The 232,393-nt window shown below is 42.2% G+C and overlaps 7 protein-coding genes and 1 non-coding gene across 21 annotated transcripts; 6 read left to right on the top strand and 2 right to left on the bottom strand.

Moving 5' to 3' along the window:
• The first annotated feature begins 53,853 nt into the window (after positions 1-53,853).
• Positions 53,854-69,370, top strand: eif4g2b (eukaryotic translation initiation factor 4, gamma 2b). Of its 2 annotated transcripts, XM_054777608.1 has the most exons (21): positions 53,854-54,021; positions 54,153-54,261; positions 55,119-55,184; positions 55,419-55,544; positions 57,729-57,831; positions 57,916-58,047; positions 58,163-58,229; positions 58,311-58,462; positions 58,560-58,670; positions 58,820-59,002; positions 59,100-59,241; positions 62,583-62,746; positions 62,832-62,945; positions 63,231-63,359; positions 63,442-63,546; positions 66,744-66,959; positions 67,041-67,299; positions 67,390-67,594; positions 68,308-68,516; positions 68,708-68,829; positions 68,963-69,370. In XM_054777608.1, exons 1-21 carry the CDS (start codon positions 53,973-53,975, stop codon positions 69,026-69,028), a joined length of 2,829 nt encoding a protein of 942 aa, XP_054633583.1. In that variant the 5' UTR covers positions 53,854-53,972; the 3' UTR covers positions 69,029-69,370. The 2 variants fall into 2 exon arrangements, with proteins under 2 accessions (XP_054633583.1, XP_054633584.1); XM_054777609.1 differs by lacking the exon at positions 55,119-55,184.
• On the top strand, positions 62,990-63,153 carry LOC129182043 (small nucleolar RNA SNORD97). Its single transcript, XR_008570570.1, has one exon. It is a non-coding gene; the product is annotated as a small nucleolar RNA SNORD97 (small nucleolar RNA).
• Positions 69,371-75,086: 5,716 nt separating the features above from the next.
• LOC129181122 (myosin-9) lies at positions 75,087-79,567 on the bottom strand. Its single transcript, XM_054775838.1, has 8 exons — positions 79,325-79,567; positions 79,108-79,248; positions 78,720-78,920; positions 78,427-78,614; positions 76,283-76,496; positions 76,058-76,156; positions 75,726-75,793; positions 75,087-75,340 (listed from the first exon to the last, which is right to left on the bottom strand). The coding sequence occupies exons 1-8, from the start codon at positions 79,565-79,567 to the stop codon at positions 75,181-75,183; spliced, it is 1,314 nt and encodes a 437-aa protein (XP_054631813.1). The 3' UTR covers positions 75,087-75,180.
• A 223-nt stretch (positions 79,568-79,790) lies between these two features.
• On the top strand, positions 79,791-86,007 carry lyve1b (lymphatic vessel endothelial hyaluronic receptor 1b). Of its 4 annotated transcripts, none has more exons than XM_054777757.1 (8): positions 79,791-79,824; positions 80,139-80,195; positions 80,525-80,654; positions 81,297-81,459; positions 81,541-81,680; positions 82,779-83,138; positions 83,372-83,447; positions 85,526-86,007. In XM_054777757.1, the coding sequence occupies exons 1-8, from the start codon at positions 79,816-79,818 to the stop codon at positions 85,716-85,718; spliced, it is 1,128 nt and encodes a 375-aa protein (XP_054633732.1). In that variant the 5' UTR covers positions 79,791-79,815; the 3' UTR covers positions 85,719-86,007. The 4 variants fall into 4 exon arrangements, with proteins under 4 accessions (XP_054633732.1, XP_054633733.1, XP_054633731.1 ...); XM_054777758.1 differs by having other exon boundaries at positions 83,369-83,447; positions 85,536-86,007; XM_054777756.1 differs by having other exon boundaries at positions 83,369-83,447.
• A 160-nt stretch (positions 86,008-86,167) lies between these two features.
• On the top strand, positions 86,168-94,471 carry rlig1 (RNA 5'-phosphate and 3'-OH ligase 1). Its single transcript, XM_054777760.1, has 7 exons — positions 86,168-86,361; positions 86,758-86,875; positions 86,952-87,047; positions 89,178-89,294; positions 90,496-90,693; positions 91,577-91,746; positions 91,814-94,471. Exons 1-7 carry the CDS (start codon positions 86,272-86,274, stop codon positions 91,994-91,996), a joined length of 972 nt encoding a protein of 323 aa, XP_054633735.1. The 5' UTR covers positions 86,168-86,271; the 3' UTR covers positions 91,997-94,471.
• Positions 94,472-99,310: 4,839 nt separating this feature from the next.
• Positions 99,311-115,620, top strand: LOC129181121 (centrosomal protein of 290 kDa-like). Its single transcript, XM_054775836.1, has 33 exons — positions 99,311-99,415; positions 99,685-99,762; positions 101,414-101,471; positions 101,551-101,597; positions 102,478-102,612; positions 104,369-104,422; positions 104,498-104,644; positions 104,752-104,934; positions 104,999-105,088; positions 106,609-106,731; positions 107,812-107,979; positions 108,136-108,270; positions 108,499-108,661; positions 108,744-108,841; positions 108,899-108,965; positions 109,039-109,142; positions 109,212-109,287; positions 109,629-109,741; positions 109,812-109,985; positions 110,075-110,329; positions 110,629-110,736; positions 110,834-111,033; positions 111,102-111,315; positions 111,408-111,545; positions 112,833-113,045; positions 113,137-113,279; positions 113,458-113,604; positions 113,760-113,877; positions 114,642-114,776; positions 114,879-114,965; positions 115,229-115,272; positions 115,356-115,408; positions 115,493-115,620. Exons 1-33 carry the CDS (start codon positions 99,311-99,313, stop codon positions 115,588-115,590), a joined length of 4,071 nt encoding a protein of 1,356 aa, XP_054631811.1. The 3' UTR covers positions 115,591-115,620.
• Positions 115,621-118,136: 2,516 nt separating this feature from the next.
• cep290 (centrosomal protein 290) lies at positions 118,137-148,762 on the bottom strand. Of its 6 annotated transcripts, none has more exons than XM_054775840.1 (54): positions 148,613-148,762; positions 148,031-148,167; positions 144,331-144,408; positions 144,152-144,209; positions 144,027-144,073; positions 142,444-142,578; positions 141,153-141,206; positions 140,930-140,950; positions 140,461-140,607; positions 140,189-140,371; positions 140,025-140,114; positions 139,470-139,592; positions 137,826-137,946; positions 137,497-137,660; positions 137,106-137,268; positions 136,923-137,023; positions 136,794-136,860; positions 136,623-136,720; positions 136,475-136,550; positions 136,248-136,378; positions 135,855-136,013; positions 135,468-135,617; positions 135,273-135,388; positions 134,329-134,431; positions 134,015-134,245; positions 133,669-133,842; positions 133,474-133,585; positions 133,203-133,408; positions 132,935-133,086; positions 132,746-132,857; positions 132,192-132,647; positions 131,944-132,108; positions 131,762-131,869; positions 131,541-131,675; positions 131,187-131,453; positions 130,986-131,093; positions 130,718-130,917; positions 130,375-130,588; positions 130,159-130,296; positions 129,794-130,006; positions 129,551-129,667; positions 129,305-129,447; positions 126,922-127,077; positions 126,680-126,803; positions 125,822-126,484; positions 125,483-125,617; positions 124,337-124,420; positions 124,039-124,197; positions 123,850-123,969; positions 123,509-123,678; positions 120,400-120,541; positions 120,167-120,228; positions 119,980-120,059; positions 118,137-119,107 (listed from the first exon to the last, which is right to left on the bottom strand). In XM_054775840.1, the coding sequence occupies exons 2-54, from the start codon at positions 148,154-148,156 to the stop codon at positions 118,872-118,874; spliced, it is 7,893 nt and encodes a 2,630-aa protein (XP_054631815.1). In that variant the 5' UTR covers positions 148,157-148,167; positions 148,613-148,762; the 3' UTR covers positions 118,137-118,871. The 6 variants fall into 6 exon arrangements, with proteins under 6 accessions (XP_054631815.1, XP_054631817.1, XP_054631818.1 ...); XM_054775842.1 differs by having other exon boundaries at positions 148,031-148,160; positions 148,613-148,756; XM_054775843.1 differs by lacking the exon at positions 140,930-140,950.
• Positions 142,551-180,913, top strand: tmtc3 (transmembrane O-mannosyltransferase targeting cadherins 3). 5 transcript variants are annotated; one of them, XM_054775849.1, is made up of 15 exons: positions 142,551-142,604; positions 144,704-144,785; positions 149,743-149,956; positions 150,045-150,263; positions 154,728-154,827; positions 155,855-155,970; positions 156,045-156,217; positions 159,917-160,169; positions 166,968-167,116; positions 172,627-172,747; positions 172,825-172,936; positions 173,267-173,370; positions 173,507-173,676; positions 174,132-174,358; positions 177,565-180,910. In XM_054775849.1, the coding sequence occupies exons 3-15, from the start codon at positions 149,768-149,770 to the stop codon at positions 178,404-178,406; spliced, it is 2,775 nt and encodes a 924-aa protein (XP_054631824.1). In that variant the 5' UTR covers positions 142,551-142,604; positions 144,704-144,785; positions 149,743-149,767; the 3' UTR covers positions 178,407-180,910. The 5 variants fall into 5 exon arrangements, with proteins under 5 accessions (XP_054631824.1, XP_054631826.1, XP_054631825.1 ...); XM_054775850.1 differs by lacking the exon at positions 142,551-142,604 and adding an exon at positions 142,923-143,069; XM_054775848.1 differs by lacking the exon at positions 142,551-142,604 and adding an exon at positions 142,926-142,993.
• The last annotated feature ends 51,480 nt before the right edge of the window (positions 180,914-232,393 follow it).

Raw genomic sequence — 232,393 nt, 5'->3', positions numbered from 1 at the left:
TTTGAGAGGGTATCATAAAGTAAATAAAAACAAGTGACAAATCTAGATCTTGAGTTAAAGCTCTGAAAATATGGCAAAAATTAAATGCGGACACCGAGTTATGTACATTACATCTTCCACAGTGGCACACAAACTTTCTTGCCATTCTGTAATCTGTGAACACATTACCCCACTACTGTTTTATGTTACAGAGAACAATAAAACACACATGCAGAAAGTAGTTTTTTCAACTTAAACAACCCAACTTCTATATATTTGCATGAAACTCATCATAAACTGTAATGTACATAACTTGGTGTCCACTTTATGCCTTACATCACTCTAGAAATTCATCTTTTGTAGGTAAATAGAATTGTATAGCAAAATTAAGTAACAAATATGCAACCACAAACTTATATATAGTGCAAATACTATAAACATATTGCAAAAAAACAATTGCAGACACCGGATTATATACTGTACATTACATGGAAAGATTTACCATTCGCAACCACCATACTTTTCTCCGCACATCTTTTCTCTGGGACTCTGGTAACTTTGAACAGATAACACTTACCATTTTCATGCATATTTCTACAGGTTTGAAAAAACATAAAGCAAAGAAAATAAACTTAAACCTATATATCCACATCTAACCCTGCTGTTATGGTAATTAGTGATTTGTGTTTATGGCTACAAAACAACGGCTGTCAAAACGAGTTACACTGCTCGATAAACACAAAATTTGTAACTCATTTCAAAGTGCATAAAGATCTTCTCCAAAATAGATAAAAATGAAAAAATATTACCTTTGACTTGACAATGGCTGTTAAACCGCCGATTGCTCGTCGAATTCAATGATACTGCTTCTCCGAAATCGTGACTGAACGTACATAATGCTGACACTAAATGGCGGACACGACGACATATTCCTCTGCTGAACGCGTATTTGGCGAATAACCGGCGGAAGGATACAAGTTTTGTTTGACCCAAGAAGGCACTTTTTATTTTCTAATTCAATATTTACTAGCAATACGCAATTTACGCTGTGAGCTCGAAGTGTACGTACATAACAGGCCGGACATGAAATTTGGGTGTGTTAGACATTTGTTCAAATAATCTTATTTTACTCTTTTATACACAAAAAATCATTTTAGTTGCAGAGTTGAGTAATTATTCTATGAATATATACTATTTTAATCATCATGGGGTTTTCCATGGAATTATATTCTTCAAAATTTTCCTCGGCAGCCGGACACGAAGGTAATGTACGTTTCACTAATGATTACACGACAGTTACTTTTTTTACACTGGCAATATTTGAATAAAACACATTAGAAACCAATTTCAGACATCATTCTTTAATTCTAAGTAGAAATCATGACAAAATTATCAGAGAAAATATTGTTAATTTCACAACAAAAGTAGACATGCTTTACATGTAACATTTAAATGTCCAAATATAGACACTTTTTTACAACATAGCCGTGATTGAGCAAAATAAAAACATGAAAAGGGTTAATTTATGGTTTGGTAAGCTTCCTCACTCTATAAACGTCAGAGTGATAGGGATAGTACACATTGTTAGAACAACTATTTCAAATACTACTCAAGTGAAGTTGAAGACAGCAAAGGTACCCTTGATCTGAGCCATGCACACAAACAAACATTTGCGTAAAGCCAACATACAGTATTCCCCAGTTTCATGTTGATAGGTGTAATAAAAACTTCTAAATGATCTTTCAAAGGTACACTTACTATAGATAAACCATTTCTATCTGCAATTAATTGCGATTCATTATGAGTTAATTATGGACAACATGCAATTAATTGTGATATAATCAATTGACACCAATATTAATATCCATCCATTTTTTATGCCGCTTGTCCATACTAGGGTCACGGGGGTATGCTGGAGCCTATCCCAGCTGACTTTGGGTGAGAGGCAGGGTACACCCTGGACTGGTTGCCAGCCAATTGCAGGGCACAAATAGAGCTTTTTTTATTTAACCTTGTCACAAAACAATGCAGGTGTGTTTTGAAATGTTTGTCGCTAAACAATATTATTGTCAACATTTTTTGAGACCAAATAAACCACTGTTGTGTTAATATATCATAAAAATAATAAATAATAATATATCATAATAATGCAATATTTCCTTTAAGGTAATCTTTTACTCTGTAAAGTTTGCGTTTGTGCCATATTTTCTCGCAGGCCAGTACTGTCTGTCAAACGATGGCTTTTCAATAGAGGTTCCAGCATTAATAGTTCCAGCTTGCAGTTGAACTGTTTTTGTCTACTTGTCTTTGTCTATTGACATCAGGGCTGTCCAGCTGTCCTTTGATATTTATAATACAAAAACAATTTATAATAAAAACACAAGTCCCCAACTAACGAACACAATTGGTTCCAGACGACCGTTCTTAAGTCGAATCGTTCTTTAGTAGGGGAAAAGGTAATGTTACCAATTATATAGGTACTACATGTACGTGTATACATATACAGTATATGTGTATGTATGTAAATATGAGTTTGGATGCAGTAGTAATATTAAACGAGGATAATTAATGAAAAAAAACAATAATAAAAATGATATAATAATACGTAATGATAAATGTTATCTACCTTTGAAGAGGAGTGGTCGAGCATACGTCGTTGTGGTGGAGTTGGAGGAGTTATCGAAAAAAGGACAAGTCGTCGTCGTTAGACTCTTCTAAAAGAGGTAGTGTTCTGTGGGTGGTGTAGAATTAAGTAGGCCAATTAACTCTTCATAAACTTTAATCACACGCTCTGTCCGGGTTGTATAATTTAGCTTTCCATTTAGCTTTATCTCCCAAGCGTCTAACTCTTCCTCTGTTGGTTCCATTAGCAGTGTCACAGTGCCCTCTACTGGTCAAGCATGTACAGTAGCAGTATAAATACTGATTGAGTGACTGACTACAAGACGAAATAAAATAAAATATAGACCAGTCGGCTTGTGTTCGTATCCGCGAGTGTTCGCGAGTGTATATATATATATATATATGTATATATGAACATATATATACTGTGTGTATATATATATATATATATATATATATACTGTATATATATATATATATGTATATATATATGTATATATGAACATATATGTACTGTATGTATGTATGTATATATATATATATATATATATATATATATATATATAAATAGGTATATTATGTGTATAAGCATATATTTAAAGACAAATCTTTATTTGCTATTAGTATCAAAATTTGTGCTTTTTCTAGTTATATAATGCCTTTTTGCTCTAGTTTGCCACTTTTGCTGGGTTTTAATTTATTTTTTTTCTGTAATGAGCCAAGTTCCGCAGATGGCCCCTGGGCCACATGTTGGACACCCATGCATCTTTCACCAGCAAGGTGAGGTGTTGTCAGGCGACGGAGGAGTGTGTCCAAGCTCTACCTTCTTGGCTTTGTTGGGTTAGCTTGCATTTTGGAGGGGTTAATGCAGCTTTCGGACTCGCATTGCACAGCGGTATGAAGGTCAAGCTCCACTCCAGCTCGCCTACACGGCGAATACTTCACCTTTGTTGACCACTTCTATTTAATTACAGAGTAAATGCATGATGTGAGAAACATTTACTGTCTTTCACTTTTAATTCGCGCCCCTACTCGCTAAATTGTCAACACGTACCTCTTCTACATATGAGGTGTGTTATGAAGCCGAAGCTGAGCATAAATAGAAACACTAAGAAACACCAGTATTTGTGAACTGTATAAGACTGGGATGTTTATTACAATTTTAAGAGAGTCTGTTGCATTAACTTACTTTACAAGCATATATTTGCTCTACTGAGCTTCTTCACTCGTAAAAGTTATTCCCCTCTCCAGCGCGTCTGTGAGCACCCTGCATGCACAGCTTTCACTGCTGATTGGCCGTTTACAGTGACACTGCGTGCAACCAATGAGATGGTGGTGTGGGTGGGACAATGCTGAAGACTCTGCTGCATTAGAACCAAAATAACCCAGTTTTAAATTGATCTCTTTTCGGCCGTTGGACTAAAAAAAAAAGGCAGATCCCAATACGTGTCATAATGCCGAATATCGGCACCAATCACTCATTTTAATTTTGGTTTTAGTATGCTTGCTGTTGTCCACTGCAAACTGGAGTGCACTCATGCTCGACTCCACTCAACGAGAGAGACAGGTTCAGCAGCTGCGCCACTCTGAGTTTTCTAGTTGCTTTTGAACTTTTTTCCCTTTATGATGGACTATCTTACAAAGGAGTACAGTGGAACCTTGGCGAGCCTCACTAATCTATTCGTGAAGGTCCGACTCTAACTGAAACTGAAAGCAATCATGTAACTTTCAATTCAATCAATGAATCCACTCCAGAAAGCCAAATTTTTTTTATAGTTTTACAATCATTTTTACATGCAGTAAACACAGTAAAATGCATATAAATGATGAATGAAAGGGATAAATGAACATTTCACGTCATTTTTATCTTGATTTTAGACATGATTGTTGACAAAGATGGCAATGTGGCAGCAAGGTCCACACGGACACCACGTTTCAAATTATTTCTTGAATATTTCGTGAATTTCTTGAATTCAATAGTGTTTCTCACCTTCTTTTACAAAAGGCTTGCACTTGCAACTTTCTTAGGCTCTATTTTGCAGTTGTGATAAATAAGAAGAAGAAAATCAAAGACTTGTGGCATAATTGTGTTAGTTAGGAAAAAAACTACAAAGTCAACCAATGATGACATCATCGACAGGCAACGGAGCAGGGGGACAATCACCTCCGGTTCCGGTTTCCATGCTAAACATGAAGCTAACAAAAATCATTACAAACACAGTTGGACTCACACAGCGTATGAATAACACAACAACATGCGTGCCATATTTTGTGCAAACGCTAACTGTATACAGTGTATATAGTATTTGGTGCAACATGGAGAAGAAGTAGAGAAGGGGTACCTGGGGGACATGTTGAACTGTGCAAATGGAAACATGTTACATTCTTTAATGTAACTTTGCTAAGCAAGTTCCAAATAAAATAAACCATGACCATGCAGAGTGGCAGAAGAACATTTTTTTGTGCCCTTTGCAGTGCAGTGCGGTGTGAAAGCCACATTGTGAACACAACAAGGCGAGAACTAATGACAGAAGCCACATTTCTTCTATTGGAGTGACTTTTTATCAAATACGACATCTCCTCGTGTAAACACATTGCCACACTCAGAAGGACACAAAAGACATGGAACAACATGTTTACTGCTTTTTATTCTGAACACTCTTTTATGGCCAAATGTATTTTTTATGTAAAACCCAAAGCTCATGACCATATGTGGGGGTGAGGAAAATAGATTGACCTGTAAATTGAGAGCTTTGCCTTCCGGCTCAGCTGTCTCTTCACCGTGATGGTCCTGTACATTACGGCAAACGATGTTCCAATCCGCCTTTCGACCTCACGCTTCAACCTTCCCTCACTCGTAAACAAGACCCCGAGGTACTTGAACTCCTCCACCTGGGGCAAGAGCTCACTACCAACCCAGAGGGTGCAATCTTACCCTTTTCCGACTGAGAACCATGGCCTCGGCTTGGAGGTGCTGAGTCTCATCCCAGAAGCTTCACACTCAGCTGCAAATCGTCCCAATAAACACCAAAGGTCACAGCCTGATGAGGCCCTCAGGACTGCTATTAACAGAGACGCGATCCTAAGGCAACCAAACCGGACTCCCTCAACCCCTTGGCTGCACCTAGAAATTCTGTCCATGAAAATTATGAACAGAATCGCTGGCAAAAGGCAACCTTGGCGGAGGCCAACGTTCAACGGAAACAGGCTCGACTTACTGCTGGCAATGCGAACCAGACTCCTGCTCCGATTGTATAAGGACTGAATGACACGTAGTAGCATGCCACCATACCCGTACTCCCGGAGCACCCCACACAGGACACGGCAAGGGACACGGTCGAATGCCTTTTCCAAGTCCACAAAGTTGTACCTCAGCTACAGGAGGTGCAATGTGGTTTTCGACCCGGTCGCACAACATCAGCTCTACATCCTTGCAAGGGTACTGGAGGGTACATGGGAGTTTGCCCAACCGGTCTACATGTGCTTTTCCCAAGGAGGATGAGGAATGTGATCGTCTTATAGTTGGAACACACCCTAAGGTCACTCTTCCTGAAAAGTGGGACCACCACCCCGGTCTGCCAATCCAGAGGTACTGTCCCCGAATTCCACGCACTGTTGAAGAGACGTGTCAGCCAAAATAGTCCCTCAACATCCAGAGCCTTGAGGAACTCGAAACGTCAAACTCATCCACCTTCGTAGCTTTGCCAATGGGAGTGTTTGAAGTGTTTTACCACAGCCACGGTGATGGAGCTGTCTGCATTTGTGTCCTCAGACTCTGCTTCTTCTATGGAAGCTATGTCAGTGGGATGGAGACATAAGCGTTAAAATTTTACACCTGCATTAAAATGTTACTTAAAACATTGCCTGTACATTTAATAAAGCCTTTATGGTGGTCAGAGTTTGACCCTGGAAGAGATTATGTACTATTTATTATTTCTTATGGGACTAATGGTCTGGGAATGGAAACAAATCTGATGTAGCATTGCGTTGAGTTTCTCAAATTCGGACCCTCTTGGATGTTCCGCATTCCACGTTCCAACAGGAGGAAGAAAGATTTAAAATAAGTACAGTCACATGACACCTCTGCCATGTTGCAGCCTGTCTAAGGTTCCGCTTCCCCTTGACACCACAGTATCCGCTCCAATTCCTGCACCACACACTTGTAGCATACGTGTGTGTGTGTGTGTGTGTAGGGTGATGGAGGGTCCACTCCAGCAGGAAGGCAGGGGGAAATGCATCTCTCGAAATAAGAGTGCTAAGAGTTGGCAGCGAGTCTGGCGGAGGCCCTGGGAGGATGGTGGGCAAAAAAATACCTCACACACTGACTGTCCTGCAGCCAGCCACACAGTCCACACACAGCAACCTCTGGCTGGGATGAAGACCGGTGCAGAGGTGCACCGCCGATGGATGACAGCCGAGCAGGTGGTCTCCAGCCGGGCCCTTGTTGTTTGTCTTTGGTGCCCTGCCATCCGTTGCATGACTGACTGGATATGAGAGGATGGAGTCAAGTGAGGAAGCACAAAAACAGAACAAAAAAAGAATCCTAGAAGATACAGTAGTGCCATGGTTAACATCATTAATCCGTTCCAGAAGGTCCGACTAAAATCGAAATGAATTCTAACCAAAAAAAAATTTCCCATAGAAAATCATGTAAATCCAATTAATTCGTTCCAGACACCCACAAATGTTAACACAGAACATATTTTATAGACAATAATTATAGTTTTACAAGCAGAAAATTACACTAAAATAACTACAAATGACAAATGAATGGACAACTGAACATTTAACATCACTTTTAACCTAGTTTTGTTGGAACTCCCCATCCCCACCCACAAAACCATCAATTAACAAAATAACACAAAATACAGTATTCTCCTGCAACCACAATTTGTAAAAAGGTAAAACATATATCAAACTAATATCAGCATTCTTTACTTTGCTGTACTTTGCTGTTTAACTCTGTCAATGCCAAAGACGTCTACTGACGTCTTTTCAAAAAGTAACTTTGACTGCCAAAGACGTCTACTGACATCAAAAGTTTTGGTTGTTAACCAAAAAAACGAGCTAACCGGGGCGGACGTTAACTGAGATACCACTGTATTTATTTGCTGCTGCTGCTGTGTCATGATGAAGATGTAAATTATATGAGGCCTCAAATTTGTCAACATCTTGCTGTATGATCAATTATACATAGAGTTTTTTAGCACTCTTCTGCTGGGCACCGAAAGGGTGGCGCTTGTCATGCTGAATGTTTACAACAGGAACAAAGTGGGAAGAATGGACTCTTGTTAGGTGACAAATTTGAGACCAGAGCCTGTCCGATAAGCAATAAGTTCCATTTCCTGTGGTATAGTTATCATCACACTGAGATTGGATGATGATTGGCTTATGAGGAATAGATTTCCAAAGTGACTTTGTAAGTTCTGCCATACTTAATTTCCTCTGGGAGTGTCCATTTCTGTTGAAGACAATGACAAGTCTCATTAAAAACTACAGAATGTTTATTTTCATGAACATGTGTGTTGTGTTGAAATACATTGTGTATACATTCAAGAAATAAGTGCTTGGACACAGGAAGGCTTTGGGGGCACAATCCAAAGGATAGGAAAGAGACCAGTAAGCAATTTTTGCTTTTGTTTAGCGTGAATTCCAGTGTATAAGCCACTACTTTTCTCTTCATCTTTGAACCCTGTGGCTTATACAGCGGTGCGGCTATTATTTTGCACTATTGCTCAAACAATTTGATGCAATAAAAGGGAATCATTGTATTATTGTTACATTATTATTGTATTATTGTATTATGTTACATTTTCTTACATTGTTGTATTTATATATTGTTAAATTGTTCACAAATAAACAAATACCGTACATATTTCTTGTTTGCCGAAAATCTTTATCCTGTGTTTTACTGTGTTTATAATCATGATCAACAAATTCAAATCATGTAAAAGGTGTCAGTATTTGTATTGGTGATGCTGGCCATGTATTTACTTTGTATCATATTCACCAAATTCTGTAGTACCGCCCACCTCTAATAAGCGGGTAATGTAGCTTAGCAAAGTAAATCTCTCAAAATAAAAGACTAAAAAACATGTTGTATGTTGTTGTCTCGCCCAAAGCCAGCTGGGATAGGCTCCAGCTCACCCGTGACCCTAATGAGGACAAGCGACATCGGAAATGGATGGATGGATGGTTGTTGAGGTTGTAGTTTGCAGTGACGTACAAGTGTACTGCATAATCAGGTGATGCAGTGCAACTACAATCACAGTACCTATCTGACACTATTCATCAAATATAACATGTTTTTGATTGTACATTGTTGTATCTTGTATTGGACTTGACGATGGTACTGTGCAGGTGTACCTAATGCTGTGGCCGTTTGAGTATGCAGTTTGAGGTTTGTGTGTCACAAACACTGAGGGGGCAGTGAAAAATAACACCTCCCGGGATTCTATGCGGAGAATAATAAAGAGGGAAATATCTTTTGGCAGTTCTCCGTGGAAGGAGAAGAAGAAGTAACTTTGAAATTCAAATGTGCTGTTGTGGCTGCTTAACAATCTTTAAACACAGACGGAGACAAGACAGCGTGACACCTCCTGGCTGCTGCTGGAGAGACCCCCTCTGAGGACATGCTATGTATGTGCATGATCTTTCAACGCCCCCTGCTTAAAGCGACCGTGACAGCGGCAGAGAGGGAGAACATTGCCATTTTTGCATCCGCTGTGAAATGGATATGATGCCGCAACATGACAAACATCACATCCAACACTTCCTGTCCCAAATTCAGGTGGAGTCCCATGCAGTTTTCCAACATTCCATCGAGACTTAAATACGAGCACTCAAGCGTGGACCATTAAGGCCGTGATTGGTCAGCTTCTTTACATTATTTTCTGTGTGTGTACGATTCATTCAAAGGGCTTAGAGCCCACCTTTGCGAACACCTTCTCCTCTTATTTTGGATCAACATTTGCAATAAAAGTAAGTAAGATTGATGTAAAATATTGATTACCGGTAGTTCCACCTTCCTTTCCTCTTTAATTACCATTGTTTGCACATGATGAAGGAAGCCAATAGATTGTGTACAACTGTCATGGTTGCTGACTAGTTGTCGCAGTCCGGTGGTTGCCTTAGCCAATGCCTGTTACGACGGAGTATTAAGATAATCTGAGATTTCGAGAATAATGTCGTACATTTACGAGAAAAAACTCGTAACTTTATGTTAGAGGCATTGCCTGAGACAGCTATGAAAAGGGGGGACTTATGTGACCTTTGGCCTTGGGCATGTGGAGGGGCCGGGGTAAAGGAGGGCGGAAGTGAGAAGGGCTCAACTGCTCTGTTTTGCTGCCACGTTATAAATAAAAGCTTCCTCCTTGAAGAGCTATGCTCTATTTTCCCTCTGACACATGTGACACATAATATTACGACTCTATTCTAGGAAAAGTACCACTTCGTTTTTGTAAAGTTACAATATTTTTCTCGAAAATGTACAACTTTATTCTTGCAAATTTACAACTTTTTTCTCGAAATCTCAGATTTTTTTTTTCAATGTGGCCCTAACACTCCGTTGTAAATAACAGCTTCTTTCAGAGTTTTCTTCGGAGAGTCATTCCACGCCTACGGTGAAGAGCTTGACAGTTACTTGTTCCGTGTAGCCAGCATGGCTGCCCGTTGCGAGCTAAATTCCAGAGAAATGGGCAGCCTGGCCCTTGGTTAGAGTCAGTGACATTTGGTTGTCCACCGCAATCATAGAAGTTGCCCGTCCCCGATCAACGATGCACCTGAGGAGTTCCTTTTAAGCTTGATGAAAATCTGCACCAGCATTTAGGCTCAGTTTGTTCCTTGGGACTGTGTTCTCTTGTGAAGGTTCTTCATGTGACAACCAGACTTACTGTCAGATAACACGGACGAGTTTCAGCTCTACCTGCCGGTGTTTTAGTGGCGTTAAAATCGCTCCAAGAACGACGGCGGCTTTGAAGATCGCTTTCCTCTCTAATTCCTGAAAGCAGCAAGACGCAAAGCGATGAGCTCGGTGGCGGGGGCGAGCAGCGAGGGAGCGTCTTTTGAAAGGTTGAGCCTGTCATCAAGCCCGGGAGGCGCCGCAGGATTCTCTTGTCAAAGTTTAAAGGCGCTACTCGAGTGCCAAACACTTTACACTTGTGTAATCTCAAGTCACAAATAATACTGTATAATAGTACAATATAAATAATAGTACACAGTAGAAACGATAAATGCCGGACAGTCAATTTGAGGAACATGTCTGATGACAACCTCTTAATGATGAGTTTGACTTTTGAACATAATGAGGATGCTCAGCTGACAGATATTATCGGCCAAGATTAGCATAAAAATGAGATATGGAATCATATCGGAATCGGTATTTCTGCTCCTTATAATACCGGCACGCGACTGACGATTTATGCCAACGGTCTCCTAGAAACAGGTACTGCTGCACACGCTTTCCGCAAAGCAGCTGCACATCGCATCAAACAGGAAACAGAAAACCAAAATAAGAGCACAAAACAGAAAACGACTGAAAGCTACAAAATCCAATCTGTATGAGGAAAATGGCAAAGTGCTGATTATGCTGGTGCGGTAAGGCGTCTTCCTTCAATATTTTGCATTTTTTCATCTATTGCCTATTGCAGTATTTGCCTTATTTTACACAATCAGTGTTTCACAATAAAAGAAGGACATTAGTTTGAGAGAAGAGCTGCTACCTATACTGTAAGGTGACCGAACGTTCGGTTTGTCCAGGACATGTCCTGTTGTGACTGTCCCAGTTTATTTGAGAAAGTGACGAAACCGTCCTGGTTTAGAGTGTTTTTCATTGGCCCATTAAAGTGAGCAGCATTGTGACGTAATCCCTGAGAGGCTGCCGTGCAGACGGCTTTTTCAATTAGTTTTGGCAAAAAAACAAAAAAAAAAACAAAGGAAAAGCAAAACATATGCTCCGTGTAACTTTTGGTCATTTTATTTTATTTTCAAGAATGGGAATTAACAATTTTTAAAATTTGAATATACAAAAATAAACTTGGAATACAAAGCGTTCTTCTTTTTCAGCATAAAGAAACAATAGCTACATTGAAATAAATGGTTTGATTTTTATTATATATTTCATACAACAAAAAATAAAATCACCAGTCAACAGAAAGGAAAAGTCAGACCAAAAACAGATGTTTTTTTCATATTCGGACGCTGGAAGTTGCCATTTAAGCTATGTCCGCATGAATACGAATTTTTAAAAAAGGCATATTTCTCTCCGTGTTTTGGCCTCTCACCCACACCCAAACATAGGTTTTTGTCCTTAAAAACTGCACTTTTGAAAAACTCCGGCTTCAGTATATGCATGCGGACGGCGAAGACGCAGCTTTTGGCTTGTTGCAGACAGATGACGTAACAATTATGTACCGTTATTTCCACATTAGATAAGTATAATTTCATGTGTGCAATGCTGAAATGACTTTTTGTGTGTATAAGAGTAAACGTACGGCTACTTTCACTTCACACTGACAAACAGAGTGGCCATTATGGGCATCATAGGACGCTGCTGCTGCTGTTTTGCTCTCTAAAACGGCTACGGCGCTCCCGCCAACTATGGTGATTTGGGACAAGACCTGATCGGACCTCTAGCTGGTGGGACAACTTCACAAGCATGTCGTTATTTTGGAAGAATGGCATGGGAATGTTCACATGGCAAGGAAATTGTGATTGCTTTTGACTGAGCTGCTTCGCCCGCACATCGGAAGCTTCCCTGTTATGTATGCCTGCTTTGCGCCACAGAACTGCTGTCCTGGAGTCAATTAAACAAGGACAATTTGCCACACACACAATTATTTATTATATTATCAATGATAGCATCACAGCTGATGGAGTTCTTTCTTGATCGATAAAATGAACTACACTTCCCAGCGTTGTAGTGATAATCAACATCTGATGTATTTTAATAAAGAACATGTTTCACACATTTTCAGTTTTCGATCAATTTTTGCTGGCAAATGTGAAATAAACGACTGAAAACTGAGTCAGTCAAAACTGGAATGGAAAAACGCTACTTTGCTAGCAGTCCACATGTGTTCCTATGAATTGCTATGTTCGTTGGCGCTTCTGATTGGTTAAAATTGCCTTAACAGTCCATGGCTGCAACGCCGCCATGATTTTGGCATGCGCAGGACAACACGTGGGCAGAAATTGTTTTAAAATGACACTGTGTGGATGAAGATGTTTTTGACACTGGTGGGTGGCAAATGTGCGTTTTCGAAAATATGTTTGCATGGACATGGCCTTAAAGGCAAGATCACAGACTGGCCTGTAGGTGGTGCTGTACTTTGCGTCGAAAAAAGCAGATACATTGATCTCGACTCAAAAACAGCGGGGGATTTCTGTTTCTGTATGTGTCAGGCCTCGTTTTGCCGTGTCTAAAATCATTTCAGAGTCAGGCTCCAAAGACATATTAGCCTCTAAAGTAGCCATCACCAAATGGTGGACCTCGGTCCAGACCTGGACCCAGTGATGGCCGTTTACGGACCGGTGACCAATTAAAGAGAACGGGAAATATAAAAACATATAATCATGCCCGCGGACCGATCGCACCGGCAGTTTGCGGGCGTAATTATTTCAAGTATTACGGCGACAGCAAACGTGGTGACGTCACTCAAAATGAGCCAATGAAATCGTTTGTTTGCTTGCCGACCGAACCATCCATCCATCCACTCTTTTTCTATGCTGCTTCTGCCGTTTTTTCGAATGAGAACCATGGCTTGCTCAAAAAACGGAACATTTCAAAGTGAAAGGACGGCCCAATATATGTTCATTCTTCCAGAATCCAGTGGCAAACCGCTGTGTCTCATGTGCTGTGAATCTGTAGTATGAAATATCTACGGGAGTCATGGCACATTCATTTAGAGCACAGCAGCTTCAAATGAGTCCTCACCAAGGATTGTATGAATATTGGAGCAAAACAACATCTTTCGCTGACGGGAGAGTGGTGGAGGAGTGCTTCTGCTGCAGAGATCTTTCTCAAAGGTAAACAATGCACTGTTGCAGCTTTGCCGTACTTATTCAATTATTACTTGTTATTATTTTTTTCAGAAAAAACGGTGCAGTTTTATCTAACTTAAAAATAAGCCTCTTGTTTGTACAGTAAAACTTTTTATTATATATGTGAAATTTGGCCATGTTTTTTTTAAAGGCAATTTAGTTGCCAAAATGAGTGTGTTGTTGGGCAGTGGTTCTCGGTTATTTTCTGTCATGCCCCCACTGGGGAACAGAAATATTTTCACACCCCCCCAATTTGAGATACTACTGAGAAAGTGATCATATCTATGTATTTATCTGTACTGCACAGACTGCACTCAAAACTGAAACCACAAAATGCAGTGAAGCATACAAGCGTATTGAAATTGCATGCTGAGTACGACATGTTCGTACATGTTGGCAGTTATGCACTAATATTGAAAGTCCTCCTTGACAGTTCAACGCGCCCCCTCAGCAGGGTCCGCCCCGCCATTTGAGAAGCACTGGTTGCAGCGTGATGTGCAGGGTTTCATTACATTTGATATTCATATGAGCCGGTCTGCTGGGCGCAATTTAAGGCCAAATAAAATTTGGACCTTCACTGTGAAAAAAAATGGCAAAACGGACGTTACTCAATTTTATTGAAGACCCCTGCTCTAAAGCCACAGGCACACAGGTGTGGTGTAATGGAGTTATTGTTTCCTGCTTTTATTTTGGAGACCGGACTTAACCGGATACAGAAAGTGTTGCGCCGAAATGGTCTGAGTGGTGATGAACAGACCTGAAGGTCACGGTTGTTAGTTGTGACTAAAGTTGACTGGTGATTTTATTTTTTGTTCATTGGAAATTCTTGAGATGTAGTTACTGCTTTTGAACACTTGGAATTTCAGTTTTGTTTTCTGTATTTCAAAATGAAATTCAAATAAACCAATCCTTTTCGTTTTTGAAGTCCCATTCATAAAAAGAAAATTCAATGGCCAAAAGTTCCACAGACCACATACGCACGAGATAATCCTCTGACGCTTGGCTAGTTGAAGTCTTGTAAAATTAGGGACGTTATGCACATCATTAGGGATGTTCAAATTCCTCCATTTGTCCCAAAAAGACTGGTTACATTCCAAAACCTAAGCATTTAACCTTAGGTTCCCATGTCGTTCTATTTTTGGAAACATTTTAGTGTCGGTTTTTGAATGTTCTTCCTTTTGAATCTGTGTTTTTGGTTATAGATAGTATTTTTGTAATATAACAATTTTCTGTCCATACAGAGAAGGGCTAGGTGTGCTGGTTTTCAGGCAAGGCGAGGCAAATGTATTTATAGAGCACAATTCAAAGTGCTTTACAGAAAAAATCACTTCATAAAATCATTCCATAAAAACTCATAAATCTTTCTAAAGTCATTCCATAAAATTCCATAAATCATTCCATAAAACAAAAAAGATGAATAATGACGGGTGCAGATCAAATACTTCCAGTTGTCATATGCACAGTTGAATAGAAGTCTTTTCAGCTTGGATTTGAACGTTGCCAAGGTTGAGGCGCTCACCGGCTTCTTCTTCGTTGGTGTTAGCGGCTATATCTTCCAGCCGGCGAAGTGTGCATCGAAACTAGGAATCTAAATAAAAGCATTTGAACAATCGCGATGTTAGTTCCCATTGACGCCCAACCCTAATTGGCACTGACAGTAAGTAAACAGCCCACATTCCTTTTATCCCTGGTCCCCGCACGTGAAACACGCCAATATAATGTGCCAGCCAGCTGTGGTGCCTTTTCAGCCTCGGACAAAATGCGCATGACGGCTGGTGAATGTGTTTTTATGTGGACATCCTTTTTGTTTTATTCACTCGTGTGGATGGAGATTTTTTTTTACAACAGACTGAGGGGGGAAATGTGCATTTTTGTTCGTGTCCGCTCATTCCTGCTTGAAATATCTACTGTATCCTGATTGCTGATTGGATGAGGCAGGAAAAAGAGATGGGGCGATGGATGGTTGTTTTAGCGTGGAGGAAGTGCTGGACAGTATCGGGTAATGGTAAGTAAGCTCATCTTGAGCATCTCTAAATCCCTGTTTTCATACATGCACTGTTAAAAGTGCATACCTAAACAACCAATGAAAACAGGTCTGCTTCAAAACTGTGCTTCCTCTTCCTCTTAAGGACCATTTTGCTTCACATATCCAAAATACCTTTTCTCTGCTTGCACGAAGCCTACTTGGATGATCTTGGTATTGAAGTGAAAGTGAGACTTTGATGGTGACTGTACACGTGCAGAGGTACATACTGTATCTGCTCTCACAAAAGAAATGAAACTGCTTGTTCAGTGAATTTTAGCGGTAGAGGAATGATACTTCTACCTCCTCCTTCTCTTCCCCCTCCCGCCATATAAGACTGACCTGAGGTCAGTGCCAGTGGAGATAGCATCGTCGGCTCAGCACAGAGACGTTTGAGATCGATGGTGGGCCGTTCAAAAGATGAAGATAAAACCAGTGCGGTCAATCGCCCTTTTGATGGCGCATCAAGGTCACCTCATTACGGAAGCGCTTCAGATGTCGCTGAAACATCCAAGCATCCATTTTCCACTGCTTATCCCATCAATCCTAAAGTCCTATTTCATCCAAGAGCAGCACAAACTTCTGTGCTGACATTTTAGCCGGAAGTGAAACATCAAAAGAGAGAGACATTAGATGGTTTCAGGCACAAAAGAGTTGATAGAAACTGTCTGGAAAAGCGCATCCACATTAAAAAGTCGACTGGACAAAGGCTGGGTTGATCACGCTCACAAACATCCTTTTGTCTTGATGAAAATATTCTATGTTCCTTTTATTGTCCAAACTCAGCATCGGTCATTGGTGCTACACATAAACCACGCCCCCATCTCCTCAAAGGGTTCTGATTGGGCCATTCATTTTGTTTTGGGTAAATAAAAAAGAGCATCAAGCGTGGCTACAATAAGATGGTTCATGTAGTCATTTCAGTTTAACGATGAACATTTACACCAAAGCCCCTCCAGTGATTCAAATCCAATTTGAGCTAATTTTGCAACATTTGCCTAAAAGCTTTTTAATCAACGCTGAGTCCCAACGTTTTCAAAAGATCTGCTGGGGGACTCCAGACTCACAAAATCAAGAACATTCACTGGATGTGCGCCCCAACTGGGCCTTAAAAACAGGTTTTAGTGGTTGCGTATACGGGAAGAGTTCAACTGCAGCAATAAATATTTTGCTTTTTTGCAATGTTTACACACTAAATAAAGACATTTCCTTTGGTTTGGAGATTGAGGCTTATATTTGCCCCCAAATTACCCCAAACTATTGCTTTTCTTTTCCCAACCTTGGCAGACATATACACAACATGATCATCAAAATACAATCGATAGGTAGATTAAATATGATGTAACTATGGTATATTAGAGCTACATCATATACAACATATGTGGTACATTAGAAGTACATTAAATATGATGTAAATACGGTACATTAGAGGTACATTAAACATGATGGAAATCTGGTACATTAGAGGGATATTAAATGTGATATAAATACGGTATATTAGAGGTATGTGGTTCATTTGAAGTACATTAAACATGATGGGAACGCAGTACATTAGAGGTACACTAAATATGATGTAAATATTGTACACTTGAAGTACATTAAATATTATGGAAATGTTGTTCATTCGAGGGATATTATATACAACATTGGAGGTACATTATTATTTTTATTTTTATTTTTATTTTTATTTTTTTTTACCCTTGTCCTGTCCAGGCTTTAAAGCAGATAGAATTGTACATCTAAATCCCGTCAAGTGCTCAACAGATTTACTCTGCCAGGGAGAAGTGTGATATACAATTCCCCTGTTATACAGAATTTATTTGACTTTGATGCTTGTTATTAAGCAAATTTGGAGCGAATGGACCGGAGCAGGAGGGGACAGAGAAGAAGAGAAAAGAAAACGGAGGGGCAGGCCCAGAGACGCCCCCACAACCGGAAAGAAGCCCGCCCACGACGGAAGTGCCAACAACAGCTGCAATCAAGCATTTGCAATGAGTCTTTTACAGCGCTGTGGAGAAATTTTGGCCCACTCATCTTTGCAGAATTGTTGTAATTCAGCCACATTGGAGAGTTTTCCAGCATGAAGTGCCTTTTTAAGGTCATGCCACAGCATCTCGATAGGATTCAGGTCAGGAGTCTTCGCTTTGTTTTTCTTCAGCCATTCAGAGGTGGACTTGCTGGTGTGTTTTGGATCATTGTCCTGCTGCAGAACCCAAGTTGGTTTCAGCTAGAGGTCAAGAACAGATGTCCGGACATTCTCCTTCAGGATTTTTTTGGTAGACAGTAAAATTCATGGTTCCATTTATCGCAGCAAGTCTTCCAGGTCAAGAAGCAGCAAAACAGCCCCAAACCATCACACTACCACCCCATATTTTACTGTTGGTATGATGTTCTTTTTCTGAAATACAGCATTACTTTTACGCCAGATGTAATGGGAAACACACCTTCCAAAAAGTTCAACTTTTGTCTCGTCAGAAAACAGAGTATTTTCTGAAAGGTCTTGGAGATCATCAAGATGTTTTCTGGCAAAATTGAGACGAGTCTTAATGTTCTTTTTGTTCAGCAGTGGTTTTGGTCTTGGAAGTCTGCCATGCAGGCTGTTTTTGCCCAGATTCTTTCTTATGGTGGAGTCATGAACACTAACCTTAACTGAGGCAAGTGAGGCCTGCAGTTCTTTGGATGTTGTGGGGTCTTTAGTGACCTCTTGGATGAGTCGTTGCTGCGCTCTTGGGGTAATTTTGGTTGGCCGGCCACTATTGGGAAGGTTCACCACTGTTCCATGTTTTTGCCATTTGTGGATAATGGCTCACTATGGCTCGTTGGAGTCTCAAAGCTTTCGAAATGGCTTTATAACCTTTTCCTTTTCCTTTTCCAGATATGTATATCTCAATTAATCTCAGTTACGTTTTAACAGAGGAGGCAATTACTTTTTCCCACAGGGCAATGTAGGTTTGGATTTTCATATACAACATAAATAGGGTGGATAAGAGGTATATTAAGTATGATTTAAATATTATACATTAGTGGTACATTATATATCATATAGAGGTACATTTAATATGATGTAAATACAGTACATTAGCGGTACTTTAAACTTGATGTAAATCTGGTACATGAAGGCATATTAAATATGATGTAAATACAGTACCTTAGAGGTACATTCATATTTAATGTACCTCTGATATAGCATACATTAGAAGTACATTAAATATGATGTAAATATGATACATTAGGCATACATTGTGGACAACATACTGGTGAATGGCAAAATTCCAGGTACATTCAATATGATGTACTGTAAATATGTTACATTAGAGGTACATTAAATATGATGCAAATATGGTACATTAGATGCATAAATGCACACATCAGATATGGATCATTAAAAGTAAAAGTAAACAGTGAAAAGGTATAGGTATAGGCTTTAGATGCTAACGGTGTATTAAGACAGTGGAAGTGGAAGTCCACCCAAAAAGACAGAAGTTTTTTAGCAGCTGCAGAGCACAGAATTCCAAAGTGTGTCAGAGAGAAAAATGCTGGAGCATTAGAGCCCCCATTAGAGGTTGGTGCATGCGGCAAGGGAGATCCCGTGTCCCACTACAGGAAGCTGTGACCTTTCTGGCCCGTGCGGGTGCTTCATCACTGTCTGGTCTGGAAGGTTTCCACACAGGGCCAAGATAAAGTGGACAGCTCTATCCGGGGATCGGCCCCGCTGACTCCTAAGACCCATCCCATTAACTGCTGGGCCAGCAGATACGGGGCCACTCACCTTTGGGTCGCCATCATCTGGCGTCCCCGTTGAGCTGATAAGCTGAGCCAGCACATTTCACTGCAGAGTTTAAGAGTCCCAACATGAGGAAGTGAGATTAAACACTGAAGTAAACCTTTGCTTTGCACTCCACTCCAAACCTGTCTCGCTGCAGCTGCAACAGGACAGTTCCCTAAACTGTTCCCACAAAGTTGGAAGCACAGAAACATCAAAGAGCATCTTCTGGGTGAATTATCGAAGGTCTATGTGGGCTGGAGCTTGTCTAAAATGTGCATTTAAAGAGTGTTAATCAGAGTGAGATGAATGAATCATTCATGTTGTCCTTCAGCGCTGCCAATCATATCAGCATCACACTGATGGCGTGATGATGTCTTTCCACCTGCACTCGCTCTTCACTGCGCCACTGACAAACGAGCAACGAGGTTGTTGGGAAATGTCACGAGCATCATCACGGGAGCAGATCATCCAAAGTCCAAACCGTTTGTGGCGCTCATCATTCACGAGCTAACGCGCGTCATTAGGCGGCGACACAAAGCCACGTAATGGACGCACTTTCACTAGTGACAGAAACATTAGCGCCTGATTCATCGGCGGGAGCGCAAAAGCGAGAAATATCTCTGCTGAAACACTCGCTCAAGCGCGGGACAACTCTTGCTAATTATTACAAACGAGCTGGCTGTGTTTCTGTTGTGTCGTTAACAATAAGCAATTAACTTCAGTCTGTCGTCCAAAGTGGAACATTTACTTCCTAATGTGACCTTTCAGCCATCTTGGGTCTGACAGCCTTTAAAATAAATAGATTTCTATTGTATTCAATATACTCTATAAGGGCAATGCATTGCGTGAAGTTGCGCACGTTTGAAGTTTAACAGGCGCGTACTGTGTGTCTGCACGCTTCCTCGTCAAGTACTGACTAGACCAGGGGTTGGCAACTTTTAGCATCAAAAGAGCCATTTTGCCTCCTCTTCCAGTGAGGAAAAACAGTTTGGACTTACTACGTACCTGTCAGTGTGTCAGAAAGGGTGGTGGAAGAACATTGTGTGATTAATTAGTACCAAAAGTTAATTGTTAATTTAATTAATTAATTAATTAATTAAAAAGTAGTCCTAATTGCAAGCTAAAGGGTGGAGGCTGGAGGTGAGACCGGATGTAATTATTACGCTGTCTAGACTTTGAGAGGCGCTGCCTGAGGTAAATATTGAAATTATTTTATTTTGATGAAGTGATGGCCAATTTTAAATGAACAAACCAAGTTTAGTTGTAGTTCAAAAACTTAATTAAGGTGTTTTTACTCAGTTATTATAACAGAAAGAAGAAACAAGATCAGCCCCTCAAAGCTGAGGCACTTCAGTAAAGACAACTATTGTGGCCTAGTTCTTCCTCGGGGCCTCCTCCCGGCTGGGCATGCTTGGAACACCTCGCCACGGAGGCATCCGGGAGGCATCCGGACTAGATGCCTGAGCCACCTCAACTGGCTCCTCTCTATGTGAAATAGGAGTGACTCTATTCTGAGCCCCTCCCGGATGACCGAGCTCCTCACCCTATCTCTTAGGGTGAGCCCAGCCACCCTGTGGAGGAAACTCATTTCAGCCACTTGCAGCCGCAATTCTCGGTCACAACCCAAAGCTCATGTCCATAGGTAAGGGTGGGAACATAGATAGATCGGTAAATTGTAAGAGTGTATCGATTGTGAACAGCAAGCGTAACAGCCACCATTGCGGTCCAGTGTGTGGAAACACTTTGGTAAGTAGTGTAAATACTGTAAGTCGCTCGCTCATGAAGAAGACCCTGAGTTACTTAATCTCCTCCACTTATGGCAGGATCTCATCCCCATCCCCATTAATATAACTTAATACAACTATAATTATTATTTAGAAAATGTGTTTTGTGTTCAAATGTTGTGTGTCTGCAACGGAATAATTGGATTTGCATGATTTCTTATGGGAAAAATTGATTCAGTTAGAGTACATTTCGGGTTTCGACGGAAGCCTCTGGAACGGATTACTGACGCTAACCGAGGTTTCACAGTACTGACTAGACTTCCTTTGCCTGGATGTCAGCTAGTGATCTGTAAGGTACCGAGTTCCCTCTGCTGATGAAACCTGAACATGAACAGTAGCTCTACCAATAGAAAGTGACCTTAAGCATAAAAAATCAAATGAGGGGTCAACTATTTTCATGTATCCTTCTATATCAATGTGCCACACATTAGCTTCCATGAGAACAATGATATTGAGCAAATCAATGTGCGACCTTGAGCTGCTTGTGAGACGGCTCTTTAGCATTAAAAAGCACTGTGATACGCTGTGAACATGTTATCAAGTGTTGAAGGGCAGATTTAATGAGAGATGAAGCACGCCGCCATCTCCATTAAAGAGCTGTTATTATATTTAGATTGTGACATGTATGACCTCCAAGGCTAATCTGCTATAAGGCAACTAAGCACAACTTTCAGGTTCACCATAAACAAAATGAAACTTTAGATCAAAGCACTGCATGGGAGCCCAAACAGGTCATATGACTGGCAGGGTGGCAATCAAGGCATTCCGAGCAGTTAAAATGTTAAATTAACAAGATGCTGTCGACTCTCCTCAACATGGACTGAGAAGATTTGTCTTCTATTAGCGAGGACACACAACAAACTCTCTTTCCTTTCGCTACTGTTTGACACACAACACATTCTGTGCAAGTACAATTTAAAGCAGGGGTGTCCAAAGTGCTCAAATGGGAAAAATAAAACAAAAAGAAACAATACAGAGAGACAAAGCTTGAAATGTTGATACTGCTATTGTTTTTGATACAGCTATTTGAAATTTTGTCAGTATTTATTTATTTTTTCTTCTTCAATTTTCTTATTTTTCTTATCTCTCATGTCTTGCTTGCCTTGGTTGTTTATTTTGTGATTAAGTGGACATTTTTGCATCTATCTATCTACCTATCTATCTACCTATCTATCTATCTATCTATCTATCTATCTATCTATCTATCTATCTATCTATCTATCTATCTATCTACCTATCTACCTATCTATCTATCTATCTATCTATCTATCTATCTATCTATCTATCTATCTATCTATCTATCTATCGATCTATGTAACTCAAAATAACATAGAGCTTTCTATGTAAATACTGTATATACATAATGTTTTGTATTTACAAAATAAAAAAATATATATACATATATATATATAAATATCTATAAGCATGGGGCAGACTTAACACAGGCAACTGCCTAGAGTCCAGAGATTTCCAGGGGGCCCCCAAACGTCTCATAAAAATGGATTATTGTTTTTTTTTTCTTCAATTTAAAGTACATATTACTGTTTCAGTTTTAATTCACGTGCTGAAAACTACTGTACATCAAAATGCGTAATCTATCATGGATCGTTTTGACCGCTCCCACCTCCCCTCTCATGCAATGGACTATTCCAAGTTACCGTCCATGTGCAGATTGATTCAGGAAGACAGTACAAAACAAACTTGTTGGCGTGGTTTGAAGAAAAATGAAGCAGTTAACCCAGTGGAGCGGAGAAGAGGAGAAGGCAAGAGGAAAACAGTTTTTTTTTTAAACTACCGTCACAACAAGTGTAAACATACAACGAGCCAGACACCCTTGACAGGAGCAACATTGCTGTCAGTGTCAGCCGCGGAGAATGCGGTAGTTCTAGAGATGAATCTGAGAGTGACGGTTTTCATCACAAAGATTCGAGTATTAAAATGGTAAAATATATTAATGGTGCTTAATGTCCTTATCAATTACAGTAAAAGCGTTCAGATGAATCACTTGTTAGGTAATGATAAAAAATAAAAGGATGTGGAGGGTCCCAATGACTGGGTTTAGGCCCTCAAATGACTAAATTTGCACTGTCTATAAGTAATAAGTTTATAAGTCTATTAGTTTCATCTAATCAACACTTTTATCCATGGAGTCTGGTGCTTACACAGTGAAAAGTCCCAGGAAGTAAAGAAAAATGTAAGAATGTGGGTGGCTGTTTTGATCAGTTCAGTACATTAAAGATGCTAAAAGCAAGCCAGTGTAGTTGAATATATGCTAAGCTATTTGAACAGCATCTGCATCTGACAAAGCAAATTAGCTTAATATATAACAATACATCTCATTAATAATCTATGTGTTTTATTTTTACAATATACTGAGGGCTAATAAAAATGAGCTGAGCTACGAAATGGTCTCCTCCCCATACTTTGGACACCCATGAAGTACACATTCAGACAGCATCACTATACTGTTCTTGTTATAGTACATATTTTCCACTAAAATAATAAGTGAACAATTGCTCCTAGAAATCAATAGGTTTCTTATTAAAGGCTCTCAGCATATTCTAAAAATAGATTATTGATGACATATATTATTACATATTAAACTAAATGACATACATGGGATTGGTGTCAGCATCTTTAGTGCACAAAATGTAATGCATAAAAAGTGGCTCCCCATCCTTTCATTTTTCTGTATTTGACCCTTACTGGAAAAAGTTTGGACACCCCTGCTATGAGCAGTCAGGGGCGCCCCCTCACACATGAAGCATTCTGCCTCGCACCCATCAAGAGGTGATTAATGGTGCCCAGGTAAAGTGGTGGGTGGAGTGTTCAATCCAGCAAACTCCATGTCACCCTCCTTTAAAGCAACGTGCGCAAGCTGAGGTCCTCTCACGGCCTGACTCGTTTTTCTTAATGACTGGTAGGATCAGGGCGGCGAGCGGGGGCGCCCCTCCACTGCGGGGGCTGGCCGATGGAGTATCATTCAGATGAGGCGAGGGGGGTGAGGGGTCGGGCTGAATATTCATTGCAGGGACACCAGGAGGCTCCACAAGAAGAGGAATAGCAGCTAAAGCTGATAAGGAGGTGGGGGTGGAGGTGGATCCAAAAATCACGGGCACTCGCTGGAGGTGAAGAACAGGAAGACATAAGCGAGGAGAAGAAGTCAAGGAAGTGGGCTTAGTGGAGAGTTCCCCGACCTACTCTTATTCCCAAGTGCAACTCCCACTTAGGCTGGGGTTCGCAATTTGTGGCCCCCTAAACACCAGTTTAGTGTAAGTGCGGCCCACATAACTTTAGCAACTTTCTACAAAACAAGTGCTGCAAGGCATGCTGGGAAGCCAGACGCACTTCCTAGCATGCCGTGCAGCAACTTTTTGCAAAATTACGAATACATGTACCGTGAGTTACTGTAATCTGGCACGAAAGATGATTGTTGTCCACATGATCAGGGTCAAACATGGCCACCATGCAGCTATTTCCATTCGTACAATTAAAGCTGGCGTCTTTGGAGGCTGCTGTCTAATTATTTCCTCTTTCTTCCTATAATTGAGCTCACAGTGGCTGAACGCGAGACTAACCTGTCTTACAATGGCTGACTCTTGCGTCTCGGCCCACCAACCTGTGGTCCTGACCCACTTTCTGGCCTCATCCGTCACGCCGGAACCTTCCCTGTGAATCCCATTTATTGCTCTGAGGGCTGTATTACAGGCCCGCCTGCTCCATCATGGCACCAGCCAACATTTGAATATTTCATCATGGCACAATAATATTTTAAACATGCCAGTGAATGTGATTTAAGCAGGTCAAAGATGGAGCGGCGCTGCATGGAAGTGACACCGTGATTATTGCTGTCAAAAGTGATGCATGGCGCTGCCACGCTGTACATTTGTGCATGGACACCGAGAAGCAGCGTTTGGACTGACACCGCCACGTAACGAGGAGCGATGACACCAACGGGACGCCCTCGGTATCAACTCCGGCTCCACGCGGGCCGTAAATTACCCACACAAGGAGGTCTAATATATTTCCACCTTGACACCAAGCGGGGGGGAAGCCTGCGTTAATTTTTTTTCCCTCTCCAAATTGATTAGTGGATCAGGGGGGCTAATTCAGCCCGTGAGGACGTGCAGCAGACACAAGCTCCCAGTGCGCTGCGGAACAAGTCATCCATAAAGCACACACGAAGCACTGCTAACTCTCCATCCCGCCCCATAAGCTTTGCTAGTACCACAAAGTCAATACTGGAACATCACTAACTGTGCCTCAAATGGAATCCTTCTGTCAGTACACTACAATAAGTATACTGTGTACACTGTATACTACTTCCTGAGTGTGTCCCAAATTCAGGAAACGATGATGGCGATATTTACCTGCTTCTTCTTCTCTCCTTTTTCATGGTGAATTGCAACAACTTGAAAGAGCATTATCACCAATATTAAATTGCACTGACCTGTGTCCCAACAATCTATACCATCACCTTGTGTTCCAGCATGATGTACGTTTTTCTCCTAGTTCTTTAGATTCCAGCTGTTACACTTCTGCCATCACGGTCATTAATTATTGTCTCTTGTTAGCCACGTATCTGCCAGGCTCGTCGCTCTGCCGCAGCCTTTTGTTTTGTTCTTTGATTTGTTTTTCGATTGTAGTATTTTTTTCACGCTGCTTTGCTTTGTCATTCATGCACGACTCCCTTAGTTTACACACTTACGATTGCCAATGCAATAAACACAGCCCTTTCTGCTGGAACACTGGCCTCAGTCCTCAGTTCCAAACAGAAACACACTCTGCACAACCCCCCACACCACCCCACCCCACCACCAGTCCACCTTTCAGCTGTACATTAGTTAAAAATTGATGTATTACTTTTTCTATTAGCATTTTTTAAATACACAATAAAATATATGCCAGCCGCCCCACCCCCGCCCACCTTTTTATTATTTTTTATTATTATTGTTTTTTTCATTAATTATCCTGGTTTAATATTACTACTGCATACAAACTCATATTTCCATACATACGCATATACTGTATATGTATACACGTACATGTAGTACCTATATCATTGGTAAATTACCTTTTTTGGACTTACGAACAAATCGACTTGCGAACGGTCGTCTGGAAACAATTGTGTTCGTTAGTTGGGGACCTAGTGTATATTGCTTTTTCTATATTGTAGGGGTATTGTATATTGTTTTTTGAATAAAACACACATAACTTACATTGTTTTTGACTACTTTCCACCGCTACTGGTTGTTTCTCAGCTTCCATTATTTCAAGCTATTCCCTCCCCTTCCTATAGCGAGCAAAGACGCGGCAGCGTCCAAACGCTCGAAAAACAGGTATGATCCAAAACCAACAGAGAAATGATGCAATCACATAAATGCTGAAGGATTTAAAAAAAAAACAAATACAAAAGAACAATGCTGCAAATGCCAAAATCACACACAAACCCCCAAAACAACAGCACGACAGAAATGCTGCAAGTTCACAAAACCAAACAGAAGAAAAGCCTCGGGTGATTTCCGAAAGCCGGGATACTTGCCCCGGCAATGAGATATATACACAAATGATACTGGAAGTTTACTCAAAGATGCCTTATAATTTCAATACATGTAATACATTTTACTCCTCTGCATGAAAATTGTCATCCCTCACCACCTTGCGGTTCAAATTTCACGGCTTCACACTCACGGTTTTTCAAAACTATATAAATTAATAAATCATGCTGTTTCATGGTTGAACATGGCCTATTAATTAAAAAAAAGCAAGCATGTTTAAGCAGATTTACTTTGCTTATTTTTTGCCTACATGAAGCATTTTTAAGCATAAAAATGGCTAAATGAATAAAAATACAAATATATAATTTATATACGCATTCAATATGCAGTATTCTACACTGGTCACTAGGTGTCAGTAGGTGAAACATACAAGCTCCAGACTTGATGGCCGGAACATTCATCCATCCATCCATCCATCCATCCATTTTCTATGCCACTTCTCCTCAATAGGGTCACGGGGTATGCTGGAGCCTATCCCAGCTGACTTCCGGCGACAGGCGGGGTACACCCTGGACTGGTCGTCAGCCAATCGCACGGCACATATAGACGAACAACCATTCACACTCACATTCATACCTATGGACAATTTAGAGTCACCAACATGCTTTTACTGCAAGTATGAATTATCTCACAAAAGGCACAATAATAACAACATAATAAACACAATGATAACCATCATAATAATAACACGAGCTACTGTTGCGGCCACAATCCAGTCAAAACTCAAATCTGAACTCCTGATGTCACTTCCTGTCCACGCATTTCAAACACGTTTATTGCAACACACATGAAAATGAGTCTTATTGATGTCTTAAATGGCTTATTTTCTCTGATAATGTCCACTATATTGGGTAATATGAGTGTAAAGGTGACTATAGGGGTATTAGTTCATGCCTAGAGGGCGCTAATAATGTAATAAACGTATTTAGATGATCATAAACAGGTTTTCTATGCTCTAACTACAAAAACATTCCATTTGTAAAAAAAAAGAGAGCCTACTTTGTGGAAAATTAACTTATCACTGTCGGGTCTGGAATCACTTAACTGCCATAAACAAAACAAAAATACTATCTATAACCCAAAGATATAAGTTCTAAAGCAAGAACCTTCAAAAACTGGCACAAAAATGATTCCAAAAACAGAACAGCATAGGAACCTGACATCAAAAACATCAAAAAGTTTTGGAACGTAACCAATAGTTTCAGGAAAAATGTGCCTTTTAAAGTCGCAAGAATTTGAGAAATTGAGAGGACAGTTAAGATTACATTTCCACTTTTTCACTCTCAGTTTTCTAATTATTACAAACATAAAAATAATCATTTGTCACATTCTCCTTGAACTCACATTGCTTTTAATCAACTTTTTTTTTGACGACCACCAGCTGCTACCGTCTCGTAATAACCAGCCAGTCTGCCTGGCTGTGGTTCTGGTTGTAGACACAGAAAGGCCTCAGGCATGGCAGCGTGGCACAATGACACTGCCTCTATTTGCTATCTAAATTAGAATCAACAAAGCGTGTTTTACACAGCATTAGCATATTCATGTCTTAACCTTCCCCATGGGCATCCATATCGGAAAAGTCCATGACATTAATGAGAAGTACTCTGAAAAACATATTTACTGCAGTCAGTGAAAAGACATTTTGTCATGACAGCCTCAGTGACCTCACGACTTCATAAATGACATCAGAATGAGGTGCTCCGTCTCCATAACGTCTAAAAGTAGTTTGCTTGTTAAACATGGTCAGCTCCATTAATAATTGTCTGTAACATCATAGCGTGGCGACACACTGTAAGGCAGTGGTTCTCAATTATTGTCTGTCATGCACCCCTGAGGGGACAGAAACATTTCAATGTATTTCTAATATGTATGTATTTCCAATAATGCTTTATCTGTACAAACCGCCGTATGAGTTGCTGGCACCAGCATTCTGCATAGTCACCTGATTATCAACATAGATGAATAAATGAGCCGAGATAACATCTGCAACAAATTTTTACAAATTCCAAGTTAAGTACATGAACTCAATTTGTAAAACGTAAATACGACTGTTCAGCCTGTATGATTGTCAAAACTGAGAAAAGAGTGCAAATGAGTCACGGTAAACATATGGAACATTTTTGTATTTCTTATTTAAGGCACTGGTAATACTATCGGGACAGCTTTTTGACAGCACCCTGTTAGTTTTAACATTCTACAGAATACTTTAGTGACACTTTAATCTCAGCTGAAACATTACGGCTGTATATTAAATGTAAAATGTGTTGTTGAGGAGGTTTCATGTGCATGCACCACAGCAGTAGAAGCATCAATACGGGGCCAGGAGGTGAAAGCCAGCTGGGTGTGAGCTTGGCTGTATTGATCCATCCCTAAAAGAAGATTACGTGCACATATTTTCTTGTGTTAACTGCAGATATGTGTAAAATTTTCCAATTGGAAAGTCAAACCGTACCTGCTTTTTGTTGCTAAAGCCCTTACAGTGTGCATACATGACTAAAGGAAAACGCATGACTGCTGCTGCGGCGTTAATAAAGCTGAAATACGTTGAGTATTGATCATGTAACCATGTGATTGGCTCTCCAGGGGGAGGCTGGCCCCTCATTGCCTGTATCCGCCTGTATTGATTGGCCCTCGCAGGCGGGCTGCAGCTGCACAAGAACAACAACACACACATTGCCACTTACCCTTTAACCCCTAACTGCTACTTGACTTTTACCTTGTTGTGCTGTGACTGCAACACTTTTAAAAATACAAAACAAAACTAAGACATGGTGATGTAACATCGTGAAAGAAGCAGCGAGATGCTGGTCTGGATTGTGTCATAACATGTCAGACAGATCTAAACGGTTTCTGTGTCAGAAATCAGAGGAACACGGCAGAAGCTTGTCAAGATGAAGCTCCACGTCCTCCGACTGGAATGTTTGCCCAGCGTGGAGACTTCACAGGCAGCTGTGTACACAAACAAAACAAAAAAATGCAAAAATATGGTGCGAAAGTTGAAAGGTGTTTTTTTTAGGCTTTTTGTACATCGCTGTGCATGGCAGTCGTGCTTTTATTGTTGTTGGTGCAGAGCAGTGAGGCCTGTGGTTGGCGTGGGGGAAGATGTGCATTATAGTGATCTTATGCTATTAATTATTTATTGTGTATAAAACTGAGACAGGCACAACATCAAATTAAAAGCACAAAATGAATACAGACTCACCAGCAGTACAAGCCTGAAGTTTGTTTTTCAGAGAGAAGACTGGCAGTGGATGTGCGGATGACCGGCGGTGTGCTAGCATAAATTAACTTGAAGTTGTGCACTGAACAAATATGCACATTAGCACTCAATTATGACAAAAACCTTACTTTTATGCATTTGGGAACAAATATGCGGTGAAAGACGAATGGGAAACATACAGTATAAAACAATTCAGTATACAGTAAGTCTATCAGCGCTGTTGGAGACAAGCTAACTATGGTGCGTTCAAGGACCGTTGAACAAACTGGGACGGGTCGCCGCTCATTGAAGCACAATGAAATAAAACAACTTAAACATGTAAAAACTGTGGTATTTGTAAATGTATATTATTTTTTTAATACAATAATAGCCCTTATTTACAAAATTGATACGCATTTGCATGCATTTTTTTTCTAAGTGTCTTTTTTTTAATCATGGCTCGGTGGTTGGGGACCCCTGTGTTACACAATCTGCAATTAGTTCTTTCTCCATGACTTCTCTTTTTTGCTTGCTGCCAGCTTTAAAGCTCAGAAGAAACTCAGCATGAATTCATGCTGAGTTTCTGATTTCTATTTTTCATTTTTCAGTCATTTTGTTGCCCTTGTTTATGTGTAGGTTTTTGTTTCATCTACCTGGAAAGTTGCTCCACTTGCTTGTTGCTCCACCTATTGTTCATTTCCCATAGTTTCCTATATTATTTTTTTTTTTCCACAGCTAAGGTTTTACTATCTACGCTATTGATGAGTACAGTCATCCCTCGTTCATCGCAATATTTTTTTTTTTAAGTAGGATTCAGTATTACTAAACGGAAGATTTTCATAGAGCACAAAAAACCTGTCTATACCTTTCTAAATACGTTTTTTACCATTATCAGAGCCCTGTAGACATGAAATAACACCCTTATAGTCACCTTTACACCCCTATTATTCTTTCTTTACACCACATTGTGCAACACTAATGCGCAGGTTATGGGATCACTGCAGGGACATTAGAGGCAGCCACTGCTAGTAGCATATAGCAAGCTACTCAGCTAACTACTTAGCCTCCAATTTATTTGCTCTAAACTTAAGAAAGCGTTACAAATGAAGTGAGGATGGACAAAGTAAGAAACCAAACCATACCACTTCCACACAACTTTTTTTCACTCCATCATGTCAGACATGCCATGGCTGACTCCATGCAATGTGAAGATAATGTAATATAATGTTATGTCTCATCAGTGTAACGTTACTGATACCTAGTGACCAGAATACTACATATAACTTATCTTTCAATATTTTTTTTCTAATCATAGGCCATAGTCAACCACAAAACTGCAATCATTTACTAATAAATTATTGAAAAAATGCAATAGCGCGAGGGAGTTATGCTCGAACTGCGATGTTGCGAGGGACAGCTGTAATTTTGTGCTACTAAGCGATGAACTGTTTTTGTACATCATTCATGACTCTCGTGTCTCTGTTGGGGTCCAGAACCCGAATCCACTCATCATATTTTGTATGTATACTCACAAGGGAAACAGTGGAGAAAAAAAATGACAAAACTAGGAACTTATCATCAGTCGCAGTACTCATTAAACGTTTTTAAGTTCTACGATTAAGTACAGTCACTTGTAGAACTTCTTTTTACACTGACATGACAATTAACTGTATATGAGTTCCGTTCCTACTACGGCGGTGTAAGTCAAGTTGCAGGGTAAGTTGGAACTTACCGTAACCTAAATTATCACTCACACGGTACGCAGAATGAAATAGTAATAAACACAACAGGGCCGCACGGTGGTCTAGTGGTTAGCATGTTGGCCACACAGTCACAGTCTCCCCCCTGGGCATTTCTGTGTGGAGTTTGCATGTCCTCACCGTGCGTGTGTGGGTTTTCTCCGGTTTCCTCCCACATTCCAAAAACATGCATGTTAGGTTAATTGGAGACTCTAAATTGTCCATAGGTATGAATGTGAGTGTGAATGGTTGTTTGTCTATATGTGCCCTGCGATTGGCTGGCGACCAGTCCAGGGTGTACCCCCCGCCACCCGAAGTCAGCTCGGATCGGCTCCAGCATGCCCCCGCGACCCTAATGAGGAGAAGTGGCATAGAAAATGGATGGATGGATAAACACAACAACAGTGGTTGTCTCCACTTTCATTTTATGATGCTTTATTTCACTTCTTTTGTCATTTTCACTTTCCTTTTCTTTGACGCAATGTATTCAGAAGAGTCTGCCCCATGCTTGGGAGACCTAATGATGGGGGAAAAAAAAGAACAAAAGTGACGTCTTGCCTCTGTGTAATGACGCACCCCTACCGATTCTTCCGCCATGCGCCCGTAACTACTGGTAGCTCTCTTTTTGTTTTCGTACAGTTTTTGTTCATAACCGCTTGTGCACTAAAAAGTTATACAAAACATTAGCTGTCCTGCATTTAAAGCTTTTACAATGGCCAAAATTGGACTGGCTAAATGGTTTAGAGCAGTGGTCGTCAACTGGTGGGTCAGTACACAGAATGGGGTTGCGGAGCCGTTTTCAGTGCGTCGCTGGTCTTCCTTAGAAAAAAAATATATAAAAATAATGTAATTGTGACGCACACAAAATGTATGGTCACATTTGGGAAATGTATTTTATTTTGTTTGAGTATAACAGGGACATTGTAATTGTTTTGGGTCATTATTCTTGTAAGCAAAATTGCACTTCCATTGGAACAACTTGTTTTGTTGAATACCTCATAATTAATGGGACATTCCTAGTTTCGCCACTAGGGGGCCGTGCAGCGATTCTCTCTCGCAAAGGACTGACGTAACTTCCTCATTCTGCTGAGGAGGCTTAATGGAAAAGACACCGCTTGCACGTCTCACTTATTTATCCCTGTTTTAACAGGTGGGTGTCCATTTAAAGTGTCAAGAACGACATGTACATATTATTAATATGCTTAGGGACAACTAAGGTGTATTTCTGTGATATTTGGGAAAGATTTAAGTGGTTTTGTAGTCACCTTTGAACACTCCAGTATTTCCGTTTTTTTTCTGTCTGTTGTTCTTTGTGTAAAATGGCGGATCCCGCTCGTTTGTGTCGCTAACGAACAGAAATTATCCTTTTGGCTCCAGAACACGCACATATATATATGTATATAATATAATGTGTATATAATCTAATTTGATGGGATGTTGATGATTATATGTTTGTGACTTGTTGTATACATTAAGGTGATGTTAAGCACTTTGGGGGAAAAACGTCTGTTTCTAAGCCTGCCATTTTATGCACATAGATATTCACTCAGTGCCCAATACATTAGTTGCAATATGCTAGCCTGTTGAATACATAGTTGAATATGCACTATGAAAATGTCTTTATTCATGCAATTGTCTTATTTTGACAAGAGAAGTATTGAGTTCATTTTAGAGAAATTTGATATGATATGTGGTGATGACTCAGAAGAACCCAATGTTGCATATCAATGTTTGTTAATGGAATGTAAATAGATTCTGCTGAGGAGGCTTAATGGAAAAGACACCGCTTGCACGTCTCACTTATTTATCCCTGTTTTAACAGGCCATTACACCCTCCACAACCAGCGGAACTATAATCTCGTTCATGGGTTCTCATACTGAGACCTGTAACATAATGACCCAATGTCTGCTAACGCACCTCACATTGTGGTCTGCACCATTCGCTTGCTACGCCACCGCGAGGTGTGTGCCATGTTTATGGGCGACTGTCAAGCTTAAGTGGGAGAGGAAGGACATTGAGTGGAGACCAAGTCTCCCGAGTGGAGACTTAATGTGCCGTCCCTCCGACACACAGTTGCAGATATCTGCTGGAGGAGTGTGCCGTAAAGCCAGAGCTTATCGGCGCTGCAGCGGACATCGTGTTTAAAACAGTCCCTTAAAATATAAGCCATATAAGAAGTTTGAGTTGAAGAATTTCCGCAATTTGGGTCACCACTTCTCATTGATGGGTGCCGCAGCCAAACCAGTTGAGAACCACTGGTTTACAGAGAATTTAACCAAAACATTTGACCCAAAATTCCAAACAATTTTGACACAAATCGCCGTAAGCCATTGTCATTAAACATACTGTTTTTTTGTGTTATAAGTAACACTTAAGAATGTCAAACTGTAACATTGTTGAGTCTTGAGTCTGAAACAGACAAATGCTACTCCCACTATTTTGCATGGAAAAATTTAAACTGAAGTTTTCAAGGGCCTGCTGTATTTACAGAATATTAAAGTGCTTAAACACAACCAGACACTCATCATACAGCAAGAGAGAAGGCAAAGTCGTCCTTTAACTGACTGGAGAATTACCAATAATCAGTTTTTCTTCTTGTCAACATCTGTTTGACAGGCTGCGTGAGCATTTTCCTCCCATTATCATTCCATGTGAGGCCTGTAGTCAGCACGACACTAATCCTGCTTTCATTTCCTTTCCAGCTTTATCTGAAGCAGTGCAGATAATGCAAACATTTGCTTGTTTGTTAATTGAATCCTGCTTACTGCGCGCACTGCGGTGCTCTGTGCCTTTTGCTCCTTAAACGACTATCCTCTATTAGGTTAGAAAATCTGCAGCAAGTGAAGTGTTAGGTGCTGAAATGTCTTTTGGAAATATTTTCCTGATTAAAGGGGTGATTATGAGGCGGGAAGAAGTTTAGCTAACTAAACCTGAGCCTGCAGGGTGTCAAGCTTTAAAAGTGAGACCGCATCAGGACACTTCTTTATGCCATGAGGGTTTTTGGACTACATGGGAAGCTATTTTCTTCAAGATTGTAGAACCTGCTGGGTGTTCCACTCGGGAGAAACTGTCCACTTCATTTACTCTTTCCATTTGTTAAGTCTTGTGTGGACGTCACGCACCATCTGCATGGTGAGCACGCCTCCACAAACTTCACCGAAGAGTGTTTCCTCCTGCAAAACACTTGTCCACTCAATGTAAAATGAGATTTATTACAAACATGGAGGAGGGGGGGGTCCCAATTGTCCGTGTGACCTCTCTTTGGTCTCACCTGGTTGACTCAAATGCCACTGATGGAGTGTTTGTGTGAATTAATACATACAGTACACAGTCATCCCTCGTTTATCATGGTTAATTGGTTCCAGATCCGACTGCGGTAAGTGAATTTACCTTAAGTAGGATTCAATGTGACTACATGTTCATAGTTAGAGCAAAGAAAACATGTTTATGACTTTCTAAATATGTTTCTTACCATTATTAGAGCCATATCGACATCAAATAACTTTTACACTCCAGTTGTTCTTTTTTTACACCACACTGCTAATGTGCAGGATCCGGGATCACTGCAGGGACACAACAGACGGCCACGGCTGCATAGAATGCTAGCGAGCTAACTAGCCTCCAATTTATTTGTCCTAAATGTGGCCGGGTCGATGAAAAGACTGGACCAAGCACAAAATACATTTTTATGTGGGTCTTTATTTCCCGACTGGACATGTAATGTGCGGCGTTAAGGAAATAAAACTGAGATTGGCTATTGGTCCTATTGGTGCCGATTATTCTAACCTGAACCAACAAACAGGAACCGCACTTGCAGAAAACATAGAAAAATGATGAAACACAATAGACAGCAGTAGTGGCTTGTTAAATAAATAACACACACACACAAAAGCCAAATAAACACTTTCCCTCACCACATACCTTCAGTTGTAACACCGTCCAAAAACGCACAGGTACAGTTGAACAATTACATTTTCATTTCAGTGTGTGATTGTACATTATCCATCCATCCATTTTCTATACCGCTTCTTCTCATTAGGGTCGCCTAATGAGGAGAAGCCTATCCCAGCTGACTTCGGGCGACAGGCGGGGTACACCCTGGACTGGTCGCCAGCCAACCGCAGTACACATATAGACAAACAACCATTCAAACTCACATTCATACCTATGGACAATTTAGCGTCTCCAATTAAAATGACATGCATGTTTTTGGAAGGTGGGAGGAAACCGCAGTACCCGGAGAAAACCTACACATGGGGAGAACATGCACACTCCACAAGGGAGAATCGAACCCAGGTCTTCCCGATCTCCAGACTGTTACTGTGTTGGCCAACATGCTAACCACTAGACTACCATGCGGCCCGTGATTGTACATTAGAGGCAGGTACACTTTCTTCTTCCAGTGTGTTGAATGTGCGCTGCTACACACGTGGAAAGCGACACATCAAATCTCCCCTCTGAACAGCATACAACAACATACTTTTTAATTCCACATAGCACACATATTTACAAAACACGCTAACTTTGGCAACACTTGCACTTGCTCAGCGAGTCAATCAGCATGGCGAATATCCCATTTAACACACAATCATTTCTGTGGAAACATCGTCAAAATATAATGTCATCCACCAAAATACATTATCTTGCCCCATCCACTTAATTGCAAAGTCATTTGTTAATGTTATGAGTCATTTCCAACTTACAACAGTGCTTACAGCATGTGCTAGCCACCTTGTCGGCTTCACTTCCTGTTCTCGCCCAAGCCCCACTACCTGCTCTCACAGGATTTCCCCCTGTTGATGCACTACACAGCTGATGGGGATGTAGTGCATCAACAGTGACTTACCCCCTACTGTTGATCTACTACACTGCTGATGGGGATGTCAGCGAGGGACGACTGTGCAGGCAGTTCTCATGTACGGTGTTCAACTTACGGTGTTTCGTGATATGATGTTTCGTCTTGCGCCATTTCATGTTATGGCGTTCCGTGTTATAGCATTCGATGGTTATGACACACTCCCATAAATTATTAATACAGGTACTGTTGTGACGTTCACCTGCTGCTGCGCCCCGTTTTCTCGCTCTCTCTCTCTCTCTCCCACAGCGGGGCGTGCAGCAGGAGCCAGAACAACTGGACACACCGGCAGCTAATTAATCCTTCCCCTACTTAACTCGGAGTAGGGGCAGCTGTGAGACGCCGGTTCCTTCCATGACTGCATTCGCGGCTCACCAAATCGCTCAAGCCATTCAAGATTCTGCGTCTCCACAGCTGGGTGTTCCAGTTGTCCCTCGACCTAGCCTTTTGCAAACTCTCTCGTGTTTTGGATCTTTTTCCCTGGGGCTCCACAAGCTGCGGACCCCAGCGCCTTCAGTTCACTCCTGTGATTACCTCCACGCTGAAAAGTAATTAAAGAACTGCCATCCACTTACCTTGCTTCCGCATTCTGTAGTCCTCCGCACACGCAAGCATAACAACTGTACAAAAAAAGACAACTCGTTACGTGCACGCATTATGCATTACTACATGTTTAAAGTGTTATCCCATTATATAACAATAGACCGACTCAAAACCGGCATTTTCCAGGGTTTTACTGAATAAGCCACCCATAATGTACATGAATATAGGGTTTTGAGTTGACAATTTTAACTCTGACCAACAAAACACGCAGTATCAAATAGTATGTGATTTGGCCCAGTATTTCTTGTACTACTTACTGAGATGTCCCTTAATCCAAGTGTGGATTTTTTTGACATGTTTGCAGACAACATGGCAAAACATGAAAAGAAACTGTAACAAACACTCAAATGTCCAACACAATATGACTTTTCTGCAGAACTTTGTCATTAAAAGCGTACCGCTCTGTCCGTCTTCTTCACACAAGCTCACGGTGCTGCTTTTTATCAAAGCTTTGTCTTCCCGGAGCTGCTGTGACCCCGCCTCTTGGTTAACCGTAATGATCTGTATATCACTGGAAAACACAGAGCCCCAATTTTCCGAAAGAAAACTGTTGGAATTATTTTGATGAAAATGGTTGCAAATGGTTCAAGGCTTAAAATAACAAATCCTGTTTCCAGCGACAGCTTCGGTGTCTAAGGGTTTTAATCAAATAATTTGTAAATGTTTGCCCATGCCTAGGGTGACAATATTTTGATGACCAAAAACTTGGACACTCTGCCCAGCAATGAGGTACTCAAATGATAGTTTAGTTTACTCAAAGACGCCATATAATTTTATTACGACGTAAAATATTCCTTTCTCGGAATAGATAGAAAATTGTTATATTACAAAATACTTTCTATTGCCAAAGACACAAATACCAAAGGAAGAACGTTCAAAAGTGTTCGAAAACTGGTATAAATAAAAAAAAAAAAACATAACAACACAGGAACTTGAGGTCAAACGCTTGAGAAGTTTGGAATGTAGCCAATGTTTTCAGGAAAAATGTGCCCTCTAAAGTCACATGAATTTGGGCATTCGAACCGCCGTTGTACATGATGTCCCCAGTTTTCTGAGACTTAAACTGGGAGGCTTAACTCCTTGCATGTGTTTTGCTTTTTCTTTGGCTTTTTGGCAACACTAATGAAAACAGCCATCCACACGGCAGCCTCTCAGGGATTACGTCGTATGCAGCAGTCGTATGCAGCAGTCGTATGCCCAAACGCCTCACAATTTAATGTCCCGAAGGAAAAACAATGAAAACCAGGACTTCCATCACTTTATGAAAAAAAAAAACGTGTGGCCAGAACAGAAGGTGAAAACAGGACATATCCTGGGAAAAAAAGGACACACAACCCATGCCTTGTCTAGTGCATACCAATGTAAAAACTCTTACGTACGCAATTTAAGTCAATCAGAAAAGCTCCGTAAGAAAAACAGGGATCATTTGTGTGGAAAATAGTAAACAAGTAACTAAGGCAACAATAGCACCCAGTGTGATGTCGTGTTGACTAGCTGGGAGTTCAGTTCAGTGAGCAACAAAGGATAAACTGTGTTCTGGTTAGCTTTTTCTTTGGCTTTTTGCGTCTTTTTTGTGACCCTTCTGCGTCACCCGTTACCAACAATAGTTAACTTCTTTTTACACTTGGATGACCATTAAAAATGTAAAAATGTGACTTTAATAACCTATACCGGGGGTATCAAAATTTGTTCTGTTGAGGGCCGTAAAGTGAAAAATCAAAGGATTCGGGGGTCATTTTGATATTTAAAATTTTGTTAACAGGCTAAAACCAACCCATGTACTGTAAATATGCTAAGATATTATATACAGTATATTTCTAGAAGATACATAACATTGTGTCTTTATGTTCTTTTTTTCAACTTTTACTGTTTTTTGAGGGCAAATAACAAACAGGGGCACCCTGACTTTTCTAGGTAGTAAAACGTTTATGATGGCTGCAGTTTGATGCTGGAACAGATCGTTTCTATTTCCCTATCGGGTCGTGTGATGGATGGATGTTTGCTTCAAGGGTTCACTGTACTGTATTTGTTGAGGAGTAGAGTAAAACTCACAAGCTCTAACAAGTAAAACTTTATTGACTATAAGACACATTGCTTCTCCAATGCCTTCTGGGTCGATTCTGCCTAGTTTCATTGTTCTGTCAGCTTGGTGGAAAAGTTGAATAGGCTGTTTTTCAGATAATAGAACTCACATAAGAGCACACAGGAAAAAAAATCTTTAGTTTGTCTGCAGCTGAAACAGTCTTGACAGATTACTAGAAAATATTGATAAGTGCTGCTGAGAGAGCAAATTATCCGACATTTGCACGAAGAAATACACTATATGGACAAACGTGCCGGGACACACAGCTCTCGATCAATGAATGAATGAATGAGAGTTTGGCCTTAGTTGTCCCTGAGTCTTCATTCTTCATCTTAGCAAGACATTTTGGGCAACTGTATGCGTCTGACTTTATGGCAACACTAATGTATAAAGCAAGCTCCCTTAATGGCATACTTAGTTTGGTGTGAAGAAGCTCATCCCAATTCCCCACAAACACTCCAAATCCCAGAAAAGTCAAGAAGTCTGGCTCGGGGGCTATTTGTGGCTGGCAGCAATTTTTTTATTGGCTCGCGGTATATTTAAAAACAAAAATAATTAAACGATCTGTATCGGAACATTATGAATGACTGATGAGTATGGCTACACTGAAAAGAAAGAAATACACTGTAAAAAAATGTAGCAGACCATCATCAACAATTATAATTTCCTTCAATTGGCTAAAAATGTATCGGTCACCAAAGTGGGGTGTGCGTATGCTTGAGCACTGTTTTTGTTGTGCATGATCTTTTGTTTGGTTTTTGCAGGAAGCAGCTGATTGGCCCCACCATTTTTGGAGCCTATAAATGAGTGCATGTGTGCTTTGCGCCCACCTCGTCATCCTCCAGGGCCACTCAGCTGCTTCGTGCTGGCTGCTGTCATAACGCTGAGCAGCAGGCTGGGTTCTGTGTTTTCTATTACTTTTTACTTCTTGTTTGTTCTGGTGTGACCGGCTGTCCTGTTTTCAGTTTTGTTTAGGGATTTAGTTGTGCCTTTTTTCTTGTTTAGGGGTAGCGGTGAGGTGACAAGACAACGGCCCTGTATAGTGTTGGCCAGTTCACCTCACGTCATTTTGTTTGTTTGGCCTGGTGCATCAGGACCTTTTCTTTGAGCATGGGAGGGGTTTTCAGTTCTTTTTTCAGTTCTTATGATAACAGATGACATAACTTAACATAAAGTAAATCATATTTCTAAATACCCATCTATCCATTTCCTATGCCCCTTATCCTCACTCGGGTTGCGGGGGTATGCAGGAGTCTATCCCAGTTCACTTTGGGTGAGAGGCGGGGTACACCCTGGACTGGTTGCCAGCCAATCGCAGGGCACATATAGACAAACATTCACATTCACATTCATACCTATGGACAATTTAGAGTCGCCAATTAACCTAACATGCATGTTTTTGGGTATGTGGGAGGAAACCGGAGTACCCGGAGAACATACAAACTCCACACAGAGATGCCCGAGCGAATATTCAAACCCACGTCATCACATCTCCTGACTTTGTGGCCAACATTCTAACCACTCGGTCACCATGCGCATACATTTCTAAATATATTTTTTAAATTTAAGTATAGTTTAAATCTAAAAGTAAAAAAAACAAACAAAAATGTGTTAGTCTGCACTGCTGTATGTGAAGTGCATTTAACTGCTTAACATATACAGTACCGGCCAAAAGTTTGGACACACCTTCTCATTCAATGCGTTTTCTTTATTTTCATGACTATTTACATTGTAGATTCCCCAAACTATGTATGGAGTTATGTACTTAACAAAAAAGTGTGAAATAACTCTAAATAGGTCGTATATTTTTGATTCCTCAAAGTCACCCTTTTCTTTTCTCTTTGCTGTTCTCTCAGTGAGCTTCATGAAATGGTTTTCACTTCACAGGTGTGCCTTGTCGGGGTTACTTTGTGGAATTTCTTGCCTTACTAGTGGGGTTGGGACCACTGGGGTTGTGTTGTGTGTGTCCACACTTTTGGCCTGTAGTGTACATACCTGTATACTTTTTCTGTATGCGGCCTTGATGGAAAAGGTTTGGACACCCCTGGCCTAGTGTATTATTTTTTCAATACATATTGGTGTCCCAGTAGTTTTGACCGATAAATCATTTGCTGAGGTTTGTGTCATAAAAGCAAAAATAAGGCAGCTCCTGCTTATCAGCTGTTGGTTAAAGAGCAGAACAGAACATTAAAGGTCATCTCACCTGTTTTACTGTCACGTCCACATGTTTAATTCCCCTCGTTGCAGAGGATTAATGGCACTGTTTCGTCTTGTTTACTTTGAATCCAAACCCATCTTGTAAAGTTGGCCTGTTTGATCAATATGGCGACGATAACGGCTGCGAGCGGTTAATGCTCTTGGCTTAATCACGCGAGGGCCAACAAACTGAAGAGAAGAGCCACTAATAAAAAAACAAGAGAGAGAAGGTCACATGGGTGCTGGTGCATAAAATGCTTTTTCATTTGCATGCATTTTTTGTTCCATTATTTCAATGTTTGTTTTTTAGTCTAAGCACAAACAATGTTCATCATTACTCCCCCATAGCTGTGCCTGACACTCTCCTAACCTCCATGTTTACATACTCTTCCTTCAGGATCACACCTACCCCATTTCTCTCCCAGTCTACTTCAAAGTAAAACAGATGATACCCTTCTCCAACGCTTCTAGCCTTGCTGCCTTTCCGTCTGATCTCTTGGACCAACAGTACACGCCTGATCAAAATTTTACGACCAGTTGAAAAATTGCAAGAATTTACATTTTGAACTGTTGTCTCTTAAGAAACAAATTTTCGTTGGTTTTCTCCTGGTACTCTGGTTTCCTCCCACATTCCAAAAAATGGAATGCATGTTAGGTTAATTGGCGACTCGAAACTGTCCATAGGTATGAATGCGAATGTGAATGGTTGTCTATCTGTGCCCTACAGTTGGCTGGCGACCTGTCCAGGGTGTGTAATTTCACTTACTGTATTAGTAAGGAGTTTCATACTTTTCACTTTACTTATACAGATGTTTGTGCCACACTGAAATGTGCAGCTTTTCAAATTCTATTATTTCGTTGGATTCTGATTTGTGTATTTATTAAGACTAACCTAAGTCTTACTTGACAGAATATGGTATTTTATTTCACTATTGATCATAATTTTTTTATGTTTTTTGGTGAAACAAAAAATAAATATATAAAATAAAAATACATAAATGTTAAAAATAAATGCAGTTGTATTTCTGTAAGATACACTGCATATTGCGTGTGTGGGGTTTCTCTGGGTACTACGGTTTCCTCCCACATTCCAAAAACATGCATGTTAGGTTAATTGGTGACTCTAAATTGTCCATAAGTATGAATATCGTGCCCTATAATTGGCTGGTGACCAGTCCAGGGTGTACCACGCCTCTTGCAGTGAAACAAAAAATATTTTGAATAAGAAATGTATTGCAAACAAGCAAAGTGAAATAGGCTGTTCATCAGCTGATTGAAGGTTTAAGGCCATAGCTTTAAAACCCCCCTAAAACAGAAATAAAATGTTCAAAAAAGGACTCGGTAATGAGTAGCTGCATCATTCTTGTTAATCACCTTAAAAATTGGTTTGGGCATGCTTGATGCCAGTGTTTCCAGGAGCCTAGTGGGAACATTGCTCCAGGTGGTGAAGATGGCTTCACAGAGGGCATCCGCTGTCTGGAACTGACTCCATTTTTGTAAACTTCTTGCCATTCATTACATTACATTTTTTCTCATCAGAGAATAAAACTTTCTTCCACTTTTCCATGTCCATTGTTTGGTGCTCTTGTGCAAATACCAAACGTGCACAAGGCCTTTGAAGACAGTTTTTGTTCTTAAAAACCTTCTCTCACAGATGCTGTCTGATGGTTATTGGACTGCACTCAGCACCAGTAACAACTTTCATATGGGCCGAGGATCATCCCGTGTGTTGAAGGACAGCCAATCGGATCATTCGACTGAGGGCCGGTGACTTTTTTCAGGTCTACTACTTGTTTGTTCCATAACTTTCAGGATCTTTTAAGAAATTTAAAATGACTGTCTCAGCAGCTATGGCTCGTAGCGAGAGGCTGTGCTTATGCAGCTCAACAATCCAACCACATTCCAAGAGAGAAAGCTTTCTTGCCTTTGCTATCAAGAGATAATGACCGTGTGAATATCAGACAGAAAACCCACATTTTTACCAAGATTTTGGCTTTTAAAGGCTGTGGTCTTAAACTTTTGATCAGCTGATGAAACAGCCTATTTCACTTTCATGCTTGCTTGCAATAAATTGCTTTCTCAAATTGTTTTTGGTCTCCCTCCCATTTCTTCTTTTTGCATAATGGAACTCTACTTAGAACCTCCTTAAGATCCACCAGTGCAAAATGTGAACTTGCAATTTTTCAACAGGTCTTAAAATTTAGATCAAGAGTGTACATCAGTTTTTCTACTTTCCATTATGTCCGTTATCTCCCTATCCTTTCCAACATTAAGGTTCCCTACTCCTACTGCTTCTGTCATTCCTCACACGTCTTCCCTCGTCTCTGTTGGGCAAAAGTAGCATAGTTTCCATAGAACCCTGCCAGTTAACAATTCAAGTGACGAGCGTTTTTAACCCAATCTGATATGGAAAGCTTAGTCGTGATTTGCCGCTGGATGCACTTCCTGACGCAAACCTGGGACCGGCACTACAAAATACGCTGGCATGTGACTTCTTCGTGGCTCACTTGATACATTTTGTACATTAAAGATGCTAAAACCAGTCTCTGTGTTCCTCATTTTGGGAAATTGGTACACCTCTGTACGGAACCGAAGGTTTTGTACTAAAAAATACAGTTAGAATAGATGTGTCATCCACCCCCTTACCATATTTTCCCAACTATAAGTCGTTCCGGAATATAAGTTGCATCGGTCAAAATATGCATCATGAAGAGGAAAAAAACGTATACACTACCAGTCTCAAGATTGGACACACTTTCTTATCCAATAGCATGAGGAACTTTTGACTTGTAGTGTAAGTAAGTCGCACAAGACCAAGGGTACTCACACTTTTTTAGCCTGCAAGCTACTTTTAAAATGACCAAGTCCCAAAGATCTACCTACTACTATAAATATAGAAAGTATATATATTTACGATATTTATTTCACAAAAAATATGAGTAGGTATTTATGTATGTTGTACATGTACATCAGGAGTGCACACACTTTCTCAGCATGCAAGCACAAGTCAAAATGATCTACCTCTTTCTATAAAACATATAACATATACAAAATGTAACCAGTAAACTCTGAAATTCTATTGTAAATATTAATGATTAGTATTTCACATTCACATTTTCAAAGTTAACGGGTAATCAAAGGTGTTGCTATCATAATTCACTTCAACATGGAAATAAAGACAATTCCACATAACTCCTAAATAGCTGTGTACATAACCTGAGTACTGGTAATATGTCAGTCAAATTAGCCATGTAACGTTCATTAGGGCACACAGTTCATGTATTACATCCAGTTAGCATTTGCTATCAAACATGGGCACATTTTTAATTTCATCATGAAATAATAGTTTAAGAAGCGAACGTGTAAAAAACACTGATTTCTGTAGGAGAGTTCATGACGCCAAGCAAAGCCAGTAAACAATACACTTTTTTCTACGTAACTAGCCGCTACAAGCCAACAGATAACTTTCGTTATAGATGTAGACGTCTTACCGCAGAGTTAGTTCATCCATAATCACATTAATAAAGATGAAAGTTGCATATTCGTGTGTAACTTGAAACGCTGCGGGGGAGCAAGCGCGAATCAGGTGGGGCGCTTAATGTCAGCTGACTGATGTCATATGATAACTACAAAGTGACGTTTACGCGATCGACCCACACTACCTTGGCGATCTACCGGTAGCTCGCGATCAACGTAATGGCCACCCCTGCAGTAGACTATAAGTCGCATTTACCGGTATTCATGATTGATCTATTATCTTCTGTGTCATGGCTCCACTCCTAACATTAAATTCACAAGAGAAGTAAGTTGAGAAGTTGTAAGAGAAGTTGCCAACTCTTTCATCTCAAATCATCATGCGTAAAGCTACTAAGCAATTTCAAAAAGAAGAATAAAGAAGAAATCTGAACTTCGGCATCTAGATCTTTAATATTATGGCTAAGAAAAGATTAATAATAATAATAATAATAATAATAATAATAATAATAATAACAATAATAATAATAAATCAAAATAAAGAAATTTGTAATTTTCAGAGATGTTTTGATATCTTATCTTTCACTGCTTCTCTTTTTCTCTATTATTATTTTATTGCATTGCTTCAGTGTGAATTTGAATAAACTCCAACGTTGTATTGTATTTTACATCAACTGCAATGTTTTAATGAAAGCTTAGCTTAGCTTCAGTGTATATAGAGATCGTTTCACTGTGTGAAAATACAGACAGCCGTCAGGTAAGTTAGTTGCATACACAAGCATTTTCAGCAACTGTACAGCAGAGGGTGCTAAAGTCAAAGCAACTGTCCGACCCACAGATATTCTAAAATGGGCTTCTCGTCAATTTCTGTGTCTGGTCACAGACCTGTCATCGTGTATAAACCACACCCCGATTTTTTGCTTCTTACCAGCGGAAAAAAAGTATGGTTTATACACAGTGCTTTACGGTATACGAATGCTATAAAAAAAATTACCTGTTTAATTGTCAGAATGTTCTTAACCATTCTTAACATTTTCTTAAGTAAAAAACACTGAATTTGCAGATTTCCTCATGAAATATAGAGAAGAGACATAAGATGATGCCACCGTGCGCATGGCTTCTCAGCTTAGTGCGCAAGACCAGCCTACTGTCTAAGTGCACGCTGAGTTGGCTCATGGCGCGTGCCAGTTTCTGTTTGTCAGCATGTCTCCAATAATACAATGTTGTAGAAACACTTATTGTACACCATGACTTTCTACAGCCTGTGTAATGTGTTTAAGTGTGATGTCATTATTCTTGCTAATCAGACAGTAAAATAAATAGAAGTGTCATATGGGAGGCATTTACAGTACTGTTGCATCCTGAATGGGTCAGATGTGTGTGAGCTGGAAGGTGCTTGTCAATGACGTCCTTCCACAGAGGAAACGTCAGCGTATTTTTTTTTTCTTTCTGCTAGCACTACCTAGCAGAAAATCATATGCATTCAATATATTTGTATGCTCTGCTGAATGAATGAATGAATTTGACTGCCAAGATGGGAGAATTATACAAGTATACCCAAAATCACCAAAAAGTGATCAGGCTTTTTCAGCAAAGTACCAGAACATTTCCTGGAGAAGGAAAGGCTGCATGTACTTCATACAAGTATATCAATAAAAGGTAAGAACATAACTGTTTTTGAGTTTATAAAAAACATGATAATAAACAGGTCTATGATGTATCTGAAAACATTTTGAAAACATGTTTTTAACCAGGGTGAATTATCCTCTTCTTTGTTTCGGTTATCCTCTTAGTGAGCAACCTGTGTTAACATAGAAACAAAACCTCAGGGTCAGTGCTTCACCAGCCATGAACCTCACTGCTGTTGTCTGAAATACGGTATTTCTCATTCCACACAGGTACCATAAAACTATACGGTTGTCCATCGTTACATCGTGGTTCAAACATCACTGCCTCACTCTGACGCGGTTTTTCAAAAAATAATAAATGATCGCTGTTTTGTAATTGAATATGGCATATTATTAGTCAAAAAATATTGAAAAAAAAGTGTACGTAACTGGTTACTAGGCGTTCAGTAATGTTACATTTGATGAGACATGACATTATATTGCATTACCTTCACAGGTCATAAACCTGTGAAACCAGGTCATAAACAGGTTGTATATGGTCTAACTACAAAACTATTCCATTTATTAATATTGAATCCTACTTCACAGAAATTCACTTATCACGGTTGAGTCTGGAACCAATTAACCGCAATAAACGAGGGATGATTGTAGTTGCACATTACTTACAGACACTTAGTCTCCAAGGCAGAAGCATATTATAAAGTATTCCAGAACATACAGTGCTGGATATTGAATTTGTGTGCCTTAACAAGCTCAGCTCAATGAATTATTGCGGTCACTGGTGTCGCCAAAAACCCAACCACCACCCTACATTAACTTAAAGGCAGCACATGTTAAATTATTTTGATATATACATCGCACCTGACTAGAAGTTGCAGGACCAACCAAACTATGAAAAATGTGCGACTTACAGTCCAAAACATACAGTAAATAAATACCATCTAACTATGCCCCCAGTGACTGTGAGCAGCATATAGAATGCACGGTCGTCCCTCGGCTATTGCGGTTAACTGGTTCCAGACCCGACAGTGATAAGTGAATTTCTGCGAAGTAGGACTTAATTTAATAAATGTAATACTTTTAGAGCATATTTAGAGCATTAAAAACCTGTTTATGACACCCTAAATACTGTTTTTACCATTATTAGAGCGCTGTAGACACTAAGTAACACCCCTATAGTCACCTTTACACTCATGTTCTCTAATATAGTAGACATGATAATCGATAATAAGACATAATAACTCAAATGTTAGCATTGGGATACTTCCTTGTTGTATCTTGAACATAATGTTGGTTGATCACATGGCATTACAAAAAGATCGACATCAGTCTATCATGCATCCTCACTATTAACGTTTGTCACTTGATTGATATACAGGACAGCCACTCTGACATGCATCTGGCATACGTACACACACACACACATTTGTAAAATAATGGGCACTGCTGTACAAGTACTACTGCTATCTTTGTTACCACACTGTGCAACTCTTGCGTGCATGTTATGCCACTTTAAGCATAGCAAGCTACAGAGCTAACTAGTTAGCCTCCAATTTATTTATTCCAAACTTAAGAAGGGGCTTGAAACTGAGTGAGAAAGAAGGAAAAAGTAAGAAGCAAAAAATGTACCACTTCCACACAGAATGGGAGAACTTTTTCCACTCTGCATTCATGGCTGACTCCATGCAGTGCAAGTTAAGGTAATGTAACGCCTATTGACCAGTGTACAATGGCATATGACTTGTCTTTCAATATTTGTTGTCTAATAATAGGCCATAGTCAACCACGAAACAGCAATCATTTATTAATATTTCAAAAAAACGCGATTGCGTGAGGGAGCAATGTTCAAACCACAAAGTGGCGAGGGACAACTGTACTTCTGTGCGACGTCATCCACGTGGATGACAGCAAGCAACAAAAGAATTGATTGTTTATCTTCAAGCCGTGGTCTTCATCTCTGGAGGCTCTAATAAAACGTCTCCCGCTGTCAGGCGTGCTACAGAGGTGCTGATAAACTGCTGATACATGCGACTCTCTTCACATGGGAATCAATATTCAACTGTGATATCTTTTTTAATCTCTCGCTTTCAATTGCATGCTACCTGACAGACTCATCTAAGGAACAGTGTCTCTGTTTGACAAAAGGTTATCTCAGCCTGATACTGCAACACACAATGAATGACCTTGTCTTTCATTGTCTATGTCAGACAACTGAGGACGACAAAGCTAGCATGAAATCCACATTTCTATCAAGTGGTGCGGTACAGTTGAAGGTTTGGAATACAAAACAAAGATATACATTGACGTACAGTACATTGCCTGCATATGTGAACTTTCCAATGCTGAGAAAATTCTGAAACGTAACAGAGAGGTCACGAGCACCACAGAGCGAAAGCAGGAAAAAAAGTATTTGCTTCTTATTTTCTCCGCTCACTGAAGGTCATACTGTACGTAAAGTGCAGGCTGGAAGAAGCGTTGAGGTGAGCGGAAGCTATGCCAAGATTGCAAAGCCTCCAGGAAAAATGGCTGCGGTCAACAATGATGACTGTCAGACTTCTAAGTACATTTTTCGTATTGACACCACCAACGCCAGAGTATTACGTTGTTTGGATATAACAAATGAATAGTCTGACAACAAAGAATGCGTCTCGCTGGAGGGTAGAGAAAGAAAGTTAGCCGAGAATTTGAGAGAAGGTTTTCCTAGTGGCTCTATTCCATGTAGGCCACAAGCAGTAAAAATGACAAGAAAGACAGTGATGGAGAACTCCTTCAGCAAGTCAGGGAGGCCATAAAACCTATATATAAAAAACATATATACAGTACAGGTGGGCCTTGGTTTACGTTCACACTCCCATAAATTATTAATGCTGTACAAAAAGAAAAAGAGAACTAGTTATGTGTGTGTGGCGTAAGAATACGTAGAGACGTAGATGGAAGACCATGTATTCGCGTGTCGCTACACAAGGACAATGTCACTTTCGTTCTCTTTAGGTAACTTTTTTTCCCATCATTAGGTCTCCCAAGCATGAGGCAGACTCTTCTGATGGCAGTGTGTCAAAGTGTCACAGAAAAGGAAAGTGAAAGGTAAAAGAAAATTAGACATTGTAGAATGCTGTCACGTTCCATGTTTCCTTCCTTTGTTGTTGTCCCTGCCTTCTCCTTGTGTTTTTTTTTTTTCTCTCTCTTTTCAGAAGCCTGGCTGGCTGAAGGCGGGACAGCTGGGCACTAGGGTTGGGCATCGTTTGAATTTGAGCGATTCGATTCCGGTTCCTAACGATTCTCGATTCTTTTCAAAAGGTAGGATCACAAAAGTTTGCATGGTTTAAATGAGGGCACTAATCAAAGTTCTTGAATGAAATGTCTGATTGTCTCATTATTTTGTTTTATTATATGAACTTTTTATGAATGACTTTACTATGAATTTCTCACAGGGCTATTATTAACCACTATATAAATATCAAACAATTGAACTTGAACATAAATGTTTAGAAGTCTCTTTACATAGGAGTACAGGTTCACAAGTCATTTTTATTTTTTAAAAACCTTGTGAAAACACAATCCTGTTGTTCATGTGTTGGACAGTGTCTCTGTTGGGGTGCTCTCCCCTCGGATGCTTGTGCCCAGCTGTCTCCGCGGAGCTGTCTCCCCTGGGTGGGAGGGTAGGTACTTATTGTATTATTTTATTGTATTTTATCTATTTATTTGTGTATGGTATGTGTGACGTGTGGGGACTGCGTGCTATTGTCCAGCTATTGTGGCTGTTCCCCCGGTGACTGGCAGCTTTTAGGCATCGTGGGTTGCTCTAGGGGTCATGCCGGCCTGGAGGGCCCTGGCAGGGGGCTGGCGGGCGGTCCCCACTACTTGCTGGTGTCTGGTCTGGTGGAGGTCGGGTCTGCCTTGGGGAGTGTGTCTGGTCCATGGTGTTTGGCGGTTTGGGGGTGGCATTGTGGACTCCGGTGGGGCTCCGGTGTTGGGGGTGCTGAGGGTACCGTCTCTGCGGGGTTGGGCGGGCCGTACTGGGCGTCCTGGCAGGCCGGGTAGGGCCTGTGGTGTGTCCTGCGGCCCGCATGTGGAGCCCTCATTCTTCCTGTTCCGCTGCACCAGTTCACATACATATAGGACTTTGGGGGGGAGGGACAGGGTCCTTTTGCAACTTTGCTTCTTCAACCTGTGGACCGTTTATGGTTAGCATCTCCTTTAATTATTTTGCCCAGTTGATCCTCCTGCATTCCAGCCAAGCCTTAATTTGTACTTTGTTCCATGGTGCCATAATCTCAGTTAATTTTCCCCTTGCAGCGTCGCCCTTGGTTTGTTTATTGTCATTTCCTGTGTTGCTACTTTGTTTTATTAAAAGGCTTAAACTGCACCAGCTTCCCAACTTTGCATCTGGGGTCCAACCAACAGAACGTAACAGTAGCAACATCCAACCTGCTCAAACGCGCAACCATCAAAGATAAAGATGATATCTTTGAACATATGAAAGGATCTGGTCCTATGAAATGGACAGTGACAACAAAGCAGTGGAGTGGTCACATTTTTGGGCGTTCCTCCACGCAATAACCCTATCTCTCCTCCTTTTTCTTAATTCATGTATTAATCTTTTTATTACTCTATTTTATATGTCCTTCATGTGTTATGTGTCCAGTGTGAGTGACCTATGTGTTTATGTAGGTATAATTTAGATATAAGTTCCAACTTATACTACAACTGGCATCTTTGTTGTAGGAACGGAACTCGTATAGACCGAGGACCCATACATGAAATTCAGCTATAGTCCATCCATTCATTTTCTATTGCATCAATTGACTTTAGGTGAGAGGCAGGGTACATAGACAAAAAAACATTCATGGCATTAGATACTAAAGACAGTGAAGGCATTTTTAATTTGGAGCGTTTGGACGTTGCTGAATATGCACCCTGGTTGTGTCTGATTGAAACAATTAGACTGACAAAGACGCTACAAATCCGTTTGCACTCTTGCAGATGAGCTCCATCTTCATCCTCAGCTATGGAAACAGGGTCCAGGGCTAATTAAGCAACTAATTACTTTTAGCATGGTGCGGTGTGGGGAGCTGCTTGATTGCTGGTTTAAATGACGGCCAGCAGGTTGTTATTTAGTAAAGGCGGCCAGCTAATAAAGCAACAAGAGATACTGCAGACCTGTGAGTTGATCTCATTACAAAGAAGAGCAGGTCAGAGAAGAACACCATCAAGTCTTCTAGTTTTGTCTCCGAGGCTTGCAGTCAATGCTTCTCATCCAGAGAGGGTAATAGGATTGTTGAGAGGTCTGCATTTTATAATGGGTGAAAAGTTCCACTTTGACTTTTCAGTTGGTTTATCTCAATAGGACGGATTGTTCTGCCCTCTAGTGGACAGTGCATTTTTGATTTTTATAAATCCATAATTGTATCACTCAAGCCACCTATTCTTTATGTAAATATTGTTAACAGAACCCACTGTACCTTTTTTAATGTCACTTTTACATTGTAGATTATAGTGGAACCTATAAGAAATAGTGGGAGTAGAAATAATCTGTCAAACTGTCATGACCATCATAAATCCTTTTAATAAATGTGATATATAATAATGCGTAATACAGGCTATCGTTTCGGTCACATTTTAACATCCTTAACGGTCATACAAGTGTAAAAAGAAGTCTTAAGGGACAGTTTGCTGAAAATAGTGTCGTTTTGGTGACTCATTTGCATGACTGCAGCGTCTTTGAAGTCTAAAACGGCAAACTGTTGAAAGCATTTTCAAAACATAATAACTGTAGACTGTACGAACAGCTTTGTAGTGGCATTTGTAGCGAACGTGTTTGGTGGAGTCAATTTACTTACCATAGTCATGAGTCTGTTGGTATAGAGCCATCTGCTGTAGCTGGTGGATCCCAGCACCCGTTTGGCCATGATGCAAGTGGACTTTAATGGCAACAAATGGAAAATCAACACATTCATCCATATCAACAAAATGTAATGTGTTCATACTTGGCACAAAGTTCCATGTGTAGTTTTTGCGTAAATGTCAAACGAATTTCGGAAAATAAAAGTTGTGCATTATCGTGGCTGTAATTCACTTAAGTGGAGATGTACATTTCCGTAGTATGTACTTGGAAGATGTGATGCAATTTAAATAATGTAGTGTTAAAGTGTAGTATTAAAGTAAGTACAAAGTATTCTAACTCATGAAAATGTGTCCCTTTTAAATAATTAAAGTAATTTCCTAATTGACCCTGTGCTTTACAGTTAATCAATCATTTTGTATTTATGAATGTAACATTTCACACATTTCCCTGCACTGCAGATATTAAATTGCATGTCAGTCACCAAAAGAAGGCAGTCCTTTTTTATCAAGCAAAGCATTTAATTGGTTGGTGACGATAGAGTTAACGCCTCCAGGTGTTCTTTTACTTTCTTATTGGTCGAATTTGGCCCAGCAACAAACTACGTAACCAATGCAATTAGGTTTGATTGGCGGCTTGTGTGTTCCACATTAGCAGCTTCCTTCCCGTTAGCTAACGCAAAACAAGGCAGTCGAGCCAAGGACAGATTAATGTGTGAGCTTTGCCGTCATCTTTCTGCTCCTCGCCAACCTGATAGCCGTCGCAGACTCCACTCCGCTTTTCTTTCGCAACATTTCTTTTTCTTCCTTGGGTGGCACGCCACATTACAAAGCTGACGTTGCCTTGGTGAAGGTAAGACGGATTTTGCTCGCCCATACAACGCCGCACCGGTTGATCCAAGATGGCGTCTGCTAGCTGACAAGTGAAAATTTGCCCGCTAGCATGTTAGCTTCCGAACCGGCAGCTAGCCTAACAATGTTAGCCGCCACTCAGCTGATTTACAACTACACCGAAATGGTGGCGGTGCCTCTCTTTGAGTCTTCTTTTGCGTGATAATAAACTTGTTTGTATTGATTTGGGTGTATCCTTTTTGCTACTCGGTAACGATCATGCCGATTGAGCTGAACATAATTTTGACGTGTTCGCATTCGGGCTCTGTTAACTTGTAGTGGCTAAGCATGGTGCCCTGTCCCGTTTCGCTGCATTATGAAGGAACGACAGTCAATGTTTTCAATAAGATTCGATTCCACCATCAAATACGGATTACACATATGTGTTATCGCATTTATTCTCAGCCATATAAAAAACTAAACTTCTGGTTGGATGACGTTCATTTTGACTGAGCAAACCGTGTCTCCTCACTCAGCAGCCGACTTAGCTGTCTGCGAGCTAGTTAGCCGGTTAGCATTAGCGGGCAGGGTTGGGGGTGGTTCTTTGTTCTAACAAAGACGGTCACGAATGACTTTTCCACGTCTTGCCATTCGTCCCTAACTTGTCCGAGAACCACCAGTGGATCCATTCAACCATTCCCCGTTAAGACGTTAATCTATCATGCGCGCAGTCTTGCATTCGTCTCGTGGATGCGTTTCCTTTCATATTGTGAATGTTCGTCAGTGACGAGCACAGCCTGTAAGAAAGCTAATCAGTCTGGAATGAACCGTTTCAAATGTGTTGAATGTCTTGCTTGATCATGATTCATGTGTGGTTGACCTTTTAAAGCTGTTGTCGACTGACTGGCTTGTTTTTCTTCTCCTCCTCAGCACCGTTTTCCCCATCCCTCCCTATTATCCTTATTCTTTCCACTATTCTTCATTGTCAAGCCGCCAAAGTGGAGAGTGTGATTGCAGAAGGGGGTGCTTCTCGTTTCAGGTAATATTCGTCTTTTTATTGTTTTGTTAGATTTCTGTCCCCCCCCCCCCCCATTCCTCCATGATTTATGTTGGGGTTGGTATGTCGGGCCAGAACTTCCGGCCTACAGGACAAAGCAGGATGTCGAAAGGCTCAAAATGGCTGTTTGTGCAACCCTAGGAGGGAGACATGGGGGAGGGGGCTTCTGTGTTGATATGAGCCTTGTGATTTAGTCCTCTGGGTGGTGGATGTCAGCACAAACTCACTACATTGTGCACAGGTTGTGTGTGTGTGTGCGTGCGTGTGTGTATGTGATGCGGCATTAGATAAACCACACACGCCTGGCGCCACTGTAGATGGACTGCAGTCAGCCCAAAGTGTAAACACGCAGTCAATCTTCCAGCTTATTTGTGTTTAAATACACTCACCGACCACAATCAAATGTCAGTCCAATGTAAGCATGTTGTCTTTACAAAGATAACACTGTCAGAGCAGCAGATAAACATTTATAATATGTTTATTTTGTTAGTACTGTGTTATACGGAGAGATGTTTAGCAACATGAGAGGGTCAAAATGGTGAGGATGCCTTTTTGTTTGGCTACGGAAGGGTACTGGTGATGGCAAATGAAAAGTGTGATGATTACCATAGAACAGTAAATTAAGCCCATTGCAACATAGCAGGTGATATACTTGTCTGTCGTGGCTGCTCGGTACCCTTATGTGCGAGACACTCCTCTGTCGTTTGTCACTGCGTCTGTCACTTAATAAAGTTAAGATGGTCTGTTTTTACTCATTAACAAGTTATAGGAAAATCTAGACAGATGTCTGATTTATGAGTCCACCTTGTGCTTGACATGGTCTTTGCTTTGTGCTGCAGTGCTTCTTCGGGGGGAGGAGGTGGTAGGGGTGCACCTCAGCACTATCCCAAGACTGTCGGCAACAGGTGTGTCACCACAGCATCCCATAATCGCTCTTGTTGTGACTTCAGTAGCTCGTAGCATGTCACCAGTCAAGCACAGATGGTTTTAATTTTTGACCAGGATGACAAGTAAAACACGCGTCGATCCATTATCAGATGAAAGAACATGTTATTGTTTTGTGACCGAATGAACACACAGTCCAAAAAGAATGGGTATGCAGGCACTATGAATTAATTGTCATCTTTGCTCTTCCACAGCGAGTTCCTGGGGAAAACCCCAGGGCAAAGCGTTCAGAGATGGGTTCCTTCACGAAGCACTAGACGAGATGTCAACTCCAGTAACGAGAAAGAGCGACATGATGCGATCTTCAGGAAAGTGAGAGGGTACGGACCAACTCAACACTTTAATGGGCTACACACACGGGAGGCAACAAACAGCTGTGATTGGCAAAACGCTAACGCGTAGCAAACCCTGCATACAGGAGACGACGAGCGGCTGTGGTCAGCTACACCGGTGAGCGACGCGCTCACATCCAGAGCGAATTACGAGTCTCCCAGGGTTTTGATTGACTGTCGGGTGTGGAGGGAATATGGGAGTATCAATGTAGTTCAGAGGAAGAAAAGCAGCCGTTGTTAATTGAGTAATCTTGCTATTATTGAAGATAAACTTTTAGATAAATGTCCGTGTAAATTAACGTAACCTGATGCTTATCTGATATGTTTACTCTGACGAAAAACGAGTGTCTTTTTCTTAATATTTCTGTATTCTTTTTTTTTTTTTTTTTTTTTTGAAATATCAAATAGCTACGGGAAATCTGACACGGCAATTTTTTTTTTTTTCCCCTCCATGTATACCTGCGAGAGAGTACTGATTAGCATCTTGTCCGCTCATTGGTCGATCAATGAAACTCCCACTGATTGGTCCTCGTCTGTGCGACAGCGGTGAAAGGTTGAGCATTGTTCAACTTTCTGGACAATGACATGCACGAGCACAAAATTTAACATGCGCAAATTTGGCTTGACGCTTGGCTGGAAGGTGACACACGATGTCACGTAGCTTCCATTGAAAGTGAATGGACGAGGTGCGACGTAGGCTCCCGTGTGTGGGGCCCATGACACTGACTCAGTCATTTGTGAGCTAACTTGTCTGAGAAGAGACACTGTGTCTCTTGTAAATGATTGGTCGCATTAATCAAAAGGTGTGTGCTTACACAGCAAAATATTTTTCCCAACCACTGTTTACGTTGCAACCTTTTTTTATTAAAGATAAAAGGCTTAACGGAAAGGAAGACGAGGTTCATAGCTAAGCATTATCACATTCTAATTTGTGAGCAGAGTGTCACAAACAGATTTTTGAGGGGCGGGGCAAGGTGTCAAGGGCTTAATGTTTGGTTGCTAGCTCAGCATACAAATAGCAGGTTCTCAAAGACTGAGCTCCATTTCGGAGCCTTTAGTTTGAAACACTGTAAAACTGAACATACAGAAATAACATGACATTAAAGGGACATGAAGTTGGATGACATTCCCATCAGCAGTGTAGTCCCGAGGTTCCCAAAGTGGGCTACACCAATTGTCATTGGGGGCATGTGAATAAAAATGAAAATCAATTTGCGCCTAACACTCAATTACTGAACGCACCTGAACGCCTCATAGCAGAAAGAAGGAAGGAGACATGGCATGAGTTCTTCATTGCTCTGTGTGCGTTATATGAATAAGTAAGTTTGATGGTTATGTTGTGTATTAAGAGTGTTTATCTTGAAGGTTTGACTTATATTGGTGTTCCGATCCCCGCACTGTGAAAATCTGTAATTTATTTATCGGTGCTCTGGAAAAGCTTTTTATCAAAATTTGACCATGCACAGTACAAAGTTTTGAACCAGAACTTACTATCAAATTCATTAAGCAATTAATCATGTTTAATTTAATGAAATGTAAAAATGGTTAGTTTTTTTAAGTGTGCAGCAGTGGTGGGTACATGGCTTCAAGTCAAATGTCTGAAGGGGTACGCCACTGTAAAAAGTTTGGGAATGACTGGTGTAGTCGCAATGTGATGAACACACTTGCGTTAATGCCACTCTTCTTCCGCGACGAAGCGCCGCGGCCATCTTGTTTACATATGTCTTCCACAGCAGAAGAAGACATGAGTGTCTTCATCACATACACATGAATGCACAGGCGACAGTGCACAGAGAGACACCTGTATATAACGCAGAGGGTTTTGTGAGGTCAGATTTTTCTGAGGAGGCATTTTTGTGATGCAAATGTATTACTCTTTTGAACACATATTGTTTTGAGAAGCCAAAGTCACTACTTAAATGGCCCCAGCAACTGAGGGGAACTACGTTCATCACTGAAAACCAACCAGAACTGGACTTAGGAGACCAAGTGGGGGGTAATTTGCTGTTAATGCGCTACACTGCCGATGGGGTTGTCATACAACTTCATGTCAAAAAATCTGAATTATCCCTTTTTAAAACAAATGCACAAGGTGCTAATTTACAGTGGAAATCCCACATACGTCCTTGTCTACCCATCACACTGATCTGCTGGTTGTCATCCAATCTCCAGCATACTCAACAAACTCACGCCTGAGAAGTTTGACAAGCTATGCCTTGAGCTCTTGAACGTGGGCGTAGACTCAAAACTCGTCCTAAAAGGAATCATCTTGCTGGTAGGTGTCCTAGTTAGGTAGAGTGTAAATGTTTGTGGCCGCCTCCTCGCCGTGATCCCTGACAGGTTCCCCTCTATGTTCCAGATTGTGGACAAAGCCCTAGAAGAGCCCAAGTATAGCTCGCTCTATGCTCAGCTATGTCTGCGCTTGGCAGAGGACGCACCAAACTTTGATGGCCCTTCAACTGAGATCCAAACATCCCAAAAGCAGAGCACAGTGAGTGTGCTTCTTGGTTTAGAACCTATAGTAGATCCTTTTGTTGCTGTAATAAAGTGTACCACTTTGTGTTGGTAAAAGCTCTAGCATTGAGATATTTGCACTGCTCTTGCAGACCTTCAGAAGACTGCTGATTTCCAAGCTTCAAGATGAATTTGAAAACCGTGCCAGAAATGTTGAAAGTAAGCATATGAACAGTTGGTGTGTTGTGTTGCTCAATTTGTCCCTGCTAACAGCTGCACCGCCTTCCCTTGTCACTTCAGTCTATGACAAACATGACAACCCTCTTACTTCTGAGGAGGAGGAGCAGAGAGCCATTGCCAAGATCAAGATGCTTGGCAACATTAAATTCATTGGGGAACTTGGCAAACTCGACCTCATTCACGAATCTATCCTCCATAAGTGCATCAAAACGGTACATGTCGACTCTTTTGAACGGAAGCTGTGTCATCTCTTGGAGAGCATTGTGTGATCTGTTTCTGTCTGCCTGCTCTCGCTTGTCTCTCCTGAAGCTTCTGGAAAAGAAGAAGAGGGTCCAGCTTAAGGATATGGGCGAGGATCTGGAGTGCCTCTGTCAGATAATGAGAACTGTTGGGCCGAGACTCGACCACGAGAAAGCAAAGGTAATAGCTTCACCATCAAACCAACAATACGCAAATTGTTTAGATTTTCCACATAAACAATGGAAAAGTATTACATCCATTCCAGAGATCAAACTTTTAGTACATCTTTCAAAGTTCAATTGATCCTTGCCTCTGTGTCACCTCACCAGTCTTTAATGGATCAGTACTTTGGCCGTATGCGATCCTTAATGAACAACAAGGATTTGCCAGCGAGGATCCGCTTCCTGCTACAAGATACAGTGGAGCTGCGAGAGAACAACTGGGTCCCCCGCAAGGCTTTCCTCGACAACGGACCAAAGACGATAAACCAGATCCGACAAGATGCAGTGAAAGTCAGTTGGTCCAACCTTGGATGAGTGGTTAACATCTCAAGCACATCTCATGGCGTGCGTGCATCTTTACTGACGCTATGTCCACGTGTGTCTGCAGGATTTGGGCGTTTTCATCCCCGCACCCATGTCACAGGGCATGAGGATGGACTTCTTCCTGGAAAGCCCCTTCATGCCCAACAGAATGAAACTAGACAGGGAGACGCTTGGGGGATTGGCAGACATGTTTGGACAGATGCCAGGTAAGCCTTGCCAAAGTCTTAAAGGAAAACTGCACTTTTTTTTTTTTAAATTTTGCCCATCATCTGCAATCCTTATGTGAAACATGAACACATATTTCTTTCCCATTTCTGTGCATTCTGACGAGAGAAAACGAGTTAGTATGAGCCATCTAGCAAAGCATGTCACGGGAGTTACCTATTTAGACTATGAAGCCACCAGAGGTCAGGGCTGCCGTCAAGCTGAAGAAGGAGTCCTATCGAGCATGGATGGCTTGTGGGACTCCTGAAGCAGCTGACGGGTACCGGCAGGCCAAGCGGCACGCGGCTTCGGCGGTGGTCGAGGCAAAAACTCGGGTGTGGGAGGAGTTCGGTGAGGCCATGGAACACGACTTTCGGTCGGCCTCAAAGAGGTTCTGGCAAACCGTCCGGCGCCTCAGAAAGGGGAAGCAGTGCCCGGTCCACACTGTTTACAGTGGGGACGGGAGCCTGCTGACCTCGACTGAGGATATAGTTGAGCGGTGGAAGAAGTACTTTGAGGCCCTTCTCAATCCCACTGACATACCTTCCATAGTGGAAGCAGAGACTGAGGATACGAACGCGGACAGTTCCATCACCGTGGCTGAGGTATCTGGGGTAGTCAAAATGCTCCCCAGTGGCAAAGCTCCGGGGGTGGACGAGTTTCGCCCTGAATTCCTCAAGGCTTTGGATGTTGCGGGACTGTCTTGGCTGACACGTCTCTTCAACATTGCGTGGAAGTCGGGAACAGTACCTCTGGATTGGCAGACTGGGGTGGTGGTCCCCCTTTTCAAGAAGGGTGAGCGGAGGGTGTGTTCCAACTATAGGGGGATCACACTCCTCAGCCTCCCTGGGAAAGTCTATTCCAGGGTGCTGGAGAGAAGGGTACGACCGTTAATCGAACCTCGGTTACAGGAGGTGCAATGTGGTTTTTGTCCTGGTCGTGGAACACTGGACCAGCTCTACACCCTTGCAAGGGTCCTGGAGGGTACTTGGGAGTTTGCCCAACCGGTCTACATGTGCTTTGTGGACCTGGAAAAGGCATTCGACCGTGTCCCTCGCGGTGTCCTGTGGGGGGTGCTCCGGGAGTATGGGATTGGTGGCGCGCTACTACGTGCCATTCAGTCCTTGTACAACCGGAGCAGGAGCCTGGTTCGCATTGCCAGTAGTAAGTCAAGCCTGTTTCCGGTGAACGTTGGCCTCCGCCAAGGCTGCCCTTTGTCACCGATTCTGTTCATAATTTTCATGGACAGAATTTCTAGGCGCAGCCAAGGTGTCGAGGGAGTCCAGTTCGGGGGCACTAGGATCTCATCTCTGCTATTTGCAGACGATGTGGTCCTGATGGCCTCATCGGGCTGTGACCTGCAGCGTTTACTGGGACGGTTTGCATCTGAGTGTGAAGCTTCTGGGATGAGACTCAGCACCTCCAAATCCGAGGCCATGGTTCTCAGTCGGAAAAGGGTGGATTGCTCCCTCCGGGTTGGGAATGAGGTCCTGCCCCAGGTGGAGGAGTTCAAGTATCTCGGGGTCTTGTTCACGAGCGAGGGAAGGTTGGAGCGTGAGGTCGATAGGCGGATCGGCGCAGCGTCTGCAGTAATGCGGTCGCTGTACCGGACCGTCGTGGTGAAGAGAGAGCTGAGCCGGAAGGCAAAGCTCTCAATTTACCGTTCGATCTATGTTCCCACCCTCACCTATGGTCATGAGCTTTGGGTCATGACCGAAAGAACGAGATCGCGGATACAAGCGGCTGAAATGAGTTTTCTTCGTAGGGTAGCGGGACTCACCCTAAGAGACAGGGTGAGGAGCTCGGTTATCCGGGAGGAGCTCAGAGTAGAGCCGCTGCTCCTTCACATCGAGACGAGCCAGCTGAGATGGCTCGGGCATCTAGTCCGGATGCCTCCCGGACGCCTCCCTGGTGAGGTGTTTTGGGCATGCCCAGCCGGGAGAAGGCCCCGGGGAAGACCTAGGACACGCTGGAGGGATTATGTCTCACAGCTGGCCTGGGAACGCCTTGGTGTCCTCCCGGTGGAGCTGGAGGAGGTGGTCGGGGACCGGGAAGTCTGGGCTTCCCTACTGAGACTGCTGCCCCCGCGACCCGGACCCGGATAAGCGGAGGAAAATGGAATGGAATGGAATGGAATGGAATGGACTATGAAGCCCTCTAAAATAAACCCAGGGTTTTTTTTTCTGTTTTATATACATGCTGTGGCATTAACAGGTATATTGATGATGAGGTGATACTTGCAGTATCTTGCTATATTTTGATGATTTCAGACATTCCCAAAACTTGACATCCCCATCAGCATTGTAGTCCAATAACAGCGACTTACCCCCCACTTGGTCTCCTAAATCCAGTTCTGGTTAGATTTCTGTGATGAAGAACGTAGTTCCGCTTAGTTGCTGGGGACAATTAAGTAAAAAGTTTGGCTTCTCAAAACAATATGCGTTCAAAAGATTAAAACATTTGCATCACAAAAATATGCCTTGTCAAAAAGTCAAAACGTACAAAACGCTTGGCGTTATCTGTCTCCCGCCGTATCCTTGCGCACTGTAGCCTGTGTGTTCATGTGAATGTGACGAAGATACTCACATCTTCTGCTGTGGAACACATACGTAAACAAGATGTCCGTCGCGGAAGTAGATGCTAGCGTCTTCGTCACATACACATGAATGCACAGGCGACAGTACGCAGGAATACGGTGGGAGACAAATAAATAACTGCAAGCGTTTTGTAAGGTCAGCATTTTTTTTTTTTTTTTTTTTTTTTTTGAGAAGGCATTTTTGTGATGCAAATGTATTAATCTTTTGAACGCATATTGTTTCGAGAAGCCAAAGTCTTTAATTGTCCCCAGCAACTAAGCGAACTACGTTCTTCATCACAGAAATCTGACCAGAACTGGACTTAGGAGACCGGGGGGGGGGGTGTAAATCGTTTTTATTGGACTACAATGCTGATGGGGATGTCATACAACTTCATGTCAAAAAATCCGAACTATCCCTTGAACATTCCATTTCATGGCAGAAACCAGCAAAGGGCTCAGGTATTTCTTCCAAGAGAACCCGTTTAGTATTTTAGCTTTATTTAAATGTTGAATTCATTTGGAGCTGTTAACATATATTATTTTTAACATATATAATCCTGTCCTGTCATTTATCTTTGTGTTAATAAAATATAGTGGAAAATGGGAATATTTCAGACTGTTGCAAATGGTGATTATGATGAATTTATAAACTGTGGTTAATCTGATTTGAAATGTCATCAATTTACATCTTTAATATATGTAATATATTTTATTTGTGATGTTACCTCCACATGATGTACTGCATGTGTACATGCTGTCTTCTAGGCAGTGGGATTGGAACAGGACCAGGAGTCATTCAAGACAGGTACTCACCCACCATGGGACGCCATCGCACCAACCCACTCTTCAATGGTCACAGCGGTCACATCGCTCCACCACCGCAGTCACAGTTTGACATCGGGCCAAAGTCCTTTGTAAAGTCCAACCAGGTCAGCTCTTTGTCGAAACACCACTGTGTTCTCTTCCTGTCCTCTACGGCATCATCATCTTCTCTGTCCATGTACTTCGGAGCAGGTTCAGAACCAGCATTTCCTCAGCCAGAGTCAGAACCACGCGGCCCAGCAACAGGCCCAGTCCAAGGACATGCCCCCTCGATTCAGCAAGAAAGGACAGCTCAATGCAGACGAGGCAAGTGTCCTTTGTCTCTGTGGACCTGCTAGTGTGGACTCTTAATGCTCAGTGATTATAAAAAGACGCGTTATTCTGAGGAGGCAAACTGCCACCAGTCTCTTTCCTTTGCTTCCCCCTCTTCACTCCTTTCATCTTACTCCTTCCTCCTCCTATTCCTCACACTGGTCGGTGGTCCACTGACTGTGATTATGAGATCTGAGGGCATGACGCTAGCTCTTGTTCATACGGTGTTTTGTTAAAGTGCAAATTATATAGTTTCTCCTTGTTTGCACGTTCCCACAGATCAGCCTGAGGCCGGCTCAGTCATTCCTCCTCAACAAGAGCCAGGTTCCCAAACTCACACCGCAGATCCCCACCATGATGCCTCCCAGTGCCCAGCCCCCACGCACTCAAACCCCTCCCCTGGGACAGGTAGCACCTCATTTAGAGGAAAACAAACGTGCAGGGGTTGCTTTACCTGGACAAATATATTAATCACGACCTTTGGCCTCAGCCCCCTCAGCTTGGCTTGAAAACCAACCCTCCGCCCATCCAAGAAAAACCTCAGAAGACCAACAAGAAACCTCCTCCTGCTAAAGAAGAGTTGTTGAAGATGACGGTATGTAGTAAAAAGGCTAAAACAAAGGTCGGATGATTCATTATTGTAATGACTTAATTCGTAGCCACATTAGTCATGTGGTCAGTGGGCCTCATTCACGAACATCTTCTTAAAAGTCTTCTTAAGAATTGTGCTTAAGAAGGCGCCGGTTGGAAACTGCGCCACATTCACGACACGTTCTTAAGTAGGGATAATCGTTCGCACCGGTGTTCTTGGGTTGATGAATGCCAACTGCGATGCATGTGCATGTAAGTCCTAATTTGCATAGGTCACCGCCTATTATTTCCTATATAAGGTCAAAAATGTGCCGTGCGCAACAGGCAGCTGGAGGCGGAGATGGCAACGCGCGAGGGCAAGACTGAGGAGCAGCTGGACAACAAACGAAAGAAAAACTTCAATTCTACTGAAATAGAGGTGCTTTTACAAGGAGTGACCGAACACAAGACCACCTTATTTTCACGTGTATCCACCGGTCATCAGGCCATCCAAAAAGAGTCGGCATGGAGCACCATTGCAGGCAACATAAATGCCGTTTCCACGGAGAAACGCGCCACCGCAGAGGTTAAAAAGAAGTGTTTTGACTTAAAATAGACTCAACAAAAAAGATTAGACTGCACCGGAGGGATCTGGAGGAAACGGGAGGTGGGCCATCAATCAGAACCCAAACCATTTTGGAAACTCTAGAAAATATTTACACAATCATGATGGAAAAATAAAGTCAAAATACATAGTTTGTGTGTGACATTTTATTTTTTCTGTGGTTACATTTGATTAGACGCTGCCTAATTAATACAGCAGCCCCGTGCTCTGGCTCAAGACGTGGCTGGGGGCGCATGTCGTTATCTGGGGGTGCTCCGTGCGCAATAGGCACACCACGTTTCATTGCGATGTTATTCTGATGATCCTGCACACCTGCAAGAACAGAGAGGGAAGCCTGAAGCCTGAAGCGGGACATCAAATATTCGTCGCTTTCAGCAAATAAATCTAATGGTCCCTTTACATTCTCTCTCTGCGCAGCGCACGTCCAGCCAGCTACTTTTTTTTTTTTTTGATGAATTGGGATTTGAATATATATTTATCCATGGAGTATATTTTTTTTGTTTTGATGATAAATAATTGTTGGGATATTTTATTTGCACTACATTTTTGGGGATCAGGTTGCAAAATCCATCATGAGGGCGATTGCGCATTGAAAGTGCAAGCTTTGCTTGTGCGCAAGAGTCCTCCTGAGCGTTCGTAGAATTTGTTCTTAGATCTAAGAACTGTGAGTTAAGAACACGTTTTGTGAATGCCAAAAATCTTTATAAGAAGGCTTTAAGAACACATTTGTGCGTAAGAACGTTTCGTGAATGAGGCCCAGTGTTCTTAGACCTGGCAACATGTATGCATTTTTTTTATACACTTCACACATTTTGACACACAAAATATGCTTGTACGCTTTGCTGCTTTCCAGATACACATTTTGTTGTGTTCAGTTTGTCAGAAAGCCCAGATTACATAGTGCACTTCAAGATTCAAGAGTTTTATTGTCATATGCACAGTAAAACAGGTAGTTCTGCTATGCAATGAAATTCTTGTTCTGTCATTCTCCCCCCCAAAAAAAGAAAAACACAAGAAAATGAATAAGAACATCAGAAACATAAATACCAATAAATTAAGCAACAACCAAAAAAGAGACATTAATATATATATATATATATATATATATATATATATATATATATATATATATATATATATTAATATTAGTGCTATGAGTGTGTGCATGTGTTGCGTGTGTGAGTGTTTCGTTGAGAAGCCTTATGGCCTGTGGGTAAAAGCTGTCAGTCTTGTGGTCCTGGACTTCAAACTCCTGTAGCGTCTGCCTGATGGTAGGAGTGTGAATAATGAGTGTTGTGGATGTGTGCTGTCCTTGATGAGGTTGTGTGTTCTTCGTAGGACTCTAGTTTTATAAATGTCTTGCAATGAGGGGAGAGCTGCCCCAACAATCCTCGCTGATGTATGTGCCAAGGAACTTGAAGGTTTTCACCCTCTCCACCTCAGTGTCATCGATAAACAGGGGTCTATGCGGCTCCTTTTCCCTTGTTCTTGGGTCGATGATCATCTCTTTGGTCTTATCTGTATTGAGATGGAGATTGTTATCATGACACCAAGCTATGAGGTCCGCCACCTTCCTTCTGTATGACGTTTCAACATCACCAGTGATCAGGCCGATGACTGTAGTGTCATCCGCAAATTTAATGATGCTGGTGTTGTTCTGGGAGGCCACGCAATCATAGGTGAAGAGCGTGTAGAGGAGCGGACTCAGCACACACCCCTGTGGGGTTCCAGTGCTCACAATTCTTGAGCTGGATGTGCGATTGTGGACTCTGACTGACTGGGGCCTGCCTGTTAGAAAGTTAAACACCCAGTTACAGAGGGAGGGTGACAGGCCAAGTGTGAGGAGCTTATCTGTAAGTTTGTGGGGGCTGACTGTGTTAAATGCAGAGCTATAGTCTATAAATAGCATTCTGACATATGTGTCCTGGCCCTGTAGGTGTGAAAGGGCTGTGTGGATGGCAGTGTTGACTGCATCATCCGTGGACCGGTTCTGGTGGTATGCAAACTGTAGAGGGTCCACAGTGGCCGGGATACTCTATTTGATGTGGGTCATGACTATTCTTTCAAAGCACTTCATAACAATAGGAGTGAGTGCTATAGGGCGATAGTCATTCAAGCAGTTCACATTGCTCTTCTTGGGTACGGGCACTATGGTGGTGAACTTAAGCAGGTCGGTACAGATGCTTGTGCAAGCGACAGGTTAAATATGTCAGCAAGCACATCAGCTAGCTCTGATGAGCAAACCCAAAGTGCACAGCCTGAGATGTTGTCTGGGCCTGCTGCTTTTCGTGGATTTGTTTTGTTCAGAACCCTGCGCACATCTGCTGATGTCACCATGAGAGGTGAGTCCTGTGTGCTCCCCAAGTTCAGCCACCCTCTCTGCTCATCAGGAGTTTGGGTTTGATTGGAAGTGTAGGTTGGCCAGTCTGCTGCGTCTTCCTGACGTAGAAGAAAGCCAAAGTCGGAGAGGCTGAATCAAAGTTAATGGTGAACACATCATCAACTAAATACAACAGTGCATGACATTTTTGAGATGGGCACGTTCTCATTGAATTGGCTGGAGACCACTCTGACCACATGTCCTCTCTCGGTTTCAGGAGGCAGCCGTAAGCGAGTACTTCACCAGTAAGGAGCTGAGCGAGGCGGTGAGCAGCATGCGTGAGATGAAGGCTCCCAAGCACTTCCTGCCCGAGATGCTGAGTAAGATCATCGTGTGCTCTTTGGACCGGCCTGACGAGGACAAGGAGCACGCCAGCACTCTGATCCACACGCTTCGCCTCGAGGGGCTCATCACAGCAGAGAACTTCATGCAGGTCAGCACATCTGTCTTTGCCTGCGTCAGTGTGGTCTTTGTTTGCATGCGGGGGAAGCATTTTCACATCTTTGTCTTGCAGGCTTTCCTCAACGTCCTGGACCAGTGCCCCAAGATCGAAGTGGATGTGCCCCTGGTGAAGTCCTACCTAGCCCAGTTTGCTGCGCGGGCCATCATCGCCGAGCTGGTGAGCGTGGCCGAGCTGGCGCACCCCCTGGAGAACGGCACCCACTTCCCGCTCTTCCTGCTGTGCCTGCAGCAGACGGCCAAGCTGAAGGACAAAGAGTGGCTCACTGACATCTTCCAGCAGAGCAAGGTCAACATGCAGAAGATGCTTCCAGGTAACTTTCTGAGATGTAGGAAATGTTGGTAATAGAAATAAATGCTCCTCACATGTAATTTATGTAAATATTTGTGTTGTGTGCATGCAGAAATCGACCAGAACAAGGACCGCATGCTGGAGATCCTGGAGGGCAAGGGCCTCAGCTTCCTGTTCCCTCTGCTGAAGCTGGAGAAGGAGCTGCTAAAGCAGATCACGGCAGACCCGTCTCCACAGTCCATCTACAAGTGGATCAAAGACAACATCTCCCCCAAGCTCCACACTGACAAAGGCTTTGTCAACATCCTCATGACCAGGTTATTTGTTTTTTTTGTTAACATGACAGCTGGCTCGTTTTTGCTGGCTACATTCACACTGCAGGTATGATGACCAAATCAGATTTTTTGCTAAAATCCTATTTTTATTTTTTTTATGTGGTCGTTCACATTACAAAAAAACGCAACACAACTAAAGGTTGCTGCAGTGTGTGCTCTCCTTAATGCGTTTGTGCAATTTCAAGGATTTTGTGCAACGGGAGTCTATATTTTCTTAACCAAATGATTCCACAAAGGATGTTAAGAATGGGCTTTGGTGGTTTGTAGAGAACTTACTGCGACGTCTGTTTCCAGGAGTGTGTGGGCGGCAGCAATGATGGGACAATGCTGTGAGCCGCTTCTGACACTTTTTAAAAAAAAAAATAATTTTCGGTTGACAAGAATCTTTGCCCACATCTGCGAGTACCTTTTTATCCAAGTCTCGCACGGTAAACCACACCATTCGATGACTTATAGGTCGTATATATCCAACCTGATCCTTCAGACTGCAGATAAAGATACCGTACATATCAGATTTATATCTACATACAAATGAGGCTTGAGCCACATTTGGGAAAAATAATCTGTCTTATACTGTTCACGCTGATGTGAAAAAAAATCAGGTACAGGTCATATATGAGCAAAAAAATCAAAATTGACCTGCAGCGTGAACGAAGCCTTGGTAACCTGCTTCCCCCAACCCTGTCCCACCGCAGCTTCCTGCAGTACATCGCCCAGGAGCTGTGCATGGTCGAGGGCGACGAGCAGCTATCTGCCCCTTCCAAGGAGCAGCTGGAGCAGGAGAAGCAGCTACTTCTGGCCTTCAAGCCCGTCATGCAGAAGTTCCTGCACGACCACACCGAGCTGCAGGTCAGCGCCCTGTACGCCCTGCAGGTGCACTGCAATGCCAACGGCTTCCCAAAAGGTACAGTACCACCACCCAGTGGACACTTCATTAGGTACACATGAACAGTCTAATGGGATTTCATTACATTGTGTACCTAATGTGCCAATACATAGTAATGAAAAGTCAGTGGACACAACACCTGGTGGTTGACATGTATTTAGCTACGTATGTTAGCGTATGTATTATTTACTTGTCATTGTGTTGTAAAGGCATGCTGCTGCGTTACTTTGTCAACTTCTACGACATGGAGATCATTGAAGAAGAAGCCTTCCTCGCATGGAAAGAAGACATCACCCAAGAATACCCTGGGAAAGGAAAAGCTTTGTTCCAGGTATCGTGTACATAATGTGACACACAGTTGAAGTAAAACAAATCTGTATTTAGTTTTTTCTTATGCTGAGTTCTTTGGAGTTGTGTCATGCAGGATTCTTTTGGCTGCATCTTCACTTTTTCTCTCCACCCAGGTCAATCAGTGGCTCACCTGGTTAGAGACGGCCGAAGAGGAGGAGTCCGAGGACGAAGCGGATTGAGAAGCATCATGAAGTCATCTGAAGAAGATTTCCACTTTGCCTTTCCTTTGTGTTCAACTCCATGATTGATTGCGTTAACCACTAACGAGCGGCTCCCCTCACCTGGGCCCGCCCCCTCCTGCTCTGTCAACTTGTGGATATTTTTGACTTGTCATCAGTAACATCAAGTCTGTGTGGAGTGACTCAACCTTTTTTTTTTTTTTTTTGTATCGCTTCTTCCATTTTTGCTAATTTAGTGTTTGACTAATTAACTTTCCCCAAAACAGCTATTTAAATCTCTATTCTTGACGCTAAAGCTCAGAGTTGTAAAAGGCAATGGAGAGGCTGACGGGGGCGTTTTAGGTTTGGGGGAGGGGGGGGGGGGGGGGGGGGGGCAATGAAGCATACGCTGGCCAAACATATGTCCACCTTGAATTAAGTGTGTTTAGTCACCCTATGCTTGCTTTTTTTATTTTAATAAAAGTGCTCTTCACAGTTAGCCGCCCGCAGGCGTTCCTCTTGAACCAATCATGAGCGTGTTTCTACCTCTTAAATTAGCCAGACTGTGTGGTTCCGAGCCGGGATGATGACGTGTCGCAACCTGAAACCCGAGCCCATGCACAAAAATATTTGATTTAATCGCACAGTAACAATGCCCCCCTCCCCCACCACCACTGTGCTATTATTGAATAGTAAAATAATGAAGTGGAGATAAATGACGCTCCTCGTGGAAACTTTTTTTTTTTTTAATGTTTGCTTCTTAAATTAATAAAATGAATAGATGGCCCTCCTGTCCTCCGTGATTAAGTGCTGAATGAATTAAGTGAACATCATTGTACTCATTGAAAGGTCTTCATCATGATTGTGCACCTGCTTTAATGTCAATAAAGTCCACTACATGAGCACCAACTCTGTTTCCTGTCCACTTACGCTGCTTCCCAACTGGTTCTAGGTGGGTCACATACAGCTAGTCAAAAACTAAATGGAATAAAAACATTAAATTAGCATCCACTGTTGGACTTTTATCCTGAAAATCATTTTAGTTTGAAAGGTGTCCACCAGAAAAATCTGTGACCGTTTGCTTGGTATGTTTAAAAGCTGTGCTTTATGAAATCTGCTTCTTTTGTCTTGTGAACGATGTAAAAGTGATTTGAGCACTGAGAAAATATGGCTGCATCCCAATGGCAGTTTGAGTTGCCCACGTTGACTTGCCCTAGGCCAGTGGTTGGCAACCCACGGCTCCCACGACGAGCTCTTTTTTTTTTTTTTTTTTTAACACCGAAGAAGAGGAAATGAGTTTGAAATACCCGACTCACCACTAGTCTGTGAATGCATCTACACTGTGTTCTGACTCCTAATTGCATGAGCAAGGAAAGGGGGAAAGAGTTCAATTCTTCACTCAGTGAGACACGAAAAAGACATCTGGCCAGTGTGCTACCCCTGCGGTAAGCGATCCATAATCGTGAATATATCCCAAAAAAGAAAAATATTGGAAGAAAATAGAGAGTTTAATTCTGAATGGATATACAGTGTACATCTTTGCCTTCACTGCCAGTGACCCTGGCTTACCCCACCCGTGTGCTTCATGTGTGTGGAGAAATGAGCAAACAGAAAATGTAATGTTGAAATACATTTTCAAAACAAGCACTCCGCTTTTTTTGAAAAGTGCCCAACTGCTGATGGCCGTAAAGGATCGATTTCGGAACTAAGGTGGAGCAGAGCGAACATACAGTGGTGTGAAAGTGTTTTCCCACTTGCTGATTTAGTTTGGTTTAATTTATTTCGAACATGCATATGTCCGAAAAGGAGTAGGAAGAAGCAGAGCTTATTTAATCCTACCCCTTCTTCGTAGCACATCAGTTGCTAATACATACATGTGTGTACATACAAACACGCGCATACATATATACACTTACATCTGCACCTACACAAGTATGCACATATACACATATACAGTATACAGGTACACAATTCTAAAAAAAAAAAAAAAAAATTCCCCTTTTTGCCTCCTTTTCCTTTCTATTTATCCTGTCCTTTCTCTCCTGTTGATATCCACATCCTCTTCGGTATTGCACTGCGAGTGACGCTGGGTTTGTATACAAGAGTTCCTTTTATTAACTACATCAAGGTTATTGCTATGGAATGTAGTCCTTCTCGTTGCATTGGTCTGTCTTGTAGGGTGTTTCCTCCATCATCCTTATTGTCATAGTAATATGATCTTTAATATGCATCCAGATCGCTGATGTCTTGGACAACAAGCACTCTTGCGACTCCTGGACTTCCTTTTAGTTTGATGTAGATTTTCCTGTTAGTGCTCCAAGTGTTTTGAATCTTTCCCTGCTTCCTCAGGTCTCGTGCTTTTTTGGCGATGTCGGAACTGCATTTTGTGAGATGCTCATTCATGTAGACGTTGGTGCCTCTTAGCTTCTTTCCCTGTTTCAGCAGTTCTGTTTTGGATTCCCTGTTGGTGAACTTAATGATGACAGGTGTGGTGTTGTTTCTGCCATGGAGTGGGACGCAAGTGTCAATACTGTTTACATCGACATCCACCTCTTTCGATTGTAGGAAGTTAGTAATCTGTTGCTTTATTGAGGGAACATCTCTTGACTTGGGTGTGATTTGGAGCCCTGTGAGGACCACATCATTCATTCGTGCCATCTGATCCATCTCGTCAATGAAGTTTTTAATTTGCTCCTTGATATTCTCCTTTGCTTCTTTCTCTTCCTCAAGAGTGGTGCGAAAGTCAGCATTATCCTTCAATAGTGCCTTGATATCATCCTGTAGAATGTTGATATCATTGCATAATGCTCTATTTTCTTCCCTCGGGTCTTTAGCGTCCTTAAGATCATTACATGAGGTGGCTTCCATATGGTTTATAGCCTCCTTGAGAGCAGTGCGCAAGGCAGCGTTATCTTCCAATAAAGCCCTGATATCATCCTGCAGAACCCTAACATCCTTGCAAAATGCTGTATTTTCTTTGCGGTTTATCGCTTCCTGAAGAGCAGAGCGCAAGGCAGCATTGTCATTCAACAGTTCTTTAATATCGTCCTGCAGAGTCTTGATATCTTCCATAGGGTATTTAACCTCCTTAAGAGCAGCACCCAGGTCTGCATTTTCATCTTGCAACGTCTTGACTTCTTTTCTTAGTTTTTTTATATACTTGTTCTGTGCTCTATTTTCTTCCATAATGTTTGTGACACCATTACTGACATCCATTGTGACTTCAAGGAGGTTTTTGTAATTACTCTGAACTTCTTTTTCCAGAGACGATATAGCCTTCCTTATAGCTGTATGTGAATCAGAATGTATCTCTGTCATTGAATGCAGTTTGTCAATTGCTTGCATTATTTGTGGTAGAGTGATCTCTCTATTCTGGAAGCGACTATCGAAGGTTTCTTTGAACTTACTGTATTTGCATCTGTAGGTATGCTGGACTCTGTAGGTATCCTGACACTGTTTGTATGTCCACGTCCACTGCGAATTCAGAGCCAGAATCACTTTCCTCTTCAAGTTCAGAGCCAGAATCATTTTCCTTTGTGTTTGACATTGTTGCTAAGCAACCTCTTTGAACTTCAGCAGTTCACTAGTTAGCTAGACTTGCTAGCAGGTATCGATGCTTGTATCTGTACCTCTCGACTATCCAAGTTAAAGGGATTCAGATGGGGGATTCAGCCAGCAGCACTGATCTTGTGTTCATGAAATGTAGTCAGGAAAGCACCAAAATAGTTAAAATTTCCAGTATCTTCAACAGAGCTCCTGCCATACACGTCCTTCCCCGTCAAGGGAAAAAAAAAAAAAAAAAAAAAAAAATATATATATATATATATATATATATATATATATATATATACATATATATATATATATATATATATATATTATTATATTATTTTATTATTCATTATTATTCATTTTGCATGTTTGTCACACTTCAATGTTTCAGATCATCAAACAAATGTAAATATTAGTCAATGACAACACAACTGAACAAAAAACAGTTAAGTTTTTAAATTAAACTTTTTATTATTATGGGAGGAAAAAATCCAAATCTACATGGTCCTGTGTGAAAAAGTGATTGCCCTCTAAACCTAATCACTGGTTGGGCCACCCTCAGCAGCAACAACTGCAATCAAGCGTTTGCGATAACTTGCAATGAGTCTCTTACAGTGCTGTGGAGGAATTTTGGCCCACTCAACTTTGCAAAATTGTAATTCCACCACATTGGAGGGTTTTCCAGCATGAACTGCCTTTTTAAGGTCATGCCACAACATCTCAATATGATACAGGTCAGGACTTTGACTAGGCCACTCCAAAGTCTTTTGTTTTTCTTCTGCCAGGTGACTTTGCTGGTGTGTTTTGGATCATTGTCCTGCTGCAGAACCCAAGTTCATTCCAGCTTGAGGTCACAAACAGATGACTAAACATTCTCCTTCAGGATTTATCACAGCAAATCTTCCAGGTCGTGAAGCAACAGCAAACAGCCCCAGACCATCACACTACCACCACCATATTTTACTGTCGGTAAAATGTTTTTTTTTTCTCCCTTAATAATAAAAAGCTTCATTTAAAAACTGCATTTTGTGTTCAGTTGTGTTGTCATTGACTGAAATTTAAATTTGTTTGATGATCTGAAACATTTAAGTGTGGCAAACATGCAAAAAAAAAAAAAAGAAATCAGGAAGGGGGCAAACATTTTTTCACACCACTGGACTTTCAAGAAGTGGATGAAGGTTCTAACCTGAACTACAGCTGCTAGCGTTGTAACTACACTGAAGATTGTGAGGAGGAAGCCATTCAGAGATGGAGAATAAATGAAAGAATCGTTCATAAAAATATCACAGCATCTATTGTCTGAATTAAAACAATTAACAAAAAGAAATTATTATTAACTATTCAGAAAATGAAGACAAAGACAGGCAAGGACAGGATCAATAGCATTTTGAATTGCCTGTGATGAGTCAACTGATGGAGTCAACTGATGATGATCTTTCGATGCTAAAGGTTGCTGACCCTTCCCCTGAACTCTTGCCCTCGGGGGAGTCCCCACCGCCATCACAAGTGTCGTTCCATTTCTCCAAAAAGAGAAGTGAAATTGGTGAGATCTACTCTTGGAGGGCTGAGGGAGCAAGTCAACATGGATGGTCACTTGCGAGTTGTATGCTACCCACAATGCACTGCAGTGGTGCCAATTTTTTTTTTTTTTAAAGAAAACACGGTAATGTACAAATAGTACCACGGAGTATTAGGGCTACATTGAAAAAAAGTAATCTGATATTTCAAGAATAAAGTCGTAAATTTACAAGAGTAAAGTAAATTTACTCGGAAAAATGACAAATTTATAACAGAAAAGTCGTAAGATTTCGAGAATAAAGTCGTAATATTTCGTGTCATACGTGTCAGAGGGAAAAGGAGCATAGCTCTTCAGGAAGGAAGGAAACTTTCCTCTTGCTTCAGTCAAGCTTTTATTTATAACGTGGCAGCAAACAAAGCAGATGAGCGAAAACGAATTAGCATGTCTAGCCCTTCTCACTTCCGCCTTCCTTACCCCGCCTCCTCCACATGCCCAAGGCCAAAGGTCACATAAGTCCGCCCTTTTCCTAGCTCTCTTAGGCAATTCAATTCAGTTTTTTCTCTTTATTCTCGTAATATTATGGGCTTTTTCTCGAAATCTCAGATTAGTTTAATACTCCGTCGTAAAAGGCATTGCCTGAGATAGCTATGATAAGGGGAGACTTACGTGACCATTGGCTTATTGGCTTATAGGGTAATATTAAGACTTTTTCCCGTAAATTTTTCCTCGTACATTTACTGACTTTATTTTCGTAAACGTACGACTTTATTCTCAAAATGTCCGATTTTTTCAATGTGGTTCTAACACTCCGTTGTAAAATAGGGATTATTAAATAATAAAAACACACGGGCAACTCTGCTATTGGAATGCAGCCTATGAGTGCGGCCCGGTGAGAAACATCCGGGCACTTTTTGACATGTCCGTCAACAAGTAGCCGCCGTGTAAACATGGCCGCTAAACTATGTCCGGATATTCTATGTAAATACTTAATCATTTTTATTCATCCAGGTTACAATAAGACTCAAAAGCTGAATTAAAGTCAAATGACGTGTCTGTCTTCCATATATGGGTTCCATATGTTCCATATGTTGCATATGTCGATTTAGTCCTGGTCTGTTGGGATCCAGAAGTAGTCCACCACCTTCCTGCCTCTTCGATGGTTGGCAGAGTCTGGACGCCCTCCTTCTAAAGGTGACAACTCGTCAAAGTGACTCGGTCCTGAATCCCTCACAGAGAGCGGGGCGCTCACTCGGAACATCATCCTGGAAACCAGTCAGTTTAAAGACGTAAAGGCAGCGGTAGGAAAAAGAAGCGCTGCGTTGTCATAGCAACCATCACAGCATGATAGACAGCCTCGTCGTACAGGTCAGAATGTTCTAGAATTCAAAACCCAAAACCACACATCACTACCTGATGTGGAAGAAGGTTAATGTAACAAGATGTGCAAAACAAAAAGGACGAAGGATGAAAAAAATGTTGCCAGTACGCAAGTGCACTGTTTGACGACTAGAGGGCGGCAAATATTGCAATAACCGCTGTTTCTAATTGATAAATAATGAGCAAAAAAACAGGGCCAAACACCTATGAATGTCATGATTGTTGTTTTTTATCCCTTTGCTAGGATATGTTGCTAATTGTTTGAGTTACCTCGATGAGCTCCTCTCAGATTCTTCCGAGTTGCACTCTGGTGTAGAGATGTAAACGGGGTCACCCTCCTGGATCATAAAGACATACGTGAGGGAGTCTTGCAAAAAAAACAACAAAAAAAAAACAACAGGTGTGACTATAAGGCTTTTATACCTAACTTAAAAATTACTTGAAGAACCTATTAATTAGAATCAGTGTGTTTTTTCAGTACTAGTAGTAAGTAAAAGGATCATTTAAATTGATCATAAAACAAAAAACACTGTTTTTGTCAGTTTCATCACTGCTTAGCTGTAACTGTGGCTTGAACAGAAACAAATGAGTAGAAACATTACCATAAAATTTCTGGGTGAGCCATCTTGATTTTTGAGAATTTTCACTCGCTGGTCACTTTCTGTCATGCAGAGAAAGTAGCTCTTGATGTTGGCTTGGCACTACACAAACAAATAGGAGACGTACAGTAGTAGTTTTGAGTACTGTAACGATTTACTACTGTACTTGTATTCCAGTCTACGGCCACTAGGGGCCTCCCTCAGAAAACAGTGTAAAGTGCTTCTCACACTTTTGTCCTGCCTCAGGGCCTTCATGTCTTCCTGGGCTCGGACCATGTGGTCCAGAACCAGATGTTTCTCCTTCCAGTTGAGGCACTCGGCTGCCCGCTCCTGACGCTCCTTCTCAGCCAGACGCCTCTCTTTCTCGGCCTCCTGGCGGCCTCGTTCAGCCCTCTCGCTCGCCTCCTGGCAGGCCGTTGCTCTGCACTTCCATTCTGCCTCGCTGTGAACAATGAGACCATTTGGATCAAAACTTGACGAGAACATTCCAGTTCTAGCTTGCTGGTTACCATCATCATTCCTTGACCAGTCCAGCTGAGTTCACCAGAACGTCAGTCAAGTGTTGTTTTAATAATGACTATTTTCTCTCCCACACGCTTCTTATCAGTCATATTTGGCTTTAGACTGCTTCTTATCTTCCATATTCTGCTTGTAACCGCTTGTTATCATTCTTATTTGGTTTTAAACCGCTTATTTTCTGTATACGACTATAACCTGCATCTTATTGTCTGTATTTGCCTTTAAACTGCTTCTTACCTTTCTGAGTTGGATTTAAACCGCTTCTTATCATTCTGACTTGGTTTTAAACTGCTTCTTATCGTCTATAGTTGGCTTTAAACCACTTTGTATTGTCCATATTTGGCTTTAAACCACTTCTTATGGTCCGTATTCGGCTTTAGGCTTGTTCTTATCATCCGTATTTGCCTTTAGACCTCTTCATATCGTCTGTATTTGGCTCGAAACAGCTTCTTATCGTCCATATTCCGTTTGAAACTGCTTCTCACTCATCTTTAAAATGCATCTTATTGACTCTGTTTGGTTTTAGACTCCTTTTTTTAAAATTTTAATTGGTTTTAAACTGCTTGTTATCGTCCGTATTTGGCTCTAAACTGTTTCTTATTGCCTGTAAATGGATTGAACCGCCTCTTATTGTCTGTATGAGCCTAGAATCCACGTCTTATTTTCCCTATTTGCCTTTAAACCGTTTCTTATCATTCTTATTTGGATTTGAACCGCTTCTTATTATTTTTATTTAGCTTTAAACTGCTTCTTATCATCCATAGTTGGCTTTAACACTCGGTCTACCAGAATTCTGCAACTACTAGAATGACCATAGCAGTCATTTTGACACTTTGTATATAATTTGGATTATCATTAAAAAGATCTAAAAATAAATTGGTGGAATAGGTAAAAAACACATCAGGACACTAAATGAAAACTATAGTGATTGAGTGTTTGATTGAATTGACACAACATAACTTCTCTGCAATTACACATGCAAACTCGAACTGCAACCATTTTCTCTGAAGCAAGGCTAAAGCCTCCATAGCTGTCACCTTCTTTCTACTTGTCATTTTTGTCTCTCTTGGGTTTTGAGTGATGCTACAGCTAGGTTTTAGCATCACAGAGCATAAAAAACAAACAGCCAATAGAGCAGGAGGAAGGGCGGGAAAAATGTAGCAAATAGTGAAATATGACACCCCCTGTAAAAAGCAGGCACTCAATTTGACTGCTATGGTCATTCGAGGTAGTAATACTCAGATCTCTTTTGTGTTTTGAAATTTTAATGATAAAACAATGTTAGAATAAAATATACACACATTTAGGAAAAGTCAGGGTCCTATGAGTACATAGGGTTTTTTTTAACCACGTTATGACATTGCAAAACAGTCAATATGACTGCCTTGGGACTTCGAGCGTTAAACTTCTTTGTTTTGTCCATATTTAGCTTTAAACCGCTACGTTTTGTCCATATTCGTGTTTATGCTGCCTCTTGTCGTCTGCATATGGCTTTAAACCGCTTTTTTTATCACCGCTTTGGGTTTTAAACTGTTTTTTATCACTTTTATTTAATTTTAAACCACTTTTTAGTGTGCGTATATGGCTTTACATCACTTTTTTCATTCCTATTAGGCTTTAAACTTTTTCTTATTGTCTGTTTTTTATTTTAAACCGCTTCTTCACGTCCATATTCGGCTTTGAAGTGCTTCTTATTGTCCCTTATTTGACTTTAAACCACTCTTTATCATCCTTATTTGGTGTTAAACTGCTTCTTATTGTCCATATTTGGCTCCGGCTGCTCACAATAGAGAAGAAATGTTCTCCTTCAATATGATGTCTTTAAACAAAGTAAATGTATAAATTGTACTGGCCTCTCTTTGAGTTGTATGTTCTCCTCCGTGGTCTGTCTCAGCTTGTGTCGCAAGGCGTCCCGGTCCTGCTCAAGACCCTTGTTGTCCTGCTGCAGGGCCTGTTTCTCCCCAGACACTCGGTCCAGTTTCAGCTTGGTCTCAAAGAGGTTCTTTTCTGTCTGTGCCAGCACCAGCTGAAGATCACAGCGCTGGAGACAGCAGAAGTGTGAATCACAATTCACTTTGTTATTGTTGAGAAGAACCTTATTCATTTGGAATCTAATTCAAGAGGATCAAAGGTCATAGCAGCACACCTCCTTCTGAAGCTGCTCCACTTGTTCCCTCAGGCGTTTCCTGTCATCCTGGGCCTCCTCCTTATCTCGCTGGCTGGCGAGGGCACGGGCCTCAGCGAGGGCCCTGCCCTTGTCCGCCTCCCCTCTGAGCGCCTCTGCCTCGTCCACGGCCTGCGAGCACAATGTCGCCCTCTGCTGACTCTGGTACAGACGCTGTTTCATCTAACCGGAGAGAGGAAACACAATGCTTTGATGCTGAAAGCTGATGCTAGCAGTAACCTACTTTCAGGATGCAGGTCAACCACCATTTGTACACGTCTAAGAAAGATATGTACTGTATAAACTTTATGGAGAAGCGGTCAGGTCTGCACGTTCTGTCTTGGTTTTATCTGAAAATGTCACAACGTACGTCCTTGACTTGAGCCTGCAGCTCCTGGTTGACGTTCCTCAGGTTCCTCATCATCAGCTCGTTCTCTGAGCGCATGGCGATCCTCTCCATGCGGATCTCATTGGATAATAACTTGTTCTCCCTTCTCAGGTCCTCGCACTCCTGAGGTGAGCCACAATGTTGTCATTTTTCTATACCAGAGCAAGAATTCTCTTCTAGCCTTAAGCGTCCTCCTCACCTTCCTCTTTCGGACCAGTTCTCCTTGCAGGTGGTTGATCTGCAGGAAGGAACCATTGTTGCTGACAGCGCTCACCGGCCTGACCACTCTCAAGGGCCTCCGTGTGGGCCTGGACAGAACCCTGACCTCTTCAGCGGTCCCCTTCCCGAAGCCGACCCTGCTCAAGGAGAGGGACTTGCTCAGGCTGTCGTCTGACGAGCCGGCTGACTGCAGGTCTGTGTGGGATTTGGCTCGGAGCGCCATCTCTGAGCCTTCCAGAGGAGCTTGTGTCAACACCTCACAGCACGGGCGGCCTTCTCACTGTCACGCTGAGCTGAACTTCATCCATTATACATCAGGTAACATGAGCACAAGGACACAAAACGTCCATGTCATTCTCATACATCCTGTGTTTGGTCTTCAGGAGGCCTCATCAAGAAGATCACAGCGATGTTCTAATGGAACCAGAAACTTCTCTGAACGTGGCATACAAGCATCATCATGGAACAGTAATGCAAAAGGTCCAATTTATGTTGTTTTTGTTACTTCCTTCTTACCAAATGGCTGGGAAAGAGACAAAAATATGAGCCACATTTGAAGCACACACGCCGGTCATGATTGCAATTTTTAATCAGATTAATTATAGTTTTCAAATTAATTCATCACGATTGTTCAACTATGTCTGAAATATGCCCATTTTTACTGTAATGAGGGGAGGAATTGCCCTGATGTTGATGTGTTCATGCCAGAATAAAGTTATAAAAGAACGTCTCAGACTCTGTGGCTCTGATTGAGGGTCCGAGAAACTACACAATCCCTCACTGTTGTTATGTAGAGACTGGGAGAAGAAAGACTTCCATGGCAGGACGTCCCAGATGAAGTTCAGAGGGAGGTGAGAGAAACAACAGGAGCACCGGAACATGGCGAAGGAAATTCCAGTTATGCTCTGAGGTCGGTCAGAGCTGAGGTACCGCTGACACGGCACAAAAACAGCAAATGTCAGTCAGGGCAGCGACGGCTGTGCAGAGTGGATTAAAGCTCACTAGGTGTGTGGAAATGTTCCGTAAGCTTTAACCAGAGGTGGACTGGACATAAACGTGGACATGGGCTTAGACAATCAGAACATTGATGACAGTGCTGGTCCTCGTCAGCACGTTATCTCCTAAACGGGCCATGGTGCAGATTTGACCTCCACTTCCTGTTTCCTCCCCTGTCCACTAGATCACGCTCAGGTTTGTCCAACACGTCCACTTTGTGTCAGAGCCCGGCAGGAGAACATATTCCATGACTTACTTTATACGGATCATGTTCACGGCTTTGTTGATCGTGACAGCCTCCGCTCTCCTTAAAGGTACGCACCGTAGATACACTGGTTAGTTCCACTTTGACCTTTGCAATGCTTTTAATTGATGCGGGCTCACTTGTGTGTGATATATTTGAACTTTCTCCATTCTACAATCAAGGATATTTTTTATGGCTACCCACCAGACACAATCCCATGAGATCTAATACAGAAATTATGCCTTTATGAAGATAATAATGTTCTCTTTTGATCAACACTGTCTGAGAGACATTTAATTGGTATTGTGCTGGTAATTTGCATCACTGCATCATAGAGAGCTGTTTCTGAGAGGCAAGTCAGGCAAGTCAGTATACAGTATTGGACATGCATATACAGTATTATAAACCACTGCAGGATGCCCAGTGGGATACCTAGTAGTTGTCATTTCCTGTTAATTTGGGCGTTTACTTAATGAAGTACAAATCCAGTGGAAAGGGATCCAATGTGAAAGCAACTAGACTGGTGACTAGGAGAGCATTTATAAGGCCTCACAGTCTGGATTACCACTGGAATCCAGATCATTGTGCTCTTAGGTCATGCCAATAACGACAAAGGTATTGATATCTTTAATTGGTTCAAAACTAGTAGGAAACGTCAATGGAACCAGTTTCACATGGTATGGTATCTAATGTGTACGTGTTCTGTCTGTAGCCCTTGAGAGTCAAAGATCAGCTGGAGTCTTCCTGCTCATTGAAGGAGGAAAGTACACTTTCAACTTTACCGACGCCCACACGGCTTGCCAGTCTCTCAACGCTACCATGGCAACCGCTGCCAACATGGAGGAGGCCCTGCAGCACAGCCTGGAGACCTGCAAGTATGGTGTGATGCCACCACAGCCGTGGCGCCTTTGAAGCTGGAAATATGTTTTGTCCGACTCATATGTCCGTCTTCCCAGGTTCGGCTGGATAGCTGAACAGGTGGCAGTCGTCCCGCGGCTGACGGCAAGCAGCAAATGTGGGAACGGGAAAACTGGATTGGTCAAGTGGAACGCGAGGGAGAACCAAAAATTTGGCGTCTTCTGCTTCTCTGCATCAGGTACTGAGTTTGCTTACTGCACTCGACTATCACTTCTACACGCTATAAGCTTCACTAGTCTCTGAATTTTTTCTTTGTCCCGAGTCTTATAATGATGTTGCCTTTGCTAAAAGTCCAGTTTTGTTCAACTAAACACCTTTATATTTGGTTTGGATCCGCAGAAAAATGATCTGATACATTTTTTGCTGTTCATGACAAACACTCCAAACACTGAAATGATCCAAAATCAAAACCAAACATACCACCATTGGGGGTTTGTGTGGCTTTATGGCATTTCCAGCATTTTTCATTTGCAACATTTTCCTGTTGCTTGTTGTTACAGCTCTGTACAGTTGGGCCCATCGTAACTCTGCTTCTTAACACACCTCATACACGTAACGTGGGCCCTGCTCGGGCTGGATCCCGTGCCCACACATCACCATGAGAGTTAAGTTAAGTAGTGCTAGCCATTGAGCCAAAAGCCCTGTGGCTTTCAGCCAACCGTCCAACGCAGCTCGTAAGGCATCTGGGAGTGAGGTTTGCACAGCGCACAGCCACACTAGCTGGCATCCGTTACACACACACCACAACTGGTTGCGCTTTGTAACACATACCTCTTAACACATCTATTGATATACAATAATAACACATCTATTGATATACAATAATACAATACTGAGCTATTAGGCACACAATGATGTGTACATTGTCTTTAAAATCAACACACACTTACATGGAACCCAAGAAACATATTTCATGTTTTTTTTCTTGCTGGTGATTGTAATAAGGCGCACTCACCAAACAATGACGCCAACACTTTATGTTTGGTTGTTAATAAGGCTTAATAACATGAGATAATGTCGCACATTCCTTATGACACAAACCAAAATGGTCACTTTTACCCGTCCACACACAAACATTGAGTTTTGCCTCATGGCCAGTTATGGAAATTAGACGATTGCATAATCTTTATTCAGCATTTCAGCCTAATAAGTCTAATTTTTACAACTGTACAATCCAGCAGTAAGACCAATATACCAGGCACGCTTTATTAGGAATCCGTCACTCTGAAGTCAGCATTTGTCTCAATTTGTTTGACCTGTTTTCATCAATTTTCAGATTCAAAGGCAACAGTTATCCCGCAAACATCCACATCATTCACCTCATCAACACCTCACACACATCCGCTCACGTCCTCAGCAGCTTCACCATCACCGCCTCCAAGAACCACAGAAACCCCCGAGCATGTGGCGTCTCCCACGTCAGCGGGTCGCCCCCAGGTCCAGACACTCCCGTGGCCCGGACTCGTCACCACTTCCACGCCTGGTCTCTACTTCACCACCAGAATGTCTTTTCCTTCTCATGTCATCACTTCTTCGCCAGCTGTCAGCAGGTCGGCATCCTCCATTTCAACACGTCATACTTCCAATAATTCCGTGCTGCAGCAGTCTGAGAGGCCTGCCAAGTCCTCCTCGAGAGGTACGTGCTCCTACTGGTATGGACTTTCTGTTTATTATTCTGTTACAGACACTGAACTAAACATGCATGTTCATAATTTCGGGTTATATAGGGATAGGGAGACTGCATATGAAACAATGAGGAGTAGTAGTCTTCAGTTCCAGCAATGCCACACTCTTAAAAGGACAAACTGCATTTGAATTAGCGTGTGCATCTGTAGTAAATACTGTATGTCCACATGTTCCTCTCAGCAGTTTCAACTGCACTCATTGTCTTCAGCGTCGTCTTCCTGATTGTGACCGCAGCAGGAGGACTGTGCTACTATAAACTGTAAGTGTATATACACTCAACAAAAATATAAACGCAACAATTTTGGTTTTGCTCACATCTTTCATGACCTCAATGCTTGGTCTCCCCCATATATAAATCAGTACATTCCTCACTCACAGGAACAGAGGGGAATGTGTGCGACACCACCTATCTCCCACATACAATGCTGTCCTTTCATTCTTTCCTAAAAGACATAATAATTCAGCCTCGACACAGCCACTAATTCCACTCAGACAACTGTTGTTGTTGTTCTTTTGTGCGTCATAATCAAATATCCAGCTCAGTAGCATTCAGCCACGTACTCGTCTCGGGTCCTACATTGAAGAGGCCGGCCTCTGAGGGTGGTTTGTAGAGAGGGCAGGTGGTGATAATGTGGTCTGCAGTCTGGCCAGGCTCCCTGGATTTACATACAGCTTGGTCTGCCAGGCATCACTTCCTCAGCAATGCTTTGAAGCGTTCAGTCCCAGTTCGCAGGCGGTTCAGCAGGGTCCACTGCCGATGGGGCAGGACATCTCCTTTGGTGCCGACTCCCGGGTCCTGGATGTAGCGACCTTGCCGACTCCCACTCCAGCTTCCAGAATGTCGCCGGCCATGCATCTGTCGACCGGTCATCAGGGATGGAACTAAGCAGCTCTTGTGCCATCTTGTTGTAAGAATGAAGGGATTTGAGCCTGATTGGGGTGTCGTGGTGAAGTCTCAAGAAGGCCCTGAGACACGACTAGCACATTCTGCACATAATCAGAGGCCAGCTGGGGCTATTCCCGCTAGCACAGGCAGGTGGAACATGGGAGTGGGCTTAAGGCAGCCAATTATGGTCCAAAGGGCATTGTTTATAATGACATCAACCTTCTTGACATGTTGGCTTCTCCAACCGAGTGGAGCACAGTATTCAGCTGCAGAGAAGACCAGGGCTTGGGTGGCGATTGGCAGCACCTTGGCAGAGGCAACCCAACTAGTGCTGGCAAGACGTCGGATTAGTGAGACCCTTGCAGACACTTTGGTTGTCACCTCTTCAAGATGCTGTTTGAAGGACAGTGTTCTGTCCAAATGTACACCAAGTCGGTTCCCTTTTGGCTTCTCTGTTGCTGAGATGGTAAGCTGCTATTACTGTCTTCCCAATGCTGAGTTGTAGACGCCAGCTACGTAGATAGGCGGCCAGGATACCCATGTCCTGGTTTAGGCCATCTTCCATTGCTTCCCCTGTTGGTGGTTGCATCATAATGGCTAGGTCTTCGGCGTAGCCTCACTCCTCTGTATTTTAACAACTGTTGTTTTGCACCCAAAAGCGTGAAACCGTTCTTATTGTCTTCGGAAAATTTCCAAACTCTCTTGGGGACTTATTTTCTGAGGAGCGACTAGCGACAAATCTAGCAACTTTTTCTGGCGTCATCTGATACTTTTCTGGTATTTGGAGACTTGAAAGTGAAAACACGTATTGTTCTGCAGTTTCTGTTGTCACCGAGCTCCGACGTCCGCCCAGCCCCAAAGCTGTCACTAGCAGTCAGTGCAGGCAGCCCTGCGGCACACTGAGAGCATAGCGGGCCGCTGCACCCCTCCGCATCCAAAGTGCAAATGAATCACACACGCGCAAGGCACGATGCCACGGACTCCGGATGCAATTATTACGCTTTGAGACTTTGAGAGGCCCTGCCCGAAATAAAATATTAAAATTTAAAAACAAACAAACCAAGAATCAAGTTTATTTGCATTTGTAAACGTAACTAAGGTTATGCTTTTTTCCTGCAGCATCTGTTGCAACATTATATGCAAATAAGGTGCAAATTAGCAGATGGCATTATCTCAGGACAACAGCTACTTTTCTTGCTGAAGATAAGCAACAATGTCTGTTGGATTGGTTTTGCTTTGCTCCTTCCTAATAAACACACAAGGAAGTTTTGGCCACCATCTGCATTAAATGTAATTCTACAACCAGTCTTGTGCAAATAGAACTCAAATCTTATATGTTAACACAAGAATAAACAACAGTTTAATTCTCCTTGACAAGGACATCATAAATATGCTACAGGACTTGGTGGGACAACTTCCTCTGTTTAATTCATAATTCTCTTCTGGGAAAGAAAAATTCAGGCCTTTAGGTCCCGGGGGCCACAGGGTGACGACATGGAGGCCAAGATGTGGAAGCACACTGACCTGCACCAGCATCATCTTGAAGACAACGAGGAAGAGGAGGAGGAGGCTGAAGACAGGAAGTACTCCAGTGACATCATGCTGTGTGTGAATCCACAAATGAGGAATAGCGACGCAACATAGTTTGTTCTTTGCAGCACATTAATAAAGCTCAGTTTTGGCTGACAAGGTCAGCGATTTAATATATCAATATGTTTTTTATTGTTGCTGGCAGTGCCGTAGTACATCATTTTCTAATGTAGCTGAATAGGGAAATAGCGACATCAGTATGATACAGAACAGTTGTACAAGCACAATAGTAAACATATTTACATGAATACCTTTGACAGTGTCTATCAAAAGTGAACATTATGAGCAGAATTTTTGTACTGGATCACATTAGATTCTGTACTTAATGTTGTGGTCAGTGAATGTAACCGATTTTTATATATAATATGTTTTATGTTAAGTAAATTCAATAAACTTTCGATACAAATGTGTTAATGTGTTTGTTGTAATATCCCCAGACGCCAATAGTCCGCGAAGAAGAAGTAGCGCACTAGGAACCGTAGAAGAAGAAAAAGCGAGTCATGTGTCCGGAAATGAGCGTTACATACTGGAAGCATTCAATTTTCATCTCTGCTCGAGGCTAATATTCTTAGTCTCGTTGTGAATATTTTATAATATATCAGTAAAAATGCGACGTCTCGGCTCGGTCCAGCAGAAAGTGTCGTGTGTTTTTATGACTGAAGTGAAGGAAGAACCGTCTCGAAAACGTGACTGTCAAGTGAGTGCTTCCAACGTGACGAGGAGATGATGGGTTTCATTACTCTGCATTTACACTCAGCATGTCTACGTTTTACAAATATTCAGTGCATGCTCGTTTTAATTAGCTTTATGAATTGGATTCAAAGGTTTATGATATACCCTCAAATCAGCGCTATCGCGATATTTTGTTTATGTATGCTGTGTACATTCTATGTAGTTATAGATGATATAAAAGTCCACCATGTTTGACGAGTCAAAAACCTAAATTATATGTCCTATACTTTGAAAAATGCCCTTTATTCACGGTTGTGTAATAGCAGTCACTGATCATAGTCAATTATCCCAAATTGCAATTTTGTGTTTTTATGACTGACTTGAGTATCTCATTATTGTGTCTGCTTCTGTTGTTTTTCAGCCATTTCATGTTGTCGCCACTGCAATTGTCAACCCTGCAGTGTTGGAAGCTGACATCAACTGTGCTCTCGCCACAGAGAAGCTGGATGGCACTTGCTGTTATGTTACACTCTACAAAGGTGTGAAGGCCACCACTAGAAATCTTCATATTCTTGTGGGGGTAGTGAAAGTTTTTTTTTTTTTTTAACCTTAAAGGGAAACCTCACCTGTGGGCTCGACTGGACAGGAAACCCAACAAGCAGGCAGAGAAGAGGTTCAAGAAATATCAGTATTCTCAAAGGAGCTCCAAAGGTAATATAACTGTGCTATATTACAGGTGGTCTTTGTTTTATGTTGTTCCGTTCTCCCATGTTTCGTGGTTACAACGCACTTCCATAAATGACTAATACCATACAAAAAGAAAAAACTTGAGAAACACATCACATTTATTCTTTTAGTTTTTTTCCCCCTTCATTATGTTTCCCAAGTGTGAGGCACACTCTTCTGTTGGGGTATGTCAAAAAAAAAAAAGGAAAGTGAACTACAGACCAACATTGGCCACATGCTTGGTCTAAGCCATTAGGCAACACAAAGAAGTCAGGCACACACACACAGGCAGGCAGAAGGTGCAAGTTCGATCCTTACACTGGACACCGTGTTTGAACCCCAGTTCACCCCTAGTTGAGAGACTCAACTCACATATTGATTCAATGACCTACTGTATACAATGATATTGAAATGATTGTTTTATATTTATGTCTTTATCGAAGTTTAAAATAGCTTATATCTTTAAAATGTACAGTCAATAAATAATGAACGTGAACGTGTGTCATAACGTGGAAAGTAAAGTTAAAGTAAAACCAAAAGTATATCAATACTGTAAATTGAATTCAAGTATTACATTTACTTAAAATTAACTATTTCTGAGGAAGTAGTAAAATGTTTATATACTGTATCTATGTGTACAGATCAGGTGCTTTTTTTTTAGTGGGACAATTCAATATAACAAATTTATCCTGCAGAAAATAAAACTAATATTTTCAACTAAAAGTCACTGAAATGCAGCTCTCAAGGAGTTGAACTGTTTCAGAGGAACGGGATGAAATAAGGAAATAAAACCAAATGGCTAATTTCCTGACATTTGTCACGATCTATGTGTTAGCCTGCGTGACAGTTTAGTGTGTTCACACTTTTATGCCTTAGTTCCTGTTCTATGCTCTTATTTTGGTAGTACTTCCTGTTTTGCCTGGTTTGTGTCCGCCTGCTTTGCTTTCTTCTTTATGTCTTGCACCTGTTGCTAATTTAAGTTGTCCTATTTAGTTCAGGTGCGTGCATCTTTCTGTGTTGTTGCATTTCGGTTCGTTCCTTCGTTCGTTCGCTCGTTTGTGTCGGTGTCTGTGTAAGCCTGACACGCTACTGCAAAGCGTTCTTTATCGAGTTCCTGCCGCTGCGCTGCAGCCATCATTAAAGATAAGTTTTTCCTGCAACGAGTGCCTGCTTTCTGCATACTGGGGTCATCGCCACTATGCCAAGAACAAGACGTGACAACATTTATTGTATTGATATTACGGTAATTCACCCTTTACGCCAGGCATGTCCAAGCTTTTTCCACTGCATACTGAAAAATCAGAGTATATGGCAGCCACTTTGATGTTTGTCATTTAGTTAAAAAAGGCTAAAATCAACCCACTACGGTAAACATACATATATACTGTATATACCTGTATATATTTTTTAAACACCCTACACCCTGTAGAACCTTATGATTTCCGTGTTAACAGAATCACAGACAGAATTGCACAATTGGCCAAAAAAAAAAGGAATCAACTGTTAAACGCGGAATCTTCTGGAAATTAACATAATGTGAATGAAATGCAGTCATTGTGAGGAGAAGGAACTTTTGTGTGCAGAAGTATTTCCCTGGTGGACAGGCTCAATTGTGGCCAATCTCAACACAAAACTGTCGGCCTTTCTTACCGTGGCCATGTCTCTGAGCACTGAACACCATGTACCGTACTTGTGGACACTCCAGGTCAATTACAGTTCTGAAGTATGACAGCACTGGAGGATAATGAGTTTCATTTTTCTCAAATATTTGGCAGTTAACTTGCATGTTTTTCTCCCAACACGTTTCTTGCGACCCTTTTTTGCACCTGCAACAAAACATTTAATGGTTCTGTGGTCACGTCCTAATATCTTGGCAATTTCGGCAATTTCAAGAGTGCTGCATCCCTGTGAAAGATGTTGTGCAGTTCTTGACTTTTCAGAGTCTGTTCAATCTCTTTTCTGGCCATTTTGCCAGAGGAAAAGAAGCTGCCTAATAACTGTGCACACCTAATGAAGAGTGTTGATCTCCTAAGGCCACACCCTCCCTCGGTACACACAGTCACAATAGTCCAATTTCACATGTCATAAATGGATGACCACCGTATTCCTTGTCAGGTTTCACATGGAACGTACAAGAAGACTTTAAGATGGTACCAGACATGTGGATCCCGGCTCACATGGTGAAACATCACAATGGACATCCCATTCCTGATGAACATGGTCACATTCCAGGTCTGTTGACATGTCCTTCATTGTTAATAGTAACTCAACTTAAGGATGAAAGGCAATATCAGGTGTGTAATACATGTACATGTATTTGTAACCAAATTTTTTGGGAGGCTACAGAGGCGTGACGAGTTCCCACACCGTACCCATTAAGTGTTTGTGGCGTCATGCATCTACTCTGTAAACAAGTAGAGTGCAAATAGATCCTTGGCTAACAGGAGTCCTGGCTAGCGATGGTCATATGATGTAATGCATGGCTTCCATATTGTATATTCAATACAATATAGCCAGCCTTCATTCAGTGTCAGAGCAAGAAATCTGTTTATTTTAATGGCTCTCAGACCCAAGACGGTTGAAAAGGTCACATTAGGAAGTAAATGTTCCATTTTGGACAACAGTTGTTAACGACACAACAGAAACACAACCAGCTCGTTTGTAATAATAAACAAGAGTTGTCCCGCGCTTGAGCGAGTGTTTTACCAGAGGTATTTCTCTGCGGATGAATCAGGCGCTAATATTTCTGTCACTAGTGAAAGCGTATCTATTACGTGGCTTTGTGTCGCTGCCTAATGATGAACGATGAGCGCCGCAAATGGTTTGGACTTTGTAAGGAGGTTTTGGTGATGATCTGCCCCCGTGACGATGCTCTTTACATTTCCTAGCGACCTAGCTGCTTGTTTGTCAGCGGCACGGTGAAGAGCGAGTGCAGGTGTAAACATCGTCACGCCATCAACGTGAGGATGATTTGATTGGCAGCACTGAAGGACAACTGAATGATTCATTCATCTCATGCTAATTAGCACTCTTTAAATGTCTATTTTAGATCAAGGGGAAAGTCTTGTAAAACTATTATACACTACCAGTCAAGTTTGGACACACTGTCTCATGCAATAGCATGAGGAAGTGTGTCCAAACATTTGACTTGCAGTGTTGTATTATTTCAGAATTATTTTTAGAACTTTTATTTTTTGAGCATTTATTGGAGAATTATTTGCTTGCACGTAGCATTTTTTTTTTTGTTATAGTTTAATTTGAAAAGTAAGCAGTTTTGCATTTTGTTCTTTTACTGTACCCAAAATGATCCCAACCGTGACCTTAAAACGGAGGTACGTACTGAACCGTGATGGTGGCGAACCATTACACCTCTAGCATCGTAGTTCTTTATTGATGAGAGGTTTGGTAACAGCGGTCCGCTGTGAATGTTCAGGCTGGGTTCCAGTGGAGGATGACAACAAGCAGTACTGCTGGCACTCCTCTGTGGTGGACTACAGCGTGGGGTCTGCTCTGGTCCTCAGACCCGTCGTCAACAATGAAGACACTTTGGAAATCGCTGCGGTCCCACTGGCCGACCTGCTGGAACAAACTCTCGAGCTGATTGGAACCAACGTCAACGGAAACCCTTATGGTAATGTCATCCAATATTGCTTGATTGATTGGCAGCAGTAGGGCTGTTCAACTTGAACGATTGTAGTATTCAGGTGGTCATCGTGTTACGACGTTTACTGTACACTCCCATGAAATATTAATACTGTACAAAAAAAAAACAGAAGTACGCAGCGGAAGAATACGTAGTTGTGTATTACTACACTGATGGACAACGTCACTTTTGTTCCCTTTAGTTAACTTTTTTCTTTTCATTTGGTGTCCCAAGCGTGAGGCAGACTTTTCTGATGGATGTGTGTCAAAGAAAGTGAAAGTGAAGTGAAAATAGACATCCTAAAGTGCTCAGAAAGTGGAGAAGTGCCAATCTATCAGCCATTCTAATTGGCTGCATGCCCGGTCCAAGCCACTCAAACACAGTGGCCATCATCAAGGATAAATATGGTATCTCTGAACACGTGAAAGGATCTGCTCCTATGAAATCGATAGTGATAACTAAGCAGTGTAGCGAACTCATTATTGACACTTGTTTTTTTTTTTTAATAAGCCTGTCTCTCCCTCCCTTGCAACGCCCCTTCTAGTGTGCAAGGAAACCACAGGGATAAAAGTAGGAGTTGTTCTCTTTTTCATTTAATTATTTAAATTAATCTTTTTATTACTGTATTTTATATGTCCTTTATGTGATCTGTGTATAGTGTGAGTAACTTAGGTGTTCATTTAGCTGTCATTTAGGTCTGAAGTTCCCACTTACACTAAAACCCGACTAACAATTCTGCCGTAGGAACAGAACAATTTTCTTGACCTTATCTAGTTACATGTTAGGGTCAGTTGAGTAAATATTCAACTCCTTTCTGCCTTTGGTGATGTTTTTCCCACTCTGTCAAACAGTTTTTCCATGCTAACAACAGGGTTGGGGTCTAAGAAGCAGCCCATCCACTTCCTGGTATCCCATGGGAGCCTTTGCATCAGAAATCCTCCTCCAGTGGACTTCCAGCAGCTTTACTCGTGGTTTCGGGGCGGCTCAGAGGGCCTGATTGAGGGCATCGTGTGGCACTGCCCTGACGGCTCGCTCTTCAAGGTAAGATGTTTATGGAGTAGTTAATATGCCCCTGCATGTTATTTAGAAGATGTTCACGTGTTGGCAGGTTCACCGCCATCACATGGGACTGGAGTGGCCAGCAGAGGGCACTCACCTTAGTGACAAGCCAGTGGTGGTTCGTGTTGCCTGGGCGACGGTGGATGACAACAGCAAGAGTCTGTTTGCGTCATTGTCTCGCCTGAACGGACATTGTTTCAGCCGCTTGCAGGACGTCCATTTTGACCTGTGAATCCACTAGTCCAAAATATTCACAGGCAGACAAGCCGCACGCACACCCTTGGCCAAGTTCACTTTAGCCTCCTGTTAGCCTAGCTTGCATGTTTTGGGCCGTGGAAGGATGCTGGAGTGCTTGCCCGAAACAGAAAGACCTGACCTAAATAAGCAGCATAAGTTACAAAAATCAAGCATAGGTTGTAAACAAGCTTTCACAACAAAACATGGTTACCACATGGAACTAAATATTTATTTTAGTCATTTTATTTTATTTTGTAAAGTATTACAGGGGCTGACAGGGACAAAGTGCTGCAAATTAAAAACGCTGCAATCACAAATGCTGCAAGATTTTTAAAAAGTGCTGCGTTTTTTCCCTTTCGGCCACCGTACATTAGTCATACTTTATTTAGCTTTATGATTTACGAGTTTAAAATACACTTAGAAATTCCATTAAAGCCAAACTGTTTACAAAAGGGGAAAAAAATGAAAATGCCCCTTTTATTTCAAGTCTGGACCAAATTTAAGGTTAAACTGTCCTTAGTGAAAGTAATACTTTAGCTTACAATTTGAGTCTTAAACCTGCATAACCTTGATTTTCATTTGCAGTAAAGCGAAATGTTTACACTTCAGATTGTTCCACTGTATGGATGATGGCTACCATGACGAGTTGTAAAATAAACTGTATTTTCAGGGTTCTTCCGCAAGTATGGAAAAGTGTGGAATATGATTTATAAATTTGCAAATCTGTTGAGCACGTAAGGGCATTTAGATGAACAATACTATCTGCTCTAATGACTGGACAGGACAACAAATGAATAAAAATATTTGCAGTTCTGGAAAAGGCTAAAAAACTCAAGTATGGCAAAAATATTCATGTTTCCAAGGGTGTTACCACTGTTCTGTTTTCTAAAAGGTAAAATCGATGTATTTTTTGTAAGGTGCTTGCTAGGGCAGCTAAGATGTTTGTGTGAGAGCGCACAGTGAACAACACATCCCAGAAAACGTTTGGGAAGATGGACAAATTTAATGTAATGGGGTAGGCCCTAGAACAGGGGTCACCAACGTGGTGCCCGTGGGCACCAGGTAGCCCCCCACGACCACATGAGGTGCCCGCAAGCCTGCTTTTCATTCAGGTTTTCAGTTAATAATGAAAGAACAGTAGAAAGAAATGCATTCTGAAATACAAAATGTGAGTTGTGGACACCAGCATTTTGTTAATGTTCTGGTAAAACAAGCATATTCGCTTTGTTTGGGTTTAAAATAAGCTCTGAAAATAAATGTTACAAAAATGAGTAGCTCTTGGCCATTTTTATTTTGTAAAGTAGCTCTCAGAAGGAAAAACGTTGGTGACCCCTGCCCTAGAAGGACCAAATCAACCATGAACCAACAACAAACGGTGAGTGGTTTGGTCCACAACATATCAGAAAAGGCAAAGCTGATGTGAGTGAATATCTCGTTTTGCCTGAAACACTATAATAGGTCTGCTTTCATGGGTGACTCAGGAAATAAAAAAAATCACTTTTGAGAGCCAGATATCAGGGGGTATTTACATTTTTAAATAAAAAACTTTTGTTAATGTTTGGTAAAACAAGCATATTCACTTTGTTTGGGTTTAAAATAAGCTCTGAAAATAAATGTTACAAAAATGAGTAGCTCTTGGCCATTTTCATTTTGTAAAGTAGCTCTCACAAGGAAAAACGTTGGTGACCCCTGCCCTAGAAGGACCAAATCAACCATGAACCAACAACAAACGGTGAGTGGTTTGGTCCACAACATATCAGAAAAGGCAAAGCTGATGTGAGTGAATATCTCGTTTTGCCTGAAACACTATAATAGGTCTGCTTTCATGGGTGACTCAGGAAATAAAAAAAATCACTTTTGAGAGCCAGATATCAGGGGGTATTTACATTTTTAAATAAAAAACACCAAAGTTAAACACCATAGTAGTTGCTGGTTAATTGGGTAATCGGTTACTCATCGATTAATTGTTGCAGCTCTAATGAACCCTGTATGTTGCAGTCATCAAAAATACAGTACATACTGTAACTTGGGCAACAACTTCTTTGTGTAATTCCTTTGCCAAACCAGACATTACATAGTCAATAGTCATCTCTGGTGTGCCATTTTTCTCTGGGTAACATCTGGAATACATAAGACCTACAAGCTCTTGCCTGAACATATTTCAAGATAACTTTATCTTTGTACATGCTTTACGTCCAAGTAATTTAATGGAGACAAATGTCCTCAAGCCACAGACACATTCCTACACTATTTGCCGTTTTTTTCTATTGTAGAACTTGTGTAACCCGCCTCTTGTCTGTCAACGAGGAACAAGTCCTTCGGTCTGCACTGGAGGAGCAGAAAAGAAGATGGATGGCTGACTGATTGCGTTAGCACATGAGGAGGTCATGATGTCAGGCTGAGGTACCGTAAACTTGAAATCGGTGATGCTTGTTGTTCAAGCTGAGCAATATACACATGAAATTGTGCCAAACATGTACCTATAAGTTAATAAATGATTGATGAGTATATTGAGAAGGAAACCATCTGATTCTTGTCTACTCTAGTTAGCATTTAAACCTGATTACAAAGTCATGCTAATTTAGCGGCAACACTTTAACGGCCACTCCACAATGCACCTTTGAAGGCCATGCCTTATTTTTCCATATTTTCAAATGTTGACGGGCGCTAATTGTTGGAAATAAGAGATGGAATTTATGGGTCTTTAAGCATTCCGTTCAAAAGACTGGCTCAATACGTTTTTTTAGAAGTCATCCTGAGGTAACTACTTTTTTTTTCTATCAAATTCTATCAAAAACTTAGACATACCATCAATATACTATTTTCAATATTCCCTCGCCTAAAAAATTTTGTAAAACATTTTAATACAGAAAAATATACAAATAATAAAATATAGAATATATGTATATAAAGCAATATGAATAAACGTAGACTAAAAATCAGCACATGATCAAAACGGATGTTAGCATGTATAGATAGCTGGGTTCACTTGAAAGGAGGGGACAACTGACTCACGAGGTACCAGTGTTACCAGATGGAAAATGACAAATGATCATACTAGAAGCTTAAAATCGTATTTCGAGGAAAGCTATTGTACACACCAAATTTGCCACAGGAAAACATTAAAACATTATCACAGACCATGTATAGATTACAGAAATGATCAAAATCTTAAAACCAGTTGAAAGATTACTCGAATTTGCATTTTGCACATTTGGATCTTAATGAGGTTTTAAGTAGATCTACAATATGCAAAAACAAGAAGGGGAGGGAGACAAAAAGCATTTTGAAAAAGTAATTCATTGAAAACAACAATTAAACTGAAATAGGCTGTTTATCAGATCAAAAGATCAAAAGTTTAAGACCATCACTCAAAAAATATAAAAAAAACTCTCCAAACCGGAACAAAAGATTTTCTCAGTAGAACTCAGTAATGAGTATCTCCACAGTTCTTGTTCATCACTTCAAAAATTGGTTCAGGCATGTTTGATGCGAGTGTTTCCAGGAGGCTAGTGGGAACATTGCTCCAAGTGGTGAAGATGGCTTCACGAAGGGCATCAACTGTCTGGAACTGATGGCCTGATGGATTTTTATAAACTTCCCTTGCCATCCATCCCCAAATGTTGTCTATGGAATTTAAATGCGAGGAACATGCAGGATGGTCCAAAAGAGTGACGTTATTCTCCCTGAAGAAGTCCTTGGTCAAGCGACCATTGTGAACTGCAGCGTTGTCCTGTTGAAAAACCCAGCTGTTACCACACAGACGAGGGCCCTCAGTCATGAGGGATGCCCGCTGCAACATCTGCACGTAAGCATCCACCATTTGACGACCCCGCACCACCTGAAGCTCCAGTGTTCCACTGAATGCAAACGCACCCCAGATCATGATGGACCCCCCTCCACTGTGTTGGGTAGAAACATCTCAGGTGGGATCTCCTTGTCATGCCAGTAACGTTGGAAGCCATCTGGACCATCAAGGTTACATTTTTTCCTCATTAGAGAATAAAACTTTTTTCCACCTTTCAATGTCCCGTGTTTGATGCTCCCTGGCAAAGTCTAAACAGGCAGTTTTGTGGCGTTGAAGGAGACAAGGTCTTTGAATTCGTTTTGTTGTTTTTTAAACCCTTTTCCCGCAGATGCCATCTGATGGTTATTGCGCTGCAGTCGGCACCAGTAAGGGCCTTAATGTGGGTGGAAGACCGCCCTGTGTCTTGATGGACAGCCAATCGGATCCTCCGGCTCAGCGCAGGTGTGATTTTTTTGGGTCTACCACTTGACTTTTTGTTCCATAATGCTCAGGATCTTTCAAAAAATGTAGAATGACTGATTTACTGCACCCAACCTCAGCAGCAATGGCACGCTGCGAGAGGCCTTGCTTATGCAGCTCGACAATTCGACCACGTTCAAAAAGAGAAAGCTTCTTAGCTTTAGCCATCAGGAGGGCACGACAGTGTGAATGCCTGACAGAAAATGACAATTTTGAAGACATTTTGGCTTTTATAGCCTGTGGTCTTAAAGTTTTGATCAGCTGATAAACAACCTATTTCATTTTTTTTTTTTTTGGTTTAAATTACAAGTTTCAAATGTTTTTTTTCTCACTCCCCCTTCTTGCTTTTGCATATTGTAGCTCGACTTAAAACTCATCATTCAGATCCAAATGTGCAAAATGCAAATTGTAGCAATTTTTCAACTGGTCTTAAGATTTTGATCAGGTCTGTATCTTACAGTGATGTGCGGTGTCATGATAAAAATACAGAAATTATTAATAACAAAAAATAATATTAATATTATAAATATTTTCTGTCTGATTTCAATCCTTTAACATTTTCTGGGGTAAAAATCACTGAATTTGCAGATTGCCTGGTCAAATTCAAGGAAGAAACCTAAGGTGAGACAAAATAAGACAAATAAGTGACATCAAGAACTTCTAAACCTGAAGATGACCTTCAAAGAAGCTGTCACACAAGAGCTGAAGTGGGCACAGAAGAAACTAAGGGCAGCAAAGGAGCAGTACAGAAGGAAGATGGGATGCAGAAGGACAACATGAAGGAGGCGTGGCAGGTGGTGAAGACCATTACTGGCTGCAGCACGAAGAGGGGCCAACATTCAGGGGGATGTGAGAAGTGCAACAGGTTTGACCAGCCCATCCCACCCACAACACAAGTCACCAGCATGGAAGGGAACACCTCACCCTCTCCTCTTCCCACAACCCACAATAGCAGCAGCTCAAGTAAGTGGGGGGCTTAGGAGGCTGCGCTCCAGCAAAGCAGCAGGTCTGGATGGAGTATCACCTCGGATACTGAAAGCCTGCGCGTGGGAGCTAAGATAAGATAAATGCACATGGGAGCTGGGAGACCCTCTACGGCACATCTTCAACCTAAGCTTGGGGTTGAGTGTTCCTTAGGTGTGGAAGATGTCCTGCATTGTTCCAGCCCCAAAGAGATCTCATCCTGGTGAGCTGAATGACTTCAGGCCGGCAGCCCTGACCTCGCTTGTGTTGAAGACCATGGAACGGCTCCTGCTCTACCACCTGAGACCACAGACCCACCACGCACTCAACCCTCTGCAGTTTGCATACCAGGAGAAAGTGGGAGTTGAGGATGCCATCACCTTCTTGCACCGATCTCTCGCTCACCTGGACAGAGGCAGTGGTGCTGTGAGGATTACATTTTTGGACTTCTCCAGCACCTTTAACACCATCCAGCTTCAGGTCCTCAGGGACAAACTGACATAGATGAGAGTAGGATCACACCTGGTGGCATGGATCACAGACTACCTGACTGGCAGACCTCAGTACGTGCAACTGGGGAACTGCAGGTCCGGCACTGTGACCAACCACCTGCACGTTAACACCACCAAGACCAGGGAGATGGTGGTGGACTTTAGGAGACCTTAGGAGAAATAGGACACACCAGAACCTGTTGTCATCACACTTACAAATACCTGGGGGTGCATCTAGATTATTAACTGGACTGGACTGCCAACATGGATGTTCTGTGCAGGAAAGGGCAGAGCTGTCTGTACTTTCTTAGAAGACTGGCGTCCTTCAACATATGCAAGAAGCTGCTACAGATCTTGTACCAGACTGTGGTAGGTAGTGACCTCCTGTATGCGGTAGTGTGCTGCGGAAGCAGCCTCAAGTAGGACGCCACACGTCTGGACAAACTGGTGAGGAATGCAGACAGCCTGACATCTGTGGCAGAGCAAAGGACACTGAGGAGGCTCCTTTCCATCATAGACAACCGGCATCATCCAATGCACAGCATCATCTCCCGACAGAAGAGTAGTTCAATGGCAGATTACTATCACTGTCCTGCACAACTTGTATTAACATTTTTAAAAACTCCAAAGAGTGCCTCACCAGCCATGAACATCAATGCACAGCACTGCTTACAATGCAGTTTTCTATTTTAATAAACTAATAGCAAAAACTGACACTGGCAGAACGGCAGAACAGCCCCCTCACCTAAGAGCCACGTGAGACAATGCACAATGTCAGGCGCAGTGCAAAATGTGTCCTGTTTGCTAATAGCCATGTAGAGTGGACCCTCGTTTATAACAGTTAATTGGCTCCAGATAAATGAATTTCCGTGATATAGGATTCAATGTTAATAAATTACATATTTTTGTAGATGGAACATTGAAAACCTGTTTGACTTTTTAAATATGTTTTTTAGCGTGATTTGAGCCGTGTAGACATGAAATAACACCCCTATAAGTCATCTTTAGACTCCTATTATTCATTGTTTGCAACACATTATGCTGCAGGGACTCGAGACGGCTGCTAGCTCGTGAGCTAACAAGCTAGTGAGCAAGCAACCTAACCAGTTAGCCTCGCAATTTTTTCTTCTAAACTTAAGAAACCAAAGATCACTTCGACACGAAATGGGAGGATAACGTTCATGTTGGACATTCCATGGCTGACTTCATGAGTTCATGCAGTGTTAAGGTAATGTAATGTAAGGTAATGTCTCATCAATGTTTTGTCATTCTGTGACCAGAATACTACATATCACTTGTATTTCAATATGTTTTGACTAATAATAGACCATAGTCTGCCACGAAACAGTGATGGTTTATTAATTAATTTCTGAAGGAATGTGATATGGGACAACTGTAATACACTTAAAACTAATGTTGTGTTCATTCTGAACTGGAGTTTGAAACAACTCCACCTGTGTCTATGATGTCATAAAGACAAAGGCGCAAAACATGAGCAGTAGTAATACTTGTGTAACTGATCATAGTTGTGTTGATTGATTTTTTTTCGTGATTTTGAACATTCTTGGGAAGCAGAGACACGTCCGAGATGCCTACTGCTCTAGAGTGGGATGACGTGAAGAAGATTGACCCGGCAACCGTCCATGAACATTACAAAGATGAAATCGACAGTGTCATCAACCTTCTCACTTCGGTAACCGTACATGAGTCTCATGTTTGATTTTGCAACCCAGCTCTTGTTTGCTCTTATTTCAGCAGCACAACTTGTACTTGCACAAAGCAGAGCACTGACTTTACACATGTTCACAGATGTTGTCAGCAGACATGCTTAAATCAACATCATCTGGACATCTCAGCTTATAGCAGCACTGGCAACACGCCAATGGCATGTTTAAGTGAAATATTTATGTCCACATGCTCATTTCCTTCTTTGGCCTGTATGTTGTGTATCATGTGTTGCAGTCTGAAGAGTGGGAGGTGCAGCATCAAGCTCAGGAAGACATTGTCCACATACTGCAAGTGTTTCAGGCCCTACTCAAGGTCTTCTAGCCTATTATTTGCCATATACAGTGCCTTGCAAACATGTTCGCTCCCCTCAGCATTTTATTACTTTTATAAATGAAATCATGGTCAATGTCATTTGGCTTTTTTGACAAAAATTTGAAAAATAATATATAAGGTAAGGTAAATGGCTGCATAAGTATTCACTCCTTTCAGGCCAAAAAAAAACAAAATTACACTGACCACAATTTCACTGATAATAACAATAATAAAAGGCTGAACGTATCTATGCTGATCCAGAGCATCCCAGTCATGCTTGGTATCCCTTCATTCAAAATGCCAATGTAGTAAAACTGCACATTTGGAGTGGCCTTTTATTGTGGCCAACCTAAGGCACACCCCCTAATAAGAGGAAGTTCTTTTTGGTAGGAAAAAAATGATGAAAAACACAGCCCTGTAGCATTCAAAATGCCAGTCAGGTAAAACTGCATATTTTGGACTTGCCTTTTATTGTGGCCAACCTAAGACACACCCCTAACTACAGAAATGCATATTTGGTATAAAAAAATATGTAAAACACAGTGCTGTAGCATCGTTATATCATTTATTACTGTCCAAAACATCTGTATCATGCTTACCTGTAGTGGTCTTGTTTGAAACATTTTGAAATAAAAATACATCTAAAATAATTTTAGTTCTCAACAAATGCCAATAATGTACTAAATTACAAAAATTACTCCATAAAACAGCACTAATGTAGCACAAAAAATTTGACTATTTTGGTTTCATTCTGAGCATGTCGGGGGGCTGATTATGTATCAGGTCAAAACTTAAATCGTTAATATCTCAAAAGCAAAACAGCACAAACATTCATTTTAACTGCACAAAGCAGCACTGACATAGCACTAAAAATGAGACTGTTTTGGTTTCATTCTGAGCATGTGGGGGGCTGGGTGACCTATAAAATAAATAAAATAAACTGTAGTATCTCAAAAACAAAAGCAGCACAAGTGTGAATTTGAATAAACTCCAACATTGTATTGTTTTTTACATTGGAAGCTTAGCTTAGCTTCAGTGTATTTAGAGATCGTTTCACTGTGTGAAAATACAGACAGCCGTCAGATAAGTTAGTTGCATACACAAGCATTTTCAGTAATTGTACAGCAGAGGGCGCTAAAGTCAAAGCAACTGTCCGACCCACAGACGGCTATTCTAAAATGGACTTGTATTTCTGCGTCTGGTCACAGACCTGTCATCGTGTATAAACCCCACCCCGATTTTTTGCTTCTTAACAGTGGAAAAAAAGTGCGGTTTATACACGGGGCTTTACGGTACTTATTTTCCCCCACTTAATCAATTTTACCCAGGAGTGCCTTTAAGTGCACCCGAGGGTCCATTCGTCATTTATAATTATTTTTGCATTGTGTTCTGCATGTAAAACTATTATTAGTATTATTTTGTATAAATGTATTTTTTGTTCATATTTTTGAGTGTAATTGGATTTCCATTGTTTCCTATGGGGAAAACGGTCCCAGCTTTTGTATGTGTCCTTTTTTTTTATTATTCTCACCAAAAGCCAAGGTACCTCTGTAAATGGCCACAGGCACTATTTGAGGAAACATGGCAAGCAGTCATTGGCACTAATTGTGTCATTGTTGGCAGTAAGCGTGTTGTCGTTCTCTTCCCTCAGATGAAGCATCATGAAGCTTTTCTTGCTGAACAACTAGTTGAAGAACAAGAGAAAAATGGTTGGTGCAATTGCTTTGACTTTCGTATTTTTCTCATAAGATACAGTTCACATTGTGTCTTCTGACATCTGTGATTTAGAAGCTAAACTTCTCGCCAAGGTGTCGAGACTGGAGGAAGAACTGGAGGTAAGTCTATCCGTTTTTGCACAAAAAACGCCAAAATACTTCAGATCTCTCTGTATGATATACTGTCTATTTTTTTTTCATCACTTGTGTCTCACAATTTTTTTAGGCTTATCTCTCTTTTTTTTTAACTTATTTGTCTATTCCTTTTGGTAATGAGTGGTTTGCATCTTCTCATGTAGCCACTGTACTTTTGTTCATGAAGCCTTCTTCACGCCTGTCCTGTGCAGGTTGTTACTGATGTCAGCAACATTTTTAGAGTCTTCTTTTCCAGCTCTGACAATGTTTCTGCCATCAACCTTTGATGTTTCCCTTGGTCCACCTGTTCCACGTCTGTTACTTTGTATACCAGTGGTTTCTTTCTTCTCCAGGACATTCCAAATGGTTGTACTGGCAATGACCAATGTTTGTGCAATGGTTCTGCTTGATTTCTCATCTTCGCTCTGATTAACAATTGCTTGTTTTTCACCCATAGACAGCTCTTTGGTTTTCATGTTGTTTTCACCTCTTTAGGGTCTACACAGGCAAAACCTATCCTACTCGATCTGAAACTGAGCGTAAATATTTGACGCTATGTATTGATTAAATAAGTAATGTAATAGGACACACCTGGGCAACAAAACGCACCTGTCAGCCACATGTTCCAATACTTTTGCTCACATGAAAAGGTGGGTGGCTTCAAAAAAAAAAAAGGTGTTGTTTTCTAAGTTGTGCATCCGATCCAAATGTAAATACCTGGAAGTAAAAACTTGGCCTCAGTGTTCCGTTCCAATACTTCTGGAGGTAACTGTATTGTCACCTGTGTTACAAATTGAGTGTAAACTGCTCAATGTGGGTAATATTTGCATGCTTTTATTGTGTGTTTTCTGTCTGCATGTGTCAGTATGCTGGCACCAGCCCAGAGAACCTCTTCCTGAGAAATGAGGTTCGGCAGCTTAAAGGCCAGCTGATGCGGAAGGAGGAGATGGCGAACCAGCTGAAGAAAGAAATGAAAAGAGAAAAGAAGACCACAGAGAATGTATGAAGGAGCACACGGGTCAATAGCAGCAGTGACGTGCAGTGAGGTTCATGGATGATGAAGCACTACATTCTTTTTGTCAGATTTACACATACAGGTAGTACTCGACTCATGAGTTTCAGTTTTTTTTCTTTCAGTTTATTGTCCAATCAGCAAGAATAAGGTCACACACTTCCATTAAAGACATTACACGGGCTGTAGGGAGCAGAGGTGGGAGAAAGACTGTGTCTTTTGCAAGTCGCAAGTAAGTCTCAAGTCTTTAATCTCAAGTAAAGACGTGCAAGTTCAAGTCAAGTCTCAAGGCAAGGCACGACAGGTCAAATCAAGTCGGAAGTCATAGGACTGCTTACAAGTCATAATAAGCACTGTTAAGTGTTTACCAAATGAAATACCATGAACTCGTAATTTGTAAATGCAAAATAAATTTGGCAGCATGTTGACACATCCTGTTTCTAACTAATACTGCTACTCTCCAGCAGTCTGGCAAATATGTAATGTCAAAAATGTAAGCCACACCCTTGTTTGTTCTTAAATTTACTGGACGTTAATAGATTCTATAGGGATAAATTGTGTGGGAAAATTTGTGGACTTGCTGGCAATGACATAATGATCACGTTAGTTGACTACTTTGAATGGGGACACATTTTACTTAATCCACTCACTGAAAATCTCAAGTATTCTGAAATCATCAGACTAAAGTCCGAGTCAAGTCACGAGTCACTGATGTCAAAATCCAAGCAGAGTTGCAAGTCTTTAATGATACTGTCAAGTCGATCCAAAGTCATCAAAACTGTAACTCTAGGACTCGTGACTCGTGTCCACCCCTCTGGTGTGGTTTTCGTTTGCCCTGGTGTCTGTACGAATCAGTTTTCAACTAAAATTATTGCTACAAATATCTTGTTTTTTGTACACTGTCTTTATCGTACGGCCAAACAGTATGCCTAACAAACTAGTAGAGTGCCTAAACAAAGGATCCGTTCGAGTTAGTCGGTTTCTGTGAAGAATGGCTGGTGATTCTTTTAGAGGTGGGACACTATAAACAGATTGTATGCATGTGATTTGTTTGTTCATACAACACACAGAACGATGAACAACTCTGTGTCAGATGGGCGTTCAAGCATACTGCGTATGTCTGAGTGTTAGAATCTGGTTCTTTAATTAAAAAAAAAAGGAAGTGCCAGAACTTTGATTAAAAAAAAAAAAGGTGAGAAACACCACTGAGTTGAAGAAATAACTCGGACTGAAGTACAAAGGCTGCGTCTGTTATGAAAGGATTGTAATGTAAAGGTTCCTTTGTTAATGCGGGTTGAAGGGGGAACTGTTGAAGGGAGACACTTTACAGATAGTGAGGCGGGCCAGTGTGTGTAATGGTGATTGTACCTGCTGCTGAAGTTTACAATATAGTTCAAGTGAGCAAGTATGCTGCTCTGCCGTGAAACAGCATCCACGTGGCTCTATCCCCTCCATCATGAAAGTGATGTTAATGTTCTTTCATCCAGTGCATTTGTCATTTCCATGCATTTTGCTTTGTTTCTGCATGTAAAACTAGAATTCTCATAAAATGTGTTTAGTGTTAATATGTTTAGGTGTCTGCAACAGATACATTGGATTTACATTATTTGGCATGGGAAAAATTGATTTGGTTTTGTATGTTTCGGTTTGCCTCCCCTGACCGCACGTCACTGAATAGCAGTCATTTAGTAACACAGTGTACAACCTGTCTGGTCAAACACGGTCCATCCATCTTCTCCTGTAGTTGTTTATGCGGGCAGAAGCAGCAGAGGATGACCTTAAGATGTTGAAAAGAGAGGTATGAGATGGGTGACGTGTATGTTTTTGAATGATGACGTGATGTTCTCTTTAAAGCAAACATGTCCTTGATCAGAACACGCAGCTCCAGCGGGATGTGGACTTTTATCACGGAGAGCTGGAACGCAAGGAGGCGGGTCCATCCAGAGACGAGAACGCCGAGACTCAGAGGAAGCTCAACTCTGCCAACCGCCAGCTCTCCCAGTGCCTGGACGAGCTGCAGGTCCTCCCACACCTACCAATGTCCCACTCACCTGAGTGGACCTTCACCTCCATATCTGCTCTGTACTCCATGTTTCTATTATTGACAAGATGTGTGTTGATTTTTAGCAAGCGGAGGAAGAAATTTCACAACTGAAAGCTGACAACCAGCACATGCAGAAATGTCTGATGGAGTCCACCAAGGAGATGGAGAAGATGAGCGACGAGTACAACCAGATGAAGATGGCCGTCCATGAGTGCGACTCCATGACAGACCAGCTCAGGAAAGAGAGGGATCATGCCGAGCTGCAGGTGAACGCCCCCCTCTAATTCGCGTTGTGTTTCCATGTTGGACACGTGTGTGCTTCACGCGCAGGTCAGAGAGCTGAGACAGAAGATTAAAGACATGACAGAAGAGGACGACCCAATCATGGCAGTGGTAGACGCCAAAGTGAACGAATGGAAGGTTGGCGTTAAACTGAACATCTCAATAACTTTCCTCTTTACTTGGAAATGTTTTTAGTACATCTGCAGTGCGTTTTGTTTCATCAACCAGGAAGCAATGAACCTTTAAAGAACTTTCCATCTAATTTAGAGATTACATTAGACCAAAGTGTCCAAAGTGCGGCCCACAACTGTTTTTTTATTGGCCTGCAGAATATTCTAAAAATATAATTTAACAAGAAAAACAGCAGAAATGGAAAAGTCAGCAGTAATTTTACAAGAATAAAGTCATAGTGTCAGAGAAAAAGTCAGAAAAGTCATATTCTAACATGAAAAATGTGTAATTTACGAGAATAACATTGGAATATTATAAGGAAAAATAGCATCATTTAAGTAGCATAGTTGAAATACTATACTTTTTTTTTAAGTCGTAACATTATGACAAACAAAACAAGATAAGATTGTCATTTTTGGAAAATTAGTTTGGAGAAAAATTTGTAATATTGTGGGAATAAAGTCATAATTAGGGGTGTTTTAAATAGTTGATTTGATTTGAAGGAGTCTGATTCGATCAATCCTGTCAAGTCCAATCATATGAAAATGTCATGTCATCAAGATTGTACCATTGTACTTACATGGGGGTGCCCACGGCTGCTGCTGAGCATATATTTTTACCCAGAAACTCTTTGGCTTTGTTATAAATAACCTATTTTGATTCAAACTCAGCCTCATTTGTGTCAATAAAGAATAGAAAATTACGGGTGTGTTAAACAGAAGACACTATCCGTACTCAAGATGGCTGTGCAGAGTGAAGCCCAGCGTCTTTTTCAAATGTGGCGAAAGTGCTCACAAGCGGCATCAAGAACGTAAACAAAGGTGAAGAAGGCACGGTGGAATACGAGCTAAGCTGACTTATACTGTGCATTTTCCTCTCTAATGTGCGGTCTTTAGTGATTAAAATGGACGAGTTACAACTCCACATCACCCACATTAAGAGACTTTTGGACTGCAACATTATCATTTTCACCAAGACATATAGCGGAGTACTGTACAACGCTATTGAGCTAACCAAACGCCACACAAAGAACAGCAGCTAAAACTGCTTTCTGTGTCAATAAATAAATAAAGGTGCTGTTGTTGCACACATACCATGTTTATTTTTTTCTGTGTTTCGGGCAAAATCTAACAAATCAGATTCAACTGTTAAAACCCTTAGTCGAAGACAGCCTTAGTCATAATATTATAAGAAAATTTATGAAGATTAAGAAGAAAGATGAAATACTTTAAATTAAAAAAAATGTAAAAAACAGCAAAAATGGGAAAAGACCGAAGGTAATATTAATAAAACTCTTTTGCACCAATATCACAAAGCTGAGATGCAGTTTTTGCATCCTTTCATTTTTCAGTATGTGGCCCTGACTGAAAAATGCTCGGACACCCCGGCATTAGACAGCCACCATGCTCAACCGTGATGTGTCAGATAACTGCTACAGACACCCATATTCAGGTGTGGAGTGTTTATGATGTGACATTCATTCGTAGAAAGTGCTGTTTGGAAAGGATGAGGAGATTTTGGTGTACCAGCAGATGATCCGTGACCTTGAGCAAAAGTTACGTCTGGCCCAGCTGGACTTGGACAGAGTCAACATTATTGCCTTACAGCAGGTGTGTTCTAAAGGAAGGAACAATGATTTCTCTTCATAGCGTAAAATTGTGTGTTTACATTGCACCATTAATAGCACTAAACACCTTGTAACCAAAAATCTTTATGTAGTCCTGATCATCACAATGTGCACCCTTGCAATTGTTTGGCTATCCTAAGTCAGGCCATATGTGATCCATGCAGTCTTTTCCTACTAGTCCTCTCCTATACATTAGATTAGATTAGATAGAATGTTATTGATCCCCTGGGCGTGCGCCCTCAGGGAAATTAAGGTTCCAGTGGCAACAGCACAGCACACAGTAAACAGGTTAAAAAAAAAAAAAAAAAGTATATCATAATAATCTAAAGCAGGGGTCGGCAACCTTCACAATCATAAGAGCCATTTTGCCTCCTATACCAAAAAACAAAGTGTCAGTATGCTGGCACATGCAAAACATAACACGTGGAACTTTTAAAAGTTTTAATAATCCTTAATTTTACTTGTTACAGCAACAGAATACAACAAACATAGACGTGCAGTGTGCATGTGTAATGGACGCCAACTAGCAGGGTTGTGATAGTAGCTTGGTTAAACCTCACTACCTGACGCATTAAGAAAAATGTGCAGCACAGTGAATTAACAACCTGTTGCTAGTAACTCGTTTGGTATCACTGCTTGTCTTAATGCTTTAATCAGTGGACTTAGGTGGTTGCCGGTTCGAGCCCGGCATGTGCAGGGATGACCACTGTTGCAGTTTGTACATGTGTAGGCGGACTTTGATAATAATGCCTGCTTTTCAGAAAATGCCAAGTAGTTGTTTTGAAAATGTCTCAATGTTTCTTGTTGCTAATTTCTCACGACATATGAAGCATGCAGGTAAGCCGGCGTCGTTAGCCAAGAGGACAAAGGGATATGTCCCTGCATAATTCAACTTTTTATTTTCTTCTGAGATGTTTCTTTTTTGGCATTCATGATTATCTTACCACGGGGGAAAACAGACATCTTGCTACTAGCTGACCACACGCAGGCAGGCAAACACCAGCTGTTCTGTTGGTGGTGTTGAGTTGTGTCGCTAATCACGCGGTTGGTGATCACTCTGCAGGTCGTGGAAGATCGCGATGATCAGATCAAGATCCTGAGAGAGCAAGTGGAGCAGTATACAAGGGAAATGGAGAAGCAAACCTTGTTCATGGAGAGTCTGAAATTGTCTAAAAAGCAAGTTGGAGGTGAGTGGGTCAAGGTTCTGAACAGAACAGAGACATTTCAAAAGGTAGATGTTACCAAAAAAAGGCACAGTGTTGAACCGTGTCAATCTTCAAATTGATTAAGCTATTAAGCTAAAATTGTGGAGTGCAGTCAGTAGATTTCAGAGTAAAACTTGTGCGGTTTTGTCCAAGTCCAAGTCCAGCAGACAAAAATGGAGGAGCTGGAGTCCAAGCTGGAAGCTTCGGAGACCCGAGCAACAGAAGCAGAGGAGGCTCTGAAACGAGCTGAAGCTCACGCTGAAGAAAAAGACAAGGAACTCATTGAGGCTTCAAAGCGCTTGAGAGAGTATGAGTCTGTAAGTGGACAAAAACACGCACGAGTTCTCTTCATTCACATCACATTCAGTGAAGGCAATGTCCTGGAAGTGTAACGTAACACACACAGTGTGACCGTGGTGTGATCAACAGGCCACTGGTGTTTGTCCTCCTCTGTGTCAAATTTATTTGCCATTTCCTTGGAAAGATGACTAGGCAAGACAAAATGAATCTTATGATACGAAACCACAACTCTTTGTGTATTCCAGGGAATTTATGGCCTGGAAGAAGCTGTTGGCGAGATTAAGGAGTGTAAAAATCAAATCAGAAGGAGAGATGCCGATTTGGAGACCATGACCAAAGAGATCAACCAAATGGACATGAGAATGAACGAGCTCATGGAGGAGAATGAGAATTTCAGAGACAGACTAGGTAATGTCTTGCATCACAGAAAGCATTTCAGATAACAACTAACAATCATCTGACTTTTCTTTCTTTGGCGTTCATTTAAAAGGATATGAACCCGGAGAAGTGGATCTGACAGAGTTCCGACGAGCCAAAGGACTCAAACAACGGCAGTACAAAGCAGAAAATCAAGTTCTGACTAAAGAGGTAAAAACAAAGTTTGACTTTTTTTTTTAATGTTTTATAAGATGTCTTCTCGCTCAGATTGAACGTCTTGAAGAGGAAAGATTGGAGATGAAGAAACAAGTCAGACTCCTGGCCAAGCAGAGAGGTGACTTACTTTGAGTTTTTGAGTACATTGTACAGTTTTTACCCCCAGTCTTGACCACCAGCTGTGTCTGCAGGACTGCCACAGTCCAACTTTATGAAGGATGATGTCACACACACTAAAAGGTGGCAAATTCCTAAACTGAGCAGCACTCACATGGATGAAGAGCTCAGAGCCAAGGTCGGCTCCTGACGATCACATCAACACTTTTAAAGACAGATGTTAAGTAAGCTAATGTTGTGTTTGCAGAATGAATGCCTAGAAAAAGAAGTGAAGATGCCAAAGAAAGAGATGGAACTCCAAAGGAACCAGTTACAGCTCAACTGTAAATACAACTACCATAAATCTTTTTCATTGCATATACCTTGTATAACGGAAGCCAGCTGGCGCTGCTGTGTTGAATTAAGTCGATAAACCTCATGCCCAGACACCTGAAGAGTAGTCCTGGACATTGAGTTGACAGCCTAGGCTTTTGGCTCGATGGATAGCGGTCTTGACTCTCATTCCGCGGACCATGGTTTGAGCCTGGGCGGAATGCAGGTCTGGCTCGATCAGGCCGGTTATATATGTACATCTGTACATTTATGCTTCATTTTGCTTCCTTCAGTCAGTATATCAAAGTTTGTTCACATACAAGTATGTGTTCTCTTCTTCTATCACTCAAAGTGGATCAGCTAGCCAAGGAAAAAAGAGATGTGGTGAGTGTACTCATAGATGTCCTCCAGGCTTTGAAGGCTAGAAACGACACAAATATACCCAGTCTGAAAAAACTGCACAATGTAAGTACCAAATCTGACTTGCTGAACCGTGATCTGCAATCATGATTTCACTTTGAGTGTCTTTCACTAGCACAATCTGAAGGTCTTCGTCATGGAGATGGTGATGGGCATCCAAGAGGAGCATGCTAAAATCCTTCAGGAGAAGATAAAAGCAGAGGAGGAGAGCAGGAGGGCAAAACGAAGAGCAGACAATCAGGAACAGAGGCTTCGAGAGATGAAGGAGGCTTGCAAAGGTTTGGAGGAGGTATGATAATCATCTGTGCATCTTCATGTGTGTCCCTCTTAAATCACACACAACACACCTGGTGAAGACTGTAATTCCCTCAAATGCAGAAATTAAAGGAGAAAGAAATGGCGGTGTGGTGGCCTGAACAGGGTGTTTTGTCCAAGGAGAAACAGAATAGCGAGCTACCGGCTGCTGGGAGAACAGAACATCTCCTTGAAGAACTGTTTGATCATAAAGGAGAACTGGACAGCCAGGGTTCCCTCACGTTGGTCCATAAGACCATCAAAGATCTTCAAGGGCGACTCAACCAAAAAGAGGATTTGCTCAAGAAGTACCAGAACCAGATGACTCGAGCAGGAAAGGTAGCGTGAAACTACAGTACCACACACTCTCAGGGACAATTTCCAGTACCCGGTCAGTCTGACTTTCATGTGTGCCTGGCCAACAACTTATGGCAGTGGTTCTCACTTTTTTCTTCTGTACAAATCACTGTATGAGTGGCGTCAATCAATACACTAACAGACATGCCAACCACTTTTTGAGAAGCATTGACTTATGGGTATTTTACATATTTATTTAAACAATTGCCGTTCATTGTGAAAGTGTATCAAAGAGCAGCCAATGAGTCGATGTCTCCACTAACCAACATTGTAAATGTCAGGATCAAGAAGAGATGATAAAGAGACACGCTGAGGAGATGAAGATGCTGTATAAGAAGTTGGACTCCAACAACAACATTGCTCTGGACCGCTTCAAACGTCAGGCAGCGGTACTGATAGATCTCTATGCTTCATTTTCAAAGCAATCTACTCTCTCAGCCAGCAAATGAATCTATTCTGTGTTCTTTGTTTCCTTTCCTCCTGTAGGAAGTGATGAAGAAGCCCAGCATCATCATGCCAACATCCCAACATCTGGACCGTGTGACTGAATTGGAGCAGACAGTGGCTGAACAGGACATATCACTCTCGTCCATCACCAGGAAGCTGAAGCTCACCACTGCAGAGTTGGAGCGACAGAAGATGACTGTGGACACACAGGCTAAGAAACATGCCAACGAGGTGTCGAGGTGGTTGTCACTCCAGGACACCTGGTACCTAAAAACAGCAGCATACTAAGAATGTGGTTTTGGTGCAGGCTGAAGAGATGTCATGCTGCAGAGGTGGAAGATCTGACCATTGAGACTAAAGACCAGAGGAGCCAGATATTGGAGATGAAAAAGGAGGTGGATTCCCTCTTAAATGAGCTGGAGAGCCAAAAGGAGGCCAATGTTTTATCCCCGAGCAACACCATGAAGAACTTGGTGGAACAACTGAAAGCGCAGCTGGTCCACAAGGAGAAACAAATCAAAGTGATCAATGTTATTTCTCTTTTCTGTGATTCTGGAGCATCTGTGCAGTTTATTTCTACAGTTATAATTTACATAGATGCTTGTTTTCTCAGGCCCTCAGTAGAGTTCTGATAGACCTGCGGTCGAAAATGACATCTGCTGCAGAACAACAAGTTTTAGCAAATGCTTCACAGACTGAGGAGAGGCTCAACGTGCAGAGGATGGTTGACAAGTACACCAAAGACCTGAAGGTATCATTTGTCTATTATATACAGTGGTGTGTTTGCCCCCTTCCGGATTTGTTTTTTTTTGCCCACTCATTTTGTCCCACTCATCTTTGCAGAATTGTTGTAATTCAGCCACATTGGAGGGTTTTCCAGCACGAGCTGCCTTTTTAAGGTCATGCCGCAGCATCTCAATATGATACAGGTCAGGACTTTGACTAGGCCACTCAAGTCTCCATTTTGTTTTTTTCTTTTGAGGTGGACTTGTTGGTGTGTTTTGGATCGTTGTCCTGCTGCAGAACCCAAGTATGGCCTGCCATTCTCCTCTAGTATTTTTTGGTAGACAGCAGAATTCATGGTCCTATGTACCACAGCAAGTCTTCCAGGTTCTGAAGCAGCAAAACAGCCCCAGACCATCACACTACCACCACCATATTTTACTGCTGGTATGATGTTCTTTTTCTGAAATGCAGCGTTACTTTTACGCCAGATGTAGTGGGACACACACCTTCCAAAAAGTTCAACTTTTGTCTCATCAGACCACGGAGTATTTTCTAAAGGTCTTGGGATCATCAAGATGTTTTATGGCAAAATTGAGACAAGCCTTAGTGTTCTTTTTGTTCAGCAGTGGTTTTTGTCTTGGAACTCAGTGTCTTTCTTGTGGTGGAGTCATGAACACTGGCCTTAACTGAGGTCTGCAGTTTTTTGGATGTTGTTGTGGGGTTTTGTGACCTTGTGGATGAGTTGTCACTGCGCTCTTGGGGTAATTTTGGTTGGCCGGCCACTCCTGGGAAGGTTCACCACTGTTCCATGTTTTTGCCATTTGTGGATAATGGCTCTTACTGTGGTTCGCTGGAGTCCCAAAGCTTTAGAAATGGCTTTATAACCTTTTCCAGACTGAAAAGTTTCAATTAATCTCAGTTGAATTATGCTTTTAACAGGGGCCGCTCATTTTTTCACATAGGGCCATGTAGGTTTGGATTCTTTCTCCCTTCATAATGAAAGTTTCATTTAAAAAATGCATCTTGTGTTCAGTTGTGTTATAATTGACTAATATTTAAAAAAATTTTTGACGACCTGAAACATTTAAGTATGACAAACATGCAAAAAAATAAGAAATCAGGAAGGGGGCAAACACTTTTTCATACCACTGTATTATCATTTGTCTTTTATATATTACTGACCTGTTAAAAAACACATACTGATTAATATTACACAGCAGAATCACACATAATATGCTTGCACAATGATCATCTCCAAGAGTTGGAAGAAGATTTAGCTTAATTTACACCTTCATGCTTTTTCCTGCGAAAGGCTCAGGTGCAAGAGCTTAGCGATGAACTTGAAGCTGCAAAGGAGTCTGCCAGAAAAAGTGAGAACTCTCTCAAGAATCTGGTGGACAGCCTCAACAAGAAACTACAAAAAAGCCAGAACCATCAGAAGTCCCTCCAGGTTCAAAAGGAGGAGAAAGAACAAGAAATCCAAGAGCTGGAGAAGCAAATGAAGTGCCGTGGTGACTCCATTCAGGTTATTATAGCAACGGGGTGTAAAATCATTTGAGGGCATACATTTTAATTTTAAATATTCAACCAGTCACATGAATGTTTTCATTTGACAGAGCAAAGAGAAAGTTCTGCTCTGGGAGCAGGGTAAGAAATGGCGGTCCAAGTTGGAGAAAATGAAGAACACTCTGAGGGACAAGGAATGTGAAAATTACTCCCTGTCCAAACAACTCAGTACTATAAAAGACCTCAATGCCAGGTCAGTGTGGACAATACTGTGGACAGTTTTGCATCTAACATCTAGCTAAGTCTGCCAAAGGCCATTACTATCTTGCTGCACCAATGGATGTTTACCATAATTAGGACATTCAACACCACTGCTCAAATTATTATTGAACATTTTTGTATTTTTGTTTTGTGTTTGAGCATGTACGCAGGCTGGAGAAAGAGAAGAACGCACTGCAGAATAGGTCGAGGCCTCGAGGAGTGACGGCTGATCAGGTGGTGGGAGAGAGAAGAGATGAGCCGGCGAACGAGGTTGAGGGGCTGAAAGAAAAGAACACCACTCAGTTGCTCATCATAAAGTATGCAGCAGTCTTTTTCCCTACTTTGAGTTGAATCCTGGGTATCATACAGTACTCATCCTAATATTAGTCACACCAAAGTAATGCCTTTATGGACCTTACACCGTCACTAACAACTCCTACCAACGAGCTTCAGTTTTTGGGTAACGTTGCAGGCAACAGCAGACTGGCGAGAGCGCTGTGGAGGATTTTACCCAGAAGAACCAAACCCTTGAGGAGAGACTGCAATCCTTAGAGAAGCAGATATCCAGCAAGTTTCCAGCAAGACCACATGTAAGTAGAGATGGTCAATATTGGACACCGATACCATTATAGGCATCAGCTCTTCCCTCAAACTAATGTCAGATCATACCTCCTGCAATGAATGAACATATTATGCTTCTTTTGCTGTTATGATACTGGATGCATTTCACAAATAAGCACAGTTTGTGCAAAATAAGACAAATAAGAGAACCTTGGTGAGCATCATTAATTCGTTCCTGAAGATCCGACTGTAATCGAAATGGAATAAATGTTGAAATAATGTAAATCCAATTAATCCGTTCCAGAAAGCCACAAATGTTAGCACAAAACTGTTCCGCTTGCGTGGGCGGAGGACCACAGAATGCGGAGGCCAGGTGAGCGAATGACAGTTCTTTAATTGGCTGTCAGCGCGGAGGTAATCACACTAGTGAACAGAAAGCGCTGGGGTCCGCAGCTTGCAGTGCCCCAGGAAAAAGTCCTAAACACAAAACTTACAAAGGATAGGACAAGGGACAACAGGAACACCCCAGCTGTGGAGACGCCGAATCTTGAAGAGGTTGAGCAATTTGACGAGTGCGCTGAGTTGTCATGCAAGGAACCGGTGTCTCACAGCTGCCCCTACTCCGTGTTAAGTATGCTGAAGTCCCACAAAAGCTGACACCAAACCATCAGTAAACACATCCCTGTCCAGGCTGCTCAGTGAAATATGGCTACCGTCACAATGATGTTTGAACCAAGTAATGACAGAAAGGCTAGAAATGACAAAAAGAATAAAAAGCTAATGTTATTTCTAGGCATCGGAGAAGGATGCTGAGACACTATCGCAGAGAGACCAGGACCTGCAGAAAGAGAACCTCAAGCTGGCCTCCGAGAACTTGGAGCTCCGCCTCCAACTAGCACAGGCCAACATAGACTTGCCAAGAGTCTCGGTACACACTGGCATCCAAACACAGATATCATTCATTTGCAATATGTATTTAGACATTATTTAAGAGGAATTTAATATAACAGTTTTGCATTTCTTTCCTCAGAATAAAGTTACAAACCTGGAGGAAATGTGCAATGCCCTGAAAAATGAAAATGCTGGTCTCCAGAACAGACTTTCTCATACATACCAAGTATGTTCTTGCAGAACACTGTGAGCCAGTGATTAGAAAGGCTCTAAGCGCATTCAAGTCAATTTACATGCACACTGTTTATATTTTGTACATTTTTAGAACTACAAGTAGTGGCATTTGGAGCCTTGATTAGCAATTTATAAAATCAAACCCTAGTAATATTAAAGACCGAAATGAGGCCACAAAAAGCCTGGAGCTGGCACTTATAGCTTAGATCAGACTGTAATAATAAAAGGTTTTGTAATAATTTGTTGCTTGTGCAGGCCGAGATGTGGCATGTTCCAGATGATGCAGAGACAAAAATCAGGTATGAAAATTACACTTATGCTAGAAGTCTGATGTGGTCTTCAGAATTGCCTTCCTCAGTGTATATCTAACATTTGACAACAGTGACCTGACGAAAGAAAATCTGGAGCGGGAACAAAAACTAGAAGAGCAACACGGTGAGACGTCCGTCATGCCACACGCTGTATTAACGAAACTATGCCTATGTCACCTCAACATGGACTCACTGTTTTGACTTTTAGATTACAAGACGTTGGCCGCAGCAGAACCAGAGAAGAGCGAAGTTCTGAGTGTTGTTGATGAGACTGAAGATTATAAGTACACCGATTTGCAGGATTGAGAGGTGGTGCACTAACACTTTGATCCTTGTGGATTTTAACACATCTCGTCAAATCGACACTTCATGTTGTCAGACTCAGCACACCTTAGGGACATCACAGTAAAATGAATGTTCACTGCAGCAGTCATTGTTGGACTCCTCAAGGGCTTCTTACAGGTCCAAAGATGACAAGTTTATCTTCTCTGCTGCCGCTTGCTCACAATCACTTGAGTGTCTGAAGCATGCGCAGCACAATGTCTTTAAAATGTGCATAATTTCCGCAATAAAAGCCACCCTGATCTTGTTTTATGATTGTTAAGGTGAAGAACCAAAGCCCTAAAATCTGCAAAGCCTTCTCTGCTGGCATAAACATTATCAGAAGAACTGACTTACATTTACGCCTGTGAATATTCTCAGGGCCGCACGGTGGTCTAGTGGTTAGCATGTTGGCCAACACACTAACAGTCTGGAGATCGGGAAGACCTGGGTTCGATTCTCCCTCAGGCATTTCTGTGTGGATTTTGCATGTTTTCTCCGGGTACTCCGGTTTCCTCCCACATTCCAAAAACATGCATGTTAGGTTAATTGGAGACTCTAAATTGTCCATAGGTATGAATGTGAGTGTGAATGGTTGTTTGTCTATACGTGCCCTGCGATTGGCTGGCGACCAGTCCAGGGTGTACCCCGCCTGTCGCCCGAAGTCAGCTGGGATAGGCTCCAGCATGCCCCCGCGACCCTAAAGAGGAGAAGCGGTATAATGGATGGATGGATGAATATTCTCATTCATCCAGGTCATCTCAGGGCATTGAATCGATTGCAACTGGACTGTTAAGGTTGCCTTATGTTCATGCTCAAAGTGGGACATCTCTGAACAGAGGGGGAGGTCTGCAACACCACCTTTCTCCCACATACATGTACAAGGCTGTCCTTTCATGCCTTCCTAAAAGATTCAATCATTTAGCCTCTAACAAATAAACAAGACACAGCCACCTTGGATTCAGGTGTGTCCATGACCATCATTATATCTGAATGGAATGCTAACAAAGGTGATACCACCCAAACGACTATTGTTGGCAGGCAGTTCCCACTCCATTGTATCCTAATGACCGTCATTTGACACCAGAGTCCTCCGTTAGAGGGAGTTTCAATTCCCACCTCGGGGAGACCTTCGACCATGTTCTGAGGGAGGCAGCGGATATTGAGTCCAAGTGGGTCATGTTCTGTGCCTCCATTGTCGAGGAGGCGAATGGATCGGAGCTGTGGCCATAAGGTGGTCGGTGCCTGTCGTGGCGGCAATCCCAGAACCCGTTGATGAACATCAGCGATGACGGATGCCATCAAGCTGAACAAAGAGTTCTGTTTAGTTTTTTTGGGATATGGGACTCCGTTGGCAGCTGACGGGTACCGACAGACCAAGCGCTTTGTGGTTGCCGAGGCGAAAACTTGGACATGGGAGGAGTTTGGTGAAGCCATGGAGAACGACTTCGAAGAGATTCTGGACCAATACCATCCACTGTCTCAGGAGGGGGAAGCAGTACAATGTCAGCACTGTCTATGGTGGGGATGGTGTGCTGCTGACCTCGACCGAGATATTGTGGACCGGTGGAAGAAATACTTCCAAGACCTCCTCAAACCCATCGACACATCTTCCAATGAGAAAGCAGAGCCTGAGGACTCCACGATGGGCTCTCCAATCTCTGGGGCTGAGGTTGCCAAGGTGGTCAAAAAGTTCCTCAGTGGCAGGGCCCCGGGGGTGGATGAGATCCTCCCGGAGTTCCTTACGGCCCTGGATGATGTGGGGGTGTTTTGGTTGACACGACTCTGCAGGATTGCATGGACATTTGAGGCGGTGCCTCTGGATTGGTAGACCGGACTGGTGGTCCCCCATTTTAAGAAGGGAGACGGGAGGGCTGTTGTGTTGAAGAGAAAGCTGAGCCGAAAGGCAAAGCTCTCAATTTACCGAGATCTACATTCCCACCCTCACCTGTGGTCATAAGCTGTGGGTAGTGACTGAAACGACAAGCTTGAGGGTACAAGCGGCCAAAATGAGTTTTCTCCCTAGGGTGGCTGGGCTTTCCCTTGACGATAAGATGAGAAGCACTGTAGTCAGGGGGAGACTTGGAGTAGAACCGCTGCTGCTCCGCATTGAGAGGATCCAGGTGAGGTGGCTCAGGTATCTGATCAGGATGCCTCCCGGACGCCTCCTTGGGGATGTGTTCAGGGCACGTCCGACCGGTAGGAGGCATCAGGGAAGACCTCCAACCCACGTTGGAGAGACTATGTCTCTCAACTGGCCTGGGAATGCCTCACGAAGTAACTGGGGAGATTAAAATTTTGGCCTTCCCTGCTTAGGCTGCTGCCCCCCTGACCTGACCTCGGAGAAGCGGATGAAGATGGATGGGTGGCCTTATAACTTTAATAATTATAATTTAAGTTTACCTCCTCTGTGTGGATAGAAAATTGTTACACTATGTATAACCAACGACACAAATTCAGATTACTCAACATGTTTTATTATGCCTAATATATCTTTGATGAGTTTCAGTGGTACATAAAAAACTTTAAACTCACTGGAATTAAAAAAAAAAAAAGTCCTATAAGAAAATTATAGCTCTCTTTTCAAGTTGACTAGACAAATAACATAATATAAAATATTAGCTATTAGCAAATCTAGTCAATTTAATAGCACAATGAAAAACAACACTTTCAGCACTTTCTGAGACGTCTTTGTAAATCAGGACGTTTAGTCACCCTAAAACAATCATAATGTAAACTACACATGCAAGTAGAAGCTGCCTGTATGTCTTTGTTGCTCATCATTTCTAGTGCTGGAACATGACAAGAAGCCACCAGAGAAGAATTCTGCCTGGTAAGAAATGTCTTTTATTCTTTAAAAGATTGTACCTTAGTGCTGCTACATCACAAGCACCAACAAACACTCATTTTCTTAGTAAATATAAAGCTGTAACAATTACCTGTATAAATATACGATGTAAACCTGACATGTACAGTAAATAAAAGCTGCCTGTATTAAAATTACATTTATGTCTTACATTTGTAGATAGCATTAAAAGTGTCATTGTTCGCATATTGATAATTCAGTCGAAAGATTCTAAACATTATCACTAGTTTAACCGAAAAAAGAAAAAGTCATCAAAGGATTAAAAATTCTGATGTGCCGATGGATACGAAAACATTCAAGTTGTGTGAGACTGAAACTTAACCATACGAAGGCATTTACTGTAATTTCCTCATGTGAATAAAAGACAACATGAGAACTGAGCTAGTTCATGACCTTGGGACTAACTCATGCTGGCTCTTTGGACCTGGCTGCCAAATTGATCAAACATCTTGAGCTGTTCCTCCAGCATGATGTTCTTTTTCAGCTCCATGTTATAATTGTACTTTAAATCCTCTATCTCGTCAAAGAAAGCTGGATCAAACTTGTCGAGTTCTTCCTTCAACTTGTGGACTTCTGTTTGAAGTTTGCTTTTCTCTGCTTCAGCTGTCTTCAGAAGAACTTTCAGCTTCCTGGAATCTGAAGTGGGAAAAAGACATGACGTTTGCTACTGTTGAGGCAAAAACAAACACTGAAGATTGAGTGTAGGCCTGTCATGATAATAAATAAGTTGATCATTTTGCTGGCCTTGATAAATTGACATGTGCATGCATGTTTGTTTTCCTCTCTCTCTTTATCACACAGGCTGGATGACAAGGGGGTTCACTCTGCATCTTTCTGGGTGTGTTGGTTCTATTTTGGAATGTGTGGAGAGAGTGAACCCTCCTCTCGGCCATTCAGCCTCTTTGTCCCAGTAGTTGGAGGCAGGGCTGCTAGTGAGTTGATAATGGAGTTCAAGTCCGCCAGGTTAGAGTTGGCACAAGTTAGCGTCGTGAACAAGCGAATGCAAATATGAATGAAAGCACAAAAGCGATTGTTTCTATTCCAAATGCCATTATTCAAGTGCAGTTTTCTTTACAGAGACTTTATCCTCCATTTTATTTGTTTTTAATTGTGCTTTTTAGTGGAGTGTTTCTTTTTCTTAATAGAGACAGAGAGACTGTCTATTTTTTTTTGGTTATGATTGTGATTTTTATTTAAGTGCACTTTTAGATAAAAGAGACTGAGTCCATTTTATTTTCATTGTTTTTTTTTTGTCTTTGTTTATTAGGTTGTTTATTTTATTTAAAAGCTCTTGACATTCCAATTACAATGTCAAATACGCTTCAGAAATTAAAAGTTTATTGCTTTTGATACAATGTCCTCGCATTATTATGCCATATAATTCATGAAAAAATTGCCTAAAAAAATGTTGTCAATAATATTGATTATCTACAATAATTTGTAGGACTTACCATCCAGCAAAATTTGTTATCGTGACAGGCCTAAGATTGAGTGTTTGAGAGCATCACCTGTGTCATGTTTGGACATCTCGCCATGTTGTTCACTATCCAGTCTTTGCTTCAGTTCCTTGTTCTCTTTCTTTAGCTCACTGTGGACAAATAGTATTGATAAAAATGTCCTCAATCATTTTAATGCCATCAGAGAATGGCATCACATACAGTATACACTATTGATAAATACTGATTATATTCCTACTTCATTTTCTTGGAGAGGTCAGTTTCTGTGTTTAGATCCCCGAGAATGTTCATCTTGTCAGCCTGGAGAAACAACAAAAGACGTTTAGAGCCCCAAAACCACACATCAAAAAGGCATATTTTTTTTATCTTAATTGTGGAAAACAAATATCCATATTTTTTTCTCCACCCTTCAGTGAAAATTCCCTTGTTGGAATCTTTGCCATCGTTTGTAACCAACAGTATCACCTCTACCTGATCTTCAAGAGCCCGGATGCGTAACAGAGTAGTCTCCTCACGTTCGTTTGCCTCCTTCAGCTTCTCTTTGAGTTCAGACAGGCTGGAGGTTTTCACTGACAGCTCCTTCTCCAACTCCTTCATCTTGTTCTCAAACATTCTGTGGATGCAAGAGGATAAAAATCTCTGGTTTGGACCCTGTGAAGTGAAGTTGCAGCGAGATAAGCAAAAAAATGTGGCTGAAATGTTTCCAGCTGTCTAATTGCTTCCATTGTTTTAAGAGGGATCGCTACCGCAAAGCATGAATGTTTTAATAGTCATGCTGCGGACATGGTCACATTTCCAGCCTTCATACTTGTCAGTTCCAATTCTATCCACGTTGGATCAGTGACCACACTGAGCAACAGTTTCCAATGTTTGGGAAATAACGTATAAAATAATAGCATAAATGCAAGAGTAGCAACCTGGAGCCAGGCCTGGGGGAGGGCCTCGTAGGCAAGCGCTTGGTGGTCGGGCCTTCACCCGTGGGGCCCTGTGCGAACCACAATTTGTGCTTAACAAACACTACCTTCAAACATAAGGATGTCCACAAGTGCACCTGGCACCAGGACACACTAGGCCACAGGGCTATGGTTGACATTTGTCGTATCATCTGACCTACGTCCACATGTTTTGGAAACATGGGTGAAGAGAAGGGCTGAGCTGTCAACTGATCACCACCTGGTGATGAGTTGGATTAGATGGCGAGAGAGGATGCTAGACATATTCGGATTCACCTCAACCCACAGTTTGGGTTCTGGAACCAAACTCCTCAAGAGGTGCTGGACCTTGTTCTGCTCTGTCTAGTCGCATCATCACACCTGCATTCGCATGTTCTGGACACGTGGGCGAAGAGTGGGGCTGAGCGGTCAACTGATTACCTGGTGATGAGTTGGATTAGATGGCAGGGGAGGATGCCGGACAGACCTGGGAGACCCAAACGTGTAGTGAGGGTGTGCTCGCAATGTTTGGCAGAGTCTCCCGTTAGTCGAGTCTTCAACTCTCACCTCCGGCAGAGCTTCGCCTGCATCCCGGGGGGAGGACAAGGATATTGAGTCCAAATGGGCCCTATTCCGTGCCTCCATTGCTGAGGCAGCCGATCGGAGCTGCAGCCCATCGGAGCTGCCGCCGCAAGGTGATCGGTGCCAGTTGTGGCGGAAAGTCACGAATCTGATGGTGGACACCAGAGGTCAGGGCTGCCGTCGAGCTGAAGGAGTCCTATCGAGCATTGATGGCTTGTGGGACTCCTGAAGCAGCTGACAAGTACCGGCAGACCAAGCGGCACGCGGCTTCGGTGGTGGTCGAGGCAAAAATCTCGGGTGTGGGAGGAGTTTGGTGAGGCCATGGAGCACAACTTGGGTGGACGAGTTTCGCCCTGAATTCCTCATGGCTCTGGATGTTGAGGGACTGTCTTGGCTGACACGTCTCTTCAACATTGTGTGGAAGTCGGGAACAGTACCTCTGGATTGGCAGACCGGGGTGATGGTACCCCTTTTCAAGAAGGTTGTTCCAACTATAGGGGATCACACTCAAGGGTGTATTCCATCGAAACTCAGCTATAGGAGGTGCAATGTGGTTTTCGTCCTGGTCGCGGAACATTGGGCCAGCTCTACACCCTTGCAAGGGTACTGGAGGGTACTTGGGAGTTTTCCCAATTGGTCTACATGTGCTTTGTGGTCTTGGAAAAGGCATTCGACCGTGTCGCTCACGGTGTCCTGTGTGGGGTGCTCCGGGAGTCCGGGATTGGTGGCGCCATTTGGTCCTTGTACCAGGCTCCGGTTGTAAAGGACCGAATGGCACGTAGTAGCGTGCCACCAATCCCGTACTCCTGGAACAGGAGCCTGGTTCGCATTGCCAGTAAGTCGAGCCCGTTTCCGGTGAACGTTGGCCTCCGTCAAGGCTTCCCTTCCCTCACCGATTCTGTTCATAATTTTCACAGACAGAATTTCTCAGCGTCGAGGGAGTCTAGTTCGGTGACCTTAGGATCTTCATCCATCCATTTTCTATACCGCTTCACCTCATAAGGGTCGCGGGGGTATGATGGAGCCTGGACTGGTCGCCAGCCAATTGCAGGGCACATATAGACAAACAACCATTCACGCTCACATTCATACCTATGGACAATTTAGAGTCTCCAGTTAACCTAACATGCATGTTTTTGGAATGTGGGAGGAAACCGGAGTACTCTGAGAAAACCCACGCATTCGAACCCAGGTCTTCCCGATCTCCAGACTGTGACTGTGTGGCCAACATGCTAACCACTCGACCACCGCGCGGCCCGAACTTAGGATCTCGTCTCTGCTATTTACAGATGATGTGGTCATCGAGCTGTGACCTTCAGTGTCTACTGGGGAGGTTTGCATCTGAGTGTGAAGCTTCTGGGATGAGATTTAGCACCTCCAAATCCGAGACCTTTTCCGAAATGGTTCTGTCGGAAATGGGTGGATTGCTCCTTCCTGGTTGGGAATGAGGTCCTACCCCAGCTGGAGGAATTCAAGTATCTTGGGGTCTTGTTCACGAGTGAGGGAAGGTTGGAGCGTGATGATAGGCGGCTCGGCGCAGCGTCTGCAGTAATGTGGTCGCTGTACCGGACCCTCGTGATGATGATGAGAGCTGAGCCGGAAGGCAAAGCTCTCAATTTACCATCGATCTATGTTCCCACCCTCACCGATGGTCATGAGCTTTGGGTTGTGACCGAAAGAACGAGATTGCGGATACAAGCGGCTGAAATGAGTTTCTTCCGTAGGGTAGCTGGACTCATCCTAAGAGATAGGGTGAGAAGCTCAGTCATCCGGGAGGAGCTCAGAGTAGAGAGGAGACAGTTGAGGTGGCTCAAGCATCTAGTCCAGAAGTCTCCCTGGTGAGATATTCTGGGCATGCCAAGCCGGGAGAAGGCCCCGGGGCATGACCTAGGACACACTGGAGGGATTATATCTCACAGCTGGCCCGGTGGAGCTGGAGGAGTTGGCCAGGGACCGGGGTCTGGGCTTCCATACTGAGACTGCTGCCCCTGTGACCCGCACCCGGATAAGCGGAGGAAAATGGATGGATGGATGGACGGATGGTACAAAATAAGTGGCTCACTAACCGAGTCACCACGGATGTCTTTAAGGTCTTGCTGTCAGCACCCTCTGTGATGGGCCTGGAGAGAGCGTCCATGAGTTTTTGTTTGGTTTCCTCCAGCTCTGCCTCCAGCTTCTCACTGGCCAACTCCGCACTTGTCCTGGCTACTCGTAGTTTCTCTGCGGCCTCCATCTCCTGAAGGGATGGCAAAACCAAATAAAGTGGTATCAGCATTTTAGTCTTCTGCTGATATGCATTTTAGCTCATGAGAATACAGTTGCGTTGCCTCATAACTCCATTCTTTCAATCAGAAGTGTTTCCACATCTCAAGATCCTAGTGACAAACAATTAAGTTTTTGTCGTTACCCTCTTGACTTGCTTTCGTAGACGTTCATTTTCCATCACTATTTTCTCCAGTCCTCTACATTTCAATTCAAGCTTGCGCAGTTCAGCTTCATGCTGACTCTTCAGCTTGTCGTGTTGGACCTAAAAAACAAAATATGACGTTTGCAGCCAGTTGTGGTAAACATGCTTGACACGTGTGTCCGCATCAACCTGAAGTTTTTTGTGCTCTTGCTCCACAGCCTTGTCCACACGATGAGGTGCAGTGTTTTTCTTTAGCGTCTCATTCTCTTTCTGTACTCTTTCCACCACCTTCTTCATCAAGTTGATGGTCTTCTCGAGCTCAGGCACCGTTTTCCCGCTGTAGCCGGGCTGATGAGGAAGCAGTACAATTATTGTCAGGTTTAAGAAAAGGAGAAAAGTGATTTCCAGTATGGTGGATAATCTCAGTGAAGTCTTCTGTTTGCTATGCACTACATAATTTGACATATCAGCTTCTGCTTCAACATACTCTGGTATTGGCCAGTCTCTTCTGCAAATCAGCATTTTCCTTTTTCAGAGCACTGAACATCTCCTCCTGGTCTGCAACTTTACTCTGGGAAAAACACAAAGAACAACAGGATGAAATCAAGTTAATTACATTGTTACATTTTACTGTGCAGTAGTAACTTTATTCAGACTCAACTCAAAACTCCCTCACCTTTTTTTTCCCCTCTCCCGTACAGTGAGACTCTCAGCATACACTAGCCTACCTCATCCAATCAGCAGTCAGAACGCAGTCTAGATGCATTCAAGGACTCCACATTCATGTAAAAAATGCACATTTCCCCTACTGCGTTGTAAAAAAACAAAACAAAAAAAAAACAAAACACCACGCTCGGCGAAGTGAGCCGCAACAAGGAGGCTGAAAAGCCACGGTTTGCTGACCACTGCCCTAGACGGACCAAATCAACATGAACCAAACACAAACAGCAGTTTGGTCCGCAACATATTAGAAAAGAAGCAAAAATGCGATCACTGTTTTCCAAAGTCAAAGCTGATGGGTGTGAATATACTTTTACCTAAAATACAATGATAATAGGTCTGGTTTCATGGATGACTAAGGAAATTAAAAAATATTGACATTTGAGAGGCTGAAATCAGAGGATATTTACATTTTTACATAAAAAAACGATTAATTCAATACCAAAATAGACGTGTATTAATTGGATAATCGATGATTTGTCGATTCATTGTTGCAGCTCTGATAAAACATCTATTTACTGAATTTGGAAAAAGTATGGAATTTTGATCTTTACAAAAAGTGCTGCAAGGCATGCTCGGAAGCTGGAAGCACCACCAGTGCCACTGTAAGGATTGAGAAGATTGGATCAGTTGTACATTTTTTTTTTTTTTTTTTTTGGTTTGGTTTAAAAACAATTTTTTTTTTTTTTTTTTACTTAAAACCCTTTTTTGTGGTCCAACCTCACCCATACTCTTACCCCCAGGTTGCATTTGAGACCCCTGGTTTAAATGTATATAAAGCCATGTTCTGTTAACTACGTATGTCACTGGACAGGTGCCCAAAGTGATCCCATTTCTCATTGATTTGATTGCCATCAGCATCAATCCCAGGAACTGAATAAATGAGCAACTGCTTCTGGATGTCAACGTGTACCTTAAGTCTTGGAAGGTCAATGTTGGCCTGTGCCAGTTGGAGGCGGAGCTCCAGATTCTCTGAGGCCATCTTCAGGTTTTCTTTCTGGAGGTCCTGAACTTTTTCTGGTGGAGTCTCTGTTTGTTGCTCTGATGTCTGTGGCAAGGCAAAGACACAATGTCAGTCTGAGAAAAGAACTGACAAAAAGGACCAAGACCATCTTGTTTTTGAGATTGAAACTTGTTCTACTCACATACATACATACATACATACATAAGGAGAACACTCACAGGTATTCAGGTGTGCTCTGCTACCACTACTACAATACTCACAGCATTGGGAAACAGAGGGTTGGAGTACCTTCAGATATATTTGCAATCTGCTTTCTTGTTTTTGCACACCGTCATCCATTTGTTTCTTGATAGGACTGTCACAGTTTTGGCTCAGTTTCTTGTCAGAATTCACATCTGGTACGGCTGAACAGCACTGGTCTGGATTATCCATTGCTGCCTCCCTGGTAGTCACTTCATCATTCAGATCAACATCTTGTTCTGTACCTTTACGTCTTTCTGCTCCTTGACCTGAGTCGTCCTCATTGTTAACACTATCTCGACAAGTCAATCCTCCGTCATCATCTTTTTCTGCATTATCATCTGCTACTGCAGAAAACCCATTTGGGATGCTGTCTGTGTCATTCACAGATTTGCCTGCACTTTGCTGCCCTTCTGCTTCAATTTCATCTGCATCCTCTTCAACAGTTTTGTCAATGGTTGCATTTTTGGTCACCTGCGGGCTCATCTGGGTTTCTTCAGTGTTGGTTTGAGATTCTATGTCCGACTTTTGTTTGTTTGACTGATGGTCAGTTGTGTCTGTATGAGCCGGAGGGCTCATGGAGCAGCACTCTGGTTCATCAGGACAGTGAGCCGCATCCGCCCTTGGTGACCCATCCTCACCATCAAAAGTAACACAGAGAATCCCTTTTAAAGCCTGCACGTTTTTCTCCCTTGTATGTGACGAATCCGACTGATGCCGTTCAAGAAAGGAGATAAAGGAAGATAGTAAAAAAAATGAGGAAATTGGTGAAGAGAAGACTTAAAAGACAGCAGGGCTATGGTATATCAGAGGCAAGGGAGGACGTACTGGAAAGTGTGTGTGTGTGTGTGTGTTTTTAAACATTTGGCATCTGGAATGTGCTTTCAGTCAACAGAAAACACTCACAGATGGTCTTGACGGAGACTGGTTGGATGGGTTGTTCTCAAAGGCTCGTAGTCTCTCCTCAAGGTAGCGGTTCCTTTGTGTCAAATCGTCCACGGCATGGTCACGAGTGAGAGCCTGTTGCTGTCTGTAAGATTCCCCAAAGTGAAGGCTTAAAGTCAGTATAATGCTGACATAATACATCAGTTCCCCTAACCTCAGTTTGATTCTAAAAGTAGGCAAAAGGAAACAAGACTGCTGCATACTTTATGGTGAGCAACTCAGTCTCCAGGTCAGTGTTCTTTGCCTTCAGTTCCTCGACCTCCTTCTCCAGCTCATCTCTTCTCACGCCCACCACCTGATCCGTGGTCACTCCTCGAGCCTTTGTCTTCTTCTGAAGTGCATTTTTCTCTTTCTCCAGCCTGTGTACACAACCACATCATATGGACTGTGTGTGTGTGTGTGTGTGTGTGTGTGTGTGTGTGTATACACACACACACACACACACACACACACACACAGTGCTCAAAAAAAATTAGAGGAACACTTCAAAAACACATCAGATCTAAACTGGGGGAAAAATGATCTTGAATATGTTTCCTGATAATAAGTGGGTGATGTATTAGTAACAAAATGATGCCACATAATTTGATAGAAATGAATATGATCACCCTATAGAGGGGGGAAATCAAAGACACCCCAAAAATGAAAGTGAAAAAATTATGTAGCAGACTGGTCCATTTAGCTAAAATGTCATTGTAGCAACTCAAAATGATTCTCAGTAGTTTGTGTGGCCCCCACGTGCTTGTACGCATGCCTGACAACGTCGGGGCATGTTCCTAATGAGACTACGGATGGTGTCCTGGGGGATCTCCTCACAGATCTGGACCAGGGCATCCATGAGCTCCTGGACAGTCTGAGGAGCAACCTGGAGGCGCCGGATGGACCTAAACATAATGTTCCAGAGGTGTTCGATTGGGTTTAGGTCAGGTGAAGGTGGGGGCCAGTCAATGGTATCAATTCCTTCATCCTCCAGGAACTACCTGCATACACTAGCCATATGAGGTCGGGCATTGTCATGGACCAGGAGGAACCCAGGTCCCACTGCACCAGCGTAGGTTCTGACAATGGGTCCAAGGATTTTATCCCGATACCTAATAGCTGTCAGGGTGCCGTTATCTAACCTGTAGAGGTCTGTACGTCCTTCCAGGGATATGCCTCCCCAGACCAATGATGTTGCAGGCAGCATAACGTTCTCCACAGCATCTCCAGACCCTTTCACGTCTGTGCTCAGGTTGAACTTGCTCTCATCAGTGAAGAGCACAGGGCACCAGTGGTCTAGTTGGCAATTCTGGTGGTCTCTGGCAAATGCCAATCGAGCTCTACGGTGCTGGGCAGTGAGCACAGGGCCCACTACAGGACGTCGGGCCCTCAGGCCACCCTCATGGAGCCTGTTTCTGATTGTTTGGTCAGAAACATTCATACCAGTGGCCTGCTGGAGGTCATTTTGTAGGGCTCTGGCAGTGCTCATCCTGTTCCTCCTTGCACAAAGGAGCAGATACCAATCCTGCTGAGGGTTGAAGGACCTTCTACGGCCCTGTCCAGCTCTCCTGGAATCTCCGCCATGTGTCCAGGTACCGCAGTGATGCCCTGGTCCAGATCTGGGATGAGATCCCACAGGACACCATCCGTAGTCTCATTAGGAACATGCCCCGACGTTGTCAGGCATGCGTACAAGCACGTGGGGGCCACACAAACTACTGAGAATCATTTTGAGTTGCTACAATGACATTTTAGCTAAATGGACCAGTCTGCTGCAGCATTTTTTCACTTTCATTTTTGGGGTGTCTTTGATTTCCCCCCTCTGTAGGGTGATCATTTTCATTTCTATCAAATTATGTGGCATCATTTTGTTACTAATACATCACCCACTTATTATCAGGAAAGATATTCAAGATCATTTTTCCTCCAGTTTAGATCTGATGTGTTTTCGAAGTGTTCCTTTAATTTTTTTGAGCAGTGTGTGTGTATATATATGTGTATATATATATATATATATATATATATATATGTGTGTGTATATATATATATATATATATATATATATATATATATATGTGTATATATATATATATATATATATGTATGTGTATATATATATATATATATATATATATATATATATGTGTATATATATATATATATATATATGTATGTGTATATATATATATATATATATATATATATATATATGTGTATATATATATATATATATATATATATATATATATATATATATATATATATATATACATACACACACACACACACACACACACACACACACACACACACATACATAAACAACCATTGGTGTATCCTAAAGGTATATTTCATTGAACAAAAAGGTTCCTCTGGCCAGTTGGTGTATTTGTTTTCCAGCCAGTCATATCTATTGCTGGTTCTGCAGAACAGAAGCACACAATGGTCTTCTCAATGTCCCTAGATCCTGGAGAAAGTTAAAATGCTTTTGTTCAATCACTGTCATCTGTGGTAAGCCTCAGGTGAAACATAGGTAGTTTTCCAAGCTTAAGGAGTCAAGAGACAGATGTTAGATGCAGAACTGTCCACAATATTGTCTGCACTGACCTGGCATAAAGATCTTTTATAGTACTGAGCTGTTTAGACATGGATTCATTTTCTTGTTCCTTGTCCTTGAGAATATTCTTCACCTTCTCCAACTTGGACTGCCATTTCTTACCCTCCTCCCACAGTAATATTTCCTCCTTGCTCTGTAAAATTCAAATGTCGATTAATTCAGTATGAAACAGATGAAGACACAGAAATTTGATGCAAGTTTTTTTTTGTGTATGTATGTAAGGTATTTTTACAAACCTTTCCCTGGTCAATTTTCCGAACATCAGCGCTTTTCTCCAAGTCTGACTCCAGCTTCCTGATCTTCTTCTGTAGATTTTCAATGGTTGGCCCCTTCTCATTGGGAATAGGTTGATTCTAATGATAAAACATGCATTCAGTATTTGCGTTTGAAATGCTATTTGTGTATTACTGCGTTTCATTTGTTGTGAATGTTTGACATATTTGAAGCACATGACTATTGCAATCTTTAGCACTAGTTACTTGAATGCAGCTGCTGAGTCTCTTGACTTGTTTCTGGAGCTCCTGGACTTCCTCTTCCTTTGCCTCCTTTTTAGCTTCAAGGCTTCTCTGATTGTTCTGGCTCTTCTGGACCTCTTGGTTTAGGCTGTCAACCTCCCTTTTTAAGGTGTTCTCACGTCTTCTGGCAGACTCCCTTGCAACTTGAAGTTCATCATTAAGTTCTTGCACCTGAGCCTTTGTAGGAGAGCATAGGAGGTTGTGTTAACAGCTGAGTACATGCATAGCTCTGGCAAATGGATGACATAAATCAGTGTGTAGCTTTGAGTAACATAATTGCAATGCGATTCAACACGTGCAGCAATAGAATGGCAATATTTGGATGCCACCTTCAAGTCTTTAGTGTGCTTCTCGACCAACTTGTGCACATTGAGCCTCTCCTCAGTCTGTGCAGCATTGGCTAAGACTTGTTGTTCTGCAGCAGATGTCATCTGGGCCCGCAGTTTTAACAGAACTTTACTGAGAGCCTGAGGAAACAAGCATCATGCAAACTTCTTTGGATGCACTAGATGGGGAAAAGGAAGTTTGATAATGCTTATCACTACCTTTATCTGTTTCTCTTTTTGGACTAGTTGTGATTTCAGCCGTTCAACCAAGTTCTTCATGGTGTTGCTAGGGGATAGAACATTGGCCTCCTTTTGGGTCTCCAGCTCATTTTGGAGAGAATCCATCTCCTTTTTCATCTCTGTTATTTGGCTCTTCTGATCTTTAGCCTCAATGGTCAGATCTTCCACCTCTATAGCATGCGACTCCTTAAGCCTGCACCAAATCCACACTGTTAGTATGTTGCACATTGTAATTTAACTGGTATAAAATCTGATCGTGAAGATGGTAGACATTGGCCACACAAAAAATGGAGCTATGTTGTACTAGAGACACATAGATCACCTCAACATCTCATTAAAGTGTTTTTTAGCCTGTGTTTCCATGGCCATCTTCTGTCGTTCCAACTCTGCAGTGGCCAGCTTCAGTTTCTTGGTGATGGACGAGAGTGATATGTCCTGTTCAGCTACCGTCTGCTCCAACTCAGCCACACGGTCCAAATGTTTGGACGTCGGGATAGTGATACTGGGCTTCTTCATAATTTCCTGCAGGAGGGAACGACACAGAGAGTCAGTTTGAACTGTTTGAGGTTTTCGTTGATATCAATAAGTACCATTGCGTGCTGTTTGAGGCGGTCCAAGGTGTTGTCGTTGTTGGAGTCCAACTTGTGATACAGCATTCTCAGCTCCTCTTCATGCCTCTTTATCATTTCTTCTTGATCCTGAAAGGAAGATGGAAAATGAGCAAAAGAATAACTGGTTGTACAAACTAAGCACAGAGATTAATGTGCTTGAACATGAATGAATAACTGTACCTTCCCGGCTTGGGTCAGCTGGTGTTGGTACTTCTTGAGGACATCCTCTTTTTTGTCAAGTCGACTTTGGAGATCTTTGATGGTTTTATGGGCAAGCTTGAGGGCAGCCTGACTGTCTGATTCCTTGTCATGCTGAAAAGCGTCCGCGAGGAGACGTTCCCTACTAGCGACAGCCGGGAGACGAAGACGCAGCTCGTTGATTACTTTGTCTCTGGACACAACGTTTTGTTCGGATGTCCTCAGTGCAGCTTCTTTCTCCTTTAATTTCTGCATTTCAAGGGATTACACCATCATTCACCACACAGGTGGTGTTTGATTTCAGAGCAAGACAAGTAAGGTGGACATAAAATATACCTCATCCAAATGTTTACAGGCAACTTGTGTGTCTGAAATGGTGCTAACTTGCTGTCTGATTTTTCTCAAAGCAAACTCTAGTTGCTGAGCAGGAGGTAGACTTGGGTCTGGGAGGTAGCCTGCTGCGTCTTCCACCTGAACTCAAGTGCAGAAAGAGTCGCCCAATCATAGTTTATTACAGCATAATAAGGACACGGTAGAAAATAAGATTCAAAATTAACCTTTTCAGCACCACTCAATACTTCCTTCTGGTGGTTCTCATACTGGTCCAGCTGACGTTCGAGCTCCAACTCTCGCTGATCCCATGCCAGTTGGTGCTCTTCTTGAATCTTAGGACAAAAATAATTTACAATGCTGTGAGTGATGTTGTGAATCACTGGAGTAACATTAAAGTTGTTCTCACCATATTCAATTGGACGATATCCTCTCCAAGTGAGTGGATGTTTCTCTCTTGCTCTTCCACCAGGTTCTTCAAGAACCTGATCTCCTCCTTTTGGACTGCCACTTCCCTGCTTTTCCTCAGCTCCTGTAGACAGGCATCTTCCATCTTCTTGTGCCACTCGGCTACCTGTTAAATGATGATGATGATCACATGATTAGTACACCTCAGTTACTGATGGATCCTGTTGATGCTTAACTAAACTAACCAACCTTCTGAGCCCCTCTCACATCCTTCAGAGTAGAAATGAGCTCCACCAACCCTCCAAGCTTAAGCTCCAGCTCTTCCGCCCTACCCTCTGCCCTCCTCCGTTCCTCCTCTGCCTTCTTCTTCTCCTCATGGGCTTTTGCCTTTTCCTCCTGGAGGCTTACCATGGTCAACGAGAACTTTTCCTGCTGCTGAAGCGGCAGTGCGCCTGCAAACTGCCTGCGAAGGGACTGGACGGTCTGTCGCAGGTGCTTGGAGCGATTCCTACCCTCCTGGCGAGCAAGGAACAGAGCACGCTCGCAGGCGTCCAGTCGCTGTTCGGCGCGCTGCTTTAAGGCCTCCAGCTGTTGCATGTGAGAGGTGGAAGCTTCTAGCCTGGCCAAAGCGTCCGACTCACTGAGCTGCAGAGCCACAATGTGTTGGTGGAGCTTTGCAATGAGGGCCTTCTCATCCGTTTGCGACTGAAGAGAAGAATAAATTAAATCTAAAACAACTGAACGTGTCACAATGGACTGGACTGTAAGCACAAGAAAATCATTGCTTAATTCACAAAAGTTACCTGATAGTCAAGGATTTGTCTCCTCAAAGATTCCACTTCCTTATCTTTGGACTGTTGCCTGGCCTGGAAAGCAGACGCCTGTTTCATGGCAATGTCAGAAACCTCTCGAAGCCTGAAAAAAAAAAAAAAAAAGTTTTTAATACAAGGTTATGGAAGAGTAAATATTGGTAGTCCCAATGTCAAACGTACTTGGAAACCTCTGAGCAAAGTTCCGCCTCCCTGGCCTCAAACTCAGCAATCCTGGCTCGGTCTGCGTCACTCGATGCTTTTGTGACGCAGTCGGCCAACTCATCTCTCAGCTCCCTCTCCACCCTCTGCGCTTCTATGTTCATTTTGGTCAGCTGACAAAAGACAGACAACACAGTCTCATCAAAAACAGACATCTGGCATGAATGAAAACGGTGTATATAAAACTGAGGTTTATTGGATTATTCTTTGGGATCATGCAGTCATTTACCTCTGCAAACTTGGCCTCCAATTCAGAGTTGCGCTCCTCCACCTGCTTGAGTGAGTTCTTCATGTGTTCGTACATGGTGTGTGCATGCTCAGCTCTCTGCCTCTCGTTCAGCTCCTTCATTTCCAGAGTGGTGATTTGCCTGGCGGCTGACACCTTCTCATTGTTGACCAACGCCTTATCAGCTTTCTCCATGTCGCTCTCGCCCGCTAATGATAACAGTACAGCCAATGAAGAATGGACATACTGACTTAGGATCTCAGATTGAACGTACCAGTGACACTTGTGTTCTCCCACGCTTGTTCTAATGTGTGCAGCTTCTCCTTGGTGATCTCCAGCTCTTTATTAATAACAGCAATATGTCCTCGCAAAGACTCGTTCTCACTCTTTACAGACAAGAGACTTTTGTCAATGGACAGTCTTAAAATACACAAAACTAACAATTTGATGCAAGACACTCAATTCACACCTCTAAATGTTCCAGATTGGTGGTTCTCTTGACGAGCAGGCTGTCCCTCTGTAGAATGTCTCTGTATTTGACAGTGAGGTCCGTGTACTGTCTGTTGGCCTTCTCCAGGTCTGATGATGGCACGCTGTCATCCAAGGCTTTCTGCAGCGCGGCTGTCTTGAATGCAGCCATTTCCTTTGTACACCAAGAACAAACAGTGCTGCAGTAAAGGACGCTTGGACAATCTCCGGAAAAACACCAATTTTGACACTACTTGGATTGACACTACTTGAACCCCACTTGTACCTTTGTATGCCAGTAAAACAATATTAGAATGTTCTGTTGCAGACAACATTTCTTCCTCTACCTTGTATCTCTGCAGGTATCCTATCCTCTGGGTGACCGAAGTTTGCATTTGACAGCTCTCGTCCCTCAGCCTGCTGATTTCTTTGCGGAGGTGCTGTTCCTGCTCCATCAGGGTGGTGCAGCGCCGAGTCAGCTTCTTCTCATTGACCTTAGAGACGGTCAACTTGCGCAGGGCTTCGCTTAGCTGTCTCTTGACTTCCTCTGGGTCCTTCTGAAGGGTGTCTAGTAGTTCCTTGAAGCATATAAAGAGCAGAGTGATGTTAAATGTTGCTGCTACAGAGCAGGTCCAAGGGGCTTGTTATTTATCTGACTTACACTGTAATGTTGGAGTTTAACAGCGTCCACCTGCTGTTGCTCCTCAAGTTTGGTGTTCATACTTGTAAAAGCCTCTTTCTCCTTATGCCACTGTGCCTTCTCACTGCGCAAAAGCAAAAGAGGAATTTTGGATAAAGGTTTCGGGAGACACTACACCAATGGAAAATGTATTTTCAGGCTACAAAGCAAACAGGTCTCAAATTTATGGCCATATTTTGTTCCCCTCTACTTGACATGCTAAGTGCTAAGTGCTAAGTGTGGCCTGCGCACTCTTGGGAGATGGTGAGGTGCACTTTGGCTTATTTAAAAGGAAGCCGCTCTTTAGCTCACAACAAGCTTGTGACAGTGAAATGGACAGGTGCATCATTTGACAGAACACTAACTGTGATGACAGTGCCAACACAAAAATGACAATACAACATGTAACAGGTAGGTAATCACACACAGGGCAACTACTACTACTATTACTACTACTACTACTACGGGTTACATGTTTATAGTTGACATAATTATTTATTATCCTCCACAGTAGTAATAGTTGCCCAGTGTATATCTGTTGCATGTAAGTTGCTGTGTGATGGTTATTGCATTATTTCTTTGATGACACCATGAGTCAGACTGTTGTGTTGACAAATGACCTCCTGTTTGCTGACAAGTTAGTCATTTGGTTGAAATGTGATTTTGGACTGAATACTTGATGTAGCCTAGCCTCACCCAGACCCTACCTCCAGCGGCGCCCCGCTGTTTTGAATAGCAAAAAAAAAAAAAAAGTGTACCACACCAACAGGTGCGAGGTTACCCCCTACCATAATGCCATTTTGGCCCCATGAAAAAGCAGAAGAAATTCCAGAAAAGGCACAATAACAACAATGGTCAAAAGAGGAGCCCTAGAGTAGTTACTCGGCAAAGGTTTTCTGAAATGTCAGCATTTCGTATCTACCAACCTTAAGTGCTCTTCATAGAGAAGACCTTGCTGGTGGCTAATAATTGCAAACTTGTCTTTGTATTCCTCCAGTGTTCCGATTAACGTCTCCCTGGTGTTGTCCTGGTTGTGGAGCTCCTAATTAACAGAAAACAAATGTTGAACATGCAAGTAACATCGCAATGCTTTCTTCCCATCACACACAGGTGACACAGACCTGAAGCAGCCGAATGGTGTACTCGTTCAATGAGTTGATGATGTCTGTGCTGCTGGGGTCCAGGTCTTTGGGAAGGGCCAAAGGTTGGAAGAGGACGCCACTGTTGGCCGACTTCCTCAACTGCTCCAGCTCGCTTTCCAGGCGACTGGTCTGAGACAACGCACACAAATATCAAATGAAGAATTGCCAAGCTAAGAGCGACTACGAATGAATATAATAAATAATACAACAAACTAGCTTTTAAAAAGAACAGCAATAATTTCTATATTTTGGTTCTTAGCTAGAACTCCATCCCCGAGTCAAATTCTCAGCAGAGCTGAATTACTGGAACCTTTGTGTAAACTTTACAAAACGTCTCTTTCCAGATTTACCTCCAGCTGGACATACCTTCTCTTTGGCTGTGGCAAGTTGACTGATGCTGCTGGTTGCTTCCTGTCTAATTGACTTCAATTCCCGCCTTAGCTCTTCGTTTCTCCCAAGCAGTTCGTAGATTTGAGCTGTGAGGTGCGAAGTCAACTGCTTACTCATGTTGCTGACATCTGGTGCCTGTGATTTCATGCACAAGGAGAGTTTGAATGCTCCAAGAACAATATTTCTTCATTGCTTAATGCTAATTTCCCTATATAGTGTGCCTCTTCTTTTGGGCAAGCTTGAAATAGGATGCATAAAAGGTCTCCGTATGTTTGCTGCCATGGGAACAGATGACCAAGAATACAAACAACACAAAAGACTGAAACAGGTAAAGCGGCAGGATTACAAATGTGTCATGGGTATCCTTACGTCAGGCAACTTTTCCAGACTGGGAATACTAATGTCAGTGTCAGTGGGGCTGGTCTCTTTGGCCTTCAAGGCCTGGATGACATCTTTGAGGGCAGCCTCCACATCTTCTTTCTCTTTGCACAACTGATCCACTTTGAGTTCACACACAAGGGAAGACAAAAACATGTGAAACCGTCTTTGTAAAAGAGGACGGATGGAATCAAAAACATGCATGAGTGTGCATTTACATTTGAGCTGAAACTGTGTCTTTTGGAGTTCCATCTCACTCTTCTGCATCTTGACTTCTTTTTCTAGGTTTTCAGTCTGCACAAAGTATTTTAGTTAAATATAAGAGGGATTTGTCTTTAAAAGTGAGGTGATCTGTCATGAGCTGACCTTGGCTCTGAGATCTTCATCGATGTGAGTACTGCCCAGTTGAGGAGTTTGCTGCAATCTTCTAGTGTGTGTGACATCATCCTCCACCTGTGGCAGACCTGCAGACACGGCTAGTGATCAAGACTCGGGAACAAAACTGTACAATGTGCTTAAAACTCAAAAGTAAATCACCTCTCTGCTTGGCCAGGAGTCTGACTTGTTTCTTCATCTCCAATCTTTCCTCTTCAAGACGTTCAATCTGAACAAGAAGACAGCTTATGAAATATAACATAAAAAGTAGCGATCATAACCTCTGTTTACCTCTTTAGTCAGAACTTGATTTTCTGCTTTGTACTGCCGTTGTTTGAGTCCTTTGGCTCGTCGGAACTCTGTCAGATCCACTTCTTCTCTGGGTTCATAGCCTTTTAAATGAACGCCAAAGAAAGAAAAGTCAGATGATTGTTAGTTGTTATCTGAAATGCTTTCTGTGATGCAAGACATTACCTAGTCTGTCTCTGAAATTCTCATTCTCCTCCATGAGCTCGTTCATTCTCATGTCCATTTGGTTGATCTCTTTGGTCATGGTCTCCAAATCGACATCTCTCCTTCTGATTTGATTTTTACACTCCTTAATCTCGCCAACAGCTTCTTCCAGGCCATAAATTCCCTGGAATACACAAAGAGTTGTGGTTTCTTATCATAAGATTCATTTTGTCTTGCCTAGTCATCTTTCCAAGGAAATGGCAAATAAATTTGACACAGAGGAGGACAAACACCAGTGGCCTGTTGATCACACCACGGTCACACTGTGTGTGTTACGTTACACTTCCAGGACATTGCCTTCACTGAATGTGATGTGACTGAAGAGAACTCGTGCGTGTTTTTGTCCACTTACAGACTCATACTCTCTCAAGCGCTTTGAAGCCTCAATGAGTTCCTCATCTTTTCCTTCAGCGTGAGCTTCCGCTTGTTTCAAAGCCTCCTCTGCTTCTGTTGCTCGGGTCTCCGCAGCTTCCAGCTTGAACTTGAGCTCCTCCATCTTTGTCTGCTGGACTTGCACTTGGACAAAACCGCACAAGTTTTACTCCGCTCTCCAGTAACTGCACTCCACCTCTTTAGGGTCATCTAATAGTGTCATCAACTTAAAGACATGACACTGTTCACCACTGTGCCACATCTACCTGTGGTATGTCTCTGTTCTGTTCAGAACCTTGACCCACTCACCTCCACCTTCCTTAGACAGCTTCAGACCCTCCATGAGCAGAGTTTGCTTCTCCATTTCCCCTGTATACTGCTCCACTTGCTGTCTCAGGATCTTGATCTGATCATCTCGATCTTCTACGACCTGCAGAGCCATCACCAACAATTAACACAGTGACTGTCTTCTTCTTCTGCGTCATTAGCGACATGTTTGGGAGACGTCTACTGGGACTAGGAGCAGATGAATTTACTGTAGGCTATATGGATCACAGACTTGCCAACTGTGATTTCACTAAAAAAATATACCTTATCTGATCTGTATCTTATCTTAAAGCCCATCTGGCAAAGTAGAGACACAAACTATTAGCTTGGGGATGGGTCCTATACAGGGTAAAATAGATATGATTATTGTTATTAATTTTTTTAACTATACTGGTGCTCAAAGTGTCTGCAAAGAAAAATTCTGGCTGGTCAAGTCCCCATGGAAAGCCCAGATAACAAATGCACGAGCCGCCACTGCATTGTTTGGTGATTCAGTTAAACAAAAACGTCTGCTTGTCCAGTTCTACATTTTGTCATCGCAGTTTCCTTAAAATTAATGTTGAAATATCATCTCGTCTCGTGAACCCAATATCGTGTATCACCTTGTCTCGTGAGCTGAGTGTATCGTGACACCCCTCCTATTTAGATTGTTAGCTTCCTTTATTGTGAGCAAACCATGGTAATTAACGAGAGAAGGAGTGTTATTGCAGTTGGAACTAATCAACGCGTTACAAGTCATTTTTACTGTAAATGTTGATCTGAAATCGAAGTACAAGGCATATAAGCCCTCTGAATGGAGTTGTATACACACAATAAATAATGTTCTACAAGCCAACCAATCACATCGATCCGTGAGGTTATATTTCTTTGGAGGTGCACATCACACTGCACAGGAGGGTTTGCAGGGGGAGGACTCAACGAGCCAGTGCAGCACATGCTGGTGTCTCAGCACCTGTTTTAATGTTTTATATGGATGAAGAGTGACTATCTAAAAATTCACTTAATTAACCTATTGTCAAACACTATTAGAATTCTTTTTTGGCATGATTTGCATGTAAATTCACTAGTTTTTAGATTTATGAATATATGTTTAATACAATGAATGTTGGTGCGCTCTATGAAATTTGCTGTGCAGCCTTCACATTGGTCTGAAATCATTACATCTTTTTAAGAAATGGTTGCTTAAAATTTCTTGAAATGTAGTTTTGCAGTATAGATATACTTTCTGTGTGTGAGTCCATTCTTAAATTAGAAAGTTTAGAAACCAGTTTTATTGTTAATTTAAGACAAATATATATTCATCTGTTGTTGAAGAATAATCAAAATAAGGTATAAAAAAAACAACTAATTGCTGGCAAAAAATATCTTCAGAAGAAAAGGCCTAGCTATACTTTCTTAATATAAGATTATTTTTCTAAAGTGAAAATTGCTAGACAAGATATTTTCTCTTTTTAGGAGAAAAAATAAGAATGGTTGTTTAAAATGGGACTTGTTTACTTTCTTGGAATTTTGTTTTTGCAGTGTGGCATATTTTACAATCTGTGCCGGGTTGCAAGAGTTTTAGTGCTATCAATGGCGCATTTTATGCTATGAAGAGAAATCATTGCTTCTTCCTTTGGAACAGACCTGCTGCAAGGCAATAATGCTGCTTCTGTCCAAGTCCGACTGGGCCAGACGCAACTTTTGCTGAAGGTCACGGACCATCTGCTGGTACACCAAAATCTCCTCATCCTTTCCAGAGAGCACTTTCTGTGAAGGAATGTCACATCATAAACACTGGGTGTCTGCAGCAGTCGAGTGACCTAAGTTGCTTTATAAACAGATCTCTTGAACCGGACTGTTTGAGCATTGTGACAGTCTAATGCAGGGGTGTCCAAACTTTTTCCAGCGAGGGCAGCATATGGAAAAGTTAAAGGATTTGGGGGCCTTTTTGTAAAAAAAAAACAACAATCTATTTAAAGACAAAACTTTGTGTTAGCTTTGCGTTATAGGTTACAAAGCTTATTATTAACACCTATTTTGAGACCATTTTGCCTTTTTCCCTCCCATTGTTGCTGTTGTGCAGTGTGCCAATAGAAAATGAGCTGCGGGCCGTAGTTTGGACACCCATGGTCTAATGTAATCATCTTCATATCAGATTGACACTTCTTTCAAGGTTATTTGCTTCAGTTTGACAACAACCTTCCATTCGTTCACTTTGGCGTCCACTACTGCCATGATTGGGTCGTCCTCTTCTGTCATGCTTTTAATCTTGTGTGTCAGCTCTCTGACCTGCATGTGAAGCACACACGTGACCAACATGACAACACAAAAACATAGATCTAGAATTAAAGGAGGGCGTTTACCTGCAGCTCGGCATGATCCCTCTCTTTCCTGAGCTGGTCTGTCATGGAGTCGCACTCATGGACGGCCATCTTCATCTGGTTGTACTCGTCGCTCATCTTCTCCATCTCCTTTGCCGACTCCATCAGACATTTCTGAATGTGCTGGTTGTCAGTCTTGAGCTGTCCGAGTTCTTCCTCCGCTTGCTAAAAAGCAATACAAATCCTGTCACTAATTGAAAGATATCAAGGTGAAGGTCCACTTCAGTGTGGGACATTGGTAGGTGTGGGAGGACCTGTAGCTCATCCAGGCACTGGGAGAGCTGGCGGTTGGCAGAGCTGAGCTTCCTCTGAATCTCAGCGTTCTCGTCTCTGGATGGACCCGACTCCTTGCGTTCCAGCTCTCCGAGATAGAAGTCCACATCCTGCTGGAGCTGCGTGTTCTGATCAAGGACATGTTTGCTTTAAAGAAGACATCATATCAATACAAATACTTTTCAACCATTCGATATATTTCACATCTATTCTAGAAATATGAAGATGACAACCAAAAACGTAATCACTGGTACTCGGAACCTTTTTTGTTTGGAAGGGTAAAACTCTGTCTGATATAAAAATCCAACATTTTAATAATAGCTTATTTTGTTAGATTCTCTCCAATGTCCCACTACATCTGGACCACGACGAACACTTGTTTGTTTTAGTCACCTTTAGACAAACAAGTTCTAAGAGTAGAACCAAAGTTATGCTCTATCTACGGCTTACCTTCTTCTTTAACTTTTTTATCTTTGGCAATGGAACAAAGACAGAACATGGGAAAGATGTGAAGAGAGACATGAACTCTGAGAAAGCATCGATGTTAGGACATTCATGCAGAGGACATCAAATTAAAGAAAGATGATTAACATTTTGGACAGAAGATGAAGATTCTGAGCAAAAAAAAAAAAAGCTGTCGGATTCGTATGATGGAGTGTGCGCTGTCACGTACTTCTCTTTTTAACGTCTTTGCCTCATCCTCTGCCGTCTCAGCTCGCAGGACCAACTGCAAAAGCAAACGTACACAAACCTAACTACGCAGATTGAACCAGACAAACATACAGTATATATGCCCAACAAAAACAGAAAAAACACTTTTGTTTTTGCTTCTATTTGCTTGAGCTGAACCCAAAGACCTAAAACTTTTTGTAAATACTGTACACTAAAGGCCTACCTCGCAAATATTCTTCACAAATCTGTCTAAATATGTGTTAGTGAGCATTAATATTCATCCACCTCACCAGTGTGGCATATCAAGATGCTGATTAGACAGCATGATTATGTGCCTTCGGTTGGCCACAACAAGAGGCAACTCCAAAATGTGCCGTTTTACTGGATAAGGGGTGAGGGTCCGCAAACCAGTCGGTATCTGTTGTGGCCACCATTTGACTCAAATACCGTCAACGCTGATCCAGAGCATCCCAAACATGCACGCATGCATTAAAAGTGCCAAAGTCAAAGTCTGGACCGGTATGTGAGGCAAATGGTGGTCTCGCCAGTTACTCACTGGTTTCCGAACTCCCAACCTAGGGCACACCTGTGCAATAATCATGCTGTCTAATCAGCATCTTAACATGCCACACCTGTGAGGTGGATGAGTTATGAACGCTCACTAGCACAGATTTAGATGAGAATTGTGAACAATGTTTGAGAGGAATAGGACTTTTGTGTACATAGAAAAGTTTTACACCTTTGAGTTCAGTGCATGAAAAATGGGAACAAAAACAAAAGTGTTGCAGTTGTATTTTTGTTGAGTGCAGCAGTGTAGTTGAATGTAGTACTTTGAAATGATTGATATGACCCGCAATGAACCTAATCTACTTGGGTCGAATACAGTCGCGTTGGAAACAAATTTGCAAGATTTTTGTATCCCAGCGGGATGTATTAAGTGTAGTTGTAGTTGAAAGATTTTTGTGTGAGCACGTCATAGGTCACGTTTACTTATTTGGTGTGTGTATGACAAGACTTAAGATCTAAACATGGGCCATGGGTATGTTTCCATGAAGACTTGAGTCAAATGTTTTATTGGAAACAACAATATTGTCATCGTCCAGTGAATGCTGCATGACATTATTGCCACAGGGTGATATCGTGTTGCTTTCATCACCAAATTAGTCGACATGAACAACATTGCACAGCACAGCTGACAGTCATTGCTGAAGAACACAGAACTTAGTGATAGCGGTGCTAAATACACAGTCCTCAGCCAAAGACTGGAATTATGGATGATGCATTCATCATACCTCCTCAATAGTTTTCTTTCCTCCTCCCATTTCTTTCCTCAAGTGAGTCACCTCCTTCTCCTTCTGCTCCAGCTGGCTTTCCAGCTGCCAAATCTCATTCCTCAGGAAGCGGTTGTCTGGTCCAGTGCTGGTGTGCTGAGACGCAAAACAAACAATGAAAGGTACTCTAAATAATAACCACGCTACAACCTCTTACGTCCCTTATCGAGATTTACACTCATGATATGTAAAATGTTGATATTACCTTCTTTTTGGTGCGGTGGCTATATTTGGATTGTATACAAAACTAAACAAATGAAACGAATCTACTCCAAACTAGCATGGCTCCGAGCGTGCAGGGAATTAGCTGTAATCTTCTTATGTTGATGAACTCAGCCAATCAAAGTGGAGCAATTGGCATTCATCCGTGGCTTAAAGATTACACACACGTGAAGTGTTGTTTTCCTGTATGCTCTTACTGAAGTTCATCTTTCTGACAAAGAGACAAAGGGTCTTCGTATCACTTGTATGATATATTGACCAAATGATTACAGAGCTGGAAAGCACTGAGGTATGTCTCAAATGGTTTGTTGACTTTTAAGGTGAGCATCAGGTGTTTTGTTGCTGATTTGTGAATTTGAAAAGAGGTGAGCATACATTTTGTTTTCTTTGTTTTTCCCCCATCTTATGAGGATGTATTAACTATACACTTTTCACACACGCAGGATTTTGTAGCATTCAGTTTTCGACAAAAAAGGATTGCCACAAATATGCATCGGGTCTTTTACACTGTCTTGGTTATCGTACAGCCAAACAGTGCATCTAACAAACGAGTCGAGTGTCCAAACAAAGCATCCACGCCTTGGTGACTCAGTCTGTGTGAAAAAAAGATAGCAATTCTTTTAGAGTTGGGACACTATAGACAGATTCCGGCTAATGAATCTAATGAATCATCTTTACTGTGTGTGCGCGCTTGGTTTATTTGTTCATAGAACGCACACGGAACAATGAACAACTGTCTCCTGCCGTGCTTTTTCAAGCACTGCGCTGTGTGTTAATGAGGCATTCCAGCGCACTGTGTATTTGAGTGTGAGAGGAATCTGCTTTGTAAAATGTAGGACTGCTGCAAAGAGTTGCAAGTTCCAGCGCTTTGATAAAGAAGGCAAACTGCTACAATAACATTGTAATGTTAAGATTAAGGGAGACACATTCCAGAAAGTGATCCCAGCCAGTGTGTGTAAAAATGATTGTACGCGCTGCTAAAGTTGACAAAAAAAAGCTCATTGTTTCCTGCATGTAAAATTCTCTATAAATGTGTTCTGTGTTAATATTTTTTGGGTGTCTGGAATGGATTAATTGGATTTACATTAATTCTTATGGGGAAAAAATGATCCGGTTTTCGTACATTTCGGTTTTCATCTAACATTTTGGAACGGATTAATGACGAAAACCAAGGTTCCACTGTATAATCACAGATGTATGAGTGTTTTTGTTGCAAATTGATTTTTCAGAATGCAATTGTAGCAGACTAATGACAAGCATAGCTTAATGTCTCAGTGGAGAGACGGATGGGGACAGTGGCACAGGGGTGCAAAAAGACTTACCTTCAGTTCATCCTCCAGTCTCGACACTTTGGCTAGAAGTTTATTTTCTACAGTGCATATGTCATAGGAAACAATGTCAGCGGTATGCTGGCAGAAGAACATCTACGAACAAACTCCGCACCAACCGTTTTTCTCCTGTTCTTCTATTAATTGCTCAGCGAGAGAAGCTTCATGATGCTTCATCTGAGGAAGGGAGACGACAACACAGGAAGAATCCCACACTTGTGTTGTTTACTTTGAAGCATACAATTAGCATCAGCATTTGCTTGTGTCATGTGACAACATGAGAGTGTAACAAGAAGACCTTGAGCAGAGCCTGAAACACTCGCAGTATGTGGACAACATCCTTATGAGCTTGATTCTCCACCTCCCACTCTTCTGTCTGCAACACACAACATAAAGGCCAAATAAGGAAAAGTTACCGCAAGCACATTCTCACATTCATATTTTGATTAAACACGCCATTGATGTTATGCCAATGCAATGATGAGAAGTTAGAATGATGCAAATACAACAGATGTGCAGCGGAAAGGTGAATGTCTCTGACTTGTTACAATTCAGAATTGAAAAAGTTGCAGATTGCTGCCATCATGCATGACGTCGCACAAGATGCTTCAGTTTCGCAAGCCACCAAGGGTTAACTGCGTATGCATTGTGCTTTTTCTTTGTCTTTTCAGCCAAACTGCTACCAAAAAAAGGATCGGCACCAACGAGGGGTGTTAGAAGAAGAAGATGGTGATAAGAAAAAGAATACACGCAGTAAGTTGCAGTACATAAGCAGTGATGCCTTGAGCAAGGCACCCGACTATTGAAATTATTTCCTGGTAAAGTCCACTGCACCAGTATATCAATATTGGGTGTGCCTGCTGTGGTAACTTTAAGAGTTTATGGCCGTCTGATGTCTGTAATGCACGTCAAAGAAAGCATTCATGACAAAAACAAAGACTTATTATGAGCCTTTGTTGTCCATTGTTTGTACTTGTGATGTTTTTTTTCCTGCCGTCATTCGTTGTTTTGGTGGCACCAAAGAGTACTAATCACTCAGCAGCTGTGGGAATGTGAGGTTTTTATTGCACAACGGCCTGCCTTTGTTCTTCTAAAACAAACGCATGTTCCCTGTACGAGCTGTAATAATTCCAGCGAGTGGGCATAAATATTTCACTCAAACATGCGAAACCTTTTTACGCCGTAGCCGTGATGATTTGCAATGTCTTAAAATGATGAAGATTAAGGTAAGGATCAAGGCGAACGTTCTATCCCAGACAGATCATTCGTTGTGCATGCAGCAGTAGCACACACACACAGCTTGGAATAACTAAAATTCTCATATAGTAATAATAAATAGCATGGTACGCCAATAAATATTTGGTATATGGTATGCTATTGTTCCTACAGTAAGGCAGACTTAATATTTCTCGACAGATGTCAGAAAAACAAATTTCTTGAAGAGTTGACGGGCGAAGGTCGCTGGGAATCATCTGAGCATCCTTTCAGCTTCTTTTCTGCAAATTTGCCACTCAACTCTGGCAATATGCTAGCTATTGTATACAACAATCTCAAACCTGATTTTGAAGCTGAGCAGCAAAGATAACTGGTAACTTAACCCCTGGCAAAAATTATGGAATCACCAGTCTGGGAGGATGTTCATTCAGTTGTTTAATTTTGTAGAAAAAAGCAGATCACAGACATAACACAAAACTAAAGTCATTTCAAATGGCAACTTTCTGGCTTTAAGAAACACTAAAAGAAATCAAGAAAAAAAGATGTGGTAGTCAGTAACAGTTACTTTTTTTAGACCAATCAGAGGGAAAAAATTATGGAATCACTCAATTCTGAGGAAAAAATTATGGAATCATGAAAAAAACAACAACAAAAGAATACTTCAACACAGCACTAGTACTTTGTTGCACCACCTCTGGCTTTTATAACAGCTCGCAGTCTCAGAGGCATGGACTTAATGAGTGACAAACAGTACTCTTCATCAATCTGGCTCCAACGTTCTCTGATTGCTTTTGCCAGATCAGCTTTGCAGGTTGGAGCCTTGTCATGGACCATTTTCTTCAACTTCCACCACAGATTTTCAATTGGATTGAGATCCGGACTATTTGCAGGCCATGACATTGACCTTATGTGTCTTTCTTCAAGGAATGTTTTCACAGTTTTTGCTCTATGGCAAGATGCATTATCATCCTGAAAAATGATATCATCCCCAAACGCCCTTTCAATTGATGGGATAAGAAAAGTGTCCAAAATGTCAACGTAAACTTGTGCATTTATTGAAGATGTAATGACAGCCATCTCCCCAGTGCCTTTACCTGACATGCAGCCCCATATCATCAATGACTGTGGAAATTTGCCTGTTTTCTTCAGGCAGTCGTCTTCATAAATCTCATTGGAACGGCACCAAACAAAAGTTCCAGCATCATCACCTTGCCCAATGAAGATTTGCGATTCATCACTGAATATGACTTTCATCCAGTCATCCACAGTCCACGATTGCTTTTCCTTAGCCCATTGTAACCTTGTTTTTTTCTGTTTAGGTGTTAATGATGGCTTTCGTTTAGCTTTCCTGTATGTAAATCCCATTTCCGTTAGGCGGTTTCTTACAGTTCGGTCACAGACATTGACTCCAGTTTCCTCCCATTTGTTCCTCATTTGTTTTGCTGTGCATTTTCTGTTTTCAAGACATATTGCTTTAAGTTTTCTGTCTTGACGCTTTGATGTCTTCCTTGATCTACCAGTATGCTTGCCTTCAACAACCTTCCCATGTTGTTTGTACTTGGTCCAGATTTTAGACACAGCTGACTGTGAACAACCAACATCTTTTGCAACATTGTGTGATGATTTACCTTCTTTAAGAAGTGTGATAATCCTCTCCTTTGTTTCAATTGACATCTCTTGTGTTGGAGCCATGATTCATGTCAGTCTACTTGGTGCAACAGCTCTCCAAGGTGTGATCACTCCTGTTTAACTGCAGACTAACGAGCAGATCTAATCTGATGCACGTGTTAGTTTAGGGAATGGAAATTTACAGGGTGATTCCATAATTTTTTCCTCAGAATTGAGTGATTCCGTAATTTTTTCCCTCTGATTGGTCTAAAAAAGTATCTGTTACTGACTACCACATCTTTTTTTCTTGATTTCTTTTAGTGTTTCTTAAAGCCAGAAAGTTGCCATTTGAAATGACTTTAGTTTTGTGTCATGTCTGTGATCTGCTTTTTTTCTACAAATTTAAACAACTGAATGAACATCCTCCCAGACTGGTGATTCCATAATTTTTGCCAGGGGTTTGTACATGAAAAAAAAAACATGTCCACAAGCTCAAAAGTCAGCATGTGATCCATATATAATGCAACTTAAGGAAACACATGTTCCCATAGGAAATAATGCTAAAATAAATAGAAATAATCTGCTCCAGGATCAAACTGTGATTGAGATTGATTATGTCAAACGGTGACATAAAAGCTAAGTGTAGAGGCCATGTTTTAAGTCACATTTTAACATTGTTGCATCTTTAAAGTGTAAAAACAAGTGAAGTCGTTTTAATAGAATCAAACAGTTGAGGACACCAATGTGACAACTGCTTTCAAGATGAGTCTGCTTACTTCACATAATACATTAATCTCCTCCTCTTCTCACCTTCTACTCAGTACCGTGTTGATGCTCATCCTTCTTTTGGATGAAGTGTTGTGTTGTGTTCTTGTGTGACTGAAGCGTATTTTTGCCTCAAATGGTTGAATTCTCTGTAAGCTGATGTCTCTCATTATGTTTTCCGAAGTCTGCCTTCATGAGAAAAAGCATAACGCTCGTAGTTACGCGTCTACTTCAGATGTTCCAGGGTATCTATGTTGAACATTTTCTTGTACGTGCATTTCATTTAAAGACAAAGCAAGTGAGCAGGGCGGTCGTTTTTGTGTTAAAAGTTGTAGTCCCCTGAAGTAAAACGGAGCACTCACTGCTTATAATAATAATTAATTGGTGTTCATGTGTGTGTGGACGTTTACCATGGTGAGCAGACTGAGAAACTCGTCTATTTCATCCTTGTCACATTCATGGAGGCTGGCCGGGTCAATCTTCCTCACTTCATCCCACTCCAGAGCAGCAGGCATTTTGGCCATGGTGTGACACATACAGCTAATTGCTTCCAAAAAAGGAACGTTACACAACTCATCTCCCAAACATGCAAATATTACCTCAGAATGATTGAATAATAATACCCGAATCAGCTCAGACTACACTAAGATGCACATTGTATGAGCAGGACATTAATCAGACGTTGTCTGCTCCAACACCCATGCTGTACATTATACTGAGAAAAGATAAAACTAACAATAATAATAGTGAATAACTTTCAAACGAACATAAAACACTGCTCTGGTGAAGAAACCAACTTTTAGCAACCTTGTTGCACCAATGAATGAACGTGTCCATTTTTTTCCCTATATAGGGAACATATTACAAAAATCTTTAAATAAATGCATCAGTCAACCAATACAGCAGAAAATACTACAGCGTTTCTATTCTCTTCAATTCAAATCGTACAAATTAAGTTTACCGCTCACAGTCGATATTGAAACATCACCCACCTCTCCAGGTGTATAAAGTTGCCGGAACTCCAGCAGTGTTTCAATGAATTACTTATTCATTTAAGATATGAAATAACGTAGTGATAATTTTCCATTTATATTTATTTTCGTCTTCCTTCTCGTCTTCTTCTACTACTACTACTACTACTACTACTACTACATTGAGCGTCCGGCGTTCACATGTGCCTCAAAGCTGTATGTCGCCATCTAGTGCTTCGGCGGTCATTGTCAGTGTGGTTATTTTTAAAGGGGAACTTGTCTCCCGCCTGCTTTAGTGAAACAGCTTCTTGATGAACAAAGAGGATATTTATTGTTTGATTAAATAAAACCGTGTGATCGTTAAATGGTTTAAATGTGAGTCAAAAGCAACCAACATGCCTGTCACATCTGTTTCCACCGGAAGTGATTGAGGTGGGTAGAGCCCATGCGCACTAGCCGGGTGTTGCCTGATGTGTGCTCAGTTTATACAGTATTAAATAATTGTGTTTGTTTTTTTATCACATCTGCAACAACAATTTGATCTTGTGAGGACACGGTATGTTGCCACTTAAACTACAGTTGAGCAAGCCCGCCTTGGCCGCATCGCAAGAGTATTTGTCAAGCTAACTAGCTTTAGCTGCAAAAGAAACTCATGCTAGCTTCATGGCCAGCTAACGTTAAGCTGCTACCGTTCATATATTAGTCAGTGGATTGTTTGCGAATCATCGGTTGATAGCAACAACGGCTTAACAGATATAAAAGTCCCAAAACTATGAGTTGTAGCGGGAGGTATGAGCCGCGTCCCACCCTCCTTTGCGATTGCATTTTGCAACCAACTGTCAAATTTACCTATGACTTGACGTATAGAGTTTCAGCCTGAAACATCACATGGGTAACTTTAGACTTTTGATTTGCAGCTTCTGTTTGTGTATGTATTCATTAAGAAAAATAGAGCGACCGCACCTCTGCACAATGTATTTCTCCTAGTTGCACAGCCTTTTTCAAAATCCACTTACAGTATTATGACTATGAATGCTACACTAGTTTTGCTGAGAAATCATATCGCTTGCAAAAAATGTTATCACCATTTAGCTGATTGATATTTACTGATTATACGCCAAGTATCACATGAAAAATGATTTCTCTTGCAGTGATCGATGACGTCTTGGCTCAGCCATGGCTGCTGTGTCATGGAAAGAGGTTTTGCTTTTGACTGGACTGGTGGTGGGATGTTACTGGAACAGTCTGTTGTGTGGTTTTGTGTTTGATGACGTCTCGGCCATCCTTGACAACAAGGATCTAAGACCCTCGACACCATTCAGGAATCTTTTCCTAAATGACTTTTGGGGAACTCCCATGGCAGAGGTGCGTTTATTGTTGAAGGTAGACATTCAATATAATTGATGAATCGCCTAACAGTGCGTGCGTGTGTGTTTGTGTGTCCCGTTAACAGGAGCGTAGTCATAAATCCTATCGGCCTCTGACGGTGCTCACCTTCCGACTCAACTACCTCTTCAGTGAGCTGAGTGCTGCCTCCTACCATATGTTCAACGTCGTGCTCCACGCCGTCGTGTGCGTGCTATTCCTGAGGGTGTGTCGCTTGTTCCTGGACAGGACATCCAGTTTGGTGGCGGCGCTGCTCTTTGCTGTGCACCCGATTCACACGGAAGCTGTGAGTGTGTTTGCTTCAGAGGAAATCAACTCATTGGTGAAGGCAAGGGCTGGGTGGCTCAGTGGGGTGGTGCCCTTGATTAATTTTGTCATATAGTACGTTCCTCAAGGGCAGCTCAGTATTGCCCAGGAAGCACACTGGCATCTCTGCAATTGCCAGTCCCAGTTTCCACATTTGAATCCTCCATCGACTCTCCACTCCAAAGCCAAGTCCTCACAGACTGAGCTACTGCTGCCATATTTTGCTAATCATTGTTGCTGTGTGTTTTTTTTATTCGGTGTTAACTGAGCAGGAATGTAAAAAGATCCATATTTATTTATTTATGGCCTCTTGAAATGCCTCGTTGTCACCAGGTCCAGTGTGTGGCTGCCGTACTCATTTCATTGCGTTTCCATTAAGTAAATAGTCCCACAATATCCACCTTGAATAGTCCCACTTTGGTACCCTTATGTTGCACCCTGCAGTGTTCCTTTACAAAGTGACAAAGTGACAAGTCTCCAACTACTTGCCTGGCATGCATATTATACGGTTTGTAGTCATTTTTGCAGATTTTTGCTCGGCGTTGTATTGTGAATGTACTTAAACAGTTCCTTTATTTATGTAGCTCGTCCCTCAGCTCTATCAAGCATTTTGAACCCCTGCCTCGTCATTAAGAAAGAAGGTCGTGTTTGTGGTGTCATTCAAGACTATGGTGGTCAAAAAGATGACGGGGGGGCATAAAACCTGTCATTCAACGTGTAAAGAAGGCAGCATGGGTGGATGGGGCCTTGGGGGTAACCAAAAACCTTTTAGTTTGTTGTGAGCAGTTTCATTCCTGGGTTAGTTCACATCGTCCAATTAGGACATGTAATTCATCCTGTCCAACACTGTAGGACTGATGACCTGTATAGACAAAAAAATGAAAGTCAATCTTGAGACTCGCTGAATGTGAACAATTTGCCTTACAAATGAGCCTTCAGTTAGTCCAGATCGTCTTATCGCTGTCTAGCATCACTCTCAAAGGATTGTTTGTTCCTTGTGAGCGGCCCTACAAAGAGTCCTTGTGTGCCCCACCGTGTTTTGACTCTTATTTTAATCCCTACAATGGGGCTGAACCAAATAGTAGGAATGCTTTTGTTGTCACACCGCTTGCATCAAGTACAACTGATTAATAGCTTAACAAGCAATGAATCAGTTGCCAGTGAATATTGTCATTTATCCAGGGCTTTGTATTGTCTGGCATTGAATTGATGGCAGCTGGCTGGCAGGTTGTCTTCGAAGATGTTTTACCTCCCATCCGAGCAGGCTTCATCAGTTGGCGCTCAAAGACTAGATAGGACAGCTCTTGTCTGAGGGGTTGGTGCAGGTAGAGGCAAGCCCCAAACAGTGACGTGCGATGAGGTTCATGGCTGGTGAGGCCCTGACTCCTTAGGAGGTTTTTTTTTAAATGTAATACAGGTTGCTCATTAAGAGGATAACTTACAAAAGAGGGGAATAATTCACTGTAGTTAAAGATTTTTTAAAAATATTTTCAGATACTTCTTAGACCTTCGTTATAAACTGAAAAATATTTGTGTCCTTGGTGAGTCTGGGTATATAATTTGAATATAATCCTCCATCTTGGCAGTCAAATTCATAATCCTCCATCTTGGCAGTCAAATTCATTCATTCATTATAAAGATATTTTGAATGCACTTGATTTTCTGCTTGCTAGTGCTCGCAGGCCTGTGCAAGTCCATGGATCGGCCAATATATGAAAAAAGAGCATTGATATACACTAGGTCCCCAACCTAAGAACACAAGCCGACTGGTCTATATTTTATTTTATTTTGCCTTGTAGTCGCTCCATCAGTATTTATACTGCTACTGTACATGCTTGACCAGTAGAGGGCACTGTGACATTGCTAATGGGACCAACAGGAGAGAAAGACGAGGAAGAGGAGAGAGGAAGGCTAAGAGTTGTATGATACAACCCGGACAGAGCGTGTGATTAAAGTTTATGAAGAGTTAATAGGCCTGCTTAATTCTACACCACCCACAGAACACCACCTCTTTTCGAAGAGTCTACCGACGACGATGATTTTTACTTTTTTCAATAACTCCTCCTCCTCCACCGTTATCATCAACGACGTATGCTCGACCACTCCTCTTCAAAGGTAAATAGCATTTATATTACGTATTATTATATCATTTTTATTATTGTTTTTGTCCATTAATTATCCTCGTTTAATATTACTATCCTCGTTTAATATTACTACTACATCAAAACTCATATTTACATACATACACATATACAGTATATGTATACACGTATATGTAGTACCTATATCATTGGTAATATTACCTTTTCTCCGACTTAAGTACAAATCGACTTGCGAACGGTCGTCTGGAACCAATTGTGTTCGGAAGTTGAGGACCTAGTGTACACAGGATATATACTGTACATGAATATATATTCTTATAATACACAAAATCCGATACGCAAAGAAGCAGAAGACTACCAAATGAAAATAAGGAAGTTTAATTAGTAAGACTTATACAACGTTAAAGCGCTCTAATACGCTCTGATACGAAAACTAGAATGTTCTCTTTGACGGGCCCTGACAGCGTGGCGCTAAAGTGTAGTGTTATATTGTTTTACAAAGTCACAGCTTTCCATGGTGTAAAAAACCCCAACAAAAAACGCAGTTTCTTTTCGCGTTTGGTTTCCTTCTAAGCCGACTGAGTGAGAGAGTGCGCCAGAGCGAGAATGCGGCTTTGTGTGTGAGGGGGAGGGGCCAGGTACAGGGAGCAAGCAGCACAGCGAGACACACAGAGAGGGTGCGACTGAACTGATCAAACTGCCCGCTGATATATCGGTCGGGCTCTAGTTTCGAGTCGACATAAGTCTGTTTCATATACAGTTGTCCCAAGCTTCATCAAGGTTCGAACATCACTCCTTGACTCAATCATGGTTTTTCAAACGTTAATTGTTAAATGGTCAAGCTTTGGTTGACTATGGCCTGTTAGTAAAAAAAATGCATATTTAAGAAAACTGTACACATTTTTTTTTTTTTTTCAAATTAAGCATGTTCAAGCATAAAATGGCTAAATGCACTTAAATACAAATACAGTATAAACTATTAATACAACTTGTGAATGTTGTATTCACTAGGTGTCACTAATTTTTCGCTGAGACCACAATGGAAGCACCAGACTTGAACAAACAACTTTTATTGCAGGTTTAATGATCTCACAACAGGCACAATAATAATAATATAGTAATAATAAGCATCATCATAAGAACACAGGCTACTGTTGCAGCCATAGCCCACAACAAGGTAAAATTCAAGTCAGAACCCCTGATGTTATTTCCTGTCTGCCATTGATTGCTTTCCTCTACAAGGTAAACTGTCTTGAATGGCTTATTTTCTCTGATTATATCTACTATATTGGGTAGTATGAATGTAAGGGTGATCATCCATCCATCTTCTTACGCTTATCCGAGGTCGGGTTGGGGAGACAGCAGCCTAAGCAGGGAAGCTCAGGCCCCCCTCTTCCCAGCTACTTCGTCCAGCTACTCCCGGCGGGTCCCGTGGTGTTCCCGGTCCAATTGAAACACATATTCTCTCTAACGTGTCCTGGGTCTTCCCCCAGGCCTCCGACTGGTAGGATGTGAACACCTCCCCAGGGAGGCATCCAGGAGGCATCCTGACCAGATGCCCAAGTTACCTCATCTGGCTCCACTCAATGCGGAGGAGCAGCGGTTTGTCCGGGATGACAGTGCTTCTAAACCTTATCTCTAATGAAGAGCCCAGCCACCCTACGGAGAAAACTAATTTCGGCCGCTTGTACCCTTTTGGTCTACCCAAAGCTCATGACCATAGGTAAGGGTAGGAACGTAGAACGACCGGTAAATTGAGAGCTTTGACTTTTGGCTCATCACCACAACGGGCCGATACAGAGTCCGCATCACTGCAGAAGGTGCACCAATCCGCCTGTCTCTCACGTTCCGTCCTCAGTCGTGAACAATACCCCGAGGTACAGTGGTGTGAAAAAGTGTTTGCTCCCTTCCTGTCAAAACCTAATAACTGGTTGGGCCACCCTTAGCAGCAACAACTGCAATCAAGCGTTTACGATAACTTGCAATAAGTCTTTTACAGCGCTCTGGAGGAATTTTTGTCCCACTCATCTTTGCAGAATTGTTGTAATTCAGCCACATTGGAGGGTTTTCCAGCATAAAGCGCCTTTTTAAGGTCATGCCACAGCATCTCAGTAGGATTCAGGACAGGACTTTGACTAGGCCACTCCAAAGTATTTTGTTTTTCTTTAGCCATTCAGAGGTGGACTTGCTGGTATGTTTTGGATCATTGTCCTGCTGCAGAACCCAAGTTCATTTCTGCTTGAGGTCATGAACAGATGACCTGGCATTCTCCTTCAGGATTTTTTGGAACACAGCAGAATTCATGGTTCCATTTATCACAATAAGTCTTTTCCCATCATTAGGTGACAGGCGTGGTTGGCAGAGCTGAGCTCCTGTCTTCAATCTTCCTCCTTGCTGCTTTTCTGGCCTACACTAAGTCCACAGGTGCTGACCACTCCATTGGTAAGTGTCACGTGCAGGGGTGGTTCTTTTTCTTTTCAGTTAGAAATGCCTCAATCTCAAGTCTCTATACACTAGTCACAAAAGTGAGTACGTACACCCCTCATATTTCTCTGAGTACTCTGGCTTCTTCCTACAGCCTAAACATGCGTGTTATGTTAATTGTATCCATAGATGTGATTGTGAGTAGAGATGCACCGGTCCACATTTTTTTCACGCATCTGAATTTAAGAAATAAAAAAGTTGGTTATCTAAAACATTAAACCAATTGGTCGTTCATTATTTAGTGAAATGTTTTATTTTCTCTTGTGTATTTACAATTGCTCATTAACTAAGCAAAAATATGTTTTTTTCCGATTAATCGAAAACATTTACAGTAACGTACTCTGTTACTACTTACTACTCGGTTACTTTTGTGAAAAGATACATTTCAAGCATACCTTACACTTTTTTGACACAAATATTTTTCGCTTTTGTGACAGCTCAAATATCTAAACGACTCTACCAAAATAAACAACACAAAAAGAGGTTGTTTACCTGAAAATAACTATTTACAAATACAACACGGCGAACTATTTACAATTTTGACATTTGGAACTGAACTGTGTGTGTGCATGTGTGTGTGCGCATGCATGCGCACGTGTGAGTGTGCATGCCTTAAAATTTCCCTACAATGCGGAACCTTCTGCACGCTACACTCCTCAACGCTCTCTCACTTCCTCCTTCCTGTTATGTGTGAGTTTCTTGATCCCTGTCAACCTCTTATCAAATGCACGTCTGCCACCCTGTGGCCGTTTTTATGGCTTAAAAGTGCTCCGAATTGAAATTCATTAGCTGAGAGTTGGTCATCACCTTTTTTTGCCTCTCAAGCAAAATACGTATAAATATGTTGTTGGGATTGGGCGTTTGGGGCTATAAAAACTTCTAAATACATCTTTGGTATTGAATGAGTCATTAGCAAGAGACCATCAAACATTTTCTTGTAAATGGTTGGCAAGAAACAAGTGAGTTCTTATGTTTTTCCTTTCAGTTTGGGCTCCCATCGCTCTGACAGTTGTCTTGGTGGCCGCAGCAACACTGTGCAAAGAGCAGGGCATCACTGTGGTTGGCATCTGCTGCGTCTATGAGGTCTTTGTCGCGCAAGGGGTAAGACTTGAACCTCTGTCCGCATTCACAAACTGAATGAGTTAAAAATGAGACACCGGCTCCCCTACTCCCAGTTCACCTTGCCCATGCTGCTGGACACGCTGCGGCAAGTCGTGCAGGGCAAATGCGCGTTCCCCTACGCTGTCCTCCAAATGCTGCTGAAGCTCATCGTCCTTGTCATAAGTACGCTGCTGCTCGTCATCGTCCGCGTCCAGGTCATCCAGTCTCAGCTTCCCGTCTTCACCAGGTAGGCAGCAGCGCTTAAAACTGAGCAGAGTGAGATGGCACATTCTGATTTATAAAAAAAAAAAAAAAAAAAAAAAAAAACAGCCTGCAAAATATACTTGCAGGCTGTAGAGGTCATGCCAACGCAACAGGTGGCATTGTAACTTCTAGTTGTGAGATCATTATAACAAATGAGGAGCCTGTAGTAAGTCAGTGGAAAGTATGCTGCCTGGCTGGAGTATTGTTTGTTTGACAAAAGGCATAAAAACATAAAAAATATGTGCTTTAATAAAATAATATCTGTATTTTTGCTCACCATAGCAGCTGCAGCTCATCTGCTCAAAGGAAGGAGACACGAGCCAGCCAAAGGGCAGTGGACTACATAACCATTTGAATGTGACAGGATTACGTGATTACATAAACAAGGGGTATCTTGATTGATTCAGGTTATGCAATGCTTTATGTAATGCCTTTTTATTTTATGCACGTACAATATCTTCTCATGACCTCTCGCTTCTCAGAGATGAGGGATGCCGCTTCTTTACATGAAAGTGCTCCGCAAGACTGTTGTCATGTCAATTGTACACACAAACGAGAAGTTCAAAGGTCAAATCCCACAGCAACATGGTGGAAAAAGTTTATTGTAATCCTCTTACATTTCGTCCATGGTGTGCATATCATTTATTTGAAATAGTTCTTCTGGACGGCATCAGCGTGTCGATCTCAATGATAAAATTCCTCGACAATTAAAGCTCAAAGCCCATAATCCACAAGCTGTCTCCGGATTGTCGTGAGACAAAAGATAAGGGGACGAGCCATAACATGGGAATAAAGAGGGTGGGATTAGCGTGGCGGTTGATGCCAAAACATGTCCTTTGTTCACATTTCAAAGTTCTTACATGGTCAAACTCCTGTGGTTGCCATTGTACTTTCATTTAGATGGTGGAGTCTCATAAAGTAGACCAACTTCCAATATTAATTGATATTCACATTTGAAACAATCCAGTGTGCCATAGTAGACAATGTACATAGAAATGATCTGTTACGGGATCAAATTTCAACATTCCTAAATGTCTTGGAAATGTAAAAAGAAGTGAAGCAACTGCAAGACTTCAAAACAATATACAGTGATACCTCGGTTTTTGTCATTAATTTCTTCCAAAATTTTAAACTGAAATGTACAAAAGAACGAGGCAATTTTCCCCACAGGCGATAGAGTAAATCCAATTAATTTGTTCCAGACACAAAAATATGAACAAGAAATACATTTTGTAGACAACAATTATAGTTTTACATGTAGAAAACAATGTAAAATAATTATAAATGGCGAATGGGTAGAAGTTATTGTTGATGCAGACTCGCCATACACCCTGGTGAGGTTGAATTCAATAGTGTTTCTCACCTCCTTGATCAAATTGCTGGCACTCACATCTTTCTTTGGCCCCATGGTGAGTTATTTAGCAGTCTCCCTCTCCCTCAAGCGATTTAGAAACTCAACAGTGGTTGTTGCAAGGGTTCTTTGGTTGGGCACTCGATTTCATGGAACAGTACAGTACAGGGAAAGCGAACTGGGCTTGTTACGTACAAAATTATATGAAAACCGCAACATTTTTCCAAAATTTACCACAGAAACTTGGGCGTTCGAAAACCGAAGTTTGACTGTACTCTTGAAACCCCATGTGTGCAAAGCTCAAATTTTACTACCACGCAAACTCCACTCCGTGCACTTGTGTCACATAAAACACCGCTCAGCAGAGAGACTGATGCACACGAAGTTTAAAAGTACTGACATGTTTATGAAACATCACAGAGAGAGTACGAGGACAACCAAAAAAACAGAACTCTTGGAGAGAAATTTCTCAAACACTGGGCAAGGATGAGGCAGAGTGATGTGTAAATATCTTTCCTCGTCGTCAGTGTAGCACGCCATGATAAAAAAATGTAAACAACCCGCAAGGAGTGTGGGAAATGTAGTGCTTGACTGAAAAATTCACAGGCAACTACGACGCAGCAGTGCGTTTGACTGTGAAAGCTCTGATGATTGTGGACATTGTGATGAGCACCTATTTAGGGTGTTTAAATTTCACTGTTCCATTGTAATTTGTCTACGGCAGTGGTTCTTCACCTTGTTGGAGGTACCGAACCCCACCAATTTCATATGCCCATTCACCGAATCCTTCTTTAGTGGAAAAATAAAATATATATTTTTTTCAAATTCAAGACAAAGATATGTGTTTGTTGACTGGTGCACAAAATGACAGAGACAGGACACTGACTCCCATCATGGTCCGTGATAGATGTGAATCCATGCTGTACATATTCATCCGACCACTTTCTTTTTTTGCTCGACATAATATGGATTAAAATATTAACAACAAAATCACACGACGTACTACCACATAAGTTACACGTTGACTACTTGATGGTACGTTTCATTTGTACTCGGAACTGGGAAGTCTGAGTGTGTGACGTGATCTCTGAGTTAATAGCGTTCCAGTTGCCAAGTCAGAAAAACTTTACACTATAGCAATATTTTTTATAAATTACTTATTGATTATTTACCATTTACACACAAGGAAGCCATCATTGATTGCTCATTCAGAGGTGGTGTGGATGCTCTGACTTCCAAGTTGAACATTCTGACTTAGGGGGGTGTTTCAGTCGGGAGTTCCCACTAGGAACTCGGAAATTCCGACTTTCGAGTACAAATGGAACGCATCATGAGCGCGCTAAATTCTTCGCAGCACTGATTGGCAATGTAATGTGATTACCTGTAGCCAGTGATGGCTAAGCGGCGGCATGTCATCACGAATTGACACGATGGGTCTGGTGTGTCTTAACCTCCGAGGCTCCGCCGAAACCCTGGGACTGACTCACCGAACCCCTAGGGTTCGATCGAACCCAGGTTAAGAATCACTTGTCTATGGCACATGTAGTACAGGTGAAATATTTTAATGATGCCATCTTGCTGGCATAATGCTTTGTACTATTTTGTAAGCCTCATGGCCTTAACCCAACCAAAAAAAAAAACACCTGGAAATACAGTCAATAGATGCTGGGTGGTTATGCCGATCTTTTATAAAGGTTTGCTACACCAGATTATGTTTAGACGTTCATATTGCATAAATAAGTGAACTGTGCTTGTTCCAGCATTCCCGGTGGCCCCTAGTCACTTGTGTCCCTGTGGACCACATCAACACACCATGGTTGGACTTAACCTCCTCCGGGCTGAGACCCATGACTGACTGGTCTGATCCAATTAATTTGTTTAGTTCTGCTCCAACTGCATGACAAGCATTGCTGTGTATCACACATACAGAACAACTGTTTCAGTAAACACATCGCTGCTGTCTTGCAACTCTTTCTTCTTTGGTTTTGCCCTTTTTTGAAGTTTTTGTTTCTGTAGTAAGTAAGAGCTAAAAATAGTGCCAATGTTTTGCAAGGAAACAAGCCTGTAAGGTCACAGTAAGTATGGATGTGCATCTCATAGACATTAAGAATGTAAAATGTGACTTAAAACATTGCTTGTGCAGTTAAAGGTTTTATATTGGCTACAGTTTGACCCTGGAACAGATTATTTATAATTCTATTATTTCTGATGGAAAAAGAAATTAGAGGTTGGCTAGTGTCCCCACATGGATTGTTTTGAGCATTTAGAGGTTTTAATGTTTTGCAATCATAACGAGTCCGTTTAAAACGTTCCTCTGCGGTTGTGTTGCAGATTTGACAACCCGGCAGCCGTCAGCCCCACCCCCACCAGACAGCTGACCTTCAACTACCTACTTCCTGTCAACGCCTGGCTGCTGCTCAACCCCTCTGAGCTATGCTGTGACTGGACCATGGGCACCATCCCCTTAGTGGAGTCTGCCCTGGACCGACGAAACCTGGCCACCTTGGTCTTCTACGTCTTTCTAGGCCTGCTGGGGTATCGCAGCATCACCTGCAGGCACAGCTCCGCCAAGACTGTTGTCATGGTGAGTGAGCCCACCACTGTTGTTTACAAATGCGCTGAGATTACAACACCAAATTGAGTGAATATCCTATGGAAAAATAGTCTTCATCCTTCGCTAGCCTTGTGGAGAAATAAAGGTGCTGCTGCAAGCTGTGCTGGCACTGACAGGCCTTTACCAAGCATACCGTTGAAACCAAAAGTTTACATACACTGTGTATAAGCACACACACACAAACATTACACTAAACTTTTCCTGTTTTACATCAGTTAGAATGACAAAAATTATTTCTATTGGCTCAATGCGGCAATTATGAGTGAGAGAGAATATTTTAGTTTTTGAATATTTCAGTGTGAGTTTTTTTTTTTTTATTAAAGACTTTCAAGTCAAAAGTTCACCTACACAAAGGTGACGACGTCTTTAACCCACATGATGAGGACATGAATAGGTTAAATGACAACATTTGAGTTTCTTGCAGGTACACCTGTGCATGTACAGTCGTCCCTTGTTGATTGCAGTTAATGGGTTCCAGACCCGAACGCGATAAGTGAATTTCTATGAAGTAGGATTCAATATTAACAAAATGAATATTTTTGTAGTTAGAGCATAGGAAATCTGGCTGACTCCATGCAGTGTTTAGGTGATATAATCTAAGGTAATGTCATGTCTCATTAATGTAACATTACTGATGCCTAGTTACCAGAATCCTACATAACTTGACCTTACATAACTTGTCTTTCACTAGTTTTGACTAATAATAGTCCATAGTCAACCATGAAACAGCAATAATTTATTTAATTATTTAAAAAAAAACAAAAAAACATGATAGAGCGAAGGAGCGATGTTCGAACCGCCATGTAGCGAGGGACGGCTGTATTTTATTTTCATTGGCGTTTTTTTTGTTGTCTTTTTTTTGTTGAATTTATTATGTTGTTTTTTGTTTATTTATTTTATTAAAAAGTTCTTGACGTTCCAATCACAATGTTAAATACACTTGAGAAATTAAGTTTATTGCTTTTTATATGGTGTACTCATGCATTACATGCATTATTATGCCATACATTACATAAATGAAAAAATGGTCTCCAAATATTATTGCCAATAATATGGTTTTAATCATTTGTATTGTCGTCTAGAAAAATTTTTGTTAGCATGACAGGCCTAGCTACACCACAAATACTGTTTCCTTGTTGAAAAGGAGCACGCTTGTAAACCTGAGAACACCATCCCAACTGTGGCGTGGAAGCATCATGTTGTGGGGCTGTTTTGCTGCAGGAGGATCTGGTGCACTTAATAAAATGTCATCATGAAATTATGTGGAAATTTTGAAATAATATCTCAAGCCATCAGCCAGGAAGTTGAAGCCTGGTCGCATTTGTGTCTTCCGAATGCACAATGACCCTAAGAATACCGCCAAAAATAGTCACAAAGTGTCTTCAAGACAACAAAGTCAGTGTTTTGGAGTGGCCATCACAACTCATTCCCATAGACAATTTGAAAAGGTGTATGTGAGCAAGATGGCCTCCAAACCTGACTCAGCTATACCAGGTCTGTCTGGAGGATTGGACCACAATTACAGCAACATCGACTTGATTTATCCAAACACATTTGCATGAGATTTATTTTTATGCCCCAAGCAACTGTCCAAGTAAATAACCCGGCCGTGTTGCATTTTTTCCTGCGTCACACTCTTCATTTTAGTTGGTGAATGGTGACAACCTTAACTCGGTGAGCACAGTTTAATTCCTGCATCTTACTTTTCATCAACAATGTTAGTTCTCCACATAGGACATGAAATGTTTACTTTTGGACATCCAAAAGCTGGCAGATCACGCAGTGAAAAAAGCACGTCGGTGCAAATTAATTAATGTCTGTTATACAACAGGTTCTTACGAAACAAGAGCACAAATAAAGCGCGCTATGAACTTAAATGTGACCCCTCTCACAGTGTTTACTCTGGCCCACAAAGGAGTGTTTTGGAGTAATGTTGCACAACATTTAAACATCAGCAGACCCAACGTCATTGCTGCCCCACATCACAACAAATACAGTACATGCCAAAAGTTTGGACACACAAAATTTAACCCAATGTCCCCAAAACCATTAACAAGGAGAGAAATTCCCCTAAGTAGCCCTGACAAGGCACATTGGATTTGCAGCGCTATCAGAAATAAATTGTAAGACAAAAAAAAATAAAACATATGTCTAAAGTATAAGACCTATTAAGAGTTATTTCACACTTTTTTGTTAAGTACGTAATGCCACATGTGCTCATTCATTGCGTTCAGAATCTACAATGTAAATAGTCATGAAAGTAAAGAAAACCCATTGAATGAGTGTGTCCAAACATTTGGCCTGTACTGTATATGTATATTAATGCTTTTTAAAACTGTGTTTTAAAAAAAGCAAAAAAACTAGCAAGTCATTCTGTAAAAAATAAAATGATCAAATAAAAATCTAAAGTGTGTGGGTGTATACACATACACACATACATATGTGTGTGTGTGTGGATATATGTATATATACAACCCCTGGCAAAAATTATGGAATCATCAGTCTCGCAGGATGTTCATTCAGTTGTTTAATTTTGTAGAAAAAAGCAGATCACAGACATGACACAAAACTAAAGTCATTTCAAATGGCAACTTTCTGGCTTTAAGAAACACTAAAAGAAATCAAGAAAAAAAGATGTGGTAGTCAGTAACAGTTACTTTTTTAGACCAATCAGAGGGAAAAAATTATGGAATCACTCAATTCTGAGGAAAAAATTATGGAATCATGAAAAAAACAACAACAAAAGAATACTTCAAACACACCACTAGTACTTTGTTGCACCACCTCTGGCTTTTATAACAGCTCGCAGTCTCAGAGGCATGGACTTAATGAGTGACAAACAGTACTCTTCATCAATCTGGCTCCAACGTTCTCTGATTGCTTTTGCCAGATCAGCTTTGCAGGTTGGACCATTTTCTTCAACTTCCACCACAGATTTTCAATTGGATTGAGATCCGGACTATTTGCAGGCCATGACATTGACCTTATGTGTCTTTCTTCAAGGAATGTTTTCACAGTTTTTGCTCTATGGCAAGATGCATTATCATCCCCAAACGCCCTTTCAATTGATGGGATAAGAAAAGTGTCCAAAATGTCAACGTAAACTTGTGCATTTATTGACGATGTAATGACAGCCATCTCCCCAGTGCCTTTACCTGACATGCAGCCCCATATCATCAATGACTGTGGAAATTTGCATGTTTTCTTCAGGCAGTCGTCTTCATAAATCTCATTGGAACGGCACCAAACAAAAGTTCCAGCATCATCACCTTGCCCAATGAAGATTTGCGATTCATCACTGAATATGACTTTCATCCAGTCATCCACAGTCCACGATTGCTTTTCCTTAGCCCATTGTAAACTTGTTTTTTTCTGTTTAGGTGTTAATGATGGCTTTCGTTTAGCTTTCCTGTATGTAAATCCCATTTCCTTTAGGCGGTTTCTTACAGTTCGGTCACAGACGTTGACTCCAGTTTCCTCCCATTTGTTCCTCATTTGTTTTGCTGTGCATTTTCTGTTTTCAAGACATATTGCTTTAAGTTTTCTGTCTTGACGCTTTGATGTCTTCCTTGATCTACCAGTATGCTTGCCTTTAACAACCTTCCCATGTTGTTTGTACTTGGTCCAGATTTTAGACACAGCTGACTGTGAACAACCAACATCTTTTGCAACATTGTGTGATGATTTACCTTCTTTAAGAAGTGTGCTAATCCTCTCCTTTGTTTCAATTGACATCTCTTGTGTTGGAGCCATGATTCATGTCAGTCTACTTGGTGCAACAGCTCTCCAAGGTGTGATCACTCCTGTTTAACTGCAGACTAACGAGCAGATCTAATCTGATGCACGTGTTAGTTTAGGGAATGAAAATTTACAGGGTGATTCCATAATTTTTTCCTCAGAATTGAGTGATTCCGTAATTTTTTCCCTCTGATTGGTCTAAAAAAGTAACTGTTACTGACTACCACATCTTTTTTTCTTGATTTCTTTTAGTGTTCAAAAAGTTAAACTTTCATAGATTATAGATTCAAGGCCCAAAATTTAAACGATTTCAAGTGTTTATTTGTTTATTTTTATGTAATTTGGGCTTCCAGCTCATAAAACCCACAAAAACAGGAATTCAAAAAATTACAATACTGTGAAGAAATCACCATTTTCTTCTCAGTTTTTGCAGGAAAAAAAAGAAAGAAATTAGGATCACATCAAATCAATTAAAATATGGTACTTTCAAAACGATATGTCAATCTTCAATACTTGGTTGGGAATCCCTTTGCCTTAATCACTGCTCATTTTCCTCTTGAGAATACCCCATAGATTCTCAATGGGGTTTATGTCCGGTGAGTTGGCTGGCCAGTCAAGCACTGTGATGGCATGGGCATCAAACCAGGTTTTGGTGCTTCTGGCTGTATGGGCAGGGGCCAGGTCCTGCTGGAAGATGAAATCTGCATCTCCATACAGATCCTCAGCAGAAGGAATCATACAGCGGAACAGTGCACACAGGAGAAAAAATATGCATCAGTGACCTAATAATTTCTTGCGTCCGACCTGTAGGTTGATCATTAAAATTCAAACGAAGGTTTGAACTTCTTTGAGGTTACTTCACGGATTTCACTTATTGCGGGCTATTTTGGGAACCTATACTGTACAAACCCTTTCCAAAAAATTTGAATGTCATGGAAAAGTTGTTTAATTTCCATAATTCCATTAAAAAAGTTAAACTTTCATAGGTTATAGATTCAGGGCCCACAATTAAATGATTTCAAGTATTTATTTGTTTATTTTTACATAATTTGGGCTTCCAGCTCATTAAACCCACGAAAACAGGAATTCAAAAAATTAGAATACTGTGAAGAAATCAGCCCAAATTTTGCAGGGCATGAATGTTTTAAACTGAGTGTCACACACTAATCATCGACTAAAGTCAAATCACCTGCACAGGCTTCCCCAGGTGTCATTAAATTGCTTCAGTTTGGTTCAGTTGTCTCAGTTGGGTTCAATGTGGGGAAGACTGCAGACATGACAACTGGCCAGAAGACCATCATTGATACCCTCCATAGGATGGGTAAGCCACAAAAGTTCATAGCTAAGGAGGCTGGTTGTTCACAGAGTCCTGTGTCCAAGCATATCAATGGAAAGTCTAGAGGAAGGGCAAAATGTGGCAGGAGAAGATGCACCAGCAAAAGAGATGACCGTGGGCTTCAGCGGATTATCAAACAGGGAAGATTCAAGAATCTGGCAGAGATCCAGAAAGAGTGGAATGAGGCGGGAGTCACAGCTTCAAAAACCACCACATTCAGACGCATCCGGGAGATGGGCTACAACTGTCGGGTTCCTCGGGTCAAGCCACTTCTGAACCTGAGCCAACGTAGGAAGCGTCTCCACTGGGCCAAGGAGAAGAAGGACTGGACTGTTGGCCAGTGGTCCAAGGTCCTCTTTTCCGATGAAAGTAAAGTGTGCCTTTCATTTGGGAATCAAGGTCCAAGGGTTTGGAGGAAGACGGGTGAGGAACAGAACCCAAGCTGCCTGAGGTCCAGTGTGAAATATCCACAGTCCGTCATGATTTGGGGTGCAATGTCCGGTGCAGGTGTTTGTAAACTCTGCTTTCTTAAATCCAAGGTCACCGCAACAGTCTACCAGAATGTTTGAGAGGACTTCATGATTCCTTCTGCTGAGGATCTGTATGGAGATGCAGATTTCATCTTCCAGCAGGACCTGGCCCCTGCCCATACCGCCAGAAGCACCAAAACCTGTTTTGATGCCCATGCCATCACAGTGCTTGACTGGCCAGCCAACTCACCAGATCTAAACCCCATTGAGAATCTATGGGGTATTCTCAAGAGGAAAATGAGGGGCACCAGACCCAAAAACAAAGAAGAGCTGACAGCAAGCATCAAGGAAATCTGGGCTTCCATAACTCCCAGGCAATGCCACAGGCTGATTGCTTCAATGCCACGTCGCATCGAGGCAGTGATTAAGGCAAAGGGATTCCCAACCAAGTATTGAAGATTGACATATCGTTTTCAAAGTACCATATTTTAATTGATTTGATGTGATCCTATTTTCTTTCTTTTTTTTCCTGCAAAAACTGAGAAGTAAATGGTAATTTCTTCACAGTATTCTAATTTTTTGAATTTCTGTTTTTTGTGGGTTTTATGAGCTGGAAGCCCAAATTACATAAAAATAAACAAATAAACACTTGAAATCGTTTAAATTGTGGGCCCTGAATCTATAATCTATGAAAGTTTAACTTTTTGAATGGAATTACGGAAATTAAACAACTTTTCCATGACATTCTTTTTTTTTTGGAAAGGGTCTGTATAATTTATAATTATTAAAGTATAAGGACTCAGAGAAGTGCAACAGTAAAGATTTTGAAGAGCGTGAACAATTATATTATTTTTATTAAATGAAAGTTCTTTATTCGAGGAAGTGCAGCATTGTAGTCCCAATTTGTAGTCTCGTCCCTATCTCGACTGAACAATGGCAGCACTCTGCTTTCATGTTATCCACTTGTATTTGTCCGTTTATGGATTTCATCGGGAAGGCCAAATTTTCCCAAACAGAACACTTTAACAATGGAAGAGCATTTTCAAGCTCTGGCTTCTCCTATCACTAGCCATAGGCTGGACTGCACTCTATTTGTTTACTGAGTAGGCACACAGGTCCTGTCCCTCTCTTAATGTGTATTGTGTGGGAAATCGGTACGCCTCTGTACTGTACAGAAAAATACCGCACCCCTAGTAATAAAGCACTTCTGTCTTTGCTTTCCAGGCCTTGTCTCTGATCGTCCTTCCCTTCATTCCCGCTTCCAACCTCTTCTTCCCTGTGGGGTTTGTGGTGGCAGAGAGGGTTCTTTACGTTCCCAGCATGGGCTTCTGTGTGCTTGTTGCACACGGATTCAAGATCGCCTCGCATAAAGGGTGAGGGTGAAAAAAGACATTGCAGCATGCTCTCGCACTCCCACGAATGACTCGCACACATCCTGTCGAGATTTGTCATCGGAGGTGAGAGCCTGAAATGTAACTCAACCTATGAAAGATTTGTTGTAAACCTCCTTAGTGGAGCCCATCAAGTCAAAGTGATGGATGTACACCACACGACTTAATCATTAGGCTTTCAAAAAGATGTGACACTGGGGATCATGAGCTGATCATCTTAACTCCTTTCACGATTTTAAGTGCATTGCACCATTTACCCCAATGAAAACACCAATGCCAGCCAGGAGCCTCCTGTGTGTGTGTGTGTGTGTGTGTGTGTGTGTTAATGTGTGCATGAACATTTAGGTAAAAGCTAAAAATAACCATCAATAACCAATAACCAGCAGGTCCTAGGTCTTCCACGGGGCCTTCTCCTGGCTGGGCATGCCCGAAACACCTCACCAGGGAGGCGTCCGGGAGGCATCCGGACTAGATGCCCGAGCCACCTCAGCTGGCTCCTCTCGATGTGAAGGAGCAGCGGCTCTACTCTAAGCTCTTCCCGGATAACCGAGCTCCTCACCCTATCTCTTAGGGTGCGTCCCGCTAACCTACGAAGAAAACTCATTTCAGCCACTTGTATCCGCGATCTCTTTCTTTCGGTCATGACCCAAAGCTCATGACCATAGGTGAGGGTGGGAACATAGATCGAACGGTAAATTGAGAGCTTTGCCTTATGGCTCAGCTCTCTCTTCACCACGACGGTCCGGTACAGCGACCGCATTACTGCAGACGCTGCGCCGATCCGCCTATCGACCTCACGCTCCAACCTTCCCTCACTCGTGAACAAGACCCCGAGATACTTGAACTCCTCCACCTGGGGCAGGACCTCATTCCCAACCCGGAGGGAGCAATCCACCATTATCCGACTGAGAACCATGGCCTCAGATTTGGAGGCGCTGAGTCTCATCCCAGAAGCTTCACACTCAGATGTGAAGCGTGCAGCGTTTACCGTCCCAGTAAACGCTGCAGGTCACAGCCCGATGAGGCCATCAGGACCACATCGTCTGCAAATAGCAGAGATGACATCCTAATGCCCCCGAATTGGACTCGCTCGACACCTTGGCTGCGCCTAGAAATTCTGTCCATGAAAATTATAAACAGAATCGGTGACAAAGGGCAGCCTTGGCGGAGGCCAACGTTCACCGGAAACAGGCTTGACTTACTACTAGCAATGCGAACCAGGCTCCTGCTCCAGTTGTACAAGGACTGAATGGCACGTAGTAGCGCGCCACCAATCCCATACTCCCGGAGCACCCCCCACAGGACACCGCGAGGGACACGGTCGAATGCCTTTTCCAGGTCCACAAAGCACATGTAGACCGGTTGGGCAAACTCCCAAGTACCGTCTAGTACCCTTGCAAGGGTGTAGAGCTGGTCCAGTGTTCCGCGACCAGGACGAAAACCACATTGCACCTCCTGTAGCCGAGGTTCGATTAACGGTCGTACCCTTCTCTCCAGCACTCTGGAATAGACTTTCCCAGGGAGGCTGAGGAGTGTGATACCCCTATAGTTGGAACACACCCTCCGGTCACCCTTCTTGAAAAGGGGGACCACCACTCAAGTCTGCCCATCCAGAGGTACTGTTCCCGACTTCCACGCAATGTTGAAGAGACGTGTCAGCCAAGACAGTCCCGCAGCATCCAGAGCCTTGAGGAATTCAGGGCGAAACTTGTCCACCCCCGGAGCTTTGCCACTGGGGAGCATTTTGACTACCCCAGATACCTCAGCCACGGTGATGGAACTGTCCGCGTTCGTGTCCTCAGCCTCTGCTTCCTCTTTGGAAGTTATGTCAGTGTGATTGAGAAGGGCCTCAAAGTATTCCTTCCACCGCCCAACTATATCCTCAGTTGAGGTCAGCAGGCCCCCTTTCTGAGGCACCGGACGGTTTGCCAGAACCTCTTCGAGGCCGACCGAAAGTCTTGTTCCATGGCCTCACCGAACTCCTCCCACACCCAAGTTTTTGCCTCGACCACCGCCGAAGCCACGTGCCGCTTGGCCTGCCGGTACCTGTCAGCTGCTTCAGGGGTCCCACAAGCCATCCATGCTCGATAGGACTCCTTCTTCAGCTTGACGGCAGCCCTGACCTCTGGTGTCCACCATCAGGTTTGGGGCTTGCCGCCACGACTGGCAGCGACCACCTTGCGGCCGCAGCTCCGATCGGCTGCCTCAGCAATGGAGGCACGGAATAGAGCCCATTCGGACTCGATATCCTCGTCCTCCCCTGGGATGCAGGAGAAGCTCTGCCGGAGGTGAGAGCTAAAGACTCGACAAGCAGGAGACTGCCAAATGTTCCCAGCACACCCTCACTACACGTTTGGGTCTCCCGGGTCTGTCCGGCATCCTCCCCCGCCATCTAATCCAACTCATCACCAGGTGGTGATCAGTTGACAGCTCAGCCAGAAGAAGTCCAACAACATCACACCGCACGGGTTCAGATCGGGGAGGCCGTTTCTCCCAATCACGCCCCTCCAGGTCACACTGTCATTGCCCACATGGGCGCTGAAGTCTCCCAGCAAAACGACGGAGTCACCAGTTGGGGTGCTCTCCAGCACCCCTCTGATGGACTCCAGGAAGGCTGGGTACTCTGAACTGCCGTTTGGCGCATACGCACAAATGACAGTCAGGACCCTTTCCCCAACCCGAAGGCGTAGGGAAATGACCCTCTCGTTCACCGGGGATGACTCCAACACAGAGGCACCGGGCCGGGGGGCTATTAATAAGCCCACACCAGCTCGCCGCCTCTCCCTTGCAGCAATTCCAGAGTAGAACAAGGTCCAGTCCCTCTCGAGGAGTTTGGATCCAGAACCGTGGGTCGAGGTGAGTCCGACTATATCTAGTCGGAATGTCTCAACCTCTCTCACAAGTTCGGGCTCCTTCCCCGCCAGAGAAGTGACGTTCCATGTCCCAAGAACCAGATTTGGCCGCCCAAGACCAGGTCGCATAGGTGCCCGCCCTCGACCGCCACCCAAAACGCAATGCACCGGACCCTTATGCTTGCCCCCGCAGGTAGTGGGTTTACGGGGGGGAGATCCTGTGTGGCTTGTTCGGGCTGAGCCCGGCCGGGTCCCACGGGTGAGAGCCCGACCACCAGACGCTCGCCTGCGAGCCCCTCCCCCAGGCCTGGCTCCAGGGTGAGGCCCGGGTATCCCACTTCTGGGCGAGGTGCGGTCTCTCCTCGTGTGTTTATTCATACGGGTCTTCTGAATCACTCTTGGTCTGGCCCGTCACCCAGGACCTGTTTGCCTTGGGAGACCCTACCAGGGACATATAGCCCCAGACAACATAGCTCCTAGGATCACTCGTGCACACCAACCCCTCCACCACGGTAAAGTTGTGATTCACGGAGGGGGCTGTCGAAAGTATTGTAGAAAGTATTATACAATTTTTTTTTACTTTCTGCATCATATTGGTGACATGCTCAGAAACGGAAACAGAAAGTTTGTGAGTGATTGAGCATTCAGAGGTGAAGCTCGGCTCACTGCCGCCTCACCTCAAGTTTCTGCCCTGTATTTGACTGGGACGTGCAAATTTGTTGATTTTAACTTAAGAAATTGTAAAAAATGTAAACACACATCAATAGACAAATAATATTATATTTGTGTTATTAGTTTTTTGTTTTTCATGTTTTTTTTAAGATAGAGACTAGACTTTGTGGAAACTCTCCATTAAATACGAGTTAGGAAAAAAGTTTTTCAATCTAACTTTTAAGTAGGGCTGGTCGATATGACCTCAAATCAATATCACGATAAATAGGGCAGTTTTACCTTGATAACGATAAATGCACGATAAATCCCCAATCACTATGTATCTTTGCCATCTGAATATTGCAGGAAATGCAAATAAACTGATTTTTGTTGATTTATTGACCAACTGACACACATTACTTTCAGTGAAATATGATGCACATAATGGGAGGCACCTATTCCGCCTATAAAGCCTTCTGAAAAAAACCTCCAAAAAGCACCAACAACGCTCACTTTACATAATGTGCTTTGGGTGGTTACGACAGTTTTCATACTTCACTTTGCATTTCGTGTTTCGTGTTTGTGGAACCCAAAATCTCCCTGGGACTGTGGTCCACAAATATGAATGTATCATACATACCTTGGCATACTACATCCTGTACACACATGTACTAATATACACATACAGCCACATAACATGACTGGCATCATGTCTCATGCAATTACATTACTAATGGCCACTTATTCAACCATGTCTGGTAATATTTTCCAATACTACTAATAATAATACCATTCATAAATATAGTGACTTTCTCATTTTTCTGACATTTCTATTCAATTCCAGACATTCCGCTGTCATGTTATTTCCCTAAAAGTGTGTGCCATGTTAGCTTTAGAACCTGGATAGATAACCATCATCAAAATGACCATTTACACAATGAAAAGAGAATTTCACATGTTTTTATAGCCATGTGACCATCTATTCGTGACATCAAATAAAGCATGGAATCCTTAAAAACTGATACCAACAGCAAATTAATCATGGTTTTCTACAGAGATGCTTTTATAATGTTTTTATTTTCGTATTCTTTATTTGTGAATTGTCAATTTTGCATAATTGGCCATGATGTACATGGGGTTTTTTTTAAAGGCTTTAAGAATCCATATATTTAAAGTCAAGGATTTGTGTTGTTAGTTTTTCGTATCATTCGGAGCGGCGTTATGATGCATACAAACGGGAAAAAAGTGTTTTTAGTGCATGAGTGGGAAAGCAGTATAGTACGTCACAGAGGCAGTCATCTTTCCCGCAGCGCTCCAGTATCCAACTGATAACATAGCTAGTTAGCTACGTCAGCGAGTGCAGCTTGTACGGCTGAAATGTCATCGCACGTCAATGCAAGTTGCCGATGTGAACCAAGAAAAGTTGTAGGAGACTTGTAGATTTATATACAGATGTGCCAAAATGTTCCTCTACTGTACTTTGATTCACTTTGTATGAATATATTTCAGGAGCAAAATGCGAATGAAGGGTTTGAAATACATAGTCGCACGTGTGCTCCCTTTTTATTTTTTCTAATCTACTTGGCTATTTCTGGGCGCATACGCGAGTGAAATGGTGGCACTGTACAGCCGCTTCTTCATTTGGACCATCAGCTGTTCCTTTGTCGTCTGTTTCCCTTCTTGTTCCGGCTGCATGGGTGGAGTCACATGACTATACACGTTGTACCCCGTCTTAAAGGGGAATGAACATGGCATACCAGCACACACAGTCAAAAATACTTTTATTTTCTTTTTTATTAAAACACAGAATTTACCGACATGGGCAAAATGACGTCAGTTATCGTGGTAAATTTCGGTAACGGTCAATTTTTGGTCTATCGCCCAGGCCTAATTCTAAGAAAATAAGAGGTCAAACTTATAACAAAAAAAATAATCCGCCAATAAAAAAATAAATTGATTTAATAGAACAATTCTAATTTCTTTTTGAAGATATCTGAAGAAGATTTCCTGGTTGATGTTAGGAGTTCTGTTAACCACGCACGCAGTGAAGACCTTCAACAGGAATTGGGACTGGGAGTCAGAATATACTTTGTTCACATCTGCTCTGAAGGTAAGCTGGAAGGATGATGATGTGGCCTTTGAAAGTATTGATGGTGTCCCAACACTGAGCAAAGTGTGATTCTGCAGGTGAACAAGAACAACGCAAAGCTGTGGAATAATGTCGGCCATGCACTGGAGAACCAAAACAATTACGCCAGAGCACTGCGCTATTTTCTGCAGGCCACCTTTGTGCAGCCAGGTCAGAAACTGAAAGCAGCTCATCCAACATTTTATTTTGACATTGATATCAAATTAAGGGTATTTCCTGAGTCAAGGCAGTAAGCATAAAACAATCTTTCTCAGTGTCTTTAATAATTTGGCCTCTTTTACCGCAACCTTACAATCTCTGGCCGTAACATAGAACCAAGAATTCCTTGAAGGATGTGCCAAAAAAAAGCCCACATGGAAAGCATAGACTAAGAATGTAGCTGTCATCACATGTAATTGTATATTACTGGCTTTGATGTGATTTATGATGTGTTGCAGGTGGCAGCTGAGTTATTTTATCTCTTGTACAATCTCTCGGCAGATGATATCGGTGCGCACATGAATGTTGGACGAACCTACAAGAACCTGAACAAGTCCAAAGAGGCAGAAGATGCTTACTTAGTTGCCAAGTCCCTCATGCCGCAGGTAAGCTCGCAAGTCACGCAGACGTGAGCACGGAAAGACCAATTTGGGCACGTTTATTCCTGTTTTATCACTTTCATGAGGTTTTTTTACTGCCAGCTGGATCACGGTGTGTGTCTTCTCTCCAACATGCTGGCAGGTCATCCCTGGTAAGAAGTACGCCACACGCGTGGCCCCTAACCATCTCAACGTGTACATCAACTTGGCCAACCTGATCCGCGCCAACGAATCCCGACTGGAAGAGGCTGACCAGCTCTACCGACAAGCCATCAGCATGAGACCTGACTTCAAGCAGGCGTACATCAGCAGGCAAGCCCACGATTAATGTGCTTTGACAATACATGCTGCCTTTTTTTAGGGTTGCTCTTCTGTGTAAATGGCAGAATAGAACAATTGACAGAATGGTAAGTCATAGTAACACAGCCGTAGTTCTTCCAGTTACACCCTCTGTGGAGAGCAGTGCGTTTAAGCGCCACCCTACACTGAGCAAATTGTACAGTCAAAAGAGAGTAAAAAACACTGCCTCTCAACCTCAGTTTTAACGTTTTGACCTTGCTGCAACCCTGCTTATAGCCGTGCCTCATGTAGTCTTCAAGTAGAACGTTCATTCTCATGCTGCTGTGGCACATGATGGTCGTAAGTGCGAGAAAAATGTTGCCCTGCCTGTCTGTACGGCCACAAGAAAAAAATATAGAGGTGACACTTTCGGTAAATCGTTGCCTGCCAATGCTATACATGAAATACTCTGTATGATTTGGCATCAGGGGGGAGCTCCTGCTGAAGATGAACAAGCTCACAGAGGCAAGGGATGCCTACCTGCGCGCTCTGGAGCTGGACCGCTCCAACGCCGACCTGTGGTACAACCTGGCGATCGTCAACATCGAGATGAAGGAGCCCTCGGAGGCTCTGAAGAACTTCGACCACGCCCTACAGCTCAGCCCGCGACACAAGCTGGCGCTCTTCAACTCAGCCCTCCTCATGCAGGAGTCAGGTAAGCTGTAAAATGTCCCCCATTATCCAGTAGGAGGCGTAACACACCAGCTATAATACCATTAGGGTGGAACCACCGGAATGAACCTTGCATGTACCAGCAATTCTTTCCTCTCGGTTCATTAACACAGTAACAAAAAACATTTAATAAGGCCTTTAAACTCTCCCAATGCCTCTGCTTTTGTAAACTTTGCTGTTGCCTTGACACATTCCACTGAAGCAGTGACCTAATCCAGGTGTAAACAAGTGAAGGGCACTTCATTGAGGCTGCTTATATCACTATTGAATTTTATGTGCACTTGTGCAAACAGCAGCAACAAAGAGCTGAGTCATTAAGAGGAATAGTTGCTCATTTCCTGTCTGCTCACCTGCGTGCCTTTTTTTCATTACGAAGCCATCAATCACAGTCTGTCACACTTACTTTGTATACTCCAAAATATTTTGCTCATATTACATTTTCCTATAGTCTTCTGTCGCTTATATATACAGTATATATACAGTATATATACAGTATACACATGCACACACGCGTGTATGACTGCACTGTCATCACATGGACACTTGTCATAGGATTATCGATGCATGCATGTTCCAGTATGCGCTAAGTGGCCCTTTGTTAGGGCGCTCTCCCTCAAATGACAAGTCAGATGACAAATGAAGTTCAACAAAAGGTTGCCCGGGTGCTTGTTGACAGAAGCATAACAGCGGCACACTCATTGAAGCTCCCTGCAAAGCAGCATTTTCACACTTGTACCACTCCCTCGATCCACACTGTGCACGCCGTAATGAGTTGTATTTCTGAGGACGAATGTTCCTACCGAACAACTGCAGTGGTCTGTGTCAATCCGAAGTGAATAATCCAAAGTAAATAAAGCTCAATGCTGAATATTAAAGAACGTAAAAGTCAGCTTGTGTTTTTCTTAAGAGAATTTCAGTGTGTGCATAATTATTTGCCAAATGTTTGGCAGTTAATCTCCTGTCGTTTTCATCCCATTTGTTGCATATTTGCAAGACAACCTTTGATGCTTCTGTAATGACTTGGCAGTGTCTTATCAGTGTACAACCAATCCATATTAGGTCCATATATCGTAGCTTACATCTTAGCTTTGTGTTTTAGTTGACAAAACAAATAGTTATTATCTAATAACATATTTAATTATTAATTGTATTTTTAGAATACAGGATGTCCTCGGTGTACATATACATATAGTTCTGTTCACATGGTGGTGATGTAAGTCGGGTTTTAATCTTACTCATAAGAGCCATATAAAATACACTGCTCAAAAAAATTAGAAGAACACTTGGAAAACACATCAGATCTAAACTGGGGGGAAAAATGCTCTTGAATATCTTTCCTGATAATAAGTGGGTGATGTATTAGTAACAAAATGATGCCACATAATTTGATAGAAATGAAAATGAGCACCCTATAGAGGGGGGAAATCAAAGACACCCCAAAAATGAAAGTGAAAAAATGCTGCAGCAGACTGGTCCATTTTGCCAAAATGTCATTGTAGCAACTCAAAATGATTCTCAGTAGTTTGTGGCCCCCACGTGCTTGTACGCATGCCTGACAACGTCGGGGCATGCTCCTAATGAGACTACGGATGGTGTCCTGGGGGATCTCCTCCCAGATCTGGACCAGGGCATCACTGCGGTACCTGGACGCATGGAGGAGATTCCAGGAGACAGGTAGTTACTCCAGGAGAGCTGGACAGGGCCGTAGAAGGTCCTTCAACCCTCAGCAGGATCGGTATCTGCTCCTTTGTGCAAGGAGGAACAGGATGAGCACTGCCAGAGCCCTACAAAATGATCTCCAGCAGGCCACTGGTGTGAATGTTTCTGACCAAACAATCAGAAACAGGCTCCATGAGGGTGGCCTGAGGGCCCGACGTCCTGTAGTGGGCCCTGTGCTCACTGCCAGCACCGTAGAGCTCGATTGGCATTTGCCAGAGACCACCAGAATTGGCAACTACACCACTGGTGCCCTGTGCTCTTCCCTGATGAGAGCAAGTTCAACCTGAACACATGCGACAGATGTGAAAGGGTCTGGAGATGCCGTGGAGAACGTTATGCTGCCTGCAACATCATTGGTCTGGGGAGGCATATCCCTGGAAGGACGTACAGACCTCTACAGGTTAGATAACGGCACCCTGACAGCTATTAGGTATCGGGATGAAATCCTTGGACCCATTGTCAGAACCTACGCTGTTGCAGTGGGACCTGGGTTCCTCCTGGTCCACGACAATGCCCGACCTCATGTGGCTAGTGTATGCAGGTAGTTCCTGGAGGATGAAGGAATTGATACCATTGACTGGCCCCCACGTTCACCTGACCTAAACCCAATAGAACACCTCTGGAACATTATGTTTAGGTTCATCCGGCGCCGCCAGGTTGCTCCTCAGACTGTCCAGGAGCTCAGTGATGCCCTGGTCCAGATCTGGGATGAGATCCCCCAGCACACCATCCATAGTCTCATTAGGAACATGCCCCGACGTTGTCAGGCATGCGTACAAGCACGTGGGGGCCACACAAACTACTGAGAATCATTTTGAGTTGCTACAATGACATTTTAGCCAAATGGACCAGTCTGCTGCATCATTTTTTTACTTTCATTTTTGGGGTGTCTTTGATTTCCCCCCTCTATAGGGTGATCATTTTCATTTCTATCAAATTATGTAGCATCATTTTGTTACTAATACATCACCCACTTCTTATCAGGAAAGATATTCAAGATCATTTTCCCCCCAGTTTAGATCTGATGTGTTTTTGAAGTGTTCCTCTAATTTTTTTGAGCAGTATACAAAAATACAAAATAAATAAAATTAAATGAAACAGTCATAAAAAGAGAACTCCTCACTTTTATCCCTGTCGTTGCCTTGCATACTGGAAGGGGCTTTGCGAGGGAGCGACAGGCTCATTGGGATGAGGAAGTCTCAATAATGACACCACTACACTGCTTTTTTATCACTTTCTATTTCATATTAGCAGATCATTTCACATGTTCAGAGGTACCATCTTTATATTTGATGATGAATTGCGGCGTTTAAGTGACTTGGACCTAGCATGGAGCCAATATTGATTGGCATTTCACTTTCTGAGCATTTTAAGATGTCACTTGACCTTTTACTTTTCCTTTTCTTTGGCACACTGCAATCAGAAGAGGGAAAAGTTAATGACCTTGTGTGTCTGTACTTCCTTCGGCAGGCGAGCCCAAGTTCTGGCCTGAGGCCAACCGTCGTTTCCTGACCTATGTGGAGGAGGAGCCTTACGACGCCAATGGCTACTTCAACCTGGGCATGTTGGCCATGGACGCCAATGAGAACGCGGCGGCTGAGCGCTGGATGCACAAAGCCATCTCTCTGCAGGCGGGCTTCCGGTCGGCCCTCTTCAACCTGGCTTTGCTTTACTCACAGTCCAAACGCGAGCTGGACGCACTGCCTGTGCTGGACGAGCTACTGAGCCACCACCCCGAGCACGTCAAGGGCCTCATCCTGAAGGGCGACATTCTCATGAACCACAAGAAGGACACACACGGCGCCAAAGCCTGCTTTGAGCGCATCCTGCAGATGGACCCCACCAACGTGCAGGGCAAGCACAACCTGTGCGTGGTCTACTTCGAGGAGCGCGACCTGCCGCGGGCCGAGCGTTGCCTGGAGGAGACGCTGGCCCTGGCGCCCAACGAGGAGTATGTCCGCCGCCACCTGAACATTGTCAGAGGCAAGATGGCGGCTATGAGCGTGGCAGGACATCCGCTCACTCCCACCACAGAGGGAGCGGCTGAAAGGGAGAAGCCTCCGCTAGCAGAGGCGGAGAAGGAAAGGCGGAGTCCAGATGCCAACGCAAACGCAGCCAGTGGCGGCGAGAAGAATGGGAGGAAATCCTCGTCAGAAAACCATATGGGTGTGGACCAGTCAGAGCTGGACGCAAGGCAGTCTGAGAAACGGACTCAAGCCAAGTCCGCTAACGAGATCAACGACATCGAGCAGAAGCGTGTGGCTGCCTTGAAGAGGCTGGAGGAGATCGAGCGCATTTTAAGCGGCGATTGACGCAACTCTTCTTTTAGATTTAGCCCCAACTATTTTTATACAGAAGTCTTTTTAAAAATGAAAAACATGTATTATTAAACATTTCAATTTCAACGCCAATGTGTGTGCGAAAGGCCTCAAAAAGCACAAATGAGTTGGTGATTTTAAGATTTAGCACAAAGAGTCATTGTTTATCACTGGATGTTATTTTGTACCAAGACCCACTTTCTCTGCTGTTTTCTTCAAGTCACACACGCACGCTAGGACTGTAGCGAGGACAATTCAAGGAAACGGTGATGTTGATGATGAAGGCCTTCTCCAGAAGAGCAAAACATCCTCCTCACGGCCGGCCTCGTGTAATGTCCACTAATCACAATTGATCTCCCACAGCACTTCCTGCCTCTGCGTGGGCCACTTCCTGTTGGCTACTTAATGTCATTGTGATTCCATTCAGATGCCGTCACCCCTCCCCCATTGTCATGTTATCATGTTCAACACCCAAAACCTGCACGCTTGCCCTCGTCATGTGACCACCGCCCTTCATTGTGGCGTTTCAGCCACTTTCAGACCACTCATGGACCACTGCAGTGTTAAGTCACCCCCGCCCCCTCATGGTGCAATACCATGTGTGATGATGATGCAGCAGCTGAGTGCAACACTGGTGCCTAATTAGGAGCTTTGCTATGCATTTTTGTGTTTACTTTGACCCCTGAAAGTGTACATAAATGAACATGTAATCCATTCTTATTATTTATTACTATTATTTTGTATGTTCTGTAAACTGTGACTCCTGTGTACGATCACTGTCAGTGTTAAACTAGAAGGTACGCTTTTATCACTCTGTTTTGCCTGCCGAGTGACTGTTTTTTATTGGGGAGATTTTTTAATACAGTGCGGTGGCGGTGGTGGTGGTGGGGATTCAGATTGTTCAATAAAGTGAGAGGGCAACTTAACTGGTAATGGTTTGTGCTGTGTTTGCAGGAAGTCCAGTGGAAGCTCCGACACTGTTCCGTTTGTGGCTAAATGGAAGTACAGTAATCCCTCGCCACGTTGCGCTTTGACTTTTGTGGCTTCATTCTATCATGGTTTTTCAAAAATAAAGAAATTGCTGTTCTGTGGTTGGAGTATTTAAACAAATTTTATCTAGTTTTTGTCTAAATTAAGCATTTTCAAGCATTAAAATGGCTAAATGAACTAAAAATACTACAATGACATTATTGTATTCTACACTGGACAACAAGGAACTTTCCCAGTGCTAACGTGTAAATAAATTATGTCTTATTTTCTCTTGTGTCTGTTATACTGAGTCCCTTGTTTATTTATGGTTCCAGACCCAACCAGTAGGATTCCTTATTTATAAATGGAATACTTTTGTAGTTGGACCACAGAAAACCTGTTTACAACCTTCTAAAGTTTTTTTTTTTTTTTTTTTTTTACATTAGAGCCCTCTAGACATGAACTAACACCCTAAAATCACCTTTACACTTACCCAATATAGTAGACATAAAATAAGCCATTTAAGACATAAGACTTGTGCTTGTGTCTGTTGTTATAAATGTGTTCCCTTGGCCTCGGGGAACAGAGTGAGTGGCGGGCTGGAAGTGACATCGGGGGTTCAAAGCTGAGTTACAGCTTGGCATGGGTTACGGCCGCAAAAGTAGCACGTTTTTATGAGGGATTTTTATTAAGGGTTATTGTGCCTCTTGTGAGATAATACAAAGCTGCAATAAAAGCCTGTTGTTCCGGCAATTAAGTCTGGCATTTGTGTGTCTCACCAAACATTACACAGTAACATTACTAGTGACTAGTGTAGAATACTAAGTCAATGTCTTTGAATGTTCATTTAGCCATTTTTATTTTTGAAAATACTTAATATAGGCAAAAAATACAGAACATTTGCTTAAATATGCATATGTTTTGACTAGGGATGCTCCGATCAATCGGTCACCGATCATTATCGGACAATTTCTGTGGAAAAAGCACGTGATGGTCATACGCTGATAAATGCCTTGCATGCCGATCACAAAAGCAGATCACCTCGGGCCAGTATTATTGCAGCATGCAGCCTTTCGCGATGCCTGTGTGCAGTGGAGTGTCTTGCTCTGTTTTAGTGAAGCGTCCCCTGCCCACTTTCCCTTCACACTTGGCAAAACCAAAACAAACATGTCTGCTGTGTGGAACTTACCTGGCATTGGTGATATAAAATGAAAACCAAAAAATACCACTATGAAAAATATCTCGCAGGGGTAGCACGTTAATAAGCGGTTCGGATTTTTTGACATGAAGACATCCCCATCAGCAGTGTAGTGCGTCAACAGTGACTTAACCCCCCAATTGGTTCTGGTTCTGGTTCTGGTTCTGGTCGCTTAGTTGCTGGGGCCGTTTAAGTGAAGAGTTTGGCTTCTCAAAACAATATGCGTTCAAAAGAGTAATACATTTGCGTCACAAAAATGCCTCCTCAAAAAAATCAGACCTCAGACACAAACAGATACGGCGGCAGACAAACACAAGGTCAGATTTTTTAAAAACTGAAACAATCATAAAATGCAGACAAGTCACCATTCTCGGCGTTTGCTAACCCTCTGTTCTCCTTGGGTGGAGCCGGTTATGCATGCACACACTCCAGTTTACAGAGAACACAATTTATACTACTTTTGTCAAATCAAATGTGAAACATTGTTGGATTTGGATTATTCAATAAACACCATAATATACCGCCAAGATTGCAAAGCCTGTTATGTTGAATGAAAATTTAAAAAAGAGGGGACGTATTGGAATTTGTACAGCGCTCGCGTTGTGACGCATACCGGCATCCGCTGGGGGAGCCACGCACTATGAAGACTCAAAGGTTGCCGCAAAGGTGCCATTGTGGTTCTTATGATGTCCAGAGGCTAACTCCAGCAATATCCAGCAATTTCACAAGTGACCCTACTCAAACTTACGCCATGTGCGTAGCGCCACAGGTGTACACATCATACTCTCATGTATACTATACATCAATAAATAGAAATACAGATACAATAAAGGATATAAAACAAAACATAAAATACTTTGTTGTTCTCTTGGAGATGAATAAAGTTGCTATCCATCCATCTAACACTGACAGCCGAAATACTGTATAGGCACCTCCTTTTTCTTCTTCTTGTTGCACATTTGCAGTGCCAACCCGGTAGTGACAAGCTTCCACCATACAAAATACACAAAGAAATGAATATGATGCTGCTATCAAGTTAAAGGCAATGGATTTGAGGATAAGCTGCATAGAAGATGGATGGATGGATGGCATGGATTTGGCTGTCAAGATAAGGAAGCATGGCTGCTTCGCGTAGGACTACTGCCAGATGGAGGACACAGAGGACACAGAAAAGAGAGAAAGCCGACAATGTGTGTGATGAAGGAATTAGGACGCTGTTTAATTCTGACACGGAAGAGGGTAGGGTACTGTTATCTTATGTTACATGCACTATTTGGCACTGTTCTGCAGTCTTTATTAGCAGTTTTGCACCAATGTCTGGCACGCACTGTTTGGAAAAAAAAAAATGTATTAAAAGTTTTTAAAAATCTTCCTGTGTAACGTCTTTCTATTCACGAAATATCCCATTTTGTGACCTGCACACCTGCGGCTTATACACAGGTGCGGCTTATATAAGAACAAATCTGGTTTTCCTCTAAATTCGGTGGGTGCGCCTTATACACCGGCACTTATGGTACTCTCACATCCAAAGTCGCCTTAAAGAAGGCATCTCATCATCTGTAAGTTTCATGAGTTATAAATACAGCGAAAAATGTAGTTAATCCATGTGATCGTGTCGGTATCAGCCTGGCTGCAAAAAAACACTGATCGGAGCATCTCTAGACTAATAATAGGTCGTATTCAACCATGAAACAGCATTACTTAGCAATTACATTTTTTGGGGGGGAAAAACATAATGGGTTGAAGCCGCCGAGAAGTGCCAAGAGAAGACTGTATAGGTGCGTTATTTCATATCTAGAGGGCTCTCATGTTAAAAACTGTATTTAGGTCATATACAGGTTTTCTATGCTCTTAACTACAAAATATTCAATTTATAAATAAGGTATCCTGCTTCATGGAAATTCACAAACCACTGTCGGGTCTGGAACCACTTAATTGCGAAAAATGAGGCATTATTGTAGTCTGTTGCAGAGTCGAGCTGTGGCCATCTTAAAAGCTTTATTAACTGTACAGGCAGTGTGTTAAAGGGATAGGTCAGATTTTCTCACATGAAGTTGTATGACATCCCCATCAGCAGTGTGGTGCATCAACTGTGACTTACCCCCCACTTTGTCTCGTGAGCCGAGTTCTAGTTGGATTTCAGTGAAGAGGAACATACAGTCACTCCAGTTAGTTGGTGGGGACATTTAAGTAAGTGGTTTGGCTTTTCAAAACAATATTCATTCAAAAGAGCAATACATTTGCATCACAAAAATGCCTTCTTGAAAAAACGTCACAATTGCTCGGCCTTACTTTCCTCTCCCGTCCTATCACTGTGCGCTGTCGCTGTATGCGTTCCACAGTGTTTACACGCAGAAGACCAATGCTTGGATTACTATTGCAACAACACATCATCAGTCGTGTAAAACTAACATGTCTCATGATGGTGTAATCCCAGCTCATGTTTCCTATTAGTGGGCGAACAGTCCAACAACGCTTGATGAATAGGAAGAGCGACAGGAAGAGCGACGAAAAGCGACGTCGCTATGAACGCTTGGCTGCCACAAGCCAGTTATCCCTCTGGTAACTGACATCACATGCTTGAAAACCAAAAATTCAGAAGGATCGTGAGGCCCCGCTTTTACAGTCTGTACTCAAATCAACAGCAGGCGAACTTTTGCCCTCCTGCAAGACTCTAGCGTCATAGCGGTCTTCATCCGCGCGTGTAAACACTGTAGAACACATACACAAAAATCTGAACTATCCCTTTATGTAGTTAGTATAAACTGCTTGCTTTAGCCATATTGTAGTGAACAGTCAAACCCTTTCCCATGTTGGTATACGTTTCTGTGCTATGGTTATCTTATTTTTTTCTTTGTCATCACACTGATACCTTTCTCTGATGGCATAACGCAACAAAAAAATACTTTCTGTGCATGTGCAGCCAAATAAAATTAGTTTATGTCCAAGTTGTGTTTGTGTAGAGGAGATGTTGGAGAGGGTCAATGTTTGTGCAAGATTGTATTACCATTAATTAGAACACAATGTATCAATCACAAGATGAAATGTTTTAACACTTTGATGTTGTCTTGACAACCAGCAAATATCAAGCTGCATCTCGTTAGAGACAGGAAATATTAAGACTGGCTCACAAGTCAGGCTGTGAATGGTTTGGTGTTCCTGTTTGACAATGGATTCTTGTCATGGCTTTTCATTTCGTCCCAACATTCTACGTTTGCTGCGCTAGCCGCAGGTGTGCTCACGTCACTCAGCTTTCTCTCCCAGCACACCCGACCCCAAGATTTACGAGGGAACTCCCCGCCCCACTCCACAACATGCAAATGTTTGCATCCATAGCATCTTTGTCATTCCCCATGACCCAGAAGTTGTCTGGCAATTATCCTACTACATCGACGTATCAATTTATATTCCTATTATTCAACGACATCGATCTGTGTTCGGCAAGTTGCCATTCCGGATGACCTATATCGATCTAACATCATTTAAACGGTAAATCAACTGATTGCATTGATACTAGGAAATAAAGCATTGGATTTAAGCATGGCACGTTTTATATGGATGTGTTTGTTTGAGCACATTTAATGATAAAAACGTTAAACGTTACTCGATTCAGCCTGCGTGAGACGTGTGTCATCGCCACGCGGCAGCAGACAACAAAACGTAGCATGGCGGGTGGCAGAGGACAAGCCGGCAAGCAAGAAATAATTAAGCGACCATTCCGGTCCAGTGTGTGGAAACACTTTGGCTTTTGCAAAGGGGGAGATGTTTTAAATAAGTGGCTCGCTGTTTGTACAGTATGTAAAGGTCAAGTAAAATACCACGGCAACACGACACATCTCTCCAACCACCTACTAAGGTGCCATGGGATTTCACACAACGCTGACCGTCCAAGCACCTCTTGCAGTAGCAAGTAGCAGGTAAACCTACTGTTAATTCAACCTGAAGAGATGTTGGCTGCACTTTATTTTTGATATTAATGTTGTATTTGTATGTGGACAAACAACAGCAAAAGTAGCAGGTAAACCTACTGTTGAAATGTTGGTTGCATTTGTTGTACTTTTATTGAAAATGTTTTAAATATTGAAAATGATAGCAGAAACGGTTAACCTCCCGTTAATTCAACCTGAAGCACTTTATTCACATAAAATGGGAATGCATTTGCCATTAATTGTTGTTTACTTGTTTGTTTATATCCATAATTAATTTATACCTGATTCCCTTACAGAAAACAACAGGAATCTAGGAAACTTCACCTGCACTGTCCAGTATCCAGGTATTTAGTTTACAGTCACACTGGTTGAATTTTTGGCTAAAAAATTACTGAATCAATTTAAAGTTACTTAATCGTTTCAGATTGTATCGTTCTAAAGGAACCAATGTCGTCCTTGAATCATATTGGCAACCACGGATCATGATATGAATCGAATCGTCATTATAATGAATCGTTACGCCCCTAGTTATGGGTTGCAGTGAGGGGCTCAAATTCAGGTTAGGGTTCTAGAATAGGTTTTCAAGTACAGTTAGCATTTGAAATAAGGGTTTAAAACTAGGGTTAGGGTTTCAACTCTTTGGTCAGACGTTGTCAATCGACTCTAACCCTGAAGGTATATTTTCACTTATTGATGCATGCAGGCTAAAATCAGTTGTCTAAATCAGGGGTTCTGAAACCTTTCGACATTGGGGTCCAACTGTATATGTTGCAGCCCAAAAAAAGTGGTCTAAAGGATTACTTCAACTATGAATGAATGGGAACTACCAATGCAATGCTTTGATGACATCTTTGAGTAAACATGTTGTTTCACTTTGCTACAGGTGACGACAAGCAGAAAGTGTGATGACCAAGAAAGACATTGTAGCCCTAAACTTGTCTTTTGAAATAAAAACAGTACAGTCGTCCCTCAAACTATCGCGTTTTTTTCAGAAATTAATTAAGTTAGTTTTTGTGGTTGACTATGGTCTATTATTAGTCAAAAATATTGAAATTCAAGTGATATGTAGTATTCTGGTCACTAGGCATCAGTAATGACACAAAACATTGTTGAGAGATGACATTACATCACATTACCATCATACTGCATGTAGTCAGCCATGGCATGTGCGACATGATAGAGTAGGGCTGGGCGATACCTCAAATCAATATCACGATAAATTGGGCAGTTTTACCTTGACAACGATAAATGCATGATAAATCCCCGATCACGATACAGTATACTGTATATCTGCCATCTGAAAATATTTGCAGGAAATGCAAATTAACTGCTTTTCGTTGATTTATTGACCAACTGGCACACAGTAACGTTTAACGCTTAAATCCAATGCTTTATTTCCTAGTATCGATGCAATCAACGATTTTCCTTTTAAATGATGTTAGATCGATATAGGTCGTCTGGAATGGCAACTTGCCGAACACAGATCGATGTAGTTGAATCACAGGAATATAAATCGATACATCGATGTAGTAGGATAATTTCCAGACAACTTCTGGGTCATGGGGAATGACAAACATGTTATGGATGCAAACATTTGCATGTTATGTGACTTTTTTTAAAAATTAAAACACCGAATTTACCGACATGGGCAAAATCATGTCAGTTATCGTGGTAAATTTCGGTAACGGTAAATTTTCGGTTTATTGTCCAGGCCTATGATAAAGTGAACAAAAGGTTCTCCTCCCCTTATGTGTGAAAGTCGCAAGTTTTTGGCTTCTTACTTTGTCCTTCTTGCCCACTCTGTTTGAAACTCTTTCTTCAGTTTAGAATAAATAAATTAGAGGCTAACTACAGTCAAACTTGTCTATAGCGGCCACTAGAGGGAGACTGCAAAAGTGGCCGCTATAGACAGGTGGCCTCTATAGACAGATTAGCGTCCAGTTTGAATGTTGACCAGTAGAGGAAAAAAAAGAAAAAAAAGGGGGAAAATAATAATAATAATTTTGACCAGTAGAGGGCAATGTGTGACTGCGGATAAAAGTTGTACAGCACTACTAGGCTTGTTCTTCTCCACGACCCACAGAACAAAGCTGTGCTAGTAATGTCTTACGCTTGTTTTTAATCCATCCATCCATTTTCTATACCGCTTCATCCTCATTAGGGTCGCGGGGGCATGCTGGAGCCTATCCCAGCTGACTTCGGGCGACAGGCGGGGTACACCCTGGACTGGTCGCCAGCCAATCGCAGGGCACATATAGACAAACAACCATTCACACTCACAGTCATACCTATGGGCAATTTAGAGTCGCCAATGAACCTCACCTGCATGTTTTTGGGAATGTGGGAGGAAGCCGGAGTACCCGGAGAAAACCCAAAACGTACACACGGGGAGAACATGCAAACTCCACACAGAAATGCCCAGGGGAGAATCGAACCCAGGTCTTCCCGATCTCCAGGCTGTTCCTGTATTGGCCAACGTGCTAACCACTAGACTACCGTGCAGCCCTTGTTTTTAATATTTTACTTTTTATACAGCAGAGTGTCATTACAGCTTTAGTTCATCAGGAAGTGACGGGAAGTGACGGTGGGCGTCCCGAGCAGGAGAGCTAGGCTCAGTGCTAGCTGTGAGTTTGGAGAGAGTTGGGAAGTGTGTTTATGTTGGCGTGGATGTAAAGTCCTGCAGTGTTCTCCGCTGTTAATAAAGCCATTAAAGTGCATCGGCGACGTGAGTCTCTCCTTCCCCACAACAAGCGGCATTACAGTATTGACCAGTGCACACCAGGAAATAAACGGTGTCATTTCTTACAGGCATTGGCTGGACAGCTATGTAGTGGGGCTTGTTTAACCTTTGGCTTGTGGGCAAGCAGGAAGGAGAGACGAGACGTGTGTGTGTGTGTTCTGAGCTGCTGTCTGGTGGCCGTGTTCAATAAATAAAGTTGGCAGAAGCAACAGGAGAAGTTTCCTTCTTTGCTTCGGAGCTGAATAACACTGACAAGTTAACAGACTAGTAGCGAACGGAAAAGAAGACGGCTTTTTTTGTGTCGAATACAGAAGATGAGGACTTTGATTGATTTGTTGATGAGAATTGATCAAAAATAACGTGAGTACATTCTAAAATACTTCAATTAAGTACAACCGAACTCAGTTTTGCTCCCGCTGCCGCATGCATGCTAGCGTATGTTTTTTTTTTATTGTAGCGTCGCTGGGAGCACGTCCTGTTCCCAGCCTACTTTGCGGTAATGTTTTGGTGCAAATGCTCTTAAAGTTACATGTTTAACCAGGAAATAGCAAGCTCCAAAGAAGACGGCTTTTTTATGTGGAACAACTGACAGTTTGTGTGGATCTTGTGAATGATTGTGACTGAGCTAGGACTCAATAATTAAAGTCTACACACAACGGCTTCATTGATTGAAAAACGAAACTTTTTCATGCATGAAGCTTCTACTTGAGTCGGTAATTTGGCCGCTATATGCGGTCAGATATTGACCAAGGGAGACAAAATGGGTGGCCGCTGGCCGCGTTGGACAGGTGACTGCTATACACAGGGTCTATAACATGTAAATTTGCTGCGGGGGATTTTTCAGTGGCTGCTATAGGCAGGTGGCCGTTCTACAAAGGTGGCCGCTAAGACAGGTTTGACTGTAGTTAGCTCGCTAGCATGCTATGCTTGAAGCTGTGGCCGTTTCTTGTGTCCCTGCAGTGATCCTGTGGCCTGCGCATTAGCAATGTGTTGTAAACAAAGAATAATAGGAGTGTAAAGGTGCCTATAGGGGTGTTATTTCATGTCTACAGAGCTCTAATAATAGTAAAAAAATATAATTTGGAAAGTCATAAACAGGTTTTCCATGCTCTCTGAAAATATTTAATTGATTAATATTGAATCCCACTTCATGGGAATTCACTTATCGCGGTCGGGTCTGGAACCAATTAACCGCAATAAACAAGGGACGACTGTAACTGGACCCAGTAGGACAATGACAGTTGACGTCACGTTGGCCAATTTGCCAATTTGTCATTAGCACAGCAGTTAACTGAGAAACCAATCAAGAGACCACCGATTAAACACCTGGAACCAGTCAGGTGTCCACCCCCGAAGCTGTGAAGACAAACCCCAGCATTGCATTTTGGGGAAGATCATGTCTCTGAAGGCACTGTCTACTCTATGCCAATAAGGACCTGGTTTGAAGAATTTGCCTCATGGGATTCTTTTAAGGGTTTGGTCTTGCATGGTTGACAGAGCTGACTTTTGCAACTAAATGTGTCTTCACAATCCCTATGATTGACTGACAGGCTGTAGAATACCTGGGTCTGAGCTTGAGAACTAAAAGGAGACAGAATAAAACCATCTATGGACCAATGTCTGCTGCATGTTACAAAAATGCTCCAGCATTAACAAAAATGTAATATGTTAGCCATCAAACAGCCTTCTTCCACTGCTGGTGTAACTTGGAACTGCATCAACAAGCAACAGTCCGCCATGGTCGGGATTGGTCCATTTAATATTTAAATATTTGTGTGTCTTTTGGTGACGCTAGTTAATGCATGGCTGTGTTGTGGTGGTCTACAAAGTCCATCTTGGTCCCACAGGGACATGAAGCACTTATGGTCCATTAGAACTAATGGCCTGGTGACATCACATCTACAGCAGCCTGCTTTGTCTCCACTGCTTGCTGCTTTCAGGACTGCCCTGCTCCACTTCCTGTCTGGACAACGAAAAGCCTGCCTTGTCTTTGCTGTGACATCTAACACAACTACGGCAAAAACACACACAAAACTCTGACAACACGTTTACATTTAACCACATCCCTAACCACACACTTTTACGTCAACATTGGCAGAAACATTAACACGTTACAATGCAAATGCAGTCATGTCAGCACTTGAAAACATATTTAATACATTGGACAGGGAACGAGACCAGTAAAAACATACAACACACTACACTAATAAGCGAGGAGTCTAAATGGATGGGCCTGTCCACTCGGCATCCACTGGGTTTGGCTGCCGTGATGGAAAGCAGAATCTAGAAACATTGCATTGTGAACATGTACGCTACACACTGTTCAGTCATTAATTGTGCTAACAGAGGGTCCAAAAGACCACATTTTTCATTTTTCAGGTTTCCCAAAGACAAAGACAGGTATGTGTAATAGAAAGGTTGTAGATTTACAACACTGGTAGCTTTAAATAAACAGGACATTGGCCAAGACTTAAAAGTGTCGTCCCACACAATATAGCTTAACGCTAATTTGTTTCTCTGGGTGATTAATTCAATTCTGTTGTGCCTTACGGTCATGAAAAAAATTGCCTGATTTTTCTAAATCAATTTAGTGATGCCATGTGTAGTCCTGCCAACACTTGCAGGTCAACAGAGTAAATCTATGGTGATTGTTGACCACCTTGCCAACCATCTTATCTGTGTATAGCCTAGGTCACAACCGGTCGTATGGGCTTCTACAGCCAAACTATGTGCAAAAGAACCGCACAGAATCCGCGTGTGTGACGGGCTGATTTTTCAGCCATAGACTACGGGGGCTTACATTTTTTTCAGGTTGCAAGACAAACTTACGCACTTCGTACGTCTTCGTGTGTCGTCTGTACGGCCAGCGTGTGTCTTTTGTATGTTTTGCTGGTGTCAGGTTTGGGCAAAATGTCAATTTTTCCGTACGTCGCACTTGCAGGCTCCTATGTGTATCGTGTGCGCCACACGTGCACCCCACATACGTAATTAGCGCGGCTGTGTCTAAATTCGGGGTCTGCAGCCTACTAGTCCGCATTTGTATCATGTCAACATTACGGCGCCAAGAGAGAAGCGTAAGTATTGATTTATTAATAGATATTGATTTGTTTGTAAGTCCTAAGTACTGATTTATTTGTGCAAGCAGACAGTTTGATGTGCAGAGCCTTTGGATGTAAAGTCTTAGATCCTTCTAGGTGACTTTGATCTTACTACCGTGATTATGTAAAGACATAACATAACATAACATAACATATTACGTACGAAATGGAACAAGATTAATTATTTGTGTTTGTGTACATCACGTACATGCTATATTGGGAAATTCTGTGCGTTAACTTCTATGAATGTTTGTACTTGTGTTGATGTTGTGTGTACATTTATCTTGATTATGTCTTTAGTGCTGTCTTGGAGGAAATACATTGGCTTACAAGCACATACAGTAAATGAGCAATAAAAAAATATGTACAAAATAAATGTGAGAATGTAAATGAATAAATATTGTGCTGAAACTACTGCTCTTGTGATTTTCATCTGCTGTATTAATTGCAAAGATTTAGGAATAGCGAGGATTTTCTGCCTTACAATTGATTTACTCTATTCTAGTTCATATTTACAAGTACCGTGTCAAGTACAATCATTCATAACAGGCTTAGCAAATGGCAGCAAGTGCTACATTTTAGACATGAATGAAAATACAGTGACTATCATGAAACATGTATTTCAAATATCTGAGTGTTGCTGCAGCATCGTGCAGCATGGTGTTGCTGTATGGATTCCATCAACAAAGATGTCTTGTGTCTGTCGCTGGGACATCATGTGGGCTGGTGCATGTTTCCACTGTCCTCAACATCAAGTGGTTCCGCATGGATGATGTGCAGATCATCACGTAACATAACCAGAAAGTGTGAGGAAGGCTACACCGAAGGCAACTTCCGAACATCTGGCCTTCGTCGACCGGGTAGGCTACTGGCCTAGGCCGAGGTCAAGCTACCTCCTATCCCGGCGCCACGTCTTCTCAAGCTTCTCAAAGGTAAGAGCAGGATGAACCTTCCATCCATTTTCTATGCCCTTTATCCTCACTAGGGTCGCAGTCGCTGGAGCCTATCCCAGCTGACTTTGGGCGACAGGGGGAGTACACCCTGGACTGGTCGGCACGTATAGACAAACAATCATTCACACTCACATTCATACCTATGGACAATTCAGTGTGGAATGTGAGAGAGCCGGAGAACGGAGATTCGAACCTTCTCGAACTCCTGACTGTGTGGCCAACATGCTAACCACTAGGCTACCGTGCGACCCCATATTTCTGCAGTATAATGGATCTTCACACATTTATATACAGTCATGGAACAAATTATTAGACCACCCTTGTTTTTTCAGTTTATCGATCCATTTTAATGCCTGGTACAACTAAAGGTATTTTTTTTGGACCAATATAATGAGCTTATATCTAGCAACTTCCATGGTTTTCTTGATAATAACCAAAACCACTTAAGTTCTTACATGAATAGCTATAGCATTGTACTGCCAAAAAATGTAACTCTTATGAGCTATTTTTGTTGTCATTGTTATATTTGTCCAAACAAAGGTACCTTTAGTTGTGTCAGGCATTAAAATGAACAAGAAACTGAAGAAACAGGGGTGGTCTAATCATTTTTCCATGAATCATTTTACACATTAAGGATGCTCCCTTCAGGGTTTTATGCTGCCGATGCTGATTATCCAGGACTGAAATCGGCCAATACCGATACCAATCACATGGATTAATTATACATTTTTCAATTTATTTATAATGAGTGCTGCTGGCCAGGTGTGCCGTATAAAGGGGAAAAGTCAGGACAATTCCAAGGTCCCTTTACTGCCAGGGGGCCCAAAAATAGGTACATGTAATTACTAATAAAATTTGTAATTAATAAGAGGGAGGCAACATGATTTTTTTCATGGGATCCAGAATTCCTGGCTGCATCCCTGCTACTGGCTATATGATATGAAAAAGGGAACCATAAAATCCCCTTCATTTAAACAAAACATACTATGTAAAGGACTACAAAGTGCTCATGTGCAAGGTTTCTTGTTTTTTGCACATCAGTGAGGCGTTTCCCACCTGTCTTGATGGAGACAAGCGGCTGTGTGGTGAAGCTGTCTTTCTAGGAGTCAGGGGGTCACCAAAGCTCAACGACTTAAAGTGTTTGTGTTGACACCAGTGTGACTTGGGTCACAAGGTCTCGGCCCAGCAAACAAACGTGGTTTAATGGTGGTGGTTCTACAGTGGAATGAACGGAGAGAGTGAACCCTCCTGTCAGCCATTCAGCCTCTTTGGAGGCGGGGCTAGTAGTAAGTGGATAGACAGACAGGGTGCTAGCAGGAAGTTAGCAAGCAAAGGCTAATATGAATGAAGGCACAAAAGCGACGGTTTCTAAGCCAATTGCCGCAGCCCCCAGTGTGGATGTGACACAGGCAGTGTCACTCACTGCATTGCAAAAGGAATGCAACCTTTCAATACGGTTGAAAAGCCAACATTTCGTGAAATGTTAGAAATGTTTGACAGACAGTACGGATTGCCTGGGAGAACGTACACGTACATGTCACAAAGAGCAATTCCTGAACTGTATAACCGAGTTAAAAAAGATGTGTTGAAGGACGACAGCAGAAGCATTGTATTGTACTCCGCCACCACAGTCACAGTATGTGGTCCAGCTCAAGTGAGTGTTTTTTTTCTTAACAGAGACAGTGTTTATTTTGTATTGTTTATAGTTATGATTGTGATTTTAAGTGCAATTTTTCCTAAAAGAGACTGAGAGTCCATTTTATTTCCATTTATTCATTTATTATGTTTTTAAAATGTATTTAAAAGCTCTTTGTCATGTTCCGCAGGACAGGAGCGAGCACTTCTTGCCCTGCGCTCTTATTTTGTTGTGCTGCACTTCCTGCTGCAGGGAAGCAGCAGCCGCGTCACTCCGGTGGTTTGTTACGCGGTTGGCAACAATCGCAATTAGTGGGGTTTAAAAGTCCAGCGCCGTCTCAAGTATGCGCAGGTTCATTGTATCTTTGCTCCCTGCCTATGTGTAGCCTACCTCACCTGTGCTGTCACCTAAGACGGCTCCCTGACCTGTTGCTACAGCCCGAGTCTTTCGTGTGTGTTCACAGAGCCTTTTACCTCTTTTGCTTTCTATTTATTTTCATGCACCTGCTTTATAAAAGTATTCTTGCTTTTGATACAATGTTCTCTCATTATTATGCCATATAATTTATGAAAGAATTCAAAATACAGTCAAACTTGTCTATAGCGACCACTAGAGGGAGTCTGCAAAAGTGGCCGCTATAGACAGGTGGTCTCTATAGACAGGTTGGCGTCCAGTTTGAATGTTGACCAGTAGAGGGCACTGCGGACTGCAGATAAAAGTTGTACAGCACTACTAGGCTTGTTATTATCATGGTTCATGGTTTTAATTCATCCTGAACATGCATATGAGTCAAACAGTAGCACATCACATAGTACAATTCACAATTTTACATGTCCAAAAAGGAGTAGGAAGAAGCAAAGCTTATTTAATCCTACCATCAGTTTCACATCAGTTGCAATACATTTATTCACCTCTTGTTCTTCCAAGTGTACTTTGTAGGTCTACATGACAATGTAGTGCAATCATAGCCAAGGTTTTTACTTACTAAAAGGAAGCTAGAGGCTTAATAATAACTGATAGAATATATCCACGACCCACAGAACAAAGCTGTGCTAGTAATGTCTTACGCTTGTTATTTATATTTTACTTTTTATACGGCAGAGTGTCATTATAGCTTTAGTTCATCAGGAAGTGACGGTGGGCGTCCCGAGCAGAAAAGCTAGGCTCAGTGCTAGCTGTGAGTTTGGAGAGAGTTGGGAAGTGTGTTTATGTTGGCGTGGATGTAAAGTCCTGCAGTGTTCTTCGCTGTTAATAAAGCCATTAAAGTGCATCGGCGACGTGAGTCTCTCCTTCCCCACAACAAGCGCCATTACAGTATTGACCAGTGCACACCAGGAAATAAACGGTGTCATTTCTTACAGGCATTGGCTGGACAGCTATGTAGTGGGGCTTGTTTAACCTTTGTCTTGTGGGCAAGCAGGAAGGAGAGACGATGCTGAGAGATGTGTGTGTGTTCTGAGCTGCAGTCTGGTGGCCGCGTTCAGTAAATAAAGTTGGCAGAAGCAACAGGAGAAGTTTCCTTCTTTGCTTTGCAGCTGAATAACACTGACAAGTTAACAGACTAGTAGCAAACGGAAAAGAAGACGGCTTTTTTTGTGTCGAATACGGAAGATGAGGACTTCGATGGATTTGTTGATGAGGATTGATGAAAAATAACGTGAGTACATTCTAAAATACTTCAGTTAAGTACAACCGAACAGAGTTTTGCTCCCGCTGCCGCATGCATGCTAGCGTATGTTTTTTTTAAATTGTAGCGTCGCTGGGAGCACGTCCTGTTCCCAGCCTACTTTGCGGTAATGTTTTGGTGCAAATGCTCTTAAAGTTACATGTTTGACCAGGAAATAGCAAGCTCAAAAGAAGACGGCTTTTTTATGTGGAACAACTGACAGTTTGTGTGGATCTTGTGAATGATTGTGACTGAGCTAGGACTCAGTAATTAAAGTCTACACACGACGGCTTCATTGATTGAAAAACGAAACTTTTTCGTGCATGAAGCTTCTACCTGAGTCGGTAATTTGGCCGCTATATGCAGTCAGATATTGACCAAGGGAGACAAAATGGGTGGCCGCTGGCCGCGTTGGACAGGTGACTGCTATACACAGGGTCTATAACATGTAAATTTGCTGCAGGGGATTTTTCAGCGGCTGCTATAGGCAGGTGGCCGTTCTATAAAGGTGGCCGCTAAGACAGGTTTGACTGTATGTCAATAATATCAATTATTGAGAATAATTTGTAGAACAATTATCGTCCAGCAAAATTTGCTGATGTGACAGGCCTAAGGCAACCACTTTGTCATGGCAAGGATCTCGTTTTATTCTGTACCTAAAGAAACAAAATGAAACATTTTAACAGTTTATTTAACTAAGTTTAAAAACATGCTTAACTGCAGCTTTTTTCCCTCTTTCTAGGTCAGTGTCATTGTCGAGCAGCTGCGGGCTCAGCACTAAATCAATCAGTTGACTTTTTTTTGCAGAGCTTCCACAGAGAGGACAGACAACCTTGCAACCTTGGATTGACAGGCCAGTAAGACAACCAGCATCCACACGATGTCTCATTTCAAATGAACTAGTAGAGTGTCTCTCCGTCAAACCCCTGCCAGACTGAACCATTCAAATGGAATGTCATTCTTGTGTTTGTCTGCAGTGTCAATGGAGGGCTGAGACACTGCAGGTTTTCTCTCCAACCAGTTTCTCCAGCAGGTGATTTAATTGATGACCTCCTTCCCTCAAATTGAAGGAGGTGTTGATCATTAAAAATCACCTGCTTTACTCAAGAAAAGAAAACCTGCAGTGTCTCTGCTCTCCAAGCCACGAGTTTGACACCCGTGCTCTAGTTTAAAAACCCCAGTTTAAAACCAAACCTATTTTGAAAACCGAATTTGAAACCGTAACTGTACTTAACCTTAACCTTAAAGTAAAACCCCAGTTTGAAACGTCTTAAGAAGCACAGCAGTCTCATTGTTTCCCCTCCACGTTTGGACATGTCCTGGTGGACCTCTAGCACAGAGCCACAAGACAATTTTCTGAGGGTCATACCTGTATGCAGTTAGCCACAGTACACATCACCTCTTTCGTCTGAAGGCTCCATAAATCTCAAAGTTTCCATCAAGCTGTCAGCGTGGTTGAAAACAGGGTGGTGTAGGACGTCAGGTGAATTAACAGCACGATTTACAAGCCAAGGGTTCAAAGACTGCAGAGAATTGGATGGGAACGTTTTAAAAGATCCACAAGACACAGTACAAGAGGTCAGGAAGGACGGACAGACATGCCAACATAGAACCTCATTGGAGCGCCTGAAGACAATAAAAGGTCTTTGAAAGGAGACCCAGAACGTGGAATGTCTTGAAGACACAATCCCTCCCTGCCGGTGCTTGAGGTAGATGCTATTAAAGGACACTTCCTATATAGACAAACACAGCAGTCTTTGTGGTTGTTTTCTTTTTGTATCATTAATGCCACCTGTTTTTAATCATTATCGCACTTTTTGTCCGTAGTGTGTCGCCTTCATGCATGACATTAATTGCCACTCTAATTTCCAGGATTGTGAGTCGGTGAGCTTATGTTTAGCTAAGATATCATGCCTGCCAAGCTTTTCTAAGCTTTCCCAAGCTTTTACAGCCTTTCAAGGAAAAGCGTGTGCCAGTTGGCATTCATAATCAGGAAATGCACAATAAAAAGTCAAGTCCGCTCCTGCTATCAGTGGGACGTCCACAGAACACCCACCTTACAAACCTGAGGAAGGCCAGGAAAAGCAGAAGTTCAGTATTCCAACATGCATCATATTTAAAGAATGAGAGCAGTGTATTGACAACACCATTTACTCTTTATGTGGCCCAGTGCACACAGCAAGGTCCATAAAGGCACGCTTGCAGGAGTTTGCTGCGGAAGAACAAGCGTCATCAGTGATCTGACCTCATAAATAGCAACACTCCAAAATCTCATAGAAAACCTTTCCAGAAAACTCAACATTTCCTTGACTTTTCGCCTCCTGTAGCTTGAAGGTGTCCCCGTAGGTTTGTCCACATGTTTGACGTCTGTGCGCTGATCCAAACCATTCCATTGAACGTTACTGTGTGTGTGTCACAGAACCATGACAAGACTTGGCAGGATACGCTTGACTGCTGGTCCATCATGTTTCCTTTTTTTGCTGTTTGTTTCATAAAAAAAACGTGTATATTTTTTGGAAATAATGTATGTGGGGGTGTCACGAGACACTCAGGTCACGAAATGAGACAATACACCCGATTGGGTCTAAAAGATGGAGACGAGATGATTTTAACATTACTTTTAAGAAGCACAATGAATAATATATGACTGGAAAAACAGCCTTTTTTTAAAACTGCGACACAAAACAATGCAGGTGTATTTTGAAATGTTTATTGTCCCACAAATGATTGACAAAAATCAATATCATTTAGGCTGCATCTCAATTTTTTTTCCCCAGAGGGGAAAACTGGGTCTGGTGGATTTTGGCTTTGCAGTCATCTTTTTTTCTCCTAATTTAACAAGTTAGGGCTTCGCTCATGCTGTCTTTTCATGGAACAAACGTGCCAAGGTGCTTCATGCCTGTTTGGAAGCGAGAGACGATGAAAACAGATACACATGCACATGCCAAGGACAGCAAAATTATAGAGTTCATTTTCATTTATTGTATGATTATTTTGTTTATTATTTATTTAGGCGTAGTGCACTCAAGACAATTTTTTTCTGAACAAGAAATTCCATCACATTTTCATTTCACTTTCATTTCATCTCATGAAACACTCCTCTTGTGAAACCCCTGAAATTATGTATTTTTTTTTCAGAAGAAACGTAGCATATTTTCAAGAGATAATTGATCATTTTTGAGAAAAAAAAACATTTTTCAGGTTAAAAAGTAGTATACTTTCTATGGATGCATGATGTTTTTTTCAAAACAATACCGATAACTTTCTGCTTCTCAAGACCGATACGATAACCAATAACTTATTTAGAGGGTTGTTTTTTCAGGTCTGGCTGTGGCAAAAAATCTTTAATGCAAAAAGAGGTAACAAATACAAACAACAAGCAGTCCAAAAAGATCCACAAAGATCCAAAAGCACTGAGAACAAAAAGCACTTGCAGAAAAAGGTGCAAGGAAAAAGGGTACAAGACTAAAGTAAGGCTGAGAAAAAGTCAAGCAGGATAAAGAACGAGCGGTACTTAACTGAAAACAGCTGCAGGTAACACAAGGCGAGGAATAACTAGGCAGCAAGGCAAAAGCTAAAAGCCAGAATATAGCATGAGCAAGATACACCACGAGGCCGTGCTGAGTAGAGAGAAGGTGTGCATGAAGGTACAATCTGGCATTGAGCAGTAGTTTCAACCATGCTTAAAAGCCAGTGGAGATACATAATTGCAGGTGTGCGCTGACAGCTCCGCTCCTGCCGGACCAGCGGTGCACTGCAACATAAGGCAGACCAGACCAACATAAGGCAAAGCAACACCACAGCACATGACAGTTGATAATGGAGTCAATGACGTATGGTCCCACGAACCTCGGTGCCAGTTTCTTGCAAGTTCCTGCCAAAGGTAAATCAGCCATACCTCTTGTCCTGGTTGATATGCCGGTGCCGACCTCCTGTAGCGGTCTGCCAGCTGTGGATTGCACTCCGCTGTGCGGGAAAGAGCGGCACGCTCTCCCGCCGTACCCGTCGAGCTCGCCGGAGGTGAATTTGCATGGAGGGCACCTCCACATTGGCTTCCTGAGCGGGAAATGATGAAGTTGGTAGCCTTATGCAGATTGTAACTAGTACTAGTGGTACGAGCTGATGAGTGAATTGTGGGCGTACTCCACCCAGGGGAGGTGGGTGGACCATTGTTTTAGAATATTTTTTAGAGGATCGTGTTCAGTCGGCACACAGAATGACACAGACACATCAAGGTATTTTAGCCTAAACAAGGGCGTATTTATTTAAGCATCAACACACAAGATATATGATTGCAGCGAAAAAGCCTCTTACCTACGCCAACAGAGTGGAGAGCCAACACCCGTGGAAGAGTTCGCGTCAATCGGCTGGGCGTTCGATCACAACCCGCAGCAGACTCCATCTAGGTGTTTTCGCTCTCCCCTCTTTATACCAGTCTGTTCGTGCGAGCGTGAGAACGGGGTGGCCGGCCCCGAAACTCAGGCATTCGCACGCAGAGTTACCATTTTTTTAACAAGCACCTGGTAGGCAAGGTCAGCAGACATACAGTGGGAAGTGAATATTCAGAACAACATAAACCCTTTCTCACATTCGTATCAAGCACCTGGTAGGCAAAGTCAGCAGATATACAGTGGGAAGTGAATATTCAGAACAACACAAACCCTTTCTCACATTCGTATCAGTGAATATTCAGAACAACACAAACCCTTTCTCATATTCGTATCAAGACCATAACAAGATACAGTGGGAAGTGAACCCTTTCTCACATTCGTATCAAGCACCTGGTAGGCAAGGTCAGCAGACATCCAGTGGGAAGTGAATATTCAGAACAACACAAACCCTTTCTCACATTCGTATCCTGGGAAATGGATGTTCAGAACAACACAAACCCATCACCCTTTCACATTCCACTCTTGATGTTCTGAACATCATTTTCCTCAATTCATAAAATCTTCATTATTCATCATGTTCCCCTCCCAATTATTCCAATTAACCAGATCGTGTTGCACCTTCTCAAGTAAATCCGCCCGTGTGTCACAGACAAATTCACCCCAGCATGTCAAGTTGACCTTTTACAACACATCTGTTGAGGTGAAAACATCACATACCCGCCCTTCCTACTCATTCCACTCTTGATGTTTTCACATCAATTGATGTAACTTTCCCAATGATCAGGCAAATCATACAATAACAAACCTGCGTGCGATGTATAAGGCTGAGTGGTGTAAATATACTGCCGGTCAAGGTTCATATGATGCAGAAATGCCTGCCATAACTCATTCTGATCAACCACTATTAAACGAGAGTATATGCCTCCCCTGTGGTCCAATAACCGCAATTCCCATGTGGCCGCTGGAACCAATTCAACATATATCTCTCTATTATAATTTCTGGTTCGTGCGGTTGTAGACATTCCCGAAAAAATGTCCCACCAATGATGGGCTGAACTTTGTTGTATCAGCCGGGCAACATGCTGTACTTCATCCTTGACTACCAGAGTAGACACCCAGGCCTTGGCAACGGCTAATTTTTGTTCTTTTACCATCCGCTGCAGTTCCGTAGACCGCTCCAGTGCGCACCTGAAGCGATCTAGAGAGACTGACCACGGATTATGTAACTGATCCCACTGCACCTGCGTCAACACAGATTGTTCAGTGTAGTTGGTAAGATAATAAGTCCGATTATGCCAAGACCAAGAATGTACATTACTCAGGCATCCAACGAATGGAGCTGAAGGTAACTGCGGGTGGGAGGACACGGTTGCTACACACAGATGGTGTGGCCCCACCTGGACTAGCGTATCCGTTGGTTCCTCCACTGTCCAATCGCATAAGGCTACCTGACTGTCATTTAAACACGGATTCCTGTGCCCTTGCTGTAAGTCACAAACCTCCCCCAGATCTGTTGCCGAACAAACATCCATATCAAATGTCAAATTGGTGGCGGGTTCAAACCACGCACCACTCACATGCAAATAATAATAAGCATGGTTAGTCACAACCGGTAACACTCGGTACCTACACACCTTTTTAACTTCTGTCACAATATTTTGTTCCCACCTTCCCCTACACCCCTGACTGTCACAAATGGTTTGGTCCGGGTACAATTTAACCCACAAAGTGCGTGAGATATTCCAAATCTGTCGCCACTGATGATAATTTCCTGAAGTCATAGCTGAGATAAATGCATTCCTTTGTGCTCTAGCATGAGTAGCTTGTATGGAACATGCCGTCCAATCATGAATCCTAGAGCTATTATACCAAATTTTCCCCGCTTCTTTCCACATTTGCAGTTGCCATTGAAATTGTTTATCCCATATCTTCATCTCACTCTTTTGTAGCCCTACGACCGTTGGTAACCATTCGCCAATTTTATGCATAGATTGTGACGTATATTGACCAGTATTCGATAACATTGTACGTGTCACCTCCCCATCCATTGTATTAGAGACCCCCAAAAGAGTCCCTGTTCCTCCGAGCAGAGAGTCCAGCCAACCTCGTCGTCGTCTTCTGCACACAGGGATGTATGGGAAGGTCACAGTCCAAGCGACCTTAGTATGAACTATCGATCGCGCCATTTGCACACATGTCGATAGTATCGGAACCAATTGTGTCTGCACCACTCGTGGTGCAGTGTCAGGTGTACTCGTGACTGGCATTGTCCAAGTCCAAGCCGTTGTTGATGGCGTGCGAGGCTGTCCATCGCCCCACACCCGGAACGGGTCCCCGTAGGCTTCCCGTCCCGTAATCTCTGTCCCATTGATGATCCAGAAGTTTGTGTCGGGCCAAAACGTCAGCTCCGTCCCGATGGTATTGGAGCATTGTAACGGCCGTGTAGTAGCGTCATATCCAACCATCACACACAGAGTCACTCGTGAGTGAACAGTTACCTTACATCCTCGAACCATCATTCGCGGAACCTTCCACCGCTTGTCATCCCACTGTTCCACACAGGTTCCGCATTCAAACATAGGGCAGGCGCTGGTAATGGTACCCATCAGACATCTTTGACCTGCCGGACAGCTCACGTGGTCTTGCACTCGTTCCTCCATCGAGCGTTTCCACACGATGTTCAGGGTCGTCCCCGCTGGCGTCCACTGAGCCCGGGTCGTGCCTTGGGTTGTTCCCCAAGAGTGGACCGCCATGACACCAAGGGCAAGGAGGCGCGTGACCAAAGAGCCGGCACCACCAGGACCGCGGTCCCCAGCCATCTTGTCGATGTCGAGCCCTCCTTGGCACTCCAGTAAAGCGTTTCCAGTTGATCATGTACCTGCACAAAGAAGCACAGTTGGACATAGCATCCTACACTTTCTAATCTTCCCTTAAGTAACATTTTGACACGGGTACATTGACCCATTTCTCTTCTCCTCGGTAAATGACGCTCACCGTAGCGTCATTTCCTTGTGCAATAATTTCGGCTGGATGGGGTGGACCATGTGTTTGCTTCACCCACACCTTTGCACCTATTTGATCAGTTGAACCGGAGCCCCCCTTCCCTCGAGATGTCATAACAATAGGTTTAGAGGTCTCCTGCACTTTTCCCATCTCACAAGGTTTGATCACTAATTGTGCAATTTTGCTTCCCTTTTCCAGGACTAGGGGTTGTTCCGCAAACAATCGACACACTACCGACAATTCGCCTTGGTAATCCGAATCAATCACTCCTGCTTGGATAGTTAACCCTTTGAGAGACAACCCACTACGTGGCAGTATGTGCCCATAAGTTCCCTCCGGACACTGTAATCCTAACCCCGTGGGTATCACCATGACCTTATCTGGTAGTATGGTCTCTGTTTTCAGGAGGCGGAGATCTAGCCCAGCTGACCCTGGGGTCGCTCGAATTGGCAGCTCCGCCTCTGGTTTCACTTTCCACATTTTGATTGGTTGGTTAGTATGCCTGACCCCTTCCCCTGAAATCATTCTAATTAAAGGAGTGACCCCTGACCCGACTGGTCTGTTATTCAGCTGATCTACAGCTACCCTAAGGTTGTCGTTCCAGGCGTTTAGTGTCCTATCTGAGGACAATTTACGCAATGCTTCCTTCAGAATTCCGTTCATACGTTCCACTAAGCCTGCCGCTTGTGGATGGTATGGAATGTGATATATCCACTCTACATGGTGATGTTTCGCCCAGTCCTTTACCTGTTTACCTGTAAAATGGGTGCCATTATCCGTCTGGATCTGGACAGGCATGCCATAGTACCTCTGGATTAGAGCCAAACATTTCAGGGTGGATTTTTGATTAGCATTTTTGCACGGGTGCACTACCAACACTCCCGAAAATGTGTCTACCGCCGTACACACATATCGACATCCCTTTGACATAGGTAACGGCCCTATGTAGTCTATCTGCCATATCTGCCCTGCCTGTTTTCCCCTTTGGATGTGGCCCTGCATATGTTGAGGAACACCTTTCCTCTGATGTTGGCACGTTTCACACTCAGCAAGGGCAGTCTTAACATCATCAACTTTCAGATCTATACCTCTGTCTCGCGCCCACTGGGTAGTCCCTTGCCACCCCCAGTGTCCTGATTTCTCGTGTGCCCAACGAGCTAGCCCCACTGAAGATTGTCGTTCTACAACCATGATTTTTGCTAACTGATCTGCTGCATTGTTATACAAAGCTTCTGCATTATCCCTCGTGGTGTGAGCATCAACATGCACAACAGTAATGGGCACTTCCAAAGCCTTTTCCCAAATATCAGCCCACAACTCCTTTCCCCAGACTTCCTTGTTGTGAATTTTCCAACCAGTGGAATGCCACGTGGGCATCCACGCCAGCAATCCTTGAGTCACCGACCACGAATCAGAATACAGATGTACTCCTTGCGGTCCACTCTGCATAATTACCATGTGGACTGCTTTTAACTCTGCCCACTGACTGCTTTTCCCCTCCCCTAGCTCCTCTAAGGATTGACTCAATTGAGGATTAAAGGCCCCGGCCTTCCACCTTCGCTTCCCTCCTTGGTATCGGCATGAGCCATCAGTAAACCATGCCCTCTCCTTATCTGCTTCCATCAAGTCATCCCACCTCACACCCAAACGTACTGGTGACTCCGCTAACGGCATCACCTCAAACTGAATTTCGTCCTCCTCAGGTACGTCAGCAACCTGCTCATGTAACAAAGACAATCCTTTTTCTCCTGGCTTAGCTCGCTCAGCCACGTACCATTTCCACTTTATGATACTGGCTTCCTGGGCCACCCCCACACGATGTGTGGTTGGGTTACTCATAACCCAGGACAAAATCGGTATATGAGTCCTCATGCACACCTCATGTCCGATGGTCTGAGCCTCAGTTTCTAGTAGGGCCCAATAACAGGCCAACAGCTGCTTCTCAAAAGGAGTGTATCTTATTCCTGCATCTGGCAGCTTCCGAGACCAGAACCCTAGAGGTCTTCTGACTCGATTTTGTTTCTGCCACAAACTCCAGTTCGCGTACTGATTGATAGCTGATACTTGTAGCTCTACCGGCCCTGATTGCATTATGTCATCAATGTAGTGCCAGATGCCCACTTCATCAGGCATTTTCATTTGGGCCAAGTGTTCTGCCACAATACGATGACATATCGTGGGACTGTGCAAATACCCTTGAGGCAGCCTTGTGAACGTGTACTGCCGACCTTCCCACTGGAAGGCAAACTGCTCCATCCTATCCTCTGGTATAGGAATGGTAAAAAAGGCATTTGCAAGGTCAATAACTCCATACCATGTTCCGGGGTGATGCTGCACCCGCTCGATGATTGTCACGGCATCAGGCACCGCTGATGTCAAGGCAGGGGTTAATCTGTTCAAGTTTCGATAATCCACAGTCATACGCCATGTCCCATCGGACTTTCTCACCGGCCACAATGGATTGTTCCATTGGGTCGTGATGGGTTTTAACACCCCTGCGTCCAAATATTCCTGTATCGTATTGGAAATTTCTTTGTGTCCTCCCGGAAGCCGGTACTGCTTTTGATGTACCACCTCAGTGGCCAGCGGTATCGGGAAGGGTTCCATTTTTGCCCTTCCCACCAGTATCGCCCTAATTTGGGGTGATACTCCGAACTGGAATTTTCCCTGTGACAAATAGAGAGTCATTCCTGCCAGAATGTCCATGCCAACAATCCACTCCTGTATAGGAGTAACAACAACATTGTATTTCCGGATGGGCATGGCTCCAATCTTTAAAGGTAGGCAAACACTTTTCCCGATGATTGCCTGCCCCCCCAGTCCAATCAGTGGAACCTCAGCACCTTTCATTTTAGCTGGATTCCCACAAATCAATGAGGCCTCCGCCCCCGTGTCCACTAACGCGGTTACAGTTTGCACAGACTTGTCCCAATATATCTGCACTTGCACATGAGGCCTAATATCACTGGTAGACCAGTTCACCGCATTTTGGACTACCAGGGCTTGACCATCCCCCTATTCTTCATCCCTGTCACGCCTTCGCCTATCTCTTTTCTCCTTCTTCCTCTGCTTCTTGGTCTGCTTTCTACTCACGGCAGCAACATACCTTTCTTCCTCTCCCGAATCTGAGGAATCATCATCAGACTGATCCTCCACTCTTGAACGGGGTGGCGCCGTAGGAGGTGGCCTGACCACTTCCTTCAGCATAGCGACCAAGTCTGCCACACCCAGATCCACCCTAGGAGCCATATTACACCTCACTTGTATGCCCTTCTGCCTACACTTCTCCATTAACGCATTCGTTGGGATGCCATCTATTTCCTCTGCTGGTACTCCCGCTTTAATCAAAGCCTTCCACATCTCAGTCCTGGTAGCTCCGCTACCACTCTCCTTCACGAAAGGCTTACGCTCTTCTCGGGTTTGGGGGAGCTTACTCGGCTCAGAAGCCGTCATGCCCCAATCCCCAAGTCCTGCTAACTCCATCAACCTCATTCGCACAGCAGCACACGTCAAGTCTTGTGCTCCTAGCAACACTGTTAACACCGCGGATCTATATTGCGGTGGGGAATCACGTATGATAGCGTCCCGAACCCGCTTAGACACTTCCTTGTCATTAATAAAAGGGTCTGAATCCCGTGACACTGACTCCCTCAAACATAGCCGCGCCATCCGCTGCGCTGCATCCCGCAAGGTATGCCAGGTACCAGTCAACAGCGGCCAGTCCCCAGACGTGGGGTACACTTCATGGGCGGCCATAGCATACAATAAACACAGTGGCAAACTTTCTCCATCCCCTATCAGCCGCCCCACTATCCTGTATTCTGTATTTACCGACGGGTCAGACGACATTCCAGAAAACCTGACACAATCTCCCGAATCCACAGCTATAGCATCGGCCCCATCGTCAGCCAGACGCAGCAGCCACGTGTCCAACGCCTCTCCTGGTCTTTGTTTATATCTCGACAAAATCAGAGTCACCTCATCTTGTGTAAAATCCTCCTTAATCAACCGTTGTTCCTGCATCTCAAGCACAGGCTCCATCACAGGCCGCCCGTTTGCTCCTATCACAGGCTGCCCCTGTGCGTCCACCATCTGTCTCATATCTGCTATGCCTTGCACCTGATGTCGTCGTGTAACAGGTTGCATTTTCTTAAATTGCTTTAATGATGGATAAACACTTCGAACCGGGGGCGGATCGGGGAGAGGTCCCAGCCTCTCGTCTGGGTCATCTCCCCATATGTCCCCATCCCACCCCTCGGGATCCCAATCTTCACTCATCCCGGCCACAAAGGAGCGAACTTGCTTCGCATCAACTTTACGGGATGAACGATTTTGGGCGGCACGAATCAATTGCGACAGGCACATAACGGTCTTATCCATTATGCACTGCATTCGCCTTAACTCTTTTTCCTTATCCTGCAGCTGCTTGGTCTGTTGCGCCGTCTGAGCGTTGGCCTTCGCCACCGCTAGATTACGCTCCTTCCATGCCTCTGCACAGATCCACAAACTCTCCTGTGTTCCCCTCAAGGGTGCCTCCTCGTTATATTCAACCTTGCTCAACATTCGTAACAGCACCTCCGCGCTTGCTACAGGGATATCGCCAGCCCACGGCCCAGGGCGTCCCCCGCGTTGTCGTAAGACGGCGCCTATCCCTTTCACCTCGTCAGGGGCTACCCACCCTGACAACACTTCCTCCATGGTGAGGACATCTGTATTCTTCACTTTTCTTATACAGCACAAAGCCATTCTGCATGCAGCTGAACGTGATCCTGCCGACAACGCCAAAAATGTTTTAGAATATTTTTTAGAGGATCGTGTTCAGTCGGCACACAGAATGACACAGACACATCAAGGTATTTTAGCCTAAACAAGGGCGTATTTATTTAAGCATCAACACACAAGATATATGATTGCAGCGAAAAAGCCTCTTACCTACGCCAACAGAGTGGAGAGCCAACACCCGTGGAAGAGTTCGCGTCAATCGGCTGGGCGTTCGATCACAACCCGCAGCAGACTCCATCTAGGTGTTTTCGCTCTCCCCTCTTTATACCAGTCTGTTCGTGCGAGCGTGAGAACGGGGTGGCCGGCCCCGAAACTCAGGCATTCGCACGCAGAGTTACCATTTTTTTAACAAGCACCTGGTAGGCAAGGTCAGCAGACATACAGTGGGAAGTGAATATTCAGAACAACATAAACCCTTTCTCACATTCGTATCAAGCACCTGGTAGGCAAAGTCAGCAGATATACAGTGGGAAGTGAATATTCAGAACAACACAAACCCTTTCTCACATTCGTATCAGTGAATATTCAGAACAACACAAACCCTTTCTCATATTCGTATCAAGACCATAACAAGATACAGTGGGAAGTGAACCCTTTCTCACATTCGTATCAAGCACCTGGTAGGCAAGGTCAGCAGACATCCAGTGGGAAGTGAATATTCAGAACAACACAAACCCTTTCTCACATTCGTATCCTGGGAAATGGATGTTCAGAACAACACAAACCCATCACCCTTTCACATTCCACTCTTGATGTTCTGAACATCATTTTCCTCAATTCATAAAATCTTCATTATTCATCATGTTCCCCTCCCAATTATTCCAATTAACCAGATCGTGTTGCACCTTCTCAAGTAAATCCGCCCGTGTGTCACAGACAAATTCACCCCAGCATGTCAAGTTGACCTTTTACAACACATCTGTTGAGGTGAAAACATCACATACCCGCCCTTCCTACTCAACCATGACGAAGGGTGTCTGTGGCAGACGCAACGCAGTGCAGCGCAGCTTCCAGGTCCTGGTTGGCCCACTCTGTCTGGCCATTGGTTTGAGGGTGGTAACCCAATGACTGCTGCTCCCAACGCTTTGCAGAGGGTCTTCCACACACAAGACACAAACTGGGCACCTCTGTCAGAAACCAAGTACATTGGTTAAACCATGTAAGCGGAATACATGTCTCACCAGAATCCGGGATTTTTCCAGGGCAGACGGCAGCTTCGGCAGAGCAATGAAGTGGGCCATCTTGGAAAACCGGTCCATGACGTTAAGAATAACTGTGTTGCCCCTAAGGTGGCAGGCCTGCGATGAAGTCTAAAGCTATGTGAGACCAACGGGATGGGCTGGGCAGTGGCTTTAAATTTAGATATAACTTTTCATAACTAACTATAACTAATTTGTGCACACCTGGAAGTAAGGGACTCAAACGTGGATTAGACAAACATCAGCACCTGTAGATTTGTCCTAACCTAATATGCCATCACTACGATTGAGCAAAATGTAACAGTAACAAAAATCGAGAACAGTTCTGTTTCTAGAAATGGATGTGTATTAGTTACAAATAAATGAAACTGTATAGTTTGAGGTCCTTATCCAGCCATTACGCTGTCAGATCTAGCAAGCTAACAGGGCTAACATCACACGTCCAAAAATGATATTAAGATAACTTATGTCCTTATTTCCATCTATCAGTGTATGCAGTAGTGCGGTGATCAAGTCGTATTTTGCTGGCAAACATACATATAACATACAACTAGTGGCGGCTGGAAAGTGCAAACCGTGGCTCTAAGTGGTTTACTAGCTGACAGGACACCGAGTGTGGACTTGATGTCCATCTGACACACAGCTGCAAATATGAGCTTCTCACCTGGAAAAGAGCGCAATCCTGCAGGTCACATTGTGTTGATTGGGGGAATTCTGCCCACAATAAAGACGATCAGGTACAGTATCACAGTACTGGGAGGCGATTTATGTCCAATTCGATCTGTTGCCACAGCAGAGTGGTGGTCTACCGAAGTGGTGGTCCTCCTATTATTATTAACATGGCGCTGCAGGTCATAGAGTTGGTGTGAGAGGCGCAGTGGCAGGAGGCAACAGGCACAGTTACGCACCAGCTCCTCCATGTTGGCATCGATGCGGGCCACCACACTATGTCCAGCTGCTTCATCTTTACTACCCCCAGATCCCCCTCGAGTGTCCCACAAAGTACCTCGGACCTCAGAGCCTCAGGTATTAAGGCACGATGCTCTCAGGCCAGACACAGTGAGCCCCAACAGGTGAGATTGTCATACACGCTGTGATATGGGAATAGGCCGTCGTCCACTTTGGCCGGCGAGCCCTCCAGGACAGTACAGAGTAGTGAGAACCTCATCATCTGCTGAGGCCTGCTACAATTCTGTCAAAGTGAACACTGTACTGAGGAGCCCATGCAGAACCTGGAGCCAGTCCTTGTGGGGTTGGTAGTGCCTCTTCTGTCTGCTGTTTCGTGACTGCGACAGCCCTTGGCTGGAGGTCAGCCGCCAAGTTTGAACGCCCCAGCAGGAATTTGAGTTTGAAGTTGGTTCAGGCAATCAGCCCGCCTCCACAGCCACATGGGCCATTGCCATTGCCTGATGGTCTGTGTGGATGCTGAAGGCCCTTCTGGACAGGTAGACATCCCAGCATTTGCACGGCCAGAGGCAGGCGAGGGCTTCCCTCTCTCCCACTGAGTACTTTTGCTCTGCCGGAGTGATGGCTCTTGAGGTGAAACTGCACCCATAGCCAGCCCAGAAGAGTCGCAGGCGTCGAGGGTGGGCGGCGTCATACTGAAGTGTGATAAAGTAGGCGGGGACGTGAGCTGCTGGTTAATGATGAGCACCACTCCACTGCAGGCTGGGGTCTGGCGTCACGGCAGAGTAATGAGACAGGAACAGCAGACAGTAGGTGACCATCTCCAGGAAAGATGACACCTGGATGGACACTGCGAGTCCCGTAGCGACAGGATGGCTGCAGTGGGACAATTGGAGCGATGTCATCCCTAGAGCTCGAAACTCAGGAACTCCTCCTGCTCTGTCCCAAACACACTTCTCAGGCATTAAGTGTGACCCCATGCTGTCTGAAGCACTGGAAAACCTGGTCCAGGTGAACGTCATGTAGCGCAGCAGGTCATCAACATGTCAGACGGGCTTCACCCAGAATTGTGATAGCGAAAAATATAATTTGGAAACGTTTGGCAGGGCTGATTGAAAGGCTTATTGGACAGGATATGGCTTGTGGGCTGTATCTTGCCCAGTCTGTGTTAGACGATTATGCGCTATCAGTGCACCCCGGTAGCATGCTAGCAGGCCTATGTAGCAAATGCAAGCTGTATTTTGAGTTGTTAATGCATTTTATGCTCTCTGTGAGAATTATATTGTGTTACTGATATTTTAATACTATTTTTTCCGTGTTTGTCCAGTTCTCACTGAATGCTGCAGCAATAAATACCTTTTGAAAACAGCAACATCTTGGTATCGGAATTCTTGACTGGGAGGAGTAACATTACATTGTTAATGCCATTTACACAGCTTCCCACATTACGACAACCGTTAAATTTGACAGCCAAACCATTAAGGAACGGTAAAGCACAACAAGAACACACACCTACATTATGACCATCACATTTGTGTGGGCCTTTCACAGCCTACAAAAAGCAGCATGGTGTATTTCTACTCAGGACTTTTTCCATTATGTTGGCGACAAGCCAAACCACTAAATGCTAATCCTGTGTTGCTGAGCTGGAGATGAATGTCTAATATTTCTGACTATATTCCAGCTTGTTTGTTACGTGCGAGCATTTTGCTGAAAGACAGATATTCTCATGTGACAATCAATATTTTCCATTGTACTTATTAGTGCTTGAGGGCACATGTGTTTGGAATTAGCCTCCCGCTAATCTCGGCACTGGATACTGCCTCCATGTCTGTCTTTGTGTGGCCTTCAACACGGTAGATGGCGTCCGCGTGGGAAAAGCGGCTCATTTACATCTGGTCCAGCGCAGCGAGGGAGACCCAATGTTTGGGAATATGAATTTGATGGTTTCCTCATGTCCCAAGTACACAAACGTGTTTGACATATTTGTCTCACAGAACACACATTTCACCACAGCTTTACAAATGTGAGTTACGACGCACTCCCATAAATGAAAGAACTAGTTACATGCACATGGTGGAAGAAGACATAGTCCCGTGTCGCCACACTGAGGAAGGACAATCTCACTTTTGTTCTCTTAATTCATGTTTTTCTCCCAAGTGTGAGGCATCAAAGAAAAGAAAAGTGAAGTGAAATTAGACATTGTAAAATGCTCAGAAAGGGGCAGTCCACGCCGCTCAAACACCATGACCGTCATGAAGGATAAAGATGGTATCTTTGAACGTGTCACAAGGATCTTCTCCTATGAAATGCACAGTGGCAACAAAGCGGTATCATTACTCAGACTTTTTCCTCCCAATAAGCTCTCCCTTCCTTGCAACGCCCCTTCTGAATTGTTCCGTCTTTTTTTATGACTGTGCCATTTATCCATCCAACCATTTTCTATACCACTTGTCCACGCTAGGGTCTGTGCCCAATCTCTACTATTTGTATTTACACTTTTTACTACTGTATCTTATATGTCCATGTGTTCTTGGAACAGTGTGAGCGACTTAAGGTGTTTTAGGTTCCAACATGATCACCATTGTGCAAAGTCTTCTCCAGCATAGATTCTCAATGGGGTTCAGGTCAGGACACTGTGGTGGCCAATCTATGCACTGCAAATTAAGATTTTAAATCATATTTCTAGGCATGTTAGATAATTTAGTTTTAAGGGCTATTTACTCATTGACCTTACAGTATAACCTTAATTTTAGAATGAGGGATTACTTTTTGTCTCTTTTAGTTCAGAAATGTTACATGTTTTGTTAAAAGGTACACAAAAATACAGTACTTACTGAAGAACTAATGACTTTCCATCCATCCATCCATCCATCCATCCATCCATCCATCCATCCATCCATCCATCTTCTACCGCTTATCTGAGATAGGGTCACGGGGGCAGCAGCCTAAGCAGGGAGGCCCAGATTTTCCTCTCCCCGGCCACTTCGTCCAGCTCCTCCCGGCGGATCCCGAGGCGTTCCCAGGCCGGTTGGGAGACATCGTCACGACCAGATGCCCAAGCCACCTCATCTGGCTCCTCTCAATGCGGAGGAGTAGCGGTTCTACTCCGAGTCTCTCCCAAATGACAGTGCTTCTCGCCCTATCTATAAGGGAAAGCCCAGCCACCCTACAGAGAAAAATCATTTCGGCCACTTGTACCCACGATCTTGTCCTTTCGGTCACTACCCAAACAAAGCTCATGACCATCGGTGAGGGTGAAGAGAGAGCTTTGCCTTTCGGCTCAGCTCTTTCTTCACCACAACAGACTGATGTAGAGTCCGCTTTGCTGCAGGCGCCACACCAATTCGCTTGTCAATATCGCATTCCATCCTTCCCTCCCTCGTGAACGAGACCCCGAGGCTCCCACTTGGGGCAGCATCTGATCCCCGACCCGGAGATGGGTATTTTTAGATATAAAAATTTTAAATCTAGGATTTCGGTTCTTCTTATTTCTAGATTTAGAAATCTTAATTTAAGATTTCTTACTAAGTAAAATTGACTTGCTACATGGACAGAAAGTTCACTAGTGTTAAGTATTTTTTTCCAAAAATGTAGTTTTTTTATCTTACAATTGGCCAGCCCTTTTTTTCCAGTATGTGTGAAAGTGACGTCTCATGTTCCCTGAAGCACTCTTTCTGCACCTCAAAGAGAAACAGAACTCTTTGGCAGACAAAAATGTGCTTTACAGTGGTGCCTTGACGTACTCTTTGAATTAGTTCCGTGATGGTGGTCGTAACTCAAATTACTCATATGTCAAATCAAATTTCCCCATTTCAAATGAAATTGATTGGCTGAAATGACATTAATTTGTTCCGAGCCTCCCAAAAAACACACCAGTGTATTTTTGTTAGTGCATTTCGAAACAGCAGTTCAACCGCAAACGCTAATAAATCGCTAATAAATAATAATAACGCTAATAAATTCCCTCGCGAGCTTTACTGCCATCTCATTGATTGCTGTGTGTGCTCGCTCACTTCCAACTTTGTGGCACAAGATCCCCAAATAGCTATCAAATAGCCGGTAACTCGCAGCCTATACCCCAAATTTTAGCTTGCAGGTGAGAGACGGCTTGTAAATAAAAAACACTCGTATACAGTAAATAACAATAAAAAACACCTACAGTACAGTACAGTACAGTACAATCTCTCGCTTCTTCAGTTTCTCCATCTGAGTCCAGCAAGTGGCATTTGAGACTCGACGTTCTCCGGTGACAATTGAACTCACTGCGACAGGAGATACTATTTTTATCTCCTGTCTGCTTTGGTTTTGTCAAGAGCCATCTGCCAGGGCTTTGGAGAAAAACTTACCATTCAAAATACCCTTTTCTTTGTCCATTTCTGTTCAATATTTGTTCCCGTTTGTAGCTCAACATTAACCGCAACACAGCTGTGTTTTCTCAAACTATGGTGTGGGCCGAGGGTCAAACAGGACGTGCACACATTAATCATTTGTATTAAAAGGAATTTCTGTTAAGTTGTGATTAATGCATTGACTTTGACAACCCGAGAAAAAAAATTATTATATTTGGAGAAAAAAGTTGTATATTTTTACCCCCCAAAATTTTCAACAAACGGTTTTACCCCCCAAATTTTTTATTTTGGAGAAAAAAGTTGTACTTTTTTGGAGAAAAATGTCACATATTTTGGAGAAAAAAGTCATGTATTTACATGAAAAATTACAAAATTATATTTGGAGAAAAGTAAATCTTTCTCAAAATGTTTTACAATTTTTGTTGTATTTTCAATATAAAAGTCTTATTTTTTCAACAAAAGAAAGCCTTATATTTTCCCCCCCAAATTGTGTATTTTGGAGAAAAAGTACTATATAAAAATATATTTTTATGAAAAAAGTCATTTCAAAAAATTAAAAAAAAAGTTGTATATTTTGAAAAAAAAAAATGTATATTTTTTTTAAGTAAAAGGTTGTATATTTTGGGTAAAAAATGATATATTTCCATGAAATAGTGTTATATTTGCGAGGAAAGGTCATATATTAATGCTGTAAGAGCAGTGTTGGGTGCGGGCCAGCGGGGGACGGGAGAGAAAAGGGGAATTATGCCCAACTTAAAGACCGCAGCCATGTGCTGAATGACAGTAGCTCTTTCAAACTCTTTTTTGGAATGTCCCGTTGGAAGATAAGATAAGCCTACTGAAGATGAAAGCATGGAGAAGTTTCTCTTTGGACCCAAAGCTTCCATTGTGATGCGTTCAGAAGTTGCTAAAAGGACGTTTTGGTGATGCCGTGGGTGTTGTCATATTGTCTTCACCTGAATGACCTCCATTTTCACTCCCTGTTTGGAGCCTTTTGAAAAGGAGGAAAGACGATAACGCTGAAAGACAGAAGGCAATACAAAAGCCGGCTGTCGTGACATGAAGGACATCTTCTCTTTCTCAGATGCCGCACAATAAATAAGAAATGAACACCACATACTAGCGCATCACTAACGGATTGTCGCGGCGGCGCTAACATGGACGTGACAAAGGCTGTATTTGGCAGGACGCAACGCTCTGGAAAGTTACCAAGTTGTTGTAAAGGAGTGCCGGCTCACGCCTTTTCATCTAGCTGAAAAAATTGAAAAAGTGGAAGAATATAAATTCCTTGGGGTTATAATAGATGAAAAAATGAGTTGGAAATCTCATATTAAATATATACAACAAAAGGTGGCGAGAAATATCTCTATATTGAACAAAGCAAAATATCTTCTTGATCAAAAATCACTCCACACTCTGTACTGTTCCTTAGTATTACCATATCTAATGTATTGTGTGGAGATATGGGGAAATAATTACAAAAGCAATCTTCACTCACTCACTGTATTGCAAAAAAGATCTGTGAGGATAATTCATAATGCCAAGTATAGAGAACATACAAACCCTTTATTTTTAAAATCACAGATATTAAAATTCGCAGATTTAGTACACTTTCAAACCGCTAGAATAATGTATAAAGTTAATAACAACTTGTTACCCAAAAACCTAATAAAGTATTTCTCAATCAGAGAGAAGAAATATGATCTTAGAGGAAAATTAAACCTAAAACATTTATATGCGAGAACAACGCTGAAAACCCACAGCATTTCCGTGTGTGGAATTAAATTATGGAACGGATTGAGTAAAGAACTCAAACAATGTACAGAGATGAGCAAATTCAAAAAACAATACAAGCAGTTGGTGTTTGCTAAATACAAGGCAGAAGAGTCCTGATTGTTCTGTCAGGTTTGTTATTTTATCTTATTTATTTTTTTATTTTCTATTTTATTTTATTTTATTTTTTATTTATTTAATTAAATTTTATTTTTTATTTATTTATTTATATTTATTTATTTATTTATTTTTTAAATAATTTTCTTTGTTGTGTTTAAAAAAAAAAAAAAAAAGCTTTGTTCTTATTTATTTATGTATTTATTTAGTATTGTCATCATTATTATCATTATTACGAATGTTCTTTCTTTTTTTGGGGGGAGGGTTATCTCACCGTTATCTATTATGTGTTATCCTGACTATCACTGAAAACATGACATGGAATCCAGGAAGTGAACTACATGTACTGTACTAGATGTAGAATGGATGGGGGGTAGGATTAAATAAGCTTTGCTTCTTCCTACTCCTTTTGGACATGTGGAACTGTCAAAGAATGATTCACGAGATGTATTCCATTGTAACCTTCATGTTCAAATAAACTAAACCAAACCAAACCAAACCAAAGCTTACACACTCTGCACAGCGTTCACTATTTCATATGAACATTTTTCCAACTCCAAGCTCGTAGTACTATTTCTAGTACTACTTTTATTAGTATTACTTGAACTTTTATTACTAGTACAACTGCTTTTATTACATCTACTACTACTACTACTAATAATACTACTGCTACTACTGTATTTTTACTTTTACTACTACTTTTTCAACTTCTACAATTAATACGACTTCTGCTACTAATAATAAGACTAATAAACAACTTTTATAACTTCTACCACTAATAAATTACGGCTACAACTACTGGTGTGACAGTTTTTTGGTTGTCTGCAGTGGAGTGTTGGATTCCTACAGCCAAAAAGGAAAACAGAAGAACATGTGACGCTGGCAGAAGCACATGACCATGTTTGTAGCAGAGCTGGATGGTTGTCCTTCATGGCGGGCCTCAAACAAGCCATTGTAGTCGTGCAGCAGCGGCAACAAATTATGAATTACAGCAGAAAAATGTGAGGCCTCGCGGACGTCTCGGTGAATCTTAGTACTTGTTTGGATTTGAAGAGCTGTGAAGTGGACAGCATGACTGCTGCTCAAACACTTGCTTTGGAAGAAAAAGCTCTTTCCTCATAGACCCCATGATACCACCTCTGGCGCGCCCCGAGCTAGATGAGCCCACCCAAGCAGGCTTTGCTACATATCTGAAAATGCAGCCTGGATCTCTGCCAACTGTCCGTTTGTCAGCTACAGACGTGGGAGCTGTAAGTTTGATTATTGTGTTTTTCTTCAGCAAATACTGGACTTTGAGACAAAACAGAAGGCTATCAGACATTGAAAGTGAATTGTTCTCTTCCTTTTTCTTGTTACCCTCTTAATGAGCAACCTGTATTATCATAAAGAAAACTCCAAAGGAGTCAGTGCCTCACCTGCCGTGAACCTCACCGCACGCCACCCTGGTTTATAGTGAATGCATTGCCTCTGCTTGATTTGTTTTTGCACACAAATGTGGAAAAAAAAGCAACACACAGCAGCTGTTTGGCTTTGCAGGTCTTTTGGCTTTAAGTGTTATTGAGAGAACATTCATGTTTCCAGCGGAAGCCGCGGAATGCTGGAGAACACGACTCCTATGGCGAACATCTAAAGAAGATGGATGAACTCATGACCTTGCAGCATTTAGCAACACTGAGTCAGCTCTACTAAAGAGGTGAGTCAAAATAATTGTCATCATTAGATCATAAAGTAGCCAAAGAGGTGGAGTGCGTGTTGGCCAATCAGACAAAACAACACGGAAAAACCGGTTCAGGACCTCACAGGCATGCCATGCCATGAAGTGAACTTGCACAACCTTAGGGAAACGTCACAGTTAAAACATTTGTACGCATGAACAACAGCATATGAGCATGTGGAGTAAAAGTATGCCACGGATTGAGCAAGTAACTCAAACCATTACTAAAATGAGTCAGTTTAAGAAACATTACAAGCGCATTTCATGGAAAAAGGAAGAAGAAAGCTGAGAACCACAGTGTCTGATATCATGTATCCTGAATTCCATCCATCTATTTATTTATACAGGGTCAGGTAAAATGATCTGACACATTTGTAGGTTAAATAAAAGGCAAATAAAGTAAAGAAACAGAAAAGTGTTTGTATTTTTGAAAAGTACATATAATGCCATTCTTTTCATATAATGCCATTTTGCTTTGTTTCTTTATAATGCCATTGTTTTTCGTTTCTTTTTCAGTTGCTGCCATGATTTGGACTGGTGAGCATCGCGCTTTCATTGAGGAAACGTTTATCAAAACAAACGAATCTGTAACTGCAACACAACGAGCGTTCCGTTTGCACTTCAATCTTGGTAGACGTGATCCCGTACCAGCTGGAAACACCATCTTGTTATGGGTTACCAACTTCAGAGCTGCTGGCTCTGCATTGAGTGTGTGGACAATAATGGATCCTATTTGACTGATGTAATTTTGAAAACATAATGAAACAGAATGGCATTATATGTACTTTTCGAAAATAAAAACACTTTCTTGTTTCATTACTTTATTTGCCTTTTATTTAACCTACAAATATGTCAGATCATTTTGCCTGACCCTGTACATTACACTCTTCCCACAAATCTCTGGCGGATTGTGGGGACATTTTAGCAATCAAATGTATTTATTATATATTGTGTCTAACTAAAACAGGAACAACATCAAATTAAAAGCACAAAAATGAATACAGACATACCATCTGCCAGTACCAGCCTGGTGTTTGTTTTTCAGATGTCGCTCTTTGATGTGTGTGGTAACAGGCAGTATGCTAGCATGAATTAACTTGTGCACCAAACAAATGTGCACATTAGCACCCAATAACGTCATCAAACCTTACCTTTATGCATTCACACATAGTATCAGCATTTGGGACCAAATATGAGGTGAAAGAAAAACGGAACAAATACAGTTTAGTAGTCTATCTATTATCACAGTCTATTTGTGTGGCAGGAAGTTAGATGGTGCTTTTAAGGACGGTCGTACAAAGCCCCCCCATAAACATTCAAAAACTGGGGGATTTCTAACTTTTATTATGTTTTGAATAAAATAATGGCCCATATTTCCAAAATTTATGTCCATTTATATAAAATTTGATGTAGTTATTTACAAATTTATTAAAAAATTTTTTTTGACATTATTATTATTTTCTTTTATTATTGCGCCTGAAAGTTTCTCGCAACCCAGTTCGTCTCCGCCAAAGGAACTCCTGCATTATATTCTGACAGGGTTTACTTCTGTATTAATTAATTAATTAATTTCTAATCTCTTTATTTGTTTTATGTAATTTTTTAAACTGTTCCACACCCGCTTATTTATGTCATTATTATTTTTTAAATTTGTTGCATTTATTTTTTTTAATTCACTTTTTTAATTCACTAATTTGTTAACCTTTAGTTATCCAGGTAAGGCAATTGAGAACAGACTGTCATTTGCAATGGTGACCAGAACAATGGCATTGCATATAAATTAAATGAATAAATACTATTTATTTACTTGAACATTGACCCCCAACTTCATCACTGCATAATCCATCGATCTATTGTTAACACATGATCAATTCATTTCTCTCCCATGTCAAAGGCTGAAAATAGTATAATGGACTATGGCCCGCATAAAATATGTACTTAACAGAATAAAAATTAAAAACTAGAAATGGCGGAAATGAGACGCAAGATTGCAAGCGATTGCTAGGCGTTGGCAGTGGTGGAGCCAAAAGTGTTTCATTGGGGTGGCCAAGGTGAGACCATCACTCAGATAGGGGTGGCAATAAGTTAGATGGCCAGTGGGGTGGCCGGTGAGTGACCAGGGGTGGCCACAGCAGCCCCATAGCTCCGCCTCTGCTTTTGGACTGTCTATTAGAGCAATTAATGTTTTCCATGCACAGTTTCTGGATTCTACTCCCCATCATGGCGGCCAAACCCGCGCAGGGCACAATACGGAAGTGGATGCCGATCGGAACTCCTTACATGCCCAGTCATACTGCTACAGAGAGCTTCCATATTTAACAGATTTATGCTGAATCACGCTTCAGAATTTAAGTCAAAGTCAACATAGTAAGAAAACTTGACCGGAACCGACCAAAGTCATTCTGGAAAACTAACGCTTTCAGTTCACGGTTGCACAGGTTGTGTGCTGCAGTGAAATGCGTCCAAGCGGAAACGGCGGTTTGGCTGAACTAATCTTCTGTACCACAGAGCCGCATTTGTCCAAATTGTCACTGGGGGCGGCCACTAACCAAGATTACACTGTACATAAATAAATAGACATGATAGCCCTAAAGCTAAATCATGCCACTATGTATTTGGACTGTCCACCTACACCTTTTGTAAGTGAGTAACAAATTCAAGTCAAATATCAGCCAGAATTTGACTGAATCTATTATAAATATATGCAAATGTATGAACCTGAGAAATATTTCAGGCTACGTCAAGGGATAGTTTGGATTTTTTGACATGAAGCTGTATGACATCCCCATCAGCTGTGTACTCCGCTCTGACCTACCCAGGAATTGCCCCAAGAACAGTATGCTGGATTCACTATGAAGATCTGTGTCTTCCAGGAAAATGAAGCTCAAAAAGGCACTGTTCCGATGTCCGTTGTCAATGACGGAATGGAGGTTTTTAATGACTGTCAATGTGTGTCTAAGCCTTGTCTGTTATTCATGGGATTCATTTACACAATGAACCTCAGATACCCAGAGAAAATGAAGCATACATTTGTGAGTGTTTCAGAAACTTTCTTGAGTTTAAAAGTTCAGAGCAAAAGTTTGGGATTATGTTGCTGTAAAAGAACACAAGACACCAGTAACCTCTTTGATTCCATTAACTGTACATCGTGGAACCTCATGTAGCATAAGGCTTGGTTTGTGTGTTGAATCTCATAAATGCAGCCTTGGTCTGCTTACTTTTTCCAGTTAGCGTACAATATGGCACGCATCTTGTGTTATTAATACACTTAATACACAACATTTTGTTTTCTGCACATCAAAACTATAAAAACATGTTTTGTGCTCACATTTTTGGTTAGAGTCGGACTGTCTGGAACAGATTAATGACGCTAACCAAGGTTCTACTCTACTATTTTCAGTAGTAATGCTTTGTTTTCGAATTTACATCCCATGTGATCTTGTTTACAACTAACTGCATAACCTCAGCCGTTGATGATGTACAAGTCAGTGTTTTTGATTTTGAAATGATACAGAATAAAGATGCTGTATGAAAAGCATTAGCTGTTTTTTAACATCTGTATTTTAAATTAAATGCTTGTATTTTAAAGTGCATACATTTAAATGCACACTAAAATGACAGAATGAGATAAGAATCTCTCCTGAGCTGGAGAGGAGCAAGCTTTTGAACAATAAAAATTTCCTCCGGGCGTATGTCTTACCTTATTTCTCCTCAGGCATTTTTAGGAGAAATAACTGAAAAACATTTTGCAAGAAAAGAGAAACTAAAATGAGCCTGAGATGAGAATCTCCCTTAACTGTAGAAGAGCAAGCTGTGAGCAATTAACATTTCCTGTGGGAACACGTCCACTTTTTAATGTAAAATGCAAATCATTCAGTAACTCGTACTTTAATAAGCAGTCATCGAATCAGTGCTTAACAGTTACAAAGCAATGCAATGCACAATGCGTTTTTAATAGAACACGTTTCTTCATTCTTCATTTAGTCCAGTGGTGTCCAAAGTGCGGTCTGGGGGCCATTGGCGGCCTGCAGCTCCTTTTTTTATTGAGCTGCGGCACACAGTAGAAAACATAAATGGGGAAAATTGAGGTAAATGCTATGCCCGCTTTGACACCCAAACCCCTAATGAGCAGAGAGGGTGGCTGGACTTGGGGAGCACACAGGACTCACCTCTCATGGTGACATCAGCTGATGTGCGCAGGGTTCTGAACAAAACAAACCCACGAAAAGCAACAGGCCCAGACAAAATCTCAGGATGTGCACTTCGAGTTTGCTCATCAGAGCTAGCTGATGTGCTTGCTGACATATTTAACCTGTCGCTTGCACAAGCATCTGTACCGACCTGCTTTAAGTCCACCACCATAGTGCCCGTACCCAAGAAGAGCAACGTGACCTGCTTGAATGACTATCGCCCTATAGCACTGACTCCTATTGTTATGAAGTGCTTTGAAAGAATAGTCATGACCCACATCAAAAAGAGCATCCCGGCCACTGTGGACCCTCCACAGTTTGCATATCGCCAGAACCGGTCCACGGATGATGCAGTCAACACTGCCATCCACACAGCCCTTTCGCACCTACAGGGCCAGGACACATATGTCAGAATGCTATTTATAGACTATAGCTCTGCATTTAATACAGACAGCCCCCACAAACTCACAAATAAGATTCTCACACTTGGCCTGTCACCCTCCCTCTGTAACTGGGTGTTTAACTTTCTAACAGACAGGCCCCAGTCAGTCAGAGTCCACAATCGCACATCCAGCTCAAGAATTGTGAGCACTGGGACCCCACAGGGGTGTGTGCTGAGTCCGCTCCTCTACACGTACTTCTCCTACGATTGCGTGGCCTCCCAGAACAACACCAGCATCATTAAATTTGCAGATGACACTACAGTCATCGGACTGATCACTGGTGATGTTGAAACATCATACAGAAGAGAGGTGGCGGACCTCATAGCTTGGTGTCATGATAACAATCTCCTTCTCAATACAGATAAGACTAAAGAGATGATCATCGATCCAAGAACAAGGGAAAAGGAGTCGCATAGACCCCTATTTATTGATGAGACTGAAGTGGAGAGGGTGAAAACCTTCAAGTTCCTTGGCACATACATCAGCGAGGACCTCACCTGGTCTCACAACACCCAACAAATTATGAAGAAGTCCCAAAGGAGACTGTACTTCCTGGGGAGACTGAGGAAATTTGGCATGCCCACCAAAATCCTGAGTTGCTTCTACAGATGCACTATCGAAAGTGTCCTTACCGCCTCCATCACTGTTTGGTACGGTAACTGTACAACACGTGAGAGGAAGGCACTCCAGCGGGTGATCAAGACCTCACAGAACATTGTTGGGGCAGCCCTCCCCTCATTGCAAGACATTTATAAATCTAGAGTCCTACGAAGAACACACAACCTCATCAAGGACAGCACACATCCACAACACTCATTATTCACACTCCTACTGTCAGGCAGACGCTACAGGAGTTTGAAGTCCAGGACCACAAGGCTGGCAAACAGCTTTTACCCACAGGCCATCAGGCTTCTCAATGAAGCACTCACACACGCCACACGCAACACACGCACACACTCATAGCACTTTATTTATTTATTTATTTGTATATTTATTTGTATTAATGTCTCTTCTGTTGTTGCTGCTTAATTTATTGGTATATATGTTTCTTATGTTCTTATTCTTTCTTGTGTTTTCTTTCTTTTCTTGGGAGAATGAACAGAATAAGATTTTCATTGCATAGTATAACTGCTGTTTTACCATGCACATGACAATAAAACTCTCTTGAATCTTGAATCTTGTAAAGACACTATGTAAGGAGAAAAAGGTTGAATGTATCTTTGTACCTTGAACAATTTTACCAAATATATATATATTAAAAAAAACATATAGAAATATCAAAATGGTCCCAGCATCCTTTGGCTTTTCAGTATGCAGCCCTGAGTGGAAAAAGTTTGGACACCCCTGGAAGAAACGATCAGTAATTGCTGAGATACTAGGAAGGACATGCAGAATGTAACCACTGATGTTGAAAACAAACAAACCGCGACCATTACCAATGTTACAAACGAAAGCTCTGGTAGTGAAAGTGCAAAAACCCTTCAAAGTCAAATGCTCCATAATTTTTTTGCAGTAATATTCCTTCATAATTCCAATAACATATAAAATAAGATGGTGTTTGATATTATTATGTCAACAAAAGTAAAGATACTTAACAAAGTTCAAAGACGCGTTCAAGGCACTGCATACTTGTACATCGTACACGCTATACGCTTGTCTGCTTCATTTATGCATCAGGTGATGACTGTCTCTTTTTGCTCCAATAAAACATGTTTGCACTTGAGAGTGCACAATAGAATTTTGGCTCAACCCTCCAGAACTATAGCACACACGTTTAACACAGCAAAACCACCGTTTGTTGCACACAAACATCTGCAAGGCCATAATGTAAAACATAACAATGTTCAATTTAAAGACACAATCAAGACAACATCATTGAAGAGTCCAGTTCATAGTGCAGATGTAGTTTGCTTATCATTATGTGCCGCATTTTCTTTTTTTTTCCACTTTCAGCTTTTTTCCTAGCAGGGGTCATGAATGTTTTTTGGCGTAGTTTTTAGACTGGTTGCCCTTCCTGACTCAACCTTGGCAGGGAGATGTCAACATACTAACTAACTAACTAAACATGCAAACCACACAGAAATGCCCAAGGGAGAATCAAACCCAGGTCTTCCCGATCTCCAGACTGTTACCGTGTTGGCCAACATGCTAACCACTAGACCACCATGCGGCCCAGGGATCATTATGTGCTGCATAATTGTATATAATACATTCCATTGCTCCTAAAGTGTCACAATTTGGAGATCAGCCAAATTGCTCTGGAGAAATAGACTTTAAAGAAAATTGACTTTAAAGTCAAAGAGAACCTGGAGTTCAAGCCATCATCATGTGTAACCTACTATTAAGGTAATAATAACAAACAAACTGAAAACCCACAGGACAGTTAAGAACTAGCCTCAGGCTAGTTATTAATGATGATGGTGATAATAATGATAACCTCCACCTTCCAATAACAATAAACACAAAGACTCCCAGAAACACATGCAGGGACGCACAATGTAGTCGTGTCATGTTACTGCAGTGATCCTTCCTCCTGCCAGTCATTAATGATAGCCACCTTGCACAATAGAAACAATAAATAATCCAATAAGTCAAAACCCACAGTCCGCTATCTCATGCACAGGCACATGCATCCCTGCAAAGTAGCCATGTCACCAAACTGCTGTGATCCTTCGTACCGCTCTCAGTACATTATGATGCATTGCTCACCATCCAACATGGCCACCCACATGTCCTTGAAAGTCTTCCTTTGTGGAAGACAATCAAAACCTTCCTTCATATCAGATCACGAGGACGCTTTAGCTGGTTGTGTGTTTGTGTCTGACATTAGAACAGCAAACTTAGTGTTAATCAGGTTATTTTTACAGCGCTGTGAAATCATGGGAATGTTCTATTAGAAAAGCTTAGAGTCATGGGCATCCTCCACAGGGCATTTAACTCCACTGCAAACAAAAATGTGATTTTTAGCACTCACACACTCGCTAGTGTGTTGGCACATCTTCTAAAAGAGTACGGACGAGGACAAGAGGGACTTTTGATGGGACTTTCCGGTCTCGTCCTCTTCTTCCAACCTTCAGCGATGATAAGGATGTTTGACAGGAAGCTTTTTTGTCCATGTCCACCACCACCACCACCAACAAAGCTCTATGTGAACATTGTAGTAGTCCTTCTACAACAGGGTTGTGCAAAGTGCGGCCAAGGGGTCATTGGCAGCCCAATTTTTTTTTTATTGGCCTGCGGCACATTCCAAAATAATAATTTAACAAGAAAAATGAAAAAATAACAACAAAATGGAAACTCTGTAATTTTATAGGAATAAAGCCAAAATATTGATAAGAATCATAATATGCTTCCACTGTCATTTTAGTAGCAGAGAGTTGAAATATTAAAGAAAAATACTTTTTTTTGTAAAGTCGGAATACGAGAAACAAATTAAACAAAATCAAGGTGTAATTTTGGGAAAATTAGGTTGGGGATAAAGTTATAATATTACGGGAATAAAGTCAAAATAGAGAAGCAGAAATGAAGTTCACCTGTACGTTTATACAGGAGTACATTTTAGGTCCATCCTGAAATATCCCTAACTTCTTGTGAATTGTGCGTTGTTCTTCTCATAACAAGAAGAAAATTTACCAAAATTATTTAAGAAGAAGGTTTTAATATTTGGAAAAAAAAAAAAAACAACAGCAAAAATGAGGAAAAAAAGAGCAAACTACTTATAATACACATTTTCATTCATATCGCAAAGCTGAGCATTTTTTATTGAAATATATATTCTTAGTGTGTTGCTTTACAAAATACCAAAGTGGTCCTTACATCCTTTCATTTTTCAGTATGTTTCAGTATGTGGCCCTCACTGGAAAAAGTTTGGACACCACTGTTGTAGAACATTCCCCATAGGTCACATCTTCAGACGGTTCCCACAATGTTCCAAAGCAGCCTTCCATTCTGTTCTATCAGATAATTATCTACTAGAAAGGCTTAAAAACCATCCTGCAAGATGAGTCTGACTCTGTATTCATTATAAACAGTCCTTCAGTTGATGGATGCAAAATGATAAAGGATGAGGGACGTGAGGTATGGATGCAACATTGTACTTTTTAACATAATGAGACTGAGTTTTTGGCAAGTAACTCCAAAGAGAAGGCAAACCACTTTCATGTGCAGTGTGGACGTGAGCAGGTGGTTTGACAGTCAGCGGCATCTCCGCAGCGTGGGCGAGCTGCTGAGCAAAGTTAACGCTTATCCTCTTCATGACAGAGAAGGGCAGAGGAGAGTGATTCACCCTCCTTACCCCCCCACCCATCGGTGACTCACACCGACCTTGGATCAGATGACGGGGGCCGGCCTTGTCGCGCGCGCTCGCTTTTGCGGCGAGGTGACACTGAACGAGGCCTCCTTGTCGGAATGATTCATCCAAACAACACCATCCCTCCCTCCCCTAGCCTCCCACGCGGGTGACTTGCTGCCTTTCATGACCGCCTGTGAGGTGCTACTGTGTTCAACCACGGAACATCACGCAACTTCACACAGCTCCCATCTTCTTTTCGAAAACTTTATCATAAACACCCTTGCATTGCACGTGAATGCTTAGAAATGATGTCACCAATCATGAATCCCAAATCAGACAACTTTAACGATGCTTAATACATTACAACATATCATAACAAACCACACATATCAAGAAAATGAGGCCGCTAGTGTCTGTGAGCTTTATAGTGATGACATCAAAGACGTCTGAATGGACTCTCAAGCTACCTTTCCACTAAATTATCCATCCATTATTATCATTTTGCCGATTACTAGCTCCAATATTCCACTTCTGCACTAATAAAATGACTTCTCACACATACTGTAATAAACCAACCTGAGAATGTACCCTATTTTACCGACTATAAGTCGCTTGAGAGTATAAGTCGCATCAGTCAAAAAATGTGTCATGGACAGGAAAAAAAACATGTATAAGTCACACTGGCCTATTAGTCGCATTTAGCAGTATTTATGATGGCGCTATCATCAGAGTGTCATGGCGCCGCCACTAACAACATTAATATCACAAAAGAAGAAGACGAAACCAGAGGGAGGGGGCAATGTTTGCACCAACAGGACGACAATCTAGAGAGGCGTTTCACTTGTACGCAGTGGTACACAATTTTGTGTGCCAATGAGTAAATTGGTCGTAAACAGGTGTGCAGTATGTGTAAAGCGAGCAGGGCTCCATGCACAAAGACATTTTGAAATGTTCAAAATTTGTGGCACGTATAATTCCCATGAACTAGTCGTAATGTGCCTCAAACGCACTTTTCTGTGCCGAAAGTGATGTCATCTAGTCAGCAATTCCCACTTCCACACTGTCCGTGTCTCTTTTTTTTCTAGTTTATTCTGCGAGAAAATATAGACAACCTTTCCTTATTGCATGAACTTATTTCTGGAGTTCATTATCTTGTAGGTTCCTTGCAAATAGAGGAATTAATGACGCTATCGGGCTGATGCCTGCTGTCCTGAGTGACGCCACGCAATAATACGTAAAATTTGCTTCAATATGCATATTTTTTTACAAATTATCGGCCGTATTCAACAACGACACTCCATGATTTGGAGTGGAACCTTGGTTCGCGTCATTAATTTGTTCCGGAAAGTCCAACTCTAACCGAAACCCACAAGAAATAATGTAACTTCAATTCATCCATTCCAGAAAGCCAAAAATGTTAACACAAAACATGTTTCCATTGTTTTACAACTTCATCCATAGAACAATTCCAAATGCATATAAATGCATATAAATGATGAATGAAATGGATACATGAACATTTAAGGTTACTTGTACCTTCATTGAAGACGTAATTCTTGACGTGACTGAGAACAGGATGGTGGTGGTGGTTGCTCTTGCTGCCACATCGTGTCTTTGGGAACGTCTTCACTCAAGGTAAAAGTAAACATAAATATTTTTTATCCCTTTCATTCGTCATTTATATGTATTTATATGCATTTTGAATTGTTTTATGCATGTTAAACTATCATTCTAAAACTAGAAAAATGTATTTTGTGTTAACATTTTTTGAGAGTCAATCGCTGATGACGTCATAGACGGGCAACATAACTTGCCAGTTTGTTTACCTAGCTAATAGGATGCTAACAAGGAAGGACATTTTGTGATAGAAAAATACATTCTGAACACAGCTGGACTCACGCAGTGTATTAATAACACGACAAGACGCGCGTCATATTGTACTCTAACCGGAGAATGCACGCAAACTGAAATGTTTGCCCAAACCAGGGCGGACTCTAACCGAGGTTTCACTGTATTCATATATTTTGAATAAAACGTGACAGAGTGAAGCTCAACCACAAAGTGGCAAGGGACGACTGTAATTCTATTTGCATATTACTTACAGACACATCGTTTCCAAGGCAGAAGCATGTTAGAAAATATTTTGAAACAAAAAGCGTCCAGCATACTCTGTATCATCCTATTTGTGTGTGCCTAGCTATATATATATATATATATATATATATATATATATATATATATATACACATACATATATACATACAGTACATAGAAAATCCACGGTACGCGGACTCACACATGAGCCAATGCCTGCAACGCTGTCTAACTTGCAAACTAAAAATAATAAAAAACAGAGAGACTCAAAGTCAAAATCCACGATACGCTCGCTCATGCACAGGCACGTGGATGCACATTTTTATAACAGCTATTAATTATAATTACCACCTTGCACAATATTAATTTCTTAAAAAGGCTCAAAATACCCAATCAAAGTCCACGGTGCACTTGCTCAAACATGAGCGCCCGCACGCATGGAAGGTAGTAGTGTCATCCAACGACTGTGAGCCTTCGTCACACTCGTTATGAATGATAGTCGCTACCATGCACACACTCACACTCACACACTCGCACGGAACACAGCCGTTATCTACTGTAACCGCTGTGATCGTTCCTCCTGCCAGTTATCCATGACAAGCTCCACCTTGCATGATAGAAGAAAACCGAAAGATTCAAAGTAATCCTCAAAGTCAAAACCCACGGTACGTTTGTTCTTTTTTCAATTATAAGGTTATACAAAGTGTGGACCTGTCTGCTGTTTCTAAGTGGGGGGGGTCAGGATGGCTTTAGGGATGTGTCTACATTTCCCTCCTGGCCAGGAAAGAAGTGACTATTGGGAGGCGGCCTGATAGACCTTTCACAGGAGTATTACAGCACAGTCCGACGCTCCGATAAGCTTCCCGTTACGTCCTCTCGGGACGGGGCTGGACAGGCCGGGGAGGTGGGAGGGGGGGCTGCAGAGAAGAGCAGCATAATGGCATCATCGCAGCTCTACTAGTAACCTTAGAAGGCCTGACCTGTGACTACGCTGCTGTGCTCATTCCCACACGCCGAGTAGGCGGGGCCAGCATTCAAGAGCACGCATAATGTGCTTTTTGTTGCTAATGTCTGCGCCAACACGAAAGAGGGGGATTCAGCGCCATCACAGTGTCCTTGTCATTTACCGCTAATGACTCACTCAGGCCACGCCCACCATTCTGCACACCTTCAAAGTGTTTATGTAACGCTCTCCGACGCTCGCCGAGGACAACACGTCGCACTCTAAAGGTCACTGTGCGCTCCTCTGTCATCATTTCACGAACACGACTGCTGTAGAAGCTTTAAGCTCCAACGCATGGCCAAAACATCCAGGTTGTTGGAAATGGAACATTTTTCTGTTTACAAACAACTGCTTTTATTGTATGGAAGAAAAATATAAATAGTGAATTTAAATACAGGAAGTGAACAAACGTATTAGCAATCGATGTGAAATGGTGAAATGGACTTTTGTTTTCCTTTGTACAGTATTTGTGTAATTTCCTGTGTGGGTCTCTTATTTTGGTATGCTGCGTTACATCTGCTAACTAGTGAAATGGCAACTATTGAGGATGTTAAGTGTCCAGTGATGCACATTTACTCGAACTGTAACCCTAACCCACCCTAACCATGTTCAGTGTTTAGAGTGCAGCATCCGGGTATGCTGCATTTGGCTACACTTCTTAGTGTGTCCGCAATTATGTGTGCAAAAAAGTGTAAGCACGGAAGTGCGCCCGCCAAGACAGGGGCATATTTTTCCTGAAATGTTCCAAATTGCGCAGTATCAGGGTTGTTAAACTTTGGAGGTTCCACTGTTTGTTAGTTTGTGATTCTGGAACATGTTGTGTCACGCTACCGTTATGAGGGAACTCTGTGGCGCTGCCTGATGTTTTTGTGCGTGACCCTTGAGGCTGTTTGCCGTCATGCCCTCACCCGTGCCATGTTCAGTGTTGCGGAAACGAGGGCCTATTTCTGCATACTAAACACAAAAACAAATGTGCAAAAGTGTCATCCATGTGCAAATCTAAGGTCGGAAGTTCAGCGGGTCCTTTCCGTCACAACAAGCAGAAGAAGAAGGAGAAATGCAAAGATGTGGTTTCCTCCGTGAGTTTGTGCAGCTGGAAGTGGTCGGAGGTGAAGAATGAGGAAAAGTAGGGAGTGTGATTTTTTTTTTTAAACAATATCAGCGTCTCACTTCCTGTCCACTGTGGATCGTCGTTAATCAGCAATGAACGTCCGCCGGGGTCCAGTCGCTGCCGGGTTTGGATCGTTGTTGACTTTACGGCCTCTCACACTCCCATCACTGAAGCCACTGGAGTGCATGTCCTCTCTTGAATCTGTCATTACTTGCGTTTTTGTGTCTCAGAGGACAGGCCCATTGGTCTTCTTTTTGGGATCAAATCATGATTGGAGGCTTTTGTGTGATGGAGCTGCTGCCTGAATGAGATTATTGAAGAGAGAAGACATGGACTTGGACACAGTAGCGACGACACGTTTTAAAAAGTCCCAGTGGAGCCTCTGAATTACATTCCTTCTAAATTTCTGCTTCCTATTTGTATGGACTCATGACCTTTGCAGAAAAGATGGATTGTTGTTGAAGATGATTAATAAATGTAATCTTTCAGCAAACGAGCACATTGCTGTGTTACTAAGAAAGAGGTCCTTCTTTAGTTGGCTTTCATAGCCTCGTCTGCCTCTGAGAGTCTAAAAGAAGGTACTTTTTGTGTGTTGAATATTTGACCTTTTCCAAGCTACCGCTAATGGGAAGACTTGTTTCATGTCCCCATCAGTTCCAAACTGTCATCTCCATAGAACGTTTGTGTATGCTTGTCATTCTGCTGCTTTGCAGTGTTTTGCACAGAAAAAGCCCCTAAATAAGCAAAACACATGCAGAGTCCTCATTTGACTTTTGTTATCAAAGCATTAATGTTTTCATTTGTACGACGTGTGATTCATATTCTAACCCCTAAAGTTCAAACCAAATAAATGATGTCACAACTTTTACACAAATAGACACACTTGGCATTTTTAGGGGGGAACTATCAAAATAACAGCAAATATACATTTATTTTAACCCATAAGAAGCCATTAGGACTCTAAAGCTTTGTGCTTGACTTACATAGGAAACATTTTGGAGTGACTGTGTAACATTGGACCCAATATGAACATTTTCACTTAAGAGAGTACTCACTGCATTGTTACCAGAAGTTTAGACATTAATGGCTTATTTCGTCGTTGAGAAAAAATGTTGTAGTAGTAGAGGGTGTAGTTTTGACTGGAATTGTACCAGATCAGTGAATTTCAATACTTGTGATGCATTGAACACAGGATTTACGCGTCCGAAAAAGCAGTACATAATAAAAAAGTGCACATTGCATATTAATAAAGGGTCAGAAAATAGTTACAAGGTTTTTTAACTTTTCTTTTGTTATGCAATCCAAGTCGGCAACAGTTGATGCATTCAGCGATGTGAATAAGGAGACACGCTGCACTTGTCATTCTTTGAGCATCAAATGATTTCATGTACCGCTCAAGCTCATGCTGCAGTTGCACCTAATAGTTTTGGATTGAGAAATGTATTTATTTATTTGTATTGATTTTCCTTGTAGCCTGGTTAGCATTGGTAACAGAGTAAGGAAGGGAAAAAGTTTCTTCCGCACTTTCTTTCATACTTCTGCAAAGACTTTTATGTCACTGTACTGTCCAACACATTTCCGTACTCATCATGCAATTGAGACATGTTGTTGGAAGGTTGAGCTTATTGAAAAGTGAATGCAGCTTTGGTGAAGAAAAGAGGCTTCTCTCAATCAAGTTCCAGATGACAGTAGAATGTAGTGAGTACAGCCGATGGTTTTTCGAGTATCAGTGAAAAGGGGGTGGAGGTTGAGGAAGCCCAGTGTACAACCTGTATTGTGCTTATTGCACCTATGGGGGGAATGACATGATTACACATTATACAATAAATGGAGCATCCTGTCCTATCAGGAACATACGCATATCTAACTGAAAGAGCCTTAAAATTCCTGCAAGTGATGAATTCCTCATATGTGGAACTCAAGTATGATTATGATTTTATGACGCCACTTCAAACAGGTGGCCGTTTCTGACTTCCTAACCCTTTGATCCTTGTCACATATAGGTGTGATTTATCGTTATATGGTTTTAATGGTTTTATGAGGGGGACATAAATTAATCATGACAGGTGCCATAAATATTTTTTGACGGAAAGAGGACTATTCTTTGGTGACTATAGTGAATTTTTTCTGTCATCTTTCATGTCTGTAAAAAAACATATTTAGAAGGTTGTAAACAGGTCTTCTATGCCATAACTACAAAAATATTTTGTTTATAAATAAGGAATTCTACTTTGCGGAAATTCACTTATCAGTCAGGTCTGGACCAATTAACCATTATAAATACACACAATTTGTACTACACAGATAATACTGACAAATCACAGGAACTTTGGAAATCCACTAACAATAGTTATCACAAGTGTTAAAAAGCGCCTTGAGCGCCTTCCTCTTTTCTTTTAACACACGCCAGCAAAGCGAGAAGC

This window comes from Dunckerocampus dactyliophorus, chromosome 5, assembly GCF_027744805.1.
Source record: "Dunckerocampus dactyliophorus isolate RoL2022-P2 chromosome 5, RoL_Ddac_1.1, whole genome shotgun sequence".
Lineage (NCBI taxonomy): Eukaryota > Metazoa > Chordata > Actinopteri > Syngnathiformes > Syngnathidae > Dunckerocampus > Dunckerocampus dactyliophorus.
This window is presented reverse-complemented; position numbering and strand designations above follow the sequence as displayed.

Bases quoted from the DNA above. Each gene is read 5' to 3' on its own strand.
- eif4g2b (XM_054777608.1), top strand. From the start codon at position 53,973: ATGCGTTTCCTTTCATATTGTGAATGTTCGTCAGTGACGAGCACAGCC. The intron at 55,185-55,418 runs GTGTGTCACCAC...GCTCTTCCACAG, and splicing joins CCCAAGACTGTCGGCAACAG to CGAGTTCCTGGGGAAAACCC. The intron at 57,832-57,915 runs GTAGGTGTCCTA...TCTATGTTCCAG, and splicing joins TAAAAGGAATCATCTTGCTG to ATTGTGGACAAAGCCCTAGA.
- LOC129181122 (XM_054775838.1), bottom strand. From the start codon at position 79,567: ATGGCGCTCCGAGCCAAATCCCACACAGACCTGCAGTCAGCCGGCTCG. The intron at 76,497-78,426 runs GCCAGTACAATT...CATTGTTCACAG, and splicing joins AACATACAACTCAAAGAGAG to CGAGGCAGAATGGAAGTGCA. The intron at 76,157-76,282 runs GTGAGAAGCACT...TTGTTTGTGTAG, and splicing joins CCCTGAGGCAGGACAAAAGT to TGCCAAGCCAACATCAAGAG.
- lyve1b (XM_054777756.1), top strand. The intron at 80,196-80,524 runs GTGAGAGAAACA...CCTGTCCACTAG, and splicing joins CAGATGAAGTTCAGAGGGAG to ATCACGCTCAGGTTTGTCCA. The intron at 81,460-81,540 runs GTATGGTGTGAT...CCGTCTTCCCAG, and splicing joins CACAGCCTGGAGACCTGCAA to GTTCGGCTGGATAGCTGAAC.
- rlig1 (XM_054777760.1), top strand. From the start codon at position 86,272: ATGCGACGTCTCGGCTCGGTCCAGCAGAAAGTGTCGTGTGTTTTTATG. The intron at 86,362-86,757 runs GTGAGTGCTTCC...GTTGTTTTTCAG, and splicing joins CTCGAAAACGTGACTGTCAA to CCATTTCATGTTGTCGCCAC. The intron at 89,295-90,495 runs GTCTGTTGACAT...GTGAATGTTCAG, and splicing joins TGAACATGGTCACATTCCAG to GCTGGGTTCCAGTGGAGGAT.
- LOC129181121 (XM_054775836.1), top strand. From the start codon at position 99,311: ATGCCTACTGCTCTAGAGTGGGATGACGTGAAGAAGATTGACCCGGCA. The intron at 99,416-99,684 runs GTAACCGTACAT...CATGTGTTGCAG, and splicing joins TCATCAACCTTCTCACTTCG to TCTGAAGAGTGGGAGGTGCA. The intron at 115,273-115,355 runs GTATGAAAATTA...ATTTGACAACAG, and splicing joins GATGCAGAGACAAAAATCAG to TGACCTGACGAAAGAAAATC.
- cep290 (XM_054775840.1), bottom strand. From the start codon at position 148,156: ATGTGTCACACCATGGCCAAAATGCCTGCTGCTCTGGAGTGGGATGAA. The intron at 135,618-135,854 runs GTATGTCCAGCT...GCGTTGTCTCAG, and splicing joins TTGCCACAGCCAAAGAGAAG to ACCAGTCGCCTGGAAAGCGA. The intron at 126,485-126,679 runs GTGAGTGTTTTC...GAACGGCATCAG, and splicing joins AGTCTCCGTCAAGACCATCT to TCGGATTCGTCACATACAAG.
- tmtc3 (XM_054775849.1), top strand. From the start codon at position 149,768: ATGGCTGCTGTGTCATGGAAAGAGGTTTTGCTTTTGACTGGACTGGTG. The intron at 155,971-156,044 runs GTAAGACTTGAA...CCCTACTCCCAG, and splicing joins AGGTCTTTGTCGCGCAAGGG to TTCACCTTGCCCATGCTGCT. The intron at 174,359-177,564 runs GTAAGCTGTAAA...TTCCTTCGGCAG, and splicing joins CCTCCTCATGCAGGAGTCAG to GCGAGCCCAAGTTCTGGCCT.